We start from the raw sequence: 288,358 nt of genomic DNA, 5'->3' as shown, positions 1-288,358 counted from the left end.
GGAGGATGGTGTGGACTGCACTCTCAACAAGTTTGCAGATGACACTAAACTGGGAGGCGTGGTAGATACACTAGAGGGTAGGGATCGGATACAGAGAGACCTAGACAAATTAGAGGATTGGGCCGAAAAAAACCTGATGAGGTTCAACAAGGACAAGTGCAGAGTCCTGCACTTAGGACGGAAGAATCCCATGCACTGCTACAGACTAGGGACTGAATGGCTAGGTAGCAGTTCTGCAGAAAAGGACCTAGGGGTCACAGTGGATGAGAAGCTGGATATGAGTCAACAGTGTGCTCTTGTTGCCAAGAAGGCTAACAGCATTTTGGGCTGTATAAGTAGGGGCATTGCCAGCAGATCGAGGAACGTGATTGTTCCCCTTTATTCGACATTGGTGAGGCCTCATCTGGAATACTATGTCCAGTTTTGGTCCCCACACTACAAAAAGGATGTGGAAAAATTGGAAAGAGTCCAGCGGAGGGCAACAAAAATGATTAGGGGTCTGGAGCACATGACTTATGAGGAGAGGCTGAGGGAACTGGGATTGTTTAGTCTCCAGAAGAGAAGAATGAGGGGGGATTTGATAGCAGCCTTCAACTACCTGAAGGGGGGTTCCAAAGAGGATGGAGCTCGACTGTTCTCAGTGGTGGCAGATGACAGAACAAGAGGCAATGGTCTCAAGTTGCAGTGGGGGAGGTCCAGGTTGGATATCAGGAAAAACTATTTCACTAGGAGGGTGGTGAAACACTGGAATGCGTTACCTAGGGAGGTGGTGGAGTCTCCTTCCTTGGAGGTTTTTAGGGCCTGGCTTGACAAAGCCCTGGCTGGGATGATTTAGCTGGGAATTGGTCCTGCTTTGAGCAGGGGGTTGGACTAGATGACCTCTTGAGGTCCCTTCCAACTCTGATATTCTATGATTCTTTGAGAACTGCTGGATTAGAGTGCTCCTTGTGTATTTCAAATCTTGTACAATGCTTGCAGTATACTGTCCTCTGGTATCCGTTCTTTGTCATGGCGGGATAGCTTGTGTGCTCTAACAATCCCCAGAGTCTGTTTCAGCAGGGGCTTTTTGCTCCTGGTAGGTTGAACCATGCTGGATTGGTCTGTGGGGTAGAGGCCAGAGAAAACAGACACCCTGGTCCTCCAGTTTGGGGGTTTGGCACAGGGCTAACAACCCTGTCCCGTAAAAAACAAAATATGTTACGGAAACAGCGATGGAGAAATTGACCATTACTGTTTGTGATGGCCTTCAGGATTCAATGAGCCATATGATTGCCAGTGGCGAAAGCCAAAAGGAAGCCACTGGCATGAAGGCTGAAGTGCTCAACACCAAGACAAAAGCCAAACTTGGTTTTCGGGATGTACGGACAATGTACAAAACAGGGAAGCTAGCTCAGGTCACAGCAGAGATGAGACGCTACAGCTTACGCATCCTGGGTGTCAGGGAGAGCAGATGAATAGGATCAGGAAGATTAACAACAGCCTCGGGAGAAACTTTGCTGTATTCTGGATGGGATGATGGACAACACCATGAGGGTGTTGCCATCCTTTTGAAGAAGGGAGTGCTTTCCCATTCTTTGCTTGAATGGAAGTCCATCAGCAGCAGACTTATGAGAGCCAAACTAAAAGGGAAACATAATAATATCACTGATTCAGTGCTATGCTCCAACTTTCCACATTACTTTATAGTGCAGAATGCTGGGGAATGAGAAAATATGACATGTCCAAACTGTCTTCATTCCATACAACCTGCCTCAGAAAAATCCTCCGTATTTTTTGGCCCAGAACAATCTCAAACGAAGATCTATTGACACAGTGCAGCCAAGAGGATATGAGCACCATCATTGCCAGGAAACTTTGGAAATGGATTGGTCATGTGCTTTAGATGGAAACTGATTCCATCACCAGAGGGGCAATAAGATGGGTACCTGAAAGCAACCGAAAACAACATGGCGAAGAGCTGTGGAAGCCGAGCTGAAAAACCTGGGGCACAGCTGGGGAAGTATTGAAAGACTTGCCAGAAACAGACAGGAGTGGAGGAGCTTCGTCAATGCCCTAAACGCCAGAGGCGTAATAGGAACATGATGATGATGATGACAATGCTTAGGTGTTTTGGTGATAGGCACTTAATAAACAGAAATAGATACCTGTGGGCCTGTTGGAGAAAGAGAAATGATATGGCAATTTAGGAGAACCATTGTCATACCAAGAGAATGGGAGCGAAAGAAAAGAAAAACATGGTTTGTGCCATTTATGTTCTGAAGAATATAATTAAAAAAGGAGTCTCTAGAACTAGCCCAAGTAGTGGTTGCATGAGGTTCCTTTCAACATGAAGTGTTCCTTCAATAAAAGTATTTCTGAAGTTTTTCTTTATTGAAGTAAACTGAAACTCAAAATGCTACAGCAAGGAGAATCGGTCGTCGAAAGATCTATAGAAATTCGTAGTGCTTCTCCCACCACCAACAAATATGAAAAATAAGCTTACTCATATTTATTTATATTATTATTTAAGGTAGGCAGATGGCATAACAAAGTCTGGCACAAGGACAAATCCATGTGTTGCCATCCACAAAGGGAGCTTTTCCCCACTAAAAAGAAGATTGAGGAAAATAATACAAAAACAAGGGTAGTAGACCTAAAAACAGTCAAAATAGTCTAAATGAAAAAAATTGTCCTTTAGTATGCTCTGATGGGGTATATAAAACCCACACTAAGAAGAAGCTAAGGAATAGTTCTGGGCCTAAATGGCACCACCTCATTGCACATGCATGGCCTGCTCCAACTTGAAGAGGCATCTGAAAGAAAGCCAGTCAGCTCAGAAGGGTGGGGGAGTAGAGACAGGCAAGGGGGATGGATCTGTCTGAGAGCCTGAGTAAGCGTACAGCGGGAGTCCTTACTGCAGGGAATTGGGTGACCTGCAAGCTGCAGCTGCTCCAGGCCACCAGAAAAGGGACTAGCTTGTCTTTAGGGATTAAGGAATCCTTCACTCTATCTTTGCTTGGATCAGAACATAAGAATAATCATACTGCGTGAGACCAGTGGTCCATCTAGCCTTGTATTTTCTGTCTTCCAACAGTAGCCAATGCCAGGTGCTTCGAAGGGAATTAACAGGGCAATTATCAAGTAAACCATCCCCTGTAATCCAGACCCAGTGTCTAGCATTCAAAGGCTTAGGGACACCCAGAGCATGCAGGGTTGCATCCTGGTCCATCTTTGCTAATAGCCATTGATGGTCCTATCCTCCATGAACTTATCAAAATCTTTTTTGAACCCAGGTACAGTTTTAGCCTTCACAACATCCCCTGGCAATGAGTTCCACAGGTTGACTGTGCATTGCGTGAAGACGTATATCCTTTTGTTTGTTTTAAATCTGCTACCTATTAATTTCATTGAGTGAACCATGGTTCTTGTGTTATGTGAAGGGGTAAATAACACTTCCTTGTTAACTTTCTCCACACCATTCCTGATTTTATAGACCTCTATCATGTCCCCCCCTTAATCATCTCCTTTCCAAGCTGAACAGTCAGTCTTTTTAATCTTTCCTCATATGGAAGCTGTTCTATACCTTTAATTATTGTTCTTGCCCTTCTCTGTACCTTTGTCATTTCTCTCTTTTTTTTTTTTTTAGATGTGGTGACCATGCCCTGGACTGGGAAAGTAGGTGGTAGGGAGTGGCCAGGGAGACACCATTGGAGCATTCCTAGATACTTGATGTTGCTACCACTTGGAGCCCTGGTTTATAGTCCCGCAGAGAGGATGGGCTCAGGCTCCCCTATCAGCCAGTTGTGAGATCTGCTTCTTCCCTTGAGATAAAGCAGATGAAGATATTGTAAGCCCTGAAGTAAGAGTGTGGGATCTTTGAGTCAAACCCACCCCACCATGGGGAGAGGTTGGACTTCCATTCCTTGTTGGACCCTTATTCTGTAAAAGTGTGGACTTCGGTGGTGACTTGGTGGAAAGCCAAGTTACTGTGTACTGGAAGAGAGTCTGCCTCTACACTGGAGCAATCACCAGCAGCAGATGCTAGAGATGGGAGGAGAGTTGTGACCCAGGGACCTAACCATTAGGCAGTCCGTCCAATTAATCCAGCCCCGTCACAGTGCCCTTAAGGCAAGATCCAACTTCACTGAAGTCAGTACTAGTCTTTTCATTGACTTCAATGGGAAATGGAGTGGGCCCCACAGCAACTGAGGAAGTGACACCAGTGAACATCATATGGGAGGACATTTCACAGCTGAGAAATCTCAACCAAAAAATGTTCTCCTTTGGTCCTTATTAAACAGAGAAAGTGATAGCAAACAAATTCATACTGACCAAAACTTCTGGGCAGATGTAGTACAGGATGAGAAGTTTTTTTGGCCTAGGTTTTCATGCTGAACATTATATACTAAATCAATAATCCCGAAGTGGATAGCTTGGTGTACTGCTGAATGAGTGTATATCCTTGAGGTCTGGCATAATCAACTCCCTTAATCCCATCTTAAGGTTATGTACGTAAATTTATCTTTTAGTCATGTTATAAAGTTAATGGTTTAAAATACATATTTGTTTAAGCTACTTGGGCTAATCTCGTCAATCAAAGACAAATTCAGTAAGGGCTACCTTAAAAAAAATCTCAGAAAACTGAAGGTTCTGTTCAGTTAGTAGATCAGCAGCTGATATTAAGCATTCCATTTGAGTCCAATGCTATTTGTAAAAAAAAAAAAAAAAAAGTCATTGCTATTACTAAGAAAAGGTGAATTACTTTCTTATGTATAGTAATCTAATTTTGAAGCAATATAAAAGGGATAATAGTCATATCATGTACTGTGTTCTTCATCAGATATTTTGTGTTTGTTTTTTCATGTTCAATTTCTTTTTTAAAACTAAGATTAAAATTTTGAAAAAAAAAGAACTCAGGATAACTGTGAAATCCAATATGTTCTGTGATATGTGCTTATCAAACAAGCAAATACAGATAGTTATAAAGGTTTACTAAGCTGTATTCTTTTTTCTTTACACAGTAGCAAGTTCTTGAAGAAAAGCTGCATATAGTTTTGTTCCCTCAATGAAATTATACCTAAAAGAAAACAGAGCCAACAGTATAATTTCACTGTACACAACATAGGAGTTCTTCAGATATACTCACATACTGTCTCACATGGAAATAAATGATAATAAGAAACAAATTTTTTACAGTAAAGACAATCTTCGTACAAACTTATCAAGGAATATGTGATAGATTTTTCCATCACTTTAAATCAAGATTGAATGCTTTTCTAAAAGCTATGCTGAAGTTCAACAATGTGATTGGGCTTGTTGCAGGAATTACTATGTCCTGTGTTACACAGAAGGTCAGACGAGATGATCACTATCGTCCCTTCTGGCCTGAAAATCTGTGAATCTTCATGCACACAATGTCATGACTCAGGTAGTCAGATAAATATATTGACGGCTTTGGCTTTAATTTTGATTGCTATTTAAGCTTGAATCATTAGCTGTCATGTCACACAAAATAACTAAGGACCAAGAGAAAAATCAAAAATGCTTAAATGACTTAGGAGCCTTGGCCCACATTTTTAAAAGTATTTAGACATTGCTCTGTTCAGTGTTGCAAGGCCAAAGTGACTTAGATGTCTACATCCTATTTTCAAAAATGACTTGGCACTATAAATCTCATTGAAAGTCAAGAAAATTAGAATTAGGCTCCTAAATCACTTAGGACCAGATGTTTAAAGGTATTTGGGCATCTAAAGACACCTATCTGCATCTATAGGTACCTAAAAAGCAACAAAGGGTCCTGTGGCACCTTATAGACTAACAGATGTATTGGAGCATTTTGTAAGTACCTTTTGAAAATTTTACCCTAAGAACCTCACCCTCCCTGATTGAACTAACCTCGTTATCTCCATACTGATTTATACCTGCCTCTGGAAATTTCCATTACTTGCATCTGAAGAAGTGAGGTTCTTACCCACAAAAGCTTATGCTCCCAATACTTCTGTTAGTCCTAAAGGTGCCACAGGACCCTCTGTTGCTTTTTACCCTAAGAACTTGATCCAAAGTCCTCTGAAGTCGATGGAAAGACTTATTGATTTCAGCTGGCTTTGGCTCACGCCCTATCCTGTGAAAATGTATACATGTTTAACTGAAATCATTGGTACTACTCACGTGAATACAATTATTCAAGTAATATGTTTGCAGAACTGAGTCCTAAATTATACCCTTGGCTATAGTCATGGAACTCCTAGGGAAGGTAATGGGAGTCACACACACACAGTGATTTGAGGAAAGAATTTGGCCCTATATTTTACCTCAGCCACTTGAACAGAAGCTGCAGGTTGTGCTCAAATTCCAAATAAGATAGTTACATAAAAATGAAACACTTATTGTTCAGCATCAAGAATAAAACTTGCAGTAGATTCCTTGGAGGTAGATTTTTATTTAATTAAAGTGTGTTCCTCCTTTTTAGCTTCAAATTATTCACTATGTTTACCTTCCAGTAGCTGTATGTATGAAATTCAAGTATTAATTATAGTTTCACTAAAACAAAACATTCACAGGCTATCCCCTCGTGCATCTTTTATCAAACTGCTTCTCATTAGTTAATGCAAGAAATCATTCACTACCAAATGCACTGATATTGTGTTAAAAACTGTGCCAACTTCAGTTAATTTGACTACTGTCAGTCATTAGAACTGCAATACAAGTGTTGAAGTGAATCAAGGACATAGAAAAGTAGGAAAGAAAGCATCCGGGTGAAGGCACACACATTTTAACCAACTTGATTACTTTAAAGGAGCTCTTCAACTTGGATGTTTTCAAATGACTAATTCCTAAAAATCCAAATATGTTTTAGTTCATTATTTGACTACAGTTTTTTGAGAAGGGAAAATAGCAGCATTTGAGGTGAGGAGCCTGCATTTACACCACTTTTTCCAAATAACATCTAGGAGTTCTACATGTACATGTGAAAAAGTGATGTAAATTCAAGGTGGGAGGGGGGGTTATTTGTCACAGTATTGTATATTTTTTCTTCTGAAATTATATTAACACTTTAAAACTTTTTAAGAAAATGAGTAAAAAATACCTGCTGATCTTTTCATTTTGCCCATGTGGAGCATCGTCAGGTCCTCCTATTCCTAGTAACATTATACTCTTTCTAGTCACCTCCTGAAAATGTGTGGCAATTGGAATTGTTCCACCTGCACGGATCATGTCAGCCTCTTTTCCAAACACTAGGAGTGAAGATAACATAAGCTTTATAAAAAATTAATCTGAATTTCTACAAGCTTAATGAACTATCCTTCCCGCTTTTATATTTGAATAACTAAAGGCATTATTTGGATATAAACTTGTTTTCTACATTTTTTGTTGGAGGGGCTGGATGGGGAGACTTATGGGGACTTCTTAAAGATATTTCCTTTTTCCGCTAAAAAAGTTATGATCTGGTGTTGTTAAGCTTGGATTCAAAGTATTAGAATTCACCCTCGCCCATACTTGTGTGTTCTGCCTGTGGGCAGTATTCATTAGCTAACTTAAGTTCCTGTTCCTACAAATGACTTTACAATGGAGCCAGGGGCGCCTCTATGTTTTTTGCCGCCCCAAGCACGGCAGTCAGGTGGCCTTCGGTGGCACGCCTGCAGGTGGTCAGATTCGGTGGCGTTTCTGCAGGGGATCTGCCGGTCCTGCGGCTTCGGCGTACCTGCCGCAAAAACCGCAGGACTGGCGGACCTCCCGCAAGCACGTCACTGAAGGCCACCTGACTGCCGCCCTCCCAGCGACCGGCAGGCTGCCCCCCACAGCTTGCTGCCCCAGGCATGCGCTTGCTGCGCTGGTGTCTGGAGCCACCCCTGAACGGAGCCTTACACACACTTGTAGTGCTGAAGCCAATGTTATTCTACACGGGCACAGGGATCTGTCCCCTAGCCACAAATAGTATTCATCTGAAGACAAGTTACAGCGGGAGCTGAAAAACGGTAAGAGCAATGAATGACACATCTGTGTGTAATATATGTGATCATCAGTGTAGTAAAATGTTAACAATGTACATTAATATTGCTTGCAAGTCAATATCAACAAACATATCAACAAACAATAAAAGCTGCTATGTATGAAAATGCAATTCTATACAAATATGTCAAAATTAGAAAGCATTATGTGGACAATAAGAATATGTGCAGACAGAATAAGGGAAATACCCTGGTTTCATTTCTATGGATAATACTTTCAAAAGGTGACATAGTTGTGTACCAAATAATCCACATATTATAAAACAACCAAACCTCTTTTAATTGCTTTCCTTGCAGCCAAATACTGAGGTTCATTTATGTCAGATAGCCAGGGCTTTGTTCCTATGCTACTGGTTACTTTAATGCTGTTAGGACTGTTCAGTTCAGTGAATTTCTTGTTCAAATAGTCAGTCACCTAAAGAAAATAATTGTAGTGACATGAAAATATTTATTTAATTCAGTACATAGAGAAAAAAATCATCTGGGTGTGCATTTGTTTAAAACTCTGACTTGTCAGAGGCACAACTGCAATGCTCAAAATGTTACAGAAACAAGGTGGGTGAGGTAATATCTTCTGCTGGACCAACAACAGAATTTGGTCCAATAAAAGATATTACCTCACCCACCTTGTCTCTCTAATACTCTGGGACCGACACAGCTACAACGACACTGCACATTCAAGATATGAAATAAGAATCCAGCTCAAGAATCTCACTGCTTGGACACATAATGAAAGTGAAATTTTTATAGCGTGGGAAGGGAGTTCCAGCTATGCTGGTTTTTTGTTGCTGTCAACCCTCTACTCCTATACTGGCTGAGGCAGAGATCTTCATCTGTTGGTGCTGTCAACGGACCTATTCAGAAGTAAGTGGAGATTGATTAACCTAGGGTTACCATACGTCCAGTTTTTCCCGGACATGTCCGGCTTTTCAGCAATCAAACCCCCGTCCGGGGGGAATTGCCAAAAAGCCGAACATGTCCGTGAAAATGCCGGCCGGGCACTTCCCCTCCCGCAGCTGCTCTGCTCCTGCCCTGACTCTTCGGCTCTGTTTAAGAGCTGAGCTGCCCAAGCGCTATGGGCTTCAGGCAGCCCCCTTGCCTCCGGACCCCAGCCACCGGCGGGCACTTCCCCTCCCGGGCTCCGGTGGCGCAGGGTCCGGAGGCATGGGGGCTGCCCGAAGCCAGTAGCGCTCGGGCAGCCCGGCTCTTAAACAGAGCCGAAGAGTAAGGGGAGGAGCAGAGCCTCCGGCCACGGCGGCTCTGCTCCTCCCCTGACTCTTCGGCTCTGTTTAAGAGCCGAGCGCTACGGGCTTTGGGCAGCCCCCATGCCTCCGGACTCTGCGCCGCCGGAGCCCAGGAGGGGAAGTGCCCGGCCGGGGGCGCAGGGTCCGGAGGCATGGGGGCTGCCCAAAGCCCGTAGCGCTCGGCTGCGCTGGGGAAGTGCCGGCCGGGGGCGCAGGGTCTGGGGGCTGCCCGGCAAACCGTGAAGCCGGTAGCGCTCGGGCAGCTCTTTTCGCGTGGCTGGGAGTGGGAGGGAGGAGGGGGCGGAGTTAGGGCGAGGAAGGGGCGGAGCTGGAGTGGGAAACGGGCGGGGCCAGGGCCTCGTGGAGGGTCCACTTTTTTTATTTGTTAAATATGGTAACCCTAATTAACCCTGGGACCAAACCATAGTTTTGTCAGAATCTGATGGTTGTCATTTGTATTTGATCTTGGAAAATGATAGATGCTTTTGAATTTGCAGCCAAAGGGATATGGAGTGACCGCATATTATTTACATCTAGATTCTGTTGTTGGGATAGGTACATTATAGATAGTGAAACTGTAGTACGACATTTTTAACATGTTCTTTTTTATCATATTTCTTCTTGGAGACATACATGCCCCTATATTAGTTTCTTCTTATATAGCAGAAACTCAGATCCTCAGCTACAACCAAGCAGTTCAAAGTGCAGCTCAGGAGGGGACAGAGTATCAAAAATGTAGCCAAGAAACAACTTGCTTCTAAGCTCACAGGTGCAGAACTCATTCATTTTGAAGTCGGTGAATGCAATAAACAGGTATAGGAGGAATTAAAAAAGGAAGGATCCACCATCCTACCTGTTTCTTTACTACAGAAGGCTCCATGTTCGGCACCACACGTATTGAAAACTTTCCAGTTACTTTTGCAGGGATTACAGTCTTAGTTCCAGGTGCAGAAAAAGCTCCTTCGATTCCATGGATGGAAAGAGATGGATAGCGTGATCTTTGCATTAATAATTCTTCCTGAAGATGCAAAAAATGTAAATATATTAAAGCAGAGGAGGCATTAAACAATAATCTGTAATTACCTAGCACTTCATGTTACTTCACAATAACAGATTGCATGTATGATTCTTAGACAAGCAGTCTCAGTATTATTTTTTCCACATGAAACCACTCTTTGTGTATGTAAGTGTGCTATATATAAATCTGCCTAGAGATTGACTGTGCCAAATCTTCCACGGCTTGTTTTTTCTTAAAGGTAACTCATTGTAACAAAATGAAAGAGATCCATTTATTACACCATAATATCTGTTACATATAAAATATCCAGCTTTCAAGCATTTATAGTATTGCCACTATAGAAGTGCATAGAATTCATCTTTCTCAAGCCCACAAAGCAAGTCAGTGGAAGTACAGTATCTCAAATATAAATATTAGGTTTGTAGGTATCTTAGCTTCAACATTTAAGGTGCTTTATATGATATCAGATCAGTCATGAGCATTCAGAACAAACCACACCACATGAAATACAGATTTTATACTAATTTTGCATCTTCAGAATGCCCAATCAGTGTATTTCCTTGTGATATGGGCCCACAACTTCCATGAGTGATAATGGATGTTACATATGTCAACTGAAAGAAAAACCTAAGTGGCATTAAAAATAGAACAGTGACCAATATTTTAGTTAATAAATGTATTTTTAAGGGGGTCATGTCTTTAGGTGAGTCACAGTCTTCAATAGTTTTATATATTATTTTATATATTATTTTATATATAGTCCATAGTTTTATATATTGGGATACCCAAATCCTTACTCTATGTTAGTCACAGAGCATGACCATTTATCTCTTTGCTGACTAAGGTGTCACTTTTGCAGTGGGTACTATAAGGATTCTGCAGGTTTTTCCAAGAGATAGGTGTATTAGCAAATAAAAGACTTCTCGGTTGGGCCAAATTCTGCACTCAGTTATATGGGTGAAACCCCCACTGAAGTACCTGTTCAACCGAGAACAGAATTTTGTTGGTAGAATTCTGGCAATCTGTGATCCTATCACAAAGCAAAAGTTGTTCTTGACCACCGTCATTTAATATTTATATTGCCATGTTGTCCAAAGGGCCTAATCTTGATTGGGTCCCCTTGTGTTAGTGATACATATAGAAGTAGTTGTCCCTGCCCTGAAGAGCTTGCTAAAATCTAAGACAAGTAAAACACATAGGGTCCCAGCACTGGTGAGATTGAAAGATTTGAAGGAACCCCTGATTTTAGGGCCTGATTCAAAGCCCATTGAAGTCAATGGAAAGAACCCCACTGACTTAGTAATGACTATGATTTATTATTCCAACTGAGAAGCCTGAAACCAGTGAAGGAAAATTCTATTACCAATATAAAAATAAATGTAACATATACCTTAGTTTTGTTATGAAACTCTTCTATTCCATATTTGGCCATAATCTGGTCCAGGTCATATTCAATTCCTTCATAGAGTTTCTTTTCTTTTTCAGTGAGAGGAGCTACTGCTTCATAAATTCCAGGGATCAGGATATGACCAGAGGAATCTACCAGGGTGTCTAGAGAAAAATCCAAATGAATTTTAATTGGTCTAGAAAAAGAAGATTCATGTCTAATAAGCACTGCAGGGACAACAGAAATCTGCAACAAAAAATGTCTGTAAAAACTGTGCAGAGATGGTTTTCATGTTTAATATTGACCTTACTGTTATATTTTAATGTCACTTATAATTGCAGTTTTCAAGCTCTGTAGTTTTCTGAGCCTAATTTAAGTATATGTGTAACAATTAACCATTTATTTACAGCTGTGATTTAGTGGCAACTCAAGGCACTGTCATATGGGAGATATAAATTTGAATCCTAAAATGAATTGTGGTCTTTGGGAGCAGCAGGGATTGGAAAGGCACCACACTTTTTCCTGAGACAGAAAGTAATTTGTGACCCCTCTTGTGATACATGGACTACACCTACACTGTGAGCCAGAGGTATGAATTCCCTGCTGTTGTACATATACTCACATTACCTCTCGGCAAGCATGCACAAGTATAAATAACAGTGGAGTCACGGAGGAACAGCTGAGTCGTCATGCTAAATATTTACTCACCTGAAACTACTGAGTAAGTACTCAGCACAGCTCAGCTATGCCTCCTCTGTTGCTACTTGTGCCTGTGCTGCTGCTGCCACTACCCTGGCCACCACCTGTGCAACCCCAGGTACACTGCTATTTATACTCACGCTAGTTTAGAGCTTAGAGCTAGCGTGAGTATATATGCACACAAGCAGGGAAATAACACCCCTAGCTTGTAGTGTAGACGCAGTCTATGAGCTGACAAGGTCCAGGTAAATCAAACTTCTGGAGGAAAAGTCCTCCTGAAGAGAGACTTATGCAGGAAAGGGAGTAGAAAAGGAGAAGGATCAGGGCAGTTAATCTCCATGAGGCTCTTAGAAACCCAATGGAGGAAAAAAAGATGCAAGGTGCTGTACATCAAACTTTGAAAACTTACATTGTATTGTTAATCAGTATTATAATTAAAATTTAATAACTACAGGAGGGTGATTCTGTTTTGTCACAAATAAATTAACAGTGGGGACAATTTATGTATGTAGGAGAAAAACATGTAGATATGTAAATTTGCACACCCGGTGCACATATTGTTACCTTATATACTGTTGTGATAGACACATTAAAAACATTCTACAGCTATCAGCCACAGAGATTAGATACATAAAATTAGGTGCTTTTACTCAGAATGAGCATTGCTCATCACCATTTTCTTACAACAAAATCCCTCCTTAACTTTTCAACTTACTTGCACGGAACTTTAGAAAAAAACCTAAATAATGTACCCTGAGGTGAATAAATAATGGGAGTCAAAGTAGGTTGCAACTGAAAAAGCAGTGGCTGGATACATAAAGAGGAAGTCCATACCAATGCAAATAAACCTAATCTTCTTCCACATTTAAAGCTAACAGATTGCGGCCTGGTTAGTTCTTAGATGGGTGGATTCCCCACAATCTCTGGTGCAGTAGTCTTATTACTTTAATTGCTCAATGTCCTTTTACTGCACATTATCTCCTATTCTGAGCGTCTCTTTGCTTTATTCATTTTCTACCAAATTCACCTAAAGCCTCTGTCCCTTTTTGTCTCCTCTCTTTGGAGATTAATGCTTTTATTTAAAAGCTATGACCTTTGGACTAAACCTAGGTTTACCTATTACTAAAAGGAGAGTTGCTTTCACACTTCGCTTGCGAGCTAGGCCTGCTGCTTTTGGATGGCGCAATTTCTTTCTGTAGTGAATTATTAACTGACAAAGATACTCTTCATTTGATTAAAATCTCAACCTTAAAACTGCATTAAAGTAGTTAAAACACACATACTGTAAGAAACCTTGTAGCAACCCCCATGGGACTTGGAGGGAGGAGCTCAAGTTGCAGGAGGAAAGAGTTTGGAGGAGACACCAGGAAGTCTGTTTGTCTGCACACAGTTTGAATGCTAGCTGCAGTTGCAATACCTGTTTAAATAGTTGCTTTAACAATACAGAATCCTTTCATGTTATTATCCAATACATGGTACATGAAACAAACAGAATTGGGGTTGCAATGTTACAAACACATTAAAGTAAACACAGGTTGCTGGTGTTGCTTTAAAATAAATATGGGCCTAATTCTGCCATCCCTACTTCCACAGAGTTGTTCCTTTTTTTGTGAATTGCCCATTTAAATTAACTTGGTCCTATATATTTAAAGTAAATTACACCGTTGGATCAAATGCTGCAGCATTTGCAATTATGCATACTATGGATCGAAACCAGAAGTCTTCTTTACTTAGTCCTTACTAAGAAAATGTCTTATGAGAATTAATAGGAGTTTTGTCTGAGTAACAATGTCAGTACCAGGCCCAGTACATGTAATTCATGTTTTTTTATTCCTGTGCTTTTAGTTGGTGGGGATCAGAACAATACCTGATATGCTTTGAAATGGAACATGACAGACCTGGAACATGACATTTATTCATAGATAATTAAAGCAATACTTACTTAATAGAAATATTAAGTCATTCATTGCTTCATGTAATATTCCTCCAAAGCCCCCTGAGTGTAAGTCTCGTTTAGCACATTCTACCTGCAAAAATAGCACAGATGAACACACTTGATACTTCCTTTACAAGCCATGGAGAAGGCTGTGTAAGCTTTCAGTTTAATTCAACAGGAAAAGTCTATGGTCATTTTCATTTCAGGATTTCTAGGTATATTACCACAATTTATATGTTATTGTTTTTTGTTTTGCTTGCAGTTTTGTTCTCTTTTCCATCACTGTGGAAAAAAAACAAATGTGCTAATGCACCTTTCTTTAAATAATATTTATTTGACTTAATATTAAAGAATCTATTATCCATTTACTTCTTCTGATGCTGACAGGCTAGTCTGACAATCTGGAGAGCCATATTTTTTAAAAACATGCAGGGTATTAAAAATGAGAACTGACATTTTCATTTTTTCTATTATTCCACATGTACTGTAGAATAAATATTTTCTGGACAATCAGGATGAAACTTTCAGCACAAAAATGATGTGCCCAGTTCCATTTTTATTGTCCTGTCATTGGGGGCAGGCTTACTATGAAATGGCACAATATTTCTGGTTTTTTTAGTAAAACATTATGGTGTTTACATAGCTAGGAAGTGGACATGATGAGAGATGCCTGCACAACACTGGTGCCCTAGCTGCCTTTTGCAGAGGCAGAGGCAGGGAAGCAGTGCTGAAGAAGATAAAGCAGGAGCTATACTTTCAACTTCCTGCACTGCTGTTGAACCAAGAGGCACCAGAATAAGAGTTTTAAATCATTTTAAGCTAATAGATTATAGAGAATGAAGTAGTTTTTATAGAAAAAAAATATATTTTGATTAAAATAGTGTGGCCTATTTTTTGTCATTTGTCATTATAAATTCATGACCTCTGCCTTTTTCTCTCTCCCTGCTATCAGACTATGACTTTCTGTTATAATTTATCAAGATAGACCACTAGCCCGACCAATGATAAATCTCTGCTTGCAACCTTAAATCCTATGTATTTCATGATCCCAGATAAATTCCTTGGAGACTGGCATGTACAGAAAATCCTTAATTCATTAGCTAATATTTTGTAAAGCCCTTTGAATATATAGAGGGACAAATTCTCCTCTTAGTTAATTTCAGTGAGGTTGTACTGGTACAACTGAAAGGATAATTTGACCCATAATGTGCTTATATGTGAACTTACTATTGTTATTTCTATATACCAGTACTAGAAAGTGGTGATTCCTTTAGTTCAGCCTTAAAATTACTACCATATATAACAGAGATGGAATCACTGTATAATCCTATATCTCCCTTTAACCCTGTGAGTTTATATAGTCAGTAGGGCTATTAGTGTTTGGACCTGGATAAATATAAAGCCACTTGATAAATACTCAGGTAATATTCAGTTAATGAGAGTATAAGATCATGCTTCTTTTTGCACTAACCTCAACAAAGAAGTAGCAGTTTCCTCTTGTCCCATATGTAATACCAGGTTTGTTGCTGAGCCATGCGGAGTCAGTGACCACAATGTAATCAACGTCAGAAAAAAATGTACTATTTCTCTGTTCAACTAGCGTATTTAGCCCAATGGACCCTACTTCTTCCATACCTTCAAGCAGAATCTTTACATTAACAGGAAGTTCCTATAAGGAAATGTTTCAAAAAGTTTTATAAGCAATTGGTTACATAGTTGCAAATAGCAAACTGATTGATAAAGGAAGAAAAAGTCACATGCATGTTTTTGAAGTGCTTCAATTGCATTCAGCACAGCCAGAACTTGTCCTTTGTCATCAGATGCACCTCGTCCGTAGAGATTGCCTTCAAAACAAATAGAATGAGATTAGGATAACTAATAAAGTTAGTTCATTAGGCAAGTGCAGACATTGATGTTGCACAGGTGTAATAGAGGCATAGTTGATCTGTAGAAATTTTATTTCTCATCATTGTGCACTGAACAAGTAGGAAAGAAACCAGCTAGACTTTCAGAGCTCAGGATGAATTTGCGAGGATGGCTTTTAGAAAATTATCTTTTTACTTGTAAGCTGACCATATCTGATGTGGAAATCACTGGGACCCAATAAATATATAGCCCCAGGATGCAATATTTTACTGAATTAATTTTTAAAATAAAATTACTCTTTAAACTATTAATAAATATAAAATCTTTAAGCTCCATAGTATTTCCTCCTTCTATTTATGATCTTGCATACAACTAAAATAGTGTTTTGACAGGTTGTATATGTAACACAGAGCTCTATGTGGTCTGTAGAAAAAGTAATCATATTTGAATAACAAGGTCTCCGGAAGCTAGGACTAGCTATCCCCCGATGTTCAAAATGTAGCTGGAGTACTCTACCTTTGCTATTCCAAATTCCATTATTGGATTTGTACTGTAATAAGTGCAAAGTCCATATTTACTTGTAGTAAATGTTTATATTGGACACCCTTCCTTTTGTATGCTCATTTCTAATTAAAGTTCTTTGGTAGCTGATAGTTGAGTAGGAGAAATTTTATAACAAGCTGAATGGAAGGGCTAAAGTGAGGTTGTCTTCAGCATTACCTTCCAAAACTGGCAGAAAATAATAGTACAAAAGCAATATGATTTTGCACCCTTATTCTGATCAGACCAGGAATGCCCACAAATTCAGCACAGCCATCCATACAGAGTACTCAGCAGGAACATCAGCAGTCTGAATGGGGGAATATAATAGCTGATCAAGGGAGCTAAATGTCTCAACCATGCCTCCTGCCCCAGAATTCTCCTGCTTTTCTAGCCATGGAGGAACAGCAGAGCATGGATTCTGTGTGTTTGACAGGAACACCAGTAGTGAGGCACAAAAGTTGTACCCCATTTGGACACCTCAGGTGAAATCCTGGCTATACTTAAGTCAATAGCAAAACTCCTATGGCTTCAGTGGATTCAGAATTTCAGCTCTAATTTCTGGTGTAGGCATATGTGCAAGATACAATCTGAATTTGACGCAAGATCTTCCGTGCATCTGTATTTTTAAGACAAGTGCTTATTTTTGCATATAAGGGGGGGGGGGGCAGTTCAACGGATTTTAGTGGAAAATCTATTCACAGACAAGGAAGGCATTTCCCAGGAGGTTTTCTATTTTCCCTGAACAGAATTATTTGTTTCTATGTTATTTGAATGATCTTCCTCTTTTTCTTTCATGGTAGAGAAGCTGCTTTAGGATAAAGGGTCTGACTGTATACATGATAAGCCAGTTGCTGAAAGCTTTCAAGCAGCTCAAGCACTTACCATTTTTCTCTGTCAATATGTAAGGCTCTGTTGACCATCCATCCTCAATTTTTGCTGGCTGCACATCCATATGCCCATAAAAACAAACGGTAGGCTTTTTTGGATCTTTTACAATGTTTGCCAGAATAACTGGTGGCAAAGAGATTTTGTTTCCATTGGGTAGCTAAAATAAATCAGAATTTCATTATATACATTGATAGAGGCTTCCAAAACATGCATTTATAGATGATGAAGTCACTAGAGTTTGCACCAGGGATGATTTTGATCCTACTTGTCTTGATTTTTGAATGTCTTCTGTTTAGTTCTGTCCTTGTAAAAATAATTTTAGAATGACTGCTATATAGAAGCAGACTAGAATCTACATCCTGAGGCTATTATGCAAGAATATATAATTTTCTGGAGCAGTGAATGGTTATATATGCAGCAAAAGAGTAACAATGCTAGCTGTAGCACAAAATAAGAAACAGTCTTTGGGACGTGCAAACCATTTTGTTGCAGGAGGTTGGTCCTAGTTCCAGTCACATAACATTAAAAACATCACTGATGTGTGCAGTGCCTCGGATTTAAGGGGATAAGGAAAAGTTCTGGAAGCTCTAGTGCTAGGAAGCAGATGCTTCCACCGACACCCAGTTCTACTTCTTCTAAGCCTCGGGGGTCAGGAACAGAAATCATGTTTCCTGTTGTCTCCTGACATCCTCTCTTCTGGGCCTCTGAAAAAGGGTAGGAAAGGATCTTCATAGCTCACTGGCTCCCCTGCCTCGTAAATGGGATTTTAAAGTTGATGATGGCCCTTTAAATTCTGGTCACTTAATACATCAGGATTACACTATTGGTTCCTGTGTATATAAAACGAGGCCTTTTTTGTAGTCTGCATTTTATTTATTGATGCAAAAGCCAAAGAAAAACCATACTTACAGTTACAGTGGTAACCCATTTTATAGGTGTGCTTCTTAATTTGTACAGCACTTAGATAACACGGTTATATCACTAGACAAAAGCTGGTTATAGATATTTAGATTTGTATCCTGAAAACACAGTGAAAATGTATTACCTCTTGCATGTCCAGATCTACCATCTCAACTGTTCCACCTAACTTTCTTATCCTCTCTTCTGCCAAAAGCATCATGTTTATAACCAGATGTCTCTTTGCAGGGTCATTGGAGTCACTTTCTATGGCCACCCAATCTTTGAGTCTCTGCAGGATAAGAAAATTGAAGGTGATGGTCTACATGCAGTGTATCACTCTAAACTGATGTTACAGCCCTCTGAAATGAAAGTTACCTGAAAACATCATTGTGACGCTGACAGACCAGGTGCCAGCTAATGCCAAGGCCCAGGGCCTCACTGAACACTGACAAATGCAGACCTGGAAGCCAGTCTGGCTTACGGTGTATTAGTAGAGATAAATTAGATATTAGTGTTATAAGAATGTGTTTAGTGCTTAGACAATGCTTGGTATAAATTTATATTGAGTGTTTTCAGTGTAAACCTCTGTAATTATGTAACTCACCAAACAGGAAAAAAAGCATTAATTAGTGTAAAGTGCTGGTCCAGCAGACAAGAGGGCCTTTGAAACCAGATGAGCCATTGTAAGGCATCAAGAGGACAAAGACCTGGTTGATTGCCCTCCTCACCTACATGAAGAGGAGCCAGGCACCGACACTTGTTCTATCAGTTTGGATTCTGGGGTGAAGGGGATAAAAATCCTTGACAAGAAGATCTGGATCTTTATGCTGGTTAGACTCTGAGGGGCAAAGATTCCTAAACATAAGCAAGAGATCTCCATGCTGCCTTGCATGGGTCAGCCCTAAGGGACATATAGAGCTGCTTATTATAGAAGCTTATATTACCTTTTAAAATCTAAGACTGTAACTCATTTGTGTGTGTATGTTTCCTGTTTTAACCTCATAAATAACTCTCATTTCTTTTCTTACTTAATACATCTTTAGTTAGTTTATTACAGGACTGGCTACAGGCATTGTCCTTGGTTTGAGAGCTGAGTACAATTTACCTGGGGTAAGCGACTGGTCCTTTGGGACTAGGAGTGACCTGAATATTTTTTGATCTTTGATGTAAAATGGCCATCTATCACATACTCCAGCTTGCCTGGGTGTCAAGATAGACTGGAATGGCCAGGAGTCTGCCTGTGACTCCATGATATAACTGTTATAATGCTTTAGGAATTCACATTTGAGACTGGATTGGTTGAAATCAAATTGGAGGACATACAACTAATTTGGGGTTTCTGCCCTGCTTTCTGACAGTCTGCCCTGAGGCTGGCACTCATGGTCGTGAGCTACTCGAGACAGCTTCACAATCACATTCATTGTTCTATCCTCATTCACATAGCTTTTAAATATCAACTATGGCCTGAATCCTGCAATGGGCTCTTCATGGATACAGGGTCCTCTCTCCTATGCAGAACATTCCTGCATTGGGACCTAAGTGGGTTAAACAAATTAAGAAAGCTAAGAAATTGAAATGTGGTTCTACTCTGCAAATTGATTATGGATGAATGGCACATTCTTACTCCAGAAATCTGTTCCTTATGTGTATTTAGGGTCTTCTTTGTTGTTGTTAGTGGCAATAATAAGTTTCTATTGTTTTTCACTAATGATAGCACTGTTGAGCCAATGCAGTTGAGATAGAGCTGAATTCTACTGCTTCTTGTGCATCATCAGTAGAATTGTTTGTTTGTTAAATTCCGAACAGTTGCACCTATACAAATCCATTGAAGGAAATGGTTTTGCAAAGGTGTCCTTGGGGACATATTTCCTAAACAATGAGGTTGTATAGGGGTCAGTGATGGCCTAAATTTGTCATTAGAATCTTTATCACTGAAGATGATATGTTGAAGGAAAGAACTCAGCTTAAGTCGTAGATTCCAGATCAAATTTGCAAGGCTGCCATTTATTTAAAATGTATTAAGAATCTTTTTATTTGTAAACTGAACACATTTCATATGACAAGTTTCAGAGTAACAGCCGTGTTAGTCTGTATCCGCAAAAAGAAGAACAGGAGTACTTGTGGCACCTTAGAGACTAACAAATTTATTAGAGCATAAGCTTTCGTGGACTACAGCCCACTTCTTCGGATGCATATAGAATGGAACATATATTGAGGAGATATATATACACACATACAGAGAGCATAAACAGGTGGGAGTTGTCTTACTAACTCTGAGAGGCCAATTAATTAAGAGAAAAAAAAAAAAAAAAAACTTTTGAAGTGATAATCAAGCTAGCCGAGTACAGACAGTGTGATAAGAAGTGTGAGAATACTTACAAGGGGAGATAGTCAACGTTTGTAATGGCTCAGCCATTCCCAGTCCTTATTCAAACCGGAGTTAATTGTGTCTAGTTTGCATATCAATTCTAGCTCTGCAGTCTCTCTTTGGAGTCTGTTTTTGAAGTTTTTCTGTTGTAATATAGCCACCCGCAGGTCTGTCACTGAATGACCAGACAGGTTAAAGTGTTCTCCCACTGGTTTTTGAGTATTTTGATTCCTGATGTCAGATTTGTGTCCATTAATTCTTTTGCGTAGAGACTGTCCGGTTTGGCCAATGTACATGGCAGAGGGGCATTGCTGGCACATGATGGCATAGATCACATTGGTAGATGTGCAGGTGAACGAGCCCCTGATGGTATGGCTGATGTGATTAGGTCCTATGATGATGTCACTTGAATAGATATGTGGACAGAGTTGGCATCGGGGTTTGTTACAAGGATAGGTTCCTGGGTTAGTGGTTTTGTTCAGTGATGTGTGGTTGCTGGTGAGTATTTGCTTTAGGTTGGGGGGTTGTCTGTAAGCGAGGACAGGTCTGTCTCCCAAGATCTGTGAGAGTAAAGGATCATCTTTCAGGATAGGTTGTAGATCTCTGATGATGCGCTGGAGAGGTTTTAGTTGGGGGCTGAAGGTGACAGCTAGTGGTGTTCTGTTATTTTCTTTGTTGGGCCTGTCTTGTAGGAGGTGACTTCTGGGTACTCGTCTGGCTCTGTCAATCTGTTTTTTCACTTCAGCAGGTGGGTATTGTAGTTTTAAGAATGCTTGATAGAGATCTTGTAGGTGCTTGTCTCTATCCGAGGGATTGGAGCATGATTTCACCATGATTTCACCATGATTTCAATAATTTCCATCCCACCATCAACCTCAGCCTAGATCAATCCACACAAGCGGTCCATTTCCTGGACACTACTGTGCTAATAAGCGATGGTCACATCAATACCACCCTATACCGGAAACCTACTGACCGCTACACTTACCTACATGCCTCCAGCTTCCATCCAGGACACACCACACGATCCATTGTCTACAGCCAAGCTCTAAGATATAACCGCATTTGCTCCAATCCCTCGGATAGAGACAAGCACCTACAAGATCTCTATCAAGCATTCTTAAAACTACAATACCCACCTGCTGAAGTGAAAAAACAGATTGACAGAGCCAGACGAGTACCCAGAAGTCACCTCCTACAAGACAGGCCCAACAAAGAAAATAACAGAACACCACTAGCTGTCACCTTCAGCCCCCAACTAAAACCTCTCCAGCGCATCATCAGAGATCTACAACCTATCCTGAAAGATGATCCTTTACTCTCACAGATCTTGGGAGACAGACCTGTCCTCGCTTACAGACAACCCCCCAACCTAAAGCAAATACTCACCAGCAACCACACATCACTGAACAAAACCACTAACCCAGGAACCTATCCTTGTAACAAACCCCGATGCCAACTCTGTCCACATATCTATTCAAGTGACATCATCATAGGACCTAATCACATCAGCCATACCATCAGGGGCTCGTTCACCTGCACATCTACCAATGTGATCTATGCCATCATGTGCCAGCAATGCCCCTCTGCCATGTACATTGGCCAAACCGGACAGTCTCTACGCAAAAGAATTAATGGACACAAATCTGACATCAGGAATCAAAATACTCAAAAACCAGTGGGAGAACACTTTAACCTGTCTGGTCATTCAGTGACAGACCTGCGGGTGGCTATATTACAACAGAAAAACTTCAAAAACAGACTCCAAAGAGAGACTGCAGAGCTAGAATTGATATGCAAACTAGACACAATTAACTCCGGTTTGAATAAGGACTGGGAATGGCTGAGCCATTACAAACGTTGACTATCTCCCCTTGTAAGTATTCTCACACTTCTTATCACACTGTCTGTACTCGGCTAGCTTGATTATCACTTCAAAAGTTTTTTTTTTTTTTTTTTTTTTTTTTTTTTTTTTTCTCTTAATTAATTGGCCTCTCAGAGTTAGTAAGACAACTCCCACCTGTTTATGCTCTCTGTATGTGTGTATATATATCTCCTCAATATATGTTCCATTCTATATGCATCCGAAGAAGTGGGCTGTAGTCCACGAAAGCTTATGCTCTAATAAATTTGTTAGTCTCTAAGGTGCCACAAGTACTACATTTCATATGGAAATCAAGGAGGACCCAATTCTGGCCAATGTATTCAGGTTGGGTTGTAACTTGCTCCACCAGTTGTCCTATTGAAATAAATGCAAATTCCTATGTAGAAAGGTACTAACTCAGTGTGAATTAGGGTTTTAAAAGTGGGCTCTAAGAAGCTACAACCATGGAATCCTATGATGTCATATTTTAACATTTAGCCGGTAAATTTATGGCAGGTTCATTGAAATTTAGCTTTCTAATGCATTAAATATGAAAATGATTTATTAAATCAGTACAGTGTCCCTTGTGTTATTTATTTTGATGTTTAATTCCTTTATTTTAAACTGTCCCCACATTTCCAGTTACCAATATGGTATGCTTTTTTTGTATTCACAGTGCATAGCTGCATAGTAGAAGTTGTCAGGGGAGAAGCTAGAAGTTTTGGTAGCTGGGTAGGGACTAGATGAGGAACTTTAGCTGGATGTTTCTGCTAAAATAATGAGTAGCAGAATAGTTAATTTCAACATTTAAAGTGTCATCTTTAGGCTTCCGTGTCAACAACTACTGGAAATGAACAGGTCAGTTCAGAGGTATTGTTTCAGGCTGGCTGCAGAGTGAGGAAGACAACATTGAATCATTTTACACAAAACTCAGGTTTTCAAGCTTATCTTCACAATCATGAGCACTACAGTATATAAATATATAAAGTTTATATTCCAGAACACAAACTTATAGTAACGGTTTGGCAAAGGGTGCATTCTGTGATAAATTCTGTTATTATAGATGCACGGAATACTCTGGGTCCTAGGAAAAATGTTGCATATCTTACTTAGGTTAAAAACTCCAATGGTGAGGTTTTGGCCTTTTTTGATTCCTTATCCTATTTATTGTTAAAAAATACTTGCCCCGTATGTAGTACTTTTAGAAAGCTAAAGTTTATTAGCAGAAAGAAACAGAAAACTGATATAAGTCTGCTTACTCCTTTGTAAAACACTTTGAGATCTAAGGATGAAAAACTCTATACAAGAACTAGGTATTCATTATTATTGCTACTACTTTCTTATGAAAATCATATGAAATATTATCCAAAATAGTTCATTGCATATATACATATGTCACTTTTCATCCAAAAAGAGCAAAGAATACGATGACCAGAAGTAAAATACCAAGTATGCTATGATCACTAATTGAACCATTTTAGGATTTATTTTTTATTTTTTAAAGTCTAACCTACTTTGAGAATTCATACGACTAGAAACTTACATTGCAAACATTTTTACTGTGCAGCAATGGTCTTTACCTGCACGTATTCATTTTGATGTTCTTCAATATACTGAAATATTTGATCTGAAGGCACAGATACTGCTGTAGTAAGTGACATGAACAATATGGCAAGCACCAGGGCAGTCTGTAAAATAAAATTGAAATCTGGTAAAACAAGTTTATCCTTTGATTCTCAGACTTTATACAATGCTCAGTCTGTGTGCTTCCAGGAAGATATATTGCCATTGCAAAGAATGACCTGGGTAGCTTAGTTAATACCAGTGTCAGGTAGTGCTTAAAGACATTTATTTCATGTTATTCCAGTTCTAGCTACAGTCTTGGTCCCTAATAATCAGAGCTCAGAGTGTGAAACAGGAGTGCTGAAGCCCCTGAAGGCAGAGTGGGACCCCTTGGAGGTCTGGCTACACTGAAGCTGTTCCTCCTGGAGACTGTTCAAAAGCTAGGAATACAGCACCAATCCTGTGGATCCATGACACAGTGGTATCACCTGTTTTAGATATTGAGTGTATTTCTTAGACTGGTGGGACAAAATGGGGAAACTTTTAAAGTGATCACTGTAACATCACAGCTCCAGTCACCTGATGATAGCAGCTGACACATTCTGCAGAAAGAAGGAAAGATGTTGGGTTAGTAGAGGGAGGGAACGGCCAGTATGACAACAATTAGTATCTCAGATTCCCACTCCACAACCTCAGATGCTGTATGCTTTTTTTTTAAAGTACATACTGTATTTATAGGTCTGTATTCAGCCTCAGAGGATAAAATATATTTATAGCACCTTTGTGGGGCTAATGTTCTGGGGATGCTTTAGAGGAACACTGAGGACATTCTGAAAGCTGATGAATAAAGGTGCAGCCGGGTGCTTTACAAAGCCAGGGAGCTATGAATGGGGAGTGGTATAAGCACTACTATGGTAACCCTACCTCATTCAGGGATTTCCCCCATGCTCAGGGAATCCCTATACAACCAGACCTGCTATTTTTACAGACCCTTTGCACTGGCAGACTGGTAAAAGGGAGCCAGAGTATAGGCGAGAATCTGCCCCATAAAATCTACACATATTAGAGCCAGGTTCTTCAGTAAGTGGCACAAAAGAGCCGTAATGCACCAGCGGTGGCCATCTGAGAATTCTCCTTGTGCCGAGGAAAACTCCACTTCCTTCTGTGCCTCCCATCTCCCACCCCCTCTCCCCAAATGCTCCCTTTATAAAGGAAAAGAGGGAGGCAGGGAGCATGTTGGGGGTGCACAACACAGGCCTTAGAACTTCCCTGAAACAATTCCTGTGTAACCTAGAGCATATGTTTTAGAAAAATATCCAATTTTGATTTTAAAAAGGATGGGGAAGGGAGGGGGGATGGAAGAAGCCAGCTCTAGCTATGTCCTATCCCCCAATGAGGTGAGGTCCCTGAGGGAGCTCAGGAACAGCCCTGAGGGACCTTATGCCAGTTGCATAAATTAGGGCCACTCTTGTGCAGCCGTACCTTGCCCTGGTGCTGCAGGAAGGTACCATTATCGCCCTGTTGCCCCTTCCGCTCCACTCTACGTGAGTTCAGTTACTGACTTAGGCTCTCACCCAGTATTATTTATCTCATTAAGAAGCATTTCAGCTCAGCTCTAAGCATTTTGTTGCTGTTTTTAACTTTACAAAATGTGTAATTTGTGCCAAATCCCAAGAGTCAGCCTTTATTTATTGCAAAATGAAAAGCATAGAGAGGTATTGGACCTAAGCTATTGAGCTACCATTAGTACCTTGGAGTAAGTGGAAGGGACTCATTAGTTTGGCTTTTCTTTTCAAATGCTGTCTGCACACTTGGCGCTATTTACAAGATAAATAAGAGACAGAGAAGTTGAAAGTCATTTGGCTTCTTCACTCTGTATCAAATTGTGTTCCCACTTCTCATGCGGGAAGGGCATAACGAGTGGAATCAGTTCTGGGTCCAGTTCTGTTCAATATCGTCAATGATTTAGATAATGGCATAGAGATTACACTTATAAAGTTTGCGGATGGTACCAAGCTGGGAGGGGTTGCAAGTGCTTTGGAGGATAGGATTAAAATTCAACATGATCTGGACAAACTGGAGAAATGGTCTCAAGTAAATAGGATGAAATTCAATAAGGACAAATGCAAAGTACTCCATATAAGAAGGAACAATCAGTTGCACACATACAAAATGGGAAATGACTGCCTGGGAAAGAGTACTGCAGAAAGGAATCTGGGGGTCATAGTGGACCATAAGCTAAATATTAGTCAACAGTGTAACATTGTTGCAAAAAAAAGCAAACATCATTCTTGGATGTATTAGCAGGAGTGTGGTAAGCAAGACACGAGAAGTAATTCTTCCGCTCTACCCCGCACTGATTAGGCCTCAACTGGAGTATTGTGTCCAGTTCTGAGTGCCACATTTCAGGAAAGATGTGGACGAATTGGAGAAAGTCCAGAGAAGAGCAACAAAAAATGATTAAAGGTCTAGAAAACATGATCTATGAGGGAAGATTGAAAAAAATTGGGTTTGTTTAGTCTGGAAAAGAGAAGACTGAGAGGGGACATGATAACTGTTTTCTAATACATAAAAGGTTGTTACAAGGAGGAGGGAGAAGAATTGTTCTTCTTAACCTCTGAGGACAGGACAAGAAACAATGGTCTTAAATTGCAGCAAGGGAGATTTGGGTTGGACATTCAGAAAAACTTCCTGTCAGGGTGGTTAAGCACTGGAATAAATTGCCTAGCGAGGCATCTCCATCATTTTTAAGAGCAGGTTAAACAAACACCTGTCTGGGATGGTCTAGATAATGCTTCATCCTGCCTTGAGTGCAGGGGACTGGATTAGATAACCTCTCAAGGTCCCTTCCAGTCCTATGATTCTGTGATTCAATAAGAGTTTTGCTAGTGACTTGGCTGGGATCAGGATTTGGCTTTTAAAAAAGTAAACAATCAAGACCTCTGAAAATTGTGAAGAGGGGGAATCAGAAGATATTCTTTAAGGTTAATACATGCTCAGCATGGTATGGCTTAGACTGGTCATTTACTTTCCTTTGTAAAGCACTTTGAAATCAATGGATGGAAAGTGTGATGTAAGCACTAGTATTATATAAATTACTATTACTTGTTAATTTTGCTTCAGTGGCTGCGCTCACTCTTTTTTTTCCTAGCAGAAAAAAAGAGCTTTTCTTGTTGAAATTTCTATTACCGGTGCCAAATATTGATGCCAGAAAATGACAAAATTTTCATTGATTCTTTAGTGGGAACAAGACTGGGTCCTTGAAGAGCTGAAGTTTCTCTAAGTTTATGATAAATTGCTTTTAACCTAGGAAGTCTGGAATTCTTTTAATTCTCTATAAAATTATTTAAGTCAATTGAGCCTTTTAAAATTTGCATTAATTCCTCCCTAAACTCCTTTGAAGTCATTTTGCTCTTTGCATGCTCAGTTCTCTCTTTTATTTTTCTCTGCTTTTAACGATAGTGCTTCTATGTTTGCCAAAACTGCAATGTTATCACACTCTTTACATATATTTATATAAGCACACATACCCACACAGGACATTTGTAACTAAATGCAAAATGTCTGACTCTCTCAAACATCCTCTTCCTGTGCCCTGGGGCTCCCCAAACAGAATACCCTCCTGGTGTCTAAATATTGTGATTTTTCAAAAATGCTCAAACTCTCTTTAGGCTGTAGCATAATTATATCATGCAACATAACAACAACAAGAAAGTATAAAAATGAACCAGGAAATGTTTTACCATGGCTGTGAAATGGAGCAGCTTCCAAAATTGTCTCATTAGTGCATTGGTGGTAGGGGTGGTCGTAACAGGGTAACAGTCTGACCTGTGTTGACTTCCTTTTATCTCAGGTTCCAGCAGACTCTTGTCCAATAACCCATTCCCACCCCCTTTCTCTCTTGATTACCATTAGTTATTTAGTCTCTCCAAATATTTTGTTAACGATATCTGTAGAACAAACATCTGTCACATTTACTTAGTTTCAGAATACCTACATTGCCATGATCAACTTGGAGATAACAGTATTAATTTTTTGCTTGACTAATACCAGTTTACCCAGGGAATAAATCTCTCCTCTAAACCCCAATTCTTATGGTTCATTTGAGACAGATTATGGAGAGGTATTTCCTTTTCTCAACTGTCTGCACTTACTATAAAGAGAACATTTTTATTAAGATATGTAACCCTGTTATAATATTCTTACACAATTATTTCATGTGAGTCTTGTGGCAGGAGGTTCTTTCTCTCCACTAAGTTGGTCAAAAATAATCATGAGTAAATTCTCGCGTGTGAAATTATTGTTTAGGTTCTGGCCCTAGGTGGTTGCCAATGCAATTAGCCTAAACTCACAGCAATGCAGCACAGAGCTCCACAGATTGCAGAGGATGAAGAAAAACAAACAGCACAGGAAAAGTTGACATTGGAGAAATGCTGCAAACAGTGAATGCATCTCCAAGGGCTTTGCCAGTATAAACATATGAAATTAAAGGCTCTTTAACTGCTTTAAATTACTGATATGATAGAAACACATTGAAAAGCCTGAAAATGCCAGCTAAAGAGAAGAGCAGAAAACTCTGGTGCTCAAGGAGATTAAAGACTTGTAAAGATATGTAGAAGTTCTAATGAAATCAAAAGGGTTTGAGGAACCTTAGCTGCATTTTAGGCATGCACAGGGAGAGGAAAATATCAGCGGACTAAATGATTTTTACTGTCTTCTCCCAGCCCAAAATCCACTGGGTTAGAGAACTCAGTGATCTGCTAAATGGACTGGAGAGAGAATACACAGAGTTCCAAACTTCAGCAAGTCCTAAGGGAAAACTGAATGGGGAAGTGTGATTGGATGGTTAGAGCTCAGTACTATTCTTAGCTGTGCTACCAACTTACACTTGGGCATGTCACTTCACTAACAATTCTGTCCTTTCATTTACTCAGCTATGAAATGGGTATAATACTGTTGCCCCTCTGTTGAGCAGTAGCAGATGTTGGGGCCTTGCAGGTAAGTTTCCTGTTGGAAAAGAAAACAGTGACATAGTGTCTGCATATTTTCTTAGTGTAATTCTGTTTATTCACTCTGTACACTCCACTCCTAGACAGAGGGGGTCACAAACGGCATGCAAGCAAACACCTCTTTCAGGAATCTCAGCCCAAACATCAGTGCCTGGTTCCCAGGAAGCAACTCTGGCCTAAGAATTTATTCTAGATTGAAAGTTTAAGACAGAGAGCAAACGGGGGAAGGGGAGCGGGGAGGGAGGGAAGGGGAGAGGAATTGTTGAGTGCCAAGTAATTTTATCCCAAAAGTTACTAAAAATATTTAGTCTAGATAAACAAGAAATGGCAGGCCAGCTCTTACTAGTTATCTTTTACTGCCAAGACAGGCATGTGACTCTCACTATTTTAGGCAAAGGGTTTTTTTTTACATACCATAGAGGACAGCACGATTTGTGCTGAGCAAATGATCATAATTATTAACCTTGGCTATTTGATAGTTAAAGAAAGTAAAAGAAAACATTAATCAAAACACAAATGATAAACAAAGGTTACTTCTATTACCGTCTCTTCTGGATGTCTCTCTGTGGAGAGTTTTTCTACAGAGATTACACTTTTGAGCGGAGACCTGGCTTGGGTGGGGCCCTTTTCTCTTGGTAAGTTGAGGCCAAGGTCTTATTTCCCAAAATGATTGAGGGTTCAATCTTAATATATCATTAGATAACTGAAAACTGTCTATAGATGGGCAAAATAATTTTGTTTAAGGTCAGATGAGTCCTGCTTGGTTACCATTGATAAGCTAAAAGAGTTTTAAAATGGGAAAAGTAAGCAACTAAAATCCAAACAAATTAAATAAAGTATTTAAACCAGTTATTTAGAAAAAGTCATCTACAGATCTGTCTTAAGCCAAAAATCTTAAATCCAGTTAAATCCCACTGTTTTTCTGTTTACTGATGTTTAGCCCCTGACTTCTCTCCAGGAATACATGATCTAACCCATTTGGTAATTAACAGGAGAAACTGTTCAGTTACAATTGCATATCAATATTCCAATAAAATCATTACAAGAGTTTTCAAATCTAATCCCATGGTAATGGTTTAGTTATTTCATCTCACTACTCCATGTCGAAGTCTTGGTGATGTCCATTGGGGGTTGAAGGTTGCCTTTTCACTGCTGCTGCAAGGCTCTTCTCTCCTTAGCTGGCTGTGGCAGCTTGCTTGTATAGCTGGACAGGATTAATTGATGAGTGCTGTAAAGTTGTGGATGGAGGCACAGAGAGTGCAAATTCCAAATTAGCCGCTGTCATCTTTTCATTGGCTCAGTACCTTCCTGGATTGTTCTTAGGAGCCTCTTATACATCTTATAAATATGTAATTTGTTCATTCTTATATGTGTTAGAGTTGTAATTCTTTCTTGACAGTTATACTTCGTTTTTCTTTTTGCTGGGGGATTCTCCCACCATCTTTAAGTTTAGAGCTTTAACTCTTTTCACTCAGCCCATTTTCTGAGATATTTCTTCAGTTTCATTAGGGTTCAATAGGAATTGAAATTCTGTTCTGAAAGAGTCCAAACACTCCTGTTCTTTATAGAAAAGCTTTTTAGTTCTCAAAGCCTTTTAAAAATAAATAATTCTTAAAGAGAGTCTTCAAACTGGAATAGTTATTAAAGGATTGAGGGGAGATATGATTGCTCTCTATAAATACATCAGAGGATAAATACCAGGGAGGGACAGGAATTATTTAAGCTCAGTACCAATGTGGACACAAGAACAAATGGATATAAACTGTTCTAACCATCAGAGGAGTGAAGTTCTGGAACAGTCAGCCAAGGGGAGTAGTGGAGGCAAAAGACATATCTGGCTTCAAGACTAAGCTTGATAAGTTTATGGAGGGGATGGGATAGCCTAATTTTGGTAATTAATTGATCTTTAACTATTAGCAGTAAATATGCCCAGTGGCTTGTGATGGGATGTTAGATGGGGTGGGATCTGAGTTCCTACAAAGAATTCTTTCCTGGGTGTCTGGCTGGTGAGTCTTGCCCACATGCTCAAGGTTTAGCTGATCACCATATTTGGGGTCGGGAAGGAATTTTCCCCCAGGGCAGATTGGCAGAGGCCCTGGGGTTTTTCGGCCTTCCTCTGTAGGGTGGGGCACGGGTCATTTGCTGGAGGAGTCTCATGAAGTCTATAAACCATGATTTGAGGACTTCAGTGGCTCAGACATAGGTTAGGGGGGTTGTTACAGGAGTGAGTGTGTGAGATTCTGTGATCTGCATTGTGCAGGCAGTTGGACTAGACGATCATAATGGTCCCTTCTGACCTTAAAGTCTATGATTGCTTTCTCTTCTCAACAAGTTTTGAAGAGGTGATCCTTGTTCTTCTGAGTTGGGTGAAGAGTTGCTTACATATTGCTAATTAATTCCCCATTAATAAATATTCTCTATCTAAATAGTTTCTCACATTATTAATTTAGTCAGCAAGATTTCAGGCTGGTACATAAAAGATTTTACCCTTTACATAGCAAGGATATGAGGAAATTACATTATAAGCTTTGCATTTTGACAAAATATTTCTGAACATACATCCTCAAAGCGTTTGCCATTTCAACATTTATGAAATAAACATTTTCTTCAAAACACTTCCCCATTATTAAAGTTTCAGAATAAAGACTTGTAGTGATAATGCTGGGGAAAAGGGGGAGGGAAAGACGGGGGAAAACTGCTGTAAACAGACCTTGCAAGGCCAAGAGATAAGCAGGCGAAGGGAAAGTTTCTAACATGCACACTGTGTACCTGCTGTAACTGTTGTCTGGAAGGGAGGGGTAAGGGTGAAATAGACAAAGGCTTGCACAGAAACTGCTTGGAATATTTGTTTGTATTTGTTGCACTGGATTTGAGACATGCTGGTCTCCTAGTGCCATTTCAGAGCTCTGAAATAAACTTGGCTTGCTTTCTCCCCTCGGTGTCTTTATTGGTGCCAAGCACACCGGGCAACGAACCCCTGTTTGCCATCTCGGGGCCCAGTTCTGGGCAGGCAACAGTTTTGGCGCCCAACATGGGGCTCGAGGCTGAAATTTAGCCTTGCCCGGATCCCTCCTGGCAGCCGACGGCTTACAGCGACGACCGACGCCCAGCGCGCACCGGTGACTTCATCGGGGGCCTCGGCGGAGACGTGGTTTGCTCGACCCCAGAGGGCACAACGGTGCAACACCCACAGACAGTGGAGAAGCAGCTGCGGGCGACGGTGGGGAACCGGTCCCATGGATAGGGCGACGGTGCAGAACCGGACCCTTGGATAAGGTAGGAACAGTCCAGTGGGGACTTTATCTGTTGTGACCTGGGGACGCCCAGAGTCTCCCTATGGGGCAGGAACAGAGTACAGCCGGCAGCGTACACCCTTCGAATGCATTCGGGGGAACTGGAAAGTGTCTGGATCTGACCAGTTGATTAAAAGTAAATTGAAAAGGTTCTGTACAGTTGATTAGCTTCAGTATCAGCTAGAGTGCCGAGAAAGGTGACCGGAAGGATCACTCAATTACAACATGATCCTTCATTTGCTTTTGTTTTGTCAGAGAACAGGTAAATGGAGTGAACCTCTCTATGCGTATACGTTTATGGTGTTAAGAAATAGGACTGATCTTTTGCATAAGTGCCATTTGACTCCAACAGGCTCGGTAGTAATGGCTGCTAAACCCCAGAACCCTCCACAGTTGTAATGGCAGAATCGGTGTCCCCTTCGGCTCCTCCACCCCCACAGAGAGTACCCTCCTCCACCCCACTCCAGAGAGTACCCCCTCGGTGGGATTGTATCCGTTGATTACTGAGAATGTGGTAGTCTGTCCAGGAACACAGGATCGTGCAGCCCAGATTGTGTCAGTGTATTCTCATGTTGCTTTTAATCCAGTACATCTAGCTGCTTTCAAGGCAGAGGCAGGGGAGTTCTCGACGAATCCAAGCAGGTTCATTTCAATCTTTGAAGGGTGTCTGGCTAGCCATGAGCCTGACTGGGATGATTGCAATATACTTATGAGAACCTTGTTGTCTGAAGTGGAGCGGAATCAGGTTATAGCCAAGGCTAGGGAGGAGGCACAGAAGAGGTATAATGAAGACAGAGAAGGCATTTAAAGTTAAAAGGGAAAGCTATTGAATACCAGAGGTTGTACAGAGTGGAATCCTCAGAAGTGAGTGTGCTCGTCCTGGTTTGTTGCTTCAAAGCTCTGTACAGAAGTTATGTTACTGAAAGGATGTATAATGGCAATGTGTATGTGTTAATGGTTGGAGAAAAGGTGCATGAGTGAAGAGTGGAAGGTCCTTTTGGAAGTTAGAAGAAGCCGAGAAAGGGAGAAGGAAGAGAACAGAATGAGTTAACTGAGAGGAAAATACAGCTAGTAGGCTCAGTCCAAGGACATTGTTCACAGCCAAGACTTGGCTGACAACCAAGAGAAAAGGGGGACTGAATGTGCCCAAGCAACTATGAGATCTGCAAAATACTGCAAGGCATAAGGAGGACAACAGAAGGGTTAACAAGCAGCTTTGCTGGACAGTATTGGCCCAGGGATTTAAAATTTAAAATTCCCACTCTGTTCGGACAGGCTCTGGCCAGAGACTTGGAGGAGTGGGACAATGAGGACAAAGCCCTCCTTCTGCAATAGGTAGATGACTTGTTAATTGCTGCTGTGGGTCTAATCCCTTGTCTTGAAGCTACTGTGAGTCTCCTGAATTTTATCGGACTCCAAGGATACAGGGTAGTGGACTGTGGGCTAAACCTCTGTATGAATGTGTTAAGGAAGAGGATCATGACCCCTTTCACTGGTCCCTAGAAGTGGACAGGGCATTTCAGCTACTAGGTGCCTGGAAACATCCCGTGGCATACTTCTCTAAGCAACTGGATCAAGTTTCAAAGGGTTGGCCAGCCTGTTTGAGGGTGGTCGCAGCCACTGCCCTAGTGCTTGGGGAAGCTGAAAAACTGACACTGGGGGGAACTGTGCAAGTGTATGTTCCCCATATGGTCCAAGCCTTGCTGGATACTAAGGGTGGTCTTTGGCTCACACAGGCTCGGGTTGCTCGATACCAGGCGAAGCTATTAGAGAATCCTGAAGTTACCCTACAAACCTGTCCCTCCCTTAATCTAGCTACCCTGCTACCAGAGACAGAAAAGCAGGAACATGACTGTCTGGAAATCATAGATGCCCACTACTCTAGCAGCCCAGATTTAAAGGATCAGCCACTCCCAAATGCTAACTTGGAATGGTATATGGATGGCAGTAGTACTGTTGTAAATGGGCAAAGGAGGGCGGGTTATGCTATTGTGACACTTCATGATACCGTGGAAGCTGAAAGTTTACCGGCTGGGACATCTGCCCAGCTTGCTGAACTAGTGGCCCTGACTTGTGCACTCGAGCTGGCAAAAGACAAACGGGTTAATATCTTTACTGACTCAAAGTATGCTTTTGGGGTATTGCATGCTCACGCTGGTCTGTGGAAGCAAAGGGGAATGCTAACAGCCCAAGGTTCTCCGGTTAAGCATGGGTCTCAAATTCTCCGGCTGTTAGAAGCGGTACAACTCCCCTCAGTAGTAGCAGTGGTACATTGCAAAGCTCATCAAGAGGGAAGATCAAGATGTAACCAAAGGCAATGCCAGAGCAGACAGGGAAGCCAAGCGTGCTGCTACCCTGAAGTCACCAACAGAGGAGAATGCCCAAATGCATGCCCTTATCCCATCAGTGGGTGAGCTTGCAGCCCCTCAGTACTCCCATGATGACAGAAACCTGGCTGACAAGCTCGGTCTCCAGGAGAAGGAGGGATGGCTTTATTCCATAGAGGGAAAAATCCTCCTGCCCAAGGGCCTAATCCGACCAGTGTTGCAGAAACTGCATCAAACCACCCACACAGGCAGAGAGGCTCTTACCCAGCTTATGAATAAATATTTTCTAACCTCTGAACTTAAACCCCTAGCATCACAGGTACAGGCTGAATGTTTAATCTGCCAAAAGAATAATCCTCGACCAGGAGTAGCAGTGTTGCCAGCCACCTACCCTAGGGAACCTACCCCAGGGCTTGGGAACCTACCCCAGGCCCAGGATTGGTGTGGCAAATAGACCTTACTGAGTTTCCCAGGACCCAAGGGTACAGCTATCTTCTCGTCTTAGTGGATCGATTCAGCGGATGGCCTGAAGCCTTCCCATGTTGCAACAACACTGCCAAGACTGTGGCTCTTAAGTTTGTCAAGGAGATCATTCCTCGCTTTGGCCTTCCCCAGTGGATGGAATCTGATAATGGAACACACTTCACATCTCAAGTGGTTCAAAAGATATCAAGTGCTCTGCAAATCTCCTGGAAGCTCCACACCCCATGGCGACCACAAACCAGTGGAGTAGTGGAACGCACAAATCAGACACTCAAGTGACACCTCTCAAAGGTTTGTCAGGAGGCCTCTCTTAGGTGGCCTGATGCTTTGCCCCTTGTGTTACTCCACATTCGTGCTCTCCCCAAGGGTAGGTTAGGGTATAGTCCCTTCGAGATTATGTTTGGAAGGGCATGGCCTTTGAATGGTACACCGGTTCTGGCAGGGGAGTGGGAGATGGGGTATGGTTTCTTGTCTCAGTACATGTGCTCTCTCTCTGCTGTTCTTTCTTTTCTTCACAGATACACTAAAGATTCACAGCCTTTTCTGCTGGATACCCCGGTCCACTCCCTGCAGCCAGATGACTCCGTTCTCGTGCGGACCTGGAAGGACGAGCCTCTCCAAGAGAAGTGGAAGGGCTTGTTTCCCACACAGCGGCAAAGGTCAAAGGACACAAGAACTGGATTCATCACTCTCGACTGAAAGCAGTGCCCATTCCTAAACAGTGGACTGTCCAGCCTGCGGAGAAGACTGCTAACGACGATTTGTTAGCAGAATAAGCTGTTATTCAAAAGACAGTAAGGGTCACTGGAAATGCCTGGTGATCTCTCTGAACAGCCACAGCGCACTCCCCGCAAGAACCCTGAGCATTGGTTTTATCTATACCTGGTTTGCAGGCATTAGTAAGTCTAGATTTTATATTGGTCCTGGTATAAGTTTCACTGTTCCTTTACTAAATGCCACCGGTTGGCAAACCGGTGCTGCATTCTTTGCCCTTTCCCACAAGCCACCTTACGGGAACTTACAAGGTAACAATGGAAAGGCTAGTTATGGTGAAGCATTCTGGGTATGTGGTAATAGTGCCTATAAATGGCTCCCTCATGGTTGGCATGGTAGCTGTTACCAAGGCTATCTCATTCCTCCCCTCTGTGTTCTCACCAAGGCTCCCTCAGGTCGCCCTAGGTACTATCGGTCCCTGAGAGCTACCATTGAACCCATCAGTGAAGGAGACAGATTTGGGATGATATCCCTCCCTTCCTATGGAGTGGGACGGCTAACCCAACTCTACAGAAGACTGTCTAAATTTCTCACTCAGTTTGCCAATGATACCCTGGCCATAGAGAAACGCATAAGTTCTGAGCTGTACCAGCTTCGACTGCTGGCTTTGCAAAACTGCCAGGCCCTAGATTATGTGTTAGCTTCACGGGGCAGGATATGTGCCCTTATTGGAGAAGAATGTTGTACCTATGTCCCAGAGTTTTCACAGGATATTAATAAGCATATCTTGTTGGCCGAACAAGCCTTGAATCAGTGGAAGGCCCAGGAAGGGGAACCCACTATTTTGGATTCCCTTTGGGGTTGGATACCTGGTTTAGGGGAACTAGGGGGTAGAGGGGGAAGCATTGTTCGCATCTTGCTCACAGGTGTTGTGATATGTTTTGTCCTTTTCCTTTTGCTCATTTGCTGTAAAGTGCTCATATGTAAGATTTGTACCTCCCCCTTCCCAGAAGTTCCCTTATACCCTCTCATTGATAATCCTGATTACATGGAGCTTAATCGCATTTTGTCTTTAGAGTATGAGAAAACTCTGACAAAGGTTTGTTGAGTGTTCTCAAAGGAGGGATTGTTGGTGTCACTAGGCATAGCTACCAGGTAACTCAGGAGAGTGGAAGGCCAAAAGTGCCGATGAAGCTCTTCTGCTCTGGGCCTACCTGAGCCACAGTGACTCCATCTTGAGAACTTTCACCTACTTCTGTGCTAACTACTTACATGCTGAAGCAGAAATGTAAGGGTCAGCTTTTCTAGCAGACAGCTGTAGTTTTGTTCACACTAGCAAAACTTGTAGTGATAATGCGGGGGAAAAGGGGGAGGGAAAGACGGGGGAAAACTGCTATAAACAGGCCTTGCAAGGCCAAGAGATAAGCAGGCGAAGGGAAAGTTTCTAACATGCACACTGTGTACCCGCTGTAACTGTTGTCTGGAAGGGAGAGGTAAGGGTGAAATAGACAAAGGCTTGCACAGAAACTGCTTGGAATATAAAAGGGAAAATTTGTTTGTATTTGTTGCACTGGATTTGAGACATGCTGGTCTCCTAGTGCCATTTCAGAGCTCTGAAATAAACTTGGCTTGCTTTCTCCCCTCGGTGTCTTTATTGGTGCCAAGCACACCGAGCAACGAACCCCTGTTTGCCATCTCGGGGCCCAGTTCTGGGCAGGCAACAAGCATGAGGCACCTCTGATCCAATTGTATTGCGCAAGGAATCGCTTGATTTGGTTAAACATTAGTTAGTGCGGGTTGTAAGCTGTAGCAGGCATTTAATTTTTCAACAGTTTCAGACATGCGGTGTATGTCTAACTATTTTATTGTTTGTACATGTTTCTCCAGAGTAATAAAGAAGGAGGTTAGAATATTTAAGACAATAGGCAGGAGTCTAGCTTATTATTTTGCCAGGATCCATCAGTTTGTAGTCGTCGTGTTGGACGTTTCCTGTAACTTTCCAGGCAGTTTTGCAATCTCCAAGAAAAGGGTTGCAAACAGTTTTGTTCCTTGAATGTAATTGTGCCTATGCAAAAAAAGAAAGAAAGACCAATTTTGCTAAACAGATTATGCAAAACAAGGGCCTGACCCTGTGAGGTGCTTGACACCAGCAACTCCTATGGGTTTCAATTAGACTTGAGGGTACTCAACACTTGAAAGATCGAGCCCTACATTTAGTGGGGAGGGAGAGAGAAGGGAAGAATTAAATTATTGGGTTTCAAGGTGCCAGATTAAGAACCCTTAAATTGTAAATCTCCAAATTATCCACAGGACACACACAATGGATGGATCGTTTCCACCATGATTTCAACAGCTTCCACCCCACCATCAACCTCAGCCTGGACCAATCTACATGGGAGGTCCACTTCCTAGACACCACCGTACAAATAAGCGATGGCCACATTAACACCACCCTATACCGAAAACTCACCGACCGCTACGCCTACCTTCATGCCTCCAGTTTCTCCCCGCGCCCCCCGGTCACACCACACGATCCATCATCTACAGCCAAGCACTGAGGTACAATCGCATCTGCTCCAACCCCTCAGACAGAGACCAACACCTACAAGATCTTCACCAAGCATTCTCAAAACTACGATACCCACACAAGGAAATAAAGAAACAAATCAACAGAGCCAGACGTGTACCCAGAAGCCTCCTGCTACAAGACAGGCCCAAAAAAGAAACCAACAGAACTCCACTGGCCATCACCTACAGTCCTCAGCTTAAATCTGTCCAACGCATCATCAGTGATCTACAACCCATCCTGGACAATGATCCCTCACTTTCACAGACCTTGGGAGGCAGGCCAGTCCTCGCCCACAGACAACCTGCCAACCTTAAGCATATTCTCACCAGCGGCCACGCACCGCACCATAACAACTCTAACTCAGGAACCAACCCATGCAGCAAACCTCGATGCCAACTCTGCCCACATATCTACACCAGCAACACTATCACAGGACCTAACCAGATCAGCTACAACATCACCGGCTCATTCACCTGCACGTCCACCAATGTTATATATGCCATCATGTGCCAGCAATGCCCCTCTGCTATGTACATTGGCCAAACTGGACAGTCACTATGCAAGAGGATAAACGGACACAAGTCAGATATCAGGAATGGCAATATACAAAAACCTGTAGGAGAACACTTCAACCTCCCTGGCCACACAATAGCAGATGTAAAGGTAGCCATCTTACAACAAAAAAACTTCAGGACCAGACTCCAAAGAGAAACTGCTGAACTCCAGTTCATTTGCAAATTTGACACCATCAGATCAGGATTAAACAAAGGCTGTGAATGGCTATCCAACTACAGAAGCAGTTTCTCCTCCCTTGGTGTTCACACCTCAACTGCTAGCAGAGCACCTCACCCTCCCTGATTGAACTAACCTCGTTATCTCCATACTGATTTATACCTGCCTCTGGAGATTTCCATAACTTGCATCTGAAGAAGTGAGGTTCTTACCCACAAAAGCTTATGCTCCCAATACTTCTGTTAGTCTTAAAGGTGCCACAGGTCCCTCTGTTAGATCAAATGTGGTCAGTTTACAAGAAAAAGGTATTTTTTTCTAACTGCCAGCCCTGCAAATATAAACCTGAGTTCTAAGAATCAAGCTGCGTTCTTCCATATCACGATCTGTTATAATGGGTCTGCAGCCTTCCTCAGTCACACTATTTGCTTCAAATTATGCCCTCAGTGAAAACCTAACTGTCTGAAAGTGTAACTCATTGGAACTTGGTAGACAATTCCAGTATTGGCGACCCCATGCATTCCAAAGTCATGCATCAGACTCCAAACAATCAGAAAATAATCTTAAAATTCATGTGATTTTTAAAAAAAAATAAATGTTGGGTTATTTTTATTTGCCTTCAGTTGTCGGAGACTTTAGGACACACTTCCTTCACATTCTTAAGTTTTTCTCCGCAATCACAAAGGCTGGAAACATAGGTTGTTTTTTTTTAAATGACAGCTGAGATGATCATGCAATCCCTTGATTCCAGCAGCTGGCTGGGACTTCAAGAAAAAACCCCCAATTATTATGAGACTTGCAATAAACTCATGCAAGTTGGCAACAATGCACTTCTGTCAATAGGGAAGAAGGAATAGACTACATCTTATTCCTTTTTAGCCTTGTTTGGCGCTGCAGGAGCAACACAAATAAAAAAGCAGCAAAACCTTATTTTTTGTCATTAGGATAAGCATATACAACTCTGAATACCCCAAAATAGTTTCTATCTGTTGGATAAAAAAAATAGAGACAGGACTGTCAATTAGAATCAGGTGGGCACAGCCTAGTGTGCTGGGATTGCTGTGGGTGAGTATTAGTACTTCAGTTCCTCCTCTCGTCTCTTAGGGTGCCTTTTTTTTATTTTAACCTGCTTATTTTCTCTTTTTGGGAATGCTCCGCATCATCAGCTGCTCCAACTGGAAGCATCATCACACTCTTCCTTGTTATATTCTGGAACGTTTGGGCAATAGGAATTGTTGAGCCATCCCGGATCATTTCTGGATCTTGTCCAAAAACTGAAACACATGGAAAGAACGAAATTCTGCAGAAGTAAAATGAAGACACACTGGTCTCTTCACTGGAGCTAGTGAGCTTTGGCATTCTGCCCAGCACAAACTTTTCTTGGTAGTATTTCTTTTGGCGGAGACTGTATAACCAGCTAATGTAATGATGCCATTATACACACATATCCTCGAAAACTATACTAGTCTTTTGATACTATCCTGATTTTGCATCTCAGTACACAGAAAAGTGAGACAGTATCTTCCGTCTGGCTCTTACCTTGCAATATAGGCCCAAATTCAAGAAGGTGCTTAAGCATATACCTAACTTTAAGACCAAGTAGTCCTATTGAAATCAATGACTCAACTCATATGATTAATATTAAGCACATGGTTAAATACCTTGCTAAATCAGAACCTCAAAAATCAGCTGTTTGCACTGGGTTTTAGGTTTTCTCCTCTTTTTAAAGTGGTGTAAGTGAGTCTTCTGCTTTTGAAAAGTAATGTAACCCTCTAATGGGCTTCCATTTTTCTATTGTAGAAGTAACAGAATCTAACATTGCAGCAGTGTATATATGTAGCTAGGCCTTGTGGGTTTTTATATCAAGGGTCAGCAACCTCAAGCACACAGCTTGCCAGGGTAAGCACCCTGGCGGGCCAAGCCAGTTTGTTTACCTGCTGCGTCGGCTGGTTCAGCCGATCGCGGCTCCCACTGGCTGCGGTTCGCTGTCCCAGGCCAATGGGGGCTGCAGGAAGCGGCGCTTCCCGGGGGATGTGCTGGCCACGGCTTTCCACCACCCTCATTGGCATGGGATGGCGAACTGTGGCCAGTGGGAGCCGCGATCGGCCGAACCTGCCAACGCGTCAGGTAAACAAACTGGCCCGGCCTGCCAGGGTGCTTACCCTGGCGAGCTGCATGCCAGAGGTTGCCAACCCCTGTTATATACAGTTAGTAAACACAATTATTTGGAGTCCTGCTGTGTCACATATGTTTAATGTTGTGTAGAAAACAAAGATACATGAAGTGAGAAAGAGACAGCATTGCTCACTCCTTCCTAGGGGAAGAGGAAATACCGTCTCTATTGCCCCAAGCCCCCTTTGAATAACCTAAGCAAAAGTGTTGCAGAGTGGCAGAAGCAATCAGGTTCTTAATATTTTTACCATGTTGCTTGGGAATGGAGAGAAGAAAAGAGGACAGGCTGGGGAGGAGGGCAATTCCTGCGGGTTCCAGGAGAAGCTTACAGTGTCCCAGGGAAAGAGAAACTTTAACTCAGATCTAGCAGTGAAAGACCTGCTTACATTACCTTTCCTGAGGTAGCGAGACAACCATATTTCATATTTCTGAGGGGGAACATTAAAAAGATCTTTTATCAACAAGAGGGAGCATTTACAAGGGTAATGCCTATCTGCATAGCTGCCCCCCTCCCCGTTTACCTGCTGTGCAGCATTTATTTATTTGAGTACATATTACACTCCACTGAAATCATATTCTATCAGGTACATCACGATATGTCAATGGGCAGCACTGAGATGAGTTTTCCTCAGTGTACCTGATACATAAGGCAGCAATAAGCGGTTACCTGCATCTAAATGCACTGATGGGAGACTAGAACCATAAAACCAAACTGCAAGCATGTCACCAAAACAGGCACAGTTCATTCACTGAATAAGTACTGCACCCCGCCTTCCCAAATTATCTGGATCTAAATAATGTTCCAAACAAGAAATTAATTAATTTTAGGAAAGTTCCTTTTCCTTTGTGCAAGTCACTGTTAGCGTGACTTTGTTTGGTGGATGTTAAAAATAATAAAAGAAAGAACAAACCTGTTTTGATTGCCTTTGTTGCTGCTGTATAAAGAGGATCATTTATGTTAGCAACCCATGGCATTGCACGTATTGGCACAGACACCTTCAGTTTGTTTGGGCTGTTTCTCTTAGAGAATACATCCTCTAAATATTTTATCACCTAAAAGGAAAGCATCTTTTCATTAACAGTGTTTATACATTACATCCTTGAACAATAATATATCCAGAAATTGTGCATTCACAGACACACATTTTCACTCCCAAGGCCATACACAGCCACATAGTGGAAAGATGCCATTCATTATTCTGTAAATTTTAAGTGTTGACAGGATCTCTGAAATTAACAGGAATTTAACATGCTGAGAACTGACCAAAAGTTGAAGTTTGCCAGTATTACCTGATGTTCTCCGATTGAAATGTCCATGTGAGGGACTTGCCGGATTGAAAATTTTCCTATTACTCTTGCGGGTATAACTGTTTTTATTCCTGGTTCGTGAAAAGCTCCTTCAATCCCATGAATAGAGAGAGAGGGGTAACGCCACAGGTGCATAAGTATTTCCTCCTTTATAATGTAACAAACAAAACAAAAGTGACAATGACACAGCCATTCAAAATTCACACAATCTACTGAAAAGCTAACTATCTTGCATGTAAAATTTGTGCTTGATTACTTCTGCAATTTAGAACTGATTGATTTGTGATTAAAACCCCTAGCAGGTAAAGGTCTTTCTAAGTAAACACTGCTACTTCTTTTAGACCACATTTACCTACAGCATGAGAATATATGGAAGAGGAAAGTTATTCACATACAACTCTGGTGACAGTAAGAGCAGACAGGTGAAAAAATGGCATGGCAAGAGTGTCTTGGAGGTAAAAGTGTATAATAAAAATAACGAACTAAAAAGAAAAATACCATTAGGAGTTCATTTTTGTTTTTCAAATTCTAACAACCAACTGGCTTATGTAGTGATTATTTAATTACTTTCAGTTGTCATTACTTCTAATTTTATAAAATGATCATGAATTGTGATAATCTCTCCATAAACTGTATGTTATTTGTTTATAAATGTTTCAATGATAACTTGAGTGTGCTTCTAGTTTGCAAAGTAGTAGTTGTATCCTGGGCTAATAAATTCTAATGCCAATGGCAAAGGCGTGTATTAGCCTGGAATATGATCATTACCAAGTTAACAGGGATCATTATTATGTAGTCTCCAATCAGCTACTAAAACCATTCACCTTAGAACTGCTGGTCTACTCAGTTTACAGGGTTTTACACCATCTTCCTGTACCCTATTTATGCACTGGTTCAAATGATACTAAGCAGAATGGACAAGCTCTGATGGCGAAGAAGGGAAGAAAAGCTTTTAATAATGGGCAACTCATATCTAAATAACTGGACAGTGATCAGCAAACAATCCCATCCATTCTCTGGAGTGGATGCAAAAGACAATTTGTATGGCGTTAACTATACTGATATAGTTAAAGTGGTAAAAACTCCCTAGTGTGGACAGTTATATCAATATAAGAGTGCTTAAAATGGTATAGTTTTATTCCGGTTCAGGAAATGGAATAAGCTATATCAGGGCAGGTCTACATTACCCGCCTGAATCGGCGGGTAGAAATCGATCTCTCAGGGATCGAATTATCGCGTCTCATCGGGATGCGACAATCGATCCCCGAATCGACGCTTCTACTCCACCAGCAGAGGTAGGAGTAAGCGCCGTCGATGGGGGAGCTGCGGAGGTCAATTTGCCGCCGTCCTCACAGCAGGGTAAGTTGGCTCCGATACGTTGAATTCAGCTACGCTATTCACGTAGCTGAATTTGCATATCTTAAATAGACCCCCCTCTCCCCGTAGTGAGGACGTAGCCTCAGTATAAGGCACTTATATACCGGAATAACTGCATACATACTAGGGTTTTACACCAACATAAATATAGAGGTAATTAAAAAAAAAAAATCACATCCCTAACTGACATAGGAATACTGGTACAACTTGGGTAGACCAGTTCTTAGCTGCTGGGTTTTATTGGTAGTGTTAATTTTGGGATTGTCATTTTAAAATTCTGTCAAAAGCTTCAGACATAAAATCTAAAATAAATAAATAAAACGAGCCCCAAATTATACCAACTTTTCTGCTGCCATCCACTTTCCAAGTCTGAATCCAATTTACTCTCTAGTCTATGGTCTTACATAAGTGGTTTTTTGTATACAGTGTTGTTGTAGCTGTGTTAGTCCCAGGATATTGGAGACACAAAGTGGGATACGAATAAAAGTATGTCATCCACCTTGGCTCTCTAATAAGTGTTTTTTGTTTGTTTTGGGGGGTTGTTGGGTTTTGGACGGTTTTTTGCTATTACTATTTTTTATTGACTATCTTCATTTTCGATTATTTTCCCCCAGATGTTTGCATTTGACCAGGCCAAATCTTTTTTTTTTTTTTTTTAATTTCCTACCCAAGCTTTTAACTCTTTAGATTTCTTTGTTTTGTTTGCCTGTGTTCACTGTTGCTTGAAAAACCTTGAAGTTTGGAGTAATCGGTGAAAGTAATTAATGGATCATTTAAATTCTTTCTGCAGACCATTAATAAAGATGTTACTGTACCTTAGTGTCATATAGGAATTTTTTCACACCACTATTATTTTTATGTTCCTCTATATCAAATTCAATTGCTTCATACAACTTCTTCTCCTCTTCCGATAGGGAAGCAACATCATCATAGACTCCAGGGATCAAAATACGACCTGATGTATCCACAAGGCTATCTACAGAACAGATACCAACAGGCACAATCTTCCCTTTAATTTAGGGCAGTGGTTCTCAACCATTTCCATACTGGGACCTCTCTTTTTCATATCAAGACTCAGTCGCATCTAGTCAAGTCACTCATTCCCATTTAACAATATGAAAAGGGAGATAACTGTATAATGGTTAGGAGGTCCTCTGGCCTGGGGTATTTTCTAATTTACTAAGGGTACGTCTATACTTACCTCCGGGTTTGGCGGTAAGCAATCGATCTTCTGGGATCGATTTATCACATCTTGTCTAGACGCGATAAATCGATCCCAGAAGTGCTCGCCGTCGACGTCGGTACTCCTGCTCTGCGAGAGGAGTACGCGGAGTTGACGGGGGAGCCTGCCTGCCGCGTGTGGACCCGCGGTAAGTACTTTGTAGTTCGAACTAAGGTACTTTGACTTCAGCTACATTATTCACGTAGCTGAAGTTGCGTATCTTAGTTCGAACTGGGGGGGTTAGTGTGGACCAGCCCTAAGAAACACACTGAGTTGCTCTTTGCTGTTCAGTCTTTCATGGAGCTGGTGGCTGACATGGAAACATCAGTCAGTTTATATAAGAATTAGCATAAAATATATTCAATTTCAGAAACCTTCTCTAATAGTACGTCAACAAGACTTGTCTGGAGCAGGTCTAATAAACATGGTGCTGAAAATAGTGTCAGCAACTAGTGGGCCATCTACTCTAGGGCTCCTAACACTGATAGCCCGGGTGGAAATAGTAGGAAGTATTTGTATTTTAGACAGGCACTGAGGGGCCACATTTAACTCCAGAATAGGCCTGGAGTCAGCAAGGCACTTTAACATTTAACCTGAGCTGTTCCACTGAAGTTAATGGGCCAACTTCACACAAAAAATCCCCCACAGATGATCATCCAAATGTCAGGATGCTTACACAAGCCAAACTGAACCACTGAATTTCTGAGGTTCACCCTCACCCATTACTAACTAGTTATCATCTAGTAATACGATATGCAGTATTACCAAGCAGAGCTATTAGGTCAGTCATTGGTTCATGAATGATGCCTCCAAAACTTCCTGAATGAAGATCTCTCTCCCCACACCGTACCTGTGTGAAATAAAGGTAACATGTTGACATGCACAGAACATTGTTTTAATGCTTTCAAATCACTGGCTTTCCATAGGGACTCTGAAATGGTCTCAGGTCTGCTTCTGGCAAGTGAAAGATGGCCTAGTGGCTTTGCGGCAGAGTATGAGACAGACAGGTTGAGCTCCAAGTATCATTCTGTGCAGCCATCTAGTAGCAGATATGGATCATTTTTGCTATTTTGATGGAGTCATTCTGTTTCAGCATGCCTTGAAAGAATTGTATTCAGATCTTGAGAGATTTGCTTTTAGTCAAAATATTCATCTACTAATTTTATTCTTTTTCCAGTACTGGGATTGTTGTAGATTTTGATTTGGATCTCTAGGGATTAGATTGAAGAATGGGGCCAAGCAGGACCGACTCTAGGCACCAGCAAAGCAAGCAAGTGCTTGGGGTGGCACATTTCCAGGGGTGGCATTCCGGCCATCCTTTTTTTTTTTTTCCCCGGAAAAATCCACCAATGGGCAGATCGGGCAGTGCTAGGACCTGGCAGCAGCCAGGCTGGTTCTGCACAATGTGCTTTGCTCGCAGAGCAACTCCCAGCCCAGCAAAGCCGGGGGAGCGGGTGTGAGGCAAAGTCCCCAGCTTCTGCTCGCAGGGGGGTGGAGAGGAACCGCTTTGACAGACGCGGCCAATTGCTGACACCCGATCCCCCGGGCCAGCGGGCCAGGGAGCACAGACCAGCCAGGCTGCTTAAAGCGCAGCAGAGGGGGGGAAACGGCTCAGAGCAAGGCGCACCCTGTGGGGAACTAGCCCAAACCCAAACGGAACCGAAGGGAACAGGGGGCAAAGGTGTCCTGGGGCAGGGGCGGCTGGCGGGGCTGAAGCTGGGTGGAGAGGGGGAAAGTCCTGCTTAGGGGGGCAGCCACTGAATTATTAAAAGACTACACAAGTATAAAACCAGAACAATTCAGTTCAGATAAATTCTTTTAATTTCTGAGAAACTGGGCACACCAGAAGACACTAACGTTTTTCATTATAGTGTATAGTTGAACCCAAATTGTTTGTAATTGTCATTTTGTTAAAATTAAATGAGAACACTAGTAGGAAATTGTTTTATTTCACTAACTACAAATTCTCTTTTTCATTTTTTTTTTTTTAATTTTACAGTCAAAACAAAACAAAAACAAAAGCATTGCAAAGTGCAAAAGCCAAAAAAATGGGGGAGCGTCCAAAATTTTTTTTGCTTGGGGCGGCAAAAAACCCAGAGCCAGCCCTGGGGCCAAGGCAGTATCTCCCCTCTTACTTACTGACGCAAAAACTTCCAGACAGGGAATTTATTTCCCTGTCCTCCCTATATTTCCCAGTGGCTCATGCAAGTTGCTAAATCACTTACAGTGTACTACTTACTCTGGTCAGTGGCTTCAGAACCTTAGTGTGGCTTCTTAACCAACAGTCCCCACTAAGTTGTGCACTCTGCTGGCAGACACCATGCATTGAGCAGTGCCTGCCACACAGGGGTGGGGCAGCAGTGAGGCTGGGGTTGTACTTGGGCAGCTAGCCAGGGCCACTGCCTGTGCCACAAAGGCAACAACTTCTATTTTTAGTGTGCCAACTTGATCAAAGCTTGTGCGTGTATGTCTACCCGAGCTGGAAACTGCACCTCCAGCTGCAGCGTAGATGTACCCTTGGGGGTGGAGGGGAGGTTAGAGGAGGGAGAGGGGAGAGAAGGAGAGAATGAAAGTGAATGTGAAATTGTGAATGAGGAGAAGGTGAGGGAGAGTCGGAGAGGGATTGGGAGAAGAGAGAGAGTGAATGGGGCTGAAGAAATTAGGGCGGGGAGGTGTGGAAATGGGAGAGAATGTGGATGAAGGGTCTGTACTTGCAGTCAGTCAATCTGTCCCTCTGCTCACAAACACGTATTTACAGAGCACATTGTCATCCTCTGCCCCAGGACCCAACCCCAAATAAATCAATGCCATTTTCTCTTGTACCTCCACAGAGAAGCAGATGTTTCCCCGAGTCCCATACGTGAGGGCTGGTTTCCTGTTGTTAAGCCAAAGGTTATCCGAAATCACAATAAAGTCAACATCAGAGAAAAAACGCTGATTTTCTTTCTTAATTATTTCCTCTAGTCCAAGAGATCCTGCTTCTTCCATACCTTCAATAATGAACTTGAGGTTTACTGGTATGTCCTAAGTAAAAAAATCAACAAAGCGTAGGTAAGAAACTGGCATTTTTAATAATTAAGAGGGCTAATAAACTGGGCTATGGGGGAGGGGGGGCAGCCCAAGTGGGCTGTCTAATTAAATTGTCAGGGAGCCCCTTTTTGTGCCATGTTTGCGTAGCAAAATGGGATCCTGGTCACAACTAGGGTTCTTGGTAGTACAAGTAATAAATAATTAACAACAACACATCCCTGTAGAAAGGGCAATCCTGGAACATACAGCCTAGGGACAACATTTCCTTTCCCTTATAAGCTTTCTCTCTCTCTCTTCCTTATTTTCCTTTTTGTTTTTCTTGCTCCCTAACATACAGGCTGCATCTTCACTGAAGTTTTCCTCTATATCTCCCACTGTTGCAGCTCTACCAATGCTAGCCATGGAAGGGCTGTTTGTGTAGGCCCTTTGCTGGCATTTTTATCACTGTGTTCTCTAAACCTGCAGGATTAGGCGATATGGTGGTAAAAATGCAGATGTGAAGTCTACAGCGGTACTTCCAGTGCCCTTAGCACCAACGAAGTTGCACAGCTACTGCAGCATAGGGAGAATTTGAGAAAATCTTCAATGCAGGCAAGGTCATACGACAACTTTCATCAAGGGCCAGTGGGAGTTAGAAATGCTCATGTGTCCCAAACAAGAAAGAAAAACTAAGCTCAGCATTCCACTGTGGTTCATTTTCAGACTATGAAGATGGTCTTTTAAGTTAAACAGAAAGCATCACATTGCATTTCTCCAGGTTTCAGATTTAACACCAGTACAAAACCCTGGACTTTAACGGATTTATGTCCGGGACGAGTTTAGCCTCAGTGATCGGATAAACCAGAATGCTTCGCCAAACATCCACAAAAAAATTAAGAATAAACTGTGCACATACATTGTCTAATGAACTTTGCCGTTTGCTAGAGAGAGGATTCAGGAGGATAAGCCTTATCTGATTCACTTGTTAAAATGCCAACCTGGACATTACTGATTTGAAAGATTAACACATCGTAGAAAAACAGCCATAAACCAAATCAGTTTACAACCGCGGAGTTGGACAGCAAATAACTTAAGATATAATTTATATATTTGCAGACTAGCTGTTTTCTTTGCTGAATCTCATATGCTGTTGAAAGAATATACTGTTCTGAATGAGCATTTTCCAGGTGCTTTCGTATCCTGATTCTGGCCATGGATACACACATACCGATGATAACTTACGGCCAAGAGCAGAACAGAAAGGTGCAAAACTAAGCATGACCAATACTTACTTTAAAGTCACTTCTTTTACAATTTTAAAAAGTTTTCAAGCAAATGATCTTCCTGGGTATCAAATCAGTTTAATGCTTGCCTTTTTCCTCAGTACCTTCTATAAGGCAGGACAAGGAGATAGCACCCTCTGCATTACATTGAGCCTGGTCAATACATAAAATACCCAAGCACAAAATGATCTTGGGGCGGGCTTGGAAACAGCATTAAAAATATACTAATGTTTGCAAATATATGAAACCAATTTGTGGGGATGAGGTTACTTCTGAAATTCACTCCTGCAGTGCCACTGGAATACAAATGTTTCTCTTTGCTACCTACTAATTTTAGTGCTCTGAATGATTCCACTGCATTTATCCAGGCCAAGACAGGTCCTTTGTTATCTGTTGCTCCACGCCCATAAAGATTTCCTTAAAAACAAATAAATAAATAAAAAGCTTATATCAAACTTTGGAGCCTTTGATGCTGCTTCAGATATAAATGTGTGAAACAGTGGCTCTACTGAAGTCAATGGCAAAACTCCCATTGAAGTTAAATGAACCAGGAGTTCACAGAATAGTTTTAAGTAAAGGTGTTAGATGTTTCCCAGTAGGGTTAGTGCACTAGACCTCTGAGACTCCAAGTTCAAATGTTGATTTGTGGCACAAGTCTGCTTGCTGGTTTTATTCTAGTTCTTAACAGAAGTATGTCCAGACCACAACATTTCAATACAGTTTGGCGCAACATGCAGTTGCTATGCAGATGAAGCCCATAAAAAGAACTGTAGGGATGGTATCACTCAGCAGTGATGTGTGTAGGAATTGCACACTACCTAGAAGTCCTATAAATGCATCCAGGGATACCAGCCATGGTATTACTACAAAACTTTTCAGACTGATAAATTTGTATACGTTTATAAAGGTCCAGATTCTGCTATCATTCACATTGGTGTAAATCCAGAGTAACTGCCATTGAAGTCAATGGAGCCACACTGGTAAGTTTGACAGGAATCGGTCCCAAAGAGTGGGAAGGAGTGGTCTAGTGGTTAGAGCACAGGAGTGGGAGTTGGGATTTCTGAGTTCTTTACTTTACTCTTCTACTGACTCATTGTGACCTTGGCTCCACAGTTTTCTCTTCTACATTGCCTTAGATCCATCTGATTTCTCGTGGGAGCTTGAAATTAAGGGAGGGATTATGACTGAGTTCCATGCATCACTGTTGGCATGGGTGGTGGGTATAATAGGCCAGGAGGGGCTAAGCCTCCCGTAAACCAAGCCCTGGCCCCACATGCGCTCTGCCAAGCCTGCGGGAGCTCAGCTCTGGCTAGAGGCAGCAGGCAGCTGGGACCAGCTGGTGGCCCAGAGCTGGGGTCGGAGGCCCGCGGCGGTTCGGCTGTGGCTCCTCCGACTGGGGAGGGGATGGGGGGCGGCTCGGGGCTCTGGCGGATGGGGGTGGGGTGGAGGCAGGGCTTCGGACAGAAGGGGTGGGGCTGCATGGCTAGACTCCCCAAATGGGGGGCTCACAGCTGCCCATGACTTTTGGCCCCTGTGGGAGGTCCTTTGGCAGAGCTCTGTGGAGCTGCAGTATCACAGAACTGGGTAGACAGCAGCATGGGAGGAGGCGCTGTTCATTCTGCATCATCCTCTTCTGACCCAGAGGATTTCAGAGCAAAAACATGCCCTGTTCTGTTTTGTTGACTAAGGCAGAAAATGTTTTCAGCCCACCAGTGTCTAAGCAAACCCACCAAACAAATAAAAAACCAACAAAACCCCATCAGGTGCAGCCCGCAGCCAACAAATCAGCAGAGCCAAAACAAAAACAAAACCAACCAGCCAGCCAAACAAAGCAGAGCAAAAACAAAACACCCCCCAAAACTGAAAACCCACAAGCAGCACAGCAGTACAGTGCCCACTGGAAGTTTGCAACCAGGGCGACTGCCCTGCTTGCCTGCTCCTACAACCAACCCTGATTAACTCCTGCTGGCTCTCTCCAGCTGATTCTGTGCAGTCACAAGCAGGATTCAACTAATGACAACACGGCTCCTGAAAGCCCGTTTCCCCTGAATTTGTCCCAGAGATTTCCACACAAGTAGCACCTTCTTACACCAGGCCTGAGTTTAGAGGGAACCTCCTCCCACTCCCTAAGTTAGTGTCATGCATACAAATACTTGTGCCAGAATAATGACCATGTACAGACCATCAATTTCAGTCAGTGTGTAGGGGTCAGTTTTCCATCCATCTTCTTTTTTGGCAGGTTGTACATCCACATGTCCATAGAAACATACAGTGGGTTTTTGTGGATCTTTACCAAGTTCTGCTAGAATTAGAGGAGGCAACAGAAGGCTCTGGCCATCAGACAGCTGTGGAGGAACATTAACACAGTAACAAAGAAAAGCCAAAACTTTGTGGAACAGGCTAGTAGCTACACAGGGAATTGGAATTGTCAGAATTCAAATGACTCTTTACTGGTGCAGTGGACTCTTATTCAGAGCAGGTTGTCAAAACTGATTTCCACCCTATCTCTAAAGCTTATACAGAAACTAAGATTCTTTCCCCAGCCATGGAGCTTCTGTGGTGAAACTGAAGAGCCCATCTAATGTTTAACTGTAATACAACGATAGCACATGCTCTTTGCTAGGCCCTTCCATTCCCTCCCAAACTCAGCCTGCAATGGAGACGATAGAAAACTGTCCATATGTAGGGTGACCAGATGTCCCAATTTTATAGGGACAGTCCCAATATTTGGGGCTTTTTTTAATATGGGCTCCTATTACCCCTCACCCCCTGTCCTGATTTTTCACATTTGCTATCTGGTCACTCTATCAACATGTGACATGAGAATGAATCAAGGGCTGCACAGAAGCCACTTCTGAGTTTGGTTTTGCAACAGATCGAAGTTCCAGGCTCTTGGAATCTATTAAAAAATGAAATATAAAGCCGTGTTGGAAGGCAGCACTGGCAGCTGTTGCACACCATTCTGAAGACAGGCTAAGGTCTCAAGCTAATATGGCAGTTTACTACCACACAAGACAGATTTCTGCACAGGTTAGAGAAAACTGGATGGCTCACAAAAAGAGCAGCTCTCTGTTTCAAAGGAGGAGGAGAAGAATTTGCAGACTGCATTGCATTAACAGGTGCTTTTGATTCTGCATGTAAGGAAGGTAGCTGCTGCATTACATTGGTAGGAGAGGGAATTTGTAAGAAGTCTAGTGCTTTCTCCTTCCTACAGAATGAAGGAAAACTGATGCCCTGTCCCTTTAAATGTTTGAGCACTCTCCCCCTCCCCAGTGCAAAGCTTCACTTTCAGGTTGGTTTCAGTTTTGCTGCAAGAATAATAATAAAGGCTTCCACGGCAGCTATATGTGCTTAAATGAGCTTCTCTGTGTCTGTATTTCATTCTCCGCTGGGTCCAGATACAACATTTGGCAATGAAGGATTTCTATCCCTGCATGTCCAGTGCTCCTACTGCCTGAATGAAAAGAAGAAAAAGGAAGGCAATAATACTGTAAAAAAGGGGGAAGTTCACCCAGAGGCACAAGGTGACAGACTGCTGCTTTTGCTACTGGGAGAGTGTGAACCACTCAGCTAGAGAGGGGGAATTGGCAACTAAAAACTGAACGAAGAATAGGCTGCTGCTCAGAGCTACTGAAAACAAAGCAGTGAGGGGGAAGTAAGCAACCATGTTGACAGACCATGTGCAAGCAGGTGGCCTGAACAGCAGCTTAGCCTGGCCAGAGGGTCTACAGACAGTAGAGGGAGCCCAAATACAGCCAAAGGGAGAATTCTACAGTCTGCAGTGTTGGCATGCAGCCAAAAGAGGCAGCTTGAGTGTAGACGCACAGTAACAAAAAAAGAATTTCCTTGTGGCAGAGAAGATGTCCAGGAGGTTTGAAGTCCAACAGGAGAACAGAGGAATGACAATTTGTGTGGGCAATGTTGGTGAATTTGACAACAACTGCAACTCATGGGTGGTGTATCTCAAACATTTTGAGTAATTTGTAACGTGCAACTCTATTCCAGTCAGATAACGAGTTAGACCCTTGTTGACAGTGATGGGTCTGAAGGCATACAGACTGCTGCATGACCTATTGTCTCCAACTGTGTCCGGAACTGCCACGTACGCTGCAATTCATGCAACAATACAGGAACATTTTTCTCCTACCCATCGATGGTAGCAGAATTATATCAGTTTAATCAGCGACATCAGGGAAGTGGAGAGTCGGTAGCACAGTTCACTGCTGCTCTAAGGAAGCTGTCAGTTCAGACAATATTAAGTGATCCCCGCCATGACCAGTTAGTCTCTGGATTATGCAATGAGCAGGTCCTGAAAAAATTATTTACTGCATCAGTGCTTACATTCAAGAAGGCTGTTGAAGTGGCTGGACTTCCAGGATTCTCTGGACTTTAGCATGAACTGACAAGTTCATCTCGTGAACTGATGAGACAGAAAACCATGGGAATGTAAGGAATTTCTGTGTGGCCACTGTGCACAAACTATGCATGCAGAGAAGACGTGCTGGACACACCAGGTCATTTGTAGGAAGTGCCAGAAGAAAGGACACATTGCTGTGATCTGTCACAGTTCAACGACTTCCAGCACAGGTTAATTGTCCATACAAGAAGTCAGGAATAATAATGTGGAGAAAGACAAGAGCTCTAGTGACACTGGCCAAGACTTAGCACTACATTATCACAAGCTGGTGTCAGAAATGGCATCTGGGTCACACCCTTGATTGAAGACTTTCTACAAGAATGGAGCTTGATACTGGAGCTGCCATTTCATTGATTTCTGCATCTATCACCAGACTTTGTTACAAGTTGCTCTGGAAGAAACCTGTATGGTTTTGAAGATTTATACTGGAGACAAATTAGTCCCAAAAGGGATACTCCAGGTGAAATTTCAACTAGATGGACAATACCTTTTATGTGATTGAAGGAAAATATCCACTACTATTTGGCAGATCATGGCTTGTCCACTCAAAAATTTTAGTTAGGTTATTTAGTCTTTTATGGCACTAAATTGGGGAGGTCTTGATAATCTCCATCCAAGAATATTACAGAAATTGGCATATGAAATTGCAAGCCCAGTAGCAAGGATTTTTACTGAATCTGTAAACTTCGGGGTTGTTCCCTATGACTGGAGAATTGCTAATATAGTACCCATGTTTAAGAAAGGGGGAAAATGTGATCTGGGAAACTATAGGCCTCAATTGTATGCAAGGTATCAGAACAAATTTTGAAAGAGAACGTAGTTAAGGACATAGAGGTAAATGGTAATTGGGATAAAACACAACATAGTTTTACAAAAGGTAGATCATGCCAGACCATCCTGATCTTCTTTCAGAAGATAACTGATTTTTTAGACAAAGGAAATGCAGTATATCTAATCTACCTGGATGTCAGTAAGGCATTTGATATAGTTCCACATGGGAAATTGGAGAAGATGGGAATTAATATGAGAAATAAAGTTGGATAAGGAACTGGTAAAAGGGGAGACTACAACAGATCAGACTGAAAGGTGAACCTTTCAGTCAGGCTGGAGGGAGGTTACTAGTGGGTTCCAGAGGGATCAGTCTTGGGTCCTATCTTATTTAACATTTTTATTAATGATCTTGGCGCAAAAAGGGGGAATGTGTTAATAAAATTTGCAGATGTCACAAACTTAGGAGGTATTGCCAATATCATATAAGAAGATCTGGATGACCTTGAAAATTGGAGTAATAAAAATAGGTGAAATTTAATAGTGCAAAGTGCAAGGCCATGCACTTAGGGACTAACACGAATTTTTGCTATAAGCTGGGGACTTATCAATTGGAAGTGACAGAGGAGGAGAAAGACCTGGGTATATTGGTTGATTACAGGATTTCTATGAGCCGCCAACATGATGCGGCTGTGAAAAAGGTTAATACAGTCCTAGAATGCATCAGGCGACTTATTTCTAGGAGAGACAAGGAAGTGTTAATAGCATTATACAAAGCACTGGTGAAACCTCATCTGGAATACAGTTTTGGTCTCCCATGTTTAAGAAAGATTAATTCAAACTGAACAGGTGCAGAGAAGAGCCACTAGGATGATCAAAGGAATGGAAAGTCTACCTTATGAAAGGAGACTCAAAGAGCTTGGCTTGTTTAGCCTAACCAAACAAAGGTTGAGGGGAGATATATTTATAGAGCACAATTATATCAGAGGGATAAATACCAGGGAGGGGAAAGAGTTATTTAAGTTAAGCATCAATGCTGGCACAAGAACAAATGGCTATAAACTGGCCATCAACAAGTTTAGGCTTGAAATTAGGCAAAGGTTACTAACCAACAGAGAAGTGAAGTTCTGGAACAGCCTTCCAAGAGGAGCAGTAGGGGCAAAAAACCTATCTGGCTTCAAGAATGGGCTTGATAAGTTTATGGAGGGGATGGTATGATGGGACTACCTACAATGGCAGTAGCCAATCTGCGACTGCTAGTAGCAAATGTCTCCAGTGGACGGAGATGGGATACTAGATGGGGAGGGCTCTTGAGTTATTACAGAGAATTCGTTCCCAGGTGTCTGGCTGCTGGGTCTTGCCCAGGGTCACATGCTCAGAATCTAACTGATCACCTATTTGGGGTAGGGAAGGACTTTTCCCTGGGTCAGATTGGCAAACATCCTGGGGGGAAAGGAGGGGTCTCATATTCCTCTACTGCCTGGGGCATGGGCCACTTGCAGGTTTAAAGTAGTGTAAATGGTGGTCTCTGTAACTTGAAGTCTTTAAATCATGTTTTGAGGACTTCAGTAACTCAGCCAGAGGTGAGGGGTCTATTACAGGAGTAGGTGGCTGAGATTTTGTGGCCTGCAATATGCAGAAGGTCAGACTAAATGATCCCTGATGGTCCCATCTGGCCTTAAAGTCTTTGGGTCTATGTAAATGATAAGGTACATATATGTTTGGGAAGTTTTTTTAATGTAGGGTGTAGGAATGTGTTGTCCTGTCCCTTTAAATGTTTGAGCACTCTCCTCTCCCCAGAGTAAAGTCTCACTTTTGAGTTGGTTTCAGTTTTGTTGCAAGAACAATAAAGGTTTCCAAGGCAGCTAGAGATGTGCTTAAATGAGATCTTCTCTGTCTGTATCTCCTTCTCTGCTGGGTCCAAATATAAGAAACCACCTTACTTCCTGGGCTAATGTTTTGATCCTATGCTTAGAAGTGAGAATGCCTCTGTATCCATGTGACAATGGGTGTCTCACTCCTTCCTACCAATGAGAATTATCCATACGTTACATTACAACACACCGTTAAAGTACAGATCAGAGTATTTTAAAATATGGCAATGATAAATAGGTACCTTGTGGGAGCCCAACTTCACTAACTCAACAGTGGCTCCCAAAGCTCGAAGCCTGTCTGCTGTTAATTCCACCATTCGTATTACTTCTTGTCTTAGCCCCGGTTGAATAGAATCACTCTCCACTGCTACCCATTCCTTAAGGGTCTGCAAAGGAAGCCAGGAATATAATTAAATGAACCAGTGGGGTACTGAAAACCAGATCTGCAGTGTTGTTTGCGCTTTGAACTCAAAACACATCAGATTTGAAGCTGTTTTAATTTCAGCTCTGTCATGGCCATGCTGTTGCTGTAGCCTCTTTGCCTGTTCTATCTGGCAAAGAATTGTCAGGACACTGGATCACTCTCTCTCTCTTGTTAAAGTGTCAGCTTTGCTGCTAAAGTCAGAGTGATCTAAATCTGATTCCCTCATCCATTTTTACAGAGCTTCATTGAAACAACCTTCTTGATTCCATCAGGGGACCCCAACAGTTCTGATTACCTTTCTACTTGTCCTTCAGGCAGCACCTTTTCACACATATAGTACACCTTGCGGAGGGGAGGGGGTATAGTATCAGAGCAAACAAAATGAGCCTCAATGGATTCCTTAAAGATAGGGTGCTCTAGAGAGATTTTGCATGGGAGGGATGGTCTATCTTTTGGTCTTCTATCCATCTGAGGTAATTCTCAGGTAACTGTCATCATGGGATCTAAATCCCTGTCTAGGAGAATGTAGAGAGACCGGAGTAGTATTAAGGCTGTCCATCTAAATTCACTTTGAACTGGGTAATTGTATTTTGCATGAATTGTGTACAGTCTAGACAATCCTCATCTAGTTTCTGACATGCCCACTGTTACAATGAGTACATGCTATTGAGTAATTCTAACAACATGAAGTGTTCATAATTTGACATTAACTAATCATGTCTGACCCATTCCTCTGTTCTTCCTTTTTCCCCAAAGCAAATTGATCCCACTTTTTTTTTTTTTAAATCGCTTGAAAGGCTAAATCCTGGCAAACGAACAAGCTTTGCACTCACAAAAATGCACAGAAACATCACAGGACTGAGGAAAAGAATCCGGAGCCCATCCCCAATCCAGTAATCGGTGCAGAACTGGCATGTCTGCATGGCAAAGTGAGGGAAGCAGCAGCATACGTAGCCTGCTTCTCCCCTTTATGCAAGGTTTTGGCTTAGTATGGATTTGCATAATCTGCATGGATCTAGTGGTGATGACCACAGTCCATCCATATTCCCATCTTGCATGGTACACTGTGCGCAAAGCTACCAATGATCTCTGCTACATGGAACACAAGAAGAGTGCAGCGTCGCCACCATAGACTTTCCCTTGCCTACCCCTGCCGCATAGTGAAATGTGGCATTTCCACTGCATCTGAGGCCTTGCGGAAGCCTGCTCACTATTTTCCTCTTAGAAGAGAAAAGAAGTGGTCTCATGAACACACATTGTTGGTCTTTATTACTTCACTTCTGCATTGTAGCTATTTGACAATATGTGTAGCTCTTACCTGAATAAATTCATTTTGATGAAGATCAATGTATTGGAAGATCTGATTCTCCAAGCCCGAGGAGGATGAGGACACTCCTGCCTCAAAGAGCAGCATGATAACAGAGAGAGCCAATATCTGCAAGTTCAAAACAAAATTTGCTATATTGAAGAGAAAACATCCACAAGCATTTGTCAGGTACATTTCACTGCTGGACAGGCAGACATAAATAACTGCTGAACAATGGACAGGTCAGTCTGCTTTAAAGTCCCACTGCACTAGGCAAAGGCATTTAGTACAAACAGCATGCAGAGTTTATTGGTCAATCTGTTATGGGGGGGAAATAGTATATGGGTTTTGCACTATCTGGACTACAAGCAACTTCTGGGAATGATTTTGATGCACAAACATTTTCTAAAGAGACTGTATTTCTTCATGACAAACTGTGAAACAACCTCAAACTGTAGGTTCTGCCAAACACAACAAACGTGGCGGGGAAATGCAAACGGAAATACCAATTGCCCAAGGAGCTCAGCTTTCTCTTCCGACATTTCCAAAAGGAAAAAGAACTAATTCAATAATGTACATTCCACATGTTACATGCAGTTTGTTTAAAGGGATAACAATCCTGATGGAGATGTATACGAGACAATAAATGCCTTTTGTGGATGATTAAACACGAGGGCAAAGCTGAAACATTAGATAATGCAGAAGTCACTTACTGCCTTGTGTAGTCCCACTGCCACGAACGTTAGACAAAACAAGATTTAACAAGCCACTGTAGTTAAAATATTGTTCTTGCTTCACAAGCGTTTGAAAATTCTTCTCTTCCTGTGTTCCCGGAGTTTCTGCAGATGGTTCTCTGAACTGGGAGCTAGATAATTGACATTTGAAGGGTGGGGCTAAAAACTAAATAGTTTTGTAGGGAGTGATCTCTTTGGAAAAAGGAATTCTGGGATTTAAAACAATGAGCTATCTGTCCAAAAAGTTGTACTTTAAATTGAGTTCGCAAAATATGCTGCTACATGCACAACCGTAATGTTAGCCTCTAGTTTTAATTTCAGTTTCAGTGATGTTTGTGAGAGAACAAGATATAAAAAGTGAGACTGATAAACGAGGAGAAAAAGGAATGAGAGTGAACAAGGATAGTGAAAATAAGATCATGTGGGACATAGGTATTGCACAGATTCATGGTTCGCTCTCTTTTTTTAAATGTACCTACACTCATCTAAACCCACCTGACACAAAACCAAACTTTTACTAGTTGGATGATTTCTTGTAGGCACCACAGCAGAAGTGGTTCTTGAGGCGGGATTTGAAGAAGGAGAAGGAAGTATGGTAACAAGCACAGTGACAAACTGACAGCCAAGGCATTGGCATAGTGGAGGAGGCAGGGGGCTATGAGACAGAAAAGGAAAAGCAAAGAGGGGCAAAGTTGTGAAGGGTCTTGTAGGTGACCAAAAGAAGCTTAAAACTTGATGAATTCACAGGGAATCCAGTGAAAATGGATGGTGCAGTCTGACCATCGGGCAGGGAAGACAGCCATCTCTACTATTTTGTCATTAGAACAGGCAGGCAAAGTAACAAAAATTCACTTTTTTCTAATATTGCCAGACCGTTAGGCCTGCTCTCAGTTTTCATATGGGCAATACTTCTAGAGTTTAATTAATCTGCAGAGTTTGGAGGCTTGAGCCTTAAAGTAAAACTATGGCCTGCAAGTCTCCATGAGCTAGAAGCCATCATGGGCAAACTACCCTCATGGTTCCATCACATGGAAGCTTGGAGGGTCTGTTATTAAGTCCTCCCTGGAAATAGTTGCTACCATTTTTCATATCTCTCAAACTCCAGTTTGATATTGAAATGGAATGCTAGTCTGTTGGATGGTGGTGACAAATGGAATATAATGGTCCAGGCAAATGATACAAGCAAACTCCTCATCAACTATCTGAAACTCATGACTAGATTCTTTGTCCACACAAGTTTAGTGAAGAGCAGATCTTTGACAAAATGTCAGAGGTCATGCATATGAGGAAGTTAAAGGATTTATTATGGTGATCTAGAATGCTGCCCACTTCAGTTTGGGAATTCTGGGACCAAGCATTGGCCCAATTCTGTGACCCTTATTCATGGGTGAAGTCAACATGTTTATTGTACACAAGCAGAGACTATTACTAGAAGTAAAATTTGCAGGATAAGGCCTTTTGTCACCAAATGTAATATTCAAATGGAAGATATTCCTGACATATACAGTTCTGCGGCATATCAGCACTTGAAACATTGGCATTTGAAAGATCTGAATGATACAAGCAACTGGAGCCCAAAAAACAAGAGCATTCCACAAATAGATTTAGGCAGAGTAGCCCAATCAGAATGTATTTTGTTTAAAATTAGCGTGGGTCATATTGTATGTACCCGATATTTGAATGTTACTGGAAAGTAGAGTAATGGAAAGTGTGAAGTGGGTTAGGGGGAATCCTTTACTCATTTAAAAGAGAGGCAAATATATATGACATTGTAAGAAAAAAAATGTTTAGATATTTTGAAGTGTAGAGATTAAATATGGGGATACTGTAGAAATACTAAGAGTGATTAGAGAGAAAAAAAAAACAATCAAGCAATGATCAAAATAACAATTTCCTTCCCTTAGTGAGGGTTTTTTCTCCAGATAAAGAAAAGGCAAAAATTTCACCCAGCAGATGGAGCTAATAAACCACTCATAGTTTAAGCTAATAAACATTCCATAGTTTAAGGATTCCATTAAACAGATACGGCAATAGAAGTGTGGGGTAAAACCAAATGGAAATAGTGAAGGGACTTTTGAAGCAAGCATGAAAAAAAGCCAGGAAATTTTGAGTGGGGAAAAAATATCTCAGAGTGGTTAATGAGAAATAGGTGACGCTTGTTGGTGCTTTTGTTTTTAATTGTTCAGAGTATCTTAAAGTTTAGGACTGAGCAGCAGCAGAGAGGATTTAACAATAGGAGGCTTACAATAGAGTCCAAAATCCCAGATCTGAACCTCTCCCTAATGTTTCAGTGTGAAAACTGCTACAAACATTTGTGGCTTGGGGCTCATTTTAGAGTGAGAGCCTTTAGCACTGAGACAAAAGGGCTTGTGAGACTGGAAATACCATGCAAGATTTGAGGGACACAAGTTTCTTAAGAAGGGAGGAATTAAATCAGATCCAGAGAAAACCCTAAGAAGAGGGATGGCTCCTTGTTGAAAGGCTCTGGCTGCACAAGGAAATGCTCATCATCATTAATTCAGAAGGTGCTAGAAAATACCTTTAGCTGTAGATAGAAATTAATGAGGCTTTCTGTAAGATCACAAAACCAATATGATCAGTGTAGCAAGAAGTCAAAAGCCAGTGCTTGCCATTACATAAAAGGAAAAACAAAAATGGGGCTTGTCTCATTTTTTATGATGTATAAAGGGAACCTGAAACTTTGCTTTTTAAAGATTAATTTTTCTGCCTTTTTTTTTTAAAATGTTGGAAATTAAGTCTTGTCTGTGGTGGAAAGCCTATAATCACAGGCGAACTAGTGAAATAACACCACAGAAGTGTGAAAACTAAGAATAAAGCATTTTTAATGTGGCCATTTAAAACTCTGGTTTTGTTCAGACCCGTATCTTCTATGACGAATTAACAATTCAGAGAAAAGACACCTTTGTTAAAATTCAGGTGGCCATTCCATTACAGTTTGAGAGCTCACAGTGCATAACCTCCAAGATACCCAGGAGAGACTCCACAGCAAAGCCAGCGAAGGGCAGTCTTGACAGTCCCAGTATATCTAAGTTAAAGCAATTTTTGAACACCTCTTTGTATTATATATATATCACCTTTTCAGTCCTGTGTCACAGAATATTTATGTCAATCCATTTTCAATAAAGTTTAGTTGAGCAATTTCTTGTTTCTGGTTCTTGGGTGTGGTTTTTGAGCAGCTGCTCTGCCTCAGACACATTACTTTTGGGACAGGGATCATCTTTCTCATAGATTCCAAGGCCAGAAGGAACCATTGTTTTCATCCAGTCTGATCTCCTGTATAACACAGGCCATAGAACTTCCCCAAATAACTCCTAGAAGAAGTCTTTTAAAAAAACATCCAATCTTAATTTAAAAATTGTCAGCGATGTAGAATCCACCATAACCCTTGGTAAGTTGTTCTATTGATTAATAAGGCTCCGTGTTTGTCAAAGAGGTCACAGAAGTCACAGATTCTGTGACTTCCTTGACTTCTGCAGCGGCTGGTGTTCCTGGCCTGGGGCCCCTGGGCCAGTCGCACCACTTGCTGCTGGGGGAGTCTCACCCTCCCCCCGTCCCTCAGCAGCAGGAGTTTGGGTGGGGCGGGCGCTCAGGTCTGGGGATTGGGATGCGGGGCAGTGCTTACTTGGGGGGATCCCCAGAAGGGCCTCAGGAACTCCCCTCCCTCAGCTCCTAGCTCCACGTGCTGCCTCTGCTGGCAGGCACCCCCCGCTACCATTGGCCGGAGTTCCCAGCCAATGGGAGCTGCAGAACCAGGGCTTGGGGCGGAGTGGAGGCAGCACCTGGAGCTCAGGAGCTGGGTAGGGAGCTTGCCCCAGCCCCGCTAACCCTCCCCTGCAACACCCACAGGCCACCCCCGCCCCTCCCCCCGGCTACCCTGCTACCAACTTTTAGTCAGGGGTATATACTAAAAGTTATGGACAGGTCACGGGCTGTGAATTTTTGTTTACTGCCCCTGACCTGTCCGTGACTTTTACTAAAAATACCCATGACTAAAATGTAGCCTTATTGATTAATTACTCTCACCTTTAAAAATGTATGCTTTATTTCCGGTCTGAATTTATCTAGTTTCAACTTCCAGCCCCTGAATGGTGTTATACCTTTCTCTGCTAGACTGAAGAGCCCATTGTTAAATATTTGTTCCCCAAAGATTTAGGTACATACAGATTGCAATCAAATAACTCCTTAACCTTCTCTTTGTTAAGCTAAATAGACTGAGCTACTGGAGTCTGTTACTTTAAGGCATGTTTTCTAATCCTTAAATCCTTTTATTTTGTATTTATACTGTCCCTTGCACACTGGGGTCCATAACCAGGGCTCCTAGGCACTTCTACAATACAAATAAATATTTTTTTACATAGCATCTTCCATCCAACAATATCAAACTGCTTCTCTAGAGGTTGACTGATTAAGTCCCACAACACCCATGTCTGGGAGGTATAGTGAGTGGTAGGCTTTTACAGATGGGGAAAGAGAGATACAGCAGTTGTGTTACTTGTATAAAATCATTCTGAGAGTCTGTCAGAGTTGGGATTAGAACCAAGTTATCCTGATACCTAATTTTGTGCTATTACACAACTCTACCTTTGTTAAATCTTCTGCCACTGGTTCTATACAAGTTTAAATTGAGCTCTCCTGCCATTGGCCGAGCCGAAGTACTATTACTTTCATTTTCCATTTGTTTCATTTCAGTGTGTCCAGTTTAAATTTTCTACCACAATACTTTTTCCAGTTTAGCCCTCAATCTTATTCCCAGTTATATGTTACAGACTATACCAGCAAACCCTCCCAGTGTAGATGCAACTTATACTGTCAAAAAAGTTTTTTTGCTGGTATAGCTTATACTAATGCCCAAGCAAAATAAGCTATACTGGCAAAAACACATACATTAGTATAACTGCGTCTACATCAGTAGAGTTCGCCACTATAGAAATGTTGTTTAAAAAAAAAAAAATCACACCACTAGCAAACATTATTATACCACCAAAAGCTTCTACTGCACTTCTAGCCAGAGCACTGGGTGATCTCTCATGTAAGAACCATAAGGAATTTTCTCCTAAGTGTCCATTCAGCACCCCTGAGTTCTAAGATGCTCACTCACTCTCTCTATATTTAGTTCTTTAATTTCTACCAACCTTATGTTCTTTTTTCCACTTTGATAGCAAGTGCCAGTTTTTAATTTGACCACTTAGGTGTATATCTGCACCCATTATATTTCACATTGTAATAACAAATCAGCAGTACTTAGTGGTTTGCAGCAGAGCACTTTACAAATATTAGCTAATTACCACAGTACTGAGAAATACCAATTATTAAATAGGAACCATTACGATGCCATTGTTATTCATAGCAAAACTCAGCTTTAATTCAGGCATGCTCTGGCATTCAGATAATCAGTTATTTCCATCCCTTTGCCTCCACCCCACTTGGAACATTTTGTGTTTACCGTTAACTATTTTAATCAAGTGACAGGATTATTTACTCAGGGGAGGCTCTATGGTTTTTGCCGCCCCAAGCATAGCAGTCAGGCGGTTTTTGGTGGCATGCCTGCGGGTGGTCCGCTGGCCACGCAGATTCGGCGGTATGCCAGCGGGAGGTCCACCGGTGCCGTGCCTTCAGCGACCCCGCTGCTGAATTACCGCTGAAGCCGCAGGACCGGCGGACCTCCTGCAGGCATGCGCCAAAGGCAGCCTGATGGCCGCCCTCACAGCAACTGGCAGGCTGCTCCCCACGGCTTGCCATCCCAGACACGCGCTTGCTGCGCTGGTGCCTGGAGCCACCCCTGTATTTATTGCGTGTACAATGCTTTAAAATTATAAAGCAACTCTGAGTGCTAAGTACTATTTAGAGTGAGAAGTATTTCTAAATTTGTAATACAAAGTTTAAAGATTTATACTGCTGAAAAAAATATTTATTCTAATTAATTTGCAAATTTATCTTCTCTGTCTTTACACAGAGCTTAAGACCCTGGAGGAAAGTAGTCGTCCATCAGTTTATTGCAGGAATATTGTTCTCTGTGGTTAGGACCAAATCCCTTGCTTTGTCTCTTCTTTGATCAGGGACTAACAAATGATTTGGGGTGGGAGGGAGGAGTTGAAAATGGTCTTTTATTGAAAGTGAAAATGTTTCACAATTTTTTTATTTTGCTTTCGATGAAATCTGAAGATGGAAATACTTTCAGGTTTTGGTTTTTGCCCAAAGAAATACAGCACTTTTAATATGAAGAATGCAACTACAGAAAATGCTTATTTTTATTTTGTTGTTTCTGATATGGCCATCATGACCTCTCTTTTTTTGTCTGTAGGCCTGACTTGACATGAGTAATTGGTGAGGTCTTATTTCTTGGGAGACAGGATTAGGGAGGTAAATGGATCAGCCTTATTTCTGGAAACAGAATGTCTGCACTAGCCAAGATAAGGGGAAAACATGCAGGGAACCATTTACAATGGACAAGATAACAATGGATAAAATAAGCCTGGAATGTAAGATGAGATAAAAAGTAAGGGCTAGTCTACACTGGCAATGTTAAAGCGCTGCCCCGGCAGTGTTTTTTAACGTGGCTTGTGTAGTCGCAGCAGAGCACTGGGAGAGAGCTCTCACAGTGTTCTAAAAAAAAAAAACACCTCCACGCTGGTGCACTGTCTACACTGGCTTTACAGCGCTGAAACTTGCTTCACTCAGGGAGGTGTTTTTTCACACCCCTGAGCAAGAAAGTTGTAGCGCTGTAAAGTGCCAGTGTAGACAAGCTCTTAGGCTATGTCTACAGTGGCAAGTGAAGGACAAAACTTTTGTCGTTCAGAGGCATTAAGAAAACACCCACCTCTGAAAGACAAAAGTTTTGCCGACAACAAGTGAGAACAGCACTTTGTTGGCAGGAGAGCGCTCCTGCCAACAACGCAAATGCTGCTCATTGGGGGTAGAAGATTTTTGTCAGCAGCAGAGTCAACACTGGCTACACTGCGCGCCTTTTAGCGGCACGGCTGTAGCAGCACAGCCATGTCACTAAAAGCCGTGTAGTGTAGACATAGCCTAAGTAATGCACTGACAGAGCATGCTGTACATGGACAGGTTCCTACAAAGTGACCAAGCCAGCCTCAGAACATAGAATCATAGAATATCAGAGTTGGAAGGGACCTCAGGAGGTCATCTAGTCCAACCCCCTGCTCAAAGCAGGACCAATTCCCAACTAAATCATCCCAGCCAGGTCTTTGTCAAGTCGGGCCTTAAAAACCTCCAAGGAAGGAGATTCTACCACCTCCCTAGGTAACGCATTCCAGTGCTTCACCACCCTCCTAGTGAAATAGTGTTTCCTAATATCCAACCTAGACCTCCTCCACTACAACTTGAGACCATTGCTCCTTGTTCTGTCATCTGCCACCACTGAGAACAGCCAAGCTCCATCCTCTTTGGAACCCCCCTTCAGGTAGTTGAAAGCAGCTATCAAATCCCCCCTCATTCTTCTCTTCTGCAGTCTAAACAATCCCAGTTCCCTCAGCCTCTCCTCATAAGTCATGTGCTCCAGACCCCTAATCATTTTTGTTGCCCTCCGCTGGACTCTTTCCAATTTTTCCACATCCTTCTTGTAGCGTGGGGCCCAAAACTGGACACAGTACTCCAGATGAGGCCTCACCAATGTTGAATAAAGGGGAACGATCACGTTCCTCGATCTGCTGGCACAGCCCCTACTTATACAGCCCAAAATGCCGTTAGCCTTCTTGACAACAGTAGCACACTGTTGACTCATATCCAGCTTCTCATCCACTGTGACCCCTAGGTCCTTTTCTGCAGAACTGCTACCTAGCCATTCGGTCCCTAGTCTGTAGCAGTGCATGGGATTCTTCTGTCCTAAGTGCAGGACTCTGCACTTGTCCTTGTTGAACCTCATCAGGTTTTTTTTGGCCCAATCATCTAATTTGTCTAAGTCCCTCTGTATCCGATCCCTACCCTCCAGTGTATCTACCACGCCTCCCAGTTTAGTGTCATCTGCAAACTTGCTGAGAGTGCAGTCCACACCATCCTCCAGATCATTAATAAAGATATTAAACAAAACCGGCCCCAGGACCCTTGGGGCACTCCGTTTGATACCGGCTGCCAACTAGACATGGAGCCATTGATCACTACCCATTGAGCCTGACGATCTAGCCAGCTTTTTATACACCTTACAGTCCATTCATCCAGCCCATACTTCTTTAACTTGGTGGCAAGAATACTGTGGGAGACCGTATCAAAAGCTTTGCTAAAGTCAAGGAATAACACATCCACTGCTTTCCCCTCATCCACAGACCCAGTTATCTCATCATAGAAGGCAATTAGGTTAGTCAGGCACGACTTCCCCTTGGTGAATCCATGCTGACTGTTCCTGATCACTTTTCTCTCCTCTAAGTGTTTCATAATTGATTCCTTGAGGACCTGCTCCATGTGATGCAATGTATAATAAATGCAATGTAATGTGTAAAAATGTATATAAAGGTAGAGATTTGCTTTTTTATCTTTAGAAGTGTGGTATGCTCTGAACCTATGTCCTGTGCCAGTGGTTCTCAAACAGGGGTACGTGTACCCCTGAGGGTACGCAGAGGTCTTCCAGGGGGTATATCAACTCATCTAGATATTTGCTCAGTTTCATTACCAACTACATAAAAAAACACTAATGAAGTCAGTACCAACTAAAATTTCATAGAGACAATGACTTGTTCATACTGCTCTATATACTGAAATGTAAGTACAGTCTTTATATTCCAATTGATTTATTTTGTGGTAATTATGTGGTAAAAATGAGAAAGTCAGCAATTTTTCAGTAATAGTGTATTGTGACACTTTTGTATTTTTATGTCTGATTTTGTAAGCAAATACTTTTTAAGTGAGGTATAACTTAGGGGTACACAAGACAAATCAGACTCCTGAAAGGGGCACAGTAGTCTGGAAAGGTTGAGAGCCACTATGCTTAAACCTGATCACCTAAAGTGCAGTTTAATTGTATGCCAATAAAGACATCTCAGTGACAATTTGGAGTTGAGCTAAGTTCTTGGGAACTAAGTGGATAAGGTCTCAGAAGCCACCCCAACAGTCTGCCCAATACACTAGGGTTGCCAACTTTCTAATGCGGGGGGGGGGTGGGGGGCAAACATTTTGGCCCCGGGGCCACATTGGGTTTGCAAAACTGTATGGAAGGCCAGGTAGGGAAGGCTGTGCCTCCCCAAACAACCTGGCCCCCGACCCCTCCCACTTCTCACCCCCAATTGCCCCCTTCAGAACCTCTGACCCATCCTACTCCCCCTGCTCCTTGTCCCCTAACCGCCCCCTCACAGGACCCCCCCCAAACCGCCTTCTGGGACCCCACCCCTTATCCAACCCCCCTGTTCCCGTCCCCTGACCGCCCCCCCCCCCGAACCTCCACCCCTTAGCCAACCCCCCGGTCCCCTTACCATACCGCTCAGAGCAGCATGTCTGGCAGCCACGCCACCTGGCCGGAGCCAGACACACTGCCACGCTGCTCTGCAGGAGCACGCAACCCCACCACCCAGAGCACTGCCCGCGTGGCAGCAAGGCTGTGGTGGAGAGGGGACAGCAGGGGAGGGCCGGGGGTTAGCCTCCCTGGCCGGGAGCTGAAAGGCCGGGCAGGATGGGCCCACGGGCCATAGTTTTCCCACCTCTGTTCTAATGACACAAAACTGAACGCCCTTGTTCCACCCCCTGCCCCACTCCTTCCCTGAGACCTCACCCCTGCTCTGCCCCTTCTCTGAAGCTCTGCCCCCACTCACTCCATCCCTCCTCCCTCCGTCGCTTGCTCTCCCACACCCTCACTCACTTTTACTGGGCTGGGGCAGGGGTGTGGGAGGGGATGAGGGCTCTGGCCGGGGGTGCAGGCTCTGGAGTTGGACCAGAAATGAGGGGTTCAGGGTGCAGGAGGGGGTGAGGACTCCAGCTGGGAGTGTGGGCTCTGGGGTGGGGCCAAGCAGTTTGGAGTGTGGGAGGGGTTGTGAGCTCCAGGAGGGAATTTGGGTATGGGAGGGGGTTCTGGGCTGGGGGTTGGGGTGTGGGTGGGGATTCAGGCTCCAGCTGGGCGGTGCTTACCTCAGGTGGCTCCCGGTCACAGGCGTAGCAGGGTCAAAGCAGTCTCCCTACCTGCCCTGGCTTCATGTGGCTCCCAGAAGCAGTCAGCATGTCTGCTTCCTAGGTGCAGGGGCAGCCAGGTGGCTCTGCACGGTGTGTGCTGCCTGTACCTGCAGGCGCTGCCCCTGCAGCTCCCATTGGCCGCCATGCTGACTAGAACCACCAAGGTCCCTTTTCAACCAGGCGTTCTGGTCAACAATCAGACACCTGGCAATGCTACGATCCACAAATAAAGCCCATGATTTTATTTTTATTTAAACTGGGTTGAAAAATAGCAAAGAAACTGAAGTGCTGTGGGAAAAACAAGAGTAAAATGATTGATTCTGCCCATGTCCAATTGGAGGGGATCTAATGACTTGTTAAACAGATTTTTGTGCAATTCTGCTCTTTTAAGCAAGAGAGTATACATGTATATGAAAAACCTAAAAAGAGAGAGATGAGAAAATACTCACAGAGCCCCCACAGGTAGCAAGGTGACCAAATACTGTAAATCCAAAAAGGAATTAGTTAGCAACCACGTTGTGCTATTCAGTGTGTGTGGAATTAAGAAGAATTAAGAGAAGAAACTACATGGTACTTGCACTACCAATACACAAAACAGCAACTTCTAGTTAGCATTTGTGTAGTAACCAGAAAGAGCTGTGTAAGGGGAGTTGGTTTAATAAACAAAAGGGAGCCTCCTGGTGACACTAAAGCAACTCATTGTTGCAACAAAAAAACATCAGGCACTAGTTTCATAGGATGGCACAGGCATGCAATAGCAAAGGAGAAAACAAACACTATAGTGTTCAAATCCTAATGCATTTGAATTGGTCTGACCTTAAAGAGCAGTTAACAGCCCCTGGAAAAGTTTAAAAACAATTGTTTTAAGAAATAATGCATACAATATATTTTTAGCACTTCCCTTCCTTCACTCCTTATTAATAAGCACATTTTTTGTGTTTCACTTTCCTCTTTTTATTCAACAGTCATTAATAAGAAAAGAGGATTTTTGCTTTTTAAGTGTTCTATTATGCAGCTTCAGCCTTGTCTACACACAAGTTGTACTGCTTTAACTGTATCAGTACAACCCACTCTAGTGGGTTATATCAGGATAAAGGCACCTTATATCACATAGCTGTTACTGTCGGTAACAGGAATAAACTATAGAGATGTAATCCTTGATCTACACTACAAAGTTTTACCATCTAGGAGTGTGAAAAAAGTCATGCAGAGAAAACCGCAGGTGTAGACGCAGCTATGCCAATGGAGGAGTGCTTCTGTCAGCTTAGCCAATGTGGTTTGGGGATATGGTGTAACTATTGCAGCAGAACTCCTTCTGCCTGCTTATGCTGTCTCTGAGCTTGGGGTCTCTGTCAGCATAGCTATATCAGCAAATGCTCTGTAGTGTCGACAAGCCCTCATTACCTTTATACAGATAACTGCATCCACACAAGGTGCTGTAGTGATTTTATTATTTTGATAGAAAAGTCACACCCCTAACTAAGATAGACCTTAGTTCAGGGCTTTGGATCCGGCCCACAGGATCTCAGAAGTGGATGGCACCATGTCCCTGTGGCCCCCGGGCGGGGGGGCAGAGGGCTCAATGCATTGCCCTTGCCTCCAGGCCCCGCCCCCCGCAGCTCCCATTGGCTGGGAACAGGGAACTGCGGCCAATGGGAGCTTCGGGGGAGGTACCTGGAGGTGCAGCAAGGGCAGCGCACGGGGAGCCCTCTGCTCCCCACCCCCAGGAGCGGCGCGGGGCCGGGAACAGAGCAGGCAGGCAGGGAGGGAGGGAGCCTGCCCTGGCCCCGGTGCGCGCCGCTCCTCTGGGTTTGCCACCCCGAAGCCCGCCAGAGCCCGAAACCCTCCTGCACCCCACCCCCCAACTCCCTGCCTTAAGCCCCCTGTCTGCACCTCACACCCACCCTGCACCCCAACTCCCTGCCCTGAGCTCCCTCCCGCAGTCCACACCCCTCCTGCACCCCTGCCCTGAACCCCCTCCTGCACTCTGCACACCAACCCCTTTCCCTGAGCCCCCCATACACCCCGCACCCCTCCTGCACCCCAAGCTGCACACCGCACCCCCTCCCACACTCCACACTCCCTCCCATACCCCAACCCCCTGCCCTGCATACAATTTTCCCACCCAGATGTGGCCCTTGGCCCCAAAAGTTTGCTCACTCCTGCCTTAGTTGTTGCTTGAAGTGACTCTCTGGTTTATGGCATCACAGTCAGGTGCTGTGGATCTGGGTATGATGCTTTGAAGTCAACAAGCAAGTCATCCATAGAATGAAATATTTTGAGGACCAAGCAGAGTCGGGGGTGGAGGTGGGGTTTGTTGATGGGAAGTGGATCCTATGAAAGAATTTCTTCATAAAATTAAAAGGCTGGAGAATACCTGGGTTTGCATCATGTTAATAGTAAACTGAACATTTGAAATGAGACGAGTCTTCAGTTACAGGAAGGGTTAGTCTGGGAAACAAATGGTGGGTTTTTTCTTGACGCTAGGGTGACCAGACAGCAAGTGTGAAAAATCGGGACGGGGTGGGGGGATAATAGGAGTCTATATAAGAAAAAGACCCAAAAATCGGGACTGTCCCTATAAAATCGGGACATCTGGTCACCCTACTTGAAGGTACGATCTTCCTAACGGAACTACTATCAAGGAAGGTAGTTTAAAAATAAACACAAAAGCTTAGGGTGTGTTCTCCAAAGAGCTACCTACCTAGTGCACAAAAAGGCAACCATTTGTTTGAATACAATTCTGACTGAAGCAGTGGGACCCCTTGTGGCCACATGGCTGGTTCTAGTATTTACACTTTTCTCATTCAGCAAATTCTCCAGAAAAAAGACTCAGCCATGCAAAGCAGCTTCCATTGTACTCCACAGGAGCAGGAGGCATTCAGCAAGCTGCAGGAAGATCTCAGCCTCTCACCAAATCTGGCAGTAATTTAAGTTGGGCAAAGAAACGGTGTTTCATCTTGCAAGCCTTATAACTACAATGGAAGTTCTCCATGTGAAGTGCTGGCAGGATCTGACATTTGGTTAGTAGATAGAAAGCACTTTCACACTATAGCAACTGTTTGAAATACTGTTTTTGTAAGACTTTGTAAAGCCTTTTTCCAAGACAGATAATAGTGCCATGACTAGAGCTGATGGGAAACCAAGAATTCTGTTTTATGAAAAAAATGTGAGGTTGTGATTTTTTTTGTTCCATATTAGAATAAGGTGAAAACCTCTTTAAAAAGTTTTGCAAAAGAAACCAAGAGTGAGAGCCATCCAGCCCCGAATAGTCAATAGCCCAGTGGTGAGGGCGCTTACTTGCGACCGCTCTTTCAATCTCAGCTTTTGGAGCTGTTCCACTTTGACCTAGTAAATATTTAATTATTTGTATAGCGAGACTGATTCTATAGCCCAGCTGGGCGTGGGACCCAGATTCATGTCTCTGCTCTGCCTGATTCTCTCTCTGGCCCAGTGAATATTTAATTTATACAAAACGGAACAGCTCCAACAGGAGAGAGGGAGAGGCATCCACACAAGAAGAGCCAAAGTGCCTGGTGGTTAGTGCACTCCTCTGGGATGCAGAATAGCCAGGTTAAAATTCCCACCCACCTCTACTACTGAAGGTTTGGGCCTACATTCCTAACTCATGAAAGTCTTCTATTCAGGAAAAGTCAGGATATTTATTTAGCACTATTTTCTATATTACATATTAAAAGAAAACCCTTACCTATTTATGTTCTTCTTTTTGCTGCTTTCTTGATAGTGGGTGAGGAACTAGAGACACTGAACTACAAGCTGTGCTTTTTATTTTGGACAAAGAATTTATCCAAGTTGATTAAAAGGTTTGTAACTAACTAAGAAAGGTTACTGAGTGGCTAAAAATTAACTTTTAGTTCAGAATTTTATGACAGCTTTTTAGTTAACCTGTCAACTAATAATGCAGTCTACAAAAGCCAAGTCACACACACACCAATACATGTGAAATGTCCCCCACTGTTTCTTTCTGGAAAGTGGACTCTGACAGTGAGCTAAGCATCAGAATGTACTTGACCTTGGCTGATAAGTACCAGATGTTCGGGACTAAAATGCTGTTTTGGAGCATGTAGGGAAGTTTGGTTTTTTAAAATATTATTAAAGTCACACCAGAAAGCATTTTTTGGCCAGGATTAAAAATGGTTCATTTAATTGCTTTATCTGAATAAATATTCCAGGCCTCATACTCCATTGTTCTGCACTGTGTGCAGGCATGTATACCAGTGGGTGTAAAATAATACCAAACTGCAATGGCAGTTGTGGTGTTTTTTTTTCTCTTTACACAACACAAAGAAATCACATGGTCATACCGGTGGCCCAAATAACCATATTTACTATATATACACACACTTAAAAATTCAGGGTCTATCTATCTACATGCTGCTGTTCTGGCTGGTTTCTGGAGACTTAAAAACACTGAGTGCCAATAGAGGACTCAAGCTATTTAAAGCGCTACTACTCTATTCCTATAACGTTACTGTTGTATTCATAGCATACACACAGAGAAATCAGATAACAATATAAATACTCTTGCTGGCAAGTTGCAATATAAAACTACTTTATTACTTAGCATTCAGAATGATAACACACAAAAACCAAAAAACACAGAGAGAGAAAACAGGTTGCCGCCTAAAGCAGTGAGGCACAACTCACCCCACCTTCCTTTAAGATGGCTCTTTCCAGACTGACTCTGATCATACACTTTGCTACAAAGCCTCCTGGCTTATCACCAGGAATAGGAACCCCCACCACTCTTCAAGTGACAGCTTGCAGTTCCAACACAGCCCTCAATACACCACAACTACAGCAGTATTTTACATCCACTTTGCCCTCACTTAACTCTGGTGTAAGTGATTGCTCAAGGTGCAAGGCAAAGGAGAATCAGGCCCTGGGTCTCATTGTGTTGCTATTTTTTCCCCCTTACCAAGGGACTTTCATATTGGAACAAGTTTGAAAGAGGAACTTGCTATTGTTTCAGATATTTAGGGTTGAATAAGAGTTTCCCTCCTTATAGAAGACTGAATGGCTCAAGGGTTATGAAAAGGGAAATAGCATTTTGTATTTATGGACTCAATGCTGCAGTCCTTTGTCAGGCAAAACTACCATTGCCTAGGTCACCTCTCATCTGCTAGATGCAGACAAGTTGGTAGTCACCAAGAGATAAGAGCCATCTGATGGCTCTCCGATGACTTATATGAAATAAAATGGTCTCAGTTCAGTTCACGGAGAGTGGCCATCCACATGACCAAATCCACTCCCGACACTAATAATGACCCTGCTCCCCAGTTTTAGCAGAAAGGCCAAGATCCTTTGTAATAGGCTTAAAAAAACTTCCCCTTCTTCTAAGCATTCACATTGGGTTAAATTCACATAAAAACTAACTGGGATTTATACAGATGAAACACAAAGGGGTAGGTGAGGAAGGTGAAATTTGTATATTTATATTTAAATGTGCCTATCCCCTAACCCCAAGGCACAGTTCTAAAACTACCTAATTCTCATCTCAACTACCTTGATTTTAAATCAAACTCCAATGTCTTCAACGGAGGTAATCCTGAAGTACAACGGTGTCAGTGAGATCAGAAGTAGATCTATTATATTATTGTAGCTCAACAGCTTGCTGGAAAATGCAATATTGTGCTAAGAAAAAAGGAATTCTTCTATTGCTTAATATTTCACTGTAAATAAGTCCTCATCTAATAATCTATAACTTGGAACAAAGTTTAGAGTTCATGATGTATCAGGTTTATGATTTTGTGGTTATTATTCCATTTATTGGCCATCATAAACATTACAAACATTGTCTGAAGGCCTGGTTAAATGCAAGCAGCTTTATCTCCTTAAATAAAAGTCTCTCTGGTGGTAGCTTATTAACTAATGGAAGGGTTGGCTTATGAGGAAAGACTAAAGAACTCAATATGAATAATTTGGTTAAATGCTGACAATGTTCAGGAGAACAGCTGAGTGTTTCAAACACTCAGGAGGGAGAAGAATTATTTACAGGAGTGGAATTAGTAATAAAGGGATAAGATAAAGAAAAGGAAGCTGTCTTAATATCGTTGTCTGTTTTGAATTTGAGCTTTCCCGGGCAGGGATTGTCTCCAATTATGTGTTTGTACAGTGCCTAGTACATTAGGGCCTTGAACTCAGTTGAGGTCACTAGGAGCTAATGTAATAAAAAGACACAAGGAGGAAAAAAAAAACAGAAAAAAACAACAACTTACTATAGTGAGACTATAGAGGATATTGGTTTCTTGAGCCAATTAATATTTGACTGAGTAAAAGACTGGAAAATACTGGAGCAATCCCTCACTGGCAAGGAAACAGTCTAGATAATGGAATAAAGATTTTCATCTCTACCTATCATTTTGTGATTAGTTACCCTCCACCTAATAACAGCCACTTGTCAATACCTTGCACTATATTTCAGCTGAGATGGCAATGTTTTTACACAGTATTTATATAGCCACAAGTGATCCCAAGTTACCAGCCATGCTTGTCTTCATTGCGCTAAATCTAAATGCCACCTTTAGAAAAAAGTAGTTTTAAAATTTTTCTCTCAGAGCTGCAAATGCTGACTGGAAGGCCCCTTCCCCAAATTCCCAATACTCCCCTCATCTCCTAGGGGCACAGCCCCATTCCCTTGCTGAGAGAGTTGCAGCAGCTGACTGGATCCTTATTGCACTGCATTCCAGAGAGAACTTCTCATCCAGCCCCCTTTGGAGTTCCCTCAGAACTAGCCCCATTACCTGTGCTGGATTCTAGGAACAAGATTTTGTTCAGTGACCTAACATTATTATGCTGCAAAAACTTGACAGACAATACAATTATATCTACACAGGTAAGGAGAAGCCCTTTGAGGTCCTGAGTTGGCAGGTGTTATATAAGTTAGCCAACCCTGCTCTAGGCTATGTATGTTGGTTCTACAAGGCTAACTGGAATAAAAAGCAGTAAACTTATTTTTTCACTAAAATCAGTGGATTATGATTGAATCCAACTGAGAACAGGTCTATTAAGAAAGAAAGTACTTTTTCTTATATACATAGTCACTTTTTATAGTAGAATCACACTTTTGGTAAATGGTGTAACATTAGCCATAAGGCATGACTGATAGCCCTTGATTTCATAGTTGAGTGTATGCAAAATTTATCTCTGTAGGTTATAATTCTACCTAGAGATTTCATTCATCCCTGTGGTTGGTAATTCAGCCTTAAACTGGACAGCCGATTTAGTGAGGACAGGTTCTCAATTTTAGAGTAACGTGAAATGAAAAGGGTTTTTTTAAAATAGAAAAATAAACAGCTGTTTTCCAAACCATAAAATACCAAATTTAAATATTATGAAAAGTATTAGATCACTTGTAAATCACTTACTACCATGATTTTTTTAAGTGTGTAGCCAATGATTCTACTTTATTATCCATTTATGGTGTGATGTTATGATTAATCAATGTTATATTGTATATATTAATTGTATGTTAAATAGAATTAATTTGTAAGATTATAGAAGTATAATATTGATCAGTAGTTAGAAGAATCATGTATTAGATATAAGTAAGACAATGCAAGATTTTAGCTTAACTATTTTAGGTCTTGGAGACAAGAAATGCTGACACAAATAAATGACCGAGGAATAACCCGATGCCCTAAGATTATGGGAAAAGAGATATCAAGTGAGAATATTGCGAAAATTATAAAAAATGCTGTAAAATTACCTCGTCTCCAATATGTGTCTTAACCACAGGATAAAGGTGGTACGTCAATGTGTTTTTTTCCCCCAGTTACGGCCAGTGATTTATTGGCGTCAGTATTCAAAATAAAAATAAGAGACACTGGCTGGGCGGAGATGTCAGCTGGTACCAGATCAGGGGACCCGCCCAGCTGCATCTGTTTCCCATCTCACAGGACATATCCAAATCCCACCTCGAGCCCCTGTGCCACATCCTTCCCCAGCCCAGGGGCACAGAAGGGTGCAGGGATGTCACCGTACAGGCCCCACCCTAAAACTTCTTGCTCTTGCTCAGTTTGTTGTGGCACCAGGTGTTGTGCTTCCACAGGAGCCTCCAGTACTGGGGTGTCTCAAGGTCCAGCTTCTCCAGTTTCTTGCGGGGGCTGAGGTGCATCTGGAAAAGCCAGTCAGAATACTCAGAGCCATCCTTCGGAGCCACCTCCGGGCCCTGTCTGTGGAAGTTCACTCCCATGGTGTGCGTGGTGAGCAGCATGGGTTCCTTGCACACCACCTTTCATCTCCTCCTTACTGAACCCTTTCCCTTTGGCCTTCACCGCTGCTTTCTTGGCATAACCATTAGCCAGCACCCTGCAGAAAGTGGAGGGGGCGGCACCCAGGCAGCGCCCATCCACAAGAGCCCATACAAGTGCCTGGGCAGCCATGGGCTCCCGCTCACAACTGCACATGTGGGGCTCGGCTGTAGCCTCCTTCTCCCAGTCACTGTTAATGAGCATAAAGAGAACCTATACATCTTATAGAATTTAGGGTCCTTTATGTTTCTAGGGGACACAGACCAATAAGATAAAAGAGGGTTGACACTTTCATGTACAAGCACAGAATGTAGGTATAGACAGAATCACATTATAAAAAAGGGTGCCCAGAGCAGGAAAATTGAGCTTCCTATGGGAAACCTCCAGCGGGGACTATCCCCATATTGATGATCAATCCATGAGAGAGTCATCAGACTCTTACACCATCTAGGAGGATGTGAGTATGTCTGACATCATAACTGGTGCATGGATCTATTTAGGAATTGTATATGCTGTGACATTCATAACTCTGTTGGCAGCTTTAATAAAACAGCTAAAAGATCTTGTGACTGTCTGTGTTACTTGCCTATAGTTTCATGTGTTCCTATGAACTCTAGATCTAGAAGAAACAGATAACTCTGTTGAACTTGAGATTGTACTCATCAGAGCCGAACCCACTGTAGTATTATCAACATTAAAGAAAACAATAGGCAACAAATGAACCTTTTAAAAAATATTAAACATTCATAAATGCGTGAAAAAAATTGAGAGACTGATCGTCTCGGCTTGTTTGTGCATCATCATCCACCAACATACCTCTATCTGACCTGGAATATTACTCTACAACTGTGACTGCTCACTAAAAGGCTTCTCTTAAATAAGAAAGGCTTGTAGTTTTGCCAGATTTCATAACAATTTTGAAATGTGGAATAACTTGGTAAAATTTAGAATGAGGATATGTTTGTCTGTCATCACACCGGAGATGTGTTCTTTTGCAGAAATGAGTAGAATTAAAATTTTGCTTCAGATTCTTGTCCAAGGAATGTGTAATTGGGATTTACTGACTTGCTTCTCACAAGGCAAAACACTTTCTGAATACAGTTACCACACAGATAGAAACCACAATACCCTTTACTTTTGATTTAATTCCAAATTGGCAGAAAGACCCCAGGTTTGTAAATGTTACTATGCTATCTCAACTCTATAAATTCAGTCATGGTACTGGACCAAAACTAAAATACAATTTATCCTTTTGCTAGCAAGGGATTACATTTTATCTTCAAAAACACCACATCAGATATGATTAAATAGCAATCTATTAATCCCAGTCCACCTTAGAACTTTTAAACCTGGAAAAAAGACTTGACCATCCAATATCCCTTAATAAATGCACCTTCACTTATGTGAATTGATTTTGATCATTCAGTTGAAATAAATTCAGGTACAAATATCTGAATGTGATATATATGTATATCCCTATTTAAACAAACATGTGGATTAATTTGACCATGCAATGCTCCAAATATTCACAGTTTTAGTTATTGATATGACTAAGTATTCAAATAAATGCAGGTGCTTAAAGTATTATGAATGAGGAAGGAAGGACTTGTGATGAAGAAACTGGACTGGAACTTAGCAGCACCAGGTTCTATTCGCAGCGCTGACCTGTTTACTTACATTTTTTGGTGTGTGTGTTTGATCTTGAGAAATTTTACTGTATTATGACTATCTGAGTTACAGCATATACAAGCCTACTGAAGTCAATTATATAATTGTGATTATATAAATCAGGGAAATATTTGATCCATTGTATGTGACTGAGATATTAACTCTCAAATTTTACATTAAGTACACAATCTTAACGAGCTCATAATCCCTGTTACATAACATTTATTACACCTGTAGGAGTTTCACTGTCTAAGGCTCCATCTTCTTTGTGGTCTATTTGTACAGTGGCAAGAGAACAAATAAACTACTGATAAGAGCTCAGGTTAGATTTTTATTTCCTTAGTGTTGAATCATATATAGTTAATTCCTTAGGAATTTCCAAGCCATTTTCTAAATTCAGCTATTAATGCTGAACTCTAGAAATTGACCAAGAATTTATCTCCCTCAATAAATAAAAATAGAATAACCAACACCCTAAGATCCATTGATTTTCCATTTCCCAATCCTAAAAAAAGTCATTGTTTTTTGGAGATGTTGAAGTTTTCACAGGTACGGGGCAAAATCCTGGCTCTATTGAAGTCAATGAGAGTTCACAGATGATTCTAATGGGACCAGGATTTCAATTACAAAGTAGATTACCAACTTCACCGTCCCCTTCTCTTCCTTTAAAACTCCCTCAAAAGAACATGACTTGGGAACTCTTTATATCTTTGGCCCATAAGCTCATTTCTGTTAAATAAAGTTATCGGCCTCTGCAACCTCACCGTTCTTCACAGTAATAAAACCAAGTTATGTTTTGTTATTCTACATCACTTAACATAGACGGACCCCAAAGGTCCTCTAAAATTCACATTGAAAATCTTCAAGAAGAATAAAAGAAAAAGAAGCCTTTCTAGTCACCTTACCATTTTCTCCTGTTTGCAACATGAATCTAGAAATAGCTCTTTGTTCCATCCAGAGTTCACTTACTGACGCTGGTCTCCAAGTGCTTTGAATCACTCAAAGGAGGAAAAAATCAAATGATTAGGAGATTCATAGATGTTAGGGTCAGAAAAAAACATTGTGATACTCTAGTCTGACCTCCTACATACCAGTCCATAGGTCTTCCCTGAGTTAATTCATGCTTCAAGTCCAGTAGCTGTGGCTGAATTAGAACGTATCCTTTAGAAAGACATCCAATCTGGATTTGAAGATTTCCAGTGATAGAGAACCAACCCAAGCCTTGGTAAGTTGCTCCAATGGTTAATTACCCTCACTGTTCAAAATTTGCGCCTTATCTCTAATCTGAATTTGTCTAGCTTCAACTTCCAGCTTAATAAAGGGTGGAATGGCGGTGTGGGAATGGGACAGATAAGGTGTAAATTAGCTGACTGACAGGCTAGAGAGAAGGGTAAAAAAATTCCTATTCTAAGAATCTGTAAAAAGAAGCAGCAACATATAATATGTGCTGTGAGAGAAATGGCAATTTCCTGCAATATCTTTGGGAGATTTTACTGCATTAAGTTTACATATTATTACAGGACAAGGACAGTGTGTAACTCCATGAGGGTGGGTTCCCTCCAGGAACTAAGAACAACAGTGGGGAGTGGGGTGATTAGGCACATTCACTCAGGTTGTAACAATTTCAGAGAGGTACCACCACATGGAAAGGCTTGTATATACTCGTTCAAACTGGGATTCTTCAGACACCAAACACCCAAAGGAAGGATTTTTTGATAATTAGCCTGATTCAGAGCCATCTTTCTGATTCAGTAAACGGGGGCAGGGGAGTCCCACAGACAGCTCAGGAAATGCTGGAAAGACTGACACCTGCCCAAGCTTGAGGTTAGAGTTGGGGTGACTGCCAGTAAGCTTACTAGCATGCCTATCACTTCATTTATTGTTTTTAATGTGCTTTCTATGGAATGCTCTCCCCTTAACAATAAGCATGCTTGATTCAAAAGAGCTGTGTGGTAATTTGTAACTGTGGACAACAACAGCTATTCACAGCCTCTGAAGAGAAAGCAAAAGCTCAGATGCTGGTCTGTTTATGTAGTCTGGCTTGCTGAGAACACCATAGTGTAGTCAGGGACCTGTGCAATCTGGAAATACCCCAGGGTCAGGAAGGAGAGACATATGGAGGTCTCTGCCCAGAAGAGGGAACAGTCAAGCCCCCAGAAGCTTAGAATGGGCTCCCTTGCTGGCTAGCAGAGGTTATCAAGGTACAGTTGCCCTAAACTGTGACATGTGCCTTACCAGAACTTTATTAATTTCCTCTAACAAACCTCACCTTCACTCCATCACTCATGCTGGCCATTACCCCGGATACCAACGAGTGCATGAAGAGCTATTTCTTCTGGTTTCACCTTGATGGTTCCAGTTTCCCAGCACAGTCTGCCTTACTCTCTAAAACCAGAATACTGCTATTTAGCACTGAGCAATGCCCACAGGTAGCTGGGGACACTGGACGCTATTCTTTGCATTGAAGCAAAAGAGCTTGAACTTTAACAAGAATTTTATTTTAACCATTTAACAACTGACATCAGTCAGAGCATGATCTGACTCCTGCACTTCAGATCCCTGCCTTCCAAAATTGAGAACGATCTCTGGTTTCTACTTCCACAACCTGACACAAAGACAGGTGGAGAGGGTACACAAATTGCCTAAACTCAGTGAGGGTGAGCCAGTATCTAAACCAGGCCTAAAACTCTGGCTTTTCTATAACTCAGGTCTGCTCAACTCACTAGACTATGCTTTTCCATTGCAAGCTGCAATCTGGGTCACAGCAACCCCACTAACTTTACTATGTAAAAAAGCCCAGTTTTTAAAGCTTGCCCTTGATGGTTATCCATCTGATTACAGATCCCTTCTCTTTCTTTTTGAATGTTTTGGGCTGTATTTTCAGAATGCTGCTTCTACTTCCTTAAATAATTTTGCTTTGTTTGTGGCAGGGATTCTGTCCATAAAACTTTCCCCTTATTAATCCAATTACTGGAAGGAGCTAGAGGAGCAGATGTATTGCTGAGCCTCTCATCTCCCTCTAATGAAGTCAGAGAGGCTGAACCTGTTTTACATTTGGAATGGATAATACTAATCAACTGTTACGGAGTACAGCTTCAGGGTGACTGTGTCCCACTAAATCTATGTCATATTTGTGCATAGAAAGAGGTGGAATGATAGCCTGTGTTAGAAAGGTAGAATATATTTTCAACATTAATGCTTTATGTTAATGACTTTACTGCTCACCTTCCCATTTAGGGATGAGCGTTCAGAGACCATTAAACACAGCACATTCTAAAGGACCTGGGGGTACCACTTTCCATGATTCCAGTCAAGGAAATTATTGGCCTGAGTTATGGGGTCTTTTTTTTTTTTTTTTTAAATAGCCAATTCCCTTCCACCCTTTCCCCCAGACTGCAGTTGAAGAAATACTTCTGTCTTTGTGTAGTGCTTATTCAACACCCTTTTCTGAAGAAGTTACCAGTAACTTCAGTGGGAATTTTACTTGAGTAAGGGCTTCAGGGTTGGTCTCTTAGTATATTAAAAACACCACTCTGTATGTGGTTAAAACTTCCAGAACCAGACTCAAGTCTAGCAAGAGTTCATTGAGCCAGAATTTCCATTCAATGCTTTTTCATGACAGTTCAAAGTGTCAGTAGATTGAATTATAATTGCTTCAATAGGCAGTCAGCCCCCAGATTCTAGTTACATATATAGATTTGTATCTTTTCCCATATATCCCTATATCCGAAACATACTCTTGGAGCTGGTTTGCCAAAACAAAAGAAATGAAGCAATTCAAGGTCTGTTTGACTTATCCCTAAATAAGGAAGTCCTATTGCCTGACCATGTGAGGTGAAGTGCGTTATTATGAAAGGAGGAGATGTGCCAGCCTTAAAAACTTATATTAAGCAGCGAAGGAAAGAATTTGTTAAAGGACTTTTCTCTCCACTGATTTAAGGTTTTTAATTTCAAATAGTTAATGGTGTCTTAACATGAATGGTGCTATACCTGGCTGCACAAAAGCCAAGTCTGATGTGTGACAATCCGTAATAGGACATTTCTGAAACTTATAGATTTTTAAAGCTTCATAGAACTATGCACAGTGTTTTTTCTTCTTTTTCCATTCTCTGAAGAGGGACATTTCTTTTTACACCTTTTTTTTTTTTTTTTAAGCAAAGAGGCATGCAGGCTGGAGTCTTTACAATAGTCTCTTCCTGCCTAGGACTTGCCTCTTCTGGTATCTAAGAGACTTAATAGAAATATGGTCCTTAGGCAAAATACACCTGGAACCTTTTATGAAAGAAAGAATTTAACTGCAATTTTTAACTGTCTGCCATTTCTGCTGATGAAAAAATAGGTGCCAATGGATCTGCAGAGCCAACTGCCAGCCGGCCTACTGTTGCTATCCACACAAATACCCAAGAGGAGAAGGAAAGGGATAGACAAGGAACTTGATGACCAATAAAAGATAAAGCTAATCTAGTTAGACCTGTTGTCTTCTTAGTTGTTATACTGACGGTTTACCGATCTTTAAAATTAGCTATTGTAAGGGTGGCGGTTTGGATAACAAAAAGGTTAAAATGAATTAAATTTAAGAAAGTATTACCTACCAAGCAAGAGGGGAAAAAAGTCACAAAAAGTGTTTAGAATGAACTGAGTCAATACATGAAACATACCTATTATAAAGTTAAAGCGTGTCTGACCATCCCAGCAAATCCTCTACTACAGGGGTCGGCAATGTTTGGCACGTGGCTTGCCAGGGTAAGCACCCTGGTGGGCCGGGCCAGTTTTACTTACCTGCTGACGCGGCAGGTTAGGCCAATTGCGGCCCCCACTGGCCACGGTTCGCCGTCCCGGGCCAATGGGGGTGGCAAGAAGCGGCGCGGGCAAGCGATGTGCTGGCCGCGGCTTCTCGCCGCCCCCATTGGCCCGGGATGGCGAACCACGGCCAGTGGGGACTGCGATCAGCCGAACCTGCCGCGTCAGCAGGTAAATAAAACTGTCCCGGCCCGCCAGGGTGCTTACCCTGGCAAGCCACGTGCCGAACGTTGCTGACCCCTGCTCTACTAGTTCCTCTAAGGGAACATGCACAAGAATACATCTTTTATGAGAGGAGGAGGATCATGACCATGAATATGAGGGAGCCTAGGGATATGCCAAAAGTTTTGCAGATCTGGATAATTATAGGGAAAAGAGACATTAAAAGCCTACTAGTCACAAGAAACAGAAGTAATTTTCCAATTTCCTGCTTTTGATATTTCACTCAAGTTGCTATTAAACATTTCTGTAAGATAGTTGTACTAGATGTTGGATGGGCAGGGCCAGCCAAAGGGGGGGGGGCAAGTGGGACAATTTGCCCCAGACCCCGCAGGGGCCCCCATGAGAATATAGTATTCTATATTGCAACTTTTTTTTATGGAAGGGGCCCCGAAATTGCATTGCTCTGGGCAGCATTTGATTGAAGTTCAGAAATGGATACTCCAGTGGGCCATAGTTCTTCTGCCAGGCTTCAGAACAAAGTCACTATGAGAAGAAGCAATTCCATTTCATAACTCCTTCCACTTTTTTTGGCTTGCTTCTTCAACTGAATTTATGTTTGATCAACTAGAATTAGCTTCCTTGTATAGGAAAAAGTACTCAAGGTTTGCTTGGGTTTGAGCACTTAGGTATCAAGCTTTAGAAATTTTGTATTATAATGTAGAAACATTAAGAGAACAGCACTGTCCAAACCAGCTTTGCTAAAGTACCACACATACATTGCTTATACATCCTCTGCCCTTATTAATCCTGCTCCTTCTAATTCACTAGAAATCAAGGAATGGTGGATAGCCATTGCTAAATACAACTGTTCTTCCAAAGGGAGCACCAGTTTGGGAGAGAGGCCAACCCTCCTCTTCACCCAACCACACACTTTTAATTCTCCTCATTTTAAGCGCTAGAAGTTGTAAAGTTTCAGAGTAGCAGCCATGTTAGTCTGTATCCGCAAAAAGAACAGGAGTACTTGTGGCACCTTAGAGACTAACAAATTTATTTGAACATAAGCTTTCGTGGGCTACAGCCCACTTTAAAGTATAAACACTATATTTTAAGCACTTGACCCAAAACACTAAAGTTTATTTCTATCAACAATTCACTAGCCATTGGTTTAGTCATACAGTAGCTGTTGCATTGATGGCTTAGTTTTTCACTTATGGGCAAGAGATCAACACAACAACAGGTTTCCATGATTCAGATGTGATACCTATAGGACAGCCATATTCCCCAAAGGAGAGGACAGTACAGTAATGATGAAAAAGGAAGCTGTTCTAATACATGTGTTCTCATTTTTCAGTCTTGAGGGCAGACATTTAAGAGGTCCATGCTGCTGTCTGATTGAGATGAACATAAGCCTGCTTAGACAGAATGAGGACACTGTGTACCAATATATCAACATCCGGTGGTCCATTTAATTGGCATGCATTTTAATTAGTCTGCAAGAAGTCTCAAAACCTCTAGGGATATGCAAAATTAATACCAAAATGAATATTTGAAACTACTAGAAAACATACATTAGTGTTCAGAGTTTGTCATAAGCCAACATGATGTAGAATGGTATAATCAAGTTAGCAAGGGATAGTAATCAAAATTATCACTATTAAGCTCTCCTATATGGCCTAAGCAGATTCTACTAAGAGTGATTTAAAACCTCTGCATAATTGTATTAATGATCAGGAAGATGATTTATTCAGGTTAAAGAGTGACTCAATGCAAAAGCATATTTAGCACATTTTAATTCAATGTGTTCAGCTGACAGGGAAAAAAATACGTTTTTTTTTAAAGCTAATATTTGGCTTGAACAAGTGAGCAAACAAACTAATGTTCTAGAACAGTGGTTCCCAAACTGGGGTTCGTGAAATGTTACAGGGGGTTCTCAGGAAAAAAATTCCCTAATGGCGGACAGAGCTGTTCCTAGGGAACCTGGGCAGCATGGGGCCAGCAGCACAGAGCCCCTGGACTTCCAAGAGCTAAGCAGATCAAAGCAAGCCTATCTATCACACTTCAAGACTCCTTATAAGAAATGGAAAGGGAGGTGGATATTTTTTGCTGTTTTTTAAAAACAAGAGTAGCTACCTATTTAATTTTAAATTTTTATGAAGAACAAGTTTAAGCTTTGTTGTAATGTGAGTTTGCCTGGACTGCTCAAGACCTGAATGCATGTGCAGGAGGAACTCTTTGAGTTGGCTTCTTAAATACCTTCATGCTCTTTCACATTTGATACTCCTTGATGAAATATAGGAGCCTTGTCTTATAACAGGCTTATTCAAAGTGATACAAGCTACGAAAGTGAGATCTTGGAAGAGTGTTGCCATTTTCATAATGTAATAAAAATATTGTAATGATAAATAATAATAAGTGTGTAATAAGCAAGTAATAAAAACAAATTTTATATTTCCAAGATCACTGTTTTTATAATTTATACTGAGGTAAAGAAGAAAATCCCTGGAAATATTCATTTTTAGGAGGGGGTTCGCGAGACTTGACATTTTAATGAAAGGGGTTCACAGGTTGTTAAAGTTCAGGAACCACTGTTCTAGATAAACAAATGTTTCCCTTTGCCACAAAGAGATCACAAAGCTGACATTAAGTTAGGATGATATAGCATGAGTTCTTTAGGAAAAGCTACAACTAACTAGATATACCATTATCAAATTCATTATGCTAAAGCAAAGACTTCTAAAGAGGGCAGAGCTATATTTTTACAAACTAAATACATCTGCAGTTTAAAGAGCGGCACAGTTTAAAGAGGGTTAATTTTGGCCTAACAAGCTTGACTGACTTTGGCAGTGGTGCTATCTAGAAGGCTGTATACTGAACCTTTAGGAGAAGTTCATCATTGTATTTCCTGCCCTCAAAGCCAATGTTTCTTGTTATTGTACAAATGGAAATGGATGACTGACATTCTGAAAAGCTGCATAGTGTTGACTAATTAGTCAAACACCACAGTCAGGTAGGAAAGAGTCATGCATTATGATCCCTCCCTCTTTTTTAACTTGGACACAGAAGTTGACTTGCCCAAGTCTACACAACAAGCAGATGACATTTGGGGTTTCCTGGTGGTCAATCAGTATTCAGCCCACTACTCCACATTTCTGGGGTGTATGGGGTGGCCAGGGAGGGGTAGTACCTCTGATGGGGGGACTTGTCGTACCCTTTGGGAGTAGTCCGTCCACTTTGGTCCCCACCTGTCACTCAGCTCTCACCTGTGGCTCCAAGTAGCTGCAGCATGCGCAGCGGCCACACCCCGGGCAACGGCTTCAACAGGCCTGCCAAACCAGGTGAGTGTAACTGATGGGATTCAAACCCTCAGTGAATTTGGAATATTCCTACCCTGCATGCGACGTCAGCTCCGGCGGATTGGGTAAAAGAGATCACTAAGGTCCAATGGCCAAGAAGGCGGGTCTGCAATGCTTTGTGGAAAGCGAAGGACTTGATGAGGCATGAAAGACTTCAAGGCCATCCACTGCAACCAAAGAAGTTACCAGTTGTGACAATTTTTCATACCATTGGTGTCTGGCTTCTAAGGTCGAGAGAGTGGGATTGCTCCCGTGCAACAGCTCTACCACTGAAAAAGCTTTCACGCACAGGTCCTGTGCAAATCACCAAACATCATCATCATACTACCCAAGTCCTGCGGCGATGGGGGAGGGGCAAAGCGACAGGTGGAGGTTACCACTGGGAGTCGTAGTCCCAATCCTGCACGCAGGCGGCCTGTGGATAGGTGGTCGTCCAGCTTTGTACTTGGGGCAGCAGAGTTGCCTGGCAGCATCCCAGGCATCTGAGCAGCCCTCTTCAGGACAGCACTGCTCACCCTAGTAAGGGAGGGGCCTAGAAAAGGTGGCCTAAAAATTGCCTGCCCTACAACAACTGGCCAGCAAGCCGCGGCTGGCAGTTTAACCCAATCTGCGGCCGAAACCAAAAGAAAATTTGAGAAAACTTACCATTGGTGTATGGAATGTTCATACCCTCATGGATCGAGAAGCTGTTGCAAGACCTGAGAGAAGGACAGCCCTCATTGCTCGAGAACTAGTTCGCTACAACATCGATATAGCGGCATTAAGTGAAACAAGATTGCCTGGGGAAGGTTTTTTGAGTGAACCTGGAAGTGGTTACACCTCTTCTGGAAGGGTACGACTGAGACAGACGACAGAATACATGGAGTTGGTCTGGCAATAAAAACCTTATTGATGCATCAACTCTCAGATCTTCTGGTGGCTATCAATGAAAGATTGCTGAAGCTACACTTCCCACTAAATGCCAAACGTCATGTCACCATCATCAGTGCATATGCACCCACTTTAACATGCTCTGACAACTCAAAGGAACAATTCTGTGAAGATCTCGACAGACTGATCAAGGCCACACCTGTAACAGATAAACTACTCCTACTTGGAGATTTCAATGCCCGAGTCGGGGCTGACAGCAAGAACTGGAAAGGAGTAATCGGGCCACATGGTATAGGCAAAATTAACAATAATAGATTACTTCTTTTGAGTCTTTGTTCTGAAAATGACCTGACCATTACCAACACTCTGTTCCGACAAGCGGACAAATACAAAACGACATGGATGCACCCTAGGTCCAAACAGTGGCATCTGATAGATTATGCCATTGTTAGAAGGAGAGACATCCAAGACGTACTGATTACCAGAGTAATGCGAGGCGCAGAGTGCTGGACAGATCACAGATTAGTCAGGATGTCTCTTCAACTCTACATCGTTCCTTCTCGGCACAAACGCCCTAAGCATGTGCAACCTGCTTTCAATATAGCCAAACTGAAGGATGCTCAATGTTTCAACAAATTCCAGAAGAGTCTTGATAACAAATTGACATCCCACAGACAACTGATCGGTACTGTAACCGAAAAGTGGGACCAGTTCAAGCAGATAGTGACTGACACAGCAATAACATCTCTTGGACCAAAGAAAAGAACACATCAGGATTGGTTTGATGAGAACCAAGAAGAAATATGCTCAGCACTGGAAGTAAAGAGAAAAGCCTTTATCGAATGGCAGAATGACCCCTCCTCAGTCTCTAAACGGGACCATTTCAAGTACCTTCAGAGCAAAACACAGAAGGACCTCCGTCAGATACAAGACAACTGGTCGGAGAGCAAAGCCAAAGAAATTGAGCACTATGCTGAGACCCACACCTTAAAGATGTTCTTCAGTGCTATTAAGACTGTCTATGGACCCTTTAAACCAAGGACCGCCCCATTGCTCTAATTAGACAACACAGTGCTGATTAAAGATAAAGAAGGCATCAACGAAAGATGGCGAGAACACTTTAGCAACCTTCTCAATAGACCATCAAACGTGAATAATAATGTCCTTAATGAAATTCCACAACAACCTGCTCTGACAGATCTTGACTTTCCGCCCACTATAGATGAGATTAAGAAAGCTGTTAGCCAGATGAGTTCAGGGAAAGCTCCTGGAAAAGATGGGATACCAGCAGAGATATATAAAGCAGCAGGTCCAGCAGCACTAGCAGTGTTCCACAGCGTGATCATCAACATCTGGGAGGATGAAAACATACCACAGGACCTTTGCGATGCTACTATTGTCTCTCTTTTCAAGAACAAAGGCAGCAAAGCAGAATGTGGAAACTATAGAGGCATATCCCTCCTCTCTTTTGGAGGGAAGATCATCGCCCGCATCATCTTGAACCGCCTAATAGCCAGTATTTCCGAGGCAAATCTACCTGAAAGTCAATGTGGTTTTCGACCTGGCTGGAGCACAGTCGACATGGTGTTTGCTGTCAGACAAATACAAGAGAAGTGCATTGAACAGAACATGCACCTGTATGCTGTCTTCATAGATCTGACAAAGGCGTTTAATACCATCAACAGGGAAGCCCTTTGGACCATTCTAACACAACTTGGCTGCCCAAGAAAATTTGTCCAGATTATACGCCTTTTTCATGACAGCATGACAGGCGAAGTATTGTCTGATGGAACCACATCAGCCCCCTTTAACATCACCAACGGCGTGAAACAAGGATGTGTTCTCGCTCCTGTCCTATTTAACTTGTTCTTTGCATGTGTCCTTAACCATGCAGTGAAAGATCTGGACCGAGGTATATACTTGGAATACCAGCACGATGGTTCACTTTTTGACCTCCGTCGCCTGAATGCAAAGACTGACAGTGCAGAAACTCCTTCTTGAGGCACTCTTTGCTGATGACTGTGCCCTCATGGCTCACACTGAAAATGATCTTCAGCACATTGTCAACAAGTTTGCTGAGGCCTCGCAACTTTTCGGACTAACTATCAGCCTCGGAAAGACAGAAGTTCTCCATCAACCTGCAGCTGGATCAAATGCTTCTGTCACGAGTATCTCCATCGACGGCTCTCAGCTGAAAGTAGTGGAGAACTTTAAATATCTGGGTAGTGTCATATCCAGTGATGGATCACTGGATAATGAGATCAATGCACGAATATCCAAAGGAAGCCAGGCACTTGGCTGTCTGCATGTCAAAGTTTTAAATCACCATAACATCCGGATGTCAACAAAACTGCTTGTGTACAGAGCTGTTGTTCTTTCATCTCTTTTGTACAGGTGTGAAACATGGACACTATATAGGCGTCACATCAAGCAGTTCGAAACATTTCACATGCGCTGCCTCCGTAACATCATGAAGATCCACCGGCAAGACAAAGTGCCCAATCTCGAAGTCCTCGAGAGAGCCCAGATGACAAGCATCGAAATGATGATCATGAAGTCACAGCTACGTTGGACTGGTCACGTCAGCCGCATGGATGCCAACAGAATCCCCCGCCAGCTTCTGTATGGTGAGCTCTCCCAGGGCATCCGGCATATAGGTCATCCATGGAAACGTTACAAGGACACCATCAAAGCCAATCTGCAGTACAGCAGTATCAAACCTAGGGACCTTGAGGACGCCGCCAGCGATAGAACACAGTGGCGTGCAACAGTAAGAAATACCTGCATCGCCTTTGAGGAAGACCGCTGCCGGCGTCGACAAGAGGCACACGAACGACGTCACAGAGCATCAGCAACGCACAATCCACTGATCGCGAACTTCCCATGCACCATCTGCAGCAAAACGTGCATCTCTAGAATTGGCTTGTATAGACATCAGAGGGCACACCGTAAGACCAACAACTGATGATCTGCACAGATTTGTCATCATCAGATCGATGGACTACCAAGAGACTCCGCATTTCAACTCAGAGTAAAATCGGAGATCTGAACGAAGGTCTATATTACAAGCGATAAGCAGCGCAACTGCACCAATGCAGCTGTGACGCTGTAGCACATCCGATAAAGATGCTCTATGCTGACAGGTGAGCGCTCTCCTGTCAGCATAAGTTACTTCACCTCAGAGGCGGAAGTTATGTCGGTGGGAGACAGCGCTTAGGTCGCTAGTGTTGCTCAAGGGGGAGGGGGTGTCTTTCACACCCCTGCGTGACATAAGTTAGGTTGATTTAAGAGATAGTGTAGACCTGCCTAGTGTTATACTAGGGTGACATATGGACACCCATTTGGAATGGTCATGCTCAGTTTGTGTATTTATCCAGTACTGCCACTCTTCCTCCTCAAGCAGTCTCATTATGTTAACATTGTGATTGCCACTGACTTACTAGAGACATGAAACAGGGAGTGGATACAGAAGCTGCCATTCAGCTGCAGTAAGAAGCATAAAGGTTTGCATAGCAGCTTTAATCAGAATTAAGAAGACCGTGAGATTGGATTCCATGTGCTACAGGAAGCTTCAGATATTTTTACAGATGTGAATTGAGCCTCCAAACAGAGCAGAAGCTGAAAACAACTATATGATCCATGTACATGGAAGAGAATCTGCACAGACTAAACCAACCAGAACTATCTGTTAGGTAAAGGGAGAAAAGTGATCTGATCAATAACTATTTTCTCTAGTATTTACAAGGAATCACCTTGTAAGTAGAGGGTTAACACTAGAGTGGAGTCAATTGGCACAAGAGAGGCCTTATTCTGAGGCATCTCGGTCAAAAATTTAAACAAAATCATCTTCCCAAGACAGCAGTTGACTGTAAGTGTAATTTTCTATTCTGGTTGTGTGATTTGATTGCAAAAACCTGAATTGTTATCCTGACCAATTTTCTAGTTTGTTAGTATAGGATATAACACACAAATAGTATTGTACTATTAGTTGCTGTTAAGGTAAGTTAATAAAACTAAATTCAACTCTCAAGTCGTTTTGTTTAGTTAAGCACTCAGATCAACAGAGCCCGAAGATGGAATGCGTATTTAGTTGAGGAGTTGCTCAGCAAAGGTTTGTTCTATACTCTTTCACACTGGCAAGCAGCAAAAATAGATTATTGAGTGCGGTGTATGATGTGTATGGATGATTACTTGCCATCTGTTCACCCAGCAGATGGTGCTAGGACATTCTACATTTCACTAATGCACTTCTAGTTTCCGCCATTAAAATAATTCTCATTTCAAGTATACAAGCCACTAAATATTCCAGAGCATTGCTACAATTCAGACAAAAGAAAGATGTTTGTATCCACAACAAGCAATGAGTGCAAGATTATGCCAAGTGAGAAGCAAGTAAATCTAGTTTACTCTTGGCTACACTGCATGGGCTTCACTGTCCAAAAAAAACTTTATTCAAAGCATGGCTGTTTGTTTGGATAACAAATGCGGTCAGTCAGCAATAAAAAACCATCTTATGAAAGGAATGTTTTTGGTGGGGGAGAATTAGGTTAATTTAGGTCAATCATCTTGTCTAGTGTTCCTTGTAGGCAAGCCAAAGCCTGCTGCTTCTTCCTCCTCCCTCAACATTTCAGAGCAGACCTCTTTCATTTTCTTTAAAGAGCAAAAACCTCAGTTTTGTATGTTCACCTGACACCCACTCATGTACAGGATCACATATTGCCAGGCCATCCAGCCAGATGAGCCTCCTCTCCAAGTCCTTGCACTAGTCCTTACCTCTTTAAAAAAAAAAAAAATAAGAAGAACACAACCCATCACCAAATAAAATTCTAGCCCTAATCCTTTGTCCTCACCCCAGCAAGGCCAGCACTGACCCATCATTTCTCTGTTTCTCCTGCTGTGGTCTCATGCCTGGGGATAGTGTAGAAGACTGGAGAAATGTCAAAGCGGGGCGGGGTATGTGTGTGTGTATGTGTTGTGAGAGATGTGTGTTATGAGAGATGGGACTGCATTTTATCTGGAACGTTTTTGCACAGTTCAGGAATAAGCACACAGAGAAATTGAACCATTGCATGCAAAGAAGGAATTCTAAGGGCAAGTCAGTATTTAAAAAAAACACAACAAAACCAAACACTCAAAAAACAAACAAAACAAAAAAACCCACACCACACACACTAAGAAGCAAGAACTCCAGAACTAGAGGCAAGCTATAAAGGAAAGCCTTCAACCTATTAATGAATTCTATTGTGACAGATTTTCGTTACCAGTCTGCCTGGGGCCACAGTTGATCAGGAGATGACGAGTCACACCAAGTGTCTAAGGCCTTGGCTACACTCGCGGATTCACAGCGCTGCCGTGGCAGCGCTGTGAAGCGCGAGTGTAGTCGCGCTGCCAGCGCTGCGAGAGCTCTCTTGCAGCGCTGCAAATACTCCACCTCTCCAAGGGGAATAGCTTGCAGCGCTGCGAGAGAGCGTGCAGCGCTGCAGGCCCTGATTTCACTGGCGCTTTACAGCGCTGCACTCGCTGCACTCAGGGGGGTGTTTTTTCACACCCCTGAGCGCAGCAAGTGCAGCGCTGTGAATTGCCAGTGTAGCCAAGGCCTCAATGTTAAAGCTTTATTGATAAAATAATAAAAAAACAGCGGAGAGTGCTGGGATGCTCCTACGTCACTCAGGGGAAGAAAGAAAGCATTAATGGCCCAGGTCTGGGTGTAGGGGCGGGGGAGATGGACAGGAGTGCTGTCCTGGCCCCAGGACGTCCAGGTCTGCTATTGCTCTCCGAGTTGCTTCAGTTCTCAGGAGGGTTTTAAGTCCTGGGCTCCTGCGGAGGGACAGGGGGACAGAGTGGGGGTTCATTCAGGGAACTCTGCTCCTGGTGCTCTTTGTGCCAGTCCAAACCACCTTTCTGTGGTTTCTTTAACTTTCCCCCAAACACACCACTTTCAGGGCCGTGAGACAGTTCTGTTTGTTCTTGGCTGGCCTTCACCGTTTCGCTCCTTTTCCCGGCCCCTGCATTTTGTTCAACAACTTTCCTTTCTCACGGCTGTGGGGGGGGGGGAGGGGTTGGGTAGGATTACCATATTTTGTGCCTCCAAATGGAGGACACTCCACGGCCCCCGGCCCCGCCCACACCCCCGCCCACACCCCCGCCCCAACCCCGCCTCCTCCCCAAAATCTCCGCCCCCTCCCCTGCTTCCCGCGAATATTTGATTCGCGGGAAGCCTGAAGCAGGTAAGGGGTGTGTGGGGGGAGGAGGCGCGGCCCAGGCTGGCCCCCCGGCGTTTCCAGCCTGGGTCGGCTCGGGCCCTGGGGTGCCGGCCCCGGCCGACCACCCCCGGCCCGCCCAGCACTGCCAGCCCCCGGCGGCCCGGCGCACCCCCCGGCTCCCGGCCCCGCGGGCCCGGCTCCCCGGCTCCCGGCCCAGCTCCCCGGCTCCCCGGCTCCCCGCCCCGCGGGCTCGACTCCCCGGCTCCCCGCGGGCCCGGCTGACCGGCGCCCCGTGGGCCCGGCTCACCGGCTCCCCACGGGCTCGGCTCCCCGGCTGACCGACTCCCCGCGGGCCCGGCTGACCGGCTCCCCGCCCCGCGGGCCCGGCTCCCCGGCTCCCGGCCCAGCTCCCCGGCTCCCCGCCCCGCGGGCTCGGCTCCCCGGCTGACCGGCTCCCCGCGGGCCCGGCTGACCAGCTCCTCGGCCCCGCGGGCCCGGCTCCCGGCCCGGACCCCGGCCCGGCACCGCGCCCCCGGCTCCCCGTCCGGCCCCGCGCCCGGCCCGGCACTGTGACCCTGGCCCGGCACTGCGCCCCTGGTTCCCGGCCCCGCACCATGGCCCCGGCCCCGCACCGCCGGCCCCGGCCGAGCACCACCGAGCCCTCCCGATTTTCCCAGACATGCCCGGCTTTTGGGGATTTCCCCCCGGACGGGGATTTGAGCCCCCAAAAGCCGGACATGTCCGGGAAAATCCGGACGTATGGTAACCCTAGGGTTGGGGTTGGACTCTGACTCCCCCTCTCCCCCCCTTCGGTATTGGCAGGTAGCAGCTGGCCTTGGGCTAGAGTCAGCTTCTTATCTTTGGATTGAGCTTGCTAACTGCAGTGTTGAGTTAACCTGTTCTCTGCTTTCTTCTTTCTTTCCCTCTCTCCTCCCCCCCCCCCCCGCAGCCTCTCGTACTCCTGCAACGGAATCTTCCACTCTCCACTCACACATCTTTAACCCTCCCAAAATGCTTTGCGATGCTTGCAACAGCGTTAGCAATATACAGTGCTGCTCTACCTACCCAGGGGACTCCCAAAGGGAGGGGGCCTTGGGGTGTGACAGTCCCATTCCCCCCCTTGGCCCCCAAATCAACAATTTGTTGGAGGGGTCATCACTTAGGTTTCCATCCTCCCCCTGATATGGTGGCCAGGGTTACGTTCGGCCTTCTACATAAACAGCAATATAGCATACATAAAGGTATTAGGGCAGCAACACTTGCATACACTAGCCACTAGTGACTTCTGGCTTCATTAGTTACATAGCATAACACATCCCCCTGTTGGTATAGATGCCCCACGCGAACAGCAGTGGCAAAGACAGCTTTCTCCAACTTAAATGTGTGTTTTAACACCATGGAGGAGGAGACGGCCTCTGTCTGGTATACGGAAAGTTGCTCTCAGGTGTGTGCCAATGGGAGAAACACATTGGGTGTTATCCATGAAAAATTAATGTTTCTATGTTGTGTTTAACAGTCTTTGCATAACAATGGGCCAATGCACTGAAAAATTTTGTGTTCGTGATCTTAACCGCAAGTAGAGAGGCACCCTGGGGTAGGTGGTCTTCCAAACACATGCAGAGGTATTGGTAAACACATGGGCCTTAAGGGGGGCATATCCCGATGCCTCCCCTTCCCAGAAGATGTGTTGACCTACCTCATAAAAGCAGCCTGGCACTGCCTTTTCTTTACACATCATTTGAGGGGGCTCTACAGGCCACAACTGCCAAGTGTTGCCCTCTGCAATCCATATGTGTGGATAGAAGATGTAGTCAGCACATATCGCTTAGCCATGTCATTGGAGGGAGCCACCTCCTACACATCACGATGGACCACCCACTCCCAGATAATACATGATGCCTAACGTAGGATTCTAAGCCACAATTGCATATATGATCTTGCCCTGACAAATTTTGCAGGCTTAAAGCAGCAAGAGCGGTCCCACCACTCCTGTCTGGGGTGTCCCTGGGCTCTCACTATTACTGCTTTGTCCTGTTAACTAAGCAAGAGGGAAAGAAAAAGAACAACACAAATGTGCCTATTGGGGAAACTGAGGCACAGATGAAAACTCCCTAAATTATTAGTTGTCCTGCTACCGCCCTCCCTGGCTTTCGTCATGGATGTTATTTGCCTGGTCTAGGAGGTTACAACAACATTACGCCCTGAAATCACTAATTGCTATTGCTTGCCAAAGGGCTTCCCATTCCACTTCCATTGGGACAAACCCTGTTCCTCCTGTGGGGGCTTGGAGTAGGAGTCGGGGAGGCTCAGGGCCACCCACCAGGTATTTTGCTGTGGCCCTGTTGTGTCTATCCAGACTATGCACTGTCTCCATGGCACCTCCACTCCAGCCTTCCACCACATGATAGCTTAGGCCCCATCAGTAGCTGGAGCCAGGGAGAGCCTGTGGAGGTATCTTCCCTCCTCCTAATTATCATTATTCAGATAATCCCATGGATAGCTAGAACCCTGGATGGTCCAGGCAGGTGGCTGGTCCAAAACTGAGGCCCACAATGCCATGACCAGAAACCTCTGTTTTGAATTGATTGGCATATGCTCATTTTAATTTACGGGGTAGCTGAAGCTGGTACCCTACTGGGGAGAGGCGACTCTCACAGGGGTACAGACCCACCCACTTGTGGTAGGAGAATTATTCTTGGGCAGGGGAAAGATGGCAGTAGGCTTCCCCCAGCTATCCTTAGACTGAGGTTTTATGGGTTTGGAGGTAGTAGTGGTTGAGCAGTGTTTTATGTTCTGAATTCCAGGAGTCCTTGCCTGTCAAAAACTCAAGACATTATTAATCATGCAAAAGGTTTAATTTGTGAAACATGTACCTATATCAATTTTTCATTGTTTTTACTATGGTATACCCGTAGGTTGAGATGGTTTATTAGGGCAGAGGGTCCAGTCCATTTTGATTCCAGGGAGTGGCCCCCTTTTTCTTTTCCAATTTGTTTCTGTATTCGGCTTCATGTAGCTAGGACAGAGAGCTTAATTTATTCTTAATTACCTCCGGTTCTACAGTATGTCTAATTCCTGCTCCAAAACCAATTTCTCACAATATATTGTCTGCTGCCTAAGAATGTTTCCTTGCAGCATTTACTATACAACAGTGCTAGCAATAAAACAAAGAACAAGACAATATAGAACACAAAATTTCTATTGTGACAGTAGATTCATGGTATTTTGGGTTGCTTTGCAGCTAGTATCAGCTTTTCCTGTAAGGGAAAAAAAGAATACGTAGAAGGGGGTGGCAGATTCTTGCTTAAAATATTCCTCTCTTTACAAATACCCTTGCTGATGGCAGGCAAAACAGAGGAATTACCCCCATATTTTCCTTTGTTTGTTCTATAGGGAGGCCAGATTTCAATGGCTTTTACCTTTATCGGTTAGGTAATTTGCATTAACACAGATAGCTTTGAATCCAAATGCAAGCTAGAAAATATCAGCAGCTCGGAGAGACTGTCTTAAAAGGGACACAATCAACTTTCACCCAAGTTATTACTTTTAACTCCTGCTTCCAAAACAGTGATTTGGAAAAGAAAAAACACAACCTGTTATGGCTCCCTTTAGCAAAGTGACAGTTTGATTACACAGAGCCACCTTAAGGCTCAGTGTGGGGCAGTCTCTCTTTTACTACAGCTCTTATCTGCTATTTTGTTACCAAAAAAGAGATTTAAATCCCCCCCGCCAATTCTCCTGGCTTCAACTGCCCTGCTGCAGCCATGACTTTGGTCTTTACAAAATTTAAACTCTTTTAAATAAAGCATTGAGTTACCTTAAGGGTTAAATGCTAAATACCAAAACGTTAAATCACACTAGTTACCTGTGTCTGGCAAAAGTGTTTCTTGGCTTTGCACATTTGAATAGAAGATTCAAATGAATTTTAGTGGTATTATTTAAAACTACACCAATTCATTTTAAACCTACAAAACACCAGGAGTGTTCTTTTGACTATGAACAAGTTAGTCAAATTTGCTAAATGATTTCACTTCAATAATGTCTCTGCCTGGATTATTTACAGACATTCCTTTGGAAAAGGGACCATTTTTCTTTCAGAAAGGTTGCAAAGAAACCAAGAATTTTTTTTCCTTGAACACTTTTCCTTTTTAACACCATTACATTTAACTGCTTAATTCCCTCCAGACTCTGCAGAGGGAGCTTCTCGCTTTTTTCTCCAATTTCCAAACTGTTGCCTGCCTGCTTGTCTGGGCCTGATGCTGCTTTTTTCACTGAATTGTCCTTTTCCCTGGGTACAGGCTTTGTTTCATTACCAATTTAGCAAGGAGGGTGGGCTCCTTAACTAGCCCCCATCCCTCCTGGTCCCTTTCCTCTTCATAATTACCCCATGGGGTGCTCTTCTCATAGTTGGGGGGTGCCATATATACAACCTTCTCCCCCTTCACCAGCTGGACCTTTCCTCGGTCTCAAGGAGGGCTGCTATAGGGGTGCAAAGGTTCCGCCCAAAATTGAGGAGCCTCACAAAGGGAGAGATCAAAGCCAGCCCTCACAAGGGTCACCTGATTCATCCCCCGTGAAGCTCGCCACCTGGACAGAATGCACGGCCAATTGACGTTTTAATGGTTCCGTTTTCTTTTCACGGCAAGCACACTGCTGGTGCAGTGTATGCTGGGCACGAATGGTCAAGTCTGAGTCCCTGAAGGACCAGTACTTGCTTAGCCAGTGCTTCCAGGTGGGTGCGTTCTGCCTTTTCCGCCTGGAAGTCCTGTCTCAAGGCTTGCAACTTGTCCTGGGTATAGGTCTGGGTTGCCACCTGGTTAGTGATCTGCGCTTTCAGTTGCTCAATTTCCACCAGCTGTCGGGTACACATCTCCTCCCTTCTCCCCAACTCTCTTTCGGTCCCGACAGCACCTGATACCACGTGGCAGCTGCAGTCCAATTTAATTCCACATCTGCCCCTAGGTTTTCACCCTTCTGCTTTTCATACTCAGTATACAGATCCAACAAATCCTGCCAAGAATGCAGGCTTTTCTAAAGCTCCATCACAGAATCCCAGGGATTGTATCCCACCTTGGTGAGAGCCCTCTCCAGCTGGGAGAGGGCCTCAACCCCCTCTGAAAGAGGTAGCAGGGTCCTGTCCCTCTTTGCTGCCTCTCCTGTGGCTCAGGCATTGGTTCACCTGCCTCCCCTGACACCAGCTGACCAGGCCGCCGGACTACCATGTCCGCGCTCTCTAATGCCTGTAGATCCAGGCTTGAACCCACCACTGATGCCATCGCCCATGACTGCGGGACTCCTGAATCCCCTGCAGCACCCTTTTGTTTCCTGAACATGTCGTTGTTACAATTGGTTAGTACAACTCTTAAGATCTTTCGATTACTGGAGATTTCACATTGCTCAGACCAGCACCGGGCTAACAATGCTCACCCTTCCTGGGCTGGAGGGAGAGACACTAAGTCTCCCTCTGTATTACTTGGTCCTTTTTCACCAAGGGTCCATACATCAAGTGCCCCTCTTGGGCTGAGTGAGAAACCCTAGGCTTTCCTCTTATACTCTGGCATACTACAGCTGAGTGTGTATGAACTGAGGATTGTTTGCTTGGTGTGAGAGTCCTCCTCCTCCTATTGCCTGGTACTGCTACGACCGGGGATAAATCCACCTGCACCCTTCCCCCGCCAACTGGGGTGGAGAGAGGAATGCTAAGCCTCTCTCCATTTCTCAGTCATACTAGGACTGAGGGTGGGGCTCACCTTTAATTATAAGATCTTCGATATGAAATACCAACGGTGCCGGGCAGAGCAAACATGAAATACCAAGGGCAGAACAGTTTGTGCACTCCGCAGGGCTCCCCTTCTCCACAATTCTCTACCAAAACGGAGAGATTTTCGTTACCAGTCTGCCTGGGGCCAGAGTTGATCAGGCTCGGGCCACAGGATCTTTTTGGGGAGGAGATGACGAGGCACATCGAGTATCTAAATTTTAAAGCTTTTTTTTATTATTTTATCAACAAACAGCAGAGAGTGCTGGGAACGCTCCCACGTCACTCAGGGAAGAAAGAAAGCGTTAATGCCCCAAGCTGCAGATAAGATTTAATCCTTCATTTCACTCTTGGATGGTTTAGAACAGTGGTTCCCAAACTTGTTCTGCTGCTTGTGCAGGGAAAGCCCCTGGCGGGCTGGGCCAGTTGGTTTATCTGCTGCGTCCGCAGGTTCGGCCAATCGCGGCTCCCAGTGGCTGCGGCACACTGCTCCAGGCCAATGGGAGCTGCTGGAAGAGTCTGCCAGCACGTCCCTCAGCCCGCGCCACTTCCAGCAGCTCCCATTGGCCTGGAGCAGTGTGTTGCGGCCACTGGGAGCCGCGATCGGCCGAACCTGCGGACGCAGCAGATAAACAAACCGGCCCGGCCCGCCAGGGGCTTTCCCTGCACAAGCAGCAGAACAAGTTTGGGAGCCACTGGTTTAGAATCATGCTCACATCCACAGGAGCTTCCCCAGGTCTTCCAAGGCATTGTGCAACAGATACAGTTGCCCACTCAGTGCTGCACTCCACTCCCTCCTTCCTGTTTCTCTCCTAGCCATGATATTCTTGCATCAAAAAGCACTTAGTTCTTTTATGGCCCTTATGGTGGTGGGCTGGTGTCCATGAGCCAGAATTGACCTTTACAGTCTCAGATAAGGTATTTGAAAGAATACCCAATAGCCAAGTGATAGAGCCTTTTTTTTTTAATTTAGCAGAATTTACATAAGTACAAAGCCAGCTTTAGAAAAATGCAAGTTTCATTGCATGCTTTATAACCAAATTTGTCTGCAGACCTTGATACCACAAGCATGAACAGCAAGAGCTATAGACAACAAGTTAACAATTCCACCCCTAGCCTCATCAGCGAGGCAGCAGAGATGGCCCCATTACAGCCTGCAGGAATTCCAGTATACCCTTTGTAGTCTGTCACTTTGAGTGCTTCCAGGACTTAACATGGACTCTAGGTTAATCTTCTTCAGCTACTGCAGATGGTCAAGATGTAGAGTTCTTTAGCTGATTAGCTAGTTTAATGAAGTTGGAAGAGAGTTGTTTGTTCTCACTTTGGTCTTAAACAAGCCAGGGGAAGAGTGCCTATGGCAAGCTCTAGACTGGATTCAAAGCAGCAGAAACGGCAGGTGTGAAGGGATTCAGAACCCCTGGTCAGATTTTGAAGAGTCCTTAGAAAGGGTCTCTTCTCTCCTTCTGCAGCTGGAGAGATGGAATGGAGTGTGCACTGGAAGCAGTATTTGGTACTGGGTGTTGCAGGATTTCTAGAGTGGGAGGCCTGTTGCTTTTCCTCTGCAGGAGTTTGAGTGTTGGTGGGTGAAAAATGGGAGGGGTGAGGGAGAAGTAAAGCTGTAGGTATTTGGTAGTCTGAGCTTGCTTGTCAGCAGGATTTCCAGAACTCTGGACCACAAAATGATTTCATGTTTGGGATTTTCACCTCCTTAGTTCAGTCCCTTAGTTGAGATACCTCATATAGGTATGCGCCAAGCAGCTTCACTCCTTGGATGTAGTTATACCTGGGGAGAAGAGTTTTGTGCATTAGTCTGATCTGGTCTCTGTTCTTGTGAGCACCCACCGACATCAGTATCTGCAACACAAGTGCATTCTGCCTGCATCAAGAGCTGCCAGACCAACAATATGAGAGAAGTTAAGCAAAGAGGAAGCTAGCAAGACTGCAGAATTGCAAGCAACTGTATGCAGTGAGCATTTAGTACACAGAGGTACAGAACCAGTCATAGCTCCTCTACAGAAGGAACAAGATAAATCCTTTCAGAGAGAAAGGAGAAATAGCAACCAGCACCACAGGTGAGTACTGGTGCATTTCAAGGCTTGTACTATGGCCCCCAGCTGGTACAGTAACAAGTCGAGCTGTGCAAATAGCTGCTTTTTCTGGTATGGTTGCAATTCCAAAACTACCCTTGATCAAACCAATGAAATGTTTTGTTCAACCTGAAACATTTTGATTTGGGGGCATTTAAGGTTTGCGTTTTCCTTCAATTTTATTAGAATACAAAGTGAAAAATTGAAGTGCTTTGGCTGTTGCTAAATCTACTTTTTTTTTTAAAAATCCAAAAATTTCACCCAGTTCATCAAGACATCACGGTGTCTCTTACCTGTTCAGTTTCTCATTTTGAGAATGGGCACCATCATCTGCAGCTCCAACAGGAAGCAGCATTACATTTTTGCCTGTTGCCTCTTGGAAGGTCAGAGTGACAGGAATGCTTCCTCCCTCTCTTGTCAAGTCTGGCTCAACTTTAAAGACTAAAATACAAATAGTTTGTGTCAGTTTTCCTGAGTTATTGCATCTTCCCCAGCATGTTTCCTTACTAGATCACCTGCCATCTTTGGGATCCCCAAAGAACTCTGAAGGGCAGATTTGACCCACTGGTGGCCAATGTTTGCTGCTACGAGGAGGGTGCAACCAAAAAGTAGAACTGGCTTCCTGATCCCCACTTCTAGAGTTTAATGCACAAAAACATAAAGCCAGAGTCAATGGACTGGTTCTAGTATGATGCTAAGGGAAAACACTTCCTATTGAACCACTACTTGCTGCAGCACCTTGAGTTTTCATCCTAGTATTGACCAAGTAGGACTTTGTACATCGTGGTATTACACCTGCATAGCTCCTTGCTTACCAACCATACTGTACAATCCTGACATCTTGCTGCTACATTGATATTACCATTTAATGCTGGCACTAGTGAGATCAACATTTGATGTGTCAGAACAGGCTAGACTTAAATTCCCAAATCTTAAGTCCACTGACCTGTCCTCATTGCTCTTCTGCCAGCCATGTAGTGGGGATGATTGAAGTCTGACACCCAAGGTTTTCCACCATGGCCCATGTATACTCTGAACTTATTGGGACTTTGCAGCTCAGCAAACTTCTTGGTGAGGTAATCCTGAACCTTTTGTACCAAAGGATTGAACAATTAGAAGTCTAGGATTAACGCATTCAGAAGTGTTATACAAGTTCCTGTTGGGTCATCTTACTAGATAGACAGATTGTAAGTGAAGCTAATGTAGCAAGAAATGTCTGCCTGAAGGCTATTATTGTAACACAAACTCAGAGCAGGGACAGTGTCTTCCTGTATACTGAAAGCACCTTGTGGGCAGTGTTAGAATTATAAGAAGTCAGTTAACATGTCACAATCTAGATTAGCAAGAGACCAACTGCCAAACTAGTTAAGACTTCTTCGGTTCTAAGAGTTGGCTAGATTGCTGTTACTAGAATTCTAACACGCAGAAGCCCCATCAGCTTGGAACCCTACACGGTGCTAGGTACCCCACAGAGACAACCCCTGCCTCAAGTAGCTCCTCATACAATGGCCAGATTGTCAGAAAAAACTCAACAGCCACCTGCTTGGTGGTTCTCAGTGGGTGTTTTTCAAATGCTCAGCACCTAGAGTCTGAAAGGCCTATCAGCCTTAAGGCGGAAGCTCACTAAGTCAGAAGTTATTCACCTTCAGTGGATGTCAACCCACTAGGTATCAGACTTATGCAAGTGAGGCTTTCCAAGTGTGTTATTGGAGCAGTCTATAATGCACCCTGGAGTTAAATAGTTTATAACTAACAATAAATACTTATCACAGCTGGATTAAGACACCAACACCATATCAAAGCCTTCAGTTTATGGTCATGTCAGAACTAAGATGCATCCTACATCTGCTGGATCCAAATAAACGTCTTAGAGGTAAAGGACAGCACAGAAGATAAAACCCTGCAACTACAGCAGCAGTTCTAACACCGTTCAGGCTTGTACAAGGGTGGAAGTGGGAATTTTTTTTAAAAAGCAAAGATTCAGCCATTCCCAACTTATACCTACCTGATTGGCGACATCTTCTGGAGTCATGTCTGGCACTAGCCGGATTGAGAATTTCCCAGTTACTTTCCGTGGAATCACAGTCTTGGCTCCTGAGGCAGAGAAGGCTCCTTCAATTCCGTGGAGAGATAAGGATGGGTATCGCCACCTGTGCATTAGGATATCTTTCTGCAGAAAGATGGAAAAATTATTAAGAGTTAAGATTACAGGGGTACTGCCAAGAGTTCTTTAGCCATTTAGAAGTTACTTAGCCATAATTTCAAGATAAAAAGTAGTTTTTGAAGGCAGGCAAGACAACCTGCATTAAACCATGTCTGGTTCAAGCATAGATAGCAACTGAAGCAGCAATTTGAACAAGGTGTTCAGATACAGTATCTGAATTAGTCCTCTCCGAAAGAGACAGTCAATTAATTCCTACCCTGAAAATTCAGTTTAGGCCTCATAAAAGCAGTCTTGAAAGGAAGCTTTTGCCCAGTGGTGGGGTAACAACTCTTCTCAATATGTTCTATCTGATGCGCAATATTGGGACTGCCACTTAATCAAGAGTTCATCTTCAATCTCATTTCCCTAGGATTTCTGACTGGCTAAGGTGCTCAGATAGTAGGAAAAGCTTTGCCAACAAATTTGATTCTTCCTTCATATCTAATCTGGAAGCAGTTGGTAGAATAATATTTATATGGTGTTCCATTTTAGTTCTGGTAGCCAAAATTACAAGACAACTGGTTCTATCTGTGCACACCATTTACCCTTTGTTATAGCCAGTAAGGGCTGTCATTTGAGATAGTCTCTGGATGTGTAGAACTGCCAGTGAAGCATGAAGCATAGGGTCAGCTTGGGAAGTCAGTTTTGTTATCCATATTTGACAGACCGGCATTTTTTTTTTGGGGGGGGGGGGGGGGGAAGAGGAGGAGAAGAAGAAGAGAAGGGGAGAGTGCAAAATTTGTGGGAAAGGATGATACAAGGCTGAGAAAGCAATGTTCTGCCTTTTAGGATCAGAGATAAATAAGCATAGGAAAACTGTGTGTATGTTAAAACTTGAAGACCTGTAATATGCTTGCACCTTACTACACATGAACAGCATGTATAGGAATTCCATGTTGTTTTGGAATGGTCATACCATTCCTGTTAAGATGTTATGTATGAGAAGTTCAGACTTCGCAATCTTGTGTCTAAAGTTTAAGAGTCTGGTGACATGTTAATAACTAGTTAAGGGACTTTACTGTTAGCACGGCTGCATAATCTGACAACCACCATTAGAAGAGCACCAACATTTGTCAGTTGCATCTGAGCGATAGTGTTTCTTCTACATTTAATATGTAGAGAAATGATAGCTATTGGCCTTTTAAGAGTAATTATTGCATCTACAATACCCTTCCATCTCTATCCAGGCTCAATGGAGTAAGGATGCAGATTGCCTTCTCAAATATAGGACATTGGGGAAGTGAAACTGCTGCTATGAGAAGGTAGATCTAAGAATGTGTAAAAGAAAGGCACTTAGGAGTCTAGGCTAACTGAGTTAGCCAAGATCAGTTCTCTTCCTAGAGACTTTGAATATTACCTTACCATAAGGTACATTGAAATTGAGGTGCATCATGTCATCTTTAAAACTAGTGTAAGCCACACACTTAAAAAAAGTCTGATAATGTGTTTGTACTATGGTGACAGTGTCCGTTACTGTAGGTAACAATCCTGCAGTGGGATGAGCTATTTTAAACAGGAAGAGACACTTTTGTGGGAGATATAAAACCTATCCCAAAGGGTAGGTAGCATGTAGCAAAACTAGAAGCCAGTTTTTCCCAGTGCACTACAAATGCAGTGCACACTAGCATATAGCAGCAGGAGCTTTTTTGTGCTGAAGTATAGATATGCTGCCTATGGAAAAAACTAATTACAGCTGCCTCCATAGATGAATTTGGCACTGAAGTGTCCCTCTCAGATACAGTGAAGGCTTCAGCCTAGAATACCTTGAATTTGTACAGCAGAAAGAGGATTTTTTGAGGCGGGGACAGAAAAGGAAAGAAAGCACTGCACCTTTGTGTCATGTAGTAGTTTTGTTGCTCCCACATCTTTTGCATATTCCTTCAGGTCAAAGTCAATCTTCTCATACAACTCCAGCTCCTCATCAGTAAGTGAGGCCACTGCTTCATTAATGCCAGGGATGAGTATTTTCCCTCTCTTATCCAGAAGGGAGCCTACAAAAGAAAAGCCTGCAAGATCAGTGTCTGAGACCAGACTTAAAGTACCACTCTTTAGAGTGTTGCTTCCCTGTTACTGTTAAAAATAAAAACCCATGTCATTTGAAACCTTGGTTTCTTCAAACACTTCCTTTGTCAGGAGACAGAAAGGAAGCAGAGACACAGATTAGAGGCTACTCTTGAAGACTAGTTAACCCACTGAAAGCCTTCTTTATATACCATAAATAGGGTGGCTACAAGTGTGTACAACCCAATTAAGAGACACTTGGCAATTCTTCGGGTCAACTCCAGTTGTGAAGTGACTCATGCAATGGGTATATTCAAGACCTGCATTTCCTTGAACTCTAAGCCAGAGGTCTAATTATAAACCTTTCTTTGTTAGGCTAGGTTTGAATTCAGGTTCTTCTATGGAGAGTTCTGCATTATGTTTTATAAGATGGCTGTCAGGGAAGCAGCCATTTACTGACAAGTCTGAGCTCCAGGACCATAAGTCAAGGTCTTCCTCAGCTTTCCCTAAAACCTTGATGAAAAAACATCAAAACAACTCCTCCTTCCTCAGGTGGGTATTTCAGTGTCTAGGGCATTTTGCCTGCAGTTTCTCCTGCTTGTCTCTCCTGGAACATCACCATTTCAGTGGGGTTGGCTAATTTTAAAGTCAGTCAAATAGTGCCCAGTAAATTTCACATTGGAGCCCTTTACAGCGTAAATTAACAGTTTTAACTTGAACTGAAGCGCTTAGTTACTATGCATTTTATATATATTATAGGACAGTTAGTCAAGCATGGACTGGGCAATGTTGATGCTGTAGTATAGAAGGCAAATATGTTTCTCTTACCCATCAGAGCAATGAGATCTGTCATGGCCTCATGTACTGAGCCACCATAAACTCCAGAGTGAAGGTCTTTGTCACTGCATTCCACCTGGTTTGAAGCAAACAAGCTTGTAATCAGACAGACATTAGTTTTGTCAGTGTTTTAAATAACCCTTCAATGGCCTATACCCCTAGTAAAGATCAGCAAACACACTGCATGCTATACTGCAAGTATCTGGAGCAGACAGTTGATTATTTGAGTGCGATAGCAGCAAGAGGCCTCCGCCAGGATTGGGGTCCTGTTGTGCTAGAAATTGTACAAGTGTACCATGAGACATTTCCTACTCCAAAGGCCTTACAATCTGATTCAATGCCATAAGTCGACAGTACTTAAAAACATCTGCCATGTTGTTCAACCTATGGGTTTCTTACCTCACTTAGAGTACGTCTTCACTACCTGCCGTATCAGCGGGTAGCAATCGATTTATCCGGGATCGATATATCACGTCTCATTAAGACGTGATATATCGATCCCCGAACATGCTCACCGTTGACTCCGGAAGTTCACCAGAGTGAGCGGCGGTAGCGCAGTCGACGGGGGAGCCGCGGCCGTTGATCCCGCGCCATGTGGTCCCCAGGTAATTCGATCCAAGATACACAATTTCAGCTACGCAAATAGCGTAGCTGAAATTGTGTATCTTGGATCGATTTCCCCTCCCCCCCCCCCCCCCCCGCCCCCAAGTTTAGACCAGCCCTCAAGATCCGTGCTACAACTTGGCACCAGGGATGTTTGAATCATTGCTAATCAGCAAGATATCTTGTACAACAGTTTTAGAGGTACAACCTCCTCCCAAAGCATGATAGCATTGCTCATGGGGTGTTGGGAGGAGGGGTGAAGGGTGCTATGCACGGGGCATACAGAAATAGAGCTAGTTATATCAGACAAAGATATAATTGCTCATCTTTAAAAAAAGAAAAGAAAAGCCACCACATGTAGATCAGCAATGGATGTACCAGGCTATTAATACCAAGAATTAAAACGATAGTTTTGTTTAAAGAGATTCAGTTTGTGAGCAACAGGACTTTAAAATACAGTAATGAATGGTTTACTCTTCAGGACTTTACCTCTATGAAAAAATAGCAGATTCCCCTGAGGCCATATGTGATACATGGCTTCTTCTTGCCTAGCCAGTAGTTGTCAGAGATGCAAACATAGTCCACATCTTTGAAGAAAGTGTCTTTTTGAGCAAAAATCAGTTCATCTAGGCCTTCAGAACCAGACTCCTCCATGCCTTCCAGACAGAACTTGATGTTCACTGGGATTTCCTTTGGAGCGAAACAAGCATGGAAACATTCAACATTGCTCAGATACTAGTTCATGCAGATTTGTTGTATGTTCTTGCAATTAAAGTAAGTGTAGAATACAGGCATTCTAGTTCCAGGACAGAAACACTAGTGTAACTTTATGAAGTGGGGGGGATGGACAGCTCAGTGGTTTGAGCATTGGCCTGCTAAACCCAGGGTTGTGAGTTCAGTCCTTGAGGGGGCCATTTAGGGATGGGGGGAAAGCTGTCAGGGACAGTACTTGGTCCTGCTAGTGAAGGCAGGGAACTGGACTCGACTCAGTGACCTTTCAAGGTCCCTTCCAGTTCCATGAGAAATATCTCCATATATTTAAGTGCTTGCAGTTCTACTGATGCAAAGTCCTTATTATCAGCAAAAGTTCAGAGCACACAGTTCCCAAGACAGCAAGTCTGGCCTGTTATGTTCTATTTGAAGAATAACTTCACTGTGAGGCTGAGATTCACAGAGGAATCTAAGCATTGCAGCACCTAACTTTTAGGCACCCTCCTGCTTAGTGGAATTCACAAACCTGAAATAGAAACCCAAGCTACCCATACAATACATAGGGAGAGTTGTGCGCCAAAGGGGATTCATGAATGCTGCGCAGAAAGCCAACTGAGCTAGCCAGTAGGAACTGCTGAGGAAAGAGGTGTGGCCTAATCCCAGCTCCTCAAAAGGGAGTTAGGCCCATGGCACTAGGTCAGAGGGAATGTGCTTCCCTCCACTCAGGAGTCACTCCTGGAGGGAGATACCTAAACCAGGTCAGTCTGTTTTCAAAGGGATAGTGGTGGGGATGTCAGCAGCCCCTATCAAAACCACTGGGCTAAAGGTTGAGTACTCATCCAGGATGTGGGAGACCTGGGTTTAAAGCCTCACTCTGCCAGATGTGGAGCAGGGATTTGAACTCAGGTCTCCCACCTCCCAGGTGAGTGTCCTGACCACTACAGAGTCACTTACTCTCTGGCCCAATTTGTGTTTAGTTTACACGAAGTGAAACAAACTCCAACAAGAGAGAATGAGATGCCTGCCCCACAATTCCCCCATAGTGAACAGCACATCTTCTGGGATGTGGGGGATTCAACTCCCTGCTCTACCTCAGGCAGAATCTCAGCCCTGGGTCTCACACAGCCCAGAGGAATGCTCTGAACACTGGGCTGAGGGGGTATAAGGGCACCTCCTGCTCCTTTTGTCTGGGTGGTGTGCTCAGAGTCCAAAAGGCAAGGTAGACAGCCTAATCTGTGAATCCTTTCAGAGCTTGGGTATCAGATAGATGAGCTGCTGGGTAGTGTCAGGTCTTGGGCAGCACTGGGCCAGCCCAGCTACTGAAATGTAGGTGCCTTCAGGAATTTGTTGGTGGAAACTTATGTGCCTTGGGACTTTAGCTGCTGCTTGACTCTCAGGTAACTAAGCAGGGGGTTGGGAATGCCAGTGGTGCCTAACTGTTGCATGCAGGCACCTCAGTCCCGCTTGTGAATTCTGTGGTCCTTTTAGTGCTTGTTCCAAGAGCTAGTTGCTTTTTCAGCAGTTAGGCTCACCATTCTTTTCCACAGAAACAAATCCCATCTTGGCAATACTTGGAGACATCTTCCCCATCCATGATCTTAGTTACATTTTGTACAACTCGTTGTGTTAGAACTATTAAGAGGATTTCAGCATTAAATTACCTTTCAACAAGAGTAGTTGTACATACACCTCTAACTGTATGTACCATCAGAGGCAGCCCTTAAGACATTTAAAAAATTATATATTATATATATATTTAGCCCGAGACAGTCATCCACATCGCTACAGGTGGAGAAATGGAGGCAGAAGGATATAGTCTGCCAAAGACAATAGAACCCAGATATCCCAGACAGATGCTATTATCATAAGAGAAGCCCATAGAGACTGCTTACTACAAAGAGGAAGACAGTTCCATCTATTCATATTCCTTTGGAATCATAGGCAGCTGGTACCAATTTTTTTTTATTTATTATTATTATTAAAAAGGAACATGCAGTGAACTTTACTAAAAAGAAAAAACAGACACGCCACTTCTCAGAGTGTCAGCTTTACTGTTCTACTATAATATAGGGGTTGTTGAGGCATAGTAGTGATTTTCCAACTGGTAACTTGAACTGCATTTCGGAACATATTCCTATGTCAAGTTAGATTATCTTCCTAAACTTGGCAGAGTTGCAAATTCAGTGGCAGTCTCGATTTATCTGCCTCTCCTAGCCTCAAACTGCACGGCAGTTTTACTCCTCAGAGTCAAACTGTTAAAAATCAGAGCAGAGAGGCTTTTGACAAAAAGCTTTTAGTGGACCTGGCTATGCTTGACTGATTCTCCTGCAAGAGGTTTCAGCATTTTTTACAGTGGTCTCATTCCATGTTTGGCTAACAAGAAACACTGAGGGAGTAAGACTGTAACAAGTGTCCTAATTGCTGCTCAGAAAGACACAAAGCTGACCAGTCAAACTAGTTATGCTATAACCAAATTGAGCAATTAGAATAGTGTCCAACTGCACAAAATGACAGTACTGATTTTATCTCAGACTGATACCGCACCATTACTGTATCCTTCACTAGACTTGACTAACCTGTGGCTAGGACAACCTTTGTACTGCCTTAAACAAACTGAGTTTAGTACAATGTATTCTAGGTACAATACCTGTTTAGTTTGTTGATAAGCTTCTAGGGCATTCAGCCAGGCAAGCACTGGACCTTTGTCATCTGTTGACCCTCGCCCGTACAGTTTTCCTACAGCAGCCAGATACAGGGAGAAGAATTAGATATGGCGGAGGAGAAAGTCTGTATGAAATCTTGTGCATACAGCTTGTCCCACCACTACCTCGATATAATGCAACCCGACATATATCCAAATTCGGATATAATGCGGTAAAGCAGTGCTCCAAGTGGGTGGGGCTGCGCACTCTGGTGGATCAAAGCAAGTTCAATATAATGTGGTTTCACCTATAACACGGTAAGATTTTTTGGCTCCTGAGGACAGTGTTATATCGAGGTAGCAGTGTACTTTAACCCACACAGGCAAGCCTTAATATGCTAGCAATATGCTGCTCACATCAGGTATTCTTAGCACTAGTGTGTCTTTAGCTTTGCCTCAGATTCTTCCAAGCTGGCATTGTCAGCGTCACTTGACACTTTAGGCTCAGAGTTGTGGCCTAGCATCAGGTTTGACAGAAATTGAAGTTTTCACTTGAAAAATCTTTACAAGATTGAAAACTCATTTTCATAAAGATTCAGTAGAAAAAAAAAAAAAGACACGGTTGGAGAACATGTAAGTGATCAAGTCAGAAGAGCTCTAAATTGACTTTAGGCAGTGATGAGCTACTAAAATCTTAACAACTGGTTCCCTATAAAAAGTTCTGATTTAAGGGATGTGCCACAGTATTTTTTTTGTACCAACAGGGTTACCATACGTCCGTATTTTCCCGGACGGCGATTTAAGAACCAAAAAGCCTGACATCTCCAGGAAAATATGGATATATGTTAACCCTACCTAAAGGGTTTTTAAAAAGATGGGCCTGAACTAGAAATGAGCTCTGTTTCACATGTGTGGGTCCCCGTCACTCCCTGGGGGTGTGCTAGGGTGACCAGATGTCCCGATTTTATAAGGACAGTCTCGATTTTTGGGTCTTTCTTATATAGGCTCCTATTACTCCCTCACCCCCATCCCAATTTTTCACACTTGCCATCTGGTCACCCTAGGGTGTGCACATGTGGGTCCCAGCTGCTCCCTGCCCCCCTCATTGAAGCAGGTGTGCAGGGTTACTGACCTGGGAACTGCAGGGCACCAGTGGACATGGGGCTGGCTGCAGACAGGGACATGGGGCAGCGCTAGCTGGAGGCAAGGGGTGTGACATGGACTGGCTACGGGCAGGGTGGTGGGTACTCACACGGGGACAGCAGCTTGGAGCAGCAGGACATAGGCCAAGCCCAGCAGAGCAGCCAGGGACCCACCAGCCAGCAGCAAGAGCCCCAGGGCCAGGTCCCAGGAGGAGGAGGAGGAGCAGCAGCAGCAACATGGCCAGGAGGCAGCCCACATGGCTCCCTCAGCACAGTGCCCCCCGGCGGCCGGGAAGAGGAATTACATGCTTCCCCACCAGAGCCCATCAAAGCTTCCCTTGCAGGGAAGCCAGTTAACAAGTGGTTCTAAAACTGCTTCAAAATTTAACAACCGGTTCGTGCGAACCGGTGTGAACTGGCTTCACCTCACCACTGACTTTAGGGCCAAGTCCCTGCTATTTCCTCCACAGCCAAGTACAGACTGTCAGACAGTGAAACTAGTACTAAAGGACTCTGATCTAGTAGAGAAAGATAAAACTGGTGGCTGGAAGCTGATGCCAGACAAATTCAAATGAGAATTAAGGCATGTTTTTAATGAGTGAGGGTAATTAACACCTGGAACAAGCTACCAAGAGAAGGGGTGGATTCTCTGTCCCTTGAAGTCATTAAATCAAGACTGGATGCCTTTCTGGAAGATATGCTTTAGTGTAACAAGTTAGGAGTTCAACACGGGGCCCAGTAACTGGGAGAGAAATCCTATGGCCTGTGATATACAGGAGGTCAAAATAGATAATCTAATGATCGCTTCTGGCCTTAAAAATCTGTAAATTGGCATAGAATTCCTTTCCCTTCCCCTAGGGTTACCATATTTCAACAAGCAAAAAAGAGGACGGGAGGAGCCCCGCCCTAGCCCCGCCCCTGCCCCTCCCACTTCCTGCCCCCCCAGAACCCCCAACCCTCCCCCCGTTCCTTGTCCCCTGACTGCCCCCTCCTGGGACCCCTGCCCCTAACTGCCCCCCGGGACTCCACTCCCTATCTAAGCCTCCCTGCCTCTTGTCCCCTGACTGCCCCAACCCTTATCCACACCCCCACCCCCAGACAGACCCCTGGGACTCCCACGCCCCATCCAACCACTCCCCACCCCCTGACAGCCCCCCCCAGAACTCCCAACCCATCTAAACCCCTCTGCTCCCTGTCCCCTGACTGCTCCGATCCCTCTCCACACTCCTGCCCCCTGACAGCCCCCCCAGAACTCCCAACCCATCTAAACCCCTCTGCTCCCTGTCCCCTGACTGCTCCGATCCCTCTCCACACTCCTGCCCCCTGACAGCTCCCCCCCAGAACTCCCAGCCCCCTACCCCCCGCTCCTTGTCCCCTGACTGCCCCCTCCTGGGACCCCTGCTCCTAACTGCCCTCCAGAACCCCACCCCCTACCTAAGACTCCCTGTTCCTTGTCCCCTAACTGCCCCCTCCTAAGACCCCCCCCAACTGCCCCCCAGGACCCTACCCCCTACCTGTACCCTGACTGCCCAAAACTTTCTCCACTCCCCTCCAAAAGCCCCCCCCCCGTTTCTTGACTGCCCCCTCCAGAACCTCCCTGTCCCTTCTCCTGCCCCCCCTTACCCTGCTGCTCAGAACAGGGTGTTGGGCTCTGTGCCAGCCGGACACATGGCTGAGCTCCCCTGCACAACACAAAACCCGGTCCCTGGCCCTGCACAGGGCTGCGGGACCGGGCTGCAGGAGGAGGAGCTGCCGGCCGGCTCAGAATGCAGGGAGGGGGGGTGGGAGGAGGAAGCTGCTCCGGAGTCCAGCCCGGGACTTTCCTGCAGCCCTCCCAGCCGCTCGCTCTGCCGGGGGAGGAGGAAATCCCGGACATTGTGAGTGCTTTACAAATTCCCCCCGGACGCTATTTTTAGCACACAAAAGGAGGACATGTCCGGGTAAATCCGGACGAATGGTAACCCTACTTCCCCTCTCTCCCCCCCCCCCCCCAACAGTCAAAATATGGTATTCTGCAGGGTACTGCTTTTTAAAGTCATTTAGTGTTTGAAGAGGTATTTTGTAGATCAGGTTCACCTTCATACCAAGAAATATAATATACTAGGTGTATACATTTATTTTGCTAGCAAAAGTTTAGTGGTATAGTCCAGAAATACATTTCCTTTTTACAATTAGCGCTTTCCCACAGTTCAACTTCTAATCTCTGATATGACTGTATAAATTGCTATCAGTCTCAGTGTTCAAGAGCAACTACAGCTAGACTGATTTTCATGCGAAGTCTCAGCCCTGTGCATTTAGAAGTCTAATCAAGCACTTGGTGCTACTTTATTAAAATGATCCTTTAGCCCAACACATTTCTGAAGAGACAACACACATACTTTCTCTCACTAAACGTAGGGAATAGTAGAAAGGACAAGGTTTAGCTACATTGAAATATTTAGATGACTTGAAGGTTGTTAATACAGTTCATGCAAGCCAAGAAGTGTTAATGAATAGGCACCTCTTTAAGTACTATGAGCTCAGTCTTGGGGTCTAACCAAGTTGTGCTCAGCAGGAGACCCAAGAAAAAAAGTAAAGGTGTCTATATGCATCTTCCATCCCTACAAACCTAAGGCCAGCCTGGGCTGGTTTAGGAACCAGAACAGAGCAGTCTCAAGAGTCCTAGACATGTTACAAAGTGATCCCTAAGGGAACACTTACACCGTGAGAGTATTGCCCAATTGCAGCAGAGCTCTGGCTATGCCCACTATGGACCAGCACTAGCAAGGCAGGACAAGGCAGAACCAGTTTCATCAAGCCTCAGGTTTCATTACACTAGAGGAACCATCAGCCCTTATTATGCAGCTTTATTACCCCTTTGTGCTGCTCCAGTGGCACAGTGGGGCCAAACCCAAGGACATGGTACAGCCCTTTGCTCTAACTACCAGCAATGATCAAGTCCAAGTTAGCCAACTTCATGTGTTGGAGTAACACCAAATGATTATCAAAAAGTGATAAGGCTTAAGTAGCCTGTATGCGAGGCACTGATAGATGCATATGCATCAAAGCTAACAAGATCAATTTAAGCTAGCGTGGCCTATCTTGCCAATAGATTTTTAGTCATACAACCTTTGAATCTCAAGGCCATAAAAATAACTTGTGATCTGCTGAAACATGGAGAGGGACCATCATAGCAGGGCAGGTGTTAGAGGATCAGGGAGGAGGAAGAAAGCATTTTCAGCACAATTTACTATTGGTGGCTGTGTGTCAGCAGGAATAGTTGTTACATCTCACCAAAAGAGGTGTGTGGCCCCCACCCCATAGCCCTTTGATGCCAGTCTGTCCAGGGGGGAAAATTCCCCCAGGCACAAGTTTCGTACAGCTTGCACTGTTCTATGATACCCCTAGTGCAGACTTGGCCAAACCCCACCTAGCTAAGCCAAAGCAGACACCATAATGGCCATTCTGGCTTGCGCTGCAAGGCAAGGCACGGCACAGGAAGCCCAGGGAAGGTGCAGTAACCTTGGCGCAGGGGACTGTTTAAATTATGCCAGGAGCAGTTTTGGTGCCTGCTGCAACCAAGAATCCCAGGGTCAAAAGGTCATACAGAGCTACTTCCCTTGCTCTGGCCTGCTAGTTTTGACAGCACAAGAATTCAGCCCTAGTGAACAACTGCTTATGACCAGTGAGTTACCATGGAAACCAATAGCAAATTCAACACTGCCATTTCACTGTGGGTATGAGGGAAAATGTGCAAGCACTGCTTAGACTTTCCGAGCCGGAAGGAAACACCTCTAACTTTAAGTAAGGAAAAAATGTGAACAGTCAAACCTCCTTGTTTACCATTTTGTTCTTAACACACTTAGAGGAAGGTTTGAAAGTTAGTGCTGCAAGCTCTTCCATTCTCCACCCTCCCCACAGGAGAGATTGTCCCAGTTAGGAGTTTAAGAGAACACTTGCTCGGATTCTTCCCAGAAAGTCTATAGTCCTTACCATCTCTTTCTACCAAGGTGAAGGGTTCACTGTCCCAGCCATCGTCCAGGGCTGCAGGTTGGACATCCAGATGCCCATAAACACACACGGTTTTCTTTTGTGGATCTGAGCCAAGTTTGCCAAGAATAATTGGAGGTAGTGGAATCTTTGACCCATCAGGGAGCTGGAAATAAGAGGAATTTTAGCATAGGATGCATTTTAATATAGGCGAGGGTAAAGTACTTAGAAGCACAGTTTTTAGATCCATAATTTGGCTTTGTAGAGTAATTAAATATCAAAGCATGCACCCTTTTTTTGTTAAAAATAATGTATGTTTTGATTCTCTCTCTCTCCCTGCAAGTTTTTGACAAACTAAGCACTGCAGCACTGTGCAGGTGAGAGAATCAGTGATTTTACAAGCCATGTGCAAGTAGCAAAACATTGAGGTGTTCTAAGCTACTTTGGATGGTGAAGTTAATACTTTATATGAACATTCTTGCTTATGATTTTAAGAGGAAAGCCTTAGCCACACACACACACACACACGGTAAGTTGTTTAAACAAGATGTGCAGAGTTTGACACTTAACATTTAACTCAGCAGATGAAGAGTCGAGCTCAAGTTTAATACTAGATTCTAAAAACTCTTAAGTTGTACTATGGCCCTCTCTACATGAGAGCTTTTTACACCAAGTTTATTACCAGTTAGTGGCATCCTTGGCTCTAAATCTGGAGTGTATCCATACATGCAGTTTACACTTATAAAGTATGTTTATTAGCCATGCTTCTCCCATGCCAAAGGCCTGAGCAGACTAATCTTGTCTAGTGTGCAAGAGAACCATAAAGATAAGAACCACCCCACCCACCCCCAAAAAAGCCACCCCCTCCCCACATGCAGAATGAATTTTGTTATGTGCACCAAAACTATCATGTGGCTACAACTCAAAATAGGACCAGTGTAGCCAGGGTCGGCTCCAGGCACCAGCTTCTCAAGCAGGTGCTTGGGGCAGCCAGTCGGGAGAGGGGCGGCAGGTCCAGGTATTCGGCGGCGATTCGGCGGACGGTCCCTCACTCCGGCTCGGAGTGAAGGACCTCCCGCCGAATTGCCGCCGCAGATCCTGGAGCCGGCCCTGAGTGTAGCTAAGTAAACTGCATCACAAACCAGTTACAAAACCATGGCTGTACACGTAGCAGAGGCGGAGCTAAAACACTAAGTTATTTGTTGAAGAGTTAGGCAACATGCTATGTGTTTACTGTACCACACCAAATAAGGAGGAGATTTAATATTTATATGAAAACACCACTTTTGAGGCGGTCTTAAAATACAGGTATGTGTTTAAGTGCACTTCAGTAGAGAACTGAATACAGCAGCCTGAAGTTTTAAATTCACTGGATGAAATTACAACAGTCAAATTAACACTCCATAAACTCCTCAGGTGAGCAGGTTTTTGGGGGCAAGAAGTTTAAAATAATTGCCTTACATCACATCAAGAAATTCATGACAGATGCTTCACTTTCAGTACACAGTCACCATGTCCTTCATTTGGCTGGAATTAGCCAACAGTAGACCTCTGAAGCCAAATCCTATTCCTTCAGTTGTTTTTGGTACTGCTTATATGTAATAAGCATAATGAGGCTAGGGCTGGTGTTATTTAGAGAAACAAATTTATAGCATCATGTTCTTTCAGGGATCTTTATGTTTGGAAAGCCTCCGTTAACAAGTATTTAACTTTTGATTAGTCACCTCACTACCTGGAACAAGCTTTAAATTCCCTTCAAGATTAAAGAACTAGATTTTAGTCTAGACAAAAAAAAAAAAAAAAAAAAAAAAAAGGGCAAGGATCATTCTTTACACTATGTATGAGGAAGAGAAATTTATAAGGGACTATGTATGACCAAAGCAGCCACTGTTCTGTTGGAATGGTCTGAAACCTAGACATAATTTAGTTACAGGACAAAGTACTTTTAACTTTTACCAAGGAAGTCACATGCATTGTAGGTATAAGGGAAAATATGCACACACTCGGCTGTGCTGTTTTCCTGGTAACTGCAGTTTACCAGTTTAATATGAGAAATATGGTCAGTGTTGCTTTCGCAACATTCATCCCTGCCTGGAATAGGTGTGGCATATTATAAATTACAGGTTCTGAGGGAAGAGGAACAAGATTTTAAACCCAGAAGATCCAGTTAGTGAGAGAACCTGTCAGAATAGCATCTTCTAGTCACCTATGGGAGCAGCAGTGTGTGTAACAGCCCACATTTACGATCTGCTGGCCTGACTGAAGTTGTGTGGTCACACATGTTGTAACATACTGCTTGTACTGTGACTCTTCACATTCAGTTGTTTCTTCAGTACATCCCAGACTTGTTACTACAATGCTTCAGAGAAAATCCCAGCTCCCAGAACATTTAAAGTTGTAGCACAGATTCCTGCCATATCTAATTCAGGGATCAGGTCTGGAATCTGAAGTGGACTGGTTCTCAGCAGCTGAGCAAGTTAGTATCAACAAGAGGCTTCAGACTGGGGAGTAGGAGAAATAGGAGCCTGCTCCCATGTGGGCAACTGCTGGTCACCCACATATAGGTTGCGGCCTATAGCTAGTTGCTTTGTCAGGGATCTAACTGGCATGCAGGATGCAAGTATTCTGCTTGAGGATTATTTTCTAGTAATGTGGTAGCAACTAGGTGAGCATCTCTTCATACCTTCTGGGTTCCAATATTCATAAGTTGAGTAGTGCCACCCAGCCGCTCGATGTCCTTGGCAGCAACTTCCATCATTCGTTTGATATCATCCCTCTTCTCCGGCCATGCCGACACACTCTGGATTTCCACCCATTGGGCCAGCCGCTATTTATATGGGGGGAGAGGAGGGAGGGTTTGAGTGGTTTTACAGCATTCGTGTGCAATCCAGATTGTTCCGAGTAGCTGATGAAAGACTTTAGAAATGCATTAATGTGCAAAACTGCCCCCCCCTCCCATATTAACCCTTTGTTGTACAATTTCATGTTTTACCAGGTTTGAACTGATTGACTCTGGCCTTCTCTGTTTTAAGAGAGGGTCAGTAATATACTATGGCTGCTACAATTGGAAAAGCTGGCTTTTGAAGGACACGCCCCCCCCCCCCCCATCACATACAATAGCAAGAGGAGGAAAATGTTCACTCTTTCCTGACTTAGTACTAGGGTGTAAATGCCTTACAGCAAGAACATGCTGTATAGACTTGAGGTACAAGGTCCTTCTACCAGTGGTGCTTTGTTTCACCATCTAATGCCAGCTATAGTTTTCTGAAAGATATTAGTCCTTCGCCTTACCACCAGAGGGCTCAGGAATACAATCTTGGACACCTGTGCGGATTACTCCTACATGCTTATGGACATAAGAGCTCTACAAAGTTTAAGCACTATATTGCAGTTAAGTCCCTCCAGAGTTTTTGATAAGAGAATTGCAATACGATCCTCATTTAGTAATGTGTGAAGATCTAGCATACAGCAGCCTATTTTCTACTGTTCAGATATTCCCAGAGTGATCAAACACATGTTGAAGGCATTAGCCAATGGAACGTTTGGTAATGCAGCGATATTTCCATTTTCTCCACATTTACTGAAGTAAGAGAAAGGTGTCATCAGCACAGGACTGGAATCTAGGACCTACCAAATCCTAATCCTGGCTCTGACACCAACTCCCTCTAGGTCTTGTTCACAGTTAGCTGTCCATTTTCTCCACTGGGAGAGCATTTACCTTGTAGGTCTGTTGTGAAATTCAGTCGTAATGTATGACGCACTTTGAAAATTATTTTTTTTTTGTATAAAATTCTCCTACTTGTTCACCAGAAGTTTAGACATTTTACTATAAAAGGGTGGTATCCAATTATATTTAAAATTATGCTGTTTACAGTCTCTCCAACCACAAGTTACATGCCACTTAAAATCACTGGGAAACCCGTAGAACCAAAGGATACAAGTCACAAAGCTGACCTTTGAAAAGCATGTCAGATGAGATGGATTAATTTCATACAAATCTATTTGTCCTGTATTACAGTAGAACTAAGTCATTTAATAGCTGTGTGCAAGAATTCTTACCTGAACATAGAGATCCTGGTGTTCATCAATGTACTGAAAAAGCCTTTCAAGGACAGACATTTTCTGATCAGAATGAAGTTGTTGAAAACTCTAAGAGGAAAGAGAAGTAGTTCAGTGTCTAGAGCCTTAAGTGTGATACAGCCAAGCTGGTAAAGCAGTTCAGAGAAACCAACTTCCTCTTTAAAGTTTAACACTAGAGCTCCACCCTCCTTTGAAACTGCAACACTGCAAATCTAGTCAAGTCATGGGAGTCTGAGAATGTATGAGGCAACTTGCTGTGTCAGTCCAGAGATCACATGACAGCAGAGTGCAGCTGAATGGAAGCAGCGTTAACACAATTCTTAACATACAATAAAGCAGTGACGAAGTTGGAGACCAATACTATGAACGTCTAATTGAAATTATTTTGACAGAATGAATTTATGCAATTGAATTTGAGCAGTTATCAATTTAAAGCCATCTTATTCTACCAAGATCATGCATCTTGGTTGTTTTTTTAAAAACTTTAACTATATATCTTTTGGTAAAGAGAGACAGCAATTCCATTACAATATGTAAATATACTGTACTTTAAGTATAGCTTGAATTGTAATTTTATTCTGTATTGGGTACGCTTTCCAGAGTTGTATTTTAGAGAATTAGGCAAGCTATGAAATGGAAGGAATTTAACATATTGCAAGTTTAAATGCAAAACAGCACCTAGATAGCAAGTGCTAGTATTTCTAAATACTGTGTTACCATTTACACTACACCAACTCTTGCCCCTTCTTGTACTCCTGCAAACTACTAGGACACCTGTATGTAGGAGCTGATAATTCTCTTACAAGCAGTGGAAAGGCTAAGAGACAAGAAACTTTCAGGGACAGTTAGTTTTATTATGTTTTGAAATTCTAGAGTGCCACTCAGCCTTCCAGAGTAGGCCAAGAATGACTAAGAAATAGTTATTTGCTACAATTTATGGAGTCATTCAAAAGCAAACTGATTGATCTCATCATGCTACTTAGCAAGAAATCAGTGCATAGCCAGATGATGCCATGTGACACAAGTCTTGAGTTTTATGCTTGACCAAGTTTTGTGGTGTTGGGAGGGGGTGGGGGTGGAAAATGAATCTTTAGTCTTCTAAAGGAATTTTATTCACCTCTGCCCTACCATGGCAATAATCAGCACTTTCTCTGTAGTTAGATTGCAAAACATTATATTCAAAATGATCTCATTCAACCCACCCAATAAATACCTCTTCTGTACAATGAGTAAAGTCTAGTGCAATATTAAGAGGTTCTGACCTAAAAATGAAAAGCATTTCAGATAAGAGACTTAGCCAGGGAATTCTAGCTTCCCCCCGCAATAAAAATAAGTTTTACAAATACTTCATGGGATTGCATTTATTTCCAAATATTTAGATGCCAAAGTGTGCCAGCAGCGGATGCAGTCTCTAGGACAAAAAAAACTGAGTACACAGTGAGCATCTACATGGTAGAAATTGGCATTTTCTGCTTGTGCAAAAAAGTAGCCAGCCTATTCAACAAGAAAAAAAATTGTACTGGAGTGTCATGGTCACTATGCTAGTTACCCCCACAAAAAACTCTATGACAGGCCCCCTTCAACAGAAGTTTTGTGGGGTCTCTTCAGCCTTTTCTCTCTCCACGGACAAAGCTGAATGTTTATGGAAATGCTGATAGCATGCTGTTCAGCAATGAGAGAGGGTGACAGCACTACACTTTAGTAAAGAGGTGTATGCCAGTAAATCGGATAACTTCAGTTTAAGGGTGCCAGTGCTTTCAACCTCAAGGAGGATAAGTCAGTTAAGAAAAGATCTGCAAGTCTGCAGATATCTGCTTTATATCCATGGACCATGTTTGTGGGTCAGATGTGGAAACAAATTTCATAATCTGCACATCGCTCTACAGTTAAGCAATTTAAATTTGGGTGGAGGGGGAGTCGTGGGATAATGCTTCCTAACTGCATATTGTGGAACATTTTTTCCCCACTAGAATGGGAACACACTGAGGCATGAACTGCAGAATGATATTTACATATTCAAATCCTAATGCCTTTCATCTGAGCACTCAATATAGTTAAACTGTTAACACTTCGACACTGTGACAAGATGTGAAACTTAAAGTCACTGAGTATTGAGGGAAATCTAGGATTTTGAGTACCTATGATTGAATTTGGTCAGAGCCCTGACTTCCAAAAAAATGCCACAAGTTCTCTAGTGACCACATATTTTCCATCTCATTCAGCAATCTAGCCCAAACAGCCAGTGATTCAGCCTGGACCCAGAGGAAGGACTGCCATCTACACATATACCTCTTGTTCAAATCAGGATCAAATCAACTTAGCCCACCAGATATCCCAGAGAAGCCAACAAGCCAAGGCTGTGATAGCTACAGCCATCATCTACAGGTGTAGTCAGTGAACCTACTATGTGTAATCCACTATTATAATCCAGGGAGGTTGTGGAATCTCCATCATTGTCCAACCTGATCTTAAAAAAAAAAAAAATCTCCAAACACCTGTCAGGAACGGTCTGGATAATACTTAAACCTACCATGAGTGCAGGGGACTGGACTAGATGACACCTGAAGGTCCTAGGATTATTTGCTTGTGATTTTTCCCTGTTAAAAGGGAATTAAATGTAGAAAGTGATGTCAGTGCTTCATGGCTGAACTTTAAAAATTCTAAAAGACCAAACAATAAAAAACCCTGAGCTGTGGTTCCTATAGCAACACCGAGGGGTAAATGGTAATGTCTAGGATGTAAAGATACTAGGTGTTCAGTTAGGCAGAATTATGGTCTACATGGGAACCATGTTTGAGTCAGCTGGTAAAAATGTAGATCTCTACCCCGTACCTCAGAACTGGTTTTAAAATCACACTTAAAAGAAATACTAGATCATGCTAGCCTTGTGGATCAGTACTGAAAGAGCCAGATCTATATTCTGGAAGAATAGATCTTAAGATTCCTGCCCCCCAGACTTCCAAAGGCGATTGGCTAGGCATACCAAAGAAGACATGGCTAAAATATTAGAGAGTTATTGATAAGTGTTACAAAGGAACCAGCTAAATACTATGAAGTACTGTCACTAGTTTCTCAGATTTCTTTTTGCATGACCACTGAGATTACACCATTGCATAAATTACGCTTTTCATAAGAGGAAGTGTGGCTTGACTGGAAAGTAGGAAAATGTGTTCTTCTCAGTCCACAAAATGGAGCCCCAGATGACAGCACTGTTTGTGGGGGTCTATTTAATAGCACCTGCTCTAGGCTAGCTGGAAGCATTAGACCTATTCACAGCCAAAGTTGTTAGATATTCTGCTATTTTATGCCACCATCTCTTTTGGTTTCAATGGGGGAACTGCCCTTTGATCCACAAATAACGCATTGCAGAGATGACACCCATTGACCAGTTTCCTGAAATGAAAAGCAGGAAAGCCGGAGTTTCTGGAAGCTACAGACCCAGACATGGTAGATCACATGGTTACCAGTTTCCACGGTCAGTCAGTACCAGCCGCAGGCTAGAGAACTAGGCATGAGGGCCAAGGCTAGATAGTGGGTCAGGACATTGAGTTCCCCAGGTTTCTTTCACCAGACCGTTTAACCATTGGCAGGTCTGGGGAGGAGACAGCACACCCCCTATTGCGAAGTGGCAGGCACGTCATATCCCAGTGTGGCCAGCAATATCCCCATCCACAGCAAGAGCCCCCGGCCGCGGACGCGGAGAGGGCGGGTTAAGCGATCCGGGTCCTGCTCTCAGAACAAGGGACGCTGAATTGGGGGAAGGGCAAGGCACCTGCTTGCGGCCCATGCATCTCAGAGAGGGATGCCACCACAGAGTCACGCGCAGCCTGGTAGGGGGAATCCCCACCAAACACACACATCCCCACCGTACTCACCACCAAGCGTAGCGGGGCAGGTCTCCATCTGCGAGGCCGCAGGCCGCCACGCAGCAGCGACCTGCAGCCGCGGGACAGAATCAGCGCCGCGGCCATGAGTGACACCGCTTCCCTGTCAGCTGCTGCAGCTTACTCCCAGCAGCACCAGGGGGGGATTTGAATGCCCCCTCCCTGCCATCTGGCCGCCCGGAGAATCATGGGGAGACGGGCGGGGGGGGAAGCAGACAGAGCCTGAGCAAACTTTGCCAGACCGGATGCAAAGTGACCACCAAAGCCCCGAGCTAGGGTGGCCCCCATAGCTAACAGGCAGAGATGGGGAGCCCCACTCCGCCCCGGCGGGGGGGCTGCCACTTACCCGGAGCGGCCTCACCACGTGGCACCGGACTATGTCAGCGGAACAGCAGCCTTTCAGAGCCTTATGGCCAGCTGGAGTTTAAATCCCCCGTGAGCCCGCCCCTTTGGAACGCTGCGAGTCCCAAACAGCGTCTCGCTTTGCCGCGCAAGGCAGAAGCAAGAAGGACGAGGAACGCGTCAGAAAGGAAGGGGGCGTGGTTATCTCTGGGGTGGGGCGAGACAACAGGATTCACAGGGAACGCCAAAAACCACAAGGAGTCTGGTGGCACCTTAAAGAATAACAGATTTATTTGGGCATAAGCTTTCTTGGGTAAAAACCTCACTTCTTCAGATGCAGAGAGTGAAAGTTACAGATGCAGGCATTATATACTGACACATGGAGAGAAGGGAGTTACTTCGCAAATGGAGAACCAGTATTGACAGGGCCAGTTCAATCAGGGTGGATGTAGTCCACTCCCAATAATAGATGAGGAGGTGTCAATTCCAGGACAGGAAAAGCTGCTTTTGTAATGAGCCCAGTCCCTATTCAAGCCCAGATTAATGGTGTTAAATTTGCAAATGAATTTTAGTTTTGCTGTTTCTCTTTGAAGTCTGTTTCTGAAGTTTTTTTGTTCAATGATAGTGACTTTTAAATCTGTAATAGAATGACCAGGGAGATTGAAGTGTTCACTTACTGGCTTATGTATGTTACCATTCCTGATGTCCGATTTGTATCCATTTATTCTTTTGCGGAGGGACTGTCCGGTTTGGCCAATGTACGTGGCAGAGGGGCATTGCTGGCACATGATGGCATATATAACATTAGTGGATGTGCAGGTGAATGAGCCCTTGATGGTGTGGCTGATGTGGTTGGGTCCTTGATGGTGTCGCCACAGTAGATATGGGGACAGAAAAGGCAACGAGGTTTGCTACAGGGATTGGTTCCTGGGTTGGTGTTTCTGTGGTGTGGTGTGGTGTGTAGTTGCTGGTGAGTATTTGCTTCAGATTGGGGGGTTGTCTGTAAGCGAGGACTGGCCTGCCTCCCCAGGTCTGTGAGAGTGAGGGATCATTTTCCAGGATAGGTTGTAGATCATGGATAATGCGCTGGAGAGGTTTTAGCTGGGGGCTGTATGTGATGGCCAGTGGTGTTCTGTTATTATCCTTGTTGGGCCTGTCCTGTAGTAGGTGATTTCTGGGTACCCGTCTTGCTCTGTCAATCTGTTTCCTCACTTCCCCAGGTGGGTATTGTAGTTTTACGAATGCTTGATAAAGATCTTGTAGGTGTTTGTCTCTGTCTGAGGGGTTGGAGCAAATTCGGTTGTATCTTAGGGCTTGGCTGTAGACAATGGATCGTGTGATGTGTCTTGGATGGAAGCTGGAGTCATGTAGGTACGAATAGCGGTCAGTAGGTTTCCGGTATAGGGTGGTGTTTATGTGACCATCACTTATTTGCACTGGAGTGTCCAGGAAGGGGATCTCTTGTGTTGACTGGTCCAGGCTGAGGTTGATGGTGGGGTGGAAATTGTTGAAGTCCAGGTGGAATTCTTCAAGGGCCTCCTTTCTGTGGGTCCATATGATTAAGATGTCATCAATGTAGCGCAAGTAGAGGAGGGGCACTAGGAGACGAGAGCTGAGGAAGCGTTGTTCTAAGTCAGCCATAAAAATGTTGGCATACTGTGGGGTCATGCGGGTACCCATAGCAGTGCCACTGACTTGAAGGTATAAGTTGTCCCCAAATCTGAAGTGGTTGTGGGTGAGGATAAAGTCACAAAGCTCAGCCACCAGGCGTGCTGTGGCGTCATCAGGGATACTGTTCCTGACAGCTTGTAGTCCATCCTCATGTGGAATATTGGTGTAAAGTGCTTCTACATCCATGGTGGCCAAGATGGTGTTTTCAGGAAGATCACCAATGCCTTGTAGTTTCCTCAGGAAGTCGGTGGTGTCTCGAAGATAGCTGGGAGTGCTGGTAGCGTAGGTCTGAGGAGAGAGTCCAAATAGCCAGATAATCCTGCTGTAAGAGTGCCAACGCCTGAGATGATGGGGCGTCCAGGGTTTCCGGGTTTATGGCTCTTGGGTAGCAGATAGTATATAATGCCTGCATCTGTAACTTTCACTCTGCATCTGAAGAAGTGAGGTTTTTATCCACGAAAGCTTATGCCCAAATAAATCTGTTAGTCTTTAAGGTGCCACCAGACTCCTTGTTGTTTTTGTAGATACAGACTAACACGGCTACCCCCTGATACTTGACAGGGAGCGCCAAGTTCAGGGGGAAAGGAAGGAGCTGGCCTGAGGCTGCGGCTCTCCGGTGACTCCTCTGGTGGAGTCGCAGTCCCTCATGCAGCGGAAGCCACAGCCAGGGACACGGGGATGGGAGCGGATACTGGGATCCTGGAGAACGGGAGGGAGGAGAATGTAAATTAATGAGGAAAGGGTTCAGCTTGTCCCCTGCTGTGCACAATCTTCCATGGAGTCTTCCATTGCTATTGGATAGGGCCCCAGAATTGTCAACCCCAAGTATTCAAAAATCACAAATCAGTTAAAAACAAAACAACCAAACCCCATGAGATTAATATAGAAATCATAGGGATTTTTTAAAATGGTACCTTTGGGGCTCTTTTTATTTGCCTTTTGGTTGTTTAGTCTTTTGGATGCACTTAGTTCATGTTTTAAGCTTCTCTTCACAACCATGAGGGCAAGAAAATTAGGGTTTGTTTTTAATAAAGGTGAAATTCTTATGTAATTGCATTATTCCAGCAGTTGGGTCTTTACGAAAAACATCAAATAATGTAAGATTTGCAATAAAGTTGTAATGTTGGTTACCCTGGATAGCTAAACAGTCTGTTCTAAAGATGGTGCCCATTACTGGGCAGCTCCGTCAGCAACTACATTTTCTGCATTGAGTATGAACTAGCATGGGGTTCCAATCCATCATCTCCTTTATTAAGAAAAATAAATAGTTTGCCTTTATATAGTGTTTCATCCACAGATCTCAGGGCCTATATAAAGATGATGAGGCATAATCATCCCTAATTTACAGATAGGTTAACTGACCTAGAAAGGGTCACACAGCAAATCAGTGGCACAGACAGAGAACTCGAGTCTTCTGACGCTTAGCCCAATGCCATATACATACTGTTGAGTGTGTGTAAGTGAAAAAGAAAGATATCACACTGAAGTTTGTGGGTGTCGGTCTGAGAGAGGAAGTGAAAGATCCCATGACAGCCTGTATGTTTGTGAAATAGGTCCTGGTGGAAGGTGTTGGCTCAGCAGCCATGGAGTTCTCATTTTATCAGTAAATAGGTACAGCATGCATGGCAGTGCTGAAAAATTTCCCGGGATGCCTTTAACTGTGTCTCAACCTGACCTAGAGGGTCTGTTTCTAGGGGTCTTCATAACCATTCAATCTTTGGCCTTTGTTGAAATTATCAACAAATGCCTCAATCCTGCAAATTGTTCCATGCAGGTGGACCCCTGTGTTCATGCAGAGATCCACTGAAGTCAGTAGGGCTCTGCACAGGCTCAGGACTCTGTGTGGAACCACTTGAAGGATTCAAGGGCAAACGCACATATTAGTGACAATAGTGGGAGTGATTTCTGTAGCTGAGAACACCTGCTCTCAGGGAAATGGACTTACTTCACTTATTAAGCGACCTAAAAGGCATCAGATCAGTATCGGGTTTACAATGGCACCAATGGGGCCGTGCCCACACTCAGAGGGGCTCCGGTGCCCAGACCATGCCCCCGCCCACTTTGCTCTGAGGCTCCACCCCCACTTGGCCTCTTCCCCCTGAGGCCCTGCTCACCGCTTGCTCCTCTCCTCCCCAAACTGCTCGCTCCTCTCTGCCCCCTTCCCCTCACCCACGTGCAGGCCACTGGCTCCTGCGAGCAGTGGGCAGGGCCTCAGGAAAAGAGGTTGAGGGGGCAGGGCCTCAGGGCAGAGCAGGGGGCGGAGTGGGGCCACGGTCCAGTGCTGGGGCCCACAGGTTAATCCGGCCCTGCATCAGCTGTTTGGTCACTACAGACAGGAGATGGATTTAAACTGGTGACCTCTGTTGAAAGGTGTAAAAGCTCACTCGAGATCTCTATGGTTAGGTCTACACTACGGGGGGGGGGAGTGGAGGAGGGGTCAACGTAAGATACGCAACTTCAGCTACGTGAATAGCGTAGCTGAAGTTGCGTATTTTAGGTCGACTTACCAGGCTGTGAGGACGGCGGCGAGTCGGCTGCTGCCGCGCCGCCATCGACTCTGCTTCCGCCTCTTGCCGCGGTGCATTTCTGGAGTCGACAGCAGAGCCATCGGGGATCGATTTTATCGCGTCTTCACTAGACGCGATAAGTCGATCCCGAATAGATCGATTGCTACCCGCCGATCTGGCAGGTAGTGAAGACGTGCCAATCCTCTGAGGCCTCCAGTCCCTCAAACTCAAAATCCAAGGTGAAAATTTGTACCATTTAGATTTTAAGTTCTTTGGGGCTGAGGTTAGCATTCCATTATCTGTGTGTAGAGTGCCTAACAAAATGGGGCCCAGATCCCTTACTGGGATATCTCGGCGCTTCCAGAGTACAATTAATAATGAAGTGATACCAACTGAGCAAAACTAAAATGAATCAAGAACTAAGATCCTGTTTCATAGAGGGCTAGGTCAGTATAGCTACGTCTCTCGGAGGTGTGGATTTTTCACAGCCCTGGGGAATGCAGAGATACTGATAGATTGATTCCCTAACGCAGACCAGGCCTCAGGTTCGTTCTGTTCTGGTGTTGGTGGCTCTTTGTATTTCAAGCTTATCGGTAGGCCTGGCCTGACATAAAATACATGGGGTAAGGCCTTAATTTTTTGGAAGATAGGATTAGGGAGGTAAATTATAAAGCTGAAAACAGGATGTTTATGCTAAGTAAGATAAGTAAATAGGTCAATAGACTAAACAGACAGGCCTGGTCTACACTAAAAAATTAGGTTGGTTTAACTACAGCCATCAGGGGTGTTAAGTTCTCGTGTAGACAACGCTAGGTGGACAGAAGTATTCTTCTGCCAACCTAGCTACTGCCTGTTAGGGTGGTGGATTACCTACAAGGATGGGAGAACCCCTCTTGTCGGAATAGGTAGTGTCTACAACACACTGAAGAGCTACAGTGGCACAGCTGCAGCAGTGTAGCTGTGTCCCTGTAGCCTTTTAAGCATAGACAAGCCCTAAGGTAAGAGGGAGGACACTGAGGGAACCATTTACTAGGAACAAGATAAGAATGGACAAGATACGTCAGGAATGTAGAAATAAGTTAAAGAGTAAGTGGAGCACCGACAGAGCATGCTGCACAGTGATTGATTCCTGTAAAGTAATCAAGCCAATTTAAAATTGTATACTGCAATGCATAGGTGCCGACTTGGTGGGAGCACCCACAGAAGAAAAAATGATGGGTACTCAGCACACACAGGCAGCCCCCCTATCAGCGCCTCCCCCCTGCCGCAATCAGCTGTTCCACGGCTTGCAGGAGGCACTGGAGGGGTAGGGGGAAGGAGCGAGGGGAGGGGGCAGAACAGGGCGGGAAGAGGTGGGGAAGAGGCGGGGCAGAATGGGGGCAGGAAGAGGCAGGGAGGGGGCAGGGCCTTGGGGGTAAGGGTGGAGTGTGGGTGGGGCCTGGGGTGGAGCCGGGAAGCACCCCCGGAACATTAAAAACTTGGCGCATATGATGCAATGTATAGCAAATGCAATAAGATGTGTAAACGTAATAAAGAAAGAGAGTTTTTGTGTAACTCTGGTGCTGTCGTGTACACAGCATTTACTGCCCGCCTCCCCGCGTTTAAGTCTAATCACTGAAGCATTGCTGTATGCCAGATAAAGATAGGGTGACCAGATGTCCCGATTTTATAGGGACAGTCCTGATTTTTGGATCTTTTTCTTATATAGGCTTCTATTACCCCCCACACCCTGTCCCGATTTTTCACATTTGCTGTCTGGTCACCCTAGATAAAGATAACAAAGAGTAACAAAGTTTGAAGTCAAACTGAGTTTTTGGGAAGCCGAGTGGAAAAAGGTCTTGGAGGGAATCCCAACAAAGCCCAGTTCTCTGATTAATGAGCCCTGTCTCCCTTTGAATGCAATTGATTGTTAGAGTGAAAGGAATATTTCTGTCATATATAAACTGATAGAAATTTGATTTTTGTGTTGGGTTTATTTTGTTTTCTGCATACAATGGCTTAAGTGAACTGGTGACATTTAGTTTAAAAGACTATCATGAAATCCTCATCCAAGGAATGCTATCTTTAACCCTTTACATAGTTCATGCCAAGTCTGCTTATCAAAGAGATTCTTGTGTACCTACATACACAGTATACCTGCTGATAGTTTGATTACAATGACATTGCTTACCTTAAATATATTAATCCCAGGGTAATGACTTGGAAGATTTAAGGTACTGGTTTCAGCAGGGTCCTCTCTCCTTTCATATCTTCCGGTGACTAGGAAGGCTGCTGAAGTTTAAAGTCTGGAGGTTGTACTTGGATCAATGAATGTACCGGTATGTTACTCAAGCCAGCACATCCAGGTGACACAGTATGTGCTTCTGCCTCTCTCTCCTCACAGCTCTGTCTCTCTCAGCCACTTCCCAAGATAGCAGGAAGTGCTCTCAAGCTGTCTGCTTCACACATACATGCAACTGCATCACACGTTTCCTGAAAGCAATTTAAGGGCACAGTGCACATTTACAGTTATATCTGACTATTGTAAGGCTAAGGGGCACTTTAATAGACTCATAGGCTTATTCCCCTCCAGTGGGTCTATTACCATTGGGAATACCACAGTACAAGCCTTGTTAAAATTCTGTGCCCCTCTTGTGCTCTTCGGCAGCCTGAAATCTACTTAAAATGCTGGTGTGCTCTATTATTGAACACACATAACTGGTTTTATGGGCTTGTTAGCTATCTATCAGATTTATGCAGTTTCAGTCCATTCACTGACCTCTATGTCTACCCCTTTCTGCAAACAGGCATGTGGGTATGAGCAGAACCATGTGGATTCTGAGTTATGAACTCTCAAAACCTGTGAGACTTGCCAGCGTTTGTTCCAAACTCTGCACCCAGGCCAGGCTGGTAGATAGGCTCTTGGAATTTCAAACCTTTTGTGCAAACATGGACCATGCCAGGTTATGACAACCCCTTCCTTCCCAAAGCTCTGAGGAGAGACTGCTGGGCGTGTTTGACAGAATGCAAAATTTCCTTTTGTTTTTGGGTTTGGTTGAACTGAAACTCAAAGGGAAACGTGGCGGGGGTTGGGACACCCACTTAAACTGAAACAACCAAACATGATTGTATCAATCTAATATAATTGAGGCACTTCCACTGCACCCATCCTTTTGGCATCAGTACACATTAGAAACGTAGGACCAGCGCCTCAGCTAGTATAGCTCCACTGAAGGCAAAGAATACTGTAATGTCCCAGGCATCTTTCAGGTAAATTATTCTAAAGAAAAATAGAGGCATTTTGAATATGGCCAACCCCAAGTGTTTAAAAAGTATGAGTCAGGCCTCCCAAAATCATGAGACTGGCTTAAAATCCATCCTCAGCCCTCCTCACAAATGCTGCTCCTGTTCCCAGACACCATGTCTCAGTAGCTGCTGGGCCAGGTTTTTCTGTAGCTATTGCTGCCCCTTACCTCAGTTTCCTCCCTCCCACTCCCTGCAGGTGATTAGGTTACAGCTTCTACATTTAAAAATGCACTCAGTCAACCTGCTGCTCCCTCAAGTCCTCCTGCCAGGGCCGGCTCTAGCTTTTTTGCTGCCCCAAGCAGCAAAAAAAAGCGCCGCCCCCCCGCGCCAGAGCCTGCCCCCCCCCCTGCGCTGAGCGCCGCCGGAACCCCCCCCCGAGCGCTGAGCCCCGTGCCCCCCCGCCGAGCGTCGCCCCCCGCCCTGCGCCGAGCGCCGCCGGAACCCCCCCCGAGCGCCGAGCCCTGCACCGCCCCCCCCCGCCGAGCGCCGTGCTGCCGAAGCCCGCCCCCTGCCGAGCGCCGCCAGACCCCTCCTCCAGCGCCGCGCCCACGCCGCCCCCCCGCCGAGCGCCGCGCGCCGGAGCCCACCCCCCCGTGCCGAGTGCCGCTGGAACCTCCCCCCCAGCGCCGAGCCCCGCACTGCCCCCCCGCCGCCGAGCGCCGCGCCGCCGGAGCCCGCCCCCACCCCCGCCGAGCGCCGCGCCATCGGAGCACCCCCCTCCCCCGCGGAATGCCGCGCCGCGCTCCCCACGCCGCCCCTTACCAGGTGCCGCCCCAAGCATGTGCTTGGGTGCCTGGTGCCTGGAGCTGGCCCTGCCTCCTGCTCTAGAGTCCAGGTGACCTTGCCTTCTCCGAGGCCAGCTCCAATGATCAGTGGCCTCTAGGGGGCACCGCTCTAGGAGACAGTGGATTTAGAGGTTTCTCTTCTTAGCACCAAGAGCATGCAAGCATAAGACAGGACAGAAAGGCTCTACTATACACTGCTGGCTGGCTGTTCATCCTTTTCTTCTCTCCATTGGCAGATCTCCCTTTGTCCTCCCCTATAAACTCTGTTCCGCCTAGGCTGCATGCTGTTACAATCCACACTTTCTGCATCCTGCTGACAAGATGCCGCAGCACCACAGTGAGGCTTCAGCTAACCTGTGGGAGCACAAAATAAACCTGGATATCCGACGGTCTCTCTCGAGGGCTGTCTGAAGGCTAGAGACAAGGTGACTGCTCTAGAATTAATGTGTGGGTTGCCAAAGTGTTAATGTCGTTTGGCATGTTATTCCACATTGCAGTGCCCTAATGGGGCCTTGGCATGGTATGTACAGGCAGCCTTTCTGGGATCTCAGGCTGTGAACTGCCTTCCCCCTTCTGATTTGACTGACACAAGTGGGTGGTCTGTCAGTAAGTTGTTTCTTCCCCAGGACTTGAGAGGACTGGTCCATGGGTTGCAGAGCCAGAATGTTTTGTAAAGTGTCCGACCTGGGGCCCAAAGTGGTTGCTTGCTGTACTCAAGCTTAAGGCCAGTCTCAGTAGTACTCTACAGTGGAGTGAAGATTTGCACCTGTGTCCATCTGTTCAGCAGTTGTCCCACTGATCAACAGCCACAAGTTTAGTTCCTGCTTCTGTCTGTTCCTCGTGTTACTCTGGGTTCATAAATCCAGGAAACAGGTCCAGCACAGACAAAATAGTGGAGTATTTGTAACATGACAGAATGCTGAATGAGAACTGCAGCGGGCAGGCAAGCCAAGAGTCAGTGGCCCAAGAAAACAGGATGTGGCTGCAAATTAGTCCCACAAATTTGGGACACAGCTGTAGCACAGATCTTCACTTTGGAATGACCATGTAGCCCACAGGCCAAAACGTTTACTCTCTTGCCCCTTGATCTGAACTATGCGTCTTTTTTCACCAAGTCAGACACTCTGCCCAGTCTATCCTCAAATAAAGTGCCTAGATGCTGCTGTGAGTCTCAGGAGATGTCATTTTCAATTTCTCACAGTGTATGTTTTAGAGTGTCGGGAGATTTGATTTCAGTCTTTTATAAAATGTTGATTTGCCAAAGTACTAGAGAAATACTAAAGAGCCTTGGACCACGCTGACATGCTGTCAAAGTTTAAGTGCTTCCACAAATGAAATGTTCAACTTTCCTTCCATGTTCCAGCTCTGCAGTGGTGTTCTATTATGCCTGTTCCAGGCCCAGTGTGATTTCTTACTCCATCATTTTGTGAAGCTGCCCTATACCCAGTTTGGGGATCACATCCAGAATAAGCTAGGCTACAAACAAAACTCCCCTGTGATATTCACTTCCTGTAGTGTCATCTTCCCATAGATAGCTTACCAAGCCTTTCTTCATGGCAAGGAAATACTGTCTGATTTTAAAATGGGCTGAGAGCAGAAGAGCAATCTGTCCCCTCAGGGAACAGATGGGAAGATCCCCTGGGAGAATAACATGAAGGGCAAAGGAGTCCAGGAGAGCTGGCTGTATTTTAAAGAATCCTTATTGCGGTTGCAGGAACAAACCATCCCGATGTGTAGAAAGAATAGTAAATATGGCGGGCGACCAGCTTGGCTAAACAGTGAAATCCTTGCTGATCTTAAACGCAAAAAAGAAGCTTACAAGAAGTGGAAGATTGGACAAATGACCAGGGAGGAGTATAAAACTATTGCTCAGGCATGCAGGAGTGGAATCAAGAAGGCCAAATCACACTTGGAGTTGCAGCTAGCAAGAGATGTTAAGAGTAACAAGAAGGGTTTCTTCAGGTATGTTAGCAACAAGAAGAAAGTCAAGGAAAGTGTGGGCCCCTTACTGAATGAGGGAGGCAACCTAGTGACTGAGGATGTGGAAAAAGCTAATGTATTCAATGCTTTTTTTGCCTCTGTCTTCACGAACAAGGTCAGCTCCCAGACTGCTGCACTGGGCAGCACAATATGGGGAGAAGGTGACCAGCCCTATGTGGAGAAAGAAGTGGTTCAGGACTATTTAGAAAAACTGGACGTGCACAAGTCCTTGGGGCCGGATGCGCTGCATCCAAGGGTGCTAAAGGAGTTGGCGGATGAGATTGCAGAGCAATTAGCCATTATTTTTGAAAACTCATGGCGATCGGGGGAGGTCCCAGATGACTGGAAAAAGGCTAATGTAGTGCCCATCTTTAAAAAAGGGAAGAAGGAGGATCCGGGGAACTACAGGCCAGTCAGCCTCACCTCAGTCCCTGGAAAAATCATGGAGCAGGTCCTCAAGGAATCAATTATGAAACACTTAGAGGAGAGAAAAGTGATCAGGAACAGTCAGCATGGATTCACCAAGGGGAAGTCGTGCCTGACTAACCTAATTGCCTTCTATGATGAGATAACTGGCTCTGTGGATGAGGGGAAAGCAGTGGATGTGTTATTCCTTGGCTTTAGCAAAGCTTTTGATACAGTCTCCCACAGTATTCTTGCCGCCAAGTTAAAGAAGTATGGGCTGGATGAATGGACTGTAAGGTGGACAGAAAGCTGGCTAGATTGTCGGGCTCAACGGGTAGTGATCAATGGCTCCATGTCTAGTTGGCAGCCGGTTTCAAGCGGAGTGCCCCAAGGGTCGGTCCTGGGGCCGGTTTTGTTTAATATCTTTATTAATGATCTGGAGGATGGTGTGGACTGCACTCTCAGCAAGTTTGCAGATGACAGTAAACTAGGAGGCGTGGTAGATACACTAGAGGGTAGGGATCGGATACAGAGGGACCTAGACAAATTAGAGGATTGGGCCAAAAAAAAAACCTGATGAGGTTCAACAAGGATAAGTGCAGAGTCCTGCACTTAGGACGGAAGAATCCCATGCACTGCTACAGACTAGGGAGCGAATGGCTAGGTAGCAGTTCTGCAGAAAAGGACCTAGGGGTCACAGTGGACGAGAAGCTGGATATGAGTCAACAGTGTGCTCTTGTTGCCAAGAAGGCTAACGGCATTTTGGGCTGTATAAGTAGGGGCATTGCCAGCAGATCGAGGAACATGATTGTTCCCCTTTATTCGACATTGGTGAGGCCTCCTCTGGAATACTGTGTCCAGTTTTGGGCCCCACACTACAAGAAGGATGTGAAAAAATTAGAAAGAGTCCAGCGGAGGGCAACAAAAATGCTTAGGGGTCTGGAGCATATGACTTATGACTTATGAGGAGAGGCTGAGGGAACTGGGATTGTTTAGTCTCCAGAAGAGAAGAATGAGGGGGGATTTGATAGCAGCCTTCAACTACCTGAAGGGCGATTCCAAAGAGGATGGAGCTCGGCTGTTCTCAGTGGTGGCAGATGACAGAACAAGGAGCAATGGTCTCAAGTTGCAGTGGGGGAGGTCCAGGTTGGATATTAGGAAACACTATTTCACTAGGAGAGTGGTGAAGCACTGGAATGTGTTACCTAGGGAGGTGGTGGAGTCTCCTTCCTTGGAGGTTTTTAAGGCCCGGCTTGACAAAGCCCTGGCTGGGATGATTTAGTTGGGAATTGGTCCTGCTTTGAGCAGGGGGTTGGACTAGATGACCTCTTGAGGTCCCTTCCAACCCTGATATTCTATGATTCTATGATTCAATGTATTTATATACAGAAATATAGGACTTGCCATATCGGATCAGATTAATGGTTCACTGAGTCATGGCTTTTGCATCCGCTTCTGTTATTTACATTTATAAATGAAAAGTAACTTCACTGAAGTCAATGGAGTTATACCAAAAAAGTAAGGTCAGAATCAGGCTTCCATCTCCAGAAGAAGCCTACACTTAATGATTCAAAGGAAAATCAAACTCTCCTACAATGCACGTAGCCCGCTGGGGAGAGAGACTTGAGAAATACAATGGGAGCAGGAACAAGATAAATGAGACATCTGGACAACAGAGGGAAACAATGGAAGAAAAGGACAAAACAGAGAAATATAGAGCAAAGTGAAAAAGATGAAAATATAGAAATAGCGAGAAAATGGATTGAAACTGAAGAGGCAGAAAGCAGAGGAGAAGAAAGGAAGATAATAAAAATCCATCTCAACAGACAGTTTCTTGGGAGTCTCAGGCAGGGGGGAGCTGTCTCCTAAGAAAAGCCAATTAAGTTCTCAGACATGCAGGAACAAGAGAGCAGGGCTTCATCACACAAACAAAGGAAGATTTAAGGATTGTATGAAGTCCTCCTTGTGGGAAGAGGGACAAAATCTGGAGCATCTCACACAAACTGAGACAGATGACAACCAGCCCATTCCTGTAGGGCTGAATATCCTGAGCACACTTCTCATCATGTCACACACATCCTTCATAACAGGGATGAAATCAGAAAGCCAAAAAAAGCCCATTGAAATCAGTGGAACAACTTCCATTGATTTCAGTGGCCATTGGATCAGACCCACAGCAAGTGAAGCTTATGCATAATTCTCTTGTATAGTGTTTTTCAGCCAGGTCCCAAAAGGCAAAGGTGTCACCAGGCATTGAAAAATGTTGTTAGAGTTTAAAGCAAAGAAAATCTCACTCCCCCACTCCCTACACACATTTACCCTTCAAGGTCAAGTATTAGCTGTCATCCTCTAGAAACACACAAACCAATTATATAGTCTTATCATTGTTATCACTTACACTTTTTTTTTACTCTTGCTTTTAACGTAAATGTAAGGAGGTCATGACAATTGAAATAAGGGGTTGCCAACCTGAAAAGACAGAGAAACATGGCTCCTATAGAAATGTGAGGCACTCAATGCCAGCTCCCCATATCAGCATAGGAAAAGATGTGGAGATGTGTGAAATTGCCTGGAAAACACATCTGCAAAGTAAGCCTAACAAAGTGTTTTGTCTTTGTGACTGATGGTCAAAATCTCCCCTGTGCACATTATTCCTGCATAGGGGAGGGGAAATTCAATGAACAGCAGTTTGTGAAGTTTCTTTGCCATTATTTCTTGGGGATCAAAGTTTGCCCTCTGTGGAAGTGGCTAGGGGTTCTGCTTGAAACAAGGAGCATCTGTGTACTTGTCCTTCATCCATATGGCCCAGGAAGCAGGGGGTTCCCTCTCTCAACCCTGGGTGCTCCTGGTGCCTTTTTCAAGGCAGCCATAATGGCGTTTCCATAGGGCTGTCAATTAATCGCAGTTAACTCACGCGATTAACTAAAAAAATTTAACTGCGATTAAAAAAATTAATCACGATTGATCGCACTGTTAAACAATAGAATACCATTTGAAATGTATTAGATATTTTTGGATGTTTTTCTACATTTTCAAATATATTGATTTCTTTTACAACACGGAATACGAAGTGTACAGTGCTCACTTTATATTATTATTTTTAATACAAATATTTGCACTGTAAAAATAATAAACAAAAGAAATAGTATTTTTCAATTCATCTCATACAAGTAGTGTAGTGCAAATCTCTTTATCATGAAAGTGCAACTTACAAATGTAGATATTTGTTGTTACATAACTGCTCTCAAAAGCAAAACAATGTAAAACTTTAGAGCCGACAAGTCCACTCAGTCCTACTTCTTGTTTAGCCAATTGCTAAAACAAACAAGTTTGTTTACATTTACAGGAGATGCTCCTGCCTGCTTCTTATTTACAATGTCACCTGACAGTGAGAACAGTCATTCACATGGCACTTTTGTAGCCGGCGTTGCAAGGTATTTATGTGCCAGATATGCTAAACATTTGTATGCCCCTTCATGCTTCAGCCACCATTCCAGAGTATATGCTTCTATGCTGATGATGCTCGATAAAAAATAATGTGTTAATTAAATTTGTGGCTGAACTTCTTGGGGGAGAACTGTATGTCTTTGGCTCTGTTTTATCTGCATTCTGGCATATATTTCATGTTATAGCAGTCTCGAATGATGACCCAGCACATGTTCATTTTAAGAACACTTTCACTGTAGATTTGATGAAACACAAAGAAGATACCAGTGTGAGATTTCTAAAAATAGCTACAGCACTTGACCCAAGGTTTAAGAATCAGAAGAACCTTCCAAAATCTGAGAGGGACGAGGTGTGGAGGATGCTTTCAGAAGTCTTAAAAAAGCAACATTCTGATGCGGAAACTACAGAACCCAAACCACCAAAAAAGAAAATCAACCTTCTGCTGATGGCATCTGACTTAGATGATGAAAATGAACATGCATTGGTCCACTCTGCTTTGGATCATTATCGAGCAGAACCCATCATCATCATGGACGCATGTCCTCTGGAATGGTGGTTGAAGATGAAGGGACATATGTATCTTCAGTGCATCTGGTACGTAAATATCTTGCAACACCGGCTACAACAGTGCCATGCAAACGCCTGTTCTCACTTTCAGGAGACACTGTAAACAAGAAGCAGGCAGAATTGTATCCTGCAAATTGTAACCAAACTTGTTTTGTCTGAGCGATTGGCTGAAGTAAGACTGAGTGGACTCATAGGCTCTAAATAAAACAATGCAGTTATTTTTTGTACATAATTCTACATTTGTAAGTTCAAATTTCATGATAAAGAGATTGCACTACAGTACTTGTATGAGGTGAATTGAAAAATACTATTTCTTTTGTTTTTTACAGTGCAAATATTTGTAATTAAAAATAAATATAAAGTGAGCACTGTACACTTTGTATTCTATGTTGTCATTTAAATCAATATTTTTGAAAATGTAGAAAACATCCAAAAATATTTAAATAAATGCTATTCCATTATTGTTTAACAACGCGATTAATCGTGATTAATTTTTTTAATCGCTTGACAGCCCTAGTTTCCATACACAAAGAGGAAAGCAGTATAAGTTTCTCCATGCTCTGTCTGCAGTGACTCAATGTTCTGCCCCACAATGCTACCACTTTATAATCTAGGGGGCCTGTACTACTTGAAGGATGCTTCTGTGCTACTTGATGCTTCTGTGGAGTATGGGAAGAAGTGGAAGGAGCATCCTGTGGAGGTGGCACTACCTCCTCTCATGCAGCCCAAACAGTATTCGCATGTGCACGCTCTCCTCCACAGGAGCAACAAGTGGAGCACGTGAGGGACATTAACACTAATGGATACTTAACATTATTACTAAAATGGTAAGAAATACAATTGCCATGTTGGCCACCAATCCCCAAACAAATGTAATATGATATTGGATGTATGAAAAACTATAGTACATTATCCTAAATAAAACCAATTAATTGCAAAGCTTAATAGAAAATTGAAAGTCAATAATGGAGCACTGTGCATTTTTCTCCATGTGCAGTCATTCATAATGCACAAGGAAACTGCTAGCACAGCTCCAAGGAAGTAACAAAGTAATTTAGTCATGAGGAACTAATATTGAAAGTAGGGCTGTCAATTAACTGATGCGATTAACTCAAGAAAATTAATCGTGATTAATCACAGTTTTAATCGCACTGCTAAACAATAGAATACCAATTTAAATGTATTAAATATTTTTGGATGTTTGTCTGCATTTTCAAATATATTTATTTCCATTACACCACAGAATACAAAGTGTGCAATACTTACTTTATATTATTATTTTTTATTCCAAATATTTGCACTGTAAAAGTGATAAACAAAAGAAATAGTATTTTTCACATCACCTCATACAATTATTGTAGTGTGATCTCTTTATTGTGAAAGTTCAACTTACAAATGTAGATTTTTTTTTGTTACATAACTGCACTCAAAAACAAAACAATGTAAAATTTTAGAGCCTATAAGTCCACTTAGTCCCACTTCTTGTTCTGCCAATCGCTAAGACAAACAAGCTTGTTTACATTTACGGGAGATAATGCTGCCCCCTTATTTACAATGTCACCTGAAAGTGATAACAGGCATTCAGATGGCACTTTTGTAGCAGGCATTGCAAGGTATTTTACATGCCAGATATGCTAAACATTCGTATGCCCCTTCATGCTTCACCACCATTCCAGAGGACATGCTTCCATGCTGATGACCCTCATTAAAAAAATAATGAGTTAATGATATTTGTGACTGAATTCCTTGGGGGAGAATTGTATGTCTCCTGCTCTGTGTTACCCACATTCTGCCATAGATTTCCTGTTATAGCAGTCTCAGATGATGACCCAGCTTGAATGATGACCCAGCACATGTTCATTTTAAGAACACTCACTGTAGATTTGATGAAACACAAAGAAGATACCAGTGTGAGATTTCTAAAAAATAGCTACAGCACTCAACCCAGGGTTTAAGAATCTGAAGTGCCTTCCAAACTCTGAGCTGGATGAGGTGTGGCGCATGCTTTCAGAAGTCTTAAAAGAGCAACACTCTGATGCGGAAAAGAACCCAAACCACCACCACCAAAAAAAAAAAAAAACATTATCAGCCTTCTGCTGGTGGCATCTGACTCATATGATGAAAATGAACATGTGTTGGTCCACACTGCTTTGGATTGTTGTCAAGCAAAACTTGTCATCAGCATGGACGCATGTCCTCTGGAATGGTGGTTGAAGCATGAAGGGACATATGAATCTTTAGCACATCTGGCATGTAAATATCATGCGACACCAGCTACAAGAATGCCATGTGAACGCCTGTTCTCACTTTCAGGTGACATTGTAAACCAGAAGCGGGCAGCATTATCTCCTGTAAATGTAAACAAATTTGTTTGTCTGAGCGATTAGCTGAACAAGAAGTAGGACTGAGTGGACTTGTAGGCTCTAAAGTTTTACATGGTTTTATTTTTGAGTGCAGTTATTTTTTGTACATAATTCTACATTTGTAAGTTCAACTTTCATGACAAAGAGATAGCACTACAGTACTTGTATGAGGTGAATTGAAAAATACTATTTCTTTTGTATTTTACAGTGCAAATATTGGTAATCAAAAATAAATGTACAGTGAGCGTAGTCTGTGTTGTAATTTAAATCAATATATTTGAAAATGTAGAAAACATCCAAAATATTTAAATAAATTGTATTCTATTATTTTAATAGCATGATTAATCACGACTAATTTTTTTAATCGTTTGACAGTCCTAACTGAAAGTGATTGATGAGCCTGCTCAACCCTAATACCTTGATACCGGGCCCTCTTTGCATCTGAACTGGGTTTATAGGAGGTAGAATCAAGACCTGTTTGGGATGGGCATGTACATTTGTAGAGTTACTTAGCTGCACATTATATACTTTGAAAGTATACAATACCAGCCTACGTAACACGTGAGCCAAATAAAAGATTCATGATCTAAGTTCAGATTCATTCATATGAATGCAAAGGGGAAGAGCAGCTTGTTTCCAAAAGGTGTATTTCCAGTTTACAAAACCTCAAGCATGTAGTATCAAAAATATCCACATGGTGGTCTCATGTGCCTGCAATGAAGATGCCTTTTTCCATATGCAAAACTTAATATTTGTTTTTCTTTTCGCTCCTAGTAACAGAAAACATTCAAAACTCTGAAAACACCTGGGCCAGATTCCTTAAATTTAAAACACAATAACATAACAAAATGCAAGCTTCAAAAGTTGCATTGGTGTCATGAAATGGATTTCAAATCAGTCTAGTTGCATAGGTGCAAACTTGTAATGTAAATGCAGTTAAACTGGTCAGCACTTATGTAAACTAGACTAGTTTAAAATTGAGTTCAACATTGCAACTTTTCTATAATAGTCCAAGCCTTTCGAATCTTCCCCTTATCTGGGGCACATATGTCATACACTGATATAGAAAAAGGGAAGATTACCTCTCCTTCCCTTTTGCTATACTATATATCTAAATGCTTGATCCTGCCCTAAAATACCCACAGGACTATCGTGAAAACATGGAAGAATCTGTGTGTTTGAGGGACTTGGGATTCATGGCATCTGTAAATAAATACATAAGATGAAAGGCAGTGGAGAATCAGATCTGTATTTTTTCTCTGTAATGATGTAGTATGAATGATGGTCTTTGTGTGTTAAATAACCCTAGCACAATTTTAAACAAGTTACTAATGCAGGTTAGGCAGTTAAAAATGTTTATTCAATTGTTTCAGAAGCCCAAATGAGGGAGAACACAAAGGGCCAGGTTCAGCATCTAGTCTTATCTATAGTTATGGGTTACTTTAACCAATCACCCCACTCCAAAGTGAGGGTTTACACCTCCCTTAATCTGTGACAGTTCAGCCCCAAGACTGACTACAGCAGAAAGGTTAGGAATGGAAGGGGGATCCCATGGTGTACAACAGGGACAACACCCTGCTCTTTTTATAATAGTTACTTTAGCTAGCCAATCACACAACAATACACACACTGTGACCTGGTAAAGGAGAGAGAGAGAGAGAGAGAGAGACACCAACACAGAATACAAAGTATTTGCATTATTCACACCATGCCTTGTGGAAAAACCCATAACATTACTCATTATTCTCACCAGTGTCATCATCCTGCATCACACAGGCCGGGATACACCTTTTATGATGTGTTACGCTGATGCCCACTGGTGTTCATACATATTTATGAAGATTTTTACCCCTTTTCCTTATTTGAACTTCCATACCCCAGTATTTCTGGGATGCCCTGTTTTCCATTGGCTAACTTGTTAGTTCCCCTTATGCTCATTAGCATTAACATCACCTTATCACCATAGTAAAAGGCAGTAGCCTTAAGGAAGTCTCTCACATTTCACCCTGGCTACCAACAGTCATCTTGTGGTGTCCACTGATCTTTCCTACACATTATTATCCAAACTCAGTAGTTCTTTTCAAACATTAGTATATTGCAAACATAGACAGAAGCTTGGCACGTTTATTATTAACACTTATGCTTACTTATCTTTATCCTATAGCTAATTTAGCCTAAAGCCTATTTTGGCAAAGCTAAATATTTTACAAGCCTGAGTCCTATAGGTCCTGTGTTACAGCATTAATTAATACTTATATTTCCTCACTATATCCTAAATACACCTGATATCTTGTGTCCTTGGCTACAAGCACTAGTGTAAAATGGCTGTAACACCACAGCTGAATTTGACCCAAAGAACAGAATTTTTTTATACAAAATGTTGGAAGCAGTTGCAGCATTTTATAATATAATATATGGAGCTATACTTATCTCATAGAGCTGGAAGGGACCCTAAAGGATCATCAAGTCCAGCCCTCTGCCTTCAGTAGCAGGACCAAATACTGATTTTGCACCAGATCCCTACGTGGCCCCCTCAAGGATTGAACTCACAACCCTGGGTTTAGCAGGCCAATGCTCAAAGATGTGCCTTTCACTCCACTGACATGGATACAACATGCTACACCATACAGCTCTCAGGTAACCTAACCTCTTGATGAGAGGCAACATGAATTGAAAGAGGAAAGAACCACACAGATTACATGATCCCTGAAAGTATTGGAATTTAAAACATTTTTGGTACATGGAATAATATTCCTGGTTTGGGGGAGGTTTTGGATCCTGGTTGTTTTGTCTAATCCAGTCTTATCCAGGCATTTATATCACAGTCATTGCCACAATACCTGATTCTCTTCCTAAAATGACACTGTTTCCAGTTGAGATGGACAAAGCTGGTGCAAGATAAGACATTGATAGTTGAAGAGAAGAACAAGGCAAATTGTACATCTAAAACATCTAGGCTGGTGCGAGAGGGCAAGGTCCTGTCCCTGTCTTCTGCTCTATCTACACATACTATTCAGAGATCTTCAGTTGTTAAACATCACTGTGTAGTTTATTTACATTGCTCTTCCCACCACCTCACTGATGCATACACTACATCATTTACAGCTTCAGTTTCTCCTCAGCCATCTGCCAAAGAGAGGGAAGAGGTCTTTCCACCCAGAGATCCTTCTTGGTTCTGGCTCTCTGACTCTGACCCTCTCCTCCAGCACTGCCTTCCTGTGCTTTTTTCTACCCTCTGTGTTAATAGACTAATTAGCTCTTTAATTCTCCCCAGCCCATTCTAATCTGCTAATTAGGCGCAGTCAGGTGTGTGTGGGGGGAATTAATTGGTGTTTAAGTGATCAGAGTGCAGGCTCAGGTTTGGTTCCCAGCACTCTGTCACAGGTGGAATCCATAAAAGAGCAAAAGGGAATAAGGAAAACAAAACGGGTTTGGGGTCACATGGGCAACTATACCTACGGAACATCTGCAAGCAAGTGAAATACAACCAGAGTAGGCCATGATCTAGTATAAATCCCATCATCCTCATGACATACAAATATGACAAAGTTTTTCCATTTATACACTTTTCTTGTTCAAAAGAATGAATGATTTCCAGTTTCCCCTGCAGCTCCAGATGCTACATGCATTCTGAAATGAATTCTTTATATTATAGCATCTGTCTCACTGTGGTCTGCAATATAAACAAACAGCACAGAATGCTGTGAAAATTTAGTTAACAGCCTGCAACATTTTATTTTTGATTAGTGGCATGAATGAGGAAAATACATTTTGGTTTCACTGCTAGACCTAGCACTCAGCAGGAAAATTACATGTCTGAAGGATATGTTCAAATGTATGCCAAACCTTGTGATGTTTTCAGATTACTCAACTTCACCACAGGAAATCAGAAAGAAATATTTATATGCTTCAATGTATTTTTGAACTGCAGGCCAGTGGGGTTTGCAAGTTTTTTGAGCTTCCAGCAGAAATAGTAGATTTGTTTGTGCTGAGTGGAAGATAACTGAAACCATATCACATTTTCAAAGACAAGTCCCACCACTTTCATGCTAATGACATTAAAAAATATAGTAGGTGATGAGATCAATGAAGTGGCTTTTTCAGCCATAATGAACCAACTGCACAGTTCATTAATTTGGGTCTGAGTGGTGGGTCTTATTTATTTATTCTTTTTAAAATCAGATACTGAATTGTGTGCTCATGAAAATGAAGACTAAGGGCCCAATCCTGCTATGGGGTGAGCAAAGTCAATTCCTATTGAAGTCAATGGGAGAGGTGCGTTCTCAGCACCTACCAACTGGGTCCTAATGATCCTGGCTTGAGCCAGTGGGTAGGCACCATGCCAGGCTTTTCCACACAGTTCTGCCAAGGCATCTCACTTATGGCCCTCAAACTCTCGGGCTATTCCAAGCCTTAACTGTGCCAAAATGCATGGTGGGTTTTGTGATGTGCCCAAATGGAGATGAAGATGAGACCAAGAATGTTTTCATTGTGTCCTCTCCAACTTTTCAACAATTTAATTGGACATGAATTGATACATTTATCCTAGGTTTATTTTTATTATTCTTTATGGCATTTGCTTTGACTTGGGACCTTCTGTTTAATTTTCATCATGCTTATTTCTCAATCATAATATGACAAAGACATTGCTTCCTCTAGGAATATATTCTGTGTAAGATTTGCAATGTGACATAATCCTATTTCTATATTTTAATATATACAGGAAACAAAAGTTTTCTGCTTCAGAGTCTATAACTTTTGAGGGATGCTGAAGGAATATTGCTATAATAGTGCATAACTGGCTGGATAACCGTACTCAGAGAGTTGTAATTAATGGTTCCCAATCCTGCTGGAAAGGTATAACAAATGGGGTTCCGCAGGGGTCTGTTCTGGGACTGGCTCTGTTCAATATCTTCATCAACGATTTAGATATTGGCATAGAAAGTACGCTTATTAAGTTTGCAGATGATACCAAACTGGGAGGGATTGCAACTGCTTTGGAGGACAGGATCATAATTCAAAATGATCTGGACAAATTGGAGAAATGGTCTGAGGTAAACAGGATGCAGTTTAACAAAGACAAATGCAAAGTGCTCCACTAGGAAGGAAAAATCAGTTTCACACATACAGAATGGGAAGAGACTGTCTAGGAAGGAGTATGGCAGAAAGGGATCTAGGGGTTATAGTGGACCACAAGCTAAATATGACTAAACAGTGTGATGCTGTTGCAAAAAAAGCAAACATGATTCTGGGATGCATTAACAGGTGTGTTGTGAGCAAGACACGAGAAGTCATTCTTCCGCTCTACTCTGTGCTGATTAGGCCTCAACTGGAGTATTGAGTCCAGTTCTGGGCACTGCATTTCAAGAAAGACGTGGAGAAATTGGAGCAGGTCCAGAGAAGAGCAACAAGAATGATTAAAGGTCTCGAGAACATGACCTATGAAGGAAGGCTGAAAGAATTGGGTTTGTTTAGTTTGGAAAAGAGAAGACTGAGAGGGGACATGATAGCAGTTTTCAGGTATCTGAAAGAGTATCATAAGGAGGAGGGAGAAAACTCGTTCACCTTAGCCTCTAAGGATAGAACAAGAAGCAATGGGCTTAAACTGCAGCAAGGGCGGTTTAGGTTGGACATTAGGAAAAAGTTCCTAACTGTCAGCGTGGTTAAACACTGGAATAAATTGCCTAGGGAGATTGTGGAATCTCCATCTCTGGAGATATTTAAGAGTAGGTTAGATAAATGTCTATCAGGGATGGTCTAGACAGTATTTAGTTCTGCCATGAGGGCAGGGGATTGGACTCGATGACCTCTCGAGGTCCCTTCCTGTCCTAGAATCTATGAATCTACAGTGCATGGATACAAATGGATTCATATTATACAGGACGAATATTACTCTTAAAAAGTAAAGATGGGCTCAGATCAATATCCCCCATCTGAATTTTGGTGAAGTTTTAATCCAGATCTGAAATTTGCAGTTATATCCTCATCAATATAATGGCCTTTTATCCAAACACTTGGAAACGTTTGGCTCCATACCTGAGCCACAACTTTCTAGCTCTGATCCCATTCTGCTCAAAAGGTCCCCAGTGTTAGTACACATTGTAACTACAATGCTACATAGACATCATTATTCTTGTGGTGCTTAGTTACCAATAAGGTCCAAAGTCCTGAAGTCCTTTCATGCATAAAACTCCCTCTAAAGTCAATCGGATTTTTGTATCTTCAAGAGCTGCAAAGTTAGGTGAAATATACTACTCCACTGACGGAGTGCTCTATGGAAATCTCCTGGAAGGTATCCTTACAAAGCTTTGTTCCTGTGGGTTTCACCACATTATGAAGGAAGGGGTGTTGTGGTACCAAATGTAGCTTTCATTTGCTGTCAGCAGAGATGTTTTTGGGAGGAGCACCCAAAAAGATAAAGAGAAAATTGCCAGCTATTTGTAACAGATTTCTAACTGTATTAGTTTTTTTCCAATCTTGTTTAACCTTTTCCTCCTGCATTAATGTCTCCAGTGTTGTCATAAATCTTGTGGTCCCAAACTGGCAGAGCAGTAACTTTAGTCATATGGGTTTGAGGTTGAAGGATCAGACCTTGAGTGAACATGACGTGAGCCATCCTGGGTTCCTTGCACATTCCAAACTCCCACTGATTTCAGATGTTTTGAGTGCAAAAGGAATGCAGGTTCAAGCCCCAAAAAGTCTGTTTCCCCTTCCCAAGTCACAAAATCTACATCAGGAATCACTCAAGTGTGTTTCAGAACCAGGGTTAAAAAGGAATGATATAATACTTTACAAACATTAACTAATTATACTCCTTGGAAGTACCATAGGCCCATAAGGGCTGTTATCCTCACGCTACACATGGAGATACGGACACACACACAGCTTGAGATTCACGTTTTCAAAAGCAGTCTCCAATTTTTTGTGGTGCCTCAGCTACTGGATGCCCATCTTGAGACCGGTAGGAGTCACAAGCTAGCCACATAAACACTGGGCACACACTGAGAGACAGCTTCTGAAAAATTGTGTGTCAGAGTGAGAACTAGGATTAAAAATCCAGAGCTGCTGGCTCCCGGCCCGTTGCTCACACTACTCACATCACTAATTCCCATAAAATCACATTGTGCCTCCAGCATTTAAAATCAAGTCTATCTTTCAGTATGATGGGAAAAAAACATATTATGGTGCCTGGGTGTGGTGCTGTGTCAGCATGTAGATGTGGAAAGATGGGGAGGAAGATAGAGGGAAAAGGTCAATAAAACAGTAAAAATAGAAATCATGGCTAGTTCTAGTGTTTCAGCCCCAGGGGCTCTTTCAGGATGAAATACAGTACTTTCGTTTTCTTTTTCTTATTTCCCCCCTCCCCCTGCCAGCCTCAAGAAGGCTTCAGGGCTAAGGTGTCATCTTTAACCTTTTCCTCTCTCCATATTTTTTATGTCTGTCACACACTTTTTAAAAGATTCCTTCAAGCCCTGCTGCATCCTGCAAGGGGACTGCTCATGAAATGAGGTACAATTCCATAAGAGTGAGGGCAGAAGAATCTGGTCCTGTCTTCAGTGTCATATCTCATAGTGGGCCAAATTCAGATGCTCTTGCTATGCTGAGTTGCACCTTATTCTATGAAAGTGATGGGCTTACCCAAAGAGTAAATAATTACTTAACTGGATGTGGAAGAGAGGGAAGAACTGAGCCCAGTGTTTGGAGTATGGGCCAGACTGTGCCCAGCCCTGACTGCCTGCCCAGGAGTGGGGACAGGATGCAAGGATCCTCTTTCTCATCCTACCCAGCACAGAGGCCAATCATAACCGCAGTCCTTGCTCTCACTGAATGAAGGTAGCCCACACAGTAACACCAGCCTCTCACACAAGGCAGAGAGGGGTCCACACCTCACTACACCAGCCACTAATGGAGCTGTCACTTTTTTGGTGAGAGTGAGGATAACCACACCCTGCCCTCTCTAGAAAAGTGCACCAGTGCCTATGCCCCAGATATCCCACTGAGCTGGGGAGGCTACACACCGCTTCCAAGGAAGTCACTATCCCAATACCCCTGTGTGCTTAAAACCACAGCTGAGCTCTTAGATTGTTGACTCTTTGGGGGCAGGGACCTGTTTGTTTTGTTTGTGAGAGTGCATTAGCGGGTGCAATGCAAATACTACAAGTCCCCAGGGTCTGAGCTGGTGTTACTGGTGAAGAGTAACATTCAGTGCTTAAAGTGTGTGTGGGGGGGGGGAGGGGGTCACAAGGGATCACAGACCCAGCAAAACATCACATGAAATGAAATAAAACCCAGCCAAGGTCGCTGAGGGGTGCACTTTAAGCACTGTTTGACCAAAGCTGCTATTCCCAGCTTGTGACAGGCTCCCCCAAACTTTGTTCAGACCACTTTCAGCGGCACACGTGCTCTTGCATTTGTAAGTGGGCACTTGGGTTGTTTTTGCTGTTTCCCCCTGTGGGTAGTAAACCTCAGAGGGACTCAAACAGCATAAATTATTCTTCAATAATCAACTTTTGTCCCCCTTTCGCTAGAGACGCTTCATGCAGATGGGCCATCCATCTTCGGCTGTCTCTTAAAAGTGTCAAGCCGCCACCAGCATTAAAAAGATTCACAGAGCCGCTCTAATCCAGGCTTCAAACCTCCTTTTATTCTTGTGTGTGAAACTTCGGGAGAAGGGGGGGGGGGGGAAGCTGCCTAGTAACTCCAGTAGGAGGGTTGGTTGACACAGGACACAGCAGACAAAAGAGGCGGAACTACGTGGCTTCAGTTCAAAAGGAGAGCTCAGGCTTCTTGCAAAAGCATCAGTCCGTGCAAGGGACAGAGTGGGAGTAACTTCCATGCAGTGCAGGGCTCCCATCACAGAGAGCCCAGTTAGGAGCTCGCACCGCGGGGATGACACACGCGAGCACTTTGTCATTTGCCAGCCACTGCCCATGGACGAGGCAGATCGGGCCACTGAGCGAGTAACGTCCGGGGGCGGGGGGGGGGGGGGTTATTTGCTTTCTTGCAATGGCTCCTGTGACAGATCCGAACAAGTGGGAGCGACGCTGATCTCCATGGAGCCCCCTCCTGCCTCTGGCTGCTGCACCGGCTGCAGTGTGTGAAGCCGCCCCAGCCAGGACGGACCATGAGGGGCGTCTTCGGCTTCAAGCGGCTGAGGCTGAAGATCTGGAGGAGATGCACGCTCCTGTTCTTCCTCTGCTGGGCTGCCTGCTGGCTGCTGGGCAGCACGTTCCTCTTCCTTGTCCACAGGAGCGTCTTCTCCGAGCGCTGCACGGACGAGAAAAGCCACGGGATCCTGGCGAGGCTGGTATGTCCCCGCGCGCTTGCAGAGTGAGGCTGGCATGGCAAGTACCAGGTCAGCAGCACAGCGAGTGACACGCCGCGGTCAGCGCCAGGGCCCTAGGAGGCCACTTTGCTCACTGATCCCCCTGCACAGTCGGTGTGATCCCACTACCCACATATCCCCTTTAAGATCCCTGAGTCTGTTTCCATTTCTCTCTCATTGAATTGGAGAAGCGGGGGGAGAATGGAGCCCACGGACGATGCCTCAGTTCTTGCACTCAGGGGTTTAAAAAGGCAACGTGTAAAACGTCCTGAGTTTTTAACGACTATTTTTAAACTCATAGTATTTCCTTGCCATTATGATATTTGAATGTCTTCATTTTACTTGGTGCAAAATATGGTCCAAGAATCGTTCTTTGCAATACAGAGTATTGGGAACCAATGAATGTTTGATGCAACGATACTAGGTCCGTGAATGTGCTAATGGGAAAGGCGAGTACCTCTAGTTGATGGAGTAATCTTAAGGGAGAGAGCAAAGCAGCTGAAAAAGGGAATTGGGCTGAAGAGCTACCTCTTGCAAAGGCTTTACAATGCTGACTGCATTTTACTCCTTCTACCCAGCAGGGTAATGTCAATTCAACAAGACAGAGCACTTAATTGGTTGGACTAAAATATTTCTAAAGCATCTTCTAATGGATTTTAAAAGATAGGGGAGTAAAGGTTCTGGGAGTTAAAACATCTGCAGACCATATTCAGCTCTTGGTTGATACTGTAAAACAAGGTAGCCCAGTCCTTTAGGTTAGCTGATCCAAGATGCTGTTGTTTGAGATATGTGCAGCTATACTTCTGAAATATTTTAGAAGGGGTCTTCAACATTCCACATGCATTCAAATATAAGATGATTTCTCGACAAGCTTTTTAGGCAGAGATCACATTCGGTTCAGAAATCATCTTCAGGCTATGGTACACCACCTTTGTTTTTTTTTTTCCTGATAGGGGATATTCTAAAATATTTATTTAAAAAAAAATCAAGAAAGCATGTGAGACTATTCAGTCAAATGTGATGATTTGAAATTCTGTAGAGAAGAAATGTGGAGCAGTATGGATTAAAATTAAAAGCCTGGGTCTTTTTTGTAAAGGCTTGGGTTAAGTGGAAAAAAATCCAAATGGAAATTAAATAATCTATTATAGTAGCAAGCAACTTATGATCATAAATTTTCCTACCTTCTAGATAATTAAGGAAGACTAATTATACACAGCAGCTTTGCCAATTTATTTTAAGCAGCAATAGCTACATTCACATTTCCCTCCCAGGGCCTGAGCCCTGAGATTTCAGGGATGGGCCATTTGGACACTTGTCTCTGCCAGTGTTTCACCAGACACCAGTGTGAACTTAAGTAACCACATAGCAAAGAGGTGTCTCCAGTCCATTGGCTGAACTTGATGGAGCATTTCCCCAGCTAAGACGTGAAAAAGGATCATCATTGTCCATAAGCAATGGCTCTAATTGAACCAAAAAGGAACAGCTTCCTGGGGGAGCCAGTAGGAACTGAGCTCACCTTCTGTTAGCTGGGAGTTACTCTGTGTACATGTTCTAAGCACCACACTTGGTTTCACTGTTATAGGCAATGCAATTCAGCTACAGAATAACCATTTTGTGAGCAGAGATCCTCCTTTAATGAAAACTCACTTTCCCAGACTTCCATCCCATCCTTTTTCTAAAGCATGGGACATGTTTGGTGACATGGAAAATATAATATGAGGACAGTGTTTTCAGTGGGCAACAAGATGAAAGTGACCTGTTGTAATCCAATGGGCGAGGATACTTGGTTACGTTCCTTTCTGTTTTGTAGTGGTGCTTTTTAGTTTCTCTCTCAGGGTGAAATTCATATCTGTGTAGAGGGCAAGCACAAGAAATGCACATCATTTCAGTAGGGTGTAGGTGGTGCATATCTTTTAAATATCACCCTGAAGTGTTGGACTTTTTATTTATTACTACTGATCTCCCATTCATTACCTGCACCCTGACCCCCACCATTACCCTGATTATTCTACAGCACTTTCCAGTTGGTTTCTGTGCTCCTTGTAGGACTTCTCTGATTTTGGAGTCTTCCATAAACTTGCTCACAGTAGAATTTACACCAGGAAAGACAGGAGGCTTCAGACCTGATCTACACACAAAGTTGCACTCATGTAACAGAAAGTATGATTTTAAACCAAATTAGTTAAATTGGTGCAAAACTGTGTGGACTCTTTTACACTAATTTAAACCTGGCTTGGGTAACTTTGCAGGTGCTAGTTAAACTGATATAGCCAGTTTTAATCAGATATAAATAAACCCAGGTCATAGGAGGGGTTGAACTTTTTTAACTAAAATTGTTTTAATTACTGATTTAAGTTAAAGTGCTGCAACTTCTGTACGTGGACAAGCCCTCTAAAATTGCAGAGAGGTACCTGGCATTTTTTTGGTCTGTTTGATATGGTTTTAGTTTAATTGGGCAAAAAGCCTCTGGAAACCCTAATTCCTGAAGCTGATCTACAATTTGCAGGAAATGTCACTATTCAAAGTCTAACATGTATTTCACCACTGTGACATTAGCAGCTCCCCAGTCCACTACGGACCATGGTTTAAGAAACACCGTGAAAGCTCAATAAAGAAGAATCAAATTGGAGAATGCATGACTGGCAGATGTTAGGTTAATAGGCACAGATCAACAATTCAGTTGCACAGAAAGTATAGACTTAGAGATATTCCTTCCCCATTATAGAATGGATTCATCTCCCATGTTTGGGGGTTGTAGATGTGGCTGTATATTTTGCATAGTCACGTTCTTATGAAATACCAATAAGAATGATACAGCAACTACAGCAGATACTGGAAAGCATCCTATGTTTTTCCATGTCTCACTGCTGGTTTTCTAGGTGTGAGCTCTTCTAGACCTCAATTGAATCCATGCATGAGACTCTTGCGGATGCATGGAGCCCTGTTGAAGTCAATGTGGCGCCAGGCAGGATGCGTGGATCTGATTGCAGGACTGGGACGTATAGTTTCCTAATAGTAGTACTGTACGTGTTAGGCTGTGATCTTCACATTCAGGAAGCAAAGCTCTTTGATCAGCTAATACTAAGGCTCCTTACAAAATAAATAAATAAATAAAATAAAAGGACTTTGGTGTGTTACCCTCCTTCTAGGAGTTGTTTAAAGATAAGGTCGCAGATTGTAGGAATTATTAAACTACTTCAACAGAGAAAAAGTAAGTTTCTTACTTGTAAGAGAGAATGATGACTTGTTATTAGATACCTCAAAAATGAGGCCAGAATTCCAAAATTGCACATGCACTTCTGGAGTCACCAAAGTTATGTGCACGTGGACTGCAATGTATGTGTCCATCCTGATTTGCATGCATATACAAAAACAACAAGGAGTCTGGTGGCACCTGTCCTTCTAATGTCACAAGAATCACTGGCTACTATGTAGTATAATAACCAGTTCATCACCTCTTCATTCAGCCCTTGCACCACTACTGGACTTAAAATTCCATCCTGCCACTAATACCCAAAGTCCCCAGTTGACAATGTTACCAGTTCACTGTTATTCCCTGTGCTAACTGGGGAATGTTTACACAAGAAAAATAAAATACCAATTTTGGTGAGTGTTTAAAAATATATATATATATTATATTTAACTTTCAACCTCGTCTAGCATCACCCCAGTGCACACCTCAGATACTATTTTAAGAAAATAACAGCACTCGAATGTTATGATCATGTTTCCTGTACACAGAACAAATAGTAACAAGTTAGGTTGGGGTCAGGCAGTCTTTACAACTATTAAACAGTTGGAAGTGTCAATTTACTTGTTTAAACAAAAGTTCAAATGCCAGAAATCAATGAGGGCAACCGATGTTAACAAGCCACCTCCCACCCTGTTTGGCTTTCTTCATCAACACAAACTATTCTCCCTCCACCCCACATCTGTGATCATCTTGTCCACTGATCCACCCCAACAGTCTCTGCAGTTGCACTTCTGGAAGTTCTGAATGGACGCAAAAGTATGTAAGCTGCCTATCTGTCTAGAAGTGGAGGAATGGAAACAATTATGTGGGGGAGGTATCCTTTTAGTTCTTTCATGCATTTGTAATGACCACACAATGATCAAGAAGCAATTTCCCTGGGTTTTTTAAATCAAGATTACCCAAAGTGCATTAAAATTACCTAAGGATATCTGATATGTACGTCCATACATTTTAAAGCATGTTAATTTGCCTGACAGACCTTAACTGAAGAAGCCTTTCTGGCTTACAGAATGAATAAATATATTTATATTTATATATTTTAAAAAACCTGCATATTCTGGGCTCCATAGACTGTATCTGCTGCTGTCACCTATCTTATATTACTGGGGGAAGAAACCCTTTTTCATATTGGGTAGTAACTCAATTTACAAATAGTCCCATTGACTTTGATGGGATTTCACAGGGAATAAGGTCTTCACATGAAATTTACAGTAAAAGAGACAGAGCAGTATAAGAGACTGTAAAAGCCCCAGATCCAGTTGGAGGAGAATTCCCCAGTGCAGGAACTGAGGATGCTAGCCACAGGCCATCTTCTGAGTACCCCAGTCCCTCATGAGCCCTGAAGCAGAGGTTATTTGGGAGCATGGCTGGGCTGGGAGGGGCAGATTGGGGGTAGGGCAGAGGCACATAGTGCTGTGGAGATTCTGGGCAATGCTGCCACCCATAAGGAGAAGAGGACAGACTGCCGTAACTCAGATAGGGCTATGTAAATTATCCTGGGGTGTCGACAAAGGTATCAAAATCTGACGCATAGATATTAGAGATGGCAAACACCTAGTGTTGTAGGTCTTCCATGCTAGCCCTTCACCTGGCCAGAGAAAAAACAGTCCCTCTACCGTCATAAGAATCACTCCTTTGAAGTGATCTCCAGGCACATTTGAAAAATCACAGCCTTACCTTAGAGTCTAAATATGGTGTTTGTCACACTGTAACTGAGATGACCCTTGCTCCTTTTCTCCCTGAAATACTCCTATACTATTCTTCTGCTGTGAACTGTTTTCTTCCTTTGCTCTAGTGTCTTGACTACAGCAAAGGAGCCCTGACTGGCGACCTTTGTGAAGACTTGTGTGTGGCACAGAAGCTGGTGTACAAACAGTGCCTTTACTACGACAGAGGTAAGAAGGTCATCCAGGCGGACTGGAAAGGCCAGCCAGTCATCTTGAAATCCAAAAAGGAAATCTTCTCTAGCTACCAGCGCCTCAGATTGCTTGATGAAGTGGAAACACAGGATGTTCCTGAGACAGAGCTTCTGCTGATGGTAGCTTTGGAGGTCAAAAATGTCCTGGGTCTGGAATTATCTAACAACACCATGGGACCCTTATGGACTAGAAGGAGAGATCTGCATTGGAAAGCACAAGTGGCCAGCATGTGGTCCTTACTCCAGCAGGAAGAATATATCTACTTCAGTCTACTGCAGGACTTCAGCAAACATGTCCTACGGGTCATCGGCTCCTGTGGCCACTTCTATGCTGTGGAGTATCTCACAGCCGGACATGCCTGGCACAAAACTATTTTTCCTTTGGAGGATGCAGTTGGTCCCTCCTTCACTGGCACTAAACACAAGGTGAAGGCAATAACTGACATTGCACTCAGCTTCCTAGATATGGTGAATCATTTTGATAATGATTTCTCTCACCGGCTTCACCTGTGCGATATCAAACCAGAGAATTTTGCTATCAGAAATGATCTCACGGTAAGTTAGTACTTCGGTTGTGTTGTCACAGTTTAAGATCAAGTTCTGAACTGAAAAGAGCGTATGAAAAAAATGCCACCCCTAGATATCAGAGCTGCTTCCTGAGTGCTTTGAGAAGCTAGTCACATATTTTAGTGCTAAAAAGCTACTTATTTGTTACTATTTCCTGCAAACCTCAAACTGGCAAAGAGAGAGAGTTGAGTTCTGTTCTTTCTTGTGCATTATGAAAAGAACTGTTTACTTAATTGTAATTAATTACACCTGTGCAACCCCAACAGGCTTGCTCAGGTGTTACTGAGGACACCACTTGAAGGAAGTGACTTTGCAGAGCTGTCACAGGGGGCAGAATCAGTCCAACAGAAACTATTGCTGGGGGTGATGCTCAGGAAGGCAAGAACTCAGTTTGAATTTCAAGAAAAGGCTTGAGTTTGCAGGACTGAGACTTAAAGAAAAACATCTTTTGTGCTTTTACCCTGAGCACATTAGATCTGGAAACAATTGAAAAGCAATAGATCTGGAACCGCATGACGCCATTCTTGCAGAGTCACCTTTCAACTTTTCAGTGTAGAGCTGTTCTTTAAGACTGAAGGATTATATATGTTTAGAATGTAGTGGTATTGTTAACCACATTTCTGGACATATTTTGCATTCATTCTGCTTGCAGAAATTCAATTGATTTCAGTGGAAATTGAGTGCATACACTCAAGACACTGTATATACATAGTGTCTTCAAACCATGCATGCAGTTTCCAGTGAGATCAATGGAATTTCTGCACTCATATGAATGTAGAATACTTACAGAAATATGACTGCTAATATCAATACTTACCAAGCATCCATATAACACTTACATCTTCAAACTGCTGTACAAATATTACCTAAGCCTATAGCTGTTGAAAGCAATTTGAATGCTTTCCCCTCACCCTTCAATTAGCTTTTATTGTTTATTCAGGTGCAATATGGGAATTGAGTAGGGAATAGTTGGAGAATTTCAGAGAAAAGCTAAAAATATCCCATAACTTCAGCACAATAGAGATTCCTCAGGATAGGTTTTGCCTACCATCTTTTTAGTCAGATGCAGCATGAATGCTACACGTGCTATCATTGGACCTGACTGAGCATACATGGTCAGTTTTGGTATCTGCTCAGGGGACAAGAGATTTCACCGAGGAGGAGTGAAAGAATATTGAGAACTTTTCATTACAAGACCTTTTAGTGAAAGACAGTTCTCCCTGATTCCTTCCTACCATCTGTCAGAGAAAAACAAGTCCTCACTGAGTTTGAAGCAGCAAGCAACAGAGGCAGCTTTATTTTCGAGCAGTTGCAAATGCATGGGAGAGTACACGGGGCAGGTCTCAGTAAGATAAACAATTAAGGCAAACTTTTATATCTTTCCTCGCATACAATAATGAGCAACAGCTGCATTTTGTGATATGTATTTCTTCCTGATATCTCACTTTTCTCATTAATTTCTGCTACAGTCTACATTCCATTCTTATCTAACACTAGGTCAAGGGGTCAAGAGATTTCAGGGTCAAAACAGTATCTCTTACTGTCTGTTCCCATTCGCTTTCTTGCTTTCTACTCACCTAGGCCTTCAAGTCTCGTGTTATTAGAGTCAGTGTCAGCCTGACTTTGTTAGCTTGACTTTTGCTCTATTCCTAGAGACTAAGATCTCTATGTTCAAATTCCCTTTATCCCTTTCTCCACTTCCACACTTCTAGGTGTCCACAATCCCAGGACTCTCCCTCTGGAAGAGGAGAGTTGGACATGGCACTTTCTGGAGCCTGGCAATGTCAATCAGTATTGGTTAGTGGAATTCTCTAAAAAGTAACGTTGTGAGAAAGTGAGGGTAACTTGATGCTACCTTTGCACTCCCTTTCCGAGCTATCCCAGGATTCAAGATCTGGCCCATTAAGTGGAGGGACTTGTCAAAGTTGAAACTGTAAATTAGGGTTACCATACGTCCGGATTTTCCCGGACATGTCCGGCTTTTTGGGCTCCAAATCCCCGTCCGGGGGGAAATCCCAAAAAGCCGGACATGTCCGGGAAGATCAGGACATGCGGGCGGGGGTGCTGGGCCGGGGGCCGGGGGTGCCCAGCGCCGGCGGGGCAGAGCGCCGGCGCTGCCGGGGGACCGGGGGCCGGCGGGGCCGAGCGCCGGCGCTGCCGGGGAGCCGGGGGCACCGAGCGCCGGCGCTGCCGGGGGCCGGCGGGGCAGAGCGCCGGCCGGCGCTGCCGGGGGACCGGGGGCCGGCGGGGCAGAGTGCCGGCGCTGCCGGGGAGCCGGGGGCACCGAGCGCCGGCGCTGCCGGGGGCCGGCGGGGCAGAGCGCCGGCCGGCGCTGCCGGGGGACCGGGGGCCGGCAGGGCAGAGCGCCGGCCGGCGCTGCCGTGGGACCGGGGGCCGGCGGGGCAGAGTGCCGGCGCTGCCGGGGGCCGGCGGGGCAGAGCGCCGGCCGGCGCTGCCGTGGGACCGGGGGCCGGCGGGGAAGAGTGCCGGCGCTGCCGGGGAGCCGGGGGCACCGAGCGCCGGCCGGCGCTGCCGGGGGACCGGGGGCCGGCGGGGCAGGGTGCCAGCGCTGCCGGGGAGCCGGGGGCACCGAGTGCCGGCTGGCGCTGCCGGGGGACCGGGGGCTGGCGGGGCCGAGCGCCGGCGCTGCCGGGGGACCGGGGGCCGGTGAGGCAGAGTGCCGGCGCTGCCGGGGACCGGGAGCACCGAGAGCCGGCGGGGCCAGGGGGTGCTCGGCCGAGGGTCCGGGGGCCGGGTCGGGGGGTGCTGAGCGGGCTGGGGGGCCGGCGGGGCTGGGGGGTGCTGAGCGGGCCGGGGGATGCTTGGCCGGGGGTCCGGGGGCTGGCGGGGCCAGGGGGTGCTCAGCCGGGGATCGGGGGCCGGGCCGGGGGGTGCTGAGCGGGCCGGGGGATGCTCGGCCGGAGGTCCGGGGGCCGGCGGGGCCAGGGGGTGCTCGGCTGGGGGCCGGCCCAGGCTGGAAACGCCGGGGGGGGCAGCCTGGGCCGCTCCTCCTCCCCCCACACCCCCCTTACCTGCTTCAGGCTTCCCGTGAATCAAATGTTCGTGGGAAGCAGGGGAGGGGGCGGAGTTGGGGCGGGGACTTTGGGGAAGGGGCGGAGTTGGGGTGTGGGCATGGGCGGGGCTGGGGGTGGGGCCGGGGTCCGGTGGAGTGTCCTCCTTTTGGAGGCTCGAAATATGGTAACCCTATGTAAATCAGAAAAAGGTTTTGGGTCTGGACTTGCAAGTTTTTAGTAATGAGATTATCTGTTACACAAGCGATCTGAACAAAACCGATGTCTCTTTGTGAGAGTAATGACAACTCCCAGGAGTAAGGGGTTGGATAAGCTAATCTTAGATATCCTTTTATGTTCTAATTATTCTCTGGATATTATAAGCAAATCATTTTGCTTATAGGTTAGACAAACACCTGTCAGGGATGGTCTAGATAATACTTAGACCTGCCATGAGTGCAGGGGACTGGACTAGATGACCTCTCCAGGTCCTTTCCATTCCTATGATTTTATGATTCATCTTTTATCTTGTCATTTCTTGCATTTTATAATATAATAATAATATTAAAAAGAAGACTAGAAGAACGCCCCTCCATCCCCATCCAACTGAAAACAAATGATGCTGCTAGTGTACAGAAAAACACATCTAGGGCAAAACTGTCCTGCCTCTGGATTCATTTCCAGAATAACCAGCTAGATCCTCAGCGCTCACTCTAGCCTCCTTATGCTGCTCCTCCAATGCATAGCAGCTGGAAAGCTGCCCTAATAGAATAGCTAGGGAAATTTTCAGCTGGCACAGAGATGGTGAAGCCATCTCTTTGCCATCCCCTTGGTATAGGGAACATGTTGTGGGGAAATGGAAGGGGGAATGGAGCATGTTGCAGTCCCGTGATGCTTGCCACCAAACCAGCACCTGGGAGGCCACTACAAGCCAGCATAGGCTACAACAGCTCTGAGGCAGCTTTAATTTATGCCAGGGGACAAACTGGCTCCTGACTTCCCTCAGGACCCGGAGGGCCATTGCTCTGGGTCCTGCATCAAGCACAGTTTGGCCAGACATGAGGATCTGGCCCACTTCACATGTGAACAAAAATAACAATGTTTTTCCAATAGAATTTAAGAGTGAAACTACAGCCGGGACAAGGCACTACCGACACTAAGAAAGTAGACATATTTCTGATATTTACCTGCATGAACTTGTGAAATTCCCCAGGGTACATCACTCTTATCAAGCTTTCTAAGAAGCTTAAAGATACTTGGAGTTTAAAAGGTGTATTTAGTTTCTCCAAGATCTGAGCTCCCCTCATGGGAAAAAAATTGCAAAAATTAGGCCCTATCCTTGACTTTGGTTTGGAAAGTCCATTTGGCCTTTTGCCAGGTGCATACATCTAAAATTCCTGGGGTCATTCCAGCTGTCATTCAACCACACATTTCAGCTCTGCTGCTATTTGGGAGGCTTAGTTCTATAATTAAAGCTCTCCACAGAGTAATTGCAAATAGCTGTGCTTTGTCCATTTTCCAGACATTTCCATCTATACCAATTTACTTCATCTGTAACAGGTGGGCTTCTCTGAGTGAAGGTTTACATTGTTAGATGTTAAGGTTTAATGTAACTCACAGTATTCACAGCACTGAGGTGAGACTATTTTCACTTCACTGCCCGCACTGTACGTGCCATAGCAAGCAGCTGTGATCACATAGATGGCTTTCCTTCTCCCCTTCTTTATTTTTGTAATTTTTAAGTAAAAGGGGTTATATAGACAATCCTGGAGACTAAAATCTTCTACCTACATGACAGTTATGAATCAAACACCTGCAGAAGCAGTGCGGTCCTTTTTGCATTGCACGTCCAATATTTCTTAAGCCTGAACTAGAGCAGTGATTCTCAACCGAGGGTCCGGGGCCCCCTGGGGGGCCATGAGCAAGTTTCAGGGGGGCTGCCAAGCAGGGCTGGCATTAGACTTGCTGGGTCCCAGGACAGAAAGCTGAAGCCCCACTGCAAGGGGCTGAAGCCTGGGGTCCCTAGCCCCGCCACTTGTTGCTGATGTCAAATCCTGAGCAACTTAGCTTTGTGGGGCCCCCTGTGGCGTGCGGCACCAGGCAATTGCCCTGCTTGCTATCCCCCAGTGCCGACTGGCTTTTATATGCAGAAAAACAGTTGTTGTGGCACAGGTGGGCCTTGGAGTTTTTATAGCATGTTGGGGGGACCTCAGAAAGAAAAAGGTTGAGAACCCCTGCTCTAGAGGTCAGATGCTAGTTTAGGCTTCAGATCCATTTAGTCCTTATTCTCTCTGCTGACCATCAACCAGCTGTGGAACACTGATGGATATATTTCTAGATAAGCAGAGGGAGAACCATGAATGTCACTTGATGACATGAATGCCTATTCAAGGAGCAGGTATCCCCTACATATCACAGAGCTCCCCTCTGCAAATAGTACATAGAAGAGGGAGTGACATTGGGTTATCATTACTGTAACTACTGTTAGCTAAGTGAAGTTGGGCCCATTCACCCCAGAGAGGAATTTTACTCATTGACTTTAAAGTGTTTTTCTGTTAGCCAGATCTCTTATATATTGGCTGTTCTTGTTAAAAACAATTATATTTACAGGACTCTTGCTGCCCATCTGATAGCAGAAAACTAGTTTATCACAGGTACTCATGTGACCCCAACAGTTTGGGAGCACCTCATAACCTTTAATGTATTTTCTCCTCACAACACCCCTGGGAGGTCAGGAAGTGCTATCATCTCATTTTAAATGGGGATTGAGGCGCAGACTGGCAAAGTGACTTGCCCAATGTCACAGAGGAAGTCTGTGGCAGAGCAGGGACTTGAACCCAAGTATTCCAAGGCTTAAGCCAGTACCCTATTAACCAGACTAGCCCTCCCATTTCCTTCTGATTCTAATTCTCTATTGTGAGGACACTAGAATCACATGGTCAGCAGCTGCTGCTTTTTGAGGGAATGATAGCAGCAACGTGACACTGAACTAGGGTGACCATATTTTCCTATGCTGAATATGGGACACCTGGTAAAATTACTCGTGCTCAAGCAAGTTCAACGGCAATCAATCAGAATTATGCAGTACAAACATTCAAATTAACATCAAGTTGACCGAGCCCCTGTTAAAAAGAAATACTACGTAGTTGGATTCTTTATATTTACCTTCTTATCTTTAAGGCTTTAGAGTTCACACTAGGGATGTAAATACCATTTAAAAAGTTAATTATTTAAACAATTAAAAATATGTCATTTAAACGGTTAACTGATTAAGCAGCTGGGGCCAATCTCACCAGCTGGCGTGGCTGGGTCTGAGTCTGTTCTGGCTGGGGCCGCTCCGGCCGGGCAGTGCGACTGGGCCCGCTCCGACCAGTGCGGGGCCGCTGGGGCCGGCTGGCCCGGGGTTAATGATTAAGGTGGGTTAACTGGTAAGACTATTGCTTACCGGTTAACCTTTTACATCCCTAGTTCACACGGGGTGGGGTGACACATACACCCCTACCCCACACAGCCACACACAGGGAGAGGTGACACACACACACACTCCTGTACATCTCTCTCTCATGGGGGGGTGATCAACGACCTGACTGTCCCTGCCCGGTGCTCTCCGCCCTCCATGCCTGGCTGGACCCCTGGGATGGACTTGCCTCTCCTGGTACCTGGCACCATATCTCCTCAAGGCAACATGCTGGGGGGAGGGAGAGAAGGAAGGGTCACATGCCCCTACTCCCCAGATTTCGGCCAGGGTTGACGCCAGAATGTGGCCAGCAGCAGCCTTTTGGCACTCTTCGGGAGGGAAAGGATCAGGGGCGGCTCCAGGCACCAGCGGAGCAAGTGCGTGCCTGGGGCGGGCGGCCTGCCGGTCACTGTGAGGGTGGCAGTCAGGTGGCTTTCAGCGGCATGCCTGCAGGAGGTCCGCCGGTCCCGTGGCTTTGGTAGCAATTCGGCGGCAGGGACGCCAATGGTGCGGCACCGGCGGACCTCCCGCAGGCATGCCGCCGAAAGCCGCAGGCCTGCCGTGCTTGGGGCGGCAAAAAACATAGAAGCGCTCCTGGAAGGGATGGGAGCTGCTTCCAGCCACAAGGGAGGAGTGGGGAGAATGGATGACCTGGCCCGTGTCTTTGCAGAGCTCATCTCTTCTTCCCCGCCCCCCCATGTGTCTGGAAGCAGCTTACCCCTTCCTGCCCGCACAGTGTCAAAAGGCAGCTAACACTTCCAGGCTGCTGCTGGCCATTGACATAACCCAGTGTCCTCCTGTCCCCTAGCTACAGTGTGGGCAGGAAGGGGTTAAGTCCTAAGGATGCTTTGTGCACCTGGGCCCAGGGAACCTGACTGCAGGGGCTTCAGCGAACCTGGCCAGAGAGACGTGGCTCAGCAGGGGAGGGTGCCTAGGGGACGGAGCAGCCCTGCACTCCCTGGGGGCAGGACGCAGGTTGGGGTGTGTGTGTGAAGAGGGTACTAAGCCCCTGCCCCAGGGGCTGCTGTGGAGCTTGCAGGTTCTGGGCATGAACAGGCTGGAAATCACTTACCCCCCCACTACTGCAGAGCTTAGCTGAGGGGTGGAGAGGCTTCCCTGTGCCAATGCTGTGTGGGGCTTCGGCACAGGCAGGGCTTGGCTCCTCCTGGCCAGTACCCTGGGCCAGAGGGTCTTTGGCTTTCCCGGGGTGCCGGCCCAGCCAGAGTCCGTAGGGGAAGGAAGGAGCCTGCCGGCCAGGCTGTTGGTGAGATGAATATGCTCCGACCAGGCACTGGTTCTCTGCACAGTACTGTGAGCGGGACGTGCCCCACTGGGGGAGGGGGGTATGAAGGAGCAGCGGGGTTGGGAGGAATTGTGAAGGGGCAAAGCAAGGAGAGGACAGTGAGAGGGGGAGCACGTAAAGGGCTGATGGGTGGGCAGCAGAGACAACACGTAACCGGGCCGCCATCTGGTGCCTCCCCATGCTCACCAGCCACTGCAGCTCGCAGCACACAGCCAGTGCAAGCTGGAAATGGGATGGGGCCCTGCTGGCCGAGAGCTGGCATGCAGCAGAGGCTGCGCTGATAGACCAGTGGGGGAGCGGTTGGCCCCACGCACTGCATCTTCACCCCGCCACCAACCTGTCACACCCTTCCCCATCATCGGCCACTGGACTCTTCCATGCACTGCTGGTGGACAGGTGGCTGGCAAGCAGGATCCGGCCAGCAGCAGGACCCACCAGTACTGATGCAGGGATGAAGGAAGACAGAAAATGCAGGACAATTTGCCTGTTTTTAAGAAAAAGTCGGTACACTTGCAGGAGGGCTTAAATACAGGACTGTCCCTTTATAAACATGACATTTGGTCACCCTACACTGAACAGTTACATCCCAGTGCATGTGTTACTTTTGATGTGTTTATTTGATCACAGGTAGTCGCCATTGATGTGGATATGGCCTTTTTTGAACCTAAAATGAGGGACATCCTTGAACAGAATTGCACAGAAGATGAAGACTGTAATTTTTTCGATTGCTTTTCGAAGTGTGACCTGAGAATCAGAAAATGCGGAGCAGAGAGGGCCAACAACAACCTGCAAGTGAGTAGCTACAGATTTATTATGTGTACATTTCCTTTTTAAAAAGACCAGTCAGAGGCAGCTAAAGAATAAAACATATGGCATGAACTAGAGCTGGGCGAGGTCTAGACAAGTATGTTTGATGTACATTCATCAAACCCAGTTTTCAAACGTGGCTGCCTAAGTTACATGTATAAACCCATCTCTGTGCGTGCAAGCTGGCCCTAACATTCACCATTCCCTTTCTGCATGTGTAATGTCTACCTGCATGTAAGAAATGTGGGATTTATGGGCCCAGTTCTCTACAAATCTAAGCTGTGCACAGATCTAGTAGGGAGGGGGAGGCTCCAGGGCTCCAACTTCTTGATTCAAGGGCAGCTGGCCCTGGAGCAAGGCGTTCTGCTCTAACTTACCCTGCTGACAACGCCAGCAGAGGATCAGGGGTAGCAGAGCTCAGCTGTGCTACATTCTTCCTGCCTGCTTTTCCCTTGTTGTGCTTGGAATGCAGCAGTGGGTGAAGTAACAGGGAGAATTCTCCACTGGGAATCTTTGGCTTGTTCAGGCCACTGCTCTTTATAACAGAACAAAGCAGCCTTGGAGAATCTAGGCCTTGGTCTCCACTTTAGGCAGTGTCTACTGGAAACTGGGCTGATTGTGGGCAGAGAAAAATTATTTATCTGCACAGTTTGTTTTGAAAGATAAGAGGAACTATGATGGGAGCTACAGCATGTAGTGGTCTTGTACATTGTCGGTGCTCAATAACTAATAATAACAGAGGCTAGGTCTACACTACCCGCCTGAATCGGCGGGTAGAAATCGATCTCTCGGGGATCGAATTATTGTGTCTCGTCGGGACACAACAATCGATCCTCGAATCGACGCTCTTACTCCACCAGCGGAGGTGGGAGTAAGCGCCGTCGACGGGGAGCCGTGGAGGTCGATTTTGCCGCCGTCCTCACAGCGGGGTAAGTCGGCTCCGATAGGTCGAATTCAGCTACACTATTCGCGTAGTTGAATTTGCGTATCTTAAATCGACCCCACCCTGTAGTGAAGACCTGCCCAGAGGCAAAATGGTAATACAAGACACCAATAAAGGCAGTCCCTATCCTGTGGAGTTTAGCAATCCCTGTTCAGTTTGCTATTAGGTCACAAGTGAAATGAGTTAGGTGTCCTCCACCTGATCCTTAGTGGACATTTGCCCATATCTTACATGACAAATCTACCAAATACAGCTCAGCTACACAGGGAGGCCCATGCTGGTAATGGATAGGTACAGTCAATGAGGGTTGAGTAGAATGGCCAGGGACAAGCTTGTAAAGTGCCTCGTGCACTATGCTTTGCTCTTATCAGTGTTAGAGACATTTTGAACTCAGCTGAAGCAATAGCTTGTACAGTTTACAATCACCAAGAGGCACAAGTGTCTTATTTGCAGCTCTGGAAAGACAATCTGCTCTTTTACCTTTTCACAGGTCATCTGTGACAAAATATTCCGTCACTGGTTTTCTCCAAATCTCAGGGGACACACAATTTCCTTCCCTCTGCAGTTGCAGTTGCAAAAGGCTGTTCATGAATGTGCCAAACCAGAGCCCAAGGACTTGACACAACACCAGCAAACATCTCTGCATTCTCTGTCTGAGTTATACCATTTGCTGCAAGCCAGTCAAAGAGAGCTTCAAAAAGCAGATGGTTAGCCTGGTGAAAACCAATGGTAACGATGATATATAATAATCATCATTGCCAGCAATCTCTCTCTCTCTCTCTCTCTCTCTCTCTCACTCCCTACCCCATCCATTGTATTATTTTTTACAGTATATAGCTTATTTTTTTTACTATGAAAATGAAACTCATGATTGAAGATGCAGTGAATGTTATTAATCCCCTCTGAGGTGTGAAATTGTTTTACATTATATGGACATTATTCTTGCTTGGCTTTTTGGTTGGCTCTCCGCAGTGACATTCTGCCATTGGTTGCCCATAGAGTTGTGGTGTCCTGCAGAAAAAACATCCATATGAGAGCTGACCCCAGGCTGATGAGATATTTATCTGTGGATGGTGCTTTGAAAATGAAAGGTGTAAATGCTTAGCAGAACTAATATTAATTTAAAAGAGAGGCACGAGGTGTCCTTTTATTTCACCGCAGAGTGCAGGACTGGTAGGCAGGGTTCAGGACAGAGAACTCTGCACAGACAGCTTCTGCCAGTAGGGAAGACACATGGCTGCTTTTGTATAGACTTCTGCTGCTGCTGATCTCAAAGGCATTGCCTTTCTTTATTTTATGCAACTAGACCCCTAGCCGACACTGCTGAAAGAAAATACATCAAGATGCTTAGGGATTGTCTAAACAGAGAAATTTACCAACATAATCATAGTGGTAAAATTATACTGCTATAGTTATACTGGTATAACTCCTCATGTGAACACACGTATTTTCTTTTCTGGTTTAGTTTATCTCATTTTGGGAGAGGTAGATGGGACACTTTAGCAGGCCACAGTGTAGCGTATCATTTCTTTCCCTTCACAATCATGAAAGGGATTGTGGAAAAGAGCAGGGAATACTGATGGCTTTTATTTAGTACATGCAAATTTTGGGGGGCTTTATGGTGATATTTTAGTAACAAAAGGAATTTTGCATGAGAAGTCATGATCTGCAGTCAGTGGGACCAGTTATATGAACAGGGATTGCAGGATTAGGGACTTAATGCTGATTTCCAAAGTTCTCTAGCTGTCGAGAGTCTAACAGACAAGTTTAGAAGCTGTCTCAGTTTTGTACTGGTGCTATGCCTGTCTGCCATTGCTGGCAGATTATGGGATTGCATAAATGAGGCAGAATCCTTAAAAAACAAACATTTCAAATTTTTTACTAAAATATCATCAGATGGGACTCTCTAATTTTGAATCTGGCAGTGCTGGGTTGGGAGCATATAATAGCACTTGGGGCTTGTCTATATGAACACTTTGAGGGCTGTTTATACTGAAAAGTTAAAGAGGCATTCCTGAGAGATGTAGTTAAGCTGACCTAACCCCCGGTGTAGACAGGAATAATTCTTTTGTCAACCTAGTTACTGCCTCTCGGGGAGGTGGATTATCTACAGTGATAGGAGAACCCTTCCCATCGCTGTTATGTCTACAATGAAGCATTACAATGGTGCAGCAGCTGTGCCACTGCAGCGTGTTAAGTGTAGACATACCCTTAATGCACAGCAGACTAATGTGGGATAGATGTACACCCCAGTATTTTTCCTCTTTGAAACTGCTTTACAAACATTAGTCTTCACAATAGCCCTGAAGCTTGCCAGCTGAACTATTTTATCCATAGGCCTTGTCTAGCTAGTAAATAAGTGTTCTTTTTAAATAGTGTTAGCTCACGTGATTTTAAACACCTCTTAGCACCTAAAAATGCGTTAGGTGGTTAGGAGAAGTCTAGGATTCCTCATGACCAGCTAACATATTCATAAGGGTGTTAAATCATGTCTATACTAGGTGCTAAATCATGTAAATCCTAAGTAGTGTTTCAAATTATGTTAGGTTTTACACCAGAGAGAATGAGGTTAAAGAACTTGCCCGGGCAAGGCCAGGGAATTGAGCCAGGATTAGAACTCAGAAATCCTTGGCTGGTAAAACTTTGCTTAATCCACAACTTTTTCTAAGAGATCAAACAGACATTTAAAAAAAATAATCCTCAGCTAAAGTAGGAAATGTACCAAAAAGCCCAGGCCCTGTCACAAAGCTGAGGTCACCCATGATGTCATTAGAAAATGTAATGAAACTGATTGAGGAGAAACAAAATCAAATAGGATGAACTCTGAAATCACTGAACTGAATCAAAGAGAGACAACTGCAAGACAAATGCATTAAAGATTGTGAGGTGGTCAGATCTTATGTAAAGTGGGCCAGACAAGTACCATAAATAAAAAGAAGGTGGAAAAAGGGACGAAGGAAAAGTCAAGGAAAAATAGATTAAAAAAAAAATACAGCTCAGCTTCCGGTTGGCTCCATGTATAATGCTGTCCTCTCGCAATTGGCCAAGGTAAGGTGCCTTACTTCTAAGAAAGGGGGATGGGGGCAGAAAACTGTTAGCTCCAATGGCACAGGGCCGTGGAGCTTTTTGGACTAGGCTAGAGAGCTCTGTTACCCACGTTGCATGTGCGCAGTAGAGATCTTTGCCCTGACCCAACTATGGGAGCTGGATCAGGCCCCATAAGTAGCCACAGATTTGTTACACTTCCAACCAACAAAACGGCCAGTATTTCACAGCAAGAGGCAATGATGGACCTAGAAAGATCAATAGCAGCTTATTGTGCATCCCGCAGCCCCCCAACGCTGCAGAGAGCCTGAGCACAGACCCCATGGCAGACTGGTTTCCCCATTATCATCATTTCCTTCTCTCTTTCTGAATCCAGAAAATACAATAGAGGAGCAACACCAACAAAAACAATTTTTGACATTTTGTGGTAATATTGCACTCCACCATTTACCATTGTGGGTTCCTTTTCATAGCCTCAGGTTTGCTCTTGGTGCAGTGGAGTGAAACAACTGTTGAAATGGTTATTTAAATCTTAAAACAAAACACAGTAACAAGATCTTGGAATAAGCCTTACTTGGTTCCCCAGGAGACTGTCTCTCCTTGATAGGGTTTAATAAGTGAAATCACCTATGAACATTTTCTGACCTGCTGAGGGCTGAGCTGTAGGCTACCTTCACCTGACATGGACCTCAGTTTAACTCATCACATTCTTCCCCAGCTCATTAGGTTTTGTTTAGTCTTTTCAGGTTACAAAGAACAATCCTCATGAACAATTAATACCTCAGAAAATATTGAGTAGCAAAGCAAATGGATGATTTGCACTTGGCAGGGCTTTAAGGTTGCCTCAAACTAAAGTAGCAGGCTTTGGTAAACCTTCACTGGCAATTGGAAAGTCTAGGAGAACCTAACAGATTGTAAGAACACAATGGGCCTGATTCTCCATTGTCCTGCAGTTTGTGAAGTCATTTAAATCTGTGAAAAGTGAGAAACCGTGCTTCCACTCACATGAATGGCCAGTACGGATTGCACGGTGTTTTACACTTGCTTTGCACCAGAGCAAATGACTGAAGATGCAAGACAGTGGAAAAACCAGGCCCTGTGGCTCCATAGGACAGGGCAGGGGAGGGAAATAGGCCTTCTCATTGCTTGTATCTTGTGTAGCCACTTACAATTGTGCAAAGTGAATGTAAAATGCAGCCAAATCGAATAGGAGCATTTTATACCCACTACTCATAGGTGTAAATAGCTATGCAAGTTGAAAGACAATGAAGAATCAAGCCCAACTGGACATGTTCAGTCTTGAAGAAAGAAGTCTGAAGGGGGACCTGAAAATCTTCAAATATGTTAAGGGCTGTGCCAAAGAAGATGAGGATCTATTGTTCTCCAGAGCCACTAAAGGTAGGACGAGAAGTAAACAGCTTAATCTGCAGCAAGGGAAATTTAAGATTATAGATTATGAAAAACTTTCTAACTAGAAGGACAGTTAAGTGCTGGAACAGGTTACCGTGAGAGGCTGTGGAATCCCCATCATTGGAGATTTTAAAGAACGGGTTAGACAAACATCTGTCAGGGATGGCAGCGCGGGGTCATGGACTAGATGACCTCTCGAGATCCTACAGTTATATGATTCTATATAACCGTGTACTTTTTAAAGTGTTGATGCATTATAATCTTATCCAGGCTTGGACCCCTGAAGAGTAGAGTGAGTGATCTGACCCTTTTAAACTCTGTGATTAATTTTTAAACACCAAATTGGGTGTGATAAATAGTGAAGACCGCCAGGATGATGTGCATATGATCCAATGCATTTCAAAGGTATCTGCTGGTAGTGCTTTTAAAATGCATATAATCCAAAAGTATATTATGAATACCGCTCATTTTTCCTTGCTCCTTCCTTATGAGTTAGAACTATAACTGAGTTAGAAACCTAACTCCCATCTTGCTTAAGTTGATCATGATTTCTCCATGGTTAATTCTATAGCAGGTAAGGACCAAATTTTCTCGAGTTCATTATGGGTTCTTTTAGAGGTACCATATATGTACCTTGTTATTTAACTGCCACATCACAGATGATATTGCAAAATCACTAGGGATTTGATTAGCCAGTGGCTGAAAACTTGACACCTGGTTATTCATGATTTGTTCTACCAGGAGCACCTAGGAGCCCCAGCCATAGACCAGGACTCCACTGGTGCTAGGCGCTGGACAAACACTATGCAGAAAGACAGTCCCTGCCCTAAGGAATTTACCTTGTAAGCAAAACATCACTGGAACATTTCAGTTAGATTGCCTAGTGTACTTAATTTACATGGAAAAACACAGGCTAGACCTCTCTCATTTCCCCTTAATTTATTAAACTCACTTTCCCAGACCCTACACAAACATGAATCTGCTTTATTTCTATAACCCTGTGATACATGGGGGGGGGGCGCGTAAGCTCCCTTTGATGGACATCCATCCAGCCATGGTATCTGTTCCCTGCTTGCTTTACCTGTGGGCTTGTTAACCCTTTACAGGTAAAGCAAGCAGAGAAGAGAACTTCAAAAAGCAGACTGGCTGGGTGGGTATCCATCAGGGGGAGCTACTCCCCCGCCCACCCCTTTCATGTATCCCAAACCCACATCAGCAGCATCTAAGTTACAGAAAAGAGCAAAGGTAGATTTTTTTTAAAAAAATGGGGATTTCAGCTGGATGCAAATACCTGAAAAAAAATTACTTGTCTGGCCACTCCATGCACACTCTTGTCTATTTTATGCTTCTATGTTTTATATAATTTAAAAAACCAGCACTGGGTTGCTTCTCCATTTAAACACGAGAAAGTTGTTCACCACTCCAAAATTGCATGTTCATGCAAGATAATTGTTTTTTTGGTGTTTGTTTGTTTTTTTTTCATTTCTACGTGGACTTTATTTTGGGGCATTCCAGCTTGTGCTATTAAAAGATGGCATCTGATACAGAATTCTACATCCCAATTTCCTAATAGAGTCAGGTTCTTTCAAAACCTGATTTTGAAATCTCTTCACTGGCTACCAATTTTGTTAAGCTTAGAAAAAGTGGCTGTGTGTGTTAATCCTTAGAACATTGCCATTTTCCACAATAGCGACAAAATAACTGCATAAGAGGACATACACACAGTTTCCAAAGAATTAAGTCTGTCTCTCAGGTCCATAGTTATGAAAAACACTATTCTGCTCTTTTAGAATTACCCATGAACAGCTATCAATGGCTACATATACACTACATGGATCTAGGGCCTGATAAGCAGAAGGGCTGAGCACCCATCCATCTTGTTGACTTCTGACAAGCTGGCCTCTATAGTCTATGTTCTACTCTAAACCCTCTTGTAGGGCCATCAACCCAGGAGAGGAGTTACAAAATAGAAATACAGATATTTCCCATTTGACCCAATATTATGTATGTGCAAATGAATGCTATGGAAGATGTGTATATAGCAGCTCTTTCCCAAGAATTAAGACTACAACTGACTCTTCACCAAATTCTTGTATGTTATGCTGTATATATGAGGGAAAACAGAACCACCCTCAGGAGAAAATCTCTAAAGAGCTATATAACCCTGGCCTCCATCTTCTACCTTCAACATACAAGTAATCAAAGGAAGTTAATTCCTATGAAGGAAGCACAGCACACACTTACAGTAACTCCATAAAAACAGCAGGATAGTGGATATCTATAAAGCTGCAATACTTTCATTTTCCCTAGTGTGGTTAATAAACATATTTAAAATGCGATTTATAATGGCTACAAGAACATAAAATATTGAATATAAATAATGACAAATGAACAGTAATAATGAGATATACTCAGCCAAATTCAGCTCTTTTACACCTGTGAAAACCCACTTGCATCACGGTTTTCAGAGGTGTAAAATAGTAGACTTAGTTCCAACGAATGTCATTATCAAAACACTCTCAAAATATCAAATGAATTGTATTAAATTAGGCCAATGTAATATCACTGAACAGGCTTCACATAATGCAAGTAAACTGTGTATACACCCATTGCCCTTAAAACTAAAGAAATGAAGCCAAGGTTCAGATCGTATAGTGATAAGCACTATAGAAATACCTATAAAATAGAAATTGCATTAAATACCCTGGGCCATATCCTCAGGCTCACTTTATCCTATTTGTATGATCTTTCTTTTGTATAAATACATGTATTAAGTCACGTGTGACACATGGGAGAAAATCCAGCGTTTAGGCTTGACTTTGATCTCACTCTACACTGGTGTAACTACTCTTTGACTTTATTTACTCCTGATTTACATCAGTGTGAGGGCAGTGTGACAACAGGATCAAGTTCCATATATTTAAGAGAAAAAGGTAGGAGTTATGTGGATAATCATCTCGTTTAAATTACATGGCGTGTTACAGGCCAGATTGTCCTTTCCTTTCAGCTCATAGCCTTATGCAAGAGGCAGCACATAGCTATGCTACTCCAAAAGGAGTCCAAGTAAGGCAGTATGCCACAACTACCATGTTGCTACTATCAGGAATCAGCACCTGCAGCATAGCCAGTCTGGAAGCAGAGCCAGTCTCCAGGCTACCTAATGAGAGCAGCTGGCCTGTAGTAGGCTACCCGATTGGCTACATTGCCTGATTGATTGGAAGAGTCAGCAGTTTGGTGCTTAAGCCCAGTGGCTGCTCAAAGCATTTGCTTATGGCACATCTGCTTGTTTCTAGTCCTGTCCCTGCCTCATTCCAGGTAACCTGGTCCTGACCTTTGGTGCTGATTGCTGCTCCAATCATTGAGCGTGACTACCCATGACCTGGTTGCTTGAGAGCTACCCCTCATTCCCCTTCCCCTCTTCCTCCCTTGTCCTTTAGTTGGATGAAGTACTGGGTGTGCAGCTACTTTTCTTTCCTTGCACCTGAAGCAGAGATGTGGTAAGATCACCCTGGGATAGGTGGGTGTGAATAGCTTTCTCCTCTTTGTGCCCCTGTGCAGGCATGTAGAGGCAGCTCAAGACCAAGACCTGACCATAGATGCTGGTCAAGACTTGTTGGTCTAAAGTTTTAAAAGTGGCTAATCATTTGGGTGTCCAACCCAAAGCACCTTAAAAAGGCCTGGTTTCCAGAGGGCAGGTGCTCGGCAATTTCAGCCTCTTTAATGTATCTTGTAGGTTGGGCACCCAAGAGCATTAATCAGTCTTGAAACTTTAGGCCATTGCGTATAAGGGAAACGTAATTGTAAGCAGAATCAGGATGAGCTCTACCCTGACATCTGGTGGTGAATTATGGCGAGTGTGGAAAAGAACTCCAGGGGCTGATCTTGTTTGCATAGGCACACCCACTCGCCTGGCATGAAACAACAGCAACTCAAAGTGGTTACTTTGGCTGGTGTGGGATCCCCAGTTTCTTTGTTATTGGGGCAGGAAGAATAAAGTTTTGTTACCCTGATTCTGTGAATCAAGGGCAGTGAACCTGTTGTATGACAGAAGGACTGAGTGAGTCCTTCACCATTACCTAAGTAGCACTTGCTTGACAATGGGCATGGGTTACAAAACCCAGTGAATGGAGAGAGGATAGGGACAGGTATTTGTACCTGATGGTATGGGCCCCCTCTCTGAGGGGTTGAAACATCAATTGCACTATCCCCCTCTCTCCACTGTTGAATATCAGAGCTAACTTTGATTCTATTAGGAGTCTAGTTACAGACTGCTGAACTGAATTCACTCTGGGCCAATGGTGCACTAGCACTGGGGCTCCCCTACTATGAGCTGAAATCACAAAAGAGCTGAGATCACTGAGGCTGTGTTAACTAGTGGGGGAGCCTGAAGCTATAATGCTAAGCGGCTGGCAGAGCAGCTAGCAGAGTGGAGCCTTGCGGGATGGTTGGAGTGGAGCTGAGCGACTCACAGGTCGGTGAGTGGAGCGGAGTGGAGTGGCTGGAGGAGCAGCGAGCAGAGCAGAGCGGAGCCTTGTGGGAGTGGCCCAAGGGACGGCTGAAGTGGAGCAGAGCTGAGCGGCTCACAGGTCGGTGAGCAGAGTGGAGCAGCTGCCAGAGCAGTTTGTGGGACGGCGGGAGCATCTCACGGGACAGCTGGTGGAGTGGAGCGGCGCGTGGTGAAGGCTGCAGCGGAACCCCGTCGGCCTCGATCACGTAAGGTGATTAACGCCCTGTGTGGCCCCCCCCCCGAACTCTGGGGCTGCACTGACCAGAGACAGAGACTTTGGGGGGTTGTTGGACTTTTGGGACTTTGGTGATCCTTGGGTTGCTGGTTTCAAGAACCCAAGGGAAAGGACACAGCCCAACTTGCTGGGGTGGGTTTTTTTTGCTCATGGTTTGTGTTATGAATCCTGTTTGTGGTGTTTTTCCAATTTAATGCTGATGTCGTTTACCTCATGTTATTAAACATTTTTTGTTACACTCAGACTCTGTGCTTGCGAGAGGGGAAGTAGTGCCTCTTAGAGGCACCCAGGGGGTGGTATGTAATTGTCCCAGGTCACTGGGTGGGGGCTCGAGCCGGTTTTGCATTGCGTTATTGAAGCGGAACCCCTAGATACAGAACCCGGCCCTTGTTGCTGCCAACTTAGATGGGCAGAAGGGTTACATAATTGAAAGCATGAAATAAAAAGGTTTTATTTAAAAAAAATCTTCTGAACTAAGAAGAAATTGCAGCAGCAGGACTAGATGGCTCAGGAGATTGGCAGTGAGCTGTGTAGTTTTATACTGCTCTAAGAAAGGTTCAAAATCAGTAGTGGTTCATTGATTCAAATTCAGTAGTGACCAAAAGCAATCTAAGAATTTCTCTGTAGACTCTATGGCAGGGGTTCTCAACATTTTTCTTTTTGAGCCCCCTCCCCATATGCTATAAAAACTCCACGGCCCACCTGTGCCACAATTGTTTTTCTGCATAGCCAGTAGATTAAAAGTTGTATTAAATTGCTAGTTATATAGTTAAACACACACACATATAATATAAAAAATAAAAGGATAATATAGGTACAAAAATAAAAAACTGAATATTATATTTTTTTCCCTTACTCAACATGAAACTTATTGCTGGTGCTGACACAGGCTGGGTGGCCCGCTGAGGTGAGTCAGGGAGTGGAGCTGGTACCACTGCCCAGGACTGAAGCCTGGTTTATTTTGGCAGACCCCTGAAACCTGCTTTCAGCCCCCCAGGGGACTGCAGACCCCTGGTAGAGAACTGCTGCTTTATGGGCTATGGTGATTTTAGCCCAGTTCCTGTGGGAAAGATAGAATTAGCTTTTCATCACTAAAGATGGTCCTTCCAAGGGTGTGTGTGTGTGTGTAAAAGCTCGTGCTGTCACTCTTCATTCTGTTACTTGTATGAGAATAAAAGATCACTTCATTTTATAGGTATGGCATCTTTGAGAGGCACTACATTTCTATCAGGAAGGATAATAAAAGAAACAAATGCAGTAAAGTCGAAGTTCCTGCTGCCTTAATTTCTCCGTGTTCCTGTAGCCCGGGGGTTGTTGACAGCCTTTGCTGAGAAGAAACTATTCTCATAATATTGTCTGTTCAAAACAAGATCATATAGGTGAATTGAATACTATTTGCTTTTTAATGGGGAGACAAATAGAATTTGCACTGAGTAATAGCTACATAATCCTGGAGTTTCTCTGAAAAGGATAAAGGAAGAGTTGTTTGTGTTCAGTTTTATCAAATTTTAAATTAAGTTACCGAGGAAAGGTTAGGGTAAAGCATCATTTGATATTAAAGAGGAAGAATAATGCCAAATTCATAGGTACTGGCTTTTTCAGGGCTTTTGTACACATGAGTATAAGATCTGTAAATTATAAAATGATACTGAGATCCCTTCTAAGAGACCTTCACCCTACCATTTCTCTGTCCATCCGTTCTACAAGAGATGGTAGTGTTCTACATAGTTTATCACCATTATTAGAGGCTTGAAAACACTTGCTTTTCCCCAAAAGAAAAACTAAATATAGCTGATACAGAAATTCTTTTACAGCAGCTATGCCAAGTTGTTGTTTTAAAACACGTCTGTGCTGAGAAGAAATGGGCACATATCCATCTTGCCTTCCGGCCAAGCCATTTAACCAGATCTGGGAATACTGACAAAGTTTCTCAGTCTCTCTCTCTCTCTCTCTCTCTCTCTAACATAATTGTATAAAATAAAGCAACCCTTTCCAGCTATCAGTAGGGAAACAGAAAGCCACAAAATGGTCATTAAAATATTATGCTGCACAGTTTTTTTCATCATATTCATAGTCATTTTAATGTACTACTGAACGAAGCCAACAGTTGTGCAGCAAACATGCTTTCACAGTTATAAAAAGGGGTAAATGTCAATATGCAAATCAATAACTGGCTGGATGCCACTGGCTTCTGGATGGTTATCTGAAGACTGGAATCTTGCTTCTTTTATTGTGTCCTGCTCACAATGGTACAGAGCCAGTGCTAAATAACCAGTGTTGTTACTAGAAGGAACCAAGCACAACCATGTATTTTCCATGCATGCATCCGATGAAGTGGGTTTTAGCCCACGAAAGCTTATGCCCAAATAAATTTGTTAGTCTCTAAGGTGCCACAAGTATTCCTCATTCTGAATGCAAATCATGAAGTCCCGATGAACATTTCTGCGCATGGCTGCTTCTTGTAATCAGCTATGGAATTTAATGAGGCATCTGCAGTTTATAGATAGCCTAGTTCCAACATAAAGTGCACTGAGAATGCTTCTTAAAATTCGTCAGTAAACCATAAACTAGAAAGAGCTCACTACAGGACACAATGCATCCTATCAGTTTATAATTCCAAGTAACCATATTCCCCAGATAGATCTACAATGAAATTGAAGGTTAATTCAGAGGTCAGCAAGGTCTCCTAAGTAGCAGAATAGTAAGAGGAAGGAGGGTAGTTATTTTGAGTTAATATGCTTTATTCACATTTGATTTTACTTTTTATAAGTGAAGTAGCCACTGGAGTCAGTAGATACTTCTGACATGTGACAAGAGCAATTAACTCTTTGTACACCTGACCCACATCACGTGAGTTGGGTCAAGAAATAAAGCTCAGCCTCGTACCCATGCTTCTAGGTATTACGCCATTTCTATAGTCCTGAATTCAGTAGGTTGGTTACCCCTTCTCCATGCCCGATATGTTCCTTGCAGCCTCATTAAGCTCACAGACTTGCTTATAATCAGCATCAATTCCCAAATATCAGTCCAGAAAAAATGTCTGCCCTACTTTTCCACAGCAGAAACACAATCTGAGGGAACGAGTGACTCCCCCCTGTGTCCTGAGTGAATGGTCTCCTCTTTCCTTTGCTCCTACGTTTACTTTTCTCCAGTGCCTTTGGTTGTTTCCCACCTGCTGCTGCTGCTACAGTTGTAGTGGTTACTATAGTGGCTTTGAATCTAGTTCTTCTTCCATCTGCTTCTCCCCCAGCAACTCTGCTTCTAAGTACATCTCAGCCAGTGCAGACAGTTGGTATCAGCTCATCCATCCCTGAACCCTTCATGTAGCTGACTTAAATGCATCTTTAAAAACAGCAGCTCTATTAACTCTAAGGCCTGGTCTACAACTAAAAATTAGATTTGACCTAGCTACATCGCTCAGGGCTGTGAAAAATGTTGCGCTCTGTCGACCTAACCCCCAATGTAGACACAGCTAAGTCAGTGGAAGAGTTCTACCACCTCTCGGAGAGCTGGATTAACAATATCAATGGAAAAACCCCTTCTGTCAATGTAGGAAGCGTCTACACTATGGCACTACAATGCTGAGTTAGATGCAGGACTCACTGAATTAAATCTATAGCCAGTGTTATGTAGGAGGTCAGTTTATGTGATCATAATGGTTTCTTCTGGCCTTATGGTCTATGAATCTATTCCCAGCTTATCAAGAATGGCTAGGCTCATGGTCTGTGGTATTGTCCTCTCCCAGGGCTCTATATGTTGCTTGTGACTCTCCTGTTAGGAGTGGAGTTGGACAGTCCAGGACTAACCTCACTGAGCTGCAGTGGCCATCTAGCTGAATGTAATCAGACATGCTTCTGGATTACCATCTAGTTCCATTTTACCTGGGTGTACTCTTGGGCTTGCAGGAAACTTAGGTTGTAGTTTATTACAAGTAATCAATAAGGATAACCAATATCCCTCCCTATAGCTGCCCTTCTGCATTTGTGGAATGCAGATTTTATTGATTAGAAGATGGGATGGGATGTTCTTTGCAGCACTTTGAAATAATTCGACAACAACATCTGCTAAAGAGGAGTCCCTCCGAAACAGTGAATTCACAGAAAAATAAAAGGCTTGTTGCTAAGAATTACAGATATTGTCAGCTACTGAGTAAGCAGCTGGAAATCACTTGCATTATTCCCTGAATCTATAATACATTCCAGGGTTTATTATCTTGGACTAGCATATGTTATTGCCACAGCAAAGAATTCTGTCAAACTTCTTCATGTGATCCATTCACTAAGTGCGTCTCAAGCTTCACAGGAAATTGGCTATGAATTATTTTGTAACCATTGACAACAGCATGTTGACTTTAAACATCTGGGATTAATATTTGAAGTCTTGGTCTAATTTTGTCATAACCTGTAAATATCTGACACTCTCCTTAAAAAATTTCCTGGAATGGCATCCCTTGAAGATTTTTAACACATGTTATAAAGTGTAATCTGTGTTAAGATTGAGCAGTACTTCTACAGGATAGAAAAAGAGAGGTAGATTTGTATTGTTAGCTATTAGAAATACATTAAACAGCAGCAGGAAAAAAGTAAGCTTCATTCTGCTCCACTTTTATTGTTGAATATAGTTTACTTGTCCGTTTTATGTCATGTAAACATCTCATTCTCCCTCCCCCCCCCCACAAATGTACAGTAGTCACGTCTCACTTGCCAGAACCTCAGCTGATGTAAATGGACACAGCTCCACTGAAGTTAATGGCATTGCAGCCAGGGCCGGCTCCAGGCACCAGCTTCTCAAGCAGGTGCTTGGAGTGGCCGCTCCAGAGAGGGGCGGCACATCCAGGTATTCGGCGGCAATTCGGTGGACGGTCCCTCACTCCGCCTGGGAGCGAAGGACCTCCTGCCGAATTGCCGCCGCAGATCGCGATCGCGGCTTTTTTGTTTGTTTGGTTGTTTTTGTTTTGGCTGCTTGGGGTGGACAAAACCCTGGAGCCGGCCCTGATTGCAGCAATTTACACCATCTGAGGATTTGCCTACAGTGTTTAAAGCTGGAAAAGTGGCATATTGCCTAATCCTGGCACAATGACTTCTTGCTTAGTCAAAGCAGATGCACAAACTGGTCAGCCTTATGCGGAACATAATGGGTGGCTGACAATCACTGCTTTAAAGACAGCGTTCCGATAGCAGCCTCTTGCAAAAGGGTTTAGGGAGAGCTGGTACATTTTCGGCAACAAACTTTGAAAAAAGTGAAGAGTCTTCATCACTTTCCACCTTTTTTTGCAGAAATTTTCAAAACAGAAAATTTCAAGCTAACTGAAAATAGAAAAAAGCTGACAGAAATTTTTCATCTAGTTCTAATTTCAGTGAATAATTTTAGTAGAGGCTTCAGACGAGGAAGTCTTTTTAAACAACTCTGTACCAATGCACATATTGACTCTAAGATGGATACCTCGAGAGGAATTGTGGGGCAGATTGTCACCTGATGTAATCTGGCGTAATTCCAGTGAGTTCAATGAGTTACACTGATTTACACGAACTCAGGTTCTGGCCCTGTATACATAGTTTTGATCTGGCACAACATGTACTACTGCTCAAGGCAGTTAGAAATGGAAAGAATACGTGATCACTGATCTGTGTTAATTCTTTTGTGGATGTCTTGTAAAGAGGCAAGTTGGTTTTGAATAACGGGATGTGAGCAAATGGCATTTCTACCTTTCTCCAGACAGAATATAGAATCCATCTAATATCGTACTTCCTAGGGTTTGGCCTTCCTTAAATAATAACAAAATAATATAAACCTCAGCCCTTTCTCCCTAAACCTTGCCATTCTTAGCCCTTCCTGGTGAATCTCTGTATTTCCACCTCTCGTAGCTCCTGACCAGAGACTTACAACACCTCTTTTATATCCTGGTGAGCCAAGAAGTCACATTTGTCACAATGAGTCAGCAAAATTTACTCAGCTTTACAAGAGAGCCCTGTGAGGTTACTGATTATACCATCTGTTAAACGGGGCCATAAGGAATCCCAGGGTTAGTGATTGATTTCTAAAGACTGAAACAAACAAACATTTTATAAAATACATGTTGGTTGGCTATTTTTTTTAGGAGATTTAAATGTGAGTTTTTTCATATTTCATACAGTCAAGTGCTTGCCTTGTTATCTGCCTGGAAACTTACAGGACCCCATCTCCACAGTATCTGAGTATGTCACAAATATTAATGGATTTACTCTAACAGCACTCCTGTGAGGAAGGGGAGTCTATTATCCCCCTCCCTTTTTTTTTTTTTAAACACACAGATGGGGAACTTAGGCCCAGAGAGATTCTGGGTCACTAAGTGCCTATCTGCACCTTGAAGTGTCTAAATATCTTTGATATCTGACTTGCTCAAGGTCACAGGAACAGGGGCTTGAACTCAGATCTCACCCTGGTGGGTGCTCTGACCACCAGGCAATAAGCTACTCTGAGGTGGGTTACTTTCAATCTCTCCTGGTGAAGCTGTACCACTTTGCAGAAATACTTAACAATTCATTGTGCCAAAGAGCAAGATAATGACTTTATAGCCTAGAGATTAAGGTATCCCTCAGGGGGTGAGGTAGAAAAGCTGAATTCAAATCTCTTTGCCTGATTCGGAGGCAGGAGATGTGGATTCAAGTCTCACCTCCCTCCCCCAGGTGAGTACTATAATCACCAAGCTATAGCAGTGGTTCTCAAACTTTCACACAGCAAGACTCTGAGTGAGACCCCCCCCCTTATAAATTAAAAAACACTTTTTTATATATATTTAACACTATTATAAATGATGGAGGAGAAACATGGTTTGAGGGTGGAGGCTGACAGCTCGCAATCCCCGCCCTCCCCAGTAATAACCTCATGACCCCTAGTTTGAGAACCCCTAAGCTATAGAGATATTCTCACTCTCTTTAACTTTGGCCCAATGAATATTTAAAATAGTGTATTGATAAATAAAATATCATAAGTATTTATACAAAGATAGAACCTGAATGGCCTAAGCCCTCATAGGTAGGGCATTCATGTAGGAGGGGGAAGAGGGAAGTTCAAGTCCTTGTTGTAGTGTGAAGAGTCAAACCTGGGTCTCCCAGGCAAGTGCCCTAATCATGGTAATAAAGGGACACAGTTGTTTGGCCTGAAATGAACTTTTCCAATTTGCTGACAGATTCCGAATATTTCTGAACTGAATTGACTATTTCTACTGATTTTTCCATCTGCTGACTGACCCGAAAGAATCAAACATCTGCCCAGCTCTCCTCCTGAGTTCCCGGCCCTAACCACCAAACCATCATTTCTCTGTGCCTGGTTTGCATTACTTCGTTGTTGTGACAACATATACCCTGCACAACACATTAGCACAGAAGCTATTGCTCAACAGTGGTTCTAAAACTATGGTCTGTTGCTCTCCTGTGGTCTGCAGAATGGAACATTTTGAAAATCAGGCAGTGGTGACTTGTTTAGCCAGGATCCCTCTACTACACAGTACTCTAAAGAATGGAAAAATTACAGTGGAGAACAACTGGACATCTTACTTTCAAGAGAAGCAAATACAGCAGTGCAATCTGAATTTATAAATTGGAGACAACATTGCAAAAGGAAGGTGGTGGTGAACTCTGTTGGATTGTGCTTGGACCAATCCATTCACCTCAATGTTTCGAATAGACACCGTGATCTTGGATGTGATCAAAGAGAATAAATGGTGAAAAAGAGCCAGCTTTGGATGAAAGAGATGGAAATACACTCTCCCATCTGTGGAGTCACAGTAAGGAGTCTCACACTGATACCATTAGAGAATACCTGGAACACTGCATGAAGAATTTGAAACTTAACACAGGAAGTTTGCTTAATATGAAGGCATTGACTAAACTGTTAGGATGAATTATTCACAGGCATGGAACAGAACCAGTGAAAACAGACAGTAATCTACGAGAAATTGTAGAACGATTCTGAGGATTAATTACTTCAAAAAATTCAGTGCTCCTTTAATATTAGATTTAAGATTATCTTGAGTTTTATGCATGTTTACAAGTCCACACATTCCAATGCAAGTTGCTGGACACAGAATTCCACAGGTAACGGTTGAGGGTGCTATATTGCTGGGAAGTATATTTGTAACAATGTAACAAACTAACACTATATTTTAATACCACCCTTATGGTACAATAATTATGACTCATGTTAGTAGGGATAGCAAGTAATATTTATATAATATTTTTAAATAAAATATTGTAGTAATAAACAAAATATCATCTTACCAATAATAAAGATCAAAGTAATAAAAGAGATTCTTTAAAAACACTATGGGAAACAGCTTTGTCAAAATCAGTTCAAGATTTCTTGTTCTACCATTCAGTCCATTACATAAATAAAAGTGTTTTTTTTACTCTGTTCTTTATATAATATTTTTCAAAAATGTGCAGGAAATTACAGTAATTTTGTTTACAAATCAAAACACATTAAAATCAACTGGCTTTGGATAAACGATTATGAATCATTCATAATTCATTATTGTTCATTCTGGATAATTCATACATTAGTGCATACATGGTTTGGAATATACAGAGAAAGTACAAACTACAGCAATCTGGTCTGTAAGCAATTTCCTGGCACTCCATCACCAATAAAGGGATTGACTAATTAGTATCATGTAACATTAATTCTATACCCCACTGGTAAACAATCACAATTACCCAGAATCCAGTAAAACAAATTTAAGAGCTTAGATCATGATCTTACAATGGACTCTGCATGGACCTCCCCCTGCATCCTCCCAGATGTATGCGGGGGTCGGGGCAGTCTCAAGGCCCTCACCAACTTGCTACCCAAATGGGGCTGCATGGCAAACACATCCATCATCTTCTGCCTCCCATGAAGGCATGAGATTTTCCAAAATCCCAGCAATAAGGAAGATTTCCCCTCTACATCCTTTTTTGTTGCTCTTTTCTTGCTGACCTTTTTGCTTCCTCTTCTCTCTCTCTCTCTAGGGACTTGTATGACCCTTGTCCCCGTAGTATCTGAGTGCTTCACTCAGAAATTCATGGATTTTAATTTTGCAACATGCTGTAAGGAAGGGAAGTGTTATCTCCATGTTACAGATAGGGTACTGAGGCACAGGGTTGATTAAATTTCTTCCCCAAGATCACACAGGAAGTCTGTGGCTGAGTCAAAAATTGAACGTAGGTGAAGTCTAGTGCCCCTGTTCTCTGACCATCCTACCCACCTATTAACTGCCCTTTTTAGGTACTGTTCCTCCCACCCTTTAGTTCTTTTTGTTATCTTCTGCCACTGTGTGCCTGTTTTAGTTTTGCTTTATGCTACCCGTTGTGCCTTGTGATGGGATGTACAAACGCTGAAGATGTTAAAGGACAATACTGGCCCCAGGTTGCCCCACCCCTCCAGACCTGCAAAGCATGCTCCATCTGGAGAGGAAGCTCAGAAGGGGGAGGCTGGGGAGGAAGACAGACCCATACTAAGGGCTCCTGAACAAGGGGGCTGAAGATGCCTGCTGAGCCCTGCGGGAGCTGAAGGTTTAGCTGTCTTTTCTTTTCTTTTGCTTTTCGACTTGGAGACGTGGTGGGAGACGGATGGTAGGAAGTGACCCAGAGAGGCAACTAGCAGGGCATTCCAGGGGTTAGCTCTCAGAGGGCCTTGGTTTGGAGCCCAGTACAGGGGGAGGGCCTGGGCTCTCCTACCAACTGCCCTTATTGACAGAGGGCATAAGTCTCACTTTCACCCCACACTGCCTCCAGTAATGGGATGGCAAGGACTTTGAAAACCCTGAGACGAAGCTAAGCCACATACAAGGGTTAGAAACTGGACTGGAAGCCCTTCCCACTGGGAGGCAGGGCTGGAAACTGGGTGCCCTGACCATCTGAGGACTCTATTATATGCCTGTTTTTCTTTTGCATCTCTTTGCTCTTATTTCTTCTTTTTAAGATCTCTGCAAGGGAAGCAGAACAGTAACAATTTACACAGAGAGGGAAACTAGCACTACACAGTTGGGACAATCTGGCCTTAACCTGGTGTATATGGAACCAGGAGGAACACCCCAGTGCAGAAAGGATCCTCCACTGGTGCAGAGTCAGCACAGATGCTCCTGCCCTACAATCCCTCCCTGGGGCTGACCTGGGTAGGAAAATGGGGCATGGTCAGAGGACAGGGGCATGGCCAGGATAACCCGGGCTGCAGCTTTAGCTATTTAGGCAAGTTAGCAGCTGGCATAAGTTACAGCAGCCATTAGGCTTTCATTAGGTGAGCTGTCTGGACAAGGTTTTTTGAGGTAGTAAAATAAGACTTTCTCAGGTACATTAATAATATACAGCAAGGTCTAGTTTACTTTGTTTTTATTATTTGTAAAAAAAAGGAAAAGTGCCAAATTCAACTCTTCTCCCTTCCAAAGTGATGGTGGCATAGTTTGCAAGCCCTGTACAATAAGTGACACTTCTTTTCTAATTGCAGTCAATTGAAATCTGTCCAACAGTAGAAGACACATCTATAAGCACTACTTTCCTTTTCAGACTAGATATTCCTTGTTTCACAGTTTAGGGCAACTACACTTGTACACACTCATAGTCTAGCAAGGACACCCACTTTTAGGCTCTTGGCTCCTCAGCCGTCACCTCTCTTGGGCAGAGATCTGTATCTCGTCTTCTTGACCAGAGGTTTTTCCAGGCAGCATAGTTCTCTGCCTGAAAGTGGCTGTTGTGCAAACCACTCATGCGTGTGCTTAAGTCCTACTGAAGTCGAAATTCAGCACACATATCAGTGCTTTGCCTAAATGGATGCGATCACTCATGTGCTTAAAGTTAAGCCTAAGTGTTTTGTGCCTAAGTGTTTTGCTTACCTGGAGCCTTTCTCCTTCAACCAGGGCCTGCTCCAAAGCTAATTAAAATCAGTAGTGTTTCCAATGACATTATTAGGCTTTGGGCCAGGCCCTTAGTTATATCAGTTGCAGTGGAGCTACATATGAGATTAAACATACTTGGAAGAGTTTTGGCTAGGCTTTGAATGGGCCCATAGTCCCCTGAAGTTGATTGACACAGGTATGTAGAAGACTAAACATACATGTAGGAGATTTTTCTGGATCAGGCCCTTAATCTTTATTTGGTGCTTTACACTTCAGACATGCATAGTGGGGATTGAGATTTTGATGGCTTTAAAATTAGGGGTGAAAAGGGAAAATACACTTTGTTCTGAGTTAGCAAAAAAAAAAAAAAAAAAAAGGTGAATCTATTCTGTATTCTTTTAACTTGAAAGCTCCAAAAAGGCTTAGAGAAAAAGCCTGGAAGATTTTATCCTTTCATAAAAGTAAAATAATTAAAGATTTTCACAAACTCATTTATTTTCACATAAAATATTCTATTCCAGGCATGCCAGGAAAGCTGTTTCAGAAGTTAGTCATGTAAGGCAAGCAGCTGTGTACTGATAACAAGGCACAAACCGGCATCTCATTCTAAATTCAGTGCATAGCAATTCACTAACCCAGCAAACTGAATTTGTAATAAAATAAATAAATAATAATAATATAATATAATTAATATTGCTAGAGTACAATTCTTAAATTGCAATATGTACCTATTTTGCAAGAGAAACATTATAAAAATGCCTTGCAATGCCTGCAAACTGCTTGCAATATTTTAAAAATAATGTTCTTGTGAGTGAAAAACTACAAAAACCTTTGTTTTAATTATTATTAATTTAATAATTGAAGACTGAAAAAGAGACACCATTCATATATGCATTTTAAATCTAGAATATTTATGGGATTTGTGTTTGCTATCAAAACTACCATCACAGAATCATGATTAATGTGTATTTTTTTTCTGTGCTCATACTGTTTGCTGCAGTGTCTCTCAGAACAATTCATAATATAGCTTGCTTGCTGGCTTTCAGAATGTAGTACTGAATGAATACTAATATCAGAAATATCTTGAGCAAGACATAATTTTCATGATTTTTTTGCTCTAATAACACTCATAATTTAATTTTGTATTTACAATTCAGTTTTATCAAAAAATTAAAATGCAACCTTTGGGAGCAAATATGTAGAGGGGGAATACATTTTGGAAGAACTAGTTGATTAAAGGGCAGTTTGCAACTCATTTAACTTTCTCCACTTGATAGGCGAGTCCAGGGTTGGAAAGAAAACAGATAGACAAATCCTGCTCTCATTAAGATCTGGAGTAACTCTATTCACTTCAAAAATGGCTCCTTTGACTTCTCATCAGAATGACCAGAGCTTCTATTAAACCTAATGGTGGAGTCTCATAAGTTTTTGCCATGAGAGGTTTTGATACCTATGTGGATGATACCCATGATACATGTGACCTCATGATTATCATGACAGACAACTCTGGGGAGAACTGAGGCTTCAATCTGACCAACTAGCACACAATAAAGTACAACTTGCTTTGTCTATACTAGTTTCAGAAACTAGTATAGAACATTCTAAAACACCCAAAACACCCTTTATTCTAGGAAAGATATACCCTGAATTATTGTGTGTTGAGAAATTTCTGGTCCCAGAGAATTTCCAGAAAGTCTCAAACGAACCTATTTTAAATGTATTTTAAATGGGATTAAATTAAAGTATATTATAGGTTGAAGTAAAGCACTATGCACTACACAACGTACAATGTGTACATTTTCCAGGGGCAAAGTAGTCTATCAGACAAAGGTTCTGATTGGGATCCAGGCACTCTGAATTCTGACCTTCTCTCTCATTGACTTGATCTGTGGCCATGACCAACTCATTTAACTTCCCTGTGCCTTCCTGCATGTAAAACAGAGACAATAATATTTTCCCACTTCACAGGGATATTTATGAGGATTAATTTATTATTATTTGCAAAAAATGTTAAAGGCAAAAAACACTCTGTGATAGGTTCCATTACACATAAGTATTTGAAAGTTCCTCTAGTTTATGAGGCATTAACAAGAATTGGCAACATTAAAAACCAATTTATTTATTTTATTTTGCTTTGGCTAATGAAATAATAATAAAATAATAACAACAATGCTGGTATTTCAAGCTGCTGTATATGAACTTTGGTAGCGTTTCAAATCTACCTGCTAAAGATTAGGTCACAATTGCATTGTAACTTCAAGATGAAGATCATCAGAGAGACTAATTGGTCAAGGGAACAACGGATACCACGCTTTTCACATCTAGGTTAGTGTCTCAACTCTTGATGATGTTGGTACTGACTACACATTCATTACAACCTGAAGGTTATTTAGTAGCCTTAGTGCTTTGGTTGTCTCAGTCCAATTCCTAATGGACAAGTGCTCATATCTCTAAACCCATTAGATATTACTTGGCACTTTTGTGAGCAGGCTCAGCAGAGAGTCTAATGGACTCAGAGACAGTGTTTCCTTCTAATTCCTTTCACAACTGACACAGATTAGTAAAGCATGTAGGGAAGGTTACACTGTTGCTTCTCAGGAACATAGGGCTTCATTAAACCTAGATGAGTCAAATATGCCAGGACCTTTCACCAGCAATAAATTCACCCCACCCCCTCCAAAATTAATGAAAAAGTAACATCTTACAATACCTTAACTATTTTTCAGAGAAAGCCACCTTTACCCATCCCCTACTCTGCCATCGCAAAGGAACAGAAACCTCAATCCACAAAGGTGCTTAGGTGCCCAAATCTTGATTTATGCACCAAAATCCAAGCTTTTGGCTCCACTGTAATCCTGTCAAACTGTGTAGGTGTCTAAACTCACTTGGTGCCTACATTTTCAGTGTATAAGGTTCTCTCGGCTCCTACATTTCTACCCGTGTCCATGCGGTGATGCCTCATTCTACCCATCCAGACACCTATCTCCCACCTAAGCCCCAGAGTGATCTATGAATTGGGGGAAGATAAGCATTTGGCCACCTATCTCTCGTGCAGGGTCCAATCCAATCCACAAACTGAGGGAAGACCACTCTCTTATTTTATCTGTGAGGCCCAATCTGGCTGGTATGCACAGAGGATGCCTACTGGTTCAGGTCCCATTCAAAATCTGGCCACCACTGAAAAAGGAGGTGGTGATAGTATTGCCCACTTTATAAATTTTAGCCCAGTGATTAGGGCATTCACCTGAAATGTGGGAGACACAGATTCAATTCCCTTCTCTGCTAGGGGGCACAGGATGAAAGAAGGAGAGAGGATTTGAACAGGGCTCTCCCGCACCTCTTAGAAGAGTGCTCTTATCATTGAGCTGTGGGATATTCTGAGGTGGAGTTCCCTCAGTCTCTCCACTTGACACTGTTCCACTGTGGTGAACTAAAGAAAGAGTACTGGAGGCTGGAGGACTGACACTGGGTCTTCCACCAGGCAACAGAGTCATTCTGACTCTCTCTCTGGCCCAAGGACTTCAGTATTTAATCACAGTGGAACAGTCATTGGATCAGTGAGAGAGAATGAAAATGACTTTAATGTCCATGGGTTAGGGCACCCTGTAGGAGGTGTGAGACCCAGGGTCCAGTTCCCTGCTTCAATCACTCTTACATTATTTATCCACAGTGGAACAGTCTCAACAGGAGAGAACCATAGAATTGTAGGACCGGAACTGACCTCGAGAGGTTATCAAGTCCAGTCCCCTGCACTCATGGCAGGACTAAGTATTATCTAGACCATCCCTGACAGGTGTTTGTCTAACCTGCTCTGAAAAATCTCCAGTGATGTAGATTCCACAAACTCCCTAGGCAATTATTCCAGTGCTTAATAGTTAGGAAGTTTTTCCTAATGGCTAACCTAAATATCCCTTGCTGCAATTTAAGCCCATTGCTTCTTGTCCTATCCTCAGAGATTAAGGAGAATATTTTTTCCCTCCTCTTTGTAATACTGTAGCCTTTTATGTACTTGAAAACCGTTATTGTGTCCCCATTCAGTCGTTTTTTCTCCAGACTAAACAATTTTTTCAATCTTCCCTCCTAAGGTCATGTTTTCTAAACCTTTAATAATTTTTTTTTGCTCTTCTCTGGACTTTCTCCAATTTGTCCACATCTTTCCTGCAATGTGGCACCTAGAACTGGACACAGTACTTCAGTTGAAGAATTACTTCCCGTATCTTGCTTACAATGCTCTTGCTAAGGCAATGTCTACACAATGCATCTTACAATGGCACGGCTGTGCCACTGCAGCTGCACCATTGTAAGGTGTGCTGTGGGGCTGCTTTTCATCGCTGGGAGAGTTCTCCTGGTGACAAAATAAAACCACCCCCAGTGAGGGCGGTAGCTTTGTTGATGGGAACGTGGCTCCTGCCAACAAAGTGCTGTCCATATCAGCACTTTTCGTCGCTAAAACTTTTGTCATTCAGGGGTGTATTTTTTCACACCCCTGAGTGACAAAAGTTTTAGCAATGAAAGTGCCAGTGTAGACATAGCCTAATACATCCCAGAATGATGTTTGCTTTTTCTACAATGGTGTTACACTGTTGACTCATATTTAACTTGTGATCCACTCTGACCCCAGATCCTTTTCCGCAGTACTCCTTCCTAGGCAGTCATTTCCCATTTTGTATGCATGCAACTGATTGTTCCTTCTTAAGTGGAGTACTTTGCTTTTGTCTTTATCATTTTGAATTTTAATCCTATCCTCCAAAGCACTTGCAACCCCTCCCAGCTTGGTATTGTCCGCAAACTTTGTAAGTGCTCTCTCTAGGCCATTATCTAATCATTGATAAAGAAATTAAAAAGAACTGGATCCATAACCGATCCCTGCAGGACCTCACTCTATATGCTCTTCCAGCTTGACTGTGAACCACTGATAACTACTCTCTGGGAATGGTTTTCCAACCAGTTATGCACCCACCTTATAATAGCTCCAAATAGGTTATATTTCCCTAGTTTGTATATGAGAAGGTCATGCCAGAGAGTATCAAAATCCTTAATAAACTCAAGATATATCACAGCTACCGCTTCCCCCCTATCCACAAAGCTTGTTACCCCAAGGAATGCTTTGGGTTCTTGATAGATCCATGCTGACTGTTACTTATCACCTTATTATCTTCTAGGCGTCTGCAAATAGATTGCTTAATTATTTGATCCATTATCTTTCTGGGTAATGAAGTTAAGCTTGACTGATCTGTAATTTCCCAGGTTGTCCTTATTTCCCTTTTTATAGATGGGCACTATATTTGCCTTTTTCCAGTCCTCTGGAATCTCTCCCATCTTCCATGACTTTTCGAAGATAATCAATAATGGCTCAGATACCTCCTCAGTCAGCTCCTTCAGTATTCTAAGATGTATTTCATCAGGCACTTGACTTGAAAACATCTAACTTATCTAAGCAATTTTTAACTTGTTCTTTCCCTATTTTAGCCTCTGATCCTACCTCATCTTCACTGGCATTCAGTATGTTACACATCCAATCGCTACTAACCTTTATGGTGAAAATTGAAACAAAAACGTTATTTAACACTTCTGCCATTTCCACATTTTCTGTTATTGTTTTCCCCCCTCATTGAGTAATGGGCCTACCCTGTAGTGTCCTTGGTCTTCCTCTTGCTTCTAATGTATGTATAGAATGTTTTCTTGTTGGCCTTTATATCTCTAGCTAGTTTAATCTTGTTTTATTCCTTGGCCTTTATAATTTTGTCCCTACATGCTTGTGTTATTTGTTTATATTCATCCTTTGTAATTTGACCTAGTTTCCACTTTTTGTAAGACTCTTTTTTGAGTTTCAGATCTGAATGAGAATGAGATCTGAATGAGAATGAGAAAGTCCCACTTCAGTTTATCCCATAGCTCAGTGCTTAGAGCTCTTTTGTGGGAGAATCCTGTTCAAATTCTTTCTCCCCCTCTGGCAAAGGAAGGAATTGAACCTGAGTGTCCAAAGTGAGTACTCTAACCACTGGACTAAAAGTTATAAACTGACACTGCTTCCTCCTCAGGCCACTTTGTGAGTGAAGCAGGCACCTAACTTATTTCCACAAGAAATTACTTGGATGCCTAATTCATCTGACTTAAGGGGAGGGGTTCCTGTTCATTGATCACTAAGCATATATGGGCGCCTCCTTGCAGCCTGGATTTAGAAGCCTATCTCCGTGAGAGGGATCCCCTTGTAAGTCAATAGAAGTTTTGATATTGGCTTTACTGGAAGTGTACTGGGATCACAGAAATAATTCTGTAGTATAACCCATTCTGCCGTTTTTAAGATTAGTCACCCATTAGGGTTACCAAAATGGAGGTAGTTCCATCCATGGAGTGTTTGCAGAATTGGACCTTGAAAATGCTACCTTAAATATATACTGACACAAAACAGTGTAAAGGAACACTTTATAGCTGCACCGAACTTTGAGATTAATTAAACAGGAAGAAATGTAAAGACAGATTGAAAGCCACAGGGCATGCAGGAGCAACAAACCCCCAAAATAATTAAACACAGCAAAATCACCTTTGCAGCTGGGTTTCTTTACTAAACTAGAAATTGGTATTTTTTTGTGTGACATGAATTCCAAAACCGAACTTTTTAAAAATGAATGACAAAAATCTAGACGTTGGGATTTCTTCTAATAGTTAAAAACAGTTATCTAACTGTTATTCTTTTAGAATATTATGCAAAGCTATAGCACTATGTATGTAACTGAATTATTGAAAATGACTCAATTAAGATAATTAAAGACTTTGTGCAATTATACGGTTATGCCCTTTTCACATAACAAAAAGGTTACAAAAAGAGTAATGTGCTACACCTTTTCTGCAGCATATATTGGGAGCAAATCAATTTTTTCTTAGACTGCCTGCAGCAGATATCAATTCAATCTTGGCATACTAAAGTAAAGAATGTTACATCATCCTTTTCAAGTCATTTGGGTTTTGTTTTGATTGTATGTTAGGAATATTCACATGCCTTTCAAACAAGCTGTGGGAGTATTTTTGTAACATCAAATTCTACTTTCTAGGGACATTTATTTTAGGTTAATGTAGCCATTTTGATAAGTGGAGAATTAAGAGGCATGAGAATTTAGCTCTGTGTGAAATCACAAACTCGAAGCACAATGAAAGAGCCCATTACAACAAGGAACTAATCTTGCAGTCCTTAAACAAGCAAAACTCCCATTGATTCTAATTACCTGAACGAAGAAATATAGTATAGGACCATAAGTGTCTCTGCCCTGACTAGTTAATATAAGATAACACATTACAAGTGGGTATAACAAAGAAAAGGAGGTGATGGGAATGGAGCATGAGGGTAAAAGTGACAGGAACATATATTCACACAGATTAGTTACGTGCACAGCTTGATTGTTCTGGGTCAAAAAGATTTATTTTTTTCAAAATAAAGGGTATAAATAAAGGTGATATAATCAGTCCTGCTAGTACAGATATAAATTAAGACATTAATCTGAAAAGGCCATGATCTTGCTGGGAAAAAAATAGTAATTTAATTTACATGCTCAATAAATCTTATTACCTCTTTTTAGGAGCAGGGCCGGCTCTGGCTTTTTGGCCGCCCTAAGCCAGAACGGCAAAGCAAAAAAAAAAAAAAGCGCCTTATTGAGCCTTCTAGCTGATGTGGTCATTTATAATTGCCATAATGAATTTTAATAATGCATGAAATAGAATAGTGAATTGTTACATAAATATTTATTCAATTTTTATGCAAAGGGAAACAATAACATGCACTTTTTTGCAGGGAACTATTTTTTTAATACTACACACATTAAAAAGGAGGCTGTGTTATTTTTCTAAGAATTCTGCTCCATTATGCAACATTAAGCATTTACAGCTGATTTGAACAAGTTAGGCTTTGCCTCAGATTTCCCTGAGGTACTGTATGAAACTGCATTATAAAGTGAGGATTGTTGAGACCTGAACAGAAACTGACTCTTCAGACACTTGAAAATAAAAATGATATGTTGCTAAAAAGCAGCCAACAGGTCTATTACACTGTGAATGTCTGATAGTTTTCTTTAACACTGCCTGTCTTAAAAATTAATGATGCATATTTTTATTGTCACCTCATTATTGGTATGGTAATAAACATGGCGGATAGGAGTCTAGCTAAGAAGGCATGAATAAATATGTTCTTTATATATAAAGGAATCACCAGGTTCACCAGAAGAGCATCACCCACCCCACTCCCCACTGAATTTATACTGCTCTAGTTATTTACCTGACAGTATTACCATCCTATATTCTTCTTTTTAACAGTTTATAAGGCTGTTATAAAAATTCATCTGAAGTTGAAACATTGTGCATAAGATCTCATCACAGAAGCAGATTTTTTTGGGGTGGACAAATTTTGAAAAAGAAAATGAGTTTAGATACGTTTAAGTTACAAAGCAGAAAAAAAGTTTTCTGCTACGACACCTTTCAATGCTTTCGTAATTTAAAAACTGGATTTAATATTTTTAAAACTCCCATCAGCTAAACAGTTCTTTACTCTACTTTAGCTTACAGGTTAATATCTATCTAATCTACACGTCGAGCTGGGGTGTGATTCCCAGCTCACGTACACAGACTTGTGCTAGCTCTCATCGAGCTAGTGCACTGAAAATAGTAGTGTAGCTGTGGTAGCACAGGCAGCAGTGAGTGGTGGCACAAGCCATCCCAAGTACATACCCATTGGCTCCAGGCATGCTTGTACGCGGGGGAGCCAGCTTGTGCTCCTGCTTGCTGCTACCCATTCTACTGAAGCTACACTTCAACCTTTAGCATGCTATCTCAGTGAGAGACGTGTATACCCCAGCTCAAAGTGTAGCTATAGCCGATATGTCTCTAACTAGAGAAGTAATGAAGATGTATATAGCTGATTTCAAGCTGGCTTGGATTGGTGCCCATGTATTTGGAGCCATGGATTTTCCATTACAACAGTGCATTTACTCTACTTTTTTTTTTAATTTGCAGAATTCTGATTCTATTGCTCTCCTTTTTTAAATTTAAAAAAACCCCTCAGTGGCAGAATATCTAGTTAGTCATTTAAAACTGAAAACCAGCAGAACAAAGCAATGTGTGTATGTGGCCATAAGATAACACATGCCCTGAAGGAGATATGAGATTTGATGTAAAACTTGATACTTTTACTAGCCTACAAAGCATTTTCCCTCATGGGAACTCAAGCCTTGAAATCCTGAATCATAATTAAGAGGACAAGTCTTCTATTTTTTTTTAAATGCTGAGAACAATAGAGAGCCATCAACTGATAAGTGTTTGAATTTGTACAGATCATACAGGACTTTACACTACTGGTTGCAAACTTACAAGGAGAGACAGGGAACTTACAAACTGCACTGCAGGAAGGCAACACTATTCTTTATTTCTGATTTCCCTCTATACACCTATAGCACATTAACATAGTTCTTTTTGCATGAGTGGAAACTTGCCTGACTTCTTCAAATTGGAAATAAAGCAGCTTTAAAATATTCTATAAATATGTGGGCCCTGATGCAGTAAAAAATTACTGCTCCGATACTATGGCAATTGGTGTCATATAAGAACTTAAACAGATATCTGCATTCTTTTAGACTGTGCAAGCACAGAAAACTTTTTAGATAGCAGCTTCACAACTGGCTAACCTGTTCTTTATGATTCTGATTCAACAAAATACTTAAGCACATCTGTAACTTTTAGCATGTGGGCAGTGCCAGTTGACTTAAATGGAACTACTCACTATTTAAAGTTACACACATATGGTAAGTGTTTTTTTGGATCAGGGTCTATGCTTGCTAACACTCATGCTATGATATAAATGCACATTAGGGAAAAATAGATTTTCTGGACTAGTGCATTTGAACAGCAAGTTACTGTGTTAGAACCCAATCCTGCAAGCACTTAATCATATGACTGACTTGACTCATATGCATAGTCTCAGTGAACTCAAGAGGCCTATTCAGATAAATAAACATACTTACATGCAAAAGTACTTAGAGGATCAGATCTTTCGGTGAAAGGAGCTAACATATGTTTTAGTTAAATTACTACATTGGCATAACTCCCTCTGATTTAATACGTTAGCTGCATAGTAAATGTGCAAGACAGGACTTCTAAAGTATTTTTAAAATAGTTCATTTATTTAAATCATGGAATATGCTGTCATTAATTAGGGCAGCACAATTAAAGCCAATTAAGCTTTGACAGCCTGTCCCCTTAAATGAAAATGGGATTATGTCCCATGGATTCTGACATGGGAATCTAGGCTACAAAATGGAAATTATCCCTCATATATCAGCACTTACGTAATTTGGCAACTAGGAGTGACCAAAAGCTGCTGGCCAGCGTGAACTGTCTGTACTAAAACAGCATTTTACTTACTCTACATACTCTGAACATTTTTTAACATCTGTAATAAAATATGGTGTGTGTGTATATATTTTTGGTCTTCTGTCTAGCTGTAATAAAATTAAAATTGTTCTTGAAGTTAACAGCTTGATTCTAGGAGCTGGGATTTCCTACTGCAACAAGAGAAGACACATTAAGGTCTAAACATCTTAAAAATTTCTACATGTGAACAAACTTAACTGATCTTATATGTTGTTTTTCATATGCAATTGTTTTCTTTATTAATATTTTTACAAAAGTGAAAAATCTCCAAGAAAAAAAAATCAGAACTCTCAAGAAGCTATATTTGTCTTGAAAGCTCTTTTGGAACCATTCCGATCAATTGGGTAAAGTGCGTAAGATTAGATTGTCCTGAGCCCTATAGCCATAGTGAAGGGAAGTAAGGACTCCCTGCATTAGGACTAGACGTTGGGTGTGGTTCTGCATGGAGCACAGGGACTGCATAGCAGCTATTTCTCTTCTTCTCTCCAACACCCCCTACACCTCCCCAAGGAGGTGGAGGGAATGAGAAGTAGGCTAAGCCACGGTTCTGTGCTGTCCTTTCCCCAGAAACTGGCTGGATGCACAGGGGTAAGTAAGCTGCAACCTTTTTGTTGTGTCCTAATTAATTTAGGAGGTGGCTTCTGTATATAGTTTTAAAGTAAGATTCCACAGACCACTGGTTTAATTGTAGAGCTCACAGAACACAGCATACAGCTTCTGCCTTTGTAGCTAACTGAACTCTCTAGTCCAAACCAACACCTGGATTGGACTCCTGACCTGGCTACTATACTCGGTACTCTAAAAGACCAGGACGGATCATGGAATGGATTCTCCACAAACTACATTTTTCAGTGCAGCAGTAAACTACTGCCCCTCTCCCCCGCCCCAGTAAAAAAGTGTCAAAAAGTGTCCTGCCTCAATCACTGTTGCTCCCAGGGATCCTGCTGAGGTAGTGGACCTATGTGCTGCCAGTGCTCCTTACTCAGGGCTGTGACCAAACTGTTAAAATTATCAATTTAAATACAAAATGTTTACCCTGTACTTTCCCAGGGCTCTGAAACAGCTATTCCAATATGTAATTTGACTGTTTTTTAAAACCAAGTATTAAGTACACAATCAAAGTTGGACTGGGTCTCCTCCCAATGAAATAAATGGCATAACTCCCATTGACTTCGGGTGAAAAACTGGGCTTCTTATGTAATTAAGCTGTCAAATTTCTGTAATGTATTAATTTTATTATTCTAATTATTTAAAGAATACCTATTGATTGTAAGTACTTAGAGGATAATTTGTAAAACTCTATTCCCCAACCCAGCAAGATACTTGAGCATGTGCTTAATTTTAAGCATGTGAGTAGTCACATTGGCTTACATTTGTGAACATCAAGAGGAAAACAGAACCATGAATAATAAGCATCATGGATCTATGAAGTTATCATGCCAGACAAACTAAATCACGTTTTTGATCTGCAAAATTAGTGGACAAAGTAAACGTAGTATATGTAATATATCTGAGCTTTATTAAAACATTTGATATAGTCCCCATGAAATATTACTTTAAATATGAATTCATATTGGCTTACACATAAGCATGGTCATAGTAATTGAAAACTGACTGAAGAACTGTAAAGAGAAGGCAATGAAGACTGGCAATTGTCTAGTTGGGGAGGTATCTAATGCTTTTTCAACTCTTAATTTCTTATGCCTTTGGATTATTTCAACCTGTTACCATTTGCCTGCTTGCCCAAGATGAATAAATCGTCGTATGGGTTAACTGAAACTGTCCCTTTAATATTTGGGGACTTGGCCACTATTCCTGTGTAGCTGCCATTTGGCTCTGACTGCAGTGGCCCTACTCTTCTAGTGGCTCTGTGTTCCAACAATCTTGATTAAAATTAAGTACAGAAAGTCCTCTGCCCACCTGATGATGGCATGGCAGATGAAGGCATATAGAAGAAGAAACTGAGATGGCCTCTTGCAGCCACACTCCATAATTGGGGGTAGGGGAGAAGGAAGTGAGACGCACATGGATGGCGGGTATCATAGGTTGGGGGAAGCTGAGTCTCCCCAAATAGCCAGGCGTGGCCCCACCCACGCTCTGCCCTCAGTCCCCCTTCTGCTTCCCACTCTTTGGGTGGCTCTTCCCATGCCATGGCCCCAGCTCAGGCTGGGGTTGTTGCTGGGGCCGCTCTGCCCTCCCAGTGTTCTGGGGCACGGCTGAGGCCATGCTGCCTGCTCTCCCAGAGCTCTGGGGCTGGCAGGGCTGGGGCCGCGCTGCTCATCCTAATGGGGCTCTGGGGCTGTGGCCATACTGCCCGCACGGTGCTCTGGGGCTGGGGATGTTACCCTGGGGCGGGGGCCAGCAACCCTAGTGGGGAGCTCTGGCCTCTGGCGAGGGGGGCGGCGTGGAAGAGGTGGGGTTGGGGGCTAGCCTCCCTGAGCCAGCAGTTCACGCACCACTCAGCGTATTTCAGCACCTTCATACCCCAGGTAAAACAACAGCAGTAGCACTGTTTCTCCTATCCTTTTACATCCCATTCAATAGCATCAACATCATCCCCCATGTTCCCGTCCCCCCAAAGCAGCAACAGTTTTCTTCTCTTCAACATCACACACACAAACATATATTAACTAATACAGATGGGCTAATAGTTCTCCCCTCGCCCCCGGGCTGATAAATATTTATGACAACTTACCAACGGTGGATTATTCTATAATTTATTTTAAACTGAGCAAATTGGATCTACAATAACTTTTATTGGTCTGGATTCAGAGTAACATAATAGAACACACAAAATGAGAACATGCACTTTTTAAAATATAAAAAGAATTCAAAATAACCTCTAAGGCAATCAACTGGAATGTAAGTGCATGGAGACAAAGAACATTTATGGGGTAACAGCTCCCAGCAACTAAGTCAATTATAATAATAACTGATAATTTAGCAGAAAGGAAACGTAACCACTCTGCTGCCCATCTTGTCTAATTGTTTCACTACGGAAACTTACACTACCAAATGTAGTCAGAACTGTGTAGGGATGAAGGTTCTGCAGTATCTGAAAAGTTCTTTTGCATTCTAATGTTCAGCAGTCACGAATGTGATTTCGCTTCCAGTTCTGTGGACTTACTTGGGCCCTAGTTTTTTAATTTGTGTATAAGTCAGATTCTGTTCAAGTGCCCAGTTACCTTTGGGAACTGGCATAGATAAATTGAAACTATGTTGATGACTCTTTATCATTAAAAAAGAAAAAAAATTAGGTGGAAAACAAACAAGGAAACAAACAAACAAACTTTCTTATGGTTCTGGCAGAAAAGTTCCTCTCCATACGATGCGACAAATGCCAACGATGGCATCTGTTCTGTCCTGTGCCTAAACAAATTAAAATGCCGATTAAATAGAATCCTCACAAAATCCAAAATATTGTTAAGAAAAAACACCACGCTGACAAAGCTATACTAAAATGATATATACCAAAATGGTCACATTAGACTCCAACAGAATCAGTCCCAAGGTGAAAGAGTGTGTTCACCTCACGTAAATGTTGAGCTGCAATGCCTCAAAAAGTTATAGGAGCTAGCACTGTGACACTAGTTTCTTATTTTCTTCTATTTCATACACAAGTGTTCAAAGTATTAAAAAGCATATTGGGGGAGACAGAATGTAATAATCCATACAGTAAAAACCCATACAATATCTCATCTTAGTTACATTTATTTTGATACAATTACACAACTGTCTCTGGCAGATATCCATCTCTCTTGTGATTTGCTGGAGAAGGCTATCAACAACTGGACTTAGATAAATATTTTACATAGTGAGGTTCATTCCAAAGAAGTGAAACTCATTAGAAACCATGAGAGTTAAGGATTCTGGCATCAAACAAAGAATCTGATTAGTCCCCCAAGAAAGATAATGGTGATTTCGTTTCAAGCCATTATCTAGACAAAGAGAATAACTTATTTAGCATTTTTAAGTTTTAGTAAAGAAGGAAAGAGGCCTGGGGGATTGGACAAAGAGCAAAAAATAATTGTCACAAGGATTGTGACTTTAAACTGACAAATGGTTTGGGAGAAAGCTTAAATGTGCAAGCAGGTATTTTAATACTTAATCTCTGAAAGTGACAAGTTTTAGATAAAAATAATGGGATTTCCCCCCCATATAATTAACTAAATGTCCAAATCCATTTTTGAGGCTCATTAACTTGAACTGTCAAGAGGGGAAATTTGAACAGTGACTCAGTTGTATTGAAAGGTATTTAATGTTCATTTTTTTATCATCTTGTACCAGGTACCACTGACACTAAAGAAAACAGAGCAGAGATCACAAAGCCCATTTGCGACCCTAGACACCTCTGTATTCACACCCTACATGCTTCTGTAACAATGTCTGTACAAATATGAAAGCTAATAATACACTGGTTATTAATATCATTGTAAAATGCATGTGTTAGTTCCATGTGTGAAGTTATGAATTCCCTCTATATGCTGTTACTAAAATGTGTTTGATCCAGATAAGTCTGGGAAGTGCGTAAACAGGTTTTTTCCACACACAGAAAAGCCCAGAGCTTCCATCCAGGTGTAACCACAGACAATTGGCAATCACAGTCAAGTGGCCATTCATTGGCATATCGGAGGCTGCAGGGACAGATCAATGCACATTCTAGAAAGCACCAGTGGGGAAGAAACCAGCAGGAAACCTTCTCCATCAGATGCCATGGCACCTTTCCTCACAGAAGGGAAACTAAATTTTGAGCAGGGTACATTTCAAAAGTTTGCTGGACTATAAAAGAGATGGGCACAGAACCCCAAGTTATCTTTCACTTAGGAAGGCAAGGGAAACCAGCACCTTGTTTGGTGCTGGACATTCATAGCACCTGTATAAAGGTTCCGGTCGACCCCACGTCCCCTCAGTTCTTTTTCCGGCCAACACTAAAAGAGGATAGGAGGGGGTCGTGTATGGGCGGTGGGTATAAGAGGCTTGGGGCGGCTAAGCCTCCCAAAATGGGGCAAGAAATGCCAGATGTGGCACACTTCCCTTTGGAGGTGCACTGGCCTGCTGCCTTTGGAGCACAGCTGCCTGAAGCTCCTGAGAAGTGGGTGTGCCACTGGCGCCCGGACTGTGGCCCCGCCTATGCTCCACCCTGAGGCCCAGCTCCCCCTCAGCCTCTTCCCCCATGGCTCTGCCTGCGCTGCGCCTCTACTCCCCGAGGTCCAGGTCAGGCGGTGCCCAATAGGAAGGAGGCAACCTTTTCTTGAAGGCCACCAAGTAATAGCATCTCAAATGGGGTCCTGGCCTCAGGGACAATCCCCACAGGTTCTAAAAGGGCCCCTGCATTGGCATAGGCTAGTGATCACTCAGCCAAGCACTTGATGGCACTCCCATGCCAGGGTCCACAGAGGGGTAGGGATGACTGGAGGGATAATGGGGGCGACTCCTCGAATGAGAGGAGTGTGACCGACCCAACTGCCGAATCCGATGATGAGCCCTCCTTCTCCAGGGACCATGGAAGTGCAGTTCCTACCAGTGCTGGAGATCAGTGCTGGAGAGGGGAGGCTTGTGCCAGGGCCAGCAAGGATAGTTTCCCTGTAGACAGTATCACCGAATCCAGAACCAGACAGCAGCTGGAGACTACATGCTCCCTCCTGCCCATCAATGCTGCCACCGCCTCTTGTACTGCCAGTGACAACAGTACTGAGAATACCAGCAGGTCTCTGGAGCAGATGGCACCGTGTTGGTGCTGCGCTGTCCTTCCAACGCTGACAGCGCATCCGGGACTGAAGTCAACAGTGCGTGCGTACATGCTGTAGTCAATAGTGCTGCCTGTGATGCTGAGGCAGAGGAGTGGTCTGACTTAGCTCACACTCCCCTCTGTTCCCCATGCCTGGACTTCCTTGGAGTTGGGGAACATCTCATCTTGGCCAGCTGCTTCTTATGCTTCTTTCTTGGCACCAGGGATTGCAAATGGTGCCGGGAATCCTGAATGGTGGAAGGAGCACTCTGCACTGATGCTGAGATACTCGGTTCCTAGTCCGACTGGCTTGGCTTGGAGGAAGATCTGACTGCTACTTCCACAAATAGGAACTTTAACCTGGCCTCCCAGTCATTTTTTGTACAAGATTTAAACTCACAGGAGATCTGACAGTGATCTCCAATGTGAGCCTCACCCAAGCACTTTAGGCAAATAGAATGCAGGCTGCTTAAAGCCCAGTGACCGAGACATGTCTCGGTACTGTGAACGGATGAAATGCCACTGACAGAGAAGCGCCAACTAACTATCTAACTAAACTAACAATTATTTACACTCTAAGTATATACAAGATGAAGAAATGAAGACAAACGAAGACCACTGAGAACAGCTTGCCGTAGCAAGGAGAGCAGTTCCACCGATCGTCCTGGGCGGTAAGAAGAAACCGAGGGGCGTAGGATTGGTCTGGCCCCTTATACTGGTGGTGTGAGCACATGGCTCTAAAGGGCACCAGAACCAACCTAATGAGTACAACTGAGGGAAAAATTTCCGGTGATTGAGCTTGGTGTGCGCAAACACCTACAGTGGAATGAACATTTGCAAGCACTGAAAGAAGAAAGCATATTTTACTTTTACTTGCTTGTAGACATTTTTGCCTTTATCCTTTGTACTTAAACTCATTTAAAACCTCTCTCTTTTTGTTAATAAGCTTGTTTTACTTTTTCAGAGGTTCTCAAACTGGGGGAGTGGGGGGGAGGGCACAGAATGTATTGTGGGGTGTGTGAGAAGCATTAGGGAAAAAAACTTACTGCGCACATTTTACCCACAGCAATGAATAACTAGCAAAGATGTTTCCTCCAGACATATCAGGTCCTCCTTCTCTTTATTTATCTGCTGCTAACTCTTGGTGTGGAAAAGTCATTTGTGTGACAATGCAGCTGCTGAGCGCTTTGGGATGGACCATGCATTTACTGTGTCATACATTTACAGATGGTGATGTACATTTCACTCTAGATGGTGCTGTGCATTTTGATAGATTTTTGTTACACTTGCATACCATTATACAAAGTCGTTGCCATCTGTACGTTAATCTCTTTGCTATTACGAAATGTGCACATTTAATTGTAAGCATCGACCACAATCACAGTTTTGTTTTTGCTCTTATTACTATGGATCATTGATTCTCTTTGAATCAATGCCTTACTGTTTTTAATATTTAGTGAAATTGCATGTTGATTTTTTTATCAGTATATGAACTTGTGTGGTGAGTGGAGGGCATAAACTACTATAAACACAAAGAGGGGTGTGTTCAAATAAGTTTGAGAACCACAGTTTGAGTACTGTGTTGACTTGAAGTGATTATTAACTTCAGTTAAAGCAACAAACTTCTGTGTATTTGTCTCTTTAAAGGAGGAATGGAATTTATTACTCCTCTAAATGTTCCAGGAGAGGGCTGGACAGATAGTTTTTGGGAAATTTGGGAGTGGGGGTGTGTTGGGATCACTTAACTAATAGTATCAAAGGCTGGGGGAGACCAGAAGGTGACTGTGGTGTAACAAGCAGGCTGCTGTAGTCAGAATTGCTGAACCATGGCTGCTCAACACAGATACTCAGTGCATGCTTGTATGCTAGCTGGGAACATCCAGACATGGAGTGACAGCAGCAGAGCATTTTAAGGCACTCAGGGTTAGGACAAGTGGTGACACAACCTCTCACTGGTCTGAATTGCACCTCAGAACGTAACACCATTAGAGCTGCAATCCTTAATTTTAATCCTCTTCTGAGGATTCAAACTCCAAAGAACACAAAACAAAAGTTCAATTTACAAAAGAGAACTACACAGTCAACTTACAAGCAAATGTTACTATTTCTGCTCCAATATTAGTTTGGATTTTATTTGCAGTCAACATCTATAATGTACTAATTACAATTTCTCATTACGTAAAACGAGAATAAAGAAGTTCTGTGCTCTTGTACAACTATGGTTGATGGGTATCTATATACATTTTTATTTTACTTTGTAGATCTGTTTTGAGTGCATATTTAATAAATGATTAACAGTCCCACATAAAGGTTACAACCAGTTGTTGTGTTGCTGTATGGAGGATTGCTGGTTGTGGAACAGCATTGTACTCAGGCTCACTAGACCAGAGGAGACCAGGTAGGGTGGTGGCACACTTGGCTGTACAGAAAAGTGGGAGAAGGGAGATGAAGAAACCACTCTTCAGCACCTTGTAATGGTCAATTGTATGGGACTTTTTTTCCTGTTAGTTGGATTAAACCTTGTCATTATGGGTTGAATGTAACAGCTGCAGTTGTGAGAGACATTAAGAAACCTCCCACCTAAAACCATGGCATATGTGAGTTCACCAGGAATTTGAACAATGGAGGTGGAGGGCTTTTGCTGGGCACTGTTTGGGTAGAGGTGTATATGTGTGTGAGGGAAAAGCAGGACAGAGGCAGTCAGAAAGCCAAGCAGACAGTAACAGAAGTGCTGGTAATGGGGCCCTGAGAGAAGCCTAGACAAAAGTTTTGGATCGGCGTGCAGACTGAAAGAGGTCTGGATCTGTGAGCAAGGACCCTGTTGCCTACTGTTTGATACCTTCTGTGGTCCAGTAAACAGAACTTTTTTGTCTTTGTAAATAAACAAGATTGCCTAAATGAAATACCTGACTCTCACCAATTTCTCCTAATTGGAACCAGATTGACCAAGTCTCCTGGTATGTAACAAAAAATAAATGTAACAATGTAGCTCCCGCAGTGTAGAAAGGGGAACTCAGGACAGGTCATCTGGTGGTACCAGGGCCAGGAACGGGTCATTGCAGGAGAATACACAGGCAAGGCTCTGCCTGTATGCTGTGGCTAGACAGCGTCAGTTGTCACTGGAATGTGAGGTCATTGGTGCTGACATCTGGGATCACATAGCTCAACACTAAGTGACTCCACTGACACATACCCTGTAAAACTGGAATGATGCTGGCTTGCTATTGGCTGAGGTAGGAATTGTGGCTGTATGAGAGAGAGATTGACAGCCCAAGAGGACTGGAGCTGGGGAATGCAGGGCGCACTGGGGAGCGGAGGTATCTGATGCCTTCCCCTGCCGCAGGCTCAGTGTTGGGCAAAGAGGGAGAAGGGACTTGGGCTGGGCCTGGGGGGAAAAGGTGAGAAAGGAGAGTGAAGCTGGGTTTGACTCCGATTTGGAGGGCGTATGTCTTCTGGACTGGAGTCAGAACTAGGTGGGGAGGGACATTGATGGGCTGGGGTCTCAGTTCATTGTGACACTGAGATTTGGTCAGCTATTATAATCAGTTTGGGGGACTTCCTCCTCCTCCCTCTCCCAGTTTTCAAACCAGAAACATATCTGTGATTTTCTGTGACAGATTCTGGAGGTTATGGACCTTGGTTCCTATTCAGCAGAAAAAGTATCCCCTTTCTGTAAGGAAATTGTAAATAAAAATGTTTATATAGTGATAAGTTGTGAAGCCAACCTCCTCCTGCAGACAACAATTATTTTATTTTAAAAACATCTCATCTCAATATATTGCCCCATGGTAAACTTTAAAGGCTCAGGAGTAAATCTCAAGAGAACAAATGTCAAATGCAAACAAGCATTTGTAAGTGCTGAATATGGATGCAACACTGGCACAACAACAGGACAGTACACTATAAAAAGAAGTTGTGGACCAAGACTTCTTAGGGCCAGACACTCTGGCATCACTACACTGATAAGGATTAGTTTGGCAATAGGCTTCTTTAGGCAGCTCCCAGCACTGAGGAAGAACCCACACTAACAGGATCTTTAGAAAAATCATTATATTTTAAACAATTTGGGACAAAGATTGTCTCTTTTTGTGTGTTTATACAGCACTTATCACAATGTGGCCCTGATCCTGCTTGGGAAAGCTGGGCCCTACTAGTACACACATAATAAAAAGCTGAAATCAGCTTCAGTACAAAGTTTTGACAATGCTAATCTCACATCTCCAGCCCTGATCCCCCTCCCGCCTCCTACACCCCAATTCCTCATCCCCAGCTCCACCCCAGATCCTGCACCCCCAACCAGAGCCCTCACCCCATCACACAGCCCAACCCCAATTTTGTGAGCATTCATGGCCTGCCATACAATTCTATTCCTTGATGTGGCCCTCAGGCCAAAAAGTTTGCCCACTCCTGGTGTAAGGCAATCTCTGTACAGACAGTTTATAAAGTAATTGTGATCCTTAAGAATGGGAGATAACACATATAGCATTAAAAGAAGAATCTTTCAGGTTTGTAACACAGACATACCTGATTTTTCTTTCTACGATCCTCTACATTCACATTCTAGATAACAGGCTTACTTGTTTTGGATTTCTTTGACTTTGAATAACCTCCACCTTCTTCCTGCTAACAAGTAATAGAGCAAGTTAAATTAATGCACTCAGTGCTGAGTAACACTAAGCCAACAGCTAAACTAACAATTGTCATGTCTGCATATAAGAAATTTTGATTGAACAGTACAGGAAATAGAAAATAAGCATACATTTCATAGATCAATTAAACAATGTTCAAAATGTGTGGATAATGTACCGTATGTAACAGAAGATTAAATTAAAACCAAAACTGCTGAAAATATCCTTTTAAAATGTTGGATAAAAAGTAATGGCCAAGCATTCCAAGAGCAACTAGTGACTTTTGAGTGCCCAACTTCAGATACCTTAAAGGGGCCTAATTTTCAGAGGATGGGTGCTTAGGTTAAAAGTGATTTCTCAGGGATACACATGTTGCCATGGATTGAGGGCATATTAAGTGCACTCAGCCACTATGAATTAATGAAATAGAACACCACATAGTTAAGGGTTCATTTGGAGACAGGCTTTCAGAAGCAAGGTCATAACTACTGGCAGTTTTGCTACTCAGAATGGGAGGAGGGAAGGAAAAGTAAATAACTAAGAATGAAAGAAGATATGTGGATGGACAACCTAGAGTCTAGATGCCTCAGCTATTAAAAGTTTATTGAAAGTTAGGAAAAGCGATGATCCAGTAAGGGTCATTATGACCTCTGTGTTTTGTCGAAGTTAGTTACAAAAAGTTTAGATAATAGAGTGTACTTGGGAGCAGTCCTCTGGAGCTATTCCAGGAGAGACATTTTTTCATGACATCTTTACTCCCCAGCAGGGAGGCGTTTGGCCAGCGCTGACTTGTCATTGATTACTCAGTAACGTCTCAGAATATAGGTAAATATCTGAGATGTTCTAAACCTATTGCTTATGTCTCTGTGTGCTTAACTCTAATAAACTACTTAGACAAGAGCACGCTTACTTGCATTTAATCCTTGATCAGACAGAATAACTGTGTTCCTATCTATTTATTCCTGACATTGCATGGAGTGAAATAGTTAAGTTACCAGTGTTGGGGGTTCTGAAAACCCTGGGTAACACACAATAGGACCAGTGGTTAATATACTTACAATTTTTCACTTTTTCCAGATAATTAATAAGGGGGCAATATGTGCAGATGTCACAAAATTATTTAGAATAGTCAAGACTGGAAAACACTATGATGAACTCCACAGGGACTCAACAAAACTAAGTGTATGAGCAGCAAGATGGCGGATGACACTTACTGTTGACAAATGTAAGTTAAAAGGAATCATTTGAACTACTCATACACATTTCTAGGTTCTGAAATAAATAATTGTGTCTTTTTCTTGAGCATTTATAGTTATGTGCCACGGTGGTGTGAAAAGGTAAAGGCATTGCAACCTCTACAGGGTTAACAGGGCCCAGGTGGCCACATGGCTGCGACCGGGTGGAGTATGAAAGGAACCTAGGGGAAAAGCTGGATCCAAGGGGAGCTAAGAAGAAAGGTGTGCCTTTTCTCCTGGCTGGCTAAAGGGTGGGGGAGGAAGCATTTAGGGAATTATTCTCCAGTGCTTTTAAGTCCATTTATTTTTTCTGTTTATTATAAAAGAGTCTTAAAAGGATTGAGGTTTGGACCTTATTTCTGTTCCCTGGCTGGTGAAACTGCCCATCAGTTTGCAAGTACTCATAATGCAAACTAACAGTTAAAACATAAAAAGAAGGGAATGGAAAATACTAATGAAATATTTACCACAATATAAATGGATTGTATTCTCTTACATTTAATACTCTTTCCCTTTGGATTATTAGATATAAAAAAAGGATGTAGTAGAAATAGAAGAGGTTCAGTAATAGGCAACAATATGGTTAAAAGTCATGGAAAGACTTTCGTCAGAAGAGAGAGAGAGAAAAGGTTAGGACTGTTTTATTCAGAGAGGAGACAAATAAAAGGGGATATAAAGTACATACAATTATGAATAGTATCTAGCAGTTATTTGGGTGTTCCTATTGATCCTTTCTGATACTACAAGAGTAAGTGGATTAAAAGTGAAACTGAAAGACAGAAAGAATTAAAACCAGTAAAAGGAAATACTTTTTTTATGTTTTACACAATGCATACCTAGCCTATAGAATTTATTGTCACAGGATATTACTGGATCCAAGAGTTTAGCAGGATTAAAAAAGATGAGACGTTTATATAACTAATGAGAGCAACCATAGTTACATTAAAATAAACAATGCAAATAATAAATGATACAAATCTTGTGTTGCAGGGCATAAGCCACCTACTAACAGCTTGGGGCAGGAAGAAAAAAAACCTGTCCTGATGGGCCATTTCAGGAATTCATGCACCTTCCACTCGAGCATTAGCTACTAGTCACCATTAAAGATGGAATACTGGACAAAATATACCAGAGGTCTAATGTAATAAAGCATTTACTATATACCTAGTTAGTGCTGTGTGGATACTTATGCAGTGCTGAAATGATCAATGAAGCTGATAACTATGCACCTCAATTTAAATGTTTCAATACTTTGGATCAAGGAGATGGTGGTAATCTGTAACATACCTGGATTATCCGCAAACAGAAATGACTGTATGGAACCATAAAATTAAATCAGTCTTCACTGTAATTACATGTATTAGTATTTGAAATAGAGTTTACATTTTCTGCAAGTTTCTTTGAATTATGATTAAACAGAGTAAAATACATGTGCAGAAAAGGATGTTCTAAATTGATTGCATACGCTTCATCAAATAGGGAAAGCTTTCATGCAGTCAGAAGATTCTCATTTATATGACCATTATAAAGTGGATTAATAAATCCCAGAAATAAGTTGTATGGTACTGTGAATGTCCTAACAAGATTTTTATGTGGAATCGGAAAAATTATTTTCGTAAACCCTAAAATAAAATATTTACATTAAATAATATTGTTAACCTTATTAGCGTTTCTACATATTTAATTTCTGAAGGAGTATGTTTTCAAAGTTTTAAAAGTTGGCAAAAAAAAAAAAATCAGAAAATACAGGAATGAAATAAAAGTTTTACTTTATCCAGGCCGTAAGGGATTTCTTATATTCCTTGTTTTGCTTTAACTAGTCAACATTCTAAAATCAAAAAGTACATATTGTCTTTTTCATCACTTAGTGTTTGGATGTTTGTGAGTTTTTTACCTGCCTTCTTTTGCCACAACTTTTCTTTGAAGTTGTTTTCAAATGGGTCTCCATCTTTGAGTAAATCTGTTTTGAGGTCACTGCTTCACAATGCAAGGGATCATTCACTGCCAACATCTTAAAATACAAAAGTTGATATATCCTCATCAGCTAAAACTCCAGTACTATTGTAATGGTTATCATGACAGGACTTCTGATTGACTTTTTTTGGCCATTGAATCTCACCATTACAATCCACCCTGACCTGTCACTTCTAACAACACTAACACCAATGTGAATTATGCAGATAAATCTATCACTCACTCTCCAAAGAACAGACCACTATCAATATATACCCTTTCTTACTGATGTACATTCTCACTCTAGCAGCTAACCTGTGTCTGTGAGGCATTAATAGCCTAGTGCTTCATATTTCTAGAGACTTTGGTATTGAACTGTGTTCACAGAATATATGCAAGAGCCCCTCTCTGCTCAATCCTCTTCATCAACGCCCCCCACCCACATAACAAACAAACAAACCCCAACAAAATAAAATCAGGCTGAAAAATAATTACAGTCTACCAAATTCATATTTTTAGATTAAGAAAATCTTAAGAAAATGGGAAAGAAAAACCACTTCACACCCTGTGCCCAACTCCCTGGAGTTTTTAGGATAAAACTTCTTTTCATTTTCTTTTGGTGAAGAGCATTCTTAAATAGCAGCAATAAAAGATTCTATATCTTGTAAAGAAGGTGCAACAAAAATGTCTGGATAATTTTCTTTAAGTTAAAAGCCTTTGTAGACACAAATTAAAAGCAAAATTAGGAGATTCAAAGCACAACTTACGTTCTTGAAAGTCTGAAAAAACTTGGTGCTAAATTCATCACTATTGCACTGAATTCAGTTTACCACTTCTTGTTTCATTAAAACTCAAGAGGAAGTATCATACTCTATTTAAAAAGACGGTTACTCACCGTTGTAACTGTTGTTCTTCGAGATGTGTTGCTCATATCCATTCCATTAGGTGTGCGCGCGCCGCGTGCACGATCGTCGGAAGATTTTTACCCTAGCAACACCGGCGGGTCGGCTGTGGAGCCCCCTAGAGTGGCGCCTTCATGGCACTGAATATATACCCCAGCCGACCCGGCGCCCCCTCAGTTCCTTCTTGCCGGCTACTCCGACAGTGGGGACGGGGGGCGGGTTTGGAATGGATATGAGCAACACATCTCGAAGAACAACAGTTACAACGGTGAGTAACCGTCTTTTCTTCTTCGAGTGCTTGCTCATATCCATTCCATTAGGTGACTCCCAAGCCCAACTTAGGTGGTGGGGTCGGAGTGAGACATTGCTGTGTGCAAAACCGCTGATCCGAAAGCAGCATCGTCTCTGGACTGCTGCACTAGTGCATAGTGAGCTGTAAATGTGTGGACTGATGACCAAACCGCTGCTCTACAAATGTCCTGAATCGGAACTTGTGCCAGGAAAGCCGTCGAGGAAGCCTGGGCCCTCGTGGAGTGAGCGGTGAGGTGCGGTGCTGAGACACCTGCCAGGACATAGCAAGTCCGGATGCAAGACGTAATCCAGGAGGATAGGCGTTGTGAGGAGACCGGTGAGCCTTTCATTCGGTCGGCCACTGCAACGAAGAGTTGCGTCGTCTTTCTAAAGTGCTTTGTGCGGTCAATATAGAAGGCCAGGGCCCTTCGTACGTCCAGGGAATGCAAACGTTGATCCTGGCGAGTGGCATGTGGTTTGGGATGAAAGACCGGGAGAAAGATGTCCTGGTTGATATGAAAAGGAGAAACCACCTTAGGGAGAAAGGCAGGATGTGGACGAAGCTGCACTTTATCCTTATGGAAAACTGTATAAGGGGGCTCGGATGTAAGCGCCCTGAGTTCAGAAACGCGCCTTGCTGAGGTGATGGCTACAAGGAAGGCTGTCTTCCAGGATAGGTACAAAAGAGAACAAGTGGCCAGTGGCTCGAATGGAGGACCTGTGAGCTTGGAGAGAACCAGGTTGAGGTCCCACGTCTGAACGGGCTGACGTTGTTGTGGGTACATCCGGTCTAAGCCCTTGAGGAATCTAACGACCATCGGGTTAGAGAATACCAAGGACGCGAGTTCCCCTCGGTGAAAGGCCGATATAGCGGCCAGGTGAACTCTAATTGAAGATATCGCCAACCCCTGCTGTTTTAGGGAGAGGAGATATTCCAAAATGAGAGGAATGGGTGCCTGCAACGGGGACATGGCTCGTTGTTCGCACCAACAGGAGAACCGCTTCCACTTGGCCAGGTACGTGGTGCGTGTTGAGGGCTTCCTACTGCTCAGCAGAATCTGTTGGACAGAGTGCGAGCATTGCTGCTCTGCCTGGGTGAACCATGGAGCAGCCACGCCGTGAGGTGGAGTGATTGGAGGTCGGGGTGACGCAACCGGCCGTGGTCCTGAGAGATGAGATCTGGATCCAATGGAAGCGGGATCGGTGTCTGAACCGAGAGCTCCAACAGTGTGGTGTACCAATGTTGTCTTGGCCATGCAGGAGCGATCAGAATTACCTGTGCCTGGTCTCTGCGCAGTTTGAGCAGTACCTTGTGGACCAGAGGAAACGGAGGGAAGGCATAAAACAGGTGGTCTTTCCAGGGAAGCAGAAAGGCGTCCGAGAGGGAGCCCGGAGCTCGACCTTGTAGGGAGCAGAACACGTGGCACTTCCTGTTGTCTCGAGATGCAAACAGGTCTATCTGGGGAAACCCCCACCTCTGGAAGATGGAATGTATAATGTCCGGACGGATAGACCACTCATGCGTTTGGAAGGACCTGCTGAGTCGGTCCGCTAGAGTGTTCTGGACTCCAGGGAGGAACGATGCCGTGAGATGGATTGAGTGGGCGATGCAGAAGTCCCACAGGCGAATGGCCTCTTGGCATAGAATTGACGAACGTGCTCCTCCTTGCTTGTTGATGTAGAACATGGCCGTGGTGTTGTCGATGAGAACTAACACACAGCGGCCACGTAGGAGATTGAGGAATGCCTGGCACGCCAGGCGTACCGCCATCAGTTCCCGAACATTGATGTGTAGGGCTAACTGGGATGCAGTCCACAGGCCCTGGGTATGGTGTTCGTTGAGATGGGCGCCCCACCCCAGAGATGACGCGTCTGTGACCAGGTGCAGGGAGGGTTGTGGGGCGTGAAATGGCATCCCCTCGCAGACTACAGTGTGATCTAGCCACCAGGTGAGGGAGGCCAGGACCGAGTCCGGGACCGTGACCACCATGTTCAGGCTGTCCCGATGTGGACGGTATATTGATGACACCCAGGTTTGAAGCGGGCGAAGTCGAAGTCTGGCATGCCTGGTTACGTACGTGCAGGAAGCCATGTGACCCAGCAGGGTAAGGCACGACCTCACCGTGGTAGTTGGGAAGGCCTTGAGCCCTTGAATGAGGTTCGTGATGGTGCCAAATCGGTTGTCTGGCAGGATGGCTTGTGCACGTCTGGAGTCTAGAACTGCGCCGATGAATTCTATTCTCTGGGTAGGTTCTAGAGTGGATTTGTCCTTGTTGAGTAGGATGCCCAACTTGTTGAATGTGTGCACTATTCTGTGGACGTGAGCGTGAACTTGCTCCTTGGTGCGACCGCGCACCAGCCAGTCGTCTAGGTACGGGAACACCTGTATCCCTTGCCGACGAAGGTACGCTGCCACGACAGCCATACATTTCGTGAACACCCTTGGGGCCGAGGATAGGCCGAAGGGAAGGACTGTAAATTGGTAGTGCACCGTGTTTACCACGAATCGCAGGAAGCGTCTGTGAGGTGGGTAAATTGAGATGTGAAAGTATGCGTCTTTCATGTCGAGGGCGGCGAACCAGTCTCCAGGATCGAGGGAAGGGATAATGGCCCCCAAAGAGACCATGCGGAACTTCAACTTTACTACGAATTTGTTGAGTCCGCGCAAGTCCAAGATGGGCCGCAGACCTCCTTTGGACTTGGGGATCAGGAAGTAACGGGAATAAAATCCCCTGCCCCTTAAGTCTATCGGAACCTCCTCTATGGCCCCCATGGCCAGGAGCGTAGAAACCTCCTGTATAAGAAGTTGCTCGTGAGAAGGGTCCCTGAAGAGGGACGGGGAAAGGGGGTGGGAGGGGGGGATAGAAGAAAACTGGATAGCGTATCCCCTCTCCACCGTGCGGAGGACCCAACGGTCCGAAGTTATAAGGGACCAAGCACGGTGGAAGTGGGAGAGGCGATCCCGAAAGGAGGGAGCTGGATCCTGGGGGATGACTGGGGCGCCGTCCTCGACCGCACCTTCAAAAGTTCTGTCTAGGACCTGAAGGTGGTCTTGGTGGCCCTTGGTTCTGACCGGGTTGAGGGCCAGCCCATCTTCTCCTACCACCTCGCCCTCGCCTTCTGGCAGGGTCCTGTCTCTGACGAGGTGGAGGGGGGTAAAAACGTTGAGGCTGCGGCCTAAATGGTCTGCGCTGGGGACCCGCAACATGCATCCCCAAGGAGCGCATGATTGTCCTGGAGTCTTTGAGGCTCTGCAATCGAGAGTCCGTCTTCTCCGAGAACAGCCCCTGTCCTTCAAAGGGCAAATCCTGTAGGGTCTGCTGTAATTCAGGGGGCAAACCCGAAACTTGGAGCCAGGAGGTCCTGCGCATAGCGATACCTGCGGCCAGGGTCCTTGCGGCCGAGTCCGCTATGTCCAGGGAGGCCTGTAAGGAGGTCCGAGCCACCTTCTTACCCTCCTCAACCATGGCTCCAAACTCTTCCCTGGACTCTTGGGGAATCAACTCCTTAAACTTCCCCATAGAGTTCCAGGAGTTGAAATTGTAGCGGCTCAGTAGCGCCTGTTGATTCGCCGCTCTAAGTTGTAGCCCTCCGGCTGAGTAAACCTTACGGCCAAACAGATCAAGCCGCTTAGCCTCTTTTGATTTTGGCGCTGCAGCCTGCTGGCCGTGGCGCTCTCGTGCATTCACTGATTCCACCACCAGTGAACACGGTTGGGGGTGTGTGTACAAGTACCCATAGTCCTTAGATGGGACAAAGTATTTCCTTTCCACCCCTCTCGCTGTAGGTGGAATGGAGGCAGGAGTCTGCCATATCGTATCCGCGTTCGTTTGGATCGTGCGGATCAAGGGTAACGCCACCCTCGATGGGGCATCCGATCCAAGGATATTCACGATCGGGTCGTGCACCTCCACTATCTCCTCCGTCTGCAGGTCCATATTACGGGCCATCCTGCGCAGGAGATCCTGGTGAGCCCGAAGATCTATCGGAGGGGGACCCGTGCATGAAGTGCCCGCCACTGCCTCATCCGGAGAGGAGGAGGAGGACGCCTCCGGTGGTAGTGGATCCAAGGGGGGGTCCCGGTCCCCCTGGTCTTGGGTCGGAGCGTCACCTGCACTTGGGTCCACGGTGTCGGGTGGTGTGGACACAGAAGCCTCCATGCCTCCAGGCGGAGGCCGAGAGATGGTGGATTCTGGGGCTCTTCTGACCGAGTGACCCGAGCGAGAGGTCGATGGTAATGAAGCCCCTTGCTCCTGGTGATACGCCCACGGGGTCCAAAACGACCAGTGAGATGGTCCATGAGAGTGGTCCTCTGCCCTCTCCTGCCAATGGCCCAAGTCTCGTTCCTCGGCCTGCCCCTGAGGGGGGTATGCCGATCTCGACAGGTCCTCCGAGGAGCGAGACGCCGATCTTGACGGCCATGGCGGTGCCGCGAAAGATGAAACGATCCCCGTGGTCTGCGGTGCCGCACGGTGCCGGTCCGGAGATGATCTATCTCTGTGCGGTGCCGGCGATCGGTGCCGGGACCGCGACCGGTGCCGATGACCTCGTCGGTGCCGGGAGTCAGATCTGGACCTCGACGAGGACCTAGAGTATGCCCGGTGCCGGGAGCGGCCTCTCGACGTCGAGCGTCGAGCGTGGCGGTGCCGAGAACTACGTCTCGACGTTGATCGGTGCCGACGATCATAGCGGTGCCGAGACGTAGACCGGTGCCGCGACGAAGATCTTGGCCGCGAGTACGACCGGTGCCGAGACGATATTCGGTGCCGGGACTGCGAGCGGCGTGGGGACCTGCTTCGGGACCTGGATCGGCGCCGAGGTTCCAGCCCTTGTGATGGAGGGCGCATCAAGGCAGGTTTCCCTCTTGACTGTACCGGGCGAGTCAACGGTACAGTCGGTGCCGGTGGTTGAGGCGGTGCCGGCTCCGTGAGAGCTATCAAGTCTCTCGCCGCCGCGAAGGTCTCTGGAGTCGACGGGAGACACTGTATCACCGCCGGCCTCGGTGGAGACGCTATTTGTACCGGACTCGACGGCCTCGGCGCCGGAGTCGACGGTGCTGGAGGCGCCTGTTTCCGTTGCTCCACCGGCGGACGCGGCTCTACCCCCGGCACTGGGGGAGCCGGCGTCTTCGGCACGGACGTCCCCGTCTTATGGGCTTTTTTATGCCCTGGGGATAATGACCGGCGCCGCGGCACTTGCTGTGTTTGCGGTGCCGACGAGGTCCGGTGCCGGGGAGGCTTGTCTGACGCCACTCGCGTGGTCGTCATAGCCGGTGCCGCCGGGGCACTGCGCACCGAAGTGCTAGGCGTCGGAGTCTGGCCCGTGGAAGGAGTGTCCGGGCTAAGTGCCGCCTCCATTAGGAGTTGCCTGAGCCGAAAGTCCCGCTCCTTCTTGGTTCTTGGTTTGAAGGCCTTACAGATCTTGCATTTGTCTGTTTGGTGGGACTCTCCCAGGCACTTCAAACAGGAGTCGTGCGGGTCGCTCGTTGGCATAGGCTTAGCGCAGGAGGCGCACTGCTTGAAGCCGGGAGCGTTGGGCATGAGCCCGGGCCCGCGGCCGGGGGAGAAAGGGGGAGACGACCCCCTTAACCCCCTGAACTACAATAACAACTATAACAACTTTAAAACTATTTAACTATAACACTAGAACTACAACTATAACTATAACTTTGAATGACTAAGTAAGCTAGGGAGAGTGGAGGACAGCTATGCCGCGCTCCACAGTTCCAACGACCGTCAGGGGCGGTAAGAAGGAACTGAGGGGGCGCCGGGTCGGCTGGGGTATATATTCAGCGCCATGAAGGCGCCACTCTAGGGGGCTCCACAGCCGACCCGCCGGTGTTGCTAGGGTAAAAATCTTCCGACGATCGTGCACGCGGCACGCGCACACCTAATGGAATGGATATGAGCAAGCACTCGAAGAAGAATTATTTTTACTGTGCCATTCAGCAAGAAGTTCAAATGCTGTTAACAAGTTGCATTTGTACTAGGGTGGTCAAGTGATTAAAAAAATTAATCGTGATTAATTGCACTGTTTATAATAGAAAACCATTTGTTTAAATATTTTTGGATGTTTTCTACATTTTCAAATATTTTGATTTCAATTACAAGACAGAATACAAAGTGTACACTGCTCACTTAATATTTATTTTTGATTACAAATGCTTTTACAGTGAAAGTAAAAAATAGTATTTTTAAATTAATCTAATACAAGTACTGTAGTGCAATCTCTTCATCATGAAAGTTGAACTTACAAATGTAGTATTATGTACCAAAAACAACTGCATTAAAAAATAAAACAAAGTAAATCTTTAGAGCCTAGAAAGTCCACTTAGTCCTACTTCTTGTACAGCCATGGCTCAGACAAACAAGTTGGTTTACATTTGCGGGAGATAATGCTGTCCACTTCTTGTTTACAATGTCATCTGAAAATGAGAATGGGCGTTTGAATGGCACTGTTATAGCCGGCGTCGCAACATATTTACATGTCAGATGTGCTAAAGATTCATATGTCCCATTTGTTTAAATATTTTTGGATGTTTTCTACATCTTCATGCTTCACCCACCATTCCAGAGGACATATGTCCACGCTGATGACGGGTTCTGCTAGATAACAATCCAAAGCAGTGTGGACCGATGCATGTTCATTTTCATTATGAGTCAGATGCCACTAGCAGAAGGTTGATTTTCCTTTTTGGTGGTTCAGGATCTGTAGTTTCCATGTCAGAGTGTTGGGCTTTTAAGACTTCTGAAAGCATGAGCCACACTTTGTTGCCCTCAGCTTTTGGAAGGCATTTCAGATTCTTAAACCTTGGGTCAAGTCTTGTAGCTATCTTTAAGAAATTTCACATTGGTACCTTCTTTGCATTTTGTCAAATCTGCAGTGAAAGTGTTCTTAAAATGAACAACATATGCTGGGTCATCATCTGAGATTGCTATAACATGAAATATATAGCAGAATGCGGGTAAAACAGCAGGAAACATACAATTCTCCCCAAAGGAGTTCAGTCCTATATTTAATTAATGCATTATTTTTTTAACGAGCGTAGTCAGCATGGAAGCACGTCCTCTGGAATAGTGGCAGAAGGATGAAGAGGCATACGAATGTTTAGCATATCTGGCATGTAAATACCTTGCAATGCCAGCTGCAAAAGTGCCATGCAAACGCCTGTTCTCACTTTTAGATGACGTAAATAAGAAGTGGACAGCATTATCTCCCGTAAATGTAAACAAACTTGTTTGTCTTAGCGATTGGCTGAACAGGAAGTAGGACTGAGTGGACTTCTAGACTCTGAAGTTTTACGTTGCTTTGTTTTTGAATGCAGTTATGTAACAAAAATTTATATTTGTAAGTTGCATTTTAACGATAGAGAGATTGCACTACAGTACTTGTATGAGACGAATTGAAAAATACTATTTCTTTTGTTTATCATTTTTACAGTGCAAATATTTGTAATCAAAATAATAATATAAGGGGGGAATGTACACTTTGTATTCTGTGTTGTAATTGAAATCAATATCTTAGGCCTGGTCTACACTAGGCGTTTATGTCGAAGTTAGCGCCGTTACATCGAATTAACCCTGCACCCGTCCACACCGCGAAGGTATTTAGTTCGACATAGAGGTCTCTTTAATTCGACTTCTGTACTCCTCCCCGACGAGGGGAGTAGCGCTAAATTCGACATGGCCATGTCGAATTACGCTAGGTGTGGATGGAAATCGACGCTAATAGCTCCGGGAGCTATCCCACAGTGCACCACTCTGTTGACGCTCTGGACAGCAGTACGAGCTCGGATGCTCTGAACTGCCACACAGGAAAAGCCCCGGGAAAATTTGAATTTGAATTCCTTTTCCTGTCTGGCCAGTTTGAATCTCATTTCCTGTCTGGACATCGTGGCGAGCTCAGCAGCACTGGCAACGATGCAGAGCTCTCCAGCAGTGATGGCCGTGCAATCTCAGAATAGAAAGAGGGCCCCAGCATGGACTGATCGGGAAGTCTTGGATCTCATCGCTGTGTGGGGCGATGAGTCCGTGCTTTCCGAGCTGCGATCCAAAAGACGGAATGCAAAGATCTACGAGAAGATCTCTAAAGACATGGCAGAGAGAGGATACAGCCGGGATGTAACGCAGTGCCGCGTGAAAATCAAGGAGCTGAGACAAGGCTACCAGAAGACCAAAGAGGCAAACGGACGCTCCGGATCCCATCCCCAGACATCCCGTTTCTACGAGGCACTGCATTCCATCCTCGGTGCGGCCGCCACCACTACCCCACCAGTGACCGTGGACTCTGAGGATGGGATAGTGTCCACGGCTGGATCCTCGGACATGTTAGCGGACGGGGAAGATGAGGAAGGAGATGAGGAGGACGAGGCAGTCGACAGCGCTCACAACGCTGATTTCCCCGACAGCCAGGATCTCTTCATCACCCTTACAGAGATCCCCTACCAACCCTCCCCAGCCGTTACCCCGGACACAGAATCTGGGGAAGGATCAGCCAGTAAGTGTTGTAAAAATCTAAACATTTATTTGTAACAGAACAGGAATATTAACAATTTAAAAAATGGGTTTCTCATGATTAGTTTGATTAGCTTAACGGTTCAGTCATGGGCAGTGCAACTATTGAAAAAAAATCTAGCAATGTCCGGTTTTGCATGATTGTCCTGCCCAAGCCGCTCTACTGGTTAGTCACTGCTACAGCAGCTACAGTAAAATGCGGTCTATATGTCCGGGGATGGAGCAGAAATCCTCCTGTGACATCTCGAGGAAGCTCTCCTGGAGGTAATTGGAAATCCGCTGCATTAGGTTCTTGGGGAGAGCGGCCTTATTGGGTCCTCCGTAGTAGGACACGTTGCCACGCCACGAGACAAGCAAGTACTCTGGAATCATTGCTCTGCACAGCATGGCGGCATACGGCCCTGGTCTTTGCAGGCTTTCCCGGAGCATTTGCTCTTTCTCGCTGTCAGAGATCCTCATGAGGGTGATGTCGCTCATGATGACCTGCTTTGAATGAGGTAGGGGAATGTTAGTGTTGGGACTGCTTTGCCGTTCCTTTACAGAACTGTAACCGCTGGTTTGCAGCCACGCGGTGGAGGCGGGAGAGGGGCAGCCGAAAGGGATCATTCCCGGGGACAGCCGCGAGGGTGTGGGACAGGAGCAGACTTCCTGCTTGCCGAATTGCTGGCAGCAGGGACCGACATTGATTTCAATGTGAAATGAGGCCATTGCTAATATTAAAGTTTTAAGCTGCCACAAGTCTACGGCTTACCATGTCTGCCTGCAACAGAAATTCCGTTCTCCTGAGAGGCTTCTCAAATGTGCTGTAGAAGACCCCAGGCACTGAATGCGAAGGCCGAGAATTCGACCTTGTGCTGAGTGCGCATGTGATAGGTGCTGTGCATGGTCTTGTTCACAGAGAAAGACTATGTTCTTTGTTCACAACTACATTTATCTTTCTGAGGAATTCACTCCCTTTTTCCCATTCCCACAGCCCCATCTGCGACTGTCTCACAACCTAGCCTGTCATCACACTCCCAGAGGCTAGCGCGGATTAGGCATAAGAAGAAGAGGACACGGGAGGACATGTTCTCGGAGCTTATAGCCTGCTCCAGAGCCCAGGCAGCACAGCAGACCCAGTGGTGGGAGAACTTGACCCGAATGCACCAAGCCAACATGGATCGGGAGGAGAGGTGGCGTCAGGAAGACCAGCAGGCGACTCAAACCCTGCTTGGACTAATGAGGGAGCAAACGGACACGCTCCGGCGCCTTGTGGATGTTCTGCAGGAACGGAGGCAGGAGGACAGAGCCCCGCTGCAGTCCATCTCTAACCGCCCTCCCCCGCCACCAAGTCCCATACTCCCCTCACCCAAAGTGCACAGAAGGAGAGGCGGCAGAGTCCCTGCTAACTCTCACTCCACCCCTGCAGAGAGCTCGAGCAGCAGAAGGCTCTCATTCCCCAAAATTTGACAAGTTCTTTCCTTCCCGCCTGACACAAGCCCCCGTCCAAGTTTCACTTTCCCAGTTCCATGTTTGGTTGATAATAAAAAATACGTTTCTGTTAACTACTGTTTCCATCATGTTCTTTTGGAGGAGGGGGGGATAGGGGGTTGGTAATTCGACAGGACAGTCACCTTTGGCAGGGTATATAGTCGGGGGCAGGCACAGCAGCAGGGCACATACATAGTGCAGTGATGCAGTGACTAGTTACCCTGGTTAGTCTGGGAGGTTGTTTTCATGTTATGTGGTGGGGGGTGGGTTGCTCTGTGACTTTGTGGCAGGGGAGGCAGTTACAGATCTTAAGCGGCGGTCCTTAGGCAGGATCACAGAGCCACACAGCAGGGGATCTGTAACCGTCCTCCCCCTGCCACAAAGTCACATAGACCCCCCCATACACACAGTCCCTATCAGGAGGGGTGACAGGCTCCGTTGAAACAACCATCCCACCGCAGCGGAGCCTGTCAATCCTTGAGTTTAGAAGCTGCATTCGCGCCACTACAGTACACCCGCTCCGCACCACAGTCTGCGTCCCAGTTTTAAAAAATTCCCGCGAATACAGTATTAAAGAAAACGGTGTGCTTTAACAAAGTAGAACTATTTTTATTTTGAAACGTGTGTTGGAAGTGGGGTGAAGGGGGTATGTAACTGGATAGGATAGTCAACATTAACTGGGTAAAGAAACGGGGGCAGGTTTAGCTTCTCAATACACAAACTTTAAAGTCACAGGTTACCCTGCTCACTCAGGAACTTTGCTTTCAAAGCCTTCCGGATGCACAGCGCTTCCCGCTGGTCTCTTCTAATCGCCCGGCTGTCTGGCTGTGAGTAATCAGCAGCCAGGCTATTTTCCTCAACCTCCCACCCCGCCATAAAGGTCTCCCCCTTGCTCTCACAGAGATTGTGGAGCACACAGCAAGCTGCAATAACAATGGGGATATTGGTTTCGCTGAGATCACAGCGAGTCAGTAAGCTTCTCCATCTCCCCTTGAGACGTCCAAAAGCACACTCCACCACCATTCTGCACTTGCTCAGCCGGTAGTTGAAGAGTTCTTTTTCAGTGTCCAGGGCGCCAGTATAGGGCTTCATGAGCCAGGGCATTAGCGGGTAGGCTGGGTCCCCGAGGATGACTATAGGCATCTCCACATCCCCAAGAGTTATTTTGTGGTCCGGGAAGTAAATACCTTGCTGCAGCCGTCTAAACAGACCAGAGTTCCTGAAAACACGAGCGTCATGAACCTTGCCCGGCCATCCCACGTAGATGTTGGTAAAACGTCCCCTGTGGTCCACCAGTGCTTGCAGCACCATGGAAAAGTAGCCCTTTCTGTTAATGTACTGGCTGGCCTGGTGTTCCGGTGCCAGGATAGGGATGTGAGTTCCATCTATGGCCCCACCGCAGTTTGGGAATCCCATCGCTGCGAAGCCATCTATGATCGCCTCCACGTTTCCCAGGGTCACTACCTTTGGCAGCAGTACATCAACGATTGCCTTGGCTACTTGCATCACAACAACCCCCACGGTAGATTTGCCCACCCCAAACTGGTTCGCGACTGACCGGTAGCTGTCTGGCGTTGCAAGCTTCCACAGGGCTATGGCCACTCGCTTCTGGACAGTCAGGGCTGCTCGCATCCGGGTGTCATTGCGCTTCAGGGCAGGGGACAGCAACTCACAAAGTTCCAGGAAAGTTCCCTTCCGCATGCGAAAGTTTCGCAGCCACTGGGATTCATCCCAGACCTGCAGCACTATGCGGTCCCACCACTCAGTGCTTGTTTCCCGTGCCCAGAATCTCCTTTCCACGGCATCAACATGACCCATTGCCACCGTGATGTTCTCGGCGCTGGGTCCCCTGCTTTCTGAGAGGTCTGTGCTACTCTCAGACTTCAGGCCATCACCGCGTTGACGTAGCCTCCTCGCCTGACTTTTCTGCATCTGCCTCAGGGAAAGGTGTATGATAAGTTGCGAGGCGTTGAGAGCGGCCACAACTGCAGTGATGGTTGCAGCAGGCTCCATGCTCGCAGTGCTGTGGCATCCGCGCTGTCACTGACTAGAAAAGTGCGCGAACTGATTTCCCGCCGGCGCTTTCAGGGAGGGAGGGCGGGAGTGATGGACGGATGACGACAGTTACCCAAAAGCACCCTGGACACATTTTTTTTACCCAGAAGGCATTTGCGGCTCCACCCAGAATTCCAATGGGCAGCGGGGACTCCGGGAACTGTGGGATAGCTGACCACAGTGCACCACTTCCAATGTCGATGCTTTCCCCGTTAGTGTGGACTCACAAAGTCGAATTACTGTCCTTAGTGTGGACACACACGTTCGACTTTGCAATATCGATTCCAAAAATTCGATTTAAGTAAAATCGAACTACTCTCGTAGTGTAGACAAGGCCTTAGAAAATGTAGAAAGACATCCAAAATACATTAATACATTTCAATTGGTATTGTTTAACAGTGCAATTAAAACTGCAATTGATCACGATTCATTTTTTTAATCGCGATTAATTTTTGAGTTAATCGCATGAGTTAACTGTGATTAATGGACAGCCCTAAATTTTACTAACTTGTAATCTAAACAGCTATTATACATGCAAAGGTTTTTAATGAATGTGTTGTAATAACTGAACCTGGTAAAGTTTCAAGCTTGTGTAAAAGCACTGGGCTTACATATTCTGTAGTCTACAGCTACTAGGTGATACGATCACATACTTGAGTTGGTCTTATATACCATCCATTAGCTGGTTGTAGTACAAAACTTTGGGTGAAGACAGACTGACACATAAAAAATGGAAGCATATTATTGCTTATAAATTTTGCTAGTCCCATTAAATAAAAATCTGGAATGAAATTTAAAGGAATTACGCTTCCTTTCAGAAAGTCACAATTACAAGAGCATACAGCTCAGATGATAAAACAAATCATAGTCTTTTACTGTAAAAGGAGACAATGGTTAAAGATTTTAATACAAATTACAGCAAATATTAGAAACACACAATCTACCTGGCAGAACTAAGATACAGCATCAAATGCAATGAATAGTCTAATTACCTCAGCACGCTCACACACACACACACACAGTTGGTGAGAGCTAGTATAGGTGAAACCTATTATTTACTGTACCTGCTCATAGTTGACTTGTGAATGGTGATTGGTTGTCTTGGTGATATACTCCTTTGATGGCATTAATGATTTTTCATGTTCTTCTCTTTTGGCTCTGTGCACTGTACTCTTTAAAACCAATCTGAGAATATTTAACCCTGCTCCTTCAGTTGGGCTCTTTGTTTGATGCTGTGATATGCTGGTTTTCGCAATTTCTTTGTCTGACTCAGAAATCTGTGTATGTACCTTCTTTGAACTGTGACTTCCCTCAAGTATTTTTGTGTTGTTTTGATTTGATAACTTTCCCCCCTTTTTTGTAGTAGAACTGAGTAGTGCAGGATTTTTCAAACCTAGATTGGCATTTGATATCTGAAGCATTGATTTGTCACTAGCAGATAATGAAGAAGAATTTAGCTTCTCAGGTTTGATTCTACTTGAATTCCTACCTGAAGATGGGCTACTAGAAAATGCAGAATTTGTCAGCTGCTTACCAGTTTCTTTTTCCTGGTCACATATAGGTCTACCACTTTTTACATTTGCTTTCCCAGTCATTCTCTGAGCAACAGTGCCATTAGTAGGATTTTTGAATGACACAATTTGGACAGGTTTGTATACCTGATTTACACTGGGGTTGCATACAGTTAATTTAGACATGGTGACATCTCTAACTACTTTTGGAGAATGCTGTAAAACACTCACTTTTTTCTTTCCTTCATTGGCTCTTGTGGCCTTTACATCCATTTGCAACAACTTTCCTTTGAAAATAGGTATAATTCTAGTGGCATTGTTCCTTTGAGAATCCACAGATGAATTCTTAGACATTCTTAAGGATTCAGTTGAGTGAACTGGTACCCCTGATGTTCCTGGAGTCTGCTGCTGCTGTCTACTATGCACTGTTTTCTTCATGGCCTCAGCAACAGCATCCTCTGGACATGGAATGAGATTTGAGAAAATACATTGTTTTGGCTGACTGATCAAAAGCTCCATCCTGTGGCTAATTCTTGAATTGCCTTGTGAAGACCTCTGCTGCAAAGTCTCTCTCCTTGGAGGTGCTTGAGTCAGAGATACCTTGCATATCGGTTTGCCAGTCAGATTTGCAGGGTTGGCATTTACTCCCTGAAACACACAGCTGTTGCCAAACTGATTCAACTGAATAAAGAGAGTTAGTTTACAATGCTACAGCAACTTAGTCTGTATACAACATACACTGTACACATTTTTGTGTTGGTTATTTTACAATTCTGTTTTTTTAAAAACAACCTAGAATTAAGAACATTGTATTAAGACTGTCTATTAAGACATTTAAGGAAAGATTTTTCAGCTTGATAAATGAAAAGTAATATGTATGCAAATATCTGATTGTCAAGATGGCAAATATGTTGCACAATATATATCCTTTCAAGCAAGAATAAAAAAGCATACCACAAGCTATATACGGAGATCACTTCACCCACCACTGAAATGTAATCCAGCAACCTTTTAACATCACATAGCCACAATAAAAGACACAAGGGGAAATTTTCTGTTACAAATACAAGTGGAGAAACCATTTCAGTAATGTGCCCCTTTCATATGCAGTATATCAGATCATTTTATTCCTTCTCATGGAAAAAATCCACTGAAATGGAAAAACTACTTTGAAAATTCTGTGCAACTTGCCACACTGAGTTTCTGCTACAATATCCTCTTTGAGGAAAAGGGTCTACAGCCCATAGGGAGAGATCCAGTTCCACCCTTCAGGATATTATGGCATGTGCATGCAGAGCAAACTCCTCTATGCTGCTCCTCAGTGCTCCTATTGTGCCACAGGAAACCTAGATGCCTTTGACTCCCTAATCAGCAGATATGTTCAATCAACCCTCTCTTTAAATGAGTAGTGGCTGCTATCATTCAAAATAAGTTTTGATCTGATTACAGTTATCTTCCATTAGGACATTCTCCTTAATTGCACAGTTATCACAGATGGTAATACTATGGCTATGCCCTCTGTCTCACACCAGGCTGATAAATCACCTGAAACCTCACAGAACTCTGATTGTGTGGTTTTGAGGGATGAGGGACAAAACTCACTGGATCCAGTTTCCCCATTCTCTGCTCATTATGAGCTACATTTGGTTGATGTAAATTTGGTTGGTTCCTCAAAAGGGGAAGACCTAATCCTTAGTCATTATCTTAGAGCAGTACTTCTAAAACTGTGGAATGCAAAGCAATTTCTAGTGGTCCACGCAGAGCTGGCTGACTGTCCTTGTCTCTAGTTACTTCTGCAGACATCTAGACTTTTCATAGCAAAGAAATGCCTGGATGCCTGTGAAAACTGTGGGAAATAAGGAGGAGCCATCCTAACTTTCTCCATTAGGGGCTGCAGCTGCTGGAAAGAGAGAAACAGGAGATCTTAACACCAGATCTTAACATTTTCAAAACTCTGCAATTTCTACTGCATTCTTCAAATTCTACTCTTTGTTTTTAAAAAATGAAGTTTTTCTTCTTTCACTGACAAGATAATCAGAATGTGTGCTATTGCTTGGCAAAGGCTGAAATTTATATTTCATATAGCCTACTATTCTAAAAGGGTTGTAAATTCTGCTCCTTCCCATCCTCTTCACCTCTGAAGTGTGAACTTCAGCCTGACCAGAACCATTTAAATGCTTGTGGTAATAAGTCCAGACCACTTATTTTCTCTAATTTTTTTTTTCAAAAGAAGGAAAAAATATTATTGTGATATTATGGTGGCAGAGTTAAGATAAAAAAAATTCAGGAAAAGGAAACCTTAGATTCCAACTGAACTGTTAATTTGGCTACATATCACTTCCATATTTTGTTATACAGTTATGATGTGAACAGTAATATGTCAGGCTACCCGTTTAAGTAGAAAACCACAAGTATTAACAATGATTCATGGTGAGAAATACTTTTATACTCTTGTAGTGTTCTGAAAATTCACATGGGAAAGAGCACGTATTATCATTAACAACACTGCCCATCAATATAAATATTAATATAAACATAAAACTTCTTACGTGCATAGGATGTTTGATGAGTTCCTTTGTGGCATACAATGCTTTACTTGTCATTTTTACTGGAAATCCACATAGATGAGGAAGTTTAGACTTCAGGTCAGAAACAAAAGAGTTTAACACACCTTCTAAATCTATTCTAGTAAAATATTGGACTGGTTGGCTTCTTATGCAACTTAAAGGGTACCTGAATAAGTGTTAAGGGTTATGTAAGATGGCTTTTAGCATTTTGTATAATGAAATCGTTTATCCTTTTCTTGAGTAAAAGCTTAAATACACACTAAAATTTCTTCAAAAGAATTTAAAATAAAAAAAAGCAGCTTTACTATTTTTAAAGGGACCAAAATTTTAGTAGTTTTAATGGTTTTAGAGATTTGAAAGTGTTACTCTTATTAGGCTAAATTAAGCCATTTTCATTCCCATTGAGAAGTACTTTATTGCTTGAGCAGTCCCGTTGAAATCAATGGGATTTCTTGCAGAATAAGGTATTTATTCAACATGAGTAAAAGTGATAGAAACTAGTGCTTTATTTGTAATATCCTCCTGGTTTTCTTCATTTCCTTCTCTGGATATTTTAATTATTTTCTCATTCAAAGCACAACTCAATATGAATCTTGGTTTTTAGTCTGACTTCTTTCTTTGTGAGCATGGTACTGAAATCAGAATTCCCTAATTAATGTGAAGACCCTCTACTGGCAGTCATTTCAGCAGCAACATAAATTGTCTGAAACAAGTATTATTTTTTCAGTATTTCAATGACGCAGGGGTGAATTAAAAAAAGTAAAGCTAGAATATGGAGGATATTCTTCACTGGATTGCATAAATTGCAAAGCAAAGGAAAAATGAGGCCTAAACTAATTAATAATGCCCCTGGTAAAGGGTGACCTGCTAAGAAAAATATTCTGTTAGTGCCATTTCTTGTTTCCATATCAAGGAGGCCTGAAAAGATTTATTTTTATAAAAAGGGGTGGGGGTTCTGCTTGTTTTTAAGATTATAAAGTCATAGGTCGTCTAGCCTGTTTTTCCTAGAAGACTCTTGATGATTGTGAGGAACAAGTAACTTCACAGATATTATGGGGGTAAAACCAGACTTAGGCTTCAATTGTGAAGACACTTAAAATGTGCTGAACTTTAAGCATGAGAGTAAATGTTAGCAGGATCAGAGCCTGTGTGGTAAAGTAATTTTATTCAGATTAAGATTTACTACAACGTAATTTTTATTCGATGGGCTTTTTTTGTTTTTGTTGTTAAAACCTATTTAACCTATATGCCTGAACAAACAGGCTGAAGAAAAATTATTCTCTCTAAGATTTGACATCCCAGCCCCTACAAGAGTTCCAATTAATATCTCAGGGTCCTTTAAGAAACATCTCCAGCAAATAGGGAAGACCAGATTTGACATTATTCATTAATAACACAGAAGGACTGAATTAAATATTTTGGACCATATTTTCTGATGGCATAGCCTCATTCACTTCAATGGAATTACAACTGCAGTGAATTTGGCCCTCTATCTGGATTAGAGTTTGGATCTTGGCTAGCATGGTAAAAGAGAAGGCAGTCCAACACAAAAGAAAATATATATAAAGGATATGTAAAGAGTCGTTCCCCTATCAGTTTGAAGTAAACACTGCAATATATTTTTGTCTCGCCATGATCCTCTGGAAGGATATACCCATACTAAAAATAAAATACACATATAAATGGAATGTTATTATAAACAATGTGATTAATACAAAAACATTCAAAAAAGAGACAAAAGGGGAAAAAATCGTGTTCTTTCCTACCAGATTCTTCCAGTGCACCTGAAAGTCTTTGTATGAATGAAAAGGAGACTCTGGTGGAATTATATGGCTAATACTTATGATCTGACCCATTTTCATGCTGTACAGGGGTAAAGCAAAGACAGAATGCTAGATACAATACACAGCATAGTTGAAAACACATTTTAAACTGTTTGTTTTTGTTGGAAATTAAATAGAACTTTACCTTGGCAAGACATAGCACCAGTTACTTAAAATGGAGTGTCTCTGAATGACTGTATTTTTATTGTTGTCAAATATTTCTAAGATGTTTGCTGAAATGTCAAAGTCTTCCAGCTTCAAATAGAAAAAAGTGTTTGGTTATTTTCAAATATTGCTTCATTTATACAAAGTGAAAAAGGAACACGTAAAACATCTAATGTGCATTCAAATGTACTACTGAAACTTATACATGAATATTCATTTATCAGTCATTGCAAACTGCTAATTTTAGAATTATATTCACATAATCACATGGCAGAGTCTGTTTCAAACTTTAAAAACCTATACTTTCAGGAACTGGCTAAAGATGTAAATGACTTAAAAGCTGATAGGTCATATTGGAGGTACTTTAACATGCAAGGATACTGGATCCAGAAGGACTTGAAGCACAACATAAATGTCCTCAGATTGAGAACATCCTTACTATCCCTGCAGTACTTTTAAATTCTACTCAGAAACTAACATATTCTAATGTTGGACAACTTAGTGACAGTATTGCACCATAATAACCAGGGTTGCAAAAGATCCCAGCAAGGCTACCAAGAAGCTATATGCCTTTGCCTCTTGGAAAAATCAAGAGAGATGCCCAGATATTCTGAGAGGAAGACATGCTGGAGCTAAAGCCATAGACATTCTTAGACCTGAAGAAACATTCTTTTCTGACTCTGTTGTTTGTCATGGTTTGCATCCATCCAGTGACAGAAAAGCCCTTTCTATTGCTGTGTCTATCTTCAGACTCTACCAAATTATGGACCACAATGGGATTATACTGATTATTGATAATGAAACTACATCATGTTAATTTCCATCATCACTGCCTGTGTCATTTTCAAGGATACCCTAAAGTTGTCTTTGATTAGTATGTTGTCTAGCTAGAGGGAAAAGTGGAATTTCTTTCTCCTGAGAGCCAAAGATATTCTAAAGGATAGAAATGGATTGAAAATGCTTGCTTTTGTAACAAAGAAGTAATCAGAAATTTAGTACTCGTACCAGATCAATTAAGGTGACATGGTGGCTATCACAGCTGATGGTAATTTCTTAATACTGGGTTTCCTGATATATTTGCTAACCATGCTCACGTCCAGCATGACCCAAACTGCTCCCATCTTTTTTGGGGTATCACAAAGAAAATGGAGCCGGTTTCAAAGAAGTGCTGTGCAGATAGAAATTCTTTGATAGCTCTGATGGCTAAAAGTTGATAGGTGGTTTTGAACATAAGATGTTACTCTAAGTTATTATAGGATGAAAGTGAAAGAAGGATTATCTCCTGGGGAATGCTGGAGAATATTATGGTATAAGGCGACCTAGTGGCATAAAGAGGTCATCCATTGTAATCATCATGCACTGTGTGTAGATGTCCTTCTATTCTGTGGAGACTACAAGAAAGGGGTCAGAAACCCTGGTGTCAAACAGGGTTTTTGGTGTTTGTGGATGATACAGTGCTTAAATCTCAATGGCTTCATCTGCCTCTATTGCTACTAATTAATCTTCTCCTCCAGAGGAGGGCTGTTCTGTAACATCTTTGCGCGGCAGTTCCAAATGTCCCAAAAACGTTTCACGTGAAAAATCTACTATCCTTGGGGAAATAGTTCTACCAGCATGCACTTCCCTTTTCCCATGCTCTGTTATTATTTTCTATGAAATTCTCTTCAAACAGTAACTGTAGGGAAATCTCACAGCTCTGACATTCTGATTGGAATGATTGTCAGACTCCTATGAGTACAGCCATATCCAATAATATATGGCATATATATTTAGTACAAGATGAGGATAAACAACTAACATAGTGCATGTCCAATGGCAATTAGAAGTAAACATCTTGATCCCCCATGTCCTTTTCAAATAAAGCATCCCAGATAAAATACAGCCAATAAAAAAGTGCAAGTAGGATGAACAAAATTAGCCATAGAAATTAGAACTGTTCAGTACCTTGGGTGGCGGTAGTCGAATTGTGCAAGCCTCTACACTGATGCAAAGTTGGGTCTCTGATACATTGAGGTCCATGACTGAAATAAAATCAAAACCAAAACCACTGTGTATATCTATATAATTGTCTATTAAATGAAAAAGTAAAGCCAATATGCTTATTTAAAAAAACAAAAAAACCCAAAAAACAACCTTCCCACCATTATGCTCAGTGTAGCAGTACCAAAAAAGAAGAATTCCTCTTCATGTACAAAGAATTGTATTCAATTTTTAAAAATCAAAATAAGCATTGTCTGGCTAATTCCTAATATCAGTGACTAAATTTCACTTGTAAAATGTATGTGAACATACATAATTGCACAAAGCTCACAGTTGTATGTCCAAATGGTCACTTGAATGCACAAATACCAATTTGCACAGGCAATTACCTGCTCCTGAAAACATTTCCAGGTGCAAATTTAGGTGCAAATATTTTAAAATTTAGTTCTTAACATTTATATTTGAGGTATAGAAATAAAATAAATATATTTTTCTATATATTTATTCATAACATACTAAGCAACAACCCCACTGTGGCCTGATGTTTTGAGAACTGTAAATTTAAGGCAGTTAATCATAGTTACTCATTTTACTTTACCCATGTTCACCAAACCTCCATACCACTTGTGCAGTCTGAACTACATTTGCCTAAAATGAATGTTATAACCAGGTTCTTTCAACCATATATTTCAATCTATGGTCATAGGTTAAGATTAATAGTATAAAAATACTCCTCTCTCTTTTATAGAGATTCAATTAATTTGAAAACTGTCCATATAATTTAAAGAAGAATCTCCCAGCAGGTATCATATGATTGAAGTTATTTGTAGATTGCAAAATGAAAAGATATTGAGTTGATATACTAAGACCATGGAAGCTTTAGTACAGTCTTACTAATTTCTAATATACTTACAATATTAACACAATATTGTACTTACCAACAGCATTTTGCCTTCCCATTTGAGACAAAAAATTGCTTCCTTAATAAATAAAATAAGTATGTATTATTTTTATAAAATGTATGCATAAACCTAGTATACTTTAAGACTTTTATCTCAGAAATATGCATGAAAGCACAACAACTATATATATGATGTTTATCTCTCAATAAGGAATTTGTACACAGAATTGTTTTTCATTAGGTAACAGTTAATAATGCAACTTCCACCACCATGTGTATGTGTGTGTGTGGGGGAGGCACTTTGTCTGGATAAGTGAGAAGAAAAGGATGTGGCTCCTGTAAGGTTGCTCCTCTCCTTCAAACTGAGGTGGGTAGGGAGAGGGAGGCATTACCTAAGCTAGGGCTGGCCAGAGGGGGTAAGATAAGCCACTGGCCTCCTGCGGGGCTGGGAAAAGGTATATATGCTCTGTCCTGTCAGACAGAACCCTCTCTCATGGATCAGCAGTTCCCACCCATTGGACAAGTGTAGTCTGTTGTGGGCACTGTGCCAGTTGCCTTTTTCAGGACTGGGAAGGAATTTTTCACTTATCATCAGATTGGCTGGAATAGTATGGGATTTTTCACCTTCAGGACCTGATTGGGTCAGCCAGGAAGTAAGGTTAAAGTTGTTGCAATGTGGTTGGTAGCAGTGTCCAGTGCAGATAATTATTCCATAGGGAGTCTGGTTCTCTGATTAACTGGAGTTGGACGTGGACTTAGGGGAAGGCACCCCCTAAAGAAGCTGGGCAACAGGGCTGGGGCTTCTAATGTCTGTTACAGTGAGGAGACAACTCCCTTTTCCCAGCCCCTTAACCCTCACATGAGGGAAAGGCGGTGGGGTCCCAGCAATAGTTGCAATCAAGGTTGGACGGGTGGGGGCTGATGGCAGCCCTCCACAAACAGGTGGAAATGAGTGAGAAATGAATGAGACCTGCACTGTATGAGTTATTGCTGGTAATTCCAAGATGAATTAAGTTACTAAAGTTGCAACCTAAAAAGCCACATTCCTCACATCTTCTTGTTCTTCTTAAATGTCTGGGACAAATTCTTCAGGCTCAAAAGGAGAGCTGGATAGAAACATTGCTTTGTCTTCTTCCATCCACCCAAACCAGCTGATAGATTAGAAGCAACCCCAGAGCTACCATGTATGTTTCACAAGAAAAAGTTTTAGTCTAAGTCAGGGGTCGGCAACCTCTGGCACGCGGCTCGCCAGGGTAAGCACCTTGGTGGGCCGGGCCAGTTTGTTTACCTGCCGCATCCACAGGTTTGGCTGATCGCGGCTCCCACTGGTTGCGGTTCGCTGCTCCAGGCCAATGGGGGCTGCGGGAAGCGGCACGGGCCGAGGGATGTGCTGGCCATGGCTTCCCACCGCCCCCATTGGCCTAGAGCGACAAACCGTGGCCAGTGGGAGCCACGATTGGCCGAACCTGCGGATGCGGCAGGTAAACAAACTGGCCCGGCCCACCAGGGTGCTTTCCCTGGTGAGCAGCGTGCCAGAGGCTGCCGACCCCTGGTCTAAGTGATACTATGAAATTAAGAACCAAATAGTGGCCTTGATTCCAATGAGGAGGGGCCACTGACAACAGATGGGTAGAATGTCTCAGAAAGTACCCAGGGGAGTTGGGGGTAAAGGTGACTTGGTTTTAAAGGGATGTAAATCTGTTTTGAAAATAGTTAATGAAGAAAAAATGATTCAAAATAAAATAAAAGATTCTGATAACAGTGAGACAGGACCTAAAACAGAAAAATGCATTTTTATTCCAATTTATACTGTAGAATAAATCGATACAATTTCTGTGAGGGATGAATAGCATGTGGTTGTGTTGGAACCACATCCACCGGTGTCTGGTCTTCTACATTTGCTAATTTGCCACTCTTCTCCCCTTGTTCAGTTAGTAGGGGAAACATTGTTAGGTGGTAAGAATAACAACATCTAGCCTTATGAAACTTGGTGGAAAGACATGGTCGTAAAGCATGTCACTGTCATCCTATTTATGTGAAGTGTGCAACTTCTGTGAAACAGAAGTGTTGATTATGAACAGCTGATTTTGAAACCTATTTACAGTATTTTCATAAATTATTTGCTGTACTGCAAAATTTGATTTTGAAATTATTAACTGAATATGCTATGGTCAATTTAAATGGTTATTAGATCAATTATAAAGGGGGGAGGAGAGACAGAAAATTTGAATTACTTGCCCTTTTATATTATTCATTAAAAAATTGAACTGGGATAAAGAAACAACCATAGAAATACAAACAAACAAAATGTAAGACTAATAATCAAAGAGTAGGCAGCATATGCATGGCAAATATAATTTAAAAATAATAAAGTACTGAAAGTCAAAGGGTCAGACTCAGACCCAGTTGAGTAAGATACCTTGTACCAACAGATGACCAGCCTTATTCCAGCTGGGGGCAAGTCTGGTTATAAGTGTGTAACAGAGACATGGTTGAAGGATGGCTGGGCCAACTCTCTCTGGAGCCTCAATCTAGTAATATTAACCAAGGGGGAAAAAAGATTTAAATAATTATATAATAAGTAGATTTTAAAGCAATTAAATCAAGATTTTATAAAAGATAATCATACTGTCATTTTGGGCCAGATCCTGAAAGATGCTGAGCACCTGTACCCTTTATTATAGTTGGGAACTGCAACAGATTTGAGCCCCTTGGGATTTGGCCTTTTACATTTTACTGGACACCAACATTAAGGTGCATTCTAATGCGTTCTGGGTTTTTGAAGGGTCGGAAGGTTGGAGGGAAAGGAATGACTGAATGAGTTATATACAGTACTTTTCAGTGGATACTGTTAATATCTCATTCCAAACTCTAACCAGTGAGTCCCAACATGTACATACTTCAAACCCAGCTGCCGGTCTAGCCTGAGATCAAGGATGTTTTTTGATGAGATCACAAGTTTGGTTGATTAAGATAATTGTGTTGACATAATATACCTAGACATCAGTAAAGCATGTGACTCAGTCCCACATGACAATCTGTTAAAAAATAGCACTAGACAAAAATCAATGTAGCCTATACTAAACACATTAAAAACTGGTTAGCTGATAGCTCTCAAAAAGGATGTTTCTAGTGAGGTCCTATCTGTTCTCAGTCCAATGCTATTCAATACCTTTATCAGTGATCTGGAAGACAATATAAAATAATTGCTAATAAAATTTTCAAATGACACAAAAAATGGTAGAATGGTAAGTAATGATGGGGTCAGATTAGTTACACAATTTGACATAGATCACTTGGTAAGGTGGGCTCATCTGAACAAAAGGTCTTTTTATACAATCAAATGCAAGGTCATACATCCAGGAACAAAGAAAGGTAGGCCACAATGAAGATGCACATGCATGATTACAACTTGGTTTTGATTATAACTACTGGCTTCCTACTTAGCAGTTTCTGAAAGTCCACACTCAGCCATACAAATGCAAACGTTGTATCACAGGCAATGTAGCACAACAGAATCATAATATACATTGCAAACAAAACAAAAACAGGTCTTGGACAAGGCTTCACAAAGTTTTCTATACTTTGCATTATTTGGTACTGTAAGCCAATCCTATAATACACCGCATACGCATTTTGTGCAAAATTTAAGTAGGGGGGAGATTTTCTGTTGGAATGGAAATTGCAAGCACTATGAAAAACATCATTACTACTGGGATCACAACTACTGGCAACAATGAATAAGTGTAAAAGTGTGAAGAATCACTTACTGTTGCTCCATGTTTCTCTAAAAAAGCCTGACATTTTCCTGTTTTGTAAAAAGATATCTAAACAAAAACAAAAAAGAATTATCTGAACCTTTTGAACTTAAAAGGAGTATTCAACAATTACTGGTGCAGCCTTACCACATTCTGTACTAACCATTCTTCCAGAGCCAAGTCCTTGATATCTACCTGTCTGAATTATTGGTGGGGCTTTTGTATTATTATAGAGCCTAGAAGTCCTAGTCATGGACCAGGACCCACTATGGCAGAAATTTCTAATAAAATTGCTTTGAAACTACCTCAACTGTTCTGAAGTGGGGCTGGTGACTGAAAGATCCATAATAGACCCAGGATGGCTGCTGTTGGTCTCTTCCCTGGCTAACTCCGTTCTCAAGGTCAGCGGGGAAGAGCTATTTTTCTTTGTCCCTAACCAATGACCAACATAAAATATTTAATTAATGCAGTTGGATGAAAATGTCTTCAGACAGGGCTGGCTCTAGGTTTTTATACAGCTCTGTGCAACTCATGACATGCAGGGTCCCATTATATTCCCCCCCACACACAATTTCTGAGGCTCTTGCTCATGACACTGGGGAAGGAGTAAAGAATATTTTTAAGTGACAAATGTAGCAATTTTTGCTATTTAGGAGCAACAATTATATGTTTTATTAGATTTTGTATATTCATCTTGATACGAAAGAGATTTTTTTATACATTAAAAAGTGAATACATAATTTAAATAAAGTCACTTTTCAGTGTTAGACGTCAGGCCTGGCCCAACAGCATCTTTGTTTTATAAGAACTAGCTCATTAATATGTGAAGTGAATGATAGCTTAAAAACACCAGGCACAATATTTTAAAAATACATAAAATATATAGTAGTATATAACATTAAAAATTGTGTAATTTAGTTTACAGTGAAAGTTAAGAGATTGCCTTATTTGTAAAAGACACTCCCAAAGCATCGCCAAATATTTTGGGTAAAATCCTGGACCTACTGACGACAACAGTTTTACCATTGTCTTCAGTATGGCCAGGATTTCACTCCTCCTCAACACTTAAGGCACATTTCACTGTACTTCTCTATATGAAGTGATGATACACATTACTTACCACTGTCCTTTCAAATAATATGCCACATACATTATTGGTGTTAATTTACGTATTTTGCATTAACAACAATTTATATTTAAACTGTATCAATTTACTTATAGTAGTTCTACTAATAAAACAACTTGAATATACAGGTAGAAATACTGTAAGTGTCAGAGATTTTATTACTGACCGCCATTACAACTGAAATTTGATTCAGTGTTCCAGGGACAGGTGAGGAAAGGATGTCTTGATGAAGAAATAACAATTGCCTAAAAGATAAAACTTTTCAAAATTAATTCTGAACTGAATTTCCTTTAAATTGGGCTTGACATCTCAGCATTAGGTTACCTTTATTTTAGCTATATTTTCCTAAAGCTTAACTACATTTACCAGTAGTTCAGTAGAAAATGCTAGATAGCTCAAGTTACTGAGTCACATCCCACCCAGACTGGTCAATCACAAACAGTTATCTGATAATTGTTTGGAGACCTTTGTGAGAAGAAACAAAATCCACATTCAGAATTGGCACTCTCTCTCTCCCAGAAGGTGGGAAGGTAAATGTGAAACAAAACAAGAGTAGGCATGGTAACTGGAGTATGTTGGGAATGAGAGTGTGCTTTCTGGGAGAGAACTACCACTTTATTCCTCACCTCAACCTCTGTAAAACACTGTAATATCTCAGGTGATACATTCAAAGAGTTCCAGCTTTGCATAGGACTATGGACTAACTTTTATTCTTTTTATTCTATTTTATTATTTTATAATCTTTTATTATTCCCTTACTAATTCAGTGGTCAACTCTTGACAAGTGACTTAAAATTGAACACCTTTACAACCTATAAAGGATTTTGTTGCCTTTAAAAAAAAAAAAAAAACAATCATCATGTACCTTACCAGAACAGCTATAGGAAAAAAATGTATTCTGTAATAAGTATGTCATAACTGTTAGGAACTTTACTGATCTTGTTACAGTTAACTACTACTACTAATGAAATACTTTAACAAAAAATAAAATAAAATAACTTCTTGAGAATGGCAACCCTTATTTGCCTTTACCTGCAAATCTTCATCTGTGTATTCCTAATCTCATTTTCTGCCAATTTAGAACTCAGTGTAACTTTAATGGCACAGAGTTTTTGTAACTCAGGCAGACTGACGAAGAACAGCGACTGGTGTCTTGTGTCATTCATCTTATTTTGTTAACTGTCCCAACTCAGCAGCTTAGTCTTTAATAAAAGAAAAATATTACATCATTATCACAAAGAGGAGGCTATTATTAGGATATTGTGTAATTATGAGATAATGCAGATGTAAGCAGAGTCAGAATGAGCTCTACCCTGACATCTGGTGGTGAGTTGTGGAAAAGGACTTCAGGGGCTGATCTCGTTTGCATGGGCACACCCACCCCACCTAGCATGATGGGACTGCTTGCCCAAATGGTCACTTTGGCTGCTGTGGGATCCCCAGTCTCTTTGTTATTGGGGCAGGAGTAATAAAGTGTTGTTATCCAGGTTATGTGAATCAAGGACAGTAGAACTGTACTTGGCATTTTATAACAGAGGGACTCAAAATTAATTCTCGCCCTCAACTAAGACAAACTTACTTGGGGGTGGGTCTTTTGCTCATGGTTTGTGTTATGAATCCTGTTTATGGTGTTTCCCCAAAATAATGCCACATTGTTTCCCTCCTTTATTAAAAGGCTTTTGCTACACTCAGAGTCTGTGCTTGCGAGAGGGGAAGTACTGCCTCTTAGAGGTGCCCAGGGGGGTGGTATGTAATTGTCCAAGGTCACTGGGTGGGGGCTCGAACTGGTTTTGCATTGTGTTATTAAAACAGAACCCCTAGATACTGAACCCGGCCATTGTTGCTGCCAACTCTGACGGGCAGAAGGGTTACACAAACAAATTCATCAATACAACTGTATTCCTATTAACATTAGGTGGGAGTTTATAACATATAATAGCTTAGTCAGCTTTGACAATTTATCACATTTCATGCATTTTATAACACAGTAAGCATAAACCTCACAGATGATGTTAAAGTAATGTTATGGGCCCATCTTATGTTCACAAAAGCAAGACGCTTCAGAGTTAAGGCAAGAATGACATTGTTGTGTCAACATTTTGGACCAATCAAGACCCTGTGATCCACGAGTGGAGACCTCTCTCGGTCAGGATCACGCCTTCCTGCATGGAAAGGGGAGTCATCTGCCTCTGCACTGTAATCTTTTTTCTTACCCCAGCGTCCCAGTAGGTATCTGAGTCAAGCAATGGTAATAGGCAGGCTGAGGAACAGATTGCAAGCCACACGACTAGACTAGACACACATAAAAGTCCTTACCCATGCACCGTGCTGGAAATGTAATATATCCTAGAGGCTATTCCTGTGTCCTCCACCAAAGTTTGTCCCCCTTTTCAAACTATAGGGGAATATTATTTTCTATATAGTTTCTTATACCATGCTTATACCTTAGCATTTTCTAGTGCATTCAGCATCTGTCACATATTATTTATTTCCATTCTCTACCCAGAAGGAGAAGTATGCACAGTGCAGTGTTTTGTTTTGGTAGGGATTTTTTAATATACATGCAGCTATGTTTATGTTACAGAAGGCAAGATCAACAAAACATGCCCTGCATTAGGAATGGAAGGTGGTGAGATTTGTGATAATCATTAGAAATTTATTCCATGGTCTCACACTACTCCTGAGAGAGCTATGTCTCTGGCAAAGATGAGTTTTATCCTTATTATTAAACACACGCAGCTGGAATTTCTTAAGTGCTGAAGGCCAATATTAAAGCAAGGAGATCCATGCTGAGAATTCCTCCTCTTCAGCTCCCTTGTGCTGGTTTTCCCATAGGAATGGATGATTAGGAAGCAGAGCTTCAGCTGTTGTAAACTGTCATTGGTTTCACTAAAATCAATGAAAGCTATAACAATATACATTATCTGAAGATTTGCCCTTATGCCTTTAGTTATTGCACTGCAGACCAGATAAAGTCTGAAGGCTATAGTGTAACCTGTTTGGAACTAGATCACTTATGACACAAAAAGTTAATGAACAGCTATTTCACTGCACCAAGAAAACGTATTCAATTAACAGAAATATTCCAGAAAAAAAGAAATAGTTAACTAAGAAAGACTACTTATATCCAATCCGTCATCCAGGTATTGCCTGATAATTATAGCTATTCTCATACTCTCCTCCCACCCACCCCCAAATAATCAAGAAGGATGGAATGGCCTTACCAGATCAGAAGAAATAGTAACAATAATAATGCAATCCCCTTGTTAAATTTCTGCAAAGTTACAATTCCTCTGAAAAGATTATTTGTAAATTATGACTTTAAGAAATCTGAACAAACATTTATTAAGGAATAAATGTTACAGATTAATGTTACATTTGTAATTTTACTCTAATGAATACCTTGCTTAAAATTCAACCACATTTATCTAAAAAGAATTTAAGTATGATTAAATCTGTGGCCCAAAAACTGAAAGACCAGCAGTTTATCAATTAAATAATCCCATGCAAATAAAATGCAGGGTAAAATGTGGAGCTACACATCATACAGCCTCATCATATAGACTGAAAGCTGAAACTAAGGGCACATCTAAATTGTCCTGCAGTTTGGATAGGAGTGTGCACCAAATGCTATGCTGTAGCTCCCCCAAGTGGATGCTGCAAGTCTGAACTAACAGTTTCTTTGAAGCTGTTTGAAGAGGATTACATTCATGTGTAGCAGCAACCTTTTAGTTTGTGCTCAGAGTCCACATGGGGGGAATTACAACACAGCACTTTGGTGTGAAATGCTAGTCACACTCCCATCGTGCGAACTGCAGGGTAGTGTAGACAAGACCTCTGCAGAGTCACATGCGAGCTGAATAAGTAAACAGTATTGCCAACCCAAGTGTTCAAAAATAATGAGAAGAGGGATCCCAGGCTGGTGGAGGCACTCACAGGTCCCTTCTACTTTTCCCTACTTCCCCATCAGTGGAGCCAAGAGAAGAAATAACATTTTAAAAACCAAGTTTGGTCACATAGTCTCCCTGATACACAGTTTTCTGTTTTATGAAAAGTGATGTCAGTGTGAAAACTGCACTTTAAGTCTTAGAAGATGATTTGTGGTTGAACATTTTAATAGGTATATATGCATATAGAACTTACCCTACTGGATCAGACCAGTGGCCCAACTAGTCCAGTAACCTGTCTCTCTTGGTATCAAATACTTCAAAGAAAGGTACAAGTAACCCCATACTAGACAATTATGGTGTATCTTGCCAATAGAGATGTTTTTTCCAATCCCATCAATTAGTGGTTGGATTACAGTAAAAAAAATGTATCCTAATATAACTGCAGGTAGCCACATAATCCATCTAATACCAAATATGAAGAGAAGCACGGTCCAATAGGCCAACACCACAAACCGCAGATAAGACACACTCCCTGCCCCCACCCCCAACACTCACTTGTTCATGAGTCACTTGCAAAGAGGAAAGCTCTGCCCCTCCGGACCTCCAAGGTGGCACAGGCTGCTTACAGATTGTCAGCAGGGTTTAATGATGGAAGGCAGATTAAGGATGCCCTTCAAATAAATACAGTTCAAACAACTGTTTAGTTTGCCCCAACTATTTAATTTCACCCCATCTATTTCTTTTCCCAAATCCTTCTAAACTGGAGAAAACGGCCCCTAGCTGGCCACCGCCCAGAGCAACTTCCAGCCCACAGGAGCAGCGTTTGGGATGCTTTGCTTTGGATTTAGAGCAGAGGTGGGCAAACTACGGCCCGCGGGACAGTCCTGCCTGGCCTGGGCTCCCAGCCGGGTAGACTAGCCCACGGCCCCTTCCCTGCAGCCCTCCCACCCCCAGCTCACTCGCTCTGCCGCCGGCGCAATGCTCTGGGCGGCAGGGCTGTCAGCTCCTGGGCAGCGCGGCTGCAGAGTCAGGTCTGACTCAGTGCTCTGTGCTGCATGGTGGCGGCAGCGGTGTGGCCCGTCTGCAGACGGGTAGCGCGGCTGTAGAGCTGCCAGCCACCGGTGCTCCAAGCAGCGCGGTAAGGGGGCAGGGAGTGGGGTGGTTGGATAGAGGGCAGGGGAGTTCGGGGTGGTGGTCAGGGGGCGGGGGTGTGGATAGGGGGCGGGGTGGTCAGAGGGGGAATAGGGAGTTGAATGGGGGCAGAGGTTCCAGGGGGGCAGTCAGGAAGGAGAGGGGGGTTGGATGGGGTGGCAGGGGGCAGACAGGGGCAGGGATTCCAGAGGCAGTCAGGGAGAAGGGGTGGCTGGATGGGGCAGGGGTCCTGGGGGAGGCAGTCAGGAATGAGAGGGGGGTTGGATGGGCCGGTGGGGGGCAGTCAGGGGCAGGGGTTCCCGGGACAGTCAGGGGACAGTGAGAAGGCATGGTTGGATGGGGCAGGGGTCCTGGGGGGGCAGTCAGGAATGAGAGGGGGGTTGGATGGGCTGGTGGGGGGCAGTCAGGGGCAGGGGTTCCCGGGACAGTCAGGGGACAGGGAGAAGGCATGGTTGGATGGGGCAGGGGTCCTGGGGGGGGGCCGCCAGGAATGAGAGGAGGGGTTGGATGGGGCAGCGGGGGGCAGTCAGAGGCAGGGATCCGGGGGCGGTCAGGGGACAGGGAGCGGGGTGTGTGTGGATGGGTCGGGGGGGGCATCAGGGAACAGTGGGGTTGGATGGGGTAGGAGTCTCAGGGTGGAGGGGGAACAGATAGGACATGGGGGCTGGGCCGCAACCCCCTCCCCTAACTGGTCCTCCATACAATTTCCGAAACCCGATGCGCCTCAGGCCAAAAAGTTTGCCTGCCCCTGATTTAGAGCATGAGGAATGGGGGGGGGGGGTGCTGAGAGATTTATCAGATCACTGTTGAACCTCCTCTTTCCGCAAAATGTGGATGGGGTTAGTTCTGTGCAGTACTTTATTCCCGGAATAAAGCTGAGGAAGCAGCTTCCCTGGGGCAAAGGGGAGAAGGACCAAGCCCCCGCCCATCCCCAGTAGTGACAAGTGACTGGGGGTGTCAAATGGAGGGGCAGGGACGGAACCAGGCCAGGGCAGCCCTAGACCCTCGCCCCACCTCAGCACGGCGCTCTCACGGGAGGGGGCGACTCGGCATGCTAACCGCGCGCTCCCTCCACTCGCTTCGCGCCTTTCCTCCCGCGGCCACCGGCCGCCTTCAGCTCGCGCGGCTTGGAGCAGGTGCGCGAGGCTGCTGCGTACGCGGGCGTCGGCCGGGGGAAGCTCGGGGCTCGACGGACTAACGAGCCGGGTGAGCGCCGAGCTTGCGCTAGCAGCATCTTGGGAGTGGCTGCGAGAGACGGCAGCAGCAACGTCCTGCTGGGTGATGGGGACGGGTGTTGGCACTAGGCGCTCAGATCCGTCCCTATACAACGCATATACCGAATAGGGAGATGTATAGGGGGCCCAAACATGCGCCGCAGATGTAGCCCAGCCCCAGCCCACGACGGGAAAACCGGCCTCCTGCAGACCCTGCGTGCTAACAGCAAGTTGCTGCGGGTGTCACCGTGCTCCCCAGATAATTGTCGTGGCGCGTCGAAGCTCCGCCTCGCCGCTCTCCCGCCAATTTTCAAGATTTCAGCTTGCCCTCTCCTCGCCCACGGCCGTGTACCAGGACAATGCAGAGACCACACAGCACCCCTACAGTCCAAGCCGCCCCCTGCCACACGGCATGTCTGGCAGGAGAGGAGAAGTCACATTAAAACTCCCCCATGGCTCTGAAGGGCCACTGGGCACATTCTGTGTGAGATTGAAACGAAACGCAACGCTGCCTGCACTATATCCACAGTGCGACCTGCGGGGCTCCCGGGGGACTCGTCAGTCACCACCAGGTGGGTGAAACTATGAAACTAACAATCGCCGGATTCCCTTAAGGCCCGGTCTAGATAATAAGTCGGAGGTGACGCCATTACCATCCATTAGTGTTGCAGAAGTATAGCTTGAATTTAATTAATGGAAGTTGCCTGAATAAATTAGCAAAATGAGCTTAACTAGTAGAAGGGGAATTACACATTTCTGTCGCAATATTTTACTATTACTGCATTTCCTCTTTTCAATTAAGCGTTTACTGCTAATTAATACTGAAGCGTTTTGACTTCACTGATTTGCGTAACTGTGACAATCCGGCTACAGTTGTAAATGGCATAACAAGGGTCAGCACGTGTTTACTGAATGGTTTGGAGGAAAGGAAAATTACATTTAAGGAAATGATCAAATCACCAGTACAGAATTTACAATTCAGTGTAATGAAATGTATTTGTATGGCTAAAGATTTGTTCTGCTAATTTTTCAGCTGGTTGAAAAAAATTGATGAAAAACAGACATATTTCCATGCAATTTTACCCTCATTTTCAACTAGTTTCATCATCAATCTAGGGGCCCAGAATAAGACTTCATCTTAGGCAGTAGCTGTCTGTACAACATGCCTATTTGGTGGTAACATCCATTTCTAAACTGGCAATAGGTTGCTGCCCCCTACACCGAACTATTTATTCTGTTTCTTTCACTTCTTCTGAAGTTATGCTCAGTTTTTCTCCATTTTTAATGTGAGATTTCTTGCTTACAGATTTCATTGAGGAATTCCCGCCTTACACCGCTGCTCGCCTTCTCTGGCTTCCCCTAGTAAGTGGGACTTCTCATACTTCAGGGGAATTTATGAATGCGCTGTATTGAACTAGTACACAAGGATAATTGGGACGTGGCCTTGGAAGATGAGAGAGCGGCAAGGCCTATGGAAAAGGAAGGTTGAAGGGGAGCTCTAGGCCTAAGCAGCCTGAGAAGTGAGGTTTCACCACGAGCAATTGACAAGAGGAGACCACGGGGGAGGGGGGGAGCTCCTGGAGACAGGGACCACATTAACAGCACGTGGGATGCAGAGAGCGGTTCCCCTACGAAGCAGCAGCTCTCCGGGCCAGGTCCTATACTGGGGGGTGGGCTGCGGAGCGGTTATTGTAGGAAGGGAAAAATGGGACACAGCCGTGTGGGCAGGACTCAGCCAGAAGGGGCTGAGGGGGAAGGGGGCGGGGCTCAGTCTCGGGTACTGCTTGGGGCGTTTAGCTTTCGCAGCATCACGTGATCCCGAGGCTAATAGCGGCCGTATGGTGGGGAGAGTTGAACGGAGGGCACGAGACTGTGTCCTTCCCCTCCCCCCCATTGATGTAACCAAACCGCGACGCAACAGTTTCTTAGAATTAAGGGAAAAAAACAGGCTGTAATATTGGGAAAAGCCTCTCATTCATCATTCAGCCAATGAGGGGCCGGCGGGGAAAGGGGGAGGAGACGGTCTCTGATAGGCCGGGCGCTGCCTGACATCCAATCAGCTTGCGCGCGTGGTGATAAGACTGCCCCGGGGGGGGGGGGGTTGAGTCACTCCTACTCCGTCGAGAGCCGCTGTTACGAGAGGAGGGTCGCGCGCTGCTCAGCTGGGGCGATGGCGGCGAGTGGCCGCGAGGAGTGGCGGGGCCGTTACTACCGGCTCGAGGAGATCCAGACGCACAACCACAGCCAAAGCACATGGATCCTCCTGCACCACCGCATCTACGACCTCACCAAGTTCCTGGAGGAGGCGAGTGCCGGGGCGCGCTGGGGGGTTTAAATCCCCTGGCGGTGGGTGGAGCGCTGGGGGGTCCCAGCGCCAAGCGCCACTCAGGCCCCCTGGCAAAGCACCCGCTGCCCCCGCGGGTTGGGCACTCGCAAGCCGGGGACGGGGTGCAAAACTCCTGACCACCTGTATCAGAACGTCCCGCTTACGCATAGGCCTCTGGGGTCAGAGCCTGAGCAAAAATAGTTGCTTCTCCGCGTAGGGGTAAGGGTGCGCTCCCCCCCCCCATTGGGAACACGTGGGGGTATCCCTTCAAACCAGTTTGGAGAGTCACACAGCGTGTGGAGGAGTAGGAGGAGGTGCTAGACTTGGGGAGTTGCTGCTCAGAGTTGCTTTTGAGACTGTTGGTTTGGCCAAGTTAGGACGGCTTGAAAACTGCGGTTGGTTCTTGTGCAGCGTTTGCTAGAAAGCACCTTTGTTCCCTGAGGGGGAGGGGGCTGTAGGTTTGGCTGCTCGCCGGGGATCGAGGTCAAAAACATAACCCTGCCTCATTCTTTGTGCAGTGCAGCGCATGCTCTCCGATGCCCAGGACCCTTCCTGTTTCAACACACGGGTCCCCAAAACGTCCCAGTCGTTCTCCTGGAAGCCTGACGTGTTGAAAACTTGATGTCCAGGGCATATGATATAATTTAACCTGGTTTCACTCTGTGCATTTTAATGGTGCATGTTTGCCTTTCCCCCCTTTAAACCGCATAGAAAAGCTGCATTTAAGAAAATATGAATGTGATGAAGCTAGTGAGTGAGCACTTAGCTTTAATAGTTAAGCTTGTAGGCATGTGTTAGAATCATCTTTAGCTGTATGATCATCTTTCTTTTTTCAGAGCCCCTGACTTATTTAGTGAACGAATGCGATGGTGCATAATTAATGACATTGTTTCCAATAACTTAATAAAACAGCAATGAAGAGAGAAATTGTGCACTGTACAAATTCCCTAACTTGTTTTTTTGAAAAAATTCTCTTTGTTATGATGATTTTAAAATTAGATTCTGATTTGGCAATGCATTCATCTTGTATCCTTGGTTCATTCACTATGAAGTATTCAACTTATATGTGATGGCCAAAATTTTGCTCTGCTATTCAAAATAGTCACACGTGTGACTTCAGTTAATTCAAGGGAGTTACTCCAAATTTACTGTAACTTTGAATAGACTTTGGCTCAAAATATGTATGGGTCTGAAAACTGAGGCCTCCAATTATTTCAAAATCCTTCTTTGGTATTTAAGTGTGCTTTAAATACTTGTGCTTCAGGACCTATGCAGATTACTCTAAGGTTTTGTCTATACGAAGGTACTTGTAGCTTTAACTAACTGCTGGTGCAACTTTACTGGTAGAAGCTGTAGTGCAGACCGAGAAGGTAGTTGTCTTCATTATTTATGTGAAATGCTCAAGTCATACGTCTACAGTAATGCCCACTATTACTGTCTGCATCAGTGATGAATTACTGGTGAGACACATACTAGTGTAGACGCAGCCATAGAGAATTCAGATTCTTATGGTTTGAAGTGGGGGCTTAAAACACACTTAAGGACTATATAGAAGTATGTGAACCCTGCAAAGTAAAATGCTCAGGATTACGAAAATGCAGGGTTGAGTTCCATGTATTCATTAGTAATCTTTAGCAGAGTACTGACTCATATTCTGTGTAAAGAAGGGTTTTATCTGCTGTTGCAGGTAACACCTAAAATTACTTGGTGACAGGTTTCAGAGTGGTAGCCATGTTAGTCTGTATCAGCAAAAAGAACGAGGAGTACTTGTGGCACCTTAGAGACTAACAAATTTATTTGAGCATAAGCTTTTGTGGGCTAAAACCCACTTCATCGGATGCATGCAGTGGAAAATACAGTAGGAAGATACATATACATGTTGAACATGAAAAAATGGGGGTTGCCATACCAACTATAATGAGACTAATCAATTAAGGTGGGCTATTATCAGCAGGAGGAAAAAAAAATTTGTAGTGGTAATCAATCATTTCCAACAATTTACAAGAAGGTGTGAGTAACAGTAGGGGAAAAAATAGCATGGGGAAATAGTTTTTACTTTGTGTAATGACCCATCCACTCCCAGTCTTTATTCAAGCCTAATTTTCATGCTAATTTTTTTTACCTCGTTCTTTTTACCTAAAATTACTATCAACTAAAAGATTAGAGGGGGAAAAATTATTTGCTGTGCAATCTAGATGATACATAAAACCCAAGCCTTGTTAATCTATAAATCTTGCCTCATTGGGGATGGGAGTTGGATTAAATTAGCATAAATCTGAGTGGGGTTAGATGTTGTGGTGAGAACATGAGACCTGCCTATACTGTAGGTCTTGCTGTTGCTGTCACCAGTGGAACTGCACCTTTGGTAAATGATGGCCATCATGCTTGCTTATGCAGACAAGGTCCATGTGTAACTGATGATTAAATCCTGTGGGTGGGAAGAGATTTCATGCAGCTACTGAAATTAGTAATTCTTTCTGACTAAGCCAATTTTCACCTGGCAGGTAGCAATGCTAGAAAAACTTTTGAGAGAGACAGTGAACTTCTAGCAACAAATGAAATGTTTGCTCAGAAACAACAGCTTAAATCATTCTCTCTTCCCAGTGTGTGTGTGTGTAATGCAATTTGTAAATATTAAAGGGAATAACCTCTGTACAAACATTTTCAAACTAACATGTCTTATTTTCCGTTTACAATGAAAGGATTCCAGTTTTAATATCTATAGAACACATGAGTAAGCGGTGTAGAAATAGTCTCTCAAAGAATAACTTGTCCATAACCAGAATTTGCAAGATCAACTAGAAATGTTATTCAGGCTGCAAAGGAACACTTCAGTTGCTCAGCGTCAAATTCTGCTCTTACATTGGTGTAACTGAGAGGAGGCTTCATATGCAGCTATTTATCTTTGTATAGAATATTTTTAATGTGCAAAATTTGATGATACCCCCATAATATGTACACATTTTTTGAATAATAAAAATTTTAATAGTTTTTAATACTGTGACAACTTTTCTACAGGGCTGAATCTGCTGTTTGTAATAGATGTTTCCCTTATGTTTTCAGTTTTTTTAAGCACTTGGTTCATATGTAGTACAATAGTCATCTTGCACATGTCTGGGAACTCTGTATTTATAAGATACTGCAACTCTGTTAGTATAGAAGCTCATTTGGGTAATGCTATAATGAGAACACAGTTTGATCATGAAGACTGAAAGCTTGGTACCCTCACCACTGCAACATTGAGACTATTTAGTGTGTCCATATCTCTTCAATACTTCAACATCATTTTAGGGCAGGGATTCTCAAACTGGGGGTAGGGACCCCTCAGGGGGTTGCGAGGGTATTACATGGGGGGTCGCGAGCTGTCAGCCTCCACCCCAAACCCTGCTTTGCATCCAGCATTTATAATGGTGTTAAATATATAAAAACGTTTTTAATTTATATGGGGGCGGGGGGAGAGGGTCGCACTCAGAGGCTAGCTATGTGAAAGGGATCACCAGTACAAAAGATTGAGAACCACAGCTCTACAGGGCCATTAAGAAGCAAAAGGAGTGGGATCACAGTCTTAAAGTTCTGAGGTGGTATTTCAACATCTTTGAATGGATATTTCTGAAACTGAGCTTTATTGACTTTAGTGCTGTACTTAGTGGTACTATCGGTTGAGGTGGTAAATAAAAACAAATTCAAGTGAAAGAAATGGAGGGGAGGGATAGCTCAGTGGTTTGAGCATTGGCCTGCTAAACCCAGGGTTGTGAGTTCAATCCTTGAGGGGGCCATTTAGGGATCTGGGGAAAAATCAGTACTTGGTCCTGCTAGCGAAGGCAGGGGGCTGGACTTGATGACCTTTCAAGGTCCCTTTCAGCTCTAGGAGATAGGATATCTCCTTTAAAAAAAAAAAAAAAAAATGGACATTTGAACTAATTGTTCTAAACAATGAATTAATTGTTCTAAATTAATAGTCTTTTTAAAAAAAGACTTCCGTATTGGAGTGTACAGTTGTGTGTGGTTAATGAGTCTGGGGGAAAATATCATGCCTTAGTAGGCATCATTTAATAAGACTGGTGGCATTTGTATTTCTTCTTGGCTGCTTTTAAGACTCTCTGTGTGCAGCTAGTCTGATGTCCTAACATACTCTAGACTAGGAGGAACCATATCAGGATACATAATCACTGGAATAAGCTTACAAGGGAGGCTGTGGAATCCCTATCGTTGGAAGCTTTTAAGACCAGATTGGACAAACACCTGTCTAGAGTTACTTGAGCTTACCACAGTGCAGGGGGCTGGACTTGACTTCTCGAGCTCCCTTCCAGTCGATTCTGTGAAGGCATTACATCACATACATAGGTGAGAGGGCATTGGACTATCCTGTCTCTGTGGTATTTTCACTACATGCTGGAAAGCTGTGAATGCTTTCACTGGATGTGCCACATCTGATCTTTGTTGTCTGGGCCATTGTAATAACACTGTTACTCAAACTCAGGTTACATCCTACCATAGCAAAAACTTGATGGCCGTTTAGGATTTACTCTTCAGAAGTACTGAGGGCTCCTTGTCCTCACCCACAACTATTTCATATTTGGGGACAATATATACCTTCAAGTCAGCGGCACTGCTATGGGTACCCGCATGGCCCCACAATATGCCAACATTTTTATGGCTGACTTAGAACAACGCTTCCTTAGCTCTCGTCCCCTAACGCCCCTACTCTACTTGCGCTACATTGATGACATCTTCATCATCTGGACCCATGGAAAAGAAGCCCTTGAGGAATTTCACCATGATTTCAATAATTTCCATCCCACCATCAACCTCAGCCTAGATCAATCCACACAAGCGGTCCATTTCCTGGACACTACTGTGCTAATAAGCGATGGTCACATCAATACCACCCTATACCGGAAACCTACTGACCGCTACACTTACCTACATGCCTCCAGCTTCCATCCAGGACACACCACACGATCCATTGTCTACAGCCAAGCTCTAAGATATAACCGCATTTGCTCCAATCCCTCGGATAGAGACAAGCACCTACAAGATCTCTATCAAGCATTCTTAAAACTACAATACCCACCTGCTGAAGTGAAAAAACAGATTGACCGAGCCAGACGAGTACCCAGAAGTCACCTCCTACAAGACAGGCCCAACAAAGAAAATAACAGAACACCACTAGCTGTCACCTTCAGCCCCCAACTAAAACCTCTCCAGCGCATCATCAGAGATCTACAACCTATCCTGAAAGATGATCCTTTACTCTCACAGATCTTGGGAGACAGACCTGTCCTCGCTTACAGACAACCCCCCAACCTAAAGCAAATACTCACCAGCAACCACACATCACTGAACAAAACCACTAACCCAGGAACCTATCCTTGTAACAAACCCCGATGCCAACTCTGTCCACCTATCTATTCAAGTGACATCATCATAGGACCTAATCACATCAGCCATACCATCAGGGGCTCGTTCACCTGCACATCTACCAATGTGATATATGCCATCATGTGCCAGCAATGCCCCTCTGCCATGTACATTGGCCAAACCGGACAGTCTCTACGCAAAAGAATTAATGGACACAAATCTGACATCAGGAATCAAAATACTCAAAAACCAGTGGGAGAACACTTTAACCTGTCTGGTCATTCAGTGACAGACCTGCGGGTGCCTATATTACAACAGAAAAACTTCAAAAACAGACTCCAAAGAGAGACTGCAGAGCTAGAATTGATATGCAAACTAGACACAATCAACTCCGGTTTGAATAAGGACTGGGAATGGCTGAGCCATTACAAACGTTGACTCTATCTCCCCTTGTAAGTACTCTCACACTTCTTATCACACTGTACTCGGCTAGCTTGATTATCACTTCAAAAGTTTTTTTTTTTTTTTTTTCTCTTAATTAATTGGCCTCTCAGAGTTGGTAAGACAACTCCCACCTGTTTATGCTCTCTGTATGTGTGTATATATATCTCCTCATTATATGTTCCATTCTATATGCATCCGAAGAAGTGGGCTGTAGTCCACGAAAGCTTATGCTCTAATAAATTTGTTAGTCTCTAAGGTGCCACAAGTACTCCTGTTCTTCTTTTTGCGGATACAGACTAACACGGCTGTTACTCTGAAACTTGTTCATATCCATTGAATTTCTTGCAGGTTTGAACCTGTAATAGTGCAGCACAAGCCATTAACTTCCTTTCTTCACCTCTCCTCCACACGCATTTTGAAAGTATTTACTGCATTCCTCTTAATAGGTTGAAAACTAGTAATATTTTGTCTTCTGGCATGTCTACAAAATCAAACCTGGTAGTTCAGGAGAATACGTTTCTGCAACATAAGATTTATTAAATTTGTTTTGGTTGTCTGTACTCTTACATAACAGAGACAAATATATCAGCTTGAAATAAATTGTTTCGTGCTAACAGGAGAGAGAATTGCCTGTTCCGACGATGAAATGACTTAAACCTTATATACAGCAATTCCTTGTGGGAGTGAATTTGCTTAAAAGCAATGCATGAATCAATTGGAAGGTAATAGATTTGTATTAAAAATAGCCCCAGTAGTACCCAATACCTAGCGGTTTCCACTTGTGTATCTCCTGTGAGTTAAGTAAATACTATTTCCATTGTGAAAGTGAGGAAGGTGGAAGGAGGAGGTTAGCTTGCCTAAGGTCAAGAGGGAGTCTAGGAAAAGACCGTAGAAGTCTGTTCCACGCCTTAAATAAAAGATCATCATTTCTTGCAAACACTTGTGATTTGCAGGGAGTGGACAATATTGTATGCTTGATGTGTAGGGTGGATAAAGATTTTTTTTAAAATCAATTTATTGAAATCAGCTTTGTTAATTTAAGTTAAATACAAGCTTTTTAAAAAAATCGTTTCCAATTAAATTTTAAGTTGATAGCCTATGGTGAAGCCTGAACTTATCTATTAAAATCATTTAAATTAAATAGTACACGTTTGCTGTCAAGTTTTAAAGAAAGTAAAACTACTCAAGGAGTGGAAGTTTATGGTTATGTATCTAGAACTGAAGTTTCATTGAAGTACCCTAAACTAACTTTCGACAGCATAGCCTTTTCTGCAGGTGCAAAGAATATTTTCTGCATTTCCGTTTATTCAGTTCAATGCCTAGTTCATGCAAAGTTTAAAAAATAAAATAAAATTGGGAGTTGAAAAAAGCTGGAAAGCTTGTTTTCCTCTTAGTTTTCATTCATAGATTCAAGGTGTGAGGGGATGAGATCTACTAGTTCTAAAACACTGAAGGACATGGTAATAAAAAACAATCAGTTCAATGTATTAACTCTACAGATAATACTTCCTTTGTTTATTGAATTAGTTTCAAGTGCAAAACATGTTTTAGTAAACTTTTTATATATCAAATGCATGTATGATAGTTTTTATTTAACAGAAAATAAAATGCAATTGTTTTACATTATTAATTAAATTTGAGTTTTCATCCAAAATAGATCTTGACACAAGTAAAATCTGAATAGTAGATAAAGCATGTATTATTCACTGTTTTCTAATATAATAAAAAGGTAAAAAGAATCTGCATAAATGTACATTAAGCTATATAATTGCTTAAATAAATTTGTATAGATGTAGTGTATCCTCTTAATTAGCAAAAAGCACCATATTTAGTGTAAAGGCTATAGTTCAGTGGTTCTCAAACTTTTTGGTGACCCCTTTCACACAGCAAGTCTATGAGTGCGACCCCCCCCTTATAAATTAAACCCACATTTTTTTTTATTTAACACTATTATAAATGCTGGAGGCGAAGCAGGGCTTGGGGGGTTGCAAGCAGTCAGCCTCCACCCCAAGTAATAACTTTATGACCCCCTGAGGGGTCACGACCCCCAGTTTGAGAACCCTTGCTATATAGTTAGTTGCAAATGAACATGTTTTAATAGTTACCAACCAGTGAGAATCAGCCTTTATTTAGCAAAATAACTAAAAAGTACAACTTAGAACATGATTCAGATCAATTATTTAAATCAAGATTTCCTGCTTGCTGATATAAATAATAATTAAAATTGGTGATTCTAAATCATGTTGATTTAAATCAATCCACACTGCTTATGGCTCTTTGAGGTGGTGAATAGGTTACGTTCTGGGTCCTAGAGGAGATTGACAAGGAAGACCCAACAGCTTTGTGTGTTGTGTTTTGTTTGTTTTTTTTTAAACTGTTTAGGATGATGGAGAATTCTCAGAATATGAACAGGTTTATTGAACAAGTTTATCTCTTGTCCATGAGGGAAGGTCAGCAAAGACTCCAGCTTGTGGAGAGCTATTACTCTGCAAGTCCTGGGTATGAGACAGGATTCGCAATGTAGATTTTTAGCTGAAAAAAGTGATGGATACAACTGAGGCTTTTAAACTTGCATATATTGCACTTAAGTGGTTCTCAGCCTGTTCAGTACTATGGCCCTATTACAAAAGATATTTGAGATGCCTCTCCCATAGTTTCAGGTCCCGCCTTTAGGAAACAGTGTCATCATGACCCCAGTTTGAGAACCTAGTGCTCTTTAAATGGTTAAGATATTTAAAGTATAGGGAGTAGCCCAGACTCTGTAAATATGGTAAGTGATAAATGGCAGGCTTTAAAGGATGCCTGTCAGGTTTCTGACTTTTTTCCCCATATCTAAGCATAGTGATCCCCTTATCAATCTGCAAGTCTGGTGTGATTAACTGAAGAGTACTTCTTTCCTGTAAAAGAGAGACTGAAACATATTGTGGCCTGATCCAGCTCCTGTTGAAGTTAATTAGAGCTTTGCCATTAACTTCAGTGGAACTGGATCAGACCCTTGGAGAGACAGATTTGGCAGAGAAACTGTTGATTAGAATCTGAATCTAAATTGTGCCTCTCCCTTCAAAAACTCTAGATGTGATCCATACTAGAAACACACTACAACACTTGTTTTAATGTTTGTCTAATCTTCAGTCCCCCGTTTGTATTATCTAGTTATCAGTTCCAGGGACTTGCACCCAAAAGTTAGTTTTAGCAATATAATTTTCAAAGGTAAAAAATGTATTTTGTGTGACAGTCAATTCCAGTTGATTCTGCTCTAGCTGTGATGTCACTTTGGGGGAAATTCATCTGATAAGAGACTACTCAGCGATCTCAAAAATGGAATTTGGGGAGGTTACAGACAAAAAATAAAATGTTACCAGGATGCAGGAAGGAGACTACTGTGTCAGAGTACTATGTCACAACACAGTAGAACTCACCATGTGACTATTCATTTTTTTTGTATGGACAGAATGAATCTTTGTCTACAGTGGAGCTTGGGTGTGATTCCCAGCACATGTAGATGTACCCATATTAGCTCCGCTCGAACTAGCTTGCTCAAAAATAGCACTGTAGCTGGTGTAAAATGGGCAGTGGCTTGGGTTAGCTGTCTGAGTATGTAGCCAGAGGGCCCGGACAGGTACGTACTTTGGGCAGCTAGCCTGTACCACTCCAGTTACACTGTGATTTTCACATGCTAGCTCAAGCAGAGCTAGCACTGGTATGTCTGTGTAAGCTGGGAAGCACCCCCTCTTCCCCCTTCCCCCTAGCTCCAAGTATGAGGTAGCCTAAGTGACAATATTACAGGACTCCGTAGCATCATTCTGTAATGTAACAGTATAGTTTAGTTCCACCTGCACAGCAAAGAACACTGGTAAAGTATCTTTGGGGCATGTGCTGCTTAAATGTAACAGTCTGTGAATGTAACGTGTGCATGCTATCTTAACATTGACCGCAGAACCTTTCAGTTGTATCACATAACTAAAATATTGATGAAGCATGGGGGATGGTATGAGAAGACTCCAAAGTCCTAGTTCTGAGAACTGGAGCTAAGGAGCATGAAAAGCATTTGTGGGGACTTACTAGAATTTGTGCAGATTCAATTAAAAGAAGTAATACTTGGCTCTTATTTCTAATAGTTCTCAGTGCTTTATAAAGAGTAAATAAATTTAAATTAAATTAATGGAGATATCCCATCTCCTAGAACTGGAAAGGAACGTGAAAGGTCATCAAGTCCAGCCCCCTGCCTTCACTAGCAGGACCAATTTTGATTTTGCCCCAGATCCCAAAGTGGCCCCCTCAAGGATTGAACTCACAATCCTGGGTTTAGCAGTCCAATGCTCAAACCACTGAGCTATCCCTCCCCCTACTATCCTCCCCCTTTAACAGATGGGGAAAAGGGCACAGAGGTGAACTGACTTGTCCATGGTGACTCAACTGATAGGTGAATTATTAAAAAAAAAAAAAAAAAAAAAAATCCAGTTATTTCTTTGACTCCTTCTGCAGCTGTAATAGTTTAAAAGTACAAAGACAAAATGGAAATCATTCTTCCAGGCTTTTGAAAACTTAGCTGAGTATAGAACTCATCAGATAACTTTAGTGTCAGCTACTTTATTTGGAAAAGCACCCTATACAGTATACCATGTTTGGGGGTGGGGGGGCGAGGAATCAGTCATTCTGGGAGCAGTCTTTCAATCCTTTTGAAGTGAGTGGCGATGGATTAAGTCTCTCCCAAATGCAATCAAAGGGCCTGCTGCTATAAAATTGAAGTGCTTGCGGTATTCTGACTCCCTGCCAGTGCTGCTTCCTGCTCCTTATTCCCTATAGTGGAGACCCACATTTTCTGATAGTGGCCTTTTCTCTACTGTGGATCCAGATTTTGCAAGATTGCTAACCCATCTTCAGTGCTGGACACAAATCTGAAGATTCATGGATATTGCCTTAATCCACGGTGTATGAAAAGTTGCTTAATTAGGGTGGCTAACTTCATGAAGCTTTGAACTCTGACATAGAAAAGGATTAATGACTTGTATCACTTGGAGGGTTTCAGAATATTAAGTAATACAGACAATTGACTAAGTTGATAAGTTCACTTTATTTGATACAATTTTTCTAATCACTGTTTGCTTTTGTTAAAATTATGAGTTTTCTGGGAATTTAAGGCCAAGTCTAAAGTAGAAAACTATGCTGATATCGTAATGTCAGTTAGGTGTGTGATTTTTTTTTCTATTTTGCAGCGTTTCTATACTGCCAAAACCCTAGAGTAGATGCAGTTATAGCATCATAAAAGTGTTTTCGCTGATGTAACTTATTTTGCTTGGGGAACTGGCATAAGCAATATCAGAAAAAGCATTTGTGTGTAGCTGTGTCTACACTACAAGGGTTTGGTATAGCTATCCTGATACAACTTTTCTAATGTAGACCTGGCCAAGTATGTATTAAGAAATCCCAAGGTTCTCCATTAAAGGAAAAAATTCCCTGATGCAGCATTTTTCAGCAACTCATGTGTAAACAAATGTCAGATAATCAAACTGAAATAATTTACTGTGAGCAGGACTCAAAATTAACTTGCTGGTGTTACATTAAGCTATTAAAGTAAACTAAAAGAGAACCTTAACACAACTTGGAAACTTGACTTTTAATGACTTTCCAATTGAAAAGTCATTTCTTTGAAGCCTAATCTCCATTGACTAGGCCTTACAATTGTCACTTTAATTGGTTAAGAGGGTGTAGTACAGTATTATTTTTCTTTTTTTGTCTTCTACAGAGAACTGAGCACTTCTGTGGGGATGTTTGTAGGTATGTGAGTTTGTTTATTTAATGAGTAAGATAAATGGCAAGAGCTTCACTGACATGTAAAATTTTGAAACATTTGTATTTAATGTTGAGCAGTTCAAGTACAAATAAATCACTGGGTTATGTATTTTGTCTATTGTATGCCTGGCAAGTATGTATAACTATCTGAGGTTTGATTTACCCTTAAGTTGTACCAGCATAGCTGTCAGTAATGTGGAAAAAAAATTACAACCCTAATTGGGGGTAGATGCAATTATACTGGCAAAAAAATCCATTTGCTGGTGTAATTTATTACATATGGGGAACTGGCTCAAGCTATACCAGCAAAAGAAGTCTTTGGCTAGTATCAGCTGCGTCTCTGCTAGGGAGGGCTTTACCATTGTATCTGTAGGATACTTTTAAAGGTAGACAAGGCCTAAGTTACTTGCTGTGGATAGTATCAGAGGGGTAGCCGTGTTAGTCTGAATTTGTAAAAAGCAACAGAGGGTCCTGTGGCACCTTGGAGACTAACAGTCTGTTAGTCTCCAAGGTGCCACAGGACCCTCTGTTGCTTTTTGCTGTGGATAAGAGGTCCTTTGTTTAGGGCCTAAGAAGTCCTGAAGTGGTTTTCTCTTCTATTTGGGGGCTATTTATTTCCAAGCATAGTAGATGTAAAAATACTCAAGGTTTTTTTAAAGTTGGATCAGCCCTTTCTGAATACTTAGTTATGCAAGTAACTTTGCTGTCCAACAGGTTATGTTGGTTCAGTTTGTTAGACATACTGTAAATTTCAAAGGTAGTCAAGTTTAGTGCTCATTTAAGACCTTTGTCCTGGCATTTCACCACATAGTTATCAAAACTGATTCATGGCCAGGATTTGTAATGAGTGCCACATCTGTCTTGTGTAATCTCTCCTCTGCATACCCTCTTTTGGCTCAGTTACTATGCCTAATCTTTACTCTTTGCACTTGTTTAGCCTCTCCCTCTTTTGCTTAGTCATTGTGGATGAACACAGATCTGACTTCTTTAAAGAACTTCTAAAGTTACACAATAAACGTATTTAAAATAATGAGAATTAGTACAATTTATGGGTATTTTGGCACTGCCTCACTACTTGAAACTTTGGTAGTAGCAACTGTTTCCTTGTGATAAGTGTGAGCCGGGATTATTTTCTTAACTTCGGAAGATGGGCAGTAGGCTATAATGCTGGTATACACAGCTCAGAGCAGCTAAAGTGTATAAACAGAGGTTTTTTCCCCTGTGCATCAACTATAGGGCCTTTCTGTCCATCTTGGCTCAGACATGGCTGAAGTTAGACAACAGGAGGGAACTTGTCTGCCAGTAATTTTTATGAATTCATATTTTATATATAATATACAATTATATCCCCAAATCTACATTAAAAACATGATGCTTGCCAAGTAGAACACTTGAAGGTTAGATTGCCTATGTAACTTTGATTTGGCTCCCTAGTGTGTTTGCATTACGGTATATGATTATATACTATTTTTTTCCTCACAGCCTCCCTGCCTCATTCTGTGACTGGCTAGTTATGCCATATTTTTCATCTTTTCCATTCAGTGTTTGGCCTCCAGCTTTAATTAATGTACATCACCTAAACTCTTTGCTGAATTCAAATATAATTTCTTCATAGGCGTTTCTCTGATGCTTTGATAATAAGATCTGTGCAAACATTAATTAATCTTCACAACATTTCTGTGAAATTAGGTGGTATTATCTCCATTTTACAGTTGGAGAACTAAGGCCTAAATAGATTAAGGCTGAAATTGTCAATGTCCACTAGTTTAGAGAGCCCAAATTGAAACTTCTAATGCCTGATTTTTTTTTTCCAGAGTACTTAACATTTTATAACTCATCTTCAAAGTTTAGATCCAACTGACTTCTGCTGCAGTGAGTGACAAACACTTCGGTAGATCTGATCCTACGTCTCTCACACTGTGATCATATGATTAGACATCTCATCATGCATAATTCTGGCATTGCCTGACATATGAGTGCTTGACTTTGCAATCTTAATGTTCTTTTAACATTTTTTCTAATGTTATATATGTACACGTGCATATAACATCTCTTATTATATCCCCCACCATTGGATAAAGTATTAAAAACCTATTCTGTGGCTCTATTGAAATAAATGTTTTAACTTCAGTGGTGCAAGGTGCTAGTATTTAACCAGTAGATTGTTAAATTAAAAAGCTGTTTTAACATCTAATAATTTATGCTGCTTTACTGCTGGGGTGCAATTTCCCCAATTCTAAGTCTAGAGCAGCAAGCACTTCTTATCACTTAAATTAGATTGAATATTTTCAGGTGTTGAAGAAAATCTTTCTGAATTGGAAAGCATGATGTTCTTTTATTCTTATTATGGCTGAGTTCCATCCCACAACTTGATTCACAGCATGATTTATCGCTAACATCTGGTAAGCACTTGTTGAGGAAACCTAGAGAACCCTCAAGAGTGTGTCTCTGGCTGGCTGTCTCTGAGGGGAGTGGGGTGAGGAAGTAGTATGTTGTCACAGATAGGGGACTACCAAAATGGCCCTACCAAATTCATGGGCCATTTTGGTCAATTTTACAGTTTCATAGGATTTTAAAAATCATAAATGTAATGATTTCAGATATTTAAATTTGAAATTTCAGTGTTGTAACTGTAGGGGTCCTGTCCCAAAAGGCGGTTGTGGGGTGGTCACAAGGTTATTGTGGGGGAGTCTTGGTAGTGTCACCCTTACTTCTGTACTGCTTTTAGTGGCGGTGCTGCATTCAGAGCTGGGCAGCTGGCGAGCAGCAGTTGCTGGCTGGGAGCCCAGCTCTGAAGGCAGCAGCAGCGCAGAAGTAAGGATGCCATGGTATGTTGTCGCTACCCTTTCTTCTGCACTGCTGCTTTCAGAGCTGGGGTCCTGGCCAGCAGCCACTGTTCTCTTGCCACCCAGCTCTGAAGGCACTGCAGAAGTAAGGGTGGCAATACCCTGACTCCCCTACAATAACCTTGCAATTCCCCCATAAACCACTTTGGGGTCAGGATCCCCAGTTTGAAAAATGCTGATTTCCCCTGTGAAAACTGCATAGTATAAGGTAAAAGTACAAAAAAAGACCAGATTTCGCGGGGGAGAACAGATTTCACAGTCCGCGATGTGTTTTTTTTCACAGCCATAAATTTGGTAGGGTCCTAGTCATCGATACTGGCTGGTTTAGGAGAGTGTTAATAGAATGACAGGTTTCAGAGTAACAGCCGTGTTAGTCTGTATCCGCAAAAAGAACAGGAGTACTTGTGGCACCTTAGAGACTAACAAATTTATTAGAGCATAAGCTTTCGTGGACTACAGCCCACTTCTTCGGATGCATCCGAAGAAGTGGGCTGTAGTCCACGAAAGCTTATGCTCTAATAAATTTGTTAGTCTCTAAGGTGCCACAAGTACTCCTGTTCTTCTTTTTAATAGAATGAGGAGGTTTTCACTTAATTTACTGGTTTATGATTTGGGTTCAGTATAACTTAATTACCAATTACATACAAGTCCAATTGGCCATATCTGCAGAGAAGTGTTGAATGGATGTTGAGAGAACAGCCAGAATAGTTTAAATGAAAAGTCAGAGGAAACTTGCATTGCCTTCGGCTCTGCTCCTCTCTTGTGAATAAGTAGAAGACGTTCATTCTCCAGTAACCTGAGGGCATCTTACCTGAGCACTGATTTTGCTTTTAAAACAGCGTCGTCAACTGTGCATTTCAGATTAACTCTGCCTTACTGTTCTTGGACACTGTCAGCTGAAATCTCACTGGTCTGACTTGTACTGCTTATAGTTATCAGAAATAACTAAGGCAGAGAAGAGAATACTCTTCTCTTTTTCAGGATTAGTGCATTTGATAGCTCTTATACACAGCGGTAGCAGATTTTTTTTCATAAAGAAAATCTGGATGTGAAACCACATCGGCAGGGACAATTGAGCAGATGGAAGCATTTTGAATGCCAGCATTCCTTTGTGTTACATTATGTGTAGCTATAAGAGTTATGAGGTAATTTCATATTTGCAAAAGCAAGCTCTCTTGTTTTGGTTTACAGATACTAGGGAGACTCTAAAGATATATAAAGCTTTAATAAAGTAAAAAATCATTTGTTGCCCTCATTATTGAAGTCCATAGCGTGTAGTATGTTAGGATTTGTTTCAACTTTCACAAGTATAAATAATCCCTATGTAGGAAAAGTGTTGTTGTATTGTTTAAAGTTAATTTGCTTATGTATTTAACTTTCTGTCATGCCTTGAATAGTTCTGTCAGGCATGTCAGATGCTGCTTCTAGCAATTGTAGTCATCCAGGTGGAAGTTTTGAATGAAGAAATTATAGTTTGGAATGTAGGGAAGAAATCAGTTTTGCAAAAGGGAATTGGGGAAAAAATAAGGGAAGGGATTTTATTTTCACTCCGTGTGTAAACCAGGGGTCGGCAACCTACGGCACACGTGCCAAACACGGCACGCAAGCCGATTTTGAGTGGCACACTGCCGAGGTCCTGGCCCCCAGCCCCACTCAGGCCCCCCCCACCCACTGCTCTCCCCTGTGGGGGCAGGAGGCAGAAGCTTGGTCCTGCGGCAGCCAAGCTTCCCCCCCCCTTCTTCCCCCAGCGTGGTGCTTTCCTGCCCCTCCCCTCCCTCTTCCTGCGCTGATCAGCTGATCGTCCTTGCGAGGGGGAGCGGAGCAGAGCCGAGCAGCAGCGTGCTCCCTGCTCCTTAGAGGAGGCAGAGAAGAGATAAGGACGGGACATTGGGGAAGGGGGTGGAATAGGGCATGTCCCTTCCAGCCCCCTGTCATGAGCTGCTTTTAGGGCAGGGGGCTGGGATCACCCCCATGAGCTGAGCACCCCAGTCCTCTGCCCTGAACCCCCCCCACACACACCCAGCCTTCTGCCCTGCACCCCCCACCCCCCTATGTCTCTGCCCTGAACCGCCCCCCAGGTCTGGGGTCCCGGCTGCCGGCCCCTTGCCAGCCGGTGTCCCAGCCGCAGGCCCCGCTGCCAGCCTAGGTGAACAGAACTCCAGGCTGGTAGTGGGCTGAGCAGGCTGGCGGCTTAAGATCAGCATTTTAATTTAATTTTAAATGAAGCTGCTTAAACATTTTGAAAACCTTGTTTACTTTACATACAACAATAGTTTAGTTATATAATATAGACTTATAGAGAGAGACTTTCTAAAAGAATGTTAAAATGTATTACCGGCATGCGAAACTTTAAATTAAAGTGAATAAATGAAGACTCGGCACACCACTTCTGAAAGGTTGCCTACCCCTGGTGTAAACCATGGGGTTCTTTAAAATATTGGAGAAAATTTAATGTCCTTAGAACATGCCCAACACCATTTTTTTTCATAATCAAGGTCTGGTTTGACATCTGAAAAATCCTTCCACCTCCTGTGACTTCTGGAAAATACCAAATTTTCAGTAACAGTGCATGAGATCTGAAATTTTTATTCTCTCACAGCATCCAGGTGGTGAAGAAGTCCTAAGGGAACAAGCTGGAGGAGATGCTACTGAAAGCTTTGAAGATGTCGGCCATTCCACAGATGCCAGAACACTGTCAGAGAGTTTCATTATAGGGGAGCTTCATCCTGTGAGTACATGATCAGTGTACAGATATTAATGTCACTGCAATTTTCAGTGTTTAGACATTTCTGTGATAAGCACACTAAAAATAGAGCTGGTAACCATTTATGCTAGCCATACCTCCTTATTCCACCACACCAGCTAACTTTGGGTGAAGCCAGGCTGCTCTTTCCTGCTCAGGCAGAAGCTGAGAGTTGAACACTCTGAAGTGCTCAGATAATGTGGTATCAAATCATCATAAGGGTACGGCTTATCTCTCCTCTTTGAAATGCATTACAGCCGGGGTTTTAACTTAGGTTGACAAATAACACTACAGAGCACTAAATCATACTGCACTCTCCAATCTGTACATCATGATCTCCCTAAAGATAAGATATAATTCTTTAAAATAGTATATCTTTGAATTTGTGTAAACCTTTTATAAGGAGTAGTCATCTACTGTACTGAAGGAAGTATTCAAAATGATCATTAACATCTTGCACAGGATATCTAAGCTGAAATTGGACAGGGTTCTGTGTAGTCCATATCTGTGCCATTTATTTGTTGGAATAGAAGTGAATTTCAGAATCTATGCTTCATTACTTAAATATATTGCTAGCCCTTTTTGTTGTCAAGGTAATATTGAAAATATGAGGATAGTATAAATGATTAAATGGTTAAAACAAGTTCTAAATCTTCACCTCCATCTTCTTTTTTGATCACCATGGAAAACACCACTATCCAACCTATCACTTGGGCCTATAACCTGGGCATCACCTCTCATGAGTTCCTTGCATCCAGGCTATGGTTAAGTCTTGCTGATTCTTTTGCAGAACATCTCTAAGGGTATGTCTACACTACGGGATTAATCCGAATTTAGATAATTCGGATTTGAGAAACAGGTTGTATAAAGTCGAAATGAGTGCGGCCACACTAGCACAGTAATTCGGTGGTGTGCGTCCAAGTACCGGGGCTAGCGTCGATTTCTGCACCGTTGCACTGTGGGTAGCAATTCCATAGCTATCCCATAGTTCCCGCAGTCTCCTGCGCCCATTGGGATTGTGGGTTAAGATCCCAGTGCCTGATGGGACAAAAAACATCGTCGCAGGTGGTTCTGGGTACAGCCTCACTCCCTCCCTCCCTCCCTCCCTGCATGAAAGCAACGGACGGCAGACAACCATTTTCGCGCCTTTTTTCCTGGGTGGGTGAACACTGCAGACTCCATACCACGGCAAGCATGGAGCCCGCTGAGGTCAAGACAGCACTCATGAATATTGCAAACACCTCGCGCGTTCTTGTGGAGTTTATGCTCAGCCAGGACCAGAAAAACGAGGCGAGGAGGCAGCGGCGGCGGCAGCGCAGCGACAAGCATGATGAGGACATGGACACGGACACAGAATTCAGTGAAACCACAGGCCCCGGTGCTTTGGAGATCATGTTGTTAATGGGGCAGGTTCTATCCATGGAACGCCGATTCTGGGCAAGGGAAACAAGCACAGACTGGTGGGACCGCATAGTGTTGCAGGTCTGGGACGATTCCCAGTGGCTGCGGAACTTTCGCATGCGTAAGGGCACTTTCATGGAACTTTGTGACTTGCTGTCTCCTGCCCTGAAACGCCAGAATACCAAGATGAGAGCAGCCCTCACAGTTGAGAAGCGCGTGGCGATAGCCCTGTGGAAGCTTGCAACGCCAGACAGCTACCGGTCAGTCGGGAATCAATTTGGAGTGGGCAAATCTACGGTGGGGGCTGCTGTGATGCAAGTAGCCAAAGCAATCACTCAGGTGCTGCTACGAAAGTTAGTGACTCTGGGAAATGTGCAGGCTATAGTGGATGGTTTTGCTGCAATGGGATTCCCTAACTGTGGTGGGGCAATAGACAGAACCCATATCCCTATCTTGGCACCGGAGCACCAAGCCACCGAGTACATAAACCGCAAGGGGTACTTTTCAATGGTGCTGCAAGCACTTGTGGATCACAAGGGACGTTTCACCAACATCAACGCGGGCTGGGCGGGAAGGGTTCATGACGCTCGCGTCTTCAGGAACACTACTCTGTTTAAAGGGCTGCAGCAAGGGACTTACTTTCCGGACCAGAAAATAACCGTTGGGGATGTTGAAATGCCCATAGTTATTCTTGGGGACCCAGCCTACCCCTTAATGCCATGGCTTATGAAGCCATACACAGGCAGCCTGGACAGGAGTCAGGAGCTGTTTAACTACAGGCTAAGCAAGTGCAGAATGGTGGTAGAATGTGCATTTGGCCGTTTAAAAGGTCGCTGGCGTTCATTATTGACTCGCTCTGACCTCAGCCAAAGAAATCTCCCCATTGTTATTTCTGCTTGCTGTGTGCTCCACAATCTCTGTGAAAGTAAGGGGGAGACCTTTATGGCGGGGTGGGAGGCTGAGGCAAATCGCCTGGCTGCTGATTACGCGCAGCCAGACACCAGGGCGATTAGAAGATCACACCATGAAGCGCTGTGCATCAGAGAAGCTTTGAAAACCAGTTTCATGGCTGGCCAGGCTACCGTGTGAAATATCTGTTTGTTTCTCCTTCATGAAAACCCTCCCCCTCTACTGACTGATTTTCTGTAAGGAACCCACCCTGCCCCTTCCCCCAGCTTTCTTTCAAACCAAATAAAGTCACTATCATTTAAAAATCATTTATTCTTTATTAATAGATTAGAAAAAGAGGGAGGGAACCCGGGTGGTATTTGGGAGGAGGATTGCTGGGAAGGAAAAAGCCACAAAGAAAAGGTTAAAAAAATGACAGCCTTTTGCTTGGGCTGTCTACTGGGGTGGAATGGGAAGGTGTACGGAGCCTCCCCCCCCGCGTTCTTACACGTCTGGGTGAGGAGGATACGGAACATGGGGAGGGTGGAACAGGGGCTGAAGCGGCAGTCTGTTTTCCAGCAGCCGTTCCTGAACCTCCACCAGACGCCGGAGCAGCCCCAGCGTTGCATCCTTCATCCTCTGGTCTTCCTGCCGCCATCTCTCATCTCGATCGTCTCTCCTCTCCTCACGTTGGTCCCTCCTCTCCTCACGTTGGTCCCTCCTCTCCTCACGTTCACTGACTTCTTTCCTATACTTTGAAACTGTTTCCTTCCACTCATTCAGATGAGCTCTGTCACTCCTGCTGGATTGCATAATTTCAGAAAACATGTCCTCCCGCGTTCTCTTCTTACGACGCCTTATCTGTGATAACCTTCGGGATGGAGGAGGGAGGCTTGAGGAATTTGCAGCTGCTGTAGGGAGGGGAAAAAAGAGAGAATTGTTTTAAAAGCTACATTTTGCAGAACAATGCTTATACTCTTTCACGGTGACCAACACTGTTCACATTACATAGCACATGTGATTTCTGTGCAAGGTCGCATTTTGCCTCTTAATGCTGAGTGCTTGTGGCTTTGCTGCTAGAGATCACAGGTCTGGGCAACAGAATTCGGCTTGCATGCGGCCATGGTAAGCCATTGTTTTACAGCTTCTGCACCCTCCTTTCCCACATACCAAGCATAGCCTGTAGAGTGCTGCAGAAGCCTGGCCAATCTCAGCCAGTTGGGGGGGGGGCAGTGTGGGGGGGCTTGTCTGGGCCCCTTCAGGCAAGTAGAGTGCTGCGGTTTTTCTGTTAACATTCAGCAGCACCAGAAAACAAACTAACCCCCCCCCCGCCATGAATTCTCTGGGATGATCACGGTACCCCTCCCCCCACCGCATGGCTGGTATCAGGGAAGATCCCTGCAGGCACCAAACTACCCCCCCCCCCGCCGCCGACCCCCCCCCTCGCCATGAATTCTCTGGGATGATCACGGTACCCTCCCCCCACCGCGTGGCTGGTAACAGGGAAGAACCCTGCTAGCCAAACGCGGAAAACTTCAGGGCCAATTTCCCATCTGCGCTTGGCTAACTGCAGGGAAGGATTTATTTTCCGCCACAGGCAAACAGCCCAGTAGGAACGGCCACCTCTGTCCCCTTAATTAAGTTCCCGTATTTCAACCAGGTTACCAGGAGTGATATCACTCTCCTGAGGATTACACAACAAGATAAAGAACGGATGTTGCTTGAATGCCAGCAAACACCGGGACCATACGCTGCTAGGCTTTGTCAGGCAATGATACCAGATTACTTGCTGCAAGCATGGCGTGGTCAAGTGTCCTACCATGGAGGAGGGAATAAGGATGCACTGCCCAGAAACCTTCTGGCAAGGCTTTCGGAGTACCTCCAGGAGAGCTTCATGGAGATGTCCCTGGAGGATTTCCGCTCCATCCCCAGACACGTTAACAGACTTTTCCAGTAGCTACAGACTTTTCCAGTAGCTGAACTGACCGCGAATGCAAAGTCAGGCAAAGTAATCATTAAAAACCGTTTGCTTTTAAAACAAGTTTTATATTTTAAAAGGTAAACTCACCTGAGGTCCCTTCCATGGGGTCAGAGTCTTGGGTACTGGCTTGGGAGGCTTGGGAGGGTACTTCAGTCAGGGTGAGAAAAAGATCCTGGCTGTTGGGGAGAATGGAGTGCTGTGTGCTCTCTGCAAGCTCATCCTCCTCCTCCTCCTCCTCTACCCCATCGGCAGAATCCTCAGGCGTCGAGACTATCCCCGACCCAGAATCCACGAACAAAGGTGGGGTAGTGGTGGCAGCCCCCCCTAGAATTGCATGCAGCTCGGCGTAGTAGCGGCATGTCCGCGGCTCTGACCCGGAGCGACCGTTTGCCTCCTTTGTTTTTTGATAGGCTTGTCTGAGCTCCTTGACCTTCACGCGGCACTGCTCAGAGTCCCTATTGTGGCCTCTCTCCATCATGCCCTTGGAAATTTTTTCAAAAGTTTTTGCATTTCGTCTTTTAGAACGAAGTTCTGCAAGCACTGAATCCTCTCCCCATACAGCGATCAGATCCAGTACCTCCCTCACGGTCCATGCTGGTGCTCTTTTTCGATTATCAGCCTGCATGGTTACCTGTGCTGATGAGGTATCTGTGGTCACCTGTGCTCTCCATGCTGGGCAAACAGGAAATGAAGTTCAAATGTTCGCGGGGCTTTTCCTGTCTACCTGGCCAGTGCATCCGAGTTCGGATTGCTGTCCAGAGCGGTCACAATGATGCACTGTGGGATAGCTCCCGGAGGCCAATACCATCGAATTGCGGCCACACTAACCCTAATTCGAATTGCTAAAATCGATTTTGGCGCTACTCCGCTCGTTGGGGTGGAGTACAGAAATCGATTTAAAGGGCCCTTTACATCGAATTAAATGGCGTCGTTGTGTGGACGGTTACAGGGTTAATTCGAATTAAAGCTGATAAATCCGAATTAAAGTCGTAGTGTAGACCAGGCCTAAGATACAACCATTCCTGTTTATCCACTCAGCTAAAATTCCTCCAGACTCTTATCAACTCATGTCTCAGTTACTGAAAAAAATATTTTTCTCTGGCCCAGACAAATGCAAGTGTGTCCCATTCACATCCATTCAGAACGCTGCTGCAAAGGTCATTTTCCTAGCCCACTGTCTCTTTGACCATCTCACCCTGTTTGCATCCCTCACTAACTCCCTTTTCTCTTTCACATCAGACATAAGCTACTTTCAAGGCCCTTCATGGCCTATCCTAACTCTCCTTTGCTCTGATGCCCAGAAAAATTGGTCAGTGTTCAGGTTCGCTGGTGTGTTGATCCCACTGCCTATTGTGTTGACCAGTATTGTTTTCTTGTAATCCCCCTTTGGTCTGTATCCATCTTTTGTCTCTTAATTTACTTTGGAAAACCTTTCTTTTTTGTTCTGCTTCTACTTGTACATCACTGAGTACAGTGAGGTCCTGGTCCATAACTAGGGCTCCTAGTTGCTATGATACTACTACTACTACTACTACTACTACTACTACTAAAATGATCCCTGAGAAAATTTGGAAAAACAAATCTAAGGTGAGCTGCCACACTCTTCATCATGGGTTATTCTGAAACAAAGATGACAATATCAACATTAACTATTTTTTATTTGGGGGTATTATAGTAGAAATATGCAGCCAGTGTGCTAACCCTAAACTGCTTCACACCTCATGTAAAAGACCCAGCTGTCCCTCACTTAACTGCCAATCTTCAGCTTCTGTCATCTTGACAACTTCTGTGATTTTGTTATGCACACAGTTATCTGAGGTATAACAAACAGAAAATACTGGCTTCATATTGTGTGTGGTTCATAATTTATGCTTTTATAAACTGCCTTTTAAAAATCTGCCACAGACTTTTCATCTGTTGCCTTAGGGTGCTGTAGAATTCAGGGCCATTGCAACAGAATGCCACAAAGCACATGGGACCTTGATTAGTTTGCATCTATCTATTGTACGTGTGTGAATGGTGGAAGGAGCTATCAAATCAGGGTAATTGTTCAGTTGGTTATGCAGTAGACTAAAGAAGTGTATCTTTTAGGAACATAGGAAATGTAAATCTGCTGATGCATGGAATTTTGAAGTGCATTGGAGAGTTGCATTCAGTTGAATAAGGAAACATTCTGGGAATTATTTATAAGCAAATGATGTTGTCGTCATCACTCCCATAACTGAATTGGTCATTGGGGCACCATCATTGATGAGAAATCATCTAATTGTCTCCACCCCCGACGATTGTGTGACAGTGCTTGAGTCTCTGCGAAGTCCATTCCTGTTCACTCTTCTATGTTGTCAATTCATCTCTTTTGTCTACCTCTTTTCTTCCCCTGTACTGTCCCTTGGAAGATGATCTTGGACAGGCCAGATGATCTTGTTACATGGCCGTAGCACTTCAGCTTGGACTTAGTCATGGTCGTCAGGAGGTTTTCATATGACCCAGTGCATTGAGTGATGTTACGGACCTCTTAGTGACATGGTCGAAGTAGGAGATTCTTCGGTAAAATCCTAGGCATCTCGTCTCTGCTACCTGTATTTTCCGTTCAAGTTCTTCCATAAGGGTCCATGTCTCACATGCATACAGAAAAATGGAGATGACCATTGCGTGCAGCAGTTCCAGTTTGGATTCCAGGGAGATGTTCTTATTCCTCCAAATTTGCTTTAGCTTTGCGGCTGCTGCTGCTGTTTGCACAGTTCTTGCCAGAATTTCTGCCTTTGATCCTTCATCAGTGATTGCTCCCAAATACTTGAACTGTTTCACTGTCTCCAGCTCTTGTCCACTGACAGGGATATGTGAGCTGATCCTGTCACGTTTGTTTGTCATCAGCTTGGTTTTCTCTGCACTGATTTCCATGCCGTATTTTGCGGAGGTCTCATCCAATCATTTCACAAGGTTGGGGGTTAGTTCATCTTCGCTGCCTGCCAGGTCATCAATGTCATCAGCGAACCAAAGATTTGAGATTGTTCGCCCCCCAATGTTGACTGTGCGCATGTGATCTTCTAGGGCATCAGTCATTATGCGTCCAAATAGATGTTAAACAGCGTGGGTGAAAGAAGGCAACCTTGCTGGACTCCAGCAGTGGTGCGAAACCACTTTCCTATTGTGCCATTGACGGGAACTGCACTGTTGGCCTTGGCATACAATTATTTAATGGTAAGAACAAGCTTAGGACCAACACTGTACTCTTTCATGGTTGCCCAGAGAGCTTCATGCCATACTCTGTCAAATGCCTTCTTGACGTCGTCAAAGACGTGTTAGATGTCCTGCTGGTGTTGTAAGTACTTCTCACATAGAACATAAAGGTTGAAAATCTGTTCTGTGGTATGTCTTCCAGCACGAAAGCCAGCCTGTTCTTCAGCGATTATCTTCTCTGTTTGTGGCTTCAATTTGTTCAATATGACTTTCAATATCACTTTGCTGAGATAGCTAATTAAGCTTATGGTCCAGTAATTTTGACACAATTGCTGGTTGTCTTTCTTTGGCAGAGTGATTATTAGTGACTTGTCCATGTGGAGGGCCACTCATTGGTCTGCCAGATCTTGTTGCAGATCTTGGTGAGTACATCTATTACTATTTCTCCTCCGAATTTCATCAGTTTGGCTGGGATATTGTCAATACATGTAGCCTTTCCATTCTTGAGTGATTTCACAGCTGTCTGCACTTCTTCACACAGTATTGGAAAGTCGTCCTCCTCTGTTGAATCTGGGCTGTCTATGACATTAGGATCTCCATTTGTCTGGTGGTTGTATTGATAAGAGCAGTAGTTTGTCCACCTATTGATGATGTCCCTTTCTTCTGTAAGACTGTTCCCGTCTTTGTTTTGAATTGCATTAGCATTGGTCCATCTTTCCTTTGTCAGATCTTTTACAACATGGAGGGCTCGTTTGCTATTTTTATCATTGATACATTCTTCAATTTTAGAACATCATTTTTCAATCCATGTCTCCTTGGCCACCTTCATTACTTTTTTGATCTTTCTGCTAATTGCTCTATATTTATCAGATCCCTCATTGCTGTTCTTGTCTCTCTTAAGTTCTCTTCTAATGTCACACATCTATAATGTTTCATTTGTGACCTATGGTTTTGTCTTCTTACAATGTTTCCCAAGGATGTTCATTGCTGCCTCATTCATTAGCATTGAAATTGTTGGTCATTGTTTCTACGTCTTCCTCTAGAGCAAGCAGTGGAACAAAATTTTCTGCCGATCATTGCTTGGAATGACTCTGCAATTTTTCGGTTTCTGAGTCTTTCCAAATCAAACTTGGTTCTGGTGAATTTTGGCCTCACGATTTTCCATAGCTGCAGCCAGAAATTTAGAATCACAAGGTCATGATCACTTCCAATATCAGCACCAGGGAAGCTCCTTGTTTTAGCCCTGTTTGTCTGAATGTCCCTACATTCCATGTGGCTATGGTGACGTTATCTCTTCCACGTATCTTCTTTGTGGTTACACCAGCAATATACTTGTTGCGTCCGCTCTGGTGGGAGACTGATGACGCAGTCATTATTAACCCGGGGTGCAATCAATCCGATATGGACATGGTTGACTTGCTCATCATATGTTGTGTCTTGGGCAAATTTCTAACCTGACAGAGCCCATCCCTCTCCAGGCAGCCCCCTTTTAGTCGCCTGTTACGAGATGCAGGAGGAGCAGTGGGCCTATTCTGTCCCCAGACCCACAACCTACTAGTGGAAGGCAGCTTCATGATCTTAAGTCTACACTGTGTGTTTAAAAAAATATATATATATTGGCACAGCATTGTTAACTGAAACTAGTGACCTTCTCAGAAATCCTCTTTTGTACACTTCATTCTTGTCTAATCTTTTTTCCCTTATTTTCTTGCAGGATGACAGAGACAAAGTTCAGAAACCAACGGTAAGTGTCATCACTCTGAAATAACAAATCCAGTATTTCAGCTGGACACTGAGGTTTTTTGCACACAGCGTACAGGCTGAGACACACAAGGACATGAAGGTCAAGTTTACTTTGGCCTTGGCTACACTTGCAGCTGTACAGCGCTGTGAGGTAAACCTGTCTTCGTACAGCTGAGTGGTGAAAAGTGCTGCAGTCTGTCCACACTGACAGCTGACAGCGCAGTGGTGTGGCCACACTTGCAACATTTGCAGCTGTGTTGGGAGCGGTGCATTATGGGCAGCTATCCCAGCATTCATGTGGCTGCAATGTGCTTTCCAAAACGGGGGTGGTGGGATGGATTGTGACAGGGAGTTTGGGGGGAGAGGGAGTGCTTTTTGGAGCATGTCAGCTCTCTATTTTGCAAGTTCCGAACTCCCGGCCCCCTGCTCATTCATTTACTCACTCAAAGCAAGCTGCAAGCTGTTTGTTTGTTTCTCTGTGGTATGAGCTTTGGTCACAACAATGGAGAGGATTGGCCACTTAACAAGGTGATTAGTACAGCCTCTCCGAGATGTGGAGTACCTGCAGCAGTGTACCCAGGGAGATACAGCGCTGTAAGTGCCCTGTCAATGTGGACGAGGAGTGAGTTACAGCACTGGGGGAGACTTTACAGCGCTGTAACTTGCAAGTGTAAGGCCTTTAAAAATAAAACCTTAAAGTAGATTAAAGTACTGTACTTGCCGTGAGACCCCCGTAAATCTGCGTGGCTTTACAGTAAACATTTCCTATTGTCTAAAAATGTTTTCTTCTGTTCTTGCTAAAATCCCCCCTCACCAAACAAAATAGGAAATTAATTCCAGTCTCTCATTGTTTCACTGTCTAGAAAGTGCCACCAAATGCACAAATTAACTATCTTTTCTAGTTTCTAAATAAAAATAATCTTGAGTGTTAAGTGTAAAAGTTAAACTTTTAGGCACAGGTTATTAAGTTGTCTTTGTTTATGTTTTGTATGAACAGTTGGGGACAGAGCTGAAGGGTTTCTAATTACCTCAACTTTTGCAGTGTAGCTCTTGGCAAAATGAACACAACTCACAAATATTACAAGCATGACAGTTACCACACCTGTGCACAATTAAGGTGAAACTAGGGAAAAAAAAAAAAAACTGCATCAGATCTGAGCTAATTATACCTTCACTATCAATACCTGAAACATTTTAGGTTAGGTAAACACTCAATACCACTACTATCGTGGATTCTTTTAGTGCTACTTCTGAATTTACAGGACATGCATCCATAACAGACGCTTTTGGGTGTATCTACAGTTAAAATAAAGCCACAGGAATTAGTAGAAGTGGTGCCAGCAAGTTGGAAATAAGCAGCAAATTGAGGGCCAGTGCTTGTTTAGATTCTGATGCTGGTACACCTGTAGTAGGTGCAGCAGAATGCCCAGTAGGCAATTAGATTAAACTATACACTCTTGCTTGCTAATTATTTCCTCCAAAACTTAAGTTTCCTGGAGACTTACCCACCCAGTCAGGGATGTCTTGGGGCAATTAGAAAGAGAACACTAACTTTGAGAGCCTCCAAATAATTTGCTTTGAAAAAAGTATACATTTCTATTACTCTCTAAAAATATTTCAAAAGTACTCTAGTAACATTAACTCACCCACTGTCCAAATGTTTAACGACTAAACTATGTATTCTATACAACAAAATTCCAGGATTGTCACTTTGGTCTGGTCTATACTACCCGCCTGAATCGGCGGGTAGAAATCGACCTCTCGGGGATGGATTTATCGCGTCCCATCGGGACGCGACAATCGATCCCCGAATCGGCGCTCTAACTCCACCAGCGGAGGTGGGAGTAAGCGCCGCCGACAAAAAGCGGCAGAAGTCGATTTTGCCGCCGTCCTCACAACGGAGTAAGTCGGCTGCAATACGTCGAATTCAGCTACGCTATTCACGTAGCTGAATTTGCGTATCTTAAATCGACTCCCTGCTGTAGTGTAGATGTACCCTTTGTGTCACTCTGAAGCCTATTATGTCTCTAGAGTCAGTGTGAAGCTCTGGAAACAGCAAGCATAATCAAGGGCTTTTTTTGTTCAGAATATCACTGGGTTTTGCCATCTGTTACCCTCCAGTTTTTAAGTTTTCCATCATTTTGACTTTACAAATTACATCCACGTGTTGCATAGCTATAATAAGGCATGTATCTATGCCATGTCAAGAGTCCTAGAGCAGGCGTTCTCAACCTTTTTTCTTTAAAGCCCTCCCAACATGCTATAAAAACTCAGGGCTTCAGCTGGGGGAAATGAGGGGCAAGCTTGGGGTTCTGGGCTTCAGCTGCCTGGCAGGGGGGAGGCCTTGGGCCTTCAGCCCCATGGGGCGCCTGGGGCTTCGTGGCCCCCACTTTAGAAATGCTGTCCTAGAGCATCCTGATATGAATTAATGTACAGTTAATTTGCATACAGCCATTTCAGTGGTTGTATGGGGGAGACGGTACAGATAGTGGGTTACTTGGTCCAACTGCCTCCTGCACAAAGCAACACATCTCCCACTACAACCCTCTAAGACAAAAGTCAATGCAACCACCCACACTACAATCAGCAGACAAAACAATCTAAACACTCACAGCATCTCATGGCATCACAGCCCCCTCATTCACCACCCACACAAATCTATAAACCTCTCCCAGCACAACACAACCCATAGACAAATCAGCACAACCACCCACACAGAAAAACAACCAGCATACACAATAATCCTAAATCTCACTGAAGTCTAAAATATCTGAGTCGGTGTGAAGTGATGGAAACAATTACAAGCATAGTTGAAACCTTTTTGTTTAGAATATCACCAGTTTTCAATCATCACTGGGATTCATGGTCTGTTACCATCCAATTTTTAAGTTCTCAGTGGCTTTTAGACACATGTCTTTACAAATTACCTCTGTGCAACTGCTCAAGCTTTCAGCTACTAGTAGTTTAATCAGTAAACTAACTGCTACACTGAGCAGATTTTAATGAGAACATTAACCTTATTTTCTGACTTTCTGTTGAAATGTGTAACCTTGGCATTGCAGTTTTGTTTTAGTATCTTGTTTTTAAAAACAAAAACTTCTGACCTTTAAATGATTAAGTCCAGATGTCCCTGAGATAAATGGGATGGTGGATGAGTGAGTTCTCACAATTGCTCCTGCTATTTAGCTGGAGGAACTGTTAAGGGTTGGGTTAACCAGGGCAGCAGCACATTTAAAAAACGTCATTAAAGAATATAAACACTTAGGAAGTACAGGCCAGTCAGCCTCACCTCACTCCCTGGAAAAATCATGGAGCAGGTCCTCAAGGAATCAGTTTTGAAGCACTTAGAGAAGAGGAAAATGATCAGGAACAGTCAACAGGGATTCACCAAGGGCAAGTTATGCCTGACTAACCTAATTGCCTTCTATGACGAGATAACTGGGTCTGTGGATGAGGGGAAAGCAGTGGATGTGTTATTCCTTGACTTTAGCAAAGCTTTTGAAATGGTTTCCCACAGTAGTCTTGCCAGCAAGTTCAAGAAGTATAGGCTGGATGAATGGACTATAACGTGGATAGAAAGCTGTCTAGATTGCATCCGAAGAAGTGGGCTGTAGTCCACGAAAGCTTATGCTCTAATAAATTTGTTAGTCTCTAAGGTGCCACAAGTACTCCTGTTCTTCTTTTGGCTCAGTGGGTAGTTATCAATGGCTCCATGTCTAGTTGGCAGCTGGTATCAAGCAGAGTGCCTCAAGGGTCGGTCCTGGGGCTGGTTTTGTTCAATAATTTCATTAATGATCTGGAGGATGGCATGAATTGCACCCTCAGCAAGTTTGCAGATTACACTAAACTGGGAGGAGGAGTAGATATGCTGGAAGATAGGGATAGGATACAGAGGGACCTAGACAAATTAGAGGATTGGGCCAAAAGAAACCTGATGAGGTTCAACAAGGAGAAGTCCAGAGTCTTGCACGTAGGACTGAAGAATCCCATGCACTGCTACAGATTAGGGACCGAATGGCTAGGCAGCCGTTCTGCAGAAAAGGACCTAGGGGTTACAGTGGACGAGAGGCTGGATATGAGTCAACTGTGTGCCCTTGTTGCCAAGAAAGCTAATGGCATTTTGAGCTGTATAAGTAGGAACATTGCCAGCAGATCGAGGGACGTGATCATTCCCCTCGATTCGGCATTGGTGAAGCCTCATCTGGAGTAATGTGTCCAGTTTTGGGCCCCACACTACAAGAAGGATGTGTAAAAGTTGGAGAGAGTCCAGCAGAGGGCAACAAAAATGAATAGGGAGCTGGAGTACATGACTTATGAGGAGAGGCTGAGGGAACTGGGATTGTTTAGTCTCCAGAAGAGAAGAATGAGGCGGGATTTGATAGCTGCTTTCAACTACCTGAAAGGAAGTTCCAAAGAGGATGGATCTAGGCTGTTCTCAGTGTTAGCAGATGACAGAACAAGGAGTAATGGTCTCAAGTTGCAGTGGGGGAAGTTTAAGTTGGATATTAAGAAAAACTTTTTCACTAGAAGGGTGGTGAAGCACTGGAATGGGTTACCTAGGAAGGTGGTGGAATCTCCTTCCTTAGAGGATTTTAAGGTCCGGCTTGACAAAGTCCTGGCTGGGATGATTTAGTTGGGGATTGGTCCTGCTTTGAGCAGGGGATTGGACTAGATGACTTCCTGAGGTCCCTTCCAACCCTAATATTCAATGATTCTATGAAGATGTACATGCAGGTGTATGGGACCAGGCTCTTTGTGTTTCTGAAGGATTTACACAGAGAGAGTTCACTCTTTCAATAAGAATTGGTATTCCTTTTGTGAACAGTCCCAGCATCTTGTGTTTTAGTTGAACAAGGAAGATATGCATTGTTATATCCCTTGTAACATCACTGGGCTTTGTAATATGATGGCAAATGCTTGAGTATATTCAGTAGTGACTTTTTTTTCAGTTGCTGATAACCTGTCTTTAATTCCACTCTGAAGAGTGAATAAAAATCATGCTTTACAAAAATCGTTTTTAATCAATTTTTAAAAAGCTAAAGTTTTTATTTCCATGTTGCTAGTTCTTTACTTTCTTCCCATTATATAGTCCTAAAACACTTACTTTAGCAATTTGTACTTGTTTCTTAATTGTTAGTGGAATTTCAGTTTTCCATAGATTTTCTACTAAGAAGTTTCACATTTTAGATCTGTGCTGAATGACAGGTCCAGGAGCTCATTGTTGTTTTTTTCCTGTGAGAACAATACAGAATTGATAAGCAAATAGCCTATGCTATGTTTACAACCAAAACTATCTGATGTGTTGCACTTCCATAAATCAAGAAAACTGAAATGTTTTGACTAGACTATACTTCTCCATTAGGAGTTGCTGTTTGAAGTCACTGAGGTTTGTGCTCCAAAGTCTCTTAAGTGTTTTGAAAATCCCACCCTTAATGCCTATCCAGGGGTTATAGGAGCCTAACTTTAGGCTCCGGATTTCAAAATCACAATAACTTTAATGTATTGGAAGTCTAAATATCTAACACTAACGCAATATGCTTTTGACATGACACCAGTCTGTCACTAATGAAGTTGTTGAATACAATGTTAACCCTTGATGTGAATACTTATGCAGATGCTTAACTTCAAGCACATTGATATTTCCATTGCTGTTAATAGAGCTACTCATGTGAGTAAAGCTATATACCTGTTTAATTGTTGATCAGAGTCTAAATGTTCAATACTTTGTTTCTGCCAGTAGCAGTTTCTTGAAGTTTGAATAAAATATCCTAACAGCAGTGGCATTTAAAAAAAATAATAATTTATTATTAACTTTAAAGTTGCAGTAGCACAAAACTTCAAATTAGTTTTACAAAGCTTCAATATGATGTAAATTAATCAAGTGAATTAATCACTCCACCCTCATTCTCAATAAAGAATATTTATGTACAAATTTGGAGTATTTAGCTTGAATTATTGGCAACCAAGAAGCCTTGGTCTTAAAATGATTTAGTTTTTCCATTGCAATAATTCAGCTTTTGAAATGTTTACCTGAGATTGAAACAATCATGGAAAGTTTAGGCCCCAAAGCATATCTAAACAGTTCATAGTCTCTTGATATAACCTTAACTACAGATGTTAATGCAACCACTAACTAGTAAGAGAGGGACATTAAGAAACTACTTGGCAACAATTTTAGGTAACCATTTTGTTATAAATTGCAGCAGGAAACATGGGATCAGAATGTTATCTGATTAGCAAATTACTACTCAAGCTTTTAACTAAAAGGCTGCCTTCATCCTGGCATGAAAGGTGCATTTGTGGCTTGCTTTGACTAGTTGTTGGGAAAAGGTACAAACAAAAGTGTTACGGTGAATTTATTTCCTTTAGCTAGTTCTCTGCGGGGAGGTGGGGGGAAATTGCCACTCATGTTCAGTATCTTAGTTATGACTTGATGTTTTTCAGGAAACACTTATTACCACTGTGGACTCTAATTCCAGGTATAGTATGGCTTGTAATGTCATAAATTAAAACCGAATGGTGCTTCATGGTTGCCCTTCCCTAATTCAATGAAGTTGGGGGTGGGGGGGAATACTGTTCAGTTCAAACTACTAGCAAATAAAATGGTGGATATTAAGGGCTTATCAATGCAAGGAAGTTAATTTGTAGTAAGATAAGGAGTGAATTTAAAGCAAAAAGGCATTCCTGATGAACTCTGTGTGGATGCTCTTTAGTCTAGAATGAGTGTGTCCACACAGGGAATAATTTCCTGTGGAATCAGATCCTAGGAATGGATGACATGTGAAGGCTGTTGCCATATGTAAATCCCAGGTTTGCTCTCAAAACTCTCCAGGGCATGTTGTCATCTTACCATGACGATTATACACTTCATCGTGAAGTTAAGAGGTTACCTTCTTCTAGAGAAGAGCTGGTATGCTACTAATGCAGGAGATGCTTGGTGGTCTTACTCACTAGTGCTGCTGTGTTGCTAGCTACTCTGGATGCCTTATTGATAAGCATCAGCTCAGAAAAGTCTTGGCTATTGTTGCTGCATCTAAGTTAAATATAAAGAGGATTCTGGGCTAAACATAGAACAGCACATATAGTAGAATTTAAAAATGTGCACAAATGTTCCGGGCATTTCAACACAATCCAGCCAGAACTTCATGCATTAATACTGTTCATTACATAGAGGAATCCTGTGACTCAAGAACTTTCCACATCACTTCCAATAGAGGAATTGAAGTACAAAATGTTTTATTGGGAAAGCTCACCAGTATCTGCTCTTCAGTGGATGGCACAGCTCTGTGGCGACAAGCCATGGCTTTAAGTTTGACTGAAATCTTATTGTTCTCCAATCAGCAAACTTACAAAAACTTTATTTCAAAGTCTAACTGTGGACACTATCATGTTGGCTGGCAAGAGCATATCACCAGCATTTAGTACTAGACCAACCTAAACACTCCCCCAGTCAAAGGCTCTTATCCTCATTTGAAGGGTGGAAAAGGAAGAGATTACAAAGTAAACTTTTATAAGCAATAAAATATCTAGTCTGTAATTTTAGCAGCTGTTAGACATTGCATGAAAATAATTCTCACTGTGATTCCTTCTAGTTGGTGGACCAGTTGGGTGATCCCAGGAATAGCAGCAATTATTGTGGCCCTGATGTATCATTTCTACATGTCAGAGTAAGCATCCTCTGAGAACCAATAAAAGGAGAGACTGATTTGGGAAAGAAAATAGAAGCCATCTTAACCCACTACACTTCCTGACAAAAGCATAATAGCTGAAAAGAGAAATTTTTAAAATTGAACTTTTCCAGAAAACTTTCTGCTGTGTACTTTCTTCTTAATGCTACCTTTTACTCACTGTTTAAGCGCTAAAGGTAGTGTTTATCTTTTATATAACACTGTTATATTCTCTAATGAACCATTTGAGAACGCTGATTTCTGTATTATAACGTCTGCTGTGTATGTACCAGCCTGAAACTTGTAACATTGCTTCTTTAATGTTTGTTAAGGTTCTGTCTGAATTTAATATGAATCCTTCAGCCCTAAATAACTATGAAAATTGGTGGGCATGTGTCCATGAAAATACTGTTCATTTTACCTTTACCCATAATCTTGTATTCTTTGCTTGCAGTCTAGCACTGCTTTCAAATAGATTGGTTTTTTTTCTTTCTACATAAACAAATTCCATTTTTTGTACCCTTTTATTTAAAAATAAAAGGGAGAATGTTCTGTGGTAGTAGGTCTAAGGGTCCGTAAAGCTTGTAAACATATGTAGAGTGTAGCCTATACAATGTGTGGGCCTACATGTCAGGCTGTACAATGACCTACTTAAGACCTTCCTGACATCTTGGTACCTAGGATTGGTACAGAGTGCTATCATAAAGTCAGATTGCTTAATTCAGTTGCTCTTTGGAAAACCATCACTGAAGCACAGTGACAATTAAACTTAGGATAATGTTTATATGAAGTGTCCCAATTATTTCCCTATCTATTTGGAAAAAAACATACAAATCAAAAGCTCTTTTATGGGTTCTGCCTTTTTTGGGGAAAATATTATGTAATTTCCACAACAGGTAATTTTTCTAAGCGGAGCAAAATATTGCTTTTAGCAACCAAAGCTCTACTGACGTGACTATAATTTATCCTACAACTTGAGTCAAACCTTTAGAAAATCTTCAACTTAAAGCTATGGTTCCTAGTGAGTGAAACTCTCCATCTAAATCTGCACTAACTACGCAGTTGACTGTGCTCCTTCTTAGTACTAAGGAAAAAAGGTAACATACAACTTGTACTTACCATGAAAATAACTCTTTGGCAGAGGAATCTTGCTGTTTGCATTTTCTGGGGCAATGTTTTTAACTTCTGCTGCTATTTTTTCTATGTATTTGTATGCACAATATTCATGAATAAAAGCAAATCCCTGGTGTACCTCCCCATATTCCTATGAAATTGGATTTTCTGTCTCTCAAATGTATTAACTCTAGCTCAGCCGATGGATTTTTCTATGGGTATGTCTACACAGCAATGTAAGCCTAGGATTAGTGGGCTTGAGTCAGCTGACTCATGTCAGAACCCAGAGCTTGAGTGTCCACACTGGTTAAGGATTTTTTGACCTGTGCTTGAATCTGGGCCTCTGGTGTCCACACTGCAGTGTACAGATCTGAATCAAAATAACCCTATCCAAGAGTGTCTAGTGCCCTGCACCCCACAATGTCAACACTCCAGCCCTACAACTGGGTTGCATTGTGGGAAAACTGCCCACCCTGTTTTTTAACTGATGGTGCTATTGATGGAACTCAGGTGCCAATAAGGAGCACGTGAGTACATATACCTCATAATTAGCTCTTTTGGTGGCTGTCTCAGGCCTGGTCTACACTATGAGTTTAGGTCGAATTTAGCAGTGTTAAATCGAATTAAGCCTGGACACGTTTACACGGCTAAGTCCCTTTCTTTGACTTAAAGGGCCCTTTAAACCAGTTTCTTTACTCCACCTCCGACGAGGGGATTAGCGATAAAATCGGCCTTAGCGGGTCGGAATTTGGGTGGTGTGAACGGAATTCGACGTTATTGGCCTCCGGGAGCTATAACAGTGCTTCATTGTGACCGCTCTGGACAGCACTCTCAACTCAGATGCACTGACCAGGTAGACAGGAAAAGCTCCGCGAACTTTTGAATTTCATTTCCTGTTTGCCCAGCGTGGAGAGCACAGGTGACCGTGATGGAATCCCAGGATCGTAAAAGCGCTCCATCATGGACTGAATGGGAGGTATGGGATCTGCTCGCCATATGGGGAGATGAATCAGTGCTAGCTGAACTCCATAGCAGTAAACGAAATGGCAAAATATTAGAAAAGGTCTCCAAGGCCATGAAGGACAAAGGCCATAACAGGGACGCACAGCAGTGCTGCGTGAAAATTAAGGAGCTAAGGCAAGCCTACCACAAAGCCAGAGGGGCAAACGGAAGGTCCCGGGCAGAGCCGCAAACATTCCGCTTCTACGCGGAGCTGCGTGCCATGCTAGGGGGTGCAGCCACCACTATCCCAACTGTGTGATTTGAATCCTTCAATGGAGAAACACACAGGGAAGTGGGTTCGGGATACGAGGAAGATGAGGTTGAAGATAATGTAGATAGCTCACAGCAGCAAGGAAGCGGAGAAACCGGTTTCCCCAACAGCCAGGATATGTTTATCACCCTGGACCTGGAACCAGTAATCCCTAAACTGACCCAAGGCGTGCACCCAGACCCTGAGGGCACACAGGGGACCTCTGGTGAGTGTACCTTTGTAAATATTACACATGGTTTAAAAGCAAGCGTGTTTAATGATTAATGATTAATTTTCCCTGGCAATTGCGGCCAGTACAGCTACTGGAAAAGTCTGTTAACGTGTATGGGGATGGAGCAGAAATCCTCCAGGGACATCTCCAGAAAGCTCTCCTTCATGTACTCCCAAAGCCTTTGCAAAAGGTTTCTGGGGAGGGCTGCCTTATCCCCTCCGCCATGGTAGGATGCTTTACCATGCCAGGCCAGTAGCACGTAGTCTGGAATCATTGCATAACAAAGCATGGCAGCGTATGGTCCCGGTGTTTGCTGGCATGCAGACACCATCCATTCCTTATCGCTCTTTGTTATCCTCAGGAGAGTGATGTGATATTCAGTCACCTGGTTGAAATGGGGTGATTTTATTAAGGGGACATTCAGAGGTGCCCCTTTCTGCTCTGCTGAACAGAAATGTTCCCCGCTGTTAGCCAATCAGTGGGTGGGAGGGGTGAAGTGATCATCCCCGAGAATTGGGTGTGGGGGGGAAAGGGGGTTAGTTGGGTTTGTGCTGCATGTTAACCCGGAAACTGCAGCCCCTCCTTTAACATTGCAAACCCATTTTAAATGGCCAACCCAACGAGTGCTTGGTATGGGAAATGAGGGTGCTACTGTTTGAAACCATTCCCACATGTTAAGGTTAAAAAAGCCAAAAGACTGTGGCTTACCATGTTGCCTGGCACTGCATGAGTGATCTCTCACACCAAACTGGCAGGCCCTCAATATAAGAGGGAAAATGTGACCTTGTAACGGAAGCACATGTGCTGTGTAATGTGAACAGCAAAATTTAACGTGAAAGAGTGTATCCATTGTTCTCTAAAATGTCTTTTTTAACCACCTCTTCCTTCTCCTCCACCAGCTGCAAATGTTTCTCCTTCACAGAGGCTAGCGAAGATTAGAAGGAGAAAATGGACTCTGGATGATACATTCTCAGAGCTCCAGATATCCTCCCACACTGACAGAGCACAGCAGAATGCGTGGAGGCAGTCAGTGTCAGACTACAGAAAAGCACAATATGAACGAGAGGAGAGGTGGCGGGCTGAATTGCGGGATGAACAGAGCAAGTGGCGGGCTGAAGATGATAGGTGGCGTCAGCTTGCAGACAGAAGGCAAGAGTCCATGCTCGGGCTGCTGGAGCATCAAACTGATATGCTCCAGCGTGTGGTTGAGCTGCAGGAAAGACAGCAGGAGCAGAGACCGCCGCTACAGCACCTGTGTAACCAACAACCCTCCTCCCCAAGTTCCACAGCCTCCTCACCCAGAGGCCCAAAAACACGGTGCGGGGGGGCCTCCGGCCACCCAGTCACTCCACCCCAGATGATTGCCCGAGCATCAGAACGCTGGCCTTCAATAAAAGTTAAAGTTTTAAACTGCAGTGTGTCCTTTTCCTTCCCTCCTCCCTCACCCATCCCGGGCTACCTTGGCAATTATCCCCCTAGTGTTGAGATGAATTAATAAAGAATGTATGAATGTGAAGTAACAATGACTTTATTCCCTCTGCAAGCGGTGCTCGTAGGGGGGAGGGCAGAGTGGGATGGTTGGTTTACAGGGAAGTAGAGTGAACCAGGTGTTGGGGGCGGAGGGTTCATCAAGGAGAAACAAACAGAAGTTTCACACGGTAGCCTGGCCAGTCACAAAACTCGTTTTCCAAGCTTCTCTGATGCGCACCGCACCCTGCTGTGCTCTTCTAACCACCCTGCTGTCTGGCTGCGCGTAATCAGCGGCCAGGCGATTTGCTTCAACCTCCCACCCCGCCATAAATGTCTCCCCCTTGCTCTCACAGATATTGTGGAGCGCACAGCAAGCAGCAATAACAATGGGGATATTCTTTTCGCTGAGGTCTGAGCGAGTCAGTAAGCTGCGCCAGCGTGCTTTTAAACATCCAAATGCACATTCCACCACCATTCGGTACTTGCTCAGCCTGTAGTTGAACAGGTCCTGACTACTGTCCAGGCTGCCTGTGTACGGCTTCATGAGCCATGGCATTAAGGGGTAGGCTGGGTCCCCAAGGATCACGATAGGCATTTCAACATCCCCAATGGTTAGTTTCTGGTCCGGGAAGAAAGTCCCTTCCTCCAGCTTTCGAAACAGACCAGAGTGCCTGAAGACGCGAGCATCATGTACCTTTCCCGGCCATCCCACGTTGATGTTGGTGAAACGTCCCTTGTGATCCACCAGGGCTTGCAGCAGCGTTGAAAAGTGCCCCTTGTGGTTTATGTACTCGGTGGCTTGGTGCTCCGGTGACAAGATAGGGATATGTGTTCCGTCTATCACCCCACCACAGTTTTGGAATCCCATTGCAGCAAAGCCATCCACTATGGCCTGCACGTTTCCCAGAGTCACTACCCTTGATATCAGCAGGTCTTTGATTGCCCTGGCAACTTGGATCACAGCAGCCCCCACAGTAGATTTGCCCACTCCAAATTGATTCCCGACTGACCGGTAGCTGTCTGGCGTTGCAAGCTTCCACAGGGCTATTGCCACTTGCTTCTCAACTGTGAGGGCTGCTCTCATCCTGGTATTCTGGCGCTTCAGGGCAGGGGAAAGCAAGTCACAAAGTTCCATGAAAGTGCCCTTATGCATGCGAAAGTTTTGCAGCCACTGGGAATCGTCCCACACCTGCAACACGATGCAGTCCCACCAGTCTGTGCTTGTTTCCTGGGCCCAGAATCGGTGTTCTACGGCATGAACCTGCCCTAGTAACACCATGATTTGCACACTGCTAGGGCCTGTGCCTTGTGAGAGGTCTATGTCCATGTCAATTTCCTCATCACTCTCGTCGCTGCGCTGCAATCGCCTCCTCGGCTGGTCCTGGTTTTGCTTTGGCATGTCCTGGCTCTGCGTATACTCCAGGACAATGCGCGTGGTGTTCATAGTGCTCATAATTGCCGCAGTGATCTGAGCGGGCTCCGTGATCCCAGTGCTATGGCATCTGGTCTGAAAAAAGGCACGAAACTAGTATCGGACAGAGGGAGGGGCGAGTGAGGACATGGCATACAGGTACAGGGAATTAAAATCAACAAAGGTGGCTGTGCATCAGGGAGAAACGTAAACAACTGTCACACAGAATGGCCCCCCTAACGATTGAACTCAAAACCCTGGGTTTAGCAGGCTGTTGATTTCACGGAGGGAGGGGGAAGCAAATGAATACAGAACAAATCTATTTTTTACATCTTAAGCTGGCAGCTGACGGTGCAGCATGACTGATAGCCCTCGGCATCTTCTGGGCGCTTGGCAGAAAATAGTGTACTAAGACTGATCGCCATCATCGTCAAGACAGTTCGATAGGACTGAGCATGTCTGCCTAGGTGCCCATGATTGAACTGCAATATGACGATGATGGATATCAGTCTTAATACACCATCTACTGCTAAAAGGCAAGGGGCTGCTGCTGTGTAGCAATGCAGCCCCACGTCTGCCAGCACCCAGATCGCCTATGAAGGCTACTAGTCATACTGCACTATCTACTGCCAAAAGGCAATTAGTTAGCTGCTGCTGTGTAGCAATGCAGTACCATGTCTGCCGGCACCCAGATGACATATGGTGACAGTGAGCTGAGCTGAGCGGGCTCCATGCTTGGCGTGGTATGTTGTCTGCACAGGTAACCCAGGTAAAAAGGCGTGAATCGATTGTCTGCCGTTGCTCTGACGGAGGGGGAGGGGCCTGACGACATGTACCCAGAACCTCCCGTGACACTGTTTTGCATCATTCAGGCATTGGGATCTCAACCCAGAATTCCAATGAGCGGCAGAGACTGCGGGAACTGTGGGATAGCTATCCATAGTGCAATGCTCCAGAAGTAGACGCTAGCCTCGGTACTGTGGACGCAGTCCGCTGACTTAATGCACTTAGAGCATTTTATGTGGGGACACACACAATCGGCTGTATACAACCGATTTCTATAAAACCGGCTTCTATAAATTCGACCTAATTTCATAGTGTAGACATACCCTCAGTAGAATGAATGCAGTTTGAGAAGTCTTTATACTGAATTGCCATCTAATCTGAGGACTGGATTTTCCACTAGGCTGAGTCACATGGGCAGGAAAATACCCATGTGCACCTGTTCTGAGGATAATTAGGACATCCATATCCAGGGCTGTCAAACTATTACAATGAAACTGCAATTCTTCATTTTTAAAATGGGATGTGCACTAAAGGTGTTTTTGTTTGGTTTTTAATTTATTTTTGTTTGATTTTAAGCTTGACATAAATTGTAAGTTTCACAGGAAAAACACACAGTCCAGCCTGGCTGTTGCTGGCTACCATGAATCCTTAGAACTGTGGGTGCAGTGTGCTCCAGCACTTCCCAAGGAGACCGGAAGAGGGACCAAGCAGCTGCCCTAAAGGGAGTGTGAGCAGCAGACCTACTGGCTCAGAACAGCTGCTGGAGAGAGAACACCTGGCAGTCGGGAGCCCACCTGTCAACTTTGCTTCCTGTTCTGGCCAAGCTGCACAGCAGCAAGGAGGAACTGAAGCTGCCACTGGGAGCCTGTGGGGAAGTTTTGGGGCTGGCCCCCACTCACCTGCCCTCATAGTGAACACTGCCTGGTTACACCTGCACAGGGCTGCCCAGAGGGGGGGGTAAGTGGGGCAATTTGCCCGGGGCCCCCACGAGTATGTTGGAAGCTCCCCCCACCTCTGTCTTCTCCCATCCCCCGGCGTCTCAGCTGGTAAGGGGGTGGGGCTGCGAGCTGCGGCTGAGTGGCGGGAGCTCAGGCCCCGCTAGAAACACCACGCCGCTGCAGCACTGGACGCGGCACACTGAGGCTCTGGGAGAGGAGGTAAGTGGTATGGTAAGGGGTTGGGGCTGGGCACCTCCCCCCGACCACATCCCCCACAGCCCTGACCCCCAGCTCTGAGCCCAGCCCCTCTGAGCTGGGCACCCCCCGACCCTATCCCCCCACTGCCGTGACCTCCAGCTCTGAGCCCAGCCCTTCTGAACCAGAAACACCCCGACCCCATCTCCCCCACGGCCCTGACCCCCAGCTCCGAGCCCAGCCCCTCTGAACCGGACACCCCCCTGACCCCATCTCCCTACAACTCTGAGTCCAGCCCCTGTGAGCCGGCCCCCCCCCCCAACCCAGAGCCCAGCTTCCCATCTAGCCCTGGGCAACAGCAGCACCATCCCCAGGCAGCGACAGCCCATTGGCACCAACCATCACCCAGCGCCAGCCCATTATGTAATTGCAAATGTATACATACCATTAAAGCATTTAATGTTTTTACATGTATTTAGTGTATTTTCAAATGATTACAAATTAATTTTTGAATGTATTTCACTGGTTATTTTTTACATTTCCAAATACATGTTACTATAGCATTGCAACTTTTTTTTTAATGGAAGGGGCCCCCAAAATTGCTTTGCCCCAGGCCCCCTGAATCCTCTGGGCGGCCCTGCACATGCAGCCCCAGGGAAGGCAGTGGGGGCCA

The 288,358-nt window shown here is 43.4% G+C and overlaps 6 protein-coding genes, 2 long non-coding RNA genes and 1 pseudogene across 21 annotated transcripts; 4 read left to right on the top strand and 5 right to left on the bottom strand.

Moving 5' to 3' along the window:
- Positions 1-4,898: 4,898 nt before the first annotated feature.
- On the bottom strand, positions 4,899-30,462 carry LOC128831039 (beta-Ala-His dipeptidase-like). Of its 5 annotated transcripts, none has more exons than XM_054017083.1 (13): positions 30,368-30,461; positions 28,008-28,214; positions 24,282-24,389; positions 18,615-18,758; positions 17,564-17,726; positions 16,034-16,116; positions 15,744-15,941; positions 14,279-14,363; positions 11,641-11,801; positions 10,086-10,250; positions 8,262-8,403; positions 7,067-7,214; positions 4,899-5,056 (listed from the first exon to the last, which is right to left on the bottom strand). In XM_054017083.1, the coding sequence occupies exons 2-13, from the start codon at positions 28,044-28,046 to the stop codon at positions 4,993-4,995; spliced, it is 1,500 nt and encodes a 499-aa protein (XP_053873058.1). In that variant the 5' UTR covers positions 28,047-28,214; positions 30,368-30,461; the 3' UTR covers positions 4,899-4,992. The 5 variants fall into 5 exon arrangements, with proteins under 5 accessions (XP_053873058.1, XP_053873061.1, XP_053873060.1 ...); XM_054017086.1 differs by lacking the exon at positions 28,008-28,214 and adding an exon at positions 24,753-24,866; XM_054017085.1 differs by lacking the exon at positions 30,368-30,461 and adding an exon at positions 24,753-24,866 and having other exon boundaries at positions 28,008-28,070.
- Positions 30,463-31,999: 1,537 nt separating this feature from the next.
- Positions 32,000-37,728, top strand: LOC128831439 (uncharacterized). The gene is made up of 2 exons (XR_008443795.1): positions 32,000-32,549; positions 35,895-37,728. It is a non-coding gene; the product is annotated as an uncharacterized LOC128831439 (long non-coding RNA).
- Positions 37,729-37,936: 208 nt separating this feature from the next.
- Positions 37,937-73,184, bottom strand: CNDP1 (carnosine dipeptidase 1). Of its 5 annotated transcripts, XM_054017832.1 has the most exons (13): positions 73,123-73,184; positions 71,574-71,747; positions 58,561-58,677; positions 57,061-57,204; positions 51,942-52,104; positions 50,088-50,176; positions 48,291-48,491; positions 46,233-46,317; positions 45,061-45,221; positions 42,851-43,015; positions 42,472-42,613; positions 40,515-40,662; positions 37,937-38,155 (listed from the first exon to the last, which is right to left on the bottom strand). In XM_054017832.1, exons 3-13 carry the CDS (start codon positions 58,654-58,656, stop codon positions 38,050-38,052), a joined length of 1,500 nt encoding a protein of 499 aa, XP_053873807.1. In that variant the 5' UTR covers positions 58,657-58,677; positions 71,574-71,747; positions 73,123-73,184; the 3' UTR covers positions 37,937-38,049. The 5 variants fall into 5 exon arrangements, with proteins under 5 accessions (XP_053873807.1, XP_053873806.1, XP_053873805.1 ...); XM_054017831.1 differs by lacking the exons at positions 71,574-71,747; positions 73,123-73,184 and adding an exon at positions 59,262-62,526; XM_054017830.1 differs by lacking the exons at positions 71,574-71,747; positions 73,123-73,184 and having other exon boundaries at positions 58,561-62,528.
- LOC128831440 (uncharacterized) lies at positions 48,443-68,302 on the top strand. The gene is made up of 2 exons (XR_008443796.1): positions 48,443-48,518; positions 65,257-68,302. It is a non-coding gene; the product is annotated as an uncharacterized LOC128831440 (long non-coding RNA).
- A 3,749-nt stretch (positions 73,185-76,933) lies between the features above and the next one.
- On the bottom strand, positions 76,934-78,230 carry LOC128832756 (39S ribosomal protein L54, mitochondrial-like; annotated as a pseudogene).
- A 23,219-nt stretch (positions 78,231-101,449) lies between these two features.
- Positions 101,450-131,539, bottom strand: CNDP2 (carnosine dipeptidase 2). Of its 3 annotated transcripts, none has more exons than XM_054018364.1 (12): positions 131,349-131,539; positions 120,754-120,843; positions 119,378-119,521; positions 116,698-116,860; positions 111,590-111,678; positions 108,721-108,921; positions 107,620-107,704; positions 106,621-106,781; positions 104,593-104,757; positions 103,534-103,675; positions 102,881-103,028; positions 101,450-102,283 (listed from the first exon to the last, which is right to left on the bottom strand). In XM_054018364.1, the coding sequence occupies exons 2-12, from the start codon at positions 120,811-120,813 to the stop codon at positions 102,214-102,216; spliced, it is 1,428 nt and encodes a 475-aa protein (XP_053874339.1). In that variant the 5' UTR covers positions 120,814-120,843; positions 131,349-131,539; the 3' UTR covers positions 101,450-102,213. The 3 variants fall into 3 exon arrangements, with proteins under 3 accessions (XP_053874339.1, XP_053874338.1, XP_053874337.1); XM_054018363.1 differs by lacking the exon at positions 131,349-131,539 and adding an exon at positions 125,005-125,148; XM_054018362.1 differs by lacking the exon at positions 131,349-131,539 and adding an exon at positions 124,650-124,795.
- A 19,296-nt stretch (positions 131,540-150,835) lies between these two features.
- Positions 150,836-210,052, top strand: DIPK1C (divergent protein kinase domain 1C). 4 transcript variants are annotated; one of them, XM_054021086.1, is made up of 4 exons: positions 150,836-151,317; positions 156,384-157,061; positions 165,472-165,636; positions 209,635-210,052. In XM_054021086.1, the coding sequence occupies exons 1-4, from the start codon at positions 151,135-151,137 to the stop codon at positions 209,686-209,688; spliced, it is 1,080 nt and encodes a 359-aa protein (XP_053877061.1). In that variant the 5' UTR covers positions 150,836-151,134; the 3' UTR covers positions 209,689-210,052. The 4 variants fall into 4 exon arrangements, with proteins under 4 accessions (XP_053877061.1, XP_053877062.1, XP_053877063.1 ...); XM_054021087.1 differs by lacking the exon at positions 209,635-210,052 and adding an exon at positions 183,215-183,898; XM_054021088.1 differs by lacking the exon at positions 209,635-210,052 and adding an exon at positions 170,876-173,683.
- On the bottom strand, positions 207,312-238,825 carry C2H18orf63 (chromosome 2 C18orf63 homolog). Its single transcript, XM_054021084.1, has 13 exons — positions 238,692-238,825; positions 237,826-237,904; positions 236,546-236,602; positions 235,195-235,306; positions 232,813-232,854; positions 231,839-231,915; positions 229,875-229,984; positions 229,673-229,769; positions 229,453-229,565; positions 227,889-228,060; positions 224,893-225,987; positions 210,543-210,655; positions 207,312-207,404 (listed from the first exon to the last, which is right to left on the bottom strand). Exons 1-13 carry the CDS (start codon positions 238,823-238,825, stop codon positions 207,335-207,337), a joined length of 2,271 nt encoding a protein of 756 aa, XP_053877059.1. The 3' UTR covers positions 207,312-207,334.
- Positions 238,826-246,034: 7,209 nt separating this feature from the next.
- LOC128831498 (cytochrome b5) lies at positions 246,035-281,549 on the top strand. The gene is made up of 5 exons (XM_054017961.1): positions 246,035-246,220; positions 263,285-263,413; positions 272,593-272,622; positions 279,066-279,100; positions 280,214-281,549. Exons 1-5 carry the CDS (start codon positions 246,086-246,088, stop codon positions 280,290-280,292), a joined length of 408 nt encoding a protein of 135 aa, XP_053873936.1. The 5' UTR covers positions 246,035-246,085; the 3' UTR covers positions 280,293-281,549.
- The last annotated feature ends 6,809 nt before the right edge of the window (positions 281,550-288,358 follow it).

Source organism: Malaclemys terrapin, chromosome 2 (assembly GCF_027887155.1).
Source record: "Malaclemys terrapin pileata isolate rMalTer1 chromosome 2, rMalTer1.hap1, whole genome shotgun sequence".
Taxonomy (NCBI): Eukaryota; Metazoa; Chordata; order Testudines; family Emydidae; genus Malaclemys; species Malaclemys terrapin.
This window is presented reverse-complemented; position numbering and strand designations above follow the sequence as displayed.

Coding starts and splice junctions, on each gene's coding strand:
- LOC128831039 (XM_054017083.1), bottom strand. CDS start 28,046: ATGAGACAATTTTGGAAGCTGCTCCATTTCACAGCCATG. Junction 15,942..16,033: donor TTGAAGCACTTCAAAAACAT/GCATGTGACTTT, acceptor ATTTCCTTATAG/GAACTTCCTGTTAATGTAAA. Junction 5,057..7,066: donor CAAAATGAAAAGATCAGCAG/GTATTTTTTACT, acceptor GTTTTCTTTTAG/GTATAATTTCATTGAGGGAA.
- CNDP1 (XM_054017830.1), bottom strand. CDS start 58,743: ATGTACCTGACAAATGCTTGTGGATGTTTTCTCTTCAATATAGCAAAT. Junction 57,205..58,560: donor ATCAAAATGAATTTATTCAG/GTAAGAGCTACA, acceptor CTTCCTTTGCAG/ACCCTTAAGGAATGGGTAGC. Junction 46,318..48,290: donor ACATCTGCTTCTCTGTGGAG/GTACAAGAGAAA, acceptor TATTTCACACAG/GTACGGTGTGGGGAGAGAGA.
- CNDP2 (XM_054018362.1), bottom strand. CDS start 124,745: ATGGCCGCGGCGCTGATTCTGTCCCGCGGCTGCAGGTCGCTGCTGCGT. Junction 120,844..124,649: donor CTGCCCCGCTACGCTTGGTG/GTGAGTACGGTG, acceptor CTTTCCTCTTAG/AGTTTTCAACAACTTCATTC. Junction 111,679..116,697: donor CACCTTGGTAGAAAGAGATG/GTAAGGACTATA, acceptor TGGCTGCTGTAG/GAAAACTGTACGGGCGAGGG.
- DIPK1C (XM_054021085.1), top strand. CDS start 151,135: ATGAGGGGCGTCTTCGGCTTCAAGCGGCTGAGGCTGAAGATCTGGAGG. Junction 151,318..156,383: donor ACGGGATCCTGGCGAGGCTG/GTATGTCCCCGC, acceptor CCTTTGCTCTAG/TGTCTTGACTACAGCAAAGG. Junction 165,637..167,084: donor GGGCCAACAACAACCTGCAA/GTGAGTAGCTAC, acceptor ACCTTTTCACAG/GTCATCTGTGACAAAATATT.
- C2H18orf63 (XM_054021084.1), bottom strand. CDS start 238,825: ATGAATGACACAAGACACCAGTCGCTGTTCTTCGTCAGTCTGCCTGAG. Junction 235,307..236,545: donor TAGAGAAACATGGAGCAACA/GTAAGTGATTCT, acceptor TAATATTACTAG/ATTGAGGCTCCAGAGAGAGT. Junction 228,061..229,452: donor TTATATATATTTTCTTTTGT/GTTGGACTGCCT, acceptor GTACCCTTTAAG/TTGCATAAGAAGCCAACCAG.
- LOC128831498 (XM_054017961.1), top strand. CDS start 246,086: ATGGCGGCGAGTGGCCGCGAGGAGTGGCGGGGCCGTTACTACCGGCTC. Junction 263,414..272,592: donor TTATAGGGGAGCTTCATCCT/GTGAGTACATGA, acceptor ATTTTCTTGCAG/GATGACAGAGACAAAGTTCA. Junction 279,101..280,213: donor ACTGTGGACTCTAATTCCAG/GTATAGTATGGC, acceptor GATTCCTTCTAG/TTGGTGGACCAGTTGGGTGA.